Source organism: Cottoperca gobio, chromosome 3, assembly GCF_900634415.1.
Source record: "Cottoperca gobio chromosome 3, fCotGob3.1, whole genome shotgun sequence".
Taxonomy (NCBI): Eukaryota; Metazoa; Chordata; class Actinopteri; order Perciformes; family Bovichtidae; genus Cottoperca; species Cottoperca gobio.
The window spans coordinates 19973046-20261403 of record NC_041357.1 but is presented as its reverse complement, the minus strand read 5'-3'; the positions used below and the strand labels follow the sequence as shown (position 1 = coordinate 20261403).

Sequence of the window (288358 nt, the reverse complement as noted above, 5' to 3'; positions counted from 1 at the left end):
ATAGCTGTGAAGTACACTTATGGCAATTACATAATCATGTGTTTGATTGCACACAGGCACAGTGGTTCTTTATGAATATGTACATGCACATGGATCTGGATAACCATTACAGATTATTTTAATTGTCAGCATCTTCATGTCAAGTAATGTATAAGGTGTCAAATTGACCTCCACCAGTCTTCTCGCACACACACTCGCACGCACGCACGCACGCACGCACGCACGCACGCACGCACGCACGCACGCACGCACGCACGCACGCACACGCACACACACACACACACACACACACACACACAGCGGGCACTTCTTCTTCAACCTGTCACTGTCTTTGAACCTAGCAGGGTTAGTAGTTCAGAGGACAAAGGTGAGGTCTGGTTTTGTAGATTATAACAGAGGCTGATTTTCAAATGGGATGTAAAGAGAAGGCATGAGGGCTGGAATGGGCTTGGGCCACACCAGAATGCACTGAAATCTGTTTGTAATACAGGTGATACTCTTAACGAGATCTGATGTGTGGAAATCATATGTAAATGTGCACCGCAGACTGACCTTTGCCCTCTGTGTGTGAGGATCTGTGACCAGTGGCTGACCTGTAATCCGCTCCTAAATGGTTTGACAATAGACAGACGTATTGATCTGGTCAGACTTCTGCCAAAAGGGTCAAGGGCCCTGACACACTCCATACCGAGTCTGCGTTGTGTCTGCAGGTAGAGTGGCGTTACCATTACTGGGGCTCCCTTTGTCTTTCCACCACCTGTAGTCATATGCTACGTGTGAGTACGGCTTCTGTTTCAATTCCTGGGACGTGCTTCTTACGTCTGTTTCCCACGTCACTTGCTTTGCTACGTTAATGAGGATTACAATGAGGCTATGTGTAAGATTTGTTTTTTAAAATAACACATTAGAGTTTGTATGACAGACTCAGGAAATAGCTTCGTTTTCTCTTTAAGACAGCACAAATTGCTTAAAGTAAAGCTTATGCCTGAGAGCTTTGGTAACCTACACCATCTAACCCCCCCACCACCACCACCACCAAAAAATAACACATGTCTGCAAGCCCCCAGCTTTCCCCACTGCGCTCAGGCGGCTGCTCTCCTCTGGGCTCACCCAGAGAGGGCTGGCCAGCTCCCACATCTGGCCAGACAGAAGAACAGAGAAAACACAAGGAAATTCTCCTGCCGACCACTAGTTCTCCCTCTTGCATACATAAACCTTCCCCGTCTCTCTCTCTCTCTCTCTCTCTCTCTCTCTCTCTCTCTCTCTCTCTCTCTCTCTCTCTCTCTCTCTCTCTCTCTCTCTCTCTCTTTCTCTCTCTCGGATTCTTTTGGAGTGACCGGTGATAAAGCAACATCTGGAAGGAGCAGCAGTTTTCTTTCTTTGTGTTTTTTTGGGGAGATCTAGGCCCCCGATAATCCGTCTCCATACTCATTAAAGGAGCTGAATAAACACAGGCCTCTTCCAGTTGTTCCTATGAATTTCCTCACCAGGCGTCAGGAGACCCAAGCAGGGGCTACTGGATCAAAGCTGCCGGCAGCCCCATGAGTACCGAGAGTGAGAGTGCGTTCCGGGGTTGGGCCCATTACCTTTCTCCCTGGGAGCCTCGGAGGCCCCTAGGTCACTTGCTGTCAGCTCTTTGGCCCAAGCTCAGGAGAGGAAGAGGAGGAGTAAAAAGGAAAGGAAAAGATATGAAAGGAAAAGATAGGAAGGGAAAAGAAAAGTTGACCAGATGAGATCCACGGTATGTATTAGAGATGATGTCAAGACAGAACACGAGAGGGCAGGAGAAAAGTGGATGGAAACAGGCTTTCTGCTACATGAAAGAGAGCCGAGGAGTTTTAGGTGGTAGTCTTTAGGTACATGTTTGACTTGAATGGACTTACACACAACTCTTGTTTGTTTTGGGGAAATCTTTTGGTTTCTGTTAAAACCAAAAGTTGTTACATAGGTTCTGTGTAAAACAAAAACTCAGAAGCTCCACTTATATAAAGTCACCACTAATAACTATCTATGTTAGGCAGTGGGACTAAATGCTGTGAATTAGTTCTAATGCAGAGAGTTGTGCAAAACGTATTTATGTGTAAAAGCCTAGGTGCAGGAAACAGAACAAACACACTGTACTAGTTTATGTGTGTGCCACTCTAATGCACTGACCCTGGTGTGACATTAATTTTCTAATTCCCTGCACTTCCCAGCAATCAACTTAGAGGGGCAGTGGTTCGCTGGAAAAGTTTGCAGTGGAGGCAATTAAAAGCAGAAATCTAAGCAGCAGCAACAACAACAGCAGCAGCAAAATCAACGGCAGCAGAAGAGGATGATGCCTCGTGCTGTAATTGTTACTCGCTTACTCAGAAAGATGATCAAATTGATCAAATTGCATCCCCCTGCGCACTAAAGAGAAAAAAAAATCACCAATATTAAATGGTCAATGTAATTAACTTACCTGGCTACCAGCTGCATGCAGGGTGCAGATGTTGCTGGAAATTACCTGTGTGTGTGTGTGTGTGTGTGTGTGTGTGTGTGTGTGTGTGTGTGTGTGTGTGTGTGTGTGTGTGTGTGTGTGTGTGTGTGTGTGTGTGTGTGCGTGTGTGTGTGCGTGTGTCTGCGTGTGTGTGTGTGTGTGTGCAAATGGCCCTGTGGTCGTCATCAGGCTCCCATCAGCCCCTCCATTAGTTACTGAGCTGTGGGTCCATGCTGGAGCCTACCTGCCCTGAATACAGATTAGGAGAGGAGAGTATGGGCAGCAAGCACAATGAAGACAAACACACATGCGCGCCCACAGTCACAAAAGATAACATTAACATATTATCTAATTTGACATGCAGTGACATATTTTGACACACACTCATAATCAAAGTAATTACATTTTAAACACCTAAAAGACTGAGACGGTTGCATCATATGCATGGAATATTAGTTAAATCATTAAAAACCTTCCTGTATTTTTCCTCCGGCTGATAAAGCACACATGTCTGATTAATGCCTATCACTGGACACTGACACACCGACGCCTGTGGAGAGCACTTCATCGGGTGCAGGCAGATCATAGCTTACACATTCTGAAATAACGTCACACACAGCAGAGTACACACACTCGCAGCCCAGCACAAAGGCAAATATGGTTGCATACTTCTCTTCTCCTTCTGGAGCCGCAGACTCACATGCTCGTGACAGGAAATCTGCAGGCAGTCATTACACCAAGCCAAGCAAACACGCAGCCGCCACGCTCTCTGATAATGTTTTCACATGTGCCGCTGCTATGTTGGAGGCATAGGCACGCGTGTGTATGTGTGTACAGATACACAAACACAGCTAGAAAATGTAGTGATAAAATTGATGTTGCACACTATCCATACAAAAGGCATTGTTTGAAATAAAACCATGTCAACACCGTGGTTTTACTCACTTTATTTAGTGGAAAAACACTTGTAATTTAGATGTACTTTAGTGTCTCTTGCGGGAATAAATTGTAATTTCAAAACAATTCGTTGTGGTTTTTACACAAATCAATCAATATTTCAAAACTACAAATGATTCTTTCTCTAAAACATCACCATTTTCAAAGAACAATGCCTTAAAATAGCCACAAACCTAAGTGAGATAAAATATTAGAACAGAGAGGATGACATTGATTTTCAGACGTTAAGACAGAGGAAGATTGTGAGGCTGTGGAAACCTCATCAGTAACGATGCTAATGTCTAAATCGATGTCAGAAAAAAGAAGAAATGGGTGTCCAGGTTGAGTTCAAGGCCGTAGACCAGGGCACTGCCTTGGAGTTCCATCAGGAGCTGTAGGGCATGGGGGCTGGGGGAAGGGTAGAGGGTGTGTTATGGCTTCTGTGTGTCCCTCCGGCAGCGCAATGGGACCCTTGGGAGACCTGGGTCAGGAGGCCTCCCTCCACCTCTCCACCCCCCCCACCCACATTACTGTGCCATTTAAAGCCACCCAGCATCTATTTCCTCCAATAAAAACTAATAACCTTTTCTGTCGGAAATCACGGCAGCTCTTGACTGCTGGAGCAGAGGCCTGGCTGGATGGCCTGTAATTGCGGTCCAGAAGTCCCCCTTAAGTTTATTTTTTGCAGTGTTTTGGATTTGATTTTTCCCCCAGTCCTCTTGGTCCTCTGCGCTTTGCGGCTGATTGCCTGCGCAGCTCGCCCCATACTCAGTAATCAGACAGGAGCTAGAGAGGGGGCAAAACAGCAACTCAAGGACCTTTTATAATTGGAAGGGATTTGGAGGGCAGTTGGACTTTACATTTGGTGTCAGAATAGGTTCTGATGGTGACTGTGCTGGCTAAATAACAGAGGTGGCAAAGCTCCCATTGCAGTCAAGTAGTCCATTGTGAGGCAGGTATGAATAGTCTACATGTAGTCTACTCTGTTACTGTCCACTTGTCGTTTGGAGTGTCGTGGTATAATTTTGGAAACCAGCTAAAACAAATAATTCACCGTACTTTTAACAAGAGATTCTTAGGAGTCACATTTTAGCCTGGGCTTGAGTGCTATTTCAGCATATCCCCAGATATACTGTATATATTACTAAATCATATTGAGAGTGTACCATTTCATAGAATAAGAAACTCATTTGTTTTGACTTTTAGAATTATTTCTTGCCGTGATTCATGGTGGTTTGGAGTCTTTGTTTGCATAGCAAATTGTGATGAACAAGGTTTTAGATGTAGCTCTGTTCATAGAATGAACTGCAATTTTTATATGTAATACAGCATTGTGAATATTTGTTCTTTCTGTGACAATTTGTCACTTTATGTCATTTCTGAATTACAATGGCTTTGAAAAAAGTCGCGTAGCAAACCCCCATACCATTAAATAATCTCTAATAACGTAATAGCGCTGTAGAAGGTACATGTGTTACTGTCGCAAAACCTTTTAAACAAACAAGATGTGGTTTTACAGCAATTACATCTTGACCTTAATAAATTATTTCTTTTTTATTAAGAGATTAGCAAGAGATTTGTAAACCATATATGTGTTTAACTAGTGACTCTGCTTTGTTGTGGCTAAATTATAGAATAATTTAGCACACAGTGTTAGCTAGCTCTGGGCTAACAGTAAGATTGAGGTGAATTCAGATTCAGCTCTTTTCAGGATGCCCTGGGGCTTAGAGCCCAGCTCGTCCAGGACTACAAAAGGTCTTGACTGTAGCCCTAAGCAAACTACGTGTGAAGATAATTGTAGTTGTATGCTTCTTCATCTGTTTTAGGGATATTTATAGTCTGGTTTATCCAAATTAAGAGCTATGATTAACCGATCAAAGTTTGCAAGTTTATAACAACACAAATGCAATTGCTTAATTGTTACTGATTGCATTTGATTGATATATACACTATATATTGCCAAAGATAAAGTCCCTTTCTTCCTCTACTTCACTGTATATCTCAGACAAAGGAAATAGGAAGTCGATATCAATATGCTAACCATCTGCAGATCGATCGACAACCCGGTTTGCCCAAAATGTATCAAACTAGTGGAAACAAACTCTGGGGTCTAATAAATTGGCCAGTTTTTAATTGCATGAGGAGTGTGTTTGGGGAGGCCCTGCTGGATACTAATTGAAGAGAGCCGTGAGCACCCTTAGGGTCACAGTTTCTTCCTTTGTGTCCCTCCACGTACTGCACAGACATACAGACAGCATGCCCCCTGTGCCACAGAGAGCCACTGCCCCCCAGGGCACAGAGGCCACAGCGTAGCCTTGCTCTCTGACAGTACAAACAAATATCTGTAGTCCAACAGAATGGACCTTCTTGTTTCCACCATACACAGTACTGGGTGGGCATATCTTCTCAATGTAGGAGGGCAGTACTGCTCTTTTACGTCTTCCTGCGTCCTTCTGGGGTTTTAATGTCGGAGTAAACGTTTTTTAATTTTGTTTTTGTTAAGACACAGGACACTATCATAGGCCTTACTTTTTCGTTATACATTAATCTATTAGGTGAATGAGTATAAGCGGGGTGTTCGCCCTGTACATGTACTAATATACTGATTTCTCAATTTAATGCAAGAGCCCAAAATAGAAAAGGTTGAAGAAAGACAAAGGTTAACAGAACTTTCTGGACTGTAAATATATAAAAATACAACCCATAAATAAGAAATAGAAATCTTTTTGCTGTTGCACTTTGTCTGTGGGTGTTAGAATATAAGTGTGAATGCTTGCCTTGTCATTTGTGTACTATGACTAATGCTAACTTGACGTCAGATGAGACAGATGTGTTGCTCGACGTCTCAGCTAAGGTCCTGTCACACACAATGATGGCTATGAACTTGACATGAAACATAGGGAAATTCAATTGGTGAATAATAGAGCACAATGAGCAGATCAGTAATACCTATGGAGTCGTCATGTCTAACAAAAGATGTGTGTATACCAATACTATTGCTTGTGCCCTGTGTAAGATAATGAGTAATGCAGTAGTCTGTGTGTTAAGCACATGTAGTTTAACACTATAGTGTTGTCATTAAAAGATAGTTTAACCCCGATAGACTGGGCAGCTTCTAGTCTGTTGTGGCGCAGGTTTGCTAAGGTTGGTTGTCCCACAACATATTAATGAAGGTGATGAGGAGATGAGGAGATGAGGCTACCACACAAAGTAAGGGAAACAAGTTATGAGATTTCCCAAGCCGTTCCCCAGTCTGTCTAAATAGGCACTGTAAAATAACTTTTCCACGATAAATCAAATTGAATTTCTCTGCAACCATAATAAGAAGGGGTGGGTGGAAGTTATGCTTCTCCACAAATATCAAGGCATCTGCATATGCAAGTAAAAAAAAAAAGGCCTATTTAGTAAAGGCAGCACATACCTGTAATACTGTTACTCTTCCTGTAGTGCTGTATTCAGGAGCTTGGGAAGCATTTCCCAACATAGGCGAGGAGGCATGGCTTAGATTTTCCACACAAATAATTTAAGATTGGTGCAATCTTAAAGTTGTTAGAAATTGGCCTTCACGTGTTTTTAAACCATTTAAACCACACAGGTATAACACTATAAATCAACCAGTGTAAATGTAAACATTGCAGATATCATAGTGCATATGTACAGTAGATGCATAAGCAGTTTGGGCTGCTATGTTTACCTTTTTAAAACCTTAACCTTAAAACCTTAACACAACCTAATCGGCGATGAAACCTAGACTATGAAAGATACTGTCATGAAGCCGAGCCAAGAGCTTTACATTGCCTGATAAATTAACCTTTTCCGCTTGCCTTTTTTCTGTGTTCTTTTAATGTGTTCCTGTTTTTGTGTTTCAGAGTATTACTGCATGTTTGTGTGCACACTTCCTTAATTGCATTAAGAGGATGACGCACTTTCTTACTCTGTTTAAGCTCACTTTAATTGCCTCTGAATGGTGCGCTAGGGAAGCAGGGACTGACGGCACAATGCGGACATGCAATTAGCTATCTTTCATAAGACGCTCCGGGGAAAAAGAGAGGGCTCCAATTCATAAAGGAATTTCACACACAAGGCAACAAATGCTATTTTGTGTCACTGCTGTGGTGGCATCTTGATGGAATGGCATTTCATTCATTAAGAATCAGACATTCAGGGAAGGCAAGACAGAGAGATCCAGTCAAAGAGAAAGAAGAGGGACTGTGATGAAAGGAAAAAGAAAATGCACAGTGGTAGCAGTCGAACACCAAGATATAGGTGAGGTGCAAATAAAAAATGAGAAGGGAGAGAGAGTTGTCGAGATAGAAGACAGGGGTGAGGAGAGAGTGATCGAGGTAGATCGCAGTAGAGACACACGGAGATATGTGAGCCCGGGTGTATTCTCACTTCAGTTTGGAAAGAGTGCACCAGTGATGGCACAATGACAGAATGGCTCCAGAAACTGCCGGGGCCTGCGCTGCAGTTTGAAATACATGCACATGTTACATATTCCATCCAATCTGACATATTAAATGGAATGATAGGAAGGTGGAAAACGTTTTTAAAGCATAGGAGGTAGAACAACTTCGGGATGCTGCCAAAAAGTAACAATATTTTACAGGGCGATGTTTTGCTTTTGATGAAGCAGACTGCGAATGCTTCCTTGTATTGTTCTGTAAGCAATCAAATCAAAGGAGAAGTAATGTCACCCCTTTGTCTTATTCTAACATAAACTTTTCACATGCCTTCACTGATCATTATTATGGGTCTGCGGTCTATAAAACCTTTATACTTTATAAATATTAATTTCTTCATATCATTTTTTAGGCATGTCTGATGTGGATTGACAATAATATTGTAAGTAGCTCTTAAAACGTAATATTAGTTTACGATCCTTTATCTAGATTGGGACAGGCTGCACATGCATTTTTCATGTGTATAAATTTATAAGTGTAAGGCATTAAGTTAATGACGTCATGCATTAGGTTAATGGCATTGTTGCGACACGTATCAGAAGCTTTTAATACTGCACAATGCAATAGGTAGCTCAAACAGCACTACTGATGCTCTCTATCTCCTCCACCTGCCCCTCCTTTTTCTTCTCCCTCTCCTCTTACTCATTTTTCTATGCTTTTTTCCCCTTTTTCATTTTTCTGTGCCCCCCACCACCCCACCCCACATACCCCTCCCCCCATCTTGGACAATCTCTCTTGTCTCTCTCTCTCTCTCCCTCTCCCTCTCTCTCTCTCTCTCTCTCCTCTCTCTCTCTCTCTCTCTCTCTCTCTCCCTCTCCCTCTCCCTCTCTCTCTCTCTCCCTCCTTCTCTCTCCCTCATCCCAACTCTATTCTCCCTATCCCTCCCTCCACTCTTCTTCATTTAATAGTGGACCTCAGAGTGGTTGCCATGTCGACCAGCCGGCATATTACTATGGCAACCAGTCTGAGCGAGACGAGGCTGCTGATTAGGGAGAGATGTCTAGTGTAGCCTGGCCAGCGGAGGGTGGAGAGGAAAAGGGGGAAATGGTGTTGGGGTGCTAGAGGGGGGTTGTATATTATAGGTCTGAACATTGTGTGTGTGTGTGTGTGTGTGTGTGTGTGTGTGTGTGTGTGTGTGTGTCTGTGGTACATATGCATCTCAAAGCCAAAGGACATTTTACTTCAGATTTCAGAACACTCTGCTACCTGCAGCAATGCAACGTCTGTGTCTGATAGTCTTTTGCTTTTTTTAAAGGAAATACACATTTCTAAATCTCTCACTGTGCTTTATTTTTATCATTATTACATAGGTTTAATGTACAGTGTTGGATTTTCCGAGCTGAAGAACACCTATGGAAATATTAATGATAGAATAATGGCAAAAAAGAGTGTTGTACGGGAACCGCCTTAACGTTTCTCTCAAGGCCCACAGTGCTGAGCTGCTTTTATTTCGGTGCTATAGTTTAGGCAAACTTAAGCCAGGCTGGAAATGGTGCTCTTATTGTATTTGGGTAGAAATATATCTAGTGTTATGACATGTGATGGACAGAGCAGGCAGAGCTTTTAAAAAGCTGCACCCTCCTACAAGAACACTAATGAACGCTGTAGAGGATGCCTCAGACCTCCCAGATCCATCAGAGAAACTAATTACAAGATCCAATTAAAGAGAGAGAGGGAGAAGAAGGGGAAGGAGAGAGAGAGTATATGGGAGGGGGTAAGTCTCCCTTTACCATTGACCTAGCCAAGCCGTCGGCTCATTCAAGACAGTAATTATATCTTATTTATTATTCATCCTTGAGCTAAATAAGATCGTGACATTTCAATAACAATAATAAGGGCAGAAAAAAGGCAGCGCAAACTACAGACTTACTAATTGCGGCGCTCAGAGATTAAACGACTGGAAAAATGTTGTTATTTACTTATTCATAACATCGAGAGCAGCCATAACAACATAGCAATGTACTTCACTGGGAATGAGTCCAAGGAGCTCTCTCATAAGATCTCCTTGGTGGACATAATCCCTGACAAAACCAGGATGCCATGCTTCCCTTAACAAGGGTTTTGGGGGTCTGTATCTCTGAGCAAGGACTTAATGACTTTCTCTCGCTGTTTTATTGTGACCACGTCTCATTAGATTGAGCGTTGAAATCGGGTGTGTGGTTTTTTACAGATTTTAAAATCTTTCACCACACTATACTCAATTATAGTTTATAGAGGGGAAAGTTCACAAAACATGCTCAAGACCGAATGTATTTCTCAATATTGTGATTGTAAGTTTATCCAGCTTGCGTAAGACGTGAACCCCTCGTCCTCTCGTCCTCCTTTTCTTTCCATACACCCATCTTCCCACCTCTCCTTCCCCTGAGCTGAACTCTGAGGCACCTCATTAAGACAACCAGCTCTTGGCCTCATTGGCTATGGCAGAGGTGAGGAATATCACATAATCATGAAGTGGAGATGGCATTACACTCATCACAAATTATAGATGAGTTTTACTGTGTGGCGGTAGGCCTGGCAGACTAGTGCTTAACTTAAGTGACTGTTATAGGGGTCTGCAGTCCCCCTCCTCCCCTCTGAAACAGTCCCCATTCCTCCAATTGGAAGTAACATTTATTGAGACTGTCTGTACTAGCATCTGGCATTTCTGTATTATATCACACATTGCTGAATATTTGCCTTTTTTTCCTCTTATGGAAACCGCTCCTTCCTGCCTTGGGTTTAGCTAGATCAGAAGACAACGGTGGTGTACTGCATTACTACCAAGAATTATTTGTTTTACCCAAATCAGATCATACGTGGGGCACTTTCTGCTCATTAAACATGGATATTGGTATGTTAAAATGCAGTCTAGTGGGTATTGGTCAGGCCCAAGCCAATGAAAGTCCATAAACAAAACCCATGACAGTTGTAATTGATTGGTTGTTGAATACCTATATCTGCCTTTGGATGTATTTGATCAAACAGTCGCCTTTGTTGTCTTCTGTCATTTACCTGCCAGACACTAAGAATAACTGTTTTTGATCATGCAATTCTTATGTTAGGCCTCATGACTTCTCCATTATGGCACTAAGCTAAGAAAAAAACAGAAAAAAATGAAGACAAACATCAATCTGTGATTTTCCTTTGATTGTATCTATTTGCATTCATATGTTCCTCCAAGCCACTCAAGAAGTCCTTTACCTCGCTAACAGAGTAATGTATAATAGTACATCCCAACATAAGCCTGTGTCCCATTGCCATAGGGCAACATTACACTGTTCTGTACCTGGCTTCCTTTTCCACTTAATGCATTTGTCCTTGAATCTCAAAGGGGCTTTGTTAATATACTTCTATTAGGTGAATAAAGTAGCAACAGACTGCAGACAGTGTACATGAATAGTCAATATTTGAAAATAGGGTAAAGGCATGTTAAGAGACACGTTTATCTGTATCAATGTTTGTTCCCCCCCAGAATATTCTATCTTGTGAAATACAAACATAAGTGTGCTTATGGTGTGTTTCTTATATTTAACACAAGTGCAGTTGTACACAAGTATAGAGATACACTCTGAGCCTTGACCTTGCAGAATTGAAAGAAGCCTAGTGACCAATGGAGGGGAAGGGTGGGGGGGATCATCAGATGGGTGAAAAGTTTCTTCTCTCCTTTCCTTCAGACTCTTCTTACCCTCACTTTTTCTGACTAGAACAAGAGGGGGCAGTTATACCACTTATCAGCTGATGCGGGACATGTCCTCAGACAGAGCCATTGATTTTATTGATTGATTCATTTGCGGTTTTCCCATACGGTTGCATGCTTGTAGTTTTTGTCAGGGGGGGCTGAGCTTATACACAGAGTTATGGAATTTGGTTCGGAGCTCGGTAGGACGAGGGGAGGGTCATTGTTGTGACAGTGGTACAGAAATTAAAAACCAGTATCACGTTTATCCATCTCCTAATTCCATTAACTGAAAATATATAAAAGAGGATGTTGGTTATGCACATACATGAAAAAAACATTGTTCTGTACCATGAGCTTCCCTTTTACCGCTTTCTCATGCAAATAGGTGTGGAAACGGTCCACATGACTGCACACACTAGACCATACTTACAGGATCACAAGTAATACACAGACAAACACATTGCCCTATTGCTCTCTCACCGCAAACACATACACACTGACCAGATCACACCCCCTCGGGGCTGTGGGGCAGTGCTTGAGCAATGTCTCCCCAGGGGGCTGATATTTTATAGTTTGTGTCCATCAGTGCCATAGCCCGGGGCGCCAGGGTTGACAGTAAGTGCTCTCAACACCGGTGACACTGATTCATCTGAGCTATGACACAGATGAGGGAGGAGGGGGAGGGACAACCAGAAAAGAAACATAAAACACCTAGAGACCACGCTCATGCATTTTGTTTGTGTTGCCAGGTCTTTGTGTTCTGTGTTTAAATACGATACGTATTACCGTGTAGCTTCCAGCACTTTGTAAAACGCCATATTGTCTTCTCTTTAGTGGTAGTTGGTACATAAAGGTTCATGGATGTTCACCACAACACACGGCCGTGCTATGATATTGCGTTCTAATATGTTAGATGCTACAGTGGCCTAGAACGGAGAGATTGGCTTGAGGAAAGGACTCCAATCTAACATGGCATTTCAATTTCTCAATCCCCCTCATGGCTGTGCTGTGCACTGCTGCACCTCTTCTACATATATATAGGGAGGACGCCTCTGAACCCCAGCCTTCTGGATGCGCATACTAAGCAATCAATGTGTCACCTCTTCCTGACAATCCTATTTTTTTCATATGGGGGGCCATGCTCATTTTTTCTTGTCAGCAGAAGGTAATTTGCTGTATTGTGATTCAGTCCTAAAACTGGGTGATGTGGTGTCTCATAAGTCGCTACCTCCCCTCTCTGTCCCCATCTCCCTCACAGCCCCCCTGCATCACCCACAATATGGAAAAACCGAAGGACGCACCCCAACCCCCATCCTATCTACACCCAACTGCACCCCCACACCCCTGTCCCTTCTTTCCACACCAAGCCCAACATAGTTGTATCTGAGGCGGGCTGCTAAATTAGATAAGCGGGGCTGTGGCGCAGCGCCCCTGATTAATAAAAGATGCAGTGCTCCCGGGGGATGGCCCCTCTGAGGGCCGAGCAGAACCTACCCACGGACAATGGAGTTTGCTGGCACACAATGAGCAGGAAATGGAGAGAATGAACCAATCATGGAAATATAACATTTAAAGCAGAACTATCCTGTGACCCTCTGTAACATTATGCATGCATCATAATAGATAATAACTCATGTTGGAACTGAAAAAAGAACAAAAATATTAATATATTCATTTATTTAGGAATCATATCCTGCTTTTGACATATGCTGGATAGAACTGCCGATTTCCTGCTGTTTTATGACATTTGCAAGTACTTCAGCAGAACTACTGCAAATTCATGGTCAGTTTTATTCCTGCCCCTAACAGTGCACATTTAACATATTGGGTATTATTCATTCTACCATTGTTAGGGCCATCTAAAACTACCCAAAAATGTGAGAATCATTGAAATTGGTATTATGTGTTTTCTGACACTATCTTGTGTATTATGAGAATAAATAGTAAAAGGCTGAAACAAACTGCGGTAAAGACAATTACATCAAATGATTGTATTATATCATATTGTATATCTTTATATAATTATAAGTTTTACATTTTAAAGGGTGAGTTTAATAAAACAGCAGTCCAAAGAAGGCCAGTGGAGTATGTTTTAAATACCTTTGTTTCCCAAGTCTCATGTCTTATCCAACATATCAATGAGTTGCTTCAATGCAACAGTTCAAAGTGGATTTAAACTAGAAAGCCACGCTCCAAGGTTATTCCTATATGTACTTACATTACATTAGATTTGTTTCCTAAACATTTGCATAAACCTTTTGTTATTTACTACTTTTATGAGTAGCCAAGAGCAAGATGACATACTTACTGTTCAGATTTATTGGAACTGCAAACATGGACAAGGTGCCTTCTGCAGAGTGTCTGGGATTGTCAGCAAAGCTTGTGTTTGAATTCATTTAATTTGAATATGTCATGCTCATATTTATCCAGTTATTAAAAAAGTTAATATCAATGGAATGGGATCGGCTCAAAGACAGAAATGTCCTCCACTGAAAGCTTGTTTTGGACAATGTTGGAATGAGTATTTAGCTTTTTTACTGATGATACTTTTTGTAGTAGAGCTAACTATTAAACTACAGATGCAATGATAATGTAATCATCGTTTTACAGTATACTAATAACGTATTAAAACTTCTTGCGTTTTAGTTTTTAAGTATATTATTGATCCTAAGAATATTGCTTAGACTTGCACATAAAATAGATAAAATAATATCTTAAACCGAGAAGTGTTCCCAATCCCTTTTTAAGCGTGTGTCTGTGTGACTCTTGCGTGTACTGTGTGCCTACCTCTGTGGGAGAGTGTGCCAAAAAGGCTAACAGATGCTCAGCTAGTTTTTACACCCACAGCATCACGTTGTCATGTCACTTCAGTCCTGCATCAACTCTATTCACATTCGTCACCTAATGGCTTTGTTACCAGGAGGATATTATCCCTATCGCTACTCATGTTTATAAGACATCCAGCAGTGATCCAGTTGCCTATGGAGACCACTGAAACCAAGGCTGTATACTCGCCTGGCTTCCCTTTCAAAAGGTGTGCTGTAAATAGTGCATTAAACCTGCCCATTTTAGTACCCACATAATAATACTTAAGCATTCATTGAAACCTTCTTGCCCAACACCGACGGACAGGTTTACTAGGCTAGCGCAGAACTACATCAGCACCAAACAATCAACATGCATCCATTTACACATAGCCTCACGTGTGCGCATGTGCACTCATGCAGCCACACGGCTGTAGCAGACATGTTTCTCCTCTGCTCCGCGTTGGTCCTGTGTGATTGCTGCATGGATCATGAACACTAGAGCATTTATCTTTAAATAACCTCCACCCCCTGTCACTACCGAACAATAGGGAGACGCTTCTAATTTTCTGCAAGATAATGGTAGTCATATTGCGATGAAGAAGGTCAAGGGTTAGCTTGTGAGGTTTTGATTGGTTTGGAGCATCACGCTGCTTTTGGAGATAAAAATGGAAAGTGATATTTCATTTATAGCACCACCCTTTCAGACTGCATAGCAATTTTAGGTGATAGTTCCATGAGGAGGCCCAGTTCTGCGATGATTAGAGTGCATCTACCAAACACACTAAACACAAAAATGGCTACTGTGATGTCTTGCATCAGCAGTTTTTTGCAGTCTTTTTATGATCAAAGGCATATGCTGTATAGTTTTCCACATGCTGTTTTTAATATGTAGTTTTTCAATTCTCTCACCCCCTCCAACCAGCAACAACATCGATGGGTTTTGTTTATGAATATGTATAAGATGTGCATATGCAGTTGAACCTGCCTTTGACCTTCATCTGCTCACATGTATTCAGTGAGCTACTGTTCTAAAAGTGCATTGAAGTGTTTTATAAATGTTTCTTGTTCAAGTAGATACTGTAAGTTATAACACTCCATGCATTGATTCCTCTCAATTCTATTCACAAAGTGTAATTGTCCTTTATTCTATCGGTGCTTCAATGGAGATGTAGAAGGTGGAGTGGATAAACCTACGCTGACTTTTCTTGTTTTCCTGCAACGTTTTGTGGTAGCCTGGTGTCCATGGAATTTAATATTTAATTCATGCTTTGACCACAATGGTTAGAAAATCACCACTGGCTTGTATGTGAATGTATTGAGGACCAAACTATAGCTGACACAATGTGAGATCGACCATAGAGCCTGTTGTCTGAGTGCACACAGCCCAGAGGATGCATATAATAATATAACCAAAGCACTCCACATTGCTGAAACCATTACACGCCAACAAATAATAAATCAATGAATCTCTGCTCGCACAACTTCTGTCTCTTAATAGAGGTGCCCTTGACACCTACAAGCAAATTATGACATAATTTGCACATTAATATTGTGTGTTATATTATGTTGATTCCCAAAAGCATTATGAACCAACAGTAGAGAAACTAGCATTTTTTTTGTTTTGTTTTTCCCAACTTGGGAGCTTTTGCATAATATCTTTGGCCTGGTTTCTACCTCATGTTATTATTTTTTTTATGTATTTATTTTTATTCCGGCCTTAGGGCCAAATGCATCACTCATTATGCAGTGACCCAAACTGCATTTCCCAAAGAGCAGTCCAGTCAGTAGGCGTGGCTTGAGCTTGTTGAGGAAGCTGCCCTTTAAGGTCATTGCAATGGTCATGTGATAGGCCAGTGGAGCCCCCTGGGCCATATGACAAACCGAGCTGCCAGACCGAGGTGTGTGTCAGGGGTGTTTTTCCACAAAGCATTCTATAAAAGTGTAACTGGGCTGTATTTGCCCTTTCCTCCTGCTATGCGTTCAGCCAACAGGCCCCTGAAGATCTCTTAAAAAGTGCTGATCCACATAGCTGGACTGGTGCTCTTGTAATCCTTCTAGCTCTGTTCCACCCCCACCCTCCCCCCGATCCCCACCCTCTGTACCTCCTGCTTCCTCTCTCACATTCCCTCACTGTCTCCTGCTGATGCATCGCGCTGATGTGAGCGACAAGGTGATGGGATAAAGGGGCTTGTTTGGGCCCCAAGCTAATTACCACACATTAGAGCATGACTAAATAAATCTTAAGTGCTGCTAATTGCTTGGCAGTGAAAACAATAACTGTGGTACTTGCCCAGAGGCTCTCGGGGTGGTGAGGGGCTGGGGCACTGGGGACCAAGGGCCCTGGCACTGGGCCAGCAGAAGACACCATCAGTCAACTCCCTCACCCCCTCTGTCTTCATGTTAAAGTCACACACCACTTGGCACTGTCACTACATGCACCATATGCCCCACACCCACCATATCCACCACCCTGTCCTGAACACGCTCCCTGCAGCCCTCACCAGCAAAGAATAAGCCATACATGACAGGCACAGACAAGCTCAGTCTGTCTGTAGAGCCATCATACATCACTGCATTAATAAACATGAATTAGTAATGGCACAATTAGATGGGGTTGTTCTGACATTTACTGGTACAATAATGGTGTTCTCCTCTGTACAACCCCCTTTGGCCTGCACTGGAGCGCCATCAGATCTCAGACCTTTAGATGTGAGGGCTGGAAGGGGTGAATATCGATATTAGTATTAGACACAAAAGAAATCCAGTATGAGTCCGACTTTACTCTGTATGTATGAATGTATGTATGTATGTAAATGTGTGTATCTAATGTGCGTGTTTCCCTCTTATCTTAGGTTGCATTCCGTTGCGTGCGAAGAAGGCATTTGATCAGCCTGTGCTGCCTACCAGATCTCCTGGCTGTGAACCAAAGGTATGTTCATCACAGACGTCCCAGCAGCCCCACCACACTGAATAGGGCATCACAAGCCTTTCACTGTGCCACAGCACTCACTAAAGATGAGTGCCATGAACTGCAGACAACATTATGTGACAGCATTTACAACTTGTCTTCATTCACAGTTGGTAAATGTGAATTTATTTCCTCCACAAAGAGACTCAGGCAGCACAGTCACTGCACATCATCATATTCTGTCTGATCTGCAGAATACAATTCACATTTGTATTCCATATCATTATAATCGTAGATTATTTTTTATTACCTGCATTGATACAATGTCTTTAATCAATTCATTTAAACAAAACGTTTAGGTTTAGGGGTAGTTGTGTTCTTTGTGCCCAGTGTTTATTTAGTTGTAGTTCTCAATATGAGTTATCATCAGAGTCGGGCTGAGCAAAATTGGGATAATCAAATATCAATATATTTTTTGATCAAATACCTCGATATCGATATTGTAGGGTTGACTATTGGTGCGTTCACAAACTATTTACACAATAAGATTTTTGATAAATAATAATCAGTAATGAGTAAGTGGGTAAAGGCAAATAATAGAGAACCTATTACAGTCAGTAAGTTCAGATAATTACATCACTTTACAGTAAAGCGGCCTTTAAAACCAGGAAAAAACAGCAATGCAATATTACAATATCCTAAATCTAAGACGATATCTAATCTCATATCTCGATATAATATCAATATATTGCCCAACAATACATCAGAGTAATAAAAACTCATTGGCATAAAAAGATTGGTCACAAACATTAACCTGAAAACAGTAGATCCATTTACAATGCAAATTGATCAAAGCTCATGTAAATGATTTAGTTTCAGATTTTGCCCTTTTTTTTTTTTCTTCCAGTTTTAATTAATTCTTGTAGCTTGAAGTGTCATTTTCAAAAAAACTAGTGTGAATAGTGACGTGATCTCACTGTCACGTTTATCCTCTGCCACTTTCTGATCCTCACTTTTCCCTCCTGAACCAGTAGCTTCTCATTTGCACTGTCACTCTTCTGCAGTGTTTTACTGCTTTCCCAGGGGACTCATGCGCTTTTGTTAGCTTTTCTGTGAACACACACAGGCTAATTGGTTGATTAGTTCAGGTTGACTGGCCTGTTAATTGAATTGTAATTTAAATGTGATGTGTCTAATGAAGATCTTAATTCATGGTTTGGCACTCTTCCAAGGGTTTGTTTTTTGAAAGTAGAAATCAAACAAAAAGGATGAAAGGAAACAAGAAAATGATTCAGTGTCTCAATTCTGCTTTGATTGCAAATGAATTAAAGCTTTGTGTAAGGTGATAACACTTAAGCGTGTTTATCTCCCTGAAATTAAAATGATAAAGACAATAACAGGGCACTTATATGAGTGAAAAACACTGAGTGTTTAGTGTAAGTGTTTTAAACTATGCAGCCTTTTGGTTATTTGTCCTAGTGGGCAAACATAATGGTCCTATTTCTCTATACCTTTGAATGTTATGAGCAAGTATACTGACTGTAAATAATACACAAAAACAACTTAGTATCTATAAATGTATATCACACTCTATATCCTAAAACAAATGAGAGCATGGCAGCCATATTTAACTTCTACACTATATTACACTGTGAGCCATTGCCTTGGATTTGACAAGATTTCACCACAGTTCATTTTCGGCACAAACTGTTTTGAGACACAGAAAGGGAAGCGCAGGTAGTGCACAATTTATAAGCGTTATTCGTACTGCCATTGGTTTTCTTTCAAAGAGATTAACATTTTTGTAGTCCCTCCTTTTTGTAGTTGAGATCGATCTTCAGCTAACTAAGTGTGTGCCGGAAACTCCATCTGCATAATTAGAGTATAAGGTTCCTGTTTAATCTTTTGTGTTTGTTTAAAAACATTGCGTTTGACCTGTACATTTGAGTACCTTGGCAATCACATATTGTGCGCACATTTGTATATAGTAATTCATCTGATCAGGGTTTTGTGTCATGTGACCACCTCATATGTTTCTCTATTCATCCTTCTGCTGAAAAGAGCATTCTCCAAATAACAAACTCAACGGGCCAACTTACCAATAATAATGGGAAATGTTTTCCGATGCTGCACTGAACTCATAATCTGTGTGTTGTGTACGTTGAACAACTGTAATGCAAGCAAGCTTGTACTGTGATGTTCATCTTCTCTCTTCACCTAAGCACCAATTGAGCCTCCCTGGTTACCATTACGTGTACTGTACCTGAGCTACAGTTGTCTTACAAGTTATACTTAAGTGAAGTACAAGTACACAACTCTAAGTCAAGAGCTGTATCCCAATTCCACACTATATATTCATTTATATTGACATTTGAACAAGTAAGTTTACATTGAAAAAGTAGTGAAATATGATAAAAGAGCTTATATTTATACATGATACATTTACTGTGGAGGGTGTTGAGAGAGAGTACAGACAGAGAATTAATCAGAATAAGACTTATTCAATCTTCAGAAAACGCTTTGCGTTGTTCTTGTTGTTTTTCTCCTGATTCGAAAATGTCAGAGTTCAAAAATCACAGTTTAATTGAAGTCTATTTGTGACCATCTTGTATCATTTCCTGTCCTTCATTTCTTGTATACTAACTGTCACAACAGTACACTGTTAACATACACAGTGCATTCTTATTGTGTTAGTGTGCAATGTGGAGCTGGGACACCGCCAAGGATCTGTACTGCCACACACACTTAGAGCCATTTGCATTGTGTACCACACGATCATGGTTCCCCTGTTTTAAAGTATATTCAACAAAACTGTATTTAGTTACTTCTTCTCCTTTGTACAGAATGTTTCTATTAATTCAGCTGCATGTTCTCAGAGGAGTGAACCTGTTGATTGTAGGCCTTTTTCCTCAGAGTCTTCCCACAGCAGAGCTCCAGTGTAAAGGGAGTTTATGAGCATCAAGGTACGCCCCCTCAGTTTAGAGGAATATATCTTCCCTCAAATCCACACTTATGCACAAGGAAGTCACATTTAAAATCCATCAATAGAAACTTGAGTTCCCTTTAGCATTGAGGGGGAAGATCCCAAAAGCCTTTTGACGCCACCTCCAGCGCAGCGCAGCTTGGGGCCTTGAATCGAACGTCCATTGTTGAGTGGTCCAGTCAGTCGTCTGAACAGTACAATTCCAACAAAATTATTAATATAATAAAAAAATTAATCCAACAAAGTGTAAAAAAAGACATCCCAAAGCTAGCTTTATCCACACCAGGTCATCGCCGCAACAATCTGTTATTCGCCACCATTTACAATATCATCTTGCAGCCATTTCCGTCTTTGAGCTTGAAGTCGGTGTTGGCTTATACATCCAACTTGTTACTTCCTTCATGAATCTTTGTATCCACGATGCAGGCTATTTCTTTTCTCAGGAATTTCCAGTTATGAGCGCAGTATGTGCTGGGCCTTCTCTGTCTCATGTTGTCACCAAGGCAAACTGCAGATCTTTGACACTCCAGCTTCTTCTTTTCAGAGGGAGTTTTTCTAGACAACACAAAACAAAATGAAAATATAATCAGTAATAAATAAAGCAGGATAATTGTTTTTATCTACATCGCCCACCTCCCGACACCTTCCCTTTCAACCTCATGCAATCATGCACATGTACGCACATGCAACAATGTACCTGACAGTGCTACATAACAGGCCAAACTAGTGCAGGCATTAGCAACTTTAGGTGTGGGAATCACCCCTCTCCTTGCACACATACACAAATCTTCGTACTATTTCTCCATCTGTCACTTACCCGCATACTTAAAGCAGTAGTCATTTGTCGCCCTCACCCTCCCTCTCTTAATGAGAAAGCAATTACCATAGGTTTCTCGGCAATCCCAGTGGCCTGGCAGCGTTGTCCGGAACCTGCCTCCCCACCTGCCTTCAGCTCTGCGTCTGCTTCTCTCTCGGATTCGCTTCTCTTCTCTTGTACCTCTTCTCCCTTTCACTGTGGCTGCAGTCTCTCTCTCTTTCTCCATCCTCTCTGCAGCCTCTCTCTTTCGCTCCTCCCATCTCTGAGCTCTAGGCTGCTCTGGGTTTTAGACAGATCACTCTCACAATGGTTGATCAATACAGGTATTGATCCACTGGCAAAATGTTTATAAAATCATTCTGGGCAGCTGCAGTGCAGTGGGGAGGGGAGGCGGGGCAACGAGAGGGCCAGCATGCCATGCCATTCGCCTACGAGAAAGCCAGCACAAACCTGATTGGCTGTCTGTCTACCCGCCTTGCCAGGAAGAGGGCTGGCATCTGCGTTTCTTTGTCATTGTTGCTTGGTATACCACAACCCTCCCTGACTCACACCGCTAAACTTTCCAGACCACCAAAGCAGAGTGCATCAGTTTAACCTTCTTGCTGCTCGATGTTGACTGCTTGCCGAGCAGTGTCACCCCCTCCCTCTCCTTTCCGTTAGCCAAGAAATCATTTGCATAAATTAGCAAACTGCAGGCAATCCCAGTCTAAAGATCTACTGTCATTTCATTTCCCCTTTCTCTATCTTAGGGGGAAAACACTTCTCCTTAATGCCCCCTGATGCTCGCCTGGCACGTGTCCACATATCCACTGTGGGAAATGTGTCACCTCAGAAACCTTGTCCCTGTTACACACTCAAACAGACAAACACACATACACACACCATGGATCCCAGCATTAACACATAGGCTATAGGGAAGCTCATATGCTGCCAATGTGCAGAGGAACACAGCATGTCCCTGTTGTACTGTCATGAGGGAACAGGGAGCAGTCTGGGGACGGGCCTTCCCTCTGGCGCTCATCCTTGCCTCCCTCTTGACTCTCACACTTTGAAGCTTACTGTAAATGAAATGACTCGGCTCCTACTCCATTGTGTTGATCATTAGCAACATTAGCAGCTAACTCAAACACTGGAAGACTTTAGTGCAGTAAAACTAGATAGAAGATTCAAGTGACATGGTTTATCAAAGGCTTTGTAATCCAGGGAGGGGCTCTTGCTTATGTCTTGTTGAGTGATGATGTATGAGATGTTTCTTTACACAGAGAAGATAATTGCAGCGTGGAGCTCAGTGTGGTGTAACTTTTTCCAGAATCAGAACTCTTGTTGAACCAGACTAACATCTGTCAGCCATAAGGCCAGGCAGCCTCTGTGACCTAGAGTCAACCTCACCCCTCTGGGGTGTGTGGCTTTGTCTGTCCCCCTCCCTTTCTGGCATCTACTGTAGACCCAGATGCCCAGACACTGATCCAAACCACAAAGTCTGGGCCTGCCCCTTCCCATCTTCCATTGAAGAACAGTGTTAAGCTAATTATGGGAGATTATCTGTATGACAGTAGCTGTCTAAGTGTTGCATTCTTTTAATTAGCTGCAGAAGTTGCTTCTGCTTGGCGCATCGTGGAAAGGACCTCCTGGGTTTTCTCAGGCTTCATCCAGTTCACTAAACCTGGATCCCCAGGAATATGATCGGCACACATGTACACACACATTCACTCTCACACTGACACGTGTAGTAAGTGTCACTCACACATGCGCTGGAGTGTGGTAATTACTCTAACACATCCAGAACTGGCCACAGCCCATTCATTACCATAACATGTTGTAATGAAGTTTAATCCCTCATCATGTTGTCTGTGGTTGGGGAGTGGTGTGTGGCCGTTATCCTCCACTACTCCAGATGTCTTCCAGGCTGTCTCTTTTTAGTGCTGCACTAGACTGAAGACATGACAGTCAGTACACCACCTTTGGCTATTTCTTTCTTTTTCATTTCTGCTTTTTTCCCTTGTAAATTCATTTTGACCTCATCCATCTTTGTTTCTTCCCTCCTCCTTTCTCCCATTTTTTACCTTCTGCTCCTTCGTCCACATACCCTCCCATCTCTAAGCGAGTGTGTTATTTATTTCATCTGAATGCAGGGGCTCTTTGGTGCATGCTTCTCACAGTAATCAATTTCAGCTCAGACAGCATAACCAAACAAAGCGCTGCACTCATTTCAGCATGGGCATAGATGTAACACATCTTTCTCATTTTCTCCCTCCTGCTCCTTCATTGGAAGACATTTTGTTCTCACTCTGATGCCATTATGTCAATCACAGCAGACATGTGGTGATGTGGGAATGCAGCTGCTAAATGAGTCATGGCAAGCAATGATCATTAGAGACTAGAGAGTATACATCTGTTGATGTATATGCCAGTTTTGTTGCATATGATTATCATCTTTGTCTGCTTGTATACATGGACGTTTTTCAGTATTTACTATATTTTATGGCTTTTAGGATACACAAGAGTGTGTGCAGCATGTTGTATCTGTGCATGACTGGTTTTTGTCATTCAGCATTTTCAGAATCTCCTTGTCCTTACTGGGCGACAGCACAGAGTGTAGGCAAGTAGCATGTTTATCCCACTGCTGCATGAACCAGGAAGATTCAAGCTCTCCTGTATCCTTTTCTCCGCCAGCCATCCTCTTTGTACAGCAGTTGAGACCACCAGTTAATGCAGCCGCTGGATTGGTCTCTTTCCTTGCTCTGCTTTTATTGATTTCAGCCAGACACAGAGACAGACAGAAAGAAAGGGCCTTTTCAGGAAGAAGTTAAATGGTCAAGTAGCGAGTGGAGGGTGGCTTTCACCACTTTATTGACGAGGTGAAAAAATGTCACTATTATGGAGGCCCTTGCAGCAGATAGCGAGCTGATTGGATGAGTGCCCCCAGGTCAGAATGGTGCACGTTCCCCCTGCAGCCAAACGAGAGCAAATAAAAGGGCAGAGGAATCCGCTTGAACTAGAGGTGAGGTTTCTCTCTACCAGGCCTCTCTGTGGGCATTTATCTGGGTGTACAGTATGAGGCAGAATGCTTTGAATTGGACCGAGTTCTGATCTCCGTTCCTCTGATCGCTCTTCTGAAAGCGTCCTGGGTTTGCAACATTTTATAGCTCTAGAGACTTCCATGTTTAATATGTTACACAAGTCCGGGATAGATAGAGATGTTGAACTGGAGCTACACTGCTATAACAAAGGGTGAGAGAAATTGATGAGGCATACAGAGGCTGAAAGTGGCGATCACGCGGATAACACAGAGATACGTCGCTGTAAATGCAGCCATTTCAAAAGGCAGGATGAATTTGGCAAAATGGCTGACTGGGGAGTGAATGGCCTGATTATAACATGTATGAGTGGTGTCTCCACACTTTAACCCAAACGTTAAGAATATTTAATTTATGTGTGATTGAAAAAACACAAGGATAACACCGAAACACACCAGGCTCACTATATAATAAGACATTGGGCAGGTGTCACATTTGTGGCCCTGAAGTCAGTGGACATTTCTGAAAACGAAAGGGAAAAGCATTATGGGATATTTGCAGAAAGAAACTGGCGGTACGGCATTGAATCTGACTTAAGAGACTCAAAAGGACCCTGAAATAGATAGGGTTGTGAGTCCTCACAAATGGCTGAGGGTTCAAACACAAGCCACTCTCCGGCCCAGCCTTCTGACGTCAATCAGTCTAATTAGCCCAGCATTTCATCTGGCTGGCCCCTCCTCGCAGCACAAGACAGACCTCTGGAAAGGTCAGCATGCCACAGCAGAGACAGAGCAGTGCTTAATCAGAGGTGAAATGGTTCCTTTTCCAAATTGATTCCTGTTTGGATCAGACAAGAGTGTCTAGTGTTGAGCCACTTAAAGAATTAAAGGAAAGGTGGCAGGCGCTTTTGAAAGTTTTTTAAAAACGAGACATTTTAAAATAAAAAGTGCTTTGGTGGAATCTGGACCAGGGCCCAAAGAGCAGCGGGCACTATGAAAGATGTGTCTGTCTGCCTCTATCTTCATCTCTTTCTGGTCTCTTTTCTCTGTTTTCCTCTCTGTGTGTCTCTCTTTATCTCCCGCTCCGCATGAGACACAGTACACATTCACATGTGGACGCACATACTCAAATGAACTGAGAAAATTCATGCAAACTCTGCAGGAAACGCTGTCCTTCTACATAGTAAAAAAAAAAAAAAATCACTTTTAGAATGTTGACACAAAACAGTACGAAATAAATATTTTGTCTCACAGAGTAAACTAAGTCTCATTAACACTGGACCCCTGAGGCATTATGTCTTTTTACACCCCTCTTTAAAACTCTTTTTACAACAGGCTTGTCACAGCCATGTATACATAGAGGAAACATCTGAGCTCGCCCACACCCACACCCACACACACACACATCTGCACATTCACCAACTCCCTTATGCTGAATGCATAATATATGTAATGAAATAATGTTTCCAGTGGGGATGGTTGTGGCTGGGGGATGGAGATGTGTAGTGAATATCAATGTGGCTCCCCCCAGACTCCCTGGTTCAATTGGTGTGATGGTGGGGGGTAAATGAATATATGGGAGTGAAAGAAGCTTTATCCCTTTGCCCAAAGCTACAGTGTGGAGTCCACACAGATGGAGGAGGGGCTTCTTCACTGGCCCACTCAGTCATTATGAACTTAAGATTTATACATTCCAATAAGATGGTGTGTCCTCTGTTGTCCCCCACATCCAATGTCCAAGTTGGTGTTGACTAGTTGGACTCAGTCCTCTGGTCTAAAGAGCAACTTCTGCCTCCTAATTGCCACATGCTGACTTTAAAGTATACTTTTCTTCTTAAAAAAAACCCTAAAACATGATGCATTTCTGGCACTATGCACAAGCAAGTGAAAGAGAAAATCAACTACACTTCATATGGAGGCCCGTCCTCCTATACCGCAGACACTCGGTACACAAGTTTAATCTGCTCTGAACCACAGCTTCTCCAGGAATTCTCAATGAAAATCAACGGAGAGACAAATTACATTTTCCCCTGTGCCTCACCTTGACTGACTCAAGTGAGCTCATCTGTTCCATCTTGTCAGAGTGGAGATGCTGTGTCTCTGTCAGCCAGGGCTTTGATGTTTTAAACATTACCATTAATAATGTTTTCAGCATCAAAATTAATTGCTTTGCTACTGTGTCCTGCTCTCTTCATCCTAAGCTGAAGCATGCATAAATCAAGACTAACTACCTTTGTCTTGAAATTTTGAGGTCAGGATTTTGGGATGAGACCAAACTTGAGTGTGGCCAAGTAGACTAAGAGCTGTTTGTGTATCTGTGTGTGTGTGTGTGTGTGTGTGTGTGTGTGTGTGTGTGTGTGTGTGTGTGTGTGTGTGTGTGTGTGTACGCTGCATTACATGGATTTAATAGATGTAGTATGTGAAATACTTTTGTTGTTTATATGATGGAATATCTGTCATTTATGTTGAAGAATATGGGAACATATGTTGCACAAAGTATAGTGCTGTACCGTGCAGCAGTGTATGTTTGGGTTTGTGTAAGGACTTAAGGGGTTTTGGGTACTTTTCCATGACGTCCATTTCGGTCTAATGAGGAACTTTGAGAAAAAGATGCTGCATGATCTAGAATGCATGAACTTTTGCCCACATAACTAGAATTCCATTCAGACATGGCTACTCTTTATTTTTTTTTACAACAAAGTGAATATTGGAGCTGTCACTGAGTTAGCTTTGGGACGTCGTTCATTGCAGGATGTGGTGACTTTTGAATTAGTCTGGATTAGACACTAGAGAAGTATTTTTGTGACTTCCAGATGTTCTGTTATCTATAATTCCCAGCTGTGTTCTGAGAAGTTAAATGAGCTGGAAAGTTTCTGTCCAAGTTCTGTTATACTCATCAAACTCAGGGAAATGTAATTAGTGCTTTTTTGAGATCACATCGCCTAGCAACTCACTCCTAAATAAACAATGAAAAATTGCCTTCCTTTTTCATTTAGCCACACCTCCTATCTGCCAAGCACCTCCTCTTGAGTGGCTTTGGCCCTACCCAGTCTCCGGGGCCACGCAATGTGAAGACAGGGTGAGGAATGTGTGAAGCATCCAAGGAAACATGAACTGCTATTTTCCCACAAGTATGAAAAAACAGAGGCCATGGCTGTGGAATCTTTCTGACGCAATCAGCTAGTGGGATGGCTGCTGTGCAGTTGGGATTTGGACAGGGGCTCAGGTCAGGGTGTTGTTAAAGCTGTATTCTTAGGACTTAAAGATCTAAGGTGGACCTGGATGGGTTAGGGATCTGCTGATGAGGGTAAAACCTGACGAGCCAACTGGATGAAAAGATAGCAGGAGCTGCTGGATGGGCCCATTTGGGAGCACTCTATAGTTTCTGTTATTTCATTTTTAACAGGCATCTGTGGGGCAGCCTATTAATTGTTTGTTGGCCAAACCATCATTAAAAAAGCAGACAGCAGGGTGGCTTTTACAAAGATGTGAGAGGGAGCATAGAGCTGAAACAGGAGAGAGGATCACTGAAGAGGCCCCAAGAGGCCCTCCTAGATACCCAGATGATTACTACGCCACCGTTGCCTCTGTAATTCTTCATACATTAAGACACACGGTTGAAAGGAATTTCCAAACACAAAAACAGAGCAAACTTCAATGAGTCTCTCTTTCTTTCCTGATCTAATTATCGCGGCCCCCATAATCGCTGTTATATTCATCATAGTGCTCAGTATTTATAGGGTCTGTTTTCATCATAGTAATAATGTCACTCTGGAATTCCAATGCAGAGAGAGACAGAAATATATAGAGGAAGCAGCTGGAGATAGGGAAGGCTGCTTCTTGGATCCAGATACCATTTGATGTTTAGGAGGCCACAACAACAGGACTGCTCCACTACCTCCCTGCAAATGCCCCATTGTTTTGTCTGGACTTTCCCCTGGCGCTCCACTGTGGAGTCTCCAGATGAACAGGGTTCAGCTCAGTGCTAACGTCTGATCTTTGTCTGGGCCTTGACTGGGTCCTGAAGCTGGCACAGAGCCTGCCTCACTTTCGTTGGCCCTTTGGAGCTTGGAAAGCCTAAACAACTTCATTCGTCTTTCTGTCTTTCTTTCTTTCTTCTTCCTCTTCAGCACACAACTCTTTACTGTAAAACTGCATCCCTCTTCCTCCTCTTTCCTGTTCCCTCTCTCAACTCTCCATCTCTCCCTGCCCCCTTTCCACCGCCAACCCACCCCTATTCCAAGAGAGCCCACTGCCTCCTATTCTCTGCCCCCACAATGTTGCTCTCAGCATTTGGGTATATATTTAACACCCACATGTGAGGCCTGCTGAAAGTGCCTGGGGAATGGAAAGGAAAACAAGCATACCCTCTCTCCAGGCCCTTTAGTGCTGGTCTGCTATAAATACCTCCGGGTGGTGCGCCAGTTCCAGTACCAGTGGCATGGGAACATCTCTCCCCCCTCTGGTCCATTGCTTGGCCACTCAAGTCCAGTCTGGGAAGGCTTTAGCCAGCAGGCTGGCCTAAAGGGTGGGTGCGTGGGTAGGTGTGTGCAATGTGGCGATGTAGGAAAAAAGTATGGAGGGCTGTGTATGGCAGTGGTGGTCTCCCTGTGTGTTTTGTTTGCTTCTCTGAGGAGCATCCCGGTGTCTTCTCCTTTTCTCCCTTCCTGTCATCTCCCTTTTCAAAAGACTTCATGTATACTGCATTTATGCTGTTTTGCCTTATGAAGATTGTATGAATATGTGCTTTTCAAACTGTTTCAAAAAAAGAGATCCCCTTTTCTTCACTGCGGTGAAGCGTTTGTTATGTTACTCCCCCAAAAATTGATTTAGACTTTTCAAAGGTTTGTTCTTCACAGTGCTGTCTCCCTGTGTCGATGCACGACAGGCTCAGCTCATATTTTCAGAGTTTGAGGTAATAGTTTTAAACTGACAGACTAAACATCTCTTTCCCTGGCTGTTCCACTTCTACATAGTAAATAGTTTTATGTGCCCAAACACACATATACACACACACACACACACACACACACACACACACACACACACACACACACACACACACACATATACACACACATATACACACACACACTGACTGACTTAGTCTAATGATTATTTACTTTTGGTTTTTGGGGGTTCAGGAGAATTTTCTGGGCTCTAAGTTAAAAGATATGGGCGTACGGCCTCTTAGGACACTTTTTTGCCTTCTTTGCCTCTCCTCATTTGAAAATGTTGGTTAGACAATCTCCTTGCGTTGAATGTCTCAGCTACTGGACATATTATTGCGTCGACTAATATTGATCTTATTAGATTTAGTTATCAATACATATCATTATTGAGATTTAAAAATAGATTGTCAGCCAAAAAAAACGAGATATTCATATATACATCAAAGCATTTTAGTCATTCGTCAGTCGTTTAGTCATTTAACATACTGAATCTACAGATTAAATGTCTCTGTTGTGCCCTCCCCCCCCCCCTCCCTCACACCTCTTAGCATTCTCCCTATGTCTCTTTTTCTCTCCCTTTCTCTTAATACTCTCCTTTCCTACTCCCACCCTTACAAGGCTCACTTGTTATTTTTTCGTACAAGGTCCTGTAATTAAGTTTGACATAAGCACAGGGATTAAATATGCGGTTGAGGAGGTAGAGAAAGAGGCTCTGTTACAATCTCAAGGCCAGCTGTAAAATGGAACCAGATTGCGACACTTGGAGTTGGAAAGTTTGGGAAAGGTGCCGAGACTGGAGCTGTGTACTACCAACGGCGGGATCTGAGTCTTTCTCCAGCTTGAGAGCAGCCAAAAGACTACTGAGTCTCCAGCCAAAAGAGCTAATATTAAAAATCCTTAGGCAGAAGACTAACACTCAGTCTGATCCAATGATAATTTATTTTTCAGCTAAAAGACTGCCATCTCCTCCAGCAAAACATTAACCATTGTCTGTCCAACCAGATGACTGAAAACCTTTTTTCCAGCTAAAGTCTCTGCTGCTAAAATAACACTAGAAAGCAAAATACTACCTAACTAACTGCACTTTTACAATCTATATAATAATGTATTGTTTACTTCAACAAAAGACAATTAACGTGTCTGCCCAAGGAACAATGGTGTTGATTAAAAGCAGCTGGTAAGTTCAAAAGAGAAGTACAAAGCACAGTTTTTTAAATATGTTTACAGGTAACCACAATAATCTTATGAGCGAAGACAACAAGAGCAATTACACCCATAACCTCCTACTGATGGTAAGAATGGAAAAGTGATTGTAACTCTAAACCATAACGCAGCAGGAAAAACCATTTCACATGCAATCACTCAATCACTGACACCAAATATAGAAATATAGGCTAAGATCAGCCCCCAGTGCACCGAGCGTGTCGATAGGATTTTCTTCTGTTCTGAACTCTGAGAGGTCTCACATGGAACTTTGCATTCTTAAATAACTCTGGCAAAACGCTTTAATCTTAATGAGTCTGAACAGCAAATCTCTCATCTGCAGCAAAAAGGATTAGGAATGCAGGAAAAAAAAACTGCCGTTCCACTTTGATGAATTGTGTTTAGAAAATCCCTGGGCATGAAGTTCTCCCAATGAACAAAGCATGAGGCGAGAACGGATGCTTTTAAACAACACAACTTATCTGAGGAAAACAGAACATGCATTTAAGTGAAAATACAAAAGTAGAGCTGATTCGACTCCTCTGCAAATGATAAAAGTGACTAACTCTTTTCCTCAATCCACTTAGCTACTTTTGGAATCAAACCTGGAGTAGCTTTGCACAAATTACGTGCATTGTGTTTTCGGTGCTTCATCAGTGGTGTGTTTATTTATTCCGCATGATGCATTCTGCCATTGTTAAGCATAAATAAATGAATTCATAATTTGTTTGCCTCGTGGTAGAAGCACTTTCAATGGGTGATGTCGTGATGAAGAAGGGAGTTGATGAATAGAGACAGTTCAGTGCCAAGAGGTGTTGCTTCCAAAACCGCAGAAACTTCCAGTGTAGTTTTTCTCATCGCTTAAAGACCAACTTTTTTTTACCAAGTGTGAAAATGTAGTTAAGTATGCTATTATGCAGAGGTGTTTATTTGTATTTGATTAATACATTATTGATAATATGTTAATGTAATCCAAATCAAAGCAGTTCAGCGTTTACTTGATTAATTATTACTCTGTGGTGTAATTTCCCCAAACAGTCTCTCTGAGTGGTAAGGGTTAGAGCAGTAAGCCTCTGGCTAGTTCAGACTGCTCAAACTACAAAGAGCTGTACTGCACTGGGACCTGCTCTTGGTTCCCCCTTTCCAACCCCCCCACCCACCTCCCCAAATGCCCCCAGGCCTTTAGAAAACTACTCTGGCTCATTTTTCGCCGTATTTATTTTACCTTTCTTTCCAAATCAGCGCTCCCCTTTGTTTCCTATAATGGACGTAAGATGGAGAGATATTGCTGATGCAGGCCAGACATAGGAGCCATATTAATGAGAAAACTACTGTCATGCCAGATACATATCCTCCTGAAATAAATGAGCACATCACCAGGGTGTGATATTCTTTTCAATACATATACATAATGTTCTTCCCGCTCGGCACAAGTCACTGTGTTGCAAAGACATCAATGTCGTGTGTTTGTAGAGTAGCGATAAATATTACCATGCACTTGACCTATATTGATCCCCCTGTAGGATGTATACCCACTCCACCACGTTGAGCCTAAACATCTGGTCACCAGAGTGCTTCTTTGAATGACAGATAACATCTGGGAAGTCTGCTGCTATCACAGGAAACAATGTTCCTATCTCGCCCTGCCCGCCCCTCTATCTCTCTTCACTCTCTTCCCCTTGTCTCTCTTTCCCCATGTCCTGCTCATAAGCACATCCCTCTCATTGATTTCCCATTAACCCCTTCTAGACTGTGAATATCTGCCCACCCAGACACGCAGACACCAATGGATTGATTACCAACATAATGGCAACACTGTGGCTGCCCATTCTCATAAGTCTGACCAGGTCTGCAGGCTGGTCCACTCCATCTCCAGCTGTCTGCTGCACTCCCTCATCTTTCTATCATCTTGATATTTGGCTCTCTTCACTGTAGTTTCAGTACTTCCTTCCTTCCTTCCTTCCTTCCTCCCTTACTTCCTCCCTTTCTTTCGTGTTGCCTTTCTCTCTTCCTCCCTTTGTTTTTCTTCCCTTCTTCCTTGCTTCCTCACTCTTTTACTCCTTTATTTCCATCTCTAACATCCTCTGTCCTCATCATCCTCTGTCCTTCACATCTTCCTCCTCCTCCTCCTCCTCTCAGGTCCCTGTTAATATTCACCTGGCATTCAGCCTCAGGTCACACATGTAGAACCACCATCTGAAGCACAGTACTCAATGTTCCCATTTTGCTTTCACAATACCATGATGTGTGTGTGTGTGTGTGTGTGTGTGTGTGTGTGTGTGTGTGTGTGTGTGTGTGTGTGTCTGTCTGTCTGTCTGTCTGTGTGTGTGTGTGTGTGTGTGTGTGTGTGTGTGTGTATGTGTGTGTGTGTGTGTGTGTGTGTGTGTGTGGGGATATCTCCCTATATGAACTTGCAGGTATGTGCTGATTATTGTCATTGAGGACAGAAGTTTCTTTTTAGACAGGAGTCTGAGATAAACTGTGTTCTACTAAACATTTAGTTGAATCAAAATAGCAGTGCATACAGAATAACTTTTGAAAAATATTTGCCGATGCTATTACAGCGGATGAGAAAATTAAACTTGTTTCTGTGTGTGGGTGGCTGTATTGATGTGTGCATATGTTTAGATTTTTTTATTTTCTTGTTGAACAGACTGTGTTAAAATATATACTTACATGAAAGGCTGCCATCATATCTGTTTCACTATGTATTTCCTCCCTCACTTTGGCAACTGCTTTGGCGGCAGAGATAAAGTAAATGTGTGTTTGTTAGGTTGTGTTTGTGAGCCACAACGGAGGCAAGTTAGAAAAAGCCCTTCATTTAAGCATGGCGTGCCTCCATCAGTCCTAGTCTCTGATGTACAAAGAGCCCAGAGGAAGGAGCTTCACAGCTGTTTGTAAACTATGAGAACAGGAAAGGTCAACAAAGTAATGCAGTGCGTTTTTTGTAACGCATTTTCATCTCTCTCTGTTCCATAGTGCGACAGCAGGGCTGCGCCCTGCCTCAGTAGTAGTGGTGCATTTAAATTACTGTTCTTGCCTGGAGAATAATGGTGAAAGCATAACCCCATTGTATTCTTTGATAAACTCTGGGAAATGCATGGTATAAGCTGAGGAAGAGGCGCGGTTTAAGGGCACAATTGCCTTGCAAATCTACCATGGCAAAGTTTTTCAGAGAGAGACAGGGAGGAAGAGAGTGGCGAGAAGAAGGGGAAATGTGGAATTGAGGGAGAAAGACAAGGGAGAGGGAGATGGAGAATCCAGCATGTGGGTAGAGTAGGGGGGTCTGTGTTGCAGGGACATGTGTTATCTCTGGGTGCAGAGGTCTTTGTTTGCAGGGCAGAGAGGTATAGATTTCCTCTACCATGTCAGCGCCTTTATTTAGGGCTCAGCACAGAGGGGACAATAGAAAACTAATCCACTACTGAATCAGGATTAATATTCAAGCTGCAAATATTAATTCACAGCCAAAAAGAGGAAATGCAGAATATGTCAAAATGCTCAAACAAATAAAGAACAAAAAAACCCAAGATCCTTGACCAGAAATTCCATCCCGAGTCTTTCACATGAGTGCATTATTTTTACTGGGTCCTACAGTCTCGTCTCAGCATTCTGTTTGATTTCTGTATTAATCTTCATAATGATTTTCTATAGGAGAGCGAGAGCTGGGGGAAGCTGAAGAGCTGCATGTTGTTTTTGGCTATTCTCCTCACTAAGCTCTGGATTTAAGATCTGGATTTGAATATTTATGATAGAAAATAATAGAGGTTATAAAAATAAGTCCCTGCAGAGCTGGGCTGTAAGTTATAGGGGTAAGCAATGCCTCCCACATCAAAGAAGCCTGGAAATGTTGGCCAGTAGTTTGATGCCTGTAAAAGCCTATAGCTCTTCAGCCCAGCCCAGCAGAGAGCGAGGCTCTGCTGAACACATATGATCCAAAAGTGTCACTCACTATCTGAGTGGTCATGAGCTCCCAGAATTTAGTCAAATTTAAGTTATTTAGTTTTGTCTACCTCAAAACAAGAGAAAACAAATCTGCCATCGGGGTGAGATCGTTTGACTTGTTTCAAATATAGTTTCACTTGTTTTGAGATTGAAACAAGTGACAGTATTTGTAACTGACAAGTGAATTACTCCTCTAGTTTCAACATAATGTCACTTGATCCAAGAAAATGTTTTAAGTATGCTGGTTTGCATTTGAAACAAGTGACACTTCGCCTCCCATTTGACAGCTTTTTCATGGAATACTTAGATGTTACAACTTGTGACGATGATATTTTGGAGAACTGTGGAAATGAAATGCTCTCTCTGCTGTTCTCCTCTTGAGAGTCTCACTAGCAGGGCAGAGCGACCTGTCCCAACAGCATGAGGAGTTAACATGGGCTTTCAGGGGCAGAGCCTGACAGTGCTGTCTGAAAGAGAAAACGTTTGATACACACTGAGTGTTTGCTAGTAGAACTGTACTAATAGTCCATCGCTGTCAAATCTGTTTTCTGATAACAGGCCACATCATTTAGATTGAAGCGTTAAATATCAAGTTGTTTTTTGTTTGTTTTCTATCCCACATGAACAGCAAAAAGAAAGGAGATAAAATAAAGTTATACACTGGATTAGTGCTTTAGTATTGTCCAAACAAGCTAGCATGCACGTCCACAACACACCCTTTTCAGCACTCACACGCACAAGCACAGTAATCCCACACTAGGGGGTAGAGGCCTGTTGTATACTGAAAAACCATTGTGATGTTCAAAGGGGCTTCACAGAGGCTCTTACCATTGAAAAGGTCTAATGTGATGAGGGACTGTAAACTTCATCTTTTATACATGGCAACATAATGTGAAAGGTCAGCTTATCTTAATCCTCAAATCTGCAGCATCCAGGCCCGTGGCCCCATTTCATGAAGTTAAAGAAATAATCTTAGAGTCCATTCTGAAGACGACCCTTATTATCTTCTCCGCAAAGTCCAATCAGAAGGAAGATATCATTAGAGTGTACTATGAATGCACTGTAAGGAATGATTATTTCTCTTTTCTAATCGGCCCCAATCATATCATAGAATCAGCTGGACTGTGTGCTCATGGTGAGAAGCTTTATTATGTCCAGCGATTAATCATCAAGCACTGCCTTATCCCTCTTAGACACCCAGCACACTGTTGGCCTGATTCGCAGAGGGAGAATGGGAAACATCACCTTCATCAGCACGGTGCTTACCTGATTTTCTTCAGTTCACCCTTCACCATTGGCTTCATACAGTAAAATGCTGTAGTGTATCATCATCTCAAGGATATGAACAGTGGTGTTAAGGCCAGTTATGGAGGCTAATCAGTGCCAGGTACCGGTGGCTATGAAGTAGCACACCGTTATGTTTGTGCCCCTTCCATTGTTTTCACATGCATCTTTAAACGTGCCTTACCATCCTGATTGTGCTTACTCTGAATTTTTCTTTGTTACCGTCTTGATCTGTTTCAATCTGCTCCCTTCCATGACTGCCAACACAAATTTCTCGTTGACTTAAAAAATAAGCAACAATGTGTCCTTAAATTTCAAACAAATTGAGGACAGATTACACACACAGTCGGGAAGTGGAAGTAGCTACTATATTTTGTGAATTAACGCAGGTCAAAAAGGTTACTGTCTCAAGACCAAGTTTGGGCAATTTGTTGTTTAGGAATCCTTTGTTCCCAACTGAAAGTGTGTCAAATGTAGACAGATTGTGAAATATTTATTCCTTGACTGCAGATCATATTAGAGTGTTATTGTTTGTTTCGTTTTGTATTCCACCCCTAATTTGCCAGTGGTATAGTTTCTCTGGAAGTCTAACAAACACACATCAACTTTAACAAAGGTAGACCCCATTCTGTAACTTTAATTAGAAGGGAATTGTAAACAGACGCATGCCTTTCTCTTACGGATTATCCATACTTTATGACTGAATGTTTGAAGTTATGAGGGATTCTGAATCAGCACTGCTCGAGTGGTGCTCTTATAGGACATTGTTGTCTTCAATTATTTTCAGTTATATTCCCGTCTGTAAGAGGCAGGGGATCATTTATTATTTAAAGATGCAATCGTTGCTGTTTATCTGGGATTTTTAAAACCGGGTTATCTTTTTCGGGTGTTTTTTTGATTAAAGGAACAAAGTGTAATAAAGTGCAGTTTCAAACAGATGCTTGTCTCTCTAGCGCGAGAGCTCATCTGCCATTATTGTGATTTAATATGAACGGTGCCAAGCAGCTGCCGAGAGACGAGATCTAACGAGCATCAGGGATGCTTTAGTATGTACATAAAGGGTCTCGCACAGACACGAGCTGGTGCAGACGCACGCACACACACAAATACACATTTAGTTGCAGACTAACAATCACACATGTCTTTATCCATAAATTGTTGCTAAAGATGGTTGACAGAAAGACTCAGAGCTGATTGTTTTTGCAGCTGAATAAATGAATCTTTTTGGCAATAAGTAGTGATGATTTGACCAAATTCTGATCAATATCTTCTTCCTTTAATTTAACCATCTTGGGAACAAACAACAAAGACCCAAACATGTTAGAGCTATGTGAACATGTTGAACTCATACACACAGATAATTGGTATCCTGTCTGTTTAAAAGACAGCAAGAAGGAACAAATTCTCGGACTGCAGACCCTCATTCAGTTGAAGTACAGTACTGCAGTTGTGCACTATATCTTGCTACAACATCCTTTATTTAATTACTCAAAAACATTGCCATGCACAGAGCTTCATCCCGCAAGTGCGTCCTAAGAACAGAACCTTTTTCCAGGTTTGAACACCCGTCGTAGTTCCGGTCCTGCCACTACTTGTCCCTGTTCTTACATATTGTTTTTTAAACCCCAAAGCCCCACAACTCTTGTTGTGTCCCTCTCATGGCCACTAGTATCCACTCGCCCCACCATCACTCTTGTTACTTCCAATACTTAACTTTACACTGAAGCCTTTGCCCCTGAGACCCTAGTGTTGGGAGATTAGTCCAGCCTCAACTGAAGTAGACAAACTGCAATCAATACCTGATATAAGCAGTCCACCAGGGTCAGGCGACCTTGCTGTATGGCACCCACGGCAACCTTAGTAAAGTCCTTATAAATTCTGGGTGACTGACCCCTGACGACCTGGGCAGATAAGGTCAGTCTGGTCAGAGTGACCTACAGCCAAGAGGCCAGTGTCCAGTCAGTCTGGCTGTCCTATAATGAAGTGGTCAGTATTGCCTTTCTGTCACTCAGTAATTACTGCGAGAGATATGGAGCCATAGATAGGTGCTGAATGCACAAGGAGACAGTGGCCACAGAATTACATTCACAAGGCAAAGGACCAGTAAAGTGACATGTAAACTACTCTAATATGGACTGGTAATGACTGGGAGCAAGATGGATCGAAAGGAGTCTGACAACTTCAGTGGGACTGCATTACACGTGTGCATGCAGGCACAGGAAACACTACTGTAAAGCTTATGGTTAATAGCTGCTTTTAAAAAATCTGAAGAATAAAGAGTGCACCATAAACTCTTTTCTATATTTCCTTCACTGGAAGCAGCATTCTTTAAATTATGCTTAAAATCATACATCAGATGTCTTTCAAATCATTTTAGTTATTATATTTGCAGATTAATGTACATACTACAAAAAACATCAATCATTTCAACATACATTATAATGTATTAGAGATGATCCTAGATAATCAGTCTGGAGGGAGCCATTGATAGAAGATGTCCCTCATGTATTAATGACACAGGTGTAATTTTCAGTGTGAAAAGTGACCAGATTAAAAGGCAAACAAAGTGGCATGCAGGTAGAGGTCATGCATCCTGCACAAACAGAGGCCTGTGTATGTCACAGTGGTTCTCCCATAGCCTGTTGTGCCCCCCGACACAGGTCAGGGGCTAGGAAATCCCCAAAGCCATCCAGCTGCTGCCATCAGAGACTCTCGGCATTCTTATATCTGCTAACTATTTAGTTGTCAGTGATTTGGTTAAGTGGAATTGACTTTTATCTGTGTTGTGCTATGGGGCTGCCACTGGCAATTCAGAATCCCCCTTCCTCAGCTCCTGTTTTAGCCTGGTGTCACATCCAGCACATTGCTATTGGCAGCTGAGCCAGGCCTAATCAATAGCCCAGGTCAGGGATGGCCCGCGGCTCTGCTGTGGGTGGGCTATTGATCCGACACACACACTCCCACAGGTCGCCCTGACAAACCGGGAAGTCGTGGCCTCGGATGGAGTAAGAGAGAGGGGAAGAAAGACGACAAATTAACAGTGCTGCTTTCTGTCTGCTGACAAAACACTGTTATGAAGAATATTTATTTATTGATTAGCTAGTAGTGTACTGTATACTCTTTATTTAAGATTAAAAGGATCACTATTCAAATTGATATTTCAAATGGAAGCGGACCCACAGAAACAGATAACCCATCACAACCATACAAGTCCTCTGTCTGTCTGTCTGTCTGCCTGTCTGCCTGTCTGTCTGCCTGCCTGTCTGTCTGCCTGTCTGTCTGCCTGTCTGTCTGTCTGTCTGTCTGTCTGTCTGTCTGTCTGCCTGTCTGCCTGTCTGTCTGTCTGTCTGTCTGTCTGTCTGTCTGCCTGTCTGTCTGCCTGCCTGTCTGTCTGTCTGTCTGCCTGCCTGTCTGTCTGCCTGTCTGCCTGCCTGTCTGTCTGCCTGTCTGTCTGTCTGCCTGTCTGTCTGCCTGTCTGTCTGTCTGTCTGTCTTTGTTTACCTATCTTTCTCTCTCTTTGCTGTGTGGATCCTCAATTGTCACTCTTTCAGACCTGTGGCCAATGAGCAAGAGTCTAGTTATTTTTGTTGCAGTTTTAAATGTTGCTCCCCAAGCCCCTTATCAGCACCACAATAAGAACTCTTGGGAACAATTAAACATGGGCTTTAACTCAAGTCTAACCACAGAGGTAAAAATAATCGCACAATGTTTCCAAATGGAAGTGGCTTCAAAAGAGCTATTCAGTTATCACAAACTGTCTGCCTCTCCCGCCTGTATTCCCTAACTAAATCTCTGTCGCTGTGGAACTATTGGAACATATGACAAGCATATTTACCCAGCTTCACAAACCAGGCCCACGTGGAATTCAAAGTCTTTTTTACATGTTTTTTTTTCATTGCTGGAATTGACAGTTGAATAAATATGTATTGTCTATGAGACTTTGTTGTCATATACGGGTGATCCTCTGCAGAACAGGCAATTATATATGCCATTACAGGAATATGTCTTGTTCTGGTTACAGGGTAAATTAAGTTTCTCCGGAAAGCTCTCTCATTTCTCATTTTAAAAGTCCTCAGTGGTATGAGAAGAGAAATTACTAACAGCAGTTCATTTGCTATTAAATGTAATCTTGAAATCATAAGAGGCTTTCCTGCAGTAGTAGCATACAAATAATCATAGATTCATTTTGTTGGCTCTAAAAACAGCTGATTAATTTTGAAGTCTTGATGGTATCATATTGAGCTGGTTTGCTTCTCCTGAAAGACATATATTATGTGCCCGTATTTCAGACATGAGGTACAGAAAATGCAGATCCTCTGACAGGACTGCAGTGGAACTCTTTTTCTTCTTTGCTGTCATGATTTCCAACTGTGTTCAAATCATGTTTCTGACTGTTTTCTTTCTTTGTGTCTTATTCCAGGTGATGGTTTCATCCTGACTTGTTCTTCTTGTGACCCGGGAGTCCCTAAATCCCAAACCATATAGCTTTGGAAAACCCTGGAAATACCTGGAATTCTAGGAGTATTACACCAAAACTTCTTAAGGTGCCCAGGCACCGGATCAATAGCTTTACATTCTCCTTTATTATTTGTTTCTGTATACAAAGAAAAAGGCGGAAATCTGAACATTAGCAATAGCCGCTGGCCATCCACCATTGCTTCGACGAGCCTGCTGTGACTGAGAGGGCGTGACCTTTCTGCCTGCCGACTTCAAACAGACACTTGAAAAGAAACCCAGTCAGAGAGGCATCCGCGTGGTGGCAACTCAGACCAAAAACCCCATCAGGTAAGGCTGTGAAGTCCCCCTTGCTCCTGCTGTCCAAGCCCTAAGCCCTTTAACTTCTTCATGGCTTTGAAGCTAACTTGTCCTTAGTCTGTGTCCCCCACACAGTTAGCCTACCTTCAGATTTTGTGTGAAGGAAAGGCTGGCTGATAAATGCCTCGCTTTCATGCTCTGCTCACCTGTTTGTTCCTCTCGGATTAGAGGCTCTGAATATGTTGAGGTTGTTTGGATGATAGACGCTCGCCCTGGGTTGTTCACTGGCCCCTTGCAGGTTTGTCCAATGACTAGCCAGAGCGAGAGCGAATGTGCTAGAAACGTGACGCAACTTGGCGTGCGTGACCAGGTGGATCACACACACATGAGCATATTCTCTTTAATTACTGTATATGTCACAGTGTGTGGACATGCACACACATGCTGTACATACCTTGAGCCTGAAGAACAATATATGTAAATGTGCAAAACATACTCACATGGATATAAAATACATTTTATTTATGGTTTCACACAATGACACGTTTACAGTATACACTCTGCTCGACTATTTCCATAGGAGTTATCAGTAATGCTGTCAGTGATGGGATGTGTCAATGTTCCAAGACATGTTCCAAGGGTGTTTTTTAGTTTACTAAGGGGACAAAAGTGATTTTCTAGCTGATAAAATGTCACCGCTGTTTGTGTGTGTTTTATATAGATGGATTTATGTTGTGTTTTTTATGTGTGTGTATAAGAATAGATAAACAGTATGTGTGTGAGTATTGTATCAGAAATGTGCAAAAATGGCACATTTCTGATGCATGCGTGCACTTTTGGGCTTCATAGGTTGTGAGATGAGTATTTTCATTTGGAGCGACTTTTGCTCAGTGTCACTTTTCTCGTTTTATTAGGGCCTGGGATCCCAGTTATTTTGTAGAAGACTGACAACACATTTTCAGTCAGTGATTAAGACTTGATCCCAGGTTATCTGGACTATATTAAATTATTCTGCTTGATAAGGGAATCTGTGATTTTATTTTTTCTCTGGCAATGACTTGGAATCAAATAGCGCCTGAATAAGGATATTGAGATTAAGCTCTGAACCAGTGTGGCAAAGCATTTTATCTCCATCATACAAAAGGTAAAACTGCTAACTTCAGCACGTCAGCTACAGAGACATGCATTATTATTTTTGTTGCCCTAAAAATAGTTATAATTACAAATAAAACAATTATAATACAATTAATTGATTTAATGTAATAAAAAAATGACAGTGGAAGCAGCAGGACACAGCGAATGAGAGGAGTGATGTCGTTAAGGATCAAAAGAGCTTTGTTTTGAAAGTTCAAAGTAATTTTACAAAATTTGGGTCACAGAAATTTAGTACCCAGCAGTAAGTCATTGTTTGGAAAATGAGCATGAAAGAAGAGAAAATAAATAGATAAACAGTTATTTTTTTCTTTCTCCTGCATCTTTAAATATTATTTTTAGTATGGGGGAAAATAATGCACTTGAAAGCGCAAGAAACAATATTTATCTTCGTTGAGCTAATTAAGGACATGATCTGAAATGTATTTCCTATAAAGTCTGATTTTGGACCCAAAGGGTCTGCTGCCTCACAATAAGACAAGGATAATACAGCAGGAGTCAGGACTGGAGAGGGCTCCAGTCTGGAGGAAAGCAGCTCCCCTCCCTGGCCTGTGTGCTGATGGAGCTGCACTCCTTGCCCAGGGCTCCAGGGCTCTGACACTAGACCTTATTTTTCATGTGGGCTGCACACTGTTCTGCTGCAGTCGGGGTTACTCCCTTTGTGCCAGCCCTCCCCCTTTTTAGAGCAAAAGACATGCATGATTTCATACATGAAAGATATATGTAATTGGACAGCAGGGCCTATGCAATACATTTACAATTCTAAACAGAATACGTAAAACCAGTTTCCTCTGTCTCGCCTCCTTTTCTTCCTGAGGAAATGTATTTGCACATAATCAAAAACACAAGATCAAAAAAATAGACAAAACACAGGTTATCATTCTTATTACATGCTTTATATCTCCTGTGGATGTTTAATATGCACAAGCACTGCCAATATATCTCACAATTCCACTGTATCAGTGTGTGGCTCAGGCAGTTGTGTTGTAGCTTATAGAGAAATACAGTGGATTCTGGCATGTACTGCAATATATACTTGGCTGGGGTTAGGAGAAAATAGCAAGTTAATTATATTACTCAGCTCCAGCATTTGACGTTTAGTTTACAATTAAAAGTGTAATCCCTTTCTTTACTTGTTGTGTATCTCCTCAGAGTCAATATATCTTGTTACATTCAATACGGCTAAAAAGGTATATAAATATAGTTGGAGGAAACACATCATAGAATTAGATTGAATCTTTACAAACCAGAAAATGCAATGCATCTATAAAAATACAAAACAAAATATGCAGTATAAACAATGTAGATCTACACATGTACTCATCTTGTGGGTAGTGCTCGTTGCATGTTTGGTTTGAATTCTCGAATGAAACCACAATCGTCGGACACTATAAACAAAGGAAAACAAATATAGATTGCATTACCTTTAAATTAAACGTTTCATAGTGGGAAGACAATTTGTGTTCCCTCACTTTCACATGTGATCTATTTGTGTAGATCACATTGTGCAGAAATCTGTTTTGGGTTATTGGTTGGATTTGAGGAAGCCTCAAGCAACACAGATCTGCTTCTGATGTCTAAAAACTGGACGCAGTGATGTGTTTAAAAAGGTTCTGTTATGGCAAAATAGACCTTAAAAAATAGCTAATTTATTCATGAAATCAGTGCAAATTTCAATTGTAGTTCAAGGTGAACAAGAGACCAACTTGATGATTCCAGATTAATTCACAAGCTGCCATGAAGTGAATTAATGTGTCTGTTATCCAATGCGCACATTTTATCCTCTAAGCTATGAAAGAGAATATCACATCTCTGTCTGTCATTTGACCACAGGGAGGGTATGACCTTTTGGAATTCAAATACAATCTTTCACGTTGATATCTTTTTGCTTTTATATGCAGCAAAACAACTTGTTTAACTGGATTATATTCAGCTGATATTGTACAATGTTGTAGAGACACACTTAACATAACAAATTATTCACTAACTCACACACACCTGACAGAATTAGAAGTGACATTAAACTGTTTCTAATTTCTTCTAAGACGAGGTCAGTAACACTGGTGTGAATGCCTACGTGTATTTTAACACAGTTAAGAAAGGACCATCGCCCCTTGCTGCCATGATTCACTCTCTGTCGTACCTGTGTCTCACACATGTAGACAGACAGACTGCCAGACTAGCAATTTAGCTAAACAAAAAGTACAGTATGTACTAGATGAAGGCTGATATTTCTGCCACAAGAAGGAGGTCTTGGCTGGAAAGCAGGCCATATGTGTTGGGTGTGCAGGTCGCAAAGGATACAGGTGTCCTTTTTTGTATGTCTTCCTCATGCCTGGTATTAAAGGCCTCTGTGTGCCGGCATGATAACGTCAAAAAGCTCAGCTGATGTGTTTCTTTGACGGCAGTATTGCATATGTGCATGGACACATACAGTAGTAACATGTCAGAGGTGAAGAGAGCATTGGTAGATGGACTGGTGCAGGGCTCCTGGTTTAAGGTCGTAGCCCACCCCTCCTGTAGTGTGCCCGTGATGCAAAACACCTTCACTATTAACTCCCTTAACGAGCTAACACCTAAAAATGGAACAGCTCCACTAATCACTGGGTTTTATTGGCTCCAGGAACACTTAAGGCTATGTGGGGGGAGGAAAAGGGAGGGGGGGGGGTACACTGAGAGGTATTTAGAGCACAGGGGCCAAACCAATTGATGGACAGGCAATGCTCCATGACCCCTACGCTCCCAACTCACCACCCACAGCAAACACGGGTGGGTTCACCTGTCACAGAGGCAAAGTTTAGGAGAGCTGCTTCAGGTTAAAACATTCATAAGTCTGCCTCACTTGTGTTGACCATCTGAAAGAACTTGTGCACAAATCCCCGGGTGGCTTTTGGTCCAGGGGGCTCCTTCACAGCTCTGGAGGTTTGATCACACGAGGCTTCATGATGAGCTTTGTTCGGTACTGCTTCTCAGATGCTGCACTGTTTCTGCATCAGCAGGGCGTTGTGTGGCATAGTGGGATGGGAGTTGTTGATTTCCACGCATGTAAAATCCTGCATGGTACCACCCATGTCTGCATTCGCTTCCTTCACTTGTGTGTAGCAACTGGGCCCATGTCACTGTCAAACACTGCATACCCACTGAGTATGTAAAGGAACAATCTGTCTTTTATTCAGTGTCGTTAGACTACTCTTATCATCATTATTACTCATCAATATTCGTTAATCGGCATCATTGTTGTCCTCATATTAACATCATTGATTTGAATTGTAAAACTAATTTTATCTGATTCGTTTTCCAATAATCAGCAGCTGGGTGTGTCATGTGGCGTATTTACAGCCTTATAAATGTAGCTGCTATACGTTATTTAAAATGTATAAACGTCTTTCTCTTCGTATTCTGCATTTTCTGGATTTAACTAGTGTGATTTTTTTTTCTTTGTGAATTATCAGAGGACACACTTGGAATTATTGCTGTCTTATTTGACCCAGGCCATATTCTGTAGATGAATGATGTTGAGACATCCAGAGGCTATGTGTGTGACGCAGGATTTGGATTTGACCCCTGGCGATATCCTAGATCTGAATTTGCCTTCTGTGTCGCTTCCACCTGTCATCTTTCATCTCGTCGTGTTGTTCGGGGGCTCTTCTCCACATCAAGGAAAATTACTCTCTTTAACGTTTTTATTATTCAAGTGCAAGATGCAGCGAGCACGAAGAGGTATTTGAATGGGTTCGGCGTCGTGGGGATCCGTAAGTCCTCCCCCGTTCTGTTTGGGTCGGTTTACCACCAGCGAGTGTTGCTGTTGCCTGGAGTGGTCATATGGCTCTGATTTGGGATCTCTCGGTTTCAGTGAGCCTCTCCAAAGCGCGTAAAACCCCACGAGTCCCGCCTGTTTCACACCCAGAGTCTGTGACAGCAGCGATCAGGATTTCTCCATTATTCTCTGTATCCCCGACCTGAAATATGCATCATCAGAGGGCCTGGTCTGTGCTTATTTCTCTTTTATTTTTAAATTGAGTTCATTTAAGGTTGTATCTGCCCCGAAATAATTAGGAAATTACATATTTATCAGACAATGTGGCGTGAAACGCTGACAAATTGTAGTACTCTGGTTAAATTCCAGACTTTTTAACCCTTACCTTTGTTGTTTTTGTTTTTATCACTAGTTATTTGTGTTTTCTTGCGCATTTGATTGCAGAGTGTTTTTGCTATTCGTGAGCTTAGAATCTATATCTGGGTGCACGTGTAAGATATTGAGATCTGACGGCTACCAGTATGCAAACTGCAAAGGCATCTTCTTTATGCACACACAAAAAAGAACAAACAAATAAATAAACAGAACGTTTTAATTACAATCTCTAATATATCATAATATAATATAAAAAGTGTGAAAAATAAATCTCTTTGAAATTGATTTTCTTAAAAACAAAAACAAATCTGAACTTGAAGGTGGTGAGGGGTGATGAGGCTGGACTGAGGTTTGGCAGGCTCACATACAGTTTTGTTGTCGCTGTTGTTGTTTGTGTGTATGTGTATTTGTTGTATTGATTTTGAGGGCACCTGTACACTTCTGTTATAATGATAACAATAATATCAACAACAACAATAATAATATGTCAAAATGAATATTTCTTTATTTTCTTCTCGTTTTAAATATGATGAGACACCGTGATCTCCCTTCACGCACACTCAACGTCCAAAATACACGCGCACACACACACACACACGCTCGTTTTTTCTTTTTTCTTTTTTTCAGGGGGGGGGGGGGGCGTGCGCGTGTGTTCTTTTATTCGATTTTATCACACTAGTCAGGATGAAATAATCTGGACAATCAAGTAAAGTCAGCAAACATCGGACATTTTGGATGTTCCACGACATTTTTCAAATATTGACAGACAGACATAAGATTTTGATTTATTATGTGTTAACATGACTATTTTTCTAAAATCCAAACGTCCAAACTGTTTTTGAATAATGCATAGGATCATTAATAAGGTAGTACTGGCAGGACGAGTAAATGGATGAGAGAGAGGAATTGATATGCCTTCTTGTTTCTCATGTAAATGAGGCAGACTGACCAGACGGCCGCACGTCGTTTTATTTTATTTTATTCCAAACTCTAAAATCACAACAGCAGCAGCAGAAAGAAAGAAGGTCCTGTTTTTCACTTCAAACTGCATTCAGAAATATGTCAGGGTTGCTCCTGTGTTGCTAGTTTGCATACGATCTAACATTAACATGTATAAAACAGTTTCACATTTTCCTTAGAAATATTTGAATCTCAGGATTACAATGTTAAAATGTGAAAAAAACAAACGGAAGATGATACCTCGAATTTTTTCCAAGAGCATTTTAATATTAATATTGTAACTCAAGAGTATTTACTCATAATGAAATATCAAAACAAAAATAAATTGAAACATATTGCTATAAACAGACAGCCATTGAGTCAACAAATAGAAAAACAGTAGCCAAAACATTCCCATAATAAGACATACAATACATCCAAAACAAAAATAAAAACAAACAAACAAACCAGGAAAAAAACGAAACCAACACACATGCGTTTAACATAACATAATTTAAAAAACATTTAAAAATAATATCCAATAATATGAACAGTACAAGATTTAGTCATGTAAAACACTGAAGGCAGATATCTGCAGTTGGGATACATGTCTGCATTTCTAATAAGGTTAAAACCAGTTGAACGATGAATAAACTAATTGACATAATACATGTTATAATGCAGGACAGATTAAGTAAAACAGCAGCAATTACATTTACACACGTTAGATTTCAGTTTGATATAGAAAGCTAGACACACACACAAAAATGTCACCACAATGAGTTGTATCCACATCAGGAACATTCTCCGTGTGCCAAACATGACACAAGGAGTTAAAAATAAAGGGAACTAGGCCACAGGCGGATGCAGTATTGGAACATTTGCAAATACTGCTTTAGAAAATAAAGTCGAAGAAATAAAATGCATACAAGTAAGGGTTTGCACAAAAACATGTGTTTTCTGCTTTAACCATGATGGTGGAAAGTCATCTGGAGTGTAAAATATGCTGCATCTACAGTCAGAGACAACTAACACCGACTCTAAAAAGTTCATCTTGAATTAAATATAGATTCTATTTTAAAATAGAGTTATAGATGTGTACATATGCAGATTTTTCCAGGACGCTCCGCTAATTAGGCTAAATTCAAGTTTGATCTGTGTGTTGGGCTTCTGCTCCTTGTAACTCCCTAACAGTCAAGTACAATGATGGCAGTTTCGGACACATTAACAGACCAACTATTTTTGGTAAAATGTTTATATGAAATGTTTGTGATTTCCGCCTTGAATTGAATCGTCTGCATCTCTTTTGACCCCGCAACAACCCGACCATGTTCATTTACATCATTCACACACAAGGCAGTTTAATATATGATGTTAGACTGAAAGGCAAACGTGCGCTTTCGCAAAGACCAGCTGGTCCACAGGCGCTTGGCTCCTGTAAAGGAGTTGATGCGCTGCTTGATCCCAGTGGTCAGGCTGAACATAAGAGGGCGCTCCCATTGCACCTGGCTGCGCTGCCCTATCCACCCTAGACGCATGGAGAGCCGGACACCAGCATCCCATATATGCAACGATGCAATGATAAACAGCGCAGACTTAACTGTTTCATTCAGTTGATAATCATAAAAAGACAAACAATGACTAATATGAAATTAAGTATTAAGTATAAAATAAGTATAAAATTAAAATTGATCGTTTTCCCCCCTAACAAGCTATAGGCTATATACACGTTACTGTTATACTGATATGCTATTAATTAAAGTTTTGCAATGAGCATCATCTCTATTTCACGAACACAAATAGTCTAAATTGAGTTAAGAAGGGGTTTGCCCTCCACACAAAACTTGAGCTAGAACCCTCCTAAAATCATCAGCCCATCTGAGAATCCAACCTACAGGCGCTGTGTGTCGCTACACTGCTATCTCTAAGGTGTGTTTCCATTAACCTGAACACTGAAGTAAAATACAAATGTATTTTTCATTTCAAAAATAAGTACAGCGTTTTTTGTTTTGTGTCCCACTTTGAGCTTCCAGTCCACTATTATTTAGAATTATTTTCATAGCATAACCTCACCCAGATTGTATCAATAGCCTGAATATATGACTGACACCTTCCTTGTTAATATTGCAGCCTATAAGCATCCTAAATCCCCAAATCCTTCGGAATATAATGGTCGCTATCTCTTTATAAAGTTATAGGACTTTTCTCGATTGCAGCTTTTATCTTTAAATACTTTCACCCCTGCTCATTTCCTCTGTTTCCCTTTGTGCTTTGTCTGGGATTGCGCATGCATGCGTACACACGCGTGCACACGTGTGCACGCACACACAGTAGCTGGTGCATAAATAAAATAACTTAGTTAAATTAAATTTTATTTGAAGACATTAAAAAAATAAATAACTTAAAGTTGACATGTTGTGCACATGGGACTGCGAAATCCCCATCACAGAGCAACGCTAGAAACGATTATGGGCTTTGCCCTCTGTCTGAATACATTGTTTTGTTCCTTGCAGTTCTGGTGATGGTCAAGCGCTTTCATGTGCCCCACATCTACGCAGCATTTTGCATTTCAAGCTTCTCTGCCTTTCTTTGTCATATCCACGGGCTGTCATAGCCACAGGTTGTGTTGAATTTGCAATGCCACTCATCGATGTATGCCTATTGAGGCTGGCACGTGGACAGTTATCCTTCCCACAGAGAGGCGCAATTGAACGCTGGTAACACAAAAGCTTCAGACCCTGTCAGTTCCCCCTTTTTTTCCCCTTTCAGTGATGCATAGGCCCTAAAAGCATCAAGGCCTCCGTCTGGCTGGTGTTCTTTTGATTTAGCCTACACCATACTCAATATGGTCACTGAAGGAGTAATGTCAATCAGGCCTTTGCATAAATTTGTAAACTGAAGTTTGCATTGTTAGGCTTTAGGCGACTGACTGGCTCAAAGCTGCCTACTACAAGCCTCAAATTACACCAGACTCTTTTATTATCTCGTAGCCCCTTTAACTCCTCTCGCACGCTATATTCAACCTATTCATTTTTACAATCTCCTCTTCCCGAGAGAGCAGACACGCACAAATCCTCGAGATTCCTGCAGTCTGCTTCTCGCACTGCAAAAATGTGAGCTGTTCGACGGGGCGATGCAGTTTTCTTGTTTTTCTGAGAGAGGCATGCCACACAGCAGATGCTACATTGCTCAAAAACAGGTATCAGTGCCTGCCTCGGCTTAAGGATGGCAAGTGCTGAGGAAATGCCGTGTTACAGCACACCATATATTCTAGCAGCAGGGAGAGAGAGGGGGAGAGAGAAAGAGGGGGGAGAGTGAGATGGGGAGTTGGGTCTTGGTGGTCACATAGGCTAGGCTAAAAATAAGAAGTTTGATTTTCATAGGCTCTTCTAAGGGATATATGCTCATTGGATCTGTGAAAACGCCGCGTCCCATGGGGGCTTCATAACCTTTTTAACCTTTAAGCAGAAGGCCTTTGGAAAATGTAAAATATAGCCTATATATTTCATCAGCAATCGTCACCACGAGACCATCACGAACTGCTTAACATAGGCAATCAGTTGTGTGCGATCTCAGAAAAATAAAAACAGTCATTAGATGTATCTGTGCCATGCATTTCTATCCAACACGCGTCTGGAAAAAAAAATACATCTCAGGCCGTTTTAGTAACCCAGTTATTGGCTTATCTCCTGTGCACTGTTGTATTATGACCACGTCAAACTCTGAAGCATGTTTGGACAATGTTTGGATCCGAGTATATGTGCCGTTTAACTAGGAACTCTGTATCGGAATGCACAAAATGTGCGAGGACTATCATATCCGTATTGTTTCAATAAACATGGCACGTTATGTGATCAGTGAAAGCTGCGACTTGCATTCGGTGGACCAGGACTCTATATGGAGCTGTTTGCACAGAAAGTGTGCGTACTGCGAGTGAGGGATTGTCCATTTCCTCAGAGAATCAACAATAAAATTATCATAACAAAGAAAACTGAGAGACTCAAAGGTTGATTTTTGCAATACAGTCTTTTCATTCGGAGGAAATGAGAGGACATCAGTAACAGAGGCGAAGTGCTTTACGGAAAGATTTCTGAGAAAAACCAACGAGAGAACCTCAACAAATGTTAAGTTGGTATCGATCATAAAGACGTTTAGAAATTCCTAATCAGGAAACATCAAAATGAGACGAGACACTGACCATCTGGGCTCCTTGTCAGAATATCAGTATAACTATATAGCTAAATGAATTCACCCAGGCCGGAGCTGACCAACAGCCTTGATACAACTCACACACATTGTCACACATTTATTGTGTTATTATTATTATTATTATTATTATTTAAGAGAACCTACATGTATGGACAACGTGTTCTCAGCAGTTTCGTAATAGATGTCACGATATCCTGTTTCCCCATCATCCTTCTGTGTCACAGCTATACACTTGCAAGGCTGTCACTGCTGTGATGGGTAATAACTATAAACCGGTTTATGTTTTCTAAACACCCGCGACACATATTGTACAAATTTAAATAAATTGTCACACCCATATAGGGATACAATGGGGGCTTCAACAAGTATTTCTAAAAAGAGCTGGACTTGCTTTGCATACTGTAGTAATACAAAGCAGCTCTCATGAGTTTCTCAATTTCACTGGAAAAACACATACACCGTTGTGCTGTGAATGCCCTCACATCGTTCAAACAATTTGTTTCTTTTATATTAAAATAGTTTTACAAAGTATTATCCTGAATTTGAACATAGACTGTAACAACGACACGTCTTGCATATCATCTCCGCCACACTCTCATATGGCATATTTTATAAAGCTGAATTTCACTTTCTTTTAATTGTAGTTGTGTGTCTTAATGTTACAGTTTTATTCAAATTAATCCATGCATACACACTAATGTGTGAGTTTAGGAACACCGATGGCTCTAAGTTTTATTCAAGTAGTCTTAAATAATAAAGCCTTCTATCGTGAAATTATTATTTGTATGCAATTTAAACATGCAACTATATTAGGGTTCACTGTATGCGGTGTAAAGGTGAAATCACTTCAAGTTTATCAAAGTTAAAATGTTGCTTCGCATCAGGACTAATGTTAACTTCTGTCTCTGAGCAAGTGGTGTTTCTCTTAATGCTTAAAATATATATTTACCAATACAAATACAGTGTTAGCTCTGATAATATCCAGGTGCCACTGTACTTACGATAAGCTGTGTTCATTGCAGATTACAATACCGGAGCAGTATATGTTGCTGTTACAGTGCACACGTAGAAATCGCTTTAAACTTGCTTTAATTTTTTGGCAGGCGTTTGTTTTAGTTGTTTACAAACCCGATAGGTGTTTACACATTTACAACTGTACTATGCTAAAGAATATAAGGATTCCAGTTTAGTCACTATAGCCGCCGTAACTCAGTTATGTATTTCAATAAGTTGTTTAAACGTTGACTGTAAACTAACTATAGAAACAGCTCTGTGTGCAGATTTGACACGACTAAAATGACAGACGAAGGTTGAAAGAGACGGAGTAAAATAAAGCATGACCGCTTGTGTACTTTTAGTGGCAAAAATATATGCATATCGTCCATTTAAAAAAGCAAAAACCGGGACAAAAACGTTTTAAAAAGTCGAAAAAGAGCGGAGGAAAAGCTGTGCATGTAGCGTCGGGCATTGCCTGCTGCGGCTGCCTGCTCCAGTATTCACTTTCACTGTCTTCCGTCTAATCAAACTCTTACTTTCCGCTGTTCTTAATTCCATATTTTCTATTCCTGATCATTACTTTCCTCTTTTTTTTCTACTTGTATCTATCCATCCCTCCCTCCCTCCTCTTTCTCCCTCCCTCCCTCCCTCTCTCTCCCGAGCTCTCTCCTTTGCTGAATCTTATTGATCCAGAAGGCGGCTAATTAGCCCTTCCCTTCGTGCCTGTGTAATGAAGCACATGCGCACTGAATTAATCACAGCCATTTTTTGCAGGAAACTAATTAGCAGGAATAAAGATCCAAAGAGTTTTTTCTTTTCAATCATCAGATCTCACTTTCACCTCTTCCTCGCTCCCTCTAACACAAGACTCATCGCCTGCTTTGCATCCAAATTATTTTTATATTGCCTTTAACAACTAATAGTACCTACTTCGGTTTTTTACACTCCGCAACAACAATGATCTTTCTTTTGCCACCCTAAGCGCAAACTGACCAAAAGGGGACTGCCTTGATGGGATCTTTAGCTAAATCATCTCAATACTGGATTAAAAAGCGAGGATCACAAAGCGGCAGCGAGAAATTGTAAGTTTCAACTTTGCGTTTGTCTCTTTTCCTCTCTGTTTCCACGATCCTATTCTTTTCGCTGTAGACTTATCTGAATCTCTTTTCCTATCTGTTCGTAGTTTAGGCTACGTGTAGCGGAGCTGGCTATTCTCACATTGTGAGAAATGACTGGCGATCACAAGTTCATTTCATGCAAGTAGTTTGGTTTATTCTCGATTTTATTTGTATCGTTACCTGTGTTTACATCAGCGTTCGTCCTCTCCTCCTCATGAATGGAAGATAAGAAATGGGCAAGACAGCGATCCTCTCCAAGCAGTTGACCGTAGAAAAACACGGTTTTAAAACAAATATGTGCATTTCGGTGTGATCGGGAAAAGGTATAAAGGGCTTATGGGTGTCGAGAAACGTGTTTTAAGGCACAGATTCAATAAGAAACGGGGCTGTGTTGAGCGGACGAAGGGCAGCGGCAGCTCCACATGAGCGCAGCCCAGAAAAGGAGCTCCAAGTCCAGCCTGTGGGTCCGTGTGCGTCCGGTGAAAGGGAACATCTCCCGCTTTCTAATTTTGACAGATTTGACACTTGCCACATCCAGGGGTATTCAGCACCGTCGTATGCTTACAAAATCCTCTTCTGGATAAACACATTTTTGTTCTTCTCCGACACGTCTGTCTGAAATGTGCAATCCCTCCGCCCTGTCTTAGTTCCTCAAGCTACACTTTTCCCCATTACCCCACTTTGTCCATCTTGTCTTTTTTATTTTTCATCGATGTTTGCCTCTTTTGAAGCGTTGTTTTTAAGTCGAGTCTCGCTCATTCCCCGACAAAGTCACATGCAAATCGATCGGCATGTGTGTGTATGTGTGCGTGCGTGCGTGCTCGAAGGGGCTCGTGTTTGCGAGCGTGTGTGTGTTATGTGAATGTGGTGTGTTGAGATGAACGAAGCCCCGGGTCTCCTTCATGACAAGAGCGGATCAGCAGGACCTTGTACACGGACAGCCTGGGAGTCTGAGCTGCGTTTCAGAGAACAGACATGTGGTTTAGGGAAGACATAGGGCAGGCTGGATCTGCTGCCTCCAACTACTTGGCTACCGTATCTGACTTTCAGGAGAACATGTTTTTTCCCCGAGTAATTCTGGCCGGAATGAAAACAAAACATTGCCCTATTAGTCTGACTTTAAGCAGCCATAATCATTCCAAAGTTACTGGCGGAAACTTAAAGTATGGTCCAGGCTAAGCCTATAGGTCACTGCATGCATTTAGGAGCCGCTTAGCCAGTTAACATTTGCAGGATCCTTTTTTTTTTTGTGCAAGTTAAACAAGATATCTTCTACATATCCAAAATAGAATAGGCTGCACTTATGGAGGAAAATACAAAAACAGCATTTCTAAGCTGAATGGGCCTTTTCCTATAAAAAAACGAGTTTCTTACAGCCTATTACTACATTGTTACAAACCTCGTCAAAAAATGGATCTGATCGGAAAAAATAAAGAAAACGGAAATGCAACTGTTCTCTTGACGTGTAGGTGTAATTGCAAGCCAAAAATCTCCATAAATATGATCAAAAATAGCCACTGCTTTTCGGATGGGATGGAGCTATATACAGTCAGAAACAGCAGCGAGAATTATAAGTCAGCCTCGGATATTTTTAGCGATTTAGAGACGGGAAAAGAAAGAGGAAAAAAGAGGTTTTGCGAGCGAGCAGAGGAAAGGATAGGATGTGTGTACCGTTGGTGGAAACAGAAAGGGGGGTGAGAAGCTGTGTGTGTGGGTGGGTGTGTGTGTGTGTGTGTGGGGGGGGGGGGGGGGGGGGGGGGGGGGGATAGGTCAGACAGCAAGAAATAGGGGGAACAGGGGTCATGGAGTGAGTGCAGAGATAAAAAGGAGAGGAAACCCCCGCGCAAATCGCCGAGGGACGATGGTGAGAGACTGGGTCTTGCTGGGAGAAAAAGGGTGATGGTAGTTGTTGGTATGTTTTGGGAGCCACACAAAGCACTTGTGGTCGTCAGCATCTGCAGGATTAAGACTTTGGCTTTAGTTTAAGATGGAAGAAACACAATAGACTTGGTAACAGGTTTAATAAAACAAAACGTTAAGGCTGTCAGGGAGTGAGAGAAAGGGAAAAAAAAGGGGGCTGAGGGTTGGAGTGCTGAGGGGGTTGGGTGGAGGGGTCAGATAGCCATGGGCCATAGAGGAGGAATCAGGGGAAGAGGTCAGATAAACAGAATCCTACCTTTCAGACTGGAGAGGAGCAGACGGGAAGAGATTAGCACTGAGAGAAAGAGGCTTGATTAATTTAAAGCAGTGATAATATTCATATTTAGCTCCTTCGACTTTTTATATTGTTATATAGTTCTTTACCCCAGTATTTGTGTGTGTGTGTGTGTGTGTGTGTGTGTGTGTGTGTGTGTGTGTGTGTGTGTGTGTGTGTGTGTGCGTTGTGTGTCTACAACAGTAAATTGTGTGTGTTTCAATTCCAGTGATTATAAACTCAAAGGTGTTGTAGTGTGTAGGGCAGGTAGGCTGCTTTGCCAGAACTCGAGTGATCTGCCTTCCTCCCCTGTCTGACAGTAACACTCCTCTCCTCTTCCTCCTCCTCCCTCTCTCTCCGTCTTCTGTTACAAAACAAAGACAGCAGAAAATGTTTACTGTCATCTCACCTGTCTGATTTCCCTGTCTTGTCTCATCGTCATATTTATGTTTAATTATAACAGTTCCTGTCGAAGGTATAGGAATGTCATTGGCTTTATTTCTATGTATTCTTTTTCAAATGTGTGTTTGTCAGACAATGTGTTCGGTGTACTGGAGCCAACTATATTATTTCATGCTCATCCCTGCCTGTGATATTGGAAGTATTGCGTTCATGAGAACTGTGAGCTGTTAAAGTGCCATCAGAGTGATGGTTTTACCACAGACAGCGTTTTTTGAAAAATAATTGAAAATGGGCCATTTTGATTTTGACCTCAATTCTTGTGGTCAGAGTTATTTCTTCCTTTTTTGTTAATATTTATTTTCATCAAGGCTGGACTTAAATAGTTTTAATTATTATTTTTTCAAAACATGTGAATATTTATATGAATAAAAACATTTAGGTCCAGTTAGGTTATTTACAATAACTGAAGTAAAATGGAGAAACAGTATATTTCTCTGTTCAGAATAATTGAAAAATACCCTCATGCAGATATTTCCCCATCTGAATTATTTTTTATTAAATTCATTAGAATTTATTTTAATTTATTTAGAATTGCTCCATATATCTTTGTGACATCAGGCACCTTTACATACATGGTTATACAAAAGACTGAATTGTAACCATGTTATTTGAATGTGTTAAACATATAACAAAATCCTTTGTCTGTTAGGATGATTCCAAAGTGCAGGTCTGTTTATTTGTGACGGTAGTGCTGTGCATTCAGTGATTGAACATGATTCTAGTTATATGACTAATTATTTAAGTGCATATATGCTACAACTGCTGTCGGTGTGTTGTTGCTGTTGTGATTTTTCTTCATATTATGAAGAAAATATTTGGCGTTGCAATGCTGTGATGTGGTCACAGTTTTTACTGTCGTTGCCAACGACCCTGCACAGCAACAAAACGGTTGTCCACTGTTTACACTTTGGTCTCCCTCTATTACCATACTCGATGACAGGTATATTCGGAGTATTCAGATGTCGTTTGACTGTATGAACAGGAGTAGCGCTTCCAGTCGTGGAAATGAGATAAAGGGAGTAGCAGTCGTCATGGATAGGCTTGCTCCATGGTTTGGGGGTAACACAGAGAAAGGGGAGACAGCGCCTCTGGCTGTCATAACCCCTTCTCCTCCTCTCACTGTGCATCTCCCTCCCTCCCTTTCTCTCTCTCTCTCTCTCTCTCTCTCTCTCTCTCTCTCTCTCTCTCTCTCTCTCTCTCTCTCTCTCTCTCTCTCTCTCTCTCTCTCTCCGTCTCATTCTCAATGTGTCTCTGCATATCTCCCTCCTTTCCTCCCACCTTTCTGTGCTCGGGCACTGGCTCCGTGGGGGAGCTTGCTGCCATGTTATCGGTTTGAGAGAGCCCTCTTTGGGTTACCAGTAGGCTAAGGCCGTACATGAGAGACTCATCACACTTAAGGTTTGTTTGCCAGAGGAAGTCTAACCACAGAACACTAAAATCCATCTTATTATGATTGTGTGTCTCGTGAGAATGGAACATTTTAAAGAAATTATTATTATTATTGTTGTTATAATTATTGTTATTTACTTTGTATTTGAATAAATCAGTCAGTTTGAATTCATTCCTTTTTGCTGTATGCCAGTAGCTCTATGAGAGGCAGAGCACTATAAATACGAAGGTCTACCTTTTGTGTGGATGCGTCTTCACTGAAATCAGAGGAGAATGTAAAGTGTCAGCCATTAACTGTTTGGACATATGTATATGAGGGCAGTTGACACAGGTGATGGCTTTGAATCTGATGTGGAGTTTTGAATATGCAAGGTTGTGCATCAACAACCAGTTCTTCCAGTTGTCCTGCAGCCGAGGCCAGTGTACATGTCACGCTGTCATAAAGGAGCAGGCGGGGGGCGGGATCTCGGCTCAGCACAGGGGTGAGCGAGAAAGTGGGAAGCGAGGATAGAAGAGATGTGACGGTCATGCTCAGGTGTGTGTGTGTGTGTGTGTGTGTGTGTGTGTGTGTGTGTGTGTGTGTATGTATGCATGCCTGCGGTGTGCATGAATGCTGTATGTGATCCTTAATCCCAGCAGCTCCGAGTGTCCAAAAGGGCTCCTCTTTATCCACAGAAAGCATCCCTTTTCTCTAAAATTCCCCTCCTTGTCTTGAGCTTTTCCTCAATGTCATCCTTTTATCTTTTTGAAGTGAAATTGGCGGGGATTTTTTGCGGTTTGCTCTTTCACAATATGTTATCGTGTTAACAATCTCGGTTAAATCATTGTGGTAGAGATTTATGACTCAGAAGATGCGCTTGTGTCTCTGCATGTGTGGCGTGCGTGTGCATTCGGATTTGTGTGTATAATGGCATTATGAAAATCGTATTTCTTTTGATTGTGCCACGTCCGAGGCCCTGTCATACACTGTTTGTTTTTACAGTCCTTTTATTTTTATTGTTATTGTGTTCAAATTCAGATAAATTACAGCAGGCCTATGATGTGATAACGCAACATTGCTCTGATCATCTAGCATTTATACAGGGAAGAGAGATACGGGGTCAGAAAAAAAATCCCTTTCCATTCAATTATATATTTAAAAGTATGACTTCTATTTTGACTTTTATTTTATAGAAGGAAATTCGCAAAGATATCATAGAATAGAGCACAATAATATGTGATACAATTTGATACAAATTTGCATTCCATTTCTAACAATAAATGAATGCTGTTGTAGTCATGGAAGGGGGGTTATATTGTATGTGTGTGTGGATCTGCGTCCTTGACTAGAATCTCAATGTTGCTTCTGTAATAAAAGCACAATATCAGTTTTGTAGCAAACAAGGCTTTTTGTTAGATAGCTGTGTTGTAACAGGGATTTAGGCAGTTGTATTTCTGTGTTGCTGTATCGACTGTGAGCAGAGGACCTGTGTGATGCATGCCTGTCCAGCTCTGGCAGTATCGTAAAAGCTGAGTGTGTGTGTGTGTGTGTGTGTGTGTGTGTGTGTGTGTGTGTGTGTGTGTGTGTGTAGCATAGCGTCTACGACTGACTGTGTATGTATTTTATTTGGGGCAGCGGCAGTATAGGCTACATATGCCTACATGCGGGCGAGGCAAGAATGACAGGGACCACTCCAAGGGCTGCAAAATTTAACTGAGCTGCACCCCAGCCCCCCATAAGCCCACCCCTCTCTTGGACCCTGGAGGCCAGCATTCCACCCTCCGCACTGGCGCTTATCATCACAAAGGACAGAATGCATAAAACATGGAGGACGCTTAGACAGAGGCGGCCCAGGTCGCCTTTCTCTCCCCACACTGAGCCCTGGAACAATACATGGGCCCCTCTGGCCTGTGACTCTGACGACACACACGCCGTCTTTTTATCCTCCCCTATTTCTTTGTCATCCTCTTCCTCTTCCTCTATGTTACTGTGCTCCGTGGAGTGATAACTGCCCTCACATTGTTTATCTGTGTCTGTGAAATCTGCATTGTGTAACTGAAATGTAAGTGTGTGTGTGTGTGTGTGTGTGTGTGTGTGTGTGTGTGTGTGTGTGAGGGAGAGAGAGAGTGATAGGTTTTAAATATTGACAGTGCATCAGTAGGATAGTTCCTGCCTTCATGTTCCGTATTATTTATTCTATTACATATTTTAACATAAAATATAATATAATAATAATAATACAAAATAAACCTTCTGGGATCAGCAATTAAAGCATTTTCTTTACATAAGAAATTACATTTTGTATAAAAGAAGACATGTTTTAATGCAGTCAGGTGATCTGTGTCATTTTTCCTCGTCACTAATTTACAGCCAGGTCACACGATGATGCAACATCACGGCTTGTACTACCTCCACCAAATACAGTGTGTGTTTGTATAATCAAGCTATCAGCTTCTCCGCTTTTCTGTCCGTCAGTGGGCTGGGGCTTGTTTGAAAGGCCAGATAAAGAGCTATGTGAAAGTGATATGAACATTATACTGCTATATACTCCATAACTCCCTTCCTCGATGCTGCTCATTCTCCGTTTGCTACTCCCAAGACATGCATATAGATAGCCAGATTGATGGTGATTGACAGTACATTTTCTTATTTATACAATTACATGTATTTAGTGTTTCTCAGATTTCCTCCAATTATGCTGATATTTTCTGTTTTTCGATCCAGTTTTGTTTTCAGATGTAGGTCATTCTGATTTGAATTTCCTTTCGGTGTGTGCTCTGCGTCCACTCCACTCTGTAGTAATGTGAGGCTGAGAGGGTTTTAGTCTGTATCTGTCTCTACGTGTGTCTGATAGCTGGGCTGTAGGAATGCACTGCTAGGATGTGCTGGACCCCAGCAGGTCTATGGCACTTCCTCTCTGTGTACCTCACAGCTTATCCTCCTCAGGATTAAAGAGAGAAGAAAAGAAAAGAGCGATGGCAGGAGCACCCTTTCCCTCTCACACCCTCTTCCCCATTTTTTTTTTACAATTCACACACACACACACACACACACACACACACACACACACACGATCTCAACAAAAAGTGTAATTCACTTGCAAATGTGTGGTTGCCTGTCCATGTTCCCAGTGGAGGAGAGAGAAAGAGGGGGAGAGAAGAAGAGGGAGGGGCAGAGATGGAAAGACATAGAGAGCCGGCTGCAGTGTATTTCAGTGTGAGACAGGGCTGAGGTGAAGCTACCGACTGCTTCTTCCTGGTCTCCATCTGCCCATTGATAGATTCTTATGTGGTTTGTGTGCATGTATCGTTTTTACTGTGTAAGAAACTAAGTGTGTGAGAGAGAGAGAGAGAGAGAGAGAGAGAGAGAGAGAGAGAGAGAGAGAGAGAGAGAGAGAGAGAGAGAGAGATGTACACTAGGTATATAAGTTTCGACTCACTATTTGTCATTCTCCAGAGGTGGCCTGGCGTTGTTCGCTCAGCACCCCAGGCGACTGATCTGCCAGTAGTGAAGGGGTTAAGAAGCAGGGATAGCCCTCTTTTGTCTCTGCGGCCCTCTTTGCCATTGTTGTGGTGGAATTGAGCTCGGTGCACCTCACTTGACCACAGCAAAGCAATAAAATGGCCTCTAAGTGCTGTAGCCTCCGTATTCCTCTGATGTCAGCTTTTTTTTCCAGCTTCTGCGTCTATATTTTCCTTTTTTCTACAAGCATATGGGCATGTCTCTGTGTGCACACATATACACTGTACAGTGTTATTTTCTTTTAGTGTTCATTACGGATGATAATATACATAGTCAGTCTTTTTATTATGTACTTATGTGAGATTAAGCTTACATATCTGTTTTTTAATCGTTGTTGGAAAGTGCATTCAAATCACATACTAAACTCTTGAAGAGTATTTTAGTTTATTTTGACCTGTATTGGTGTTTTGCATGCAAGAACAAAACACATGATCAGAATATATAATATTAACATATTGTGAAGGACCTATTAGCTCCTGCAGTGTTGAGAAGTGAGAAAGTGCTAACAGTTCTCGAAAAGCACATTCAAAGATGCACACATTTTATATTTTTAATGAGCTATGAAAATTATTTTAAGTATTTATTAGAGCTTTACGTTCAGCAGAATAGTAATGATATTCTGTTTTTTATACTCTGAGTGTTTCTGCCTCTGTGAATGCCAGTAAATCTAGGCCAACTGACCACCAGCACCTGATAGTCATTATCAAATCGAACGGTGAAGTCCTGCTGTCATCGCTGCAGAATGAATGGTAGAATTAGATGCAGTTCTTTAGCTATGCACTGCTATATTATTTTACATTTTATTTAAGTTGTATTACTAGCAATAATGATACAAATACTGTGCATGATCATTTTATTTATTTTTGTTTGAGAATGTATTATTATAATGCATGGTGTTGGTGGTATTTGGTGTTTGATTGCACAGATGATTGTTTATAGCAGAGACCCACCTCTGCAGACATTGTAATTAAAAAGAAGATATACTGCATGTGCGTCTGTCGCCATCCTATCTCATCTCATCAAATAAGCATCTAGCAGTTGCAGTGAGCATGTCAGTGGATTTATGAAAGATTTCTGATTGGCTGAATTATAATTGGCACTGTCCCGAGTGTAAACCATTTATGCCAGGTGTCATACAGACCGCATTAAATGTGCACCAAACTGCAATTAAACCAACATTTCCTCAAAGCCACAATATTACACCTCCACATTATTCTGCAGGGTGTCTCTGTGCTATGTGCCTTTGCCTCACCCTTCTCCTCTACCGCTCTCCTCGCCTTTCCTCTCTGGATCTCACTGTACCTAAAACAAATGCTCTTTCTCATTTTCCCTGTGTTAAATGAACAAACATGAGGACCCTGGTGCCTCATAATAAATTGATTTGAGAGAAGCACACTCCCTAACAGCAACACCGAAAACTAGACACTGTGTGTGTGTGTGTGTGTGTGTGTGTGTGTGTGTGTGTGTGTGTGTGTGTGTGTGTGTGTGTGTCTGTGTGTCTGTGCGTGTGTGTGTGTGTGTTCGAAGGAAGAGTACTCTCTTACACCAACGCAGCAACTGAAAATGTATATTTATCCGGGTTAATGGCAGTACTGATGCTCCCGCCTCTATGGCAGGCTATGCTCTAACCGCTGTTGTCGCGCCCAGTGGCTTATTTCTCATGACAGCGACAGTGCCGTGGCGTTTACATATTCGACACGGAGCCCTCTGCGACTGTTGGGTTTTCATTCTGACGTTCAGTGCCACAGAGCAGAGATTTGGTTTAGGTTGGAGGGGGTGGGGCAGGTCCCATGGGGCTGACACAGGGCTAGACGGCCGTGACAGACTGGTGACCTCGGCTTTGTGACGTCATTTGCCTCGTCTGGTCATCATGGCTTTAATTTTCCCTACTGTTTAATGAATGAAGATAGGGGTCTGGGCTAGTTTCTGCAGCTATCGGTGATGTTCAGGTGAAATCGGAGCCCAAATACTAACAGAAAAAAGCATTATGTCTATTTGCAATAAGGGCTTGAGTTTAAAACATCCCTTCTGTCACCTAACCATCTGCTGTATGTCTGCAAGTCTGTCACACTGACTTTTAGCTTCATTAAAGATGTTTTCTTGTCTTTTTCTAGCATGGTGGAACATTTTCTATTTTACTCAGGTGGTAACAAATAGCAAGCGAGCATTGTTGTGTGAAGCAGTAAAACAAAACACACCCTGACCACATATAGGAAGTCAGCCTGAGGTAAGAGCGAGGCTCAAAACGGATGCTGACAGTTTTTCTCCTCCTTACATGCCAAGTGCCAATTCTTCAAGTAATGCTCTGCTTTCCCTCTCTTTTGCTACTATTTTACTCTCCCTCAGAGCAATGTTTTCTCCCCAGAGCCGTTCTAAATCATGAGCATTTGATAGAAATAAAAGAAATTGCCTCATAAATGAGGTATAATTTGGGCAGCGTCTCCTTTGTAGATCCAGTGTTGCAATGCAACTCAGGTGTAACTGTATCAGGAGGAGGATGACTATAAAATAGGCTCCTCTTATTGCCTGCTTTTTGTTGGAGCCAGGTGTTTCCTCATGTTGGATCATGCCCTGATTGGGAACAACAGGCCACATGGCAGGTGAGAACCAGGTTTCTATGCTAGCTTTTTATTCTGTGTTCTCAGAAAACTCTTGCAAACAGAGTAAACTGTAAAACTGCACTCTGGGCAGAGGATTAACACAGGAAGTAGCCCTTGTAAGGTGCAGGAGCTCTATGGATGTACTATTTCTCTCCTAGCAGCACCAGGAACAGGACAAGTGTGTATATGACACAGTCTTTGTTTACACTAGAGAGAATATGGGTTTGGAAGAAGGAGAGAAAAGAGAGAGGCGGTGGTCAGGGCAGGGGCGGGGGAGGAGGGCACAGACACCAGTCTCATCACTTCCTTCCTTGCTATAGTTTGTATCTTTTTTGTTTTTTCATGAATTGCCATTGTCAAAACAACAGCAGACAGAAGAGGAAGTGTATTTAAAAACAATTTGAATAACAACAATGCATGAAAACTCGAAACTGTAGAAAATATAGAAGTGGTAGGATGTTTGCTATTGAATATTGTGTGCAAATGTGTAAATGTAGTCTTCCTCTGAGTCTAATCTACCAGCTTGGTCTACGCTGCTACAACTACAACACTCTTTTTTTCTGCCAGACAGGGTACATTAAACAAGCCTGCATGTTTTGACCCTGATCAAGAAGGAACATCATTTCTCACACTCTGTAGACCCCTGGCTTCCTCGGGACAGCTCTGTGCGTGTTCGTGCACATGTACAGATGCGCACGGACGTGTCATCGTACATGGATATATCTGTATGAGTTCTTTCCCTTCTTCCGCATAGAATTTCTTCTTAACAAAACAGCAGACTGACACCTGCACCCTCTCTCTTGTTGAGCCTCAGTGCTGTGGTCAGGGCAAACATGTACTTTCACATGACAGATGGCTGTGTGGGCCTTCAACAGGAAGCCTGGCTACACTGTTTCACAATCTCTCTAGAAACAAGAACTGAGTACCCGCGCTATTGTGTGCTGTTTGTGTAATGGATGCCAGCTTGCCTGTAGTGGGTACAAGCACAAGGCGAAGGGAGGGGGTACCCCAACATAAGTGGACCCCTGAGACCTCCTGGAGGGGTAGAGGTGTGGCGAACGTCTGTTTTGGGCATGGCTTGTGTCAGTGTGTTTAGTGTTTGCCTCTGAGGGCATTTATATGCAAATGCTAAACAACCTATTGGGGTGGCTAATTACAGCGGGGCCTTTGTGTGTGCCAGGCAGTGAGAAGCTGGGAGTTACTAGCACGCCAGGCCTGGACTTCCCCTGCTTGTTTACTCATTGTCTTTCCTTATTACCCTCTCATTGACACTCCCCTTTTGTGTGGCTGTGCTGTTTGCCTTCATGCTGGCTCCTCCCCTTATGGTGCTGGAGTTAATGTAGTAGATTAAAGAGGCAGCACTCTGGCCGTGTTTACTTCCTCTTTAATCTGGTGGCCAAGCTCTGCTTTACTCTGTTGCCATTCCTGTAGTTTTCATATAGCCAGCACCCATTCAGGAAGGATTCAGCCTCATAGTACTCTCTTACTCTCTCTCTCTCTCTCTCTCTCTCTCTCTCTCTCTCTCTCTCTCTCTCTCTCTCTCTCTCCTACAACTAATGCTCAGCTAATTACTTTGGGTGATAAAAATGCATTTAGGTCAGGTTCTAATTCAATGCAAATTTATGAGCAGGCAGAAGCAAATATTAACTTGTAGAGTCACTGATAGTCTTTGGCTGGGGATAAAGGTACACCTCCCTTAACTGTCAAATATGAAGGTTTTTATGTGCTTTTCGGTGTCGCTGCCTGTTTTTATTTACCCTTTGTTGTCAGGGATCTAAGGACAATGACAGCAGGATGCAATGAAAATGTTGCACCTGCATAGACTCCTATTAGAAACCCGTATAAATATATGCCTGTGCAGTAAAGCCCACATACTAATTTTATCATTGTATAAATCGAGAGACTGAAATATATTGAATAATTTATTTTCCTCTTCCTGTTGTTGCCAAAAACATACTGTTATTATTTGTAGTGAATGACAACTAAGTCCATGTGGTAAAATGTGTGTACACGGTGTTTCATAATTGAATCTGGATTAGTTTTGATTCTGTTTTTGGCATCTGCCGATTCAGATTGTATTCAGCTGTACATCAAAAATCAACCACGGCATTTCCTGTTATTATTATTATTATTATTATTATTATTATATTATATTATTATAATTATTAACATAATTATTATTATGATACAGTAAAACGGCAGTTGCAGAAGTGTTTCTCAATATGTGTGTGTGTGTAAGTATGTCTCACCTTTCACCTGTCCCCTCTATGTTTTAAAGTCTCTGCTGAATACACAGCCATATCCAACTTGCCCTGCTGCATTCCTGTGAAATTATTTGTCTTGTGCTAAAACAAAGAGAGAGGAAGAGAGCCAAAGCACTGGTTTTGTGTTGCCTCTCACTTCATTTTGCCACTTGAGTTCCTCATTTGTTCCATGGTTTGCCACCGCTTGTGCCCTTAGTACGCCAATTACATCCAAACATTTGAATGTGTTCTCCCTCTGACATGCACATACCCTGACACACACATGCATACATACATACGCAGGTGGAGACTTGGCTGGCCAAGCTGGATCAAAGGCTGTGTGTGAGGGAGCCAGGGTACCTCATAGAAAACAGCTGCCCCTTGCTGTCGCTGCCTCTCACCCCAGCCTGACAGCAGCCAGAAATATGAGGCCTCGCCAGACCTCTGTCCTGGGAAAAAAGGACAGGACGGCACACATACACTCAGAAAAGCTTTTGTCTCTGTTCTCTCTCTCCCTCTCCCTCGCTCACTCAGACATACAAAGAAGAAAGAAAGCCGTTTGTCTATGCTCATTCACTCATTCAGCCACAAATAGAAATCTTCGTTTCACATATACACTCCCTCTGCCAACCTCACAAAACCATTAAATTATCACATGCTTGATTTCTCTTTATTGTCTGTTTGTTAAACTCTTTCATTAGCTGTTTTAGTCAATTTGGCGCAATTTGTCTGTCAATCTTACTCTGCATTTGGCTTTGCCTTTCTCTCACTTCCCTCAACATTGTGCCTGTTCTTTCTGTGAACTTGGCCTTCCTCAACACTGTCTGAGGGTGCTTTTCTTCTCCTATACTCTTGTCTCCACCTTTCCTCGCCACATGTCTGGGATTTCTCTCCCTCTGCTCTGCTTCTCCAGCGTGTTCAAACTCTGACAGAGTTGAGAAAGGCATTCAGCTCCCTAATCCGGGCTCCCTCTATCAGGAATGCTAATACGTGTGATTGTGTGACCCACCGAAGCCCGGCAACATCTGCAGGAGCCCATGGCGAGCCCCCACCCTCCCACACCCACCCTGCCCCCTGCCTTTGAGCGTTCACTCGCTGCCATTATTTCATTGTTTCACTTCACGCCTGTGACTGGGCAGTGCAGTTAACCCTCTGCTGCTCAGGCCACGCTAGCTGCAGTCCTGCACACAGGGCCAGAGGGGTACTGAGGAGGGGCGTATGGGTTTGACAGCCCTTTCCCAGGACAGGCCTCTCTGCCTGCCTATCTGGACCCCTGAGCACAGCTCTACCCCTCACACTGTTTACGTATGCATTCCTCTACCAGCCAATATACATTGTATGCTCATATAGTCGGTTTAAAAGTGTGGTCACTTGTGAGTTAAGGCATAATTGCAGAAATACCATCTGTTTCTACATGAGTAGCTTTTGCTTTCTCAGGGACATCAGGACAAGGAAATGTACTCTTGATAGGATGAGATCTGAAGGGATTGTGGTGTTAGCCAATGAAAACCTGTTATTACATTTCCACCCACCCCTTTGCCAGGTATTGGAGTTGAAAGAAATTATTGTTAGGTGTTTTCTTTTCTTCAGAAAGATGAATTACTGGTAAATTACAACTGTCAAAGAGAATCTGTGTCAGGCTGGAGTGCTGCTGATTGAATTACCCTTCTCCTCAGTCCTGGCTGTAGTCCTGCATGTGTATTCAAGCTACACCATACTGTAGAAAAGCAAAGAAGCATATTGGATTTCTATGTTTTTCATTCACATCCTAACATTAAACTATTAAAGCTTTAGGATTATTAGACCTGTCAGAATTCGGCCCATGTAATCTGTTTTTGCGGGACTTCAATAAAAAAGTGTATATATTCAACACTTGTTGTAGTTTCAGGCCATCATAAGCAGATAAATCCAAGCAAAACTAATATTTTATATTTGCACTGAAAAATGTACATCAAGTCGTTTAGCTAACCGTTTTATACACATGCAACGATGGTTCAGTGTTTAAGTGACTCAGTAATAATTTGTTGATGCAAGAAGCAAGTAGCTTTTGGTAGTAGGCAGTCAGAATATGACCATATTAAACTTTTTATGGTAGCAATGGTTCCAATTATTTTACCTAAAAAATAAGCCCAAAGCCACAGTAGTAGTAAGTAAATTTGTACATGTGCAGCAGCCCACGCAAAATAAGAGGTTCTAATTGTGTTAGTGTCAGCTTATTGAGCTGGTTTACTACCTCAAAGCTAAATGTGTTCCTACAAATCATTTCCAGTGCGTTACAAAAATCCAACACAACTACTGGGAGAAATGAACAGCTACACAAACAGGAGCGGGAGAGTCAGCTTTGTACCTAGCTGCAATGTCTGTGGTAACCACTAGGGATCCACATTTATTGACCATGTGTCCATCTTTGGCCCCTGGAAACACACACACACACACACACACACACACACACACACACACACACACACACACACAAACACACGTACGTTCCGTTAATGTTGGAACAATGATTCTGTCCATTGTTATCAAAAGCATGATTAATCATTACATTTTTGCAAAGCAGGGGCAGTGTTACCATAGGGACATGAAATGATCCATGCTGCTTTGCATATCAACAGAAAAGTTTACAATTGCAGTACAACTCTGTGTGGGAGCGGCTACAGGCCCGAGTAGCTTTTAAAGACAGATCCACTCTTTAGGGATCGTCTGTCTCTTCCTCTGACCTCTGTTGTTCAGCTCAACAGGCTGTTTGTAGTGCGCTGAAACCGATTATTGGGCAATTCAGCATGCAGGGTTTGATGATTTCCTGCATTCCCTTGCTGTTAAAAGGCTTTGTAGATTGTTTCCCTACTGCTTTTAATATTAAGGGAAGTTGCTGGTTTTTACACTGGTCTAACTAATTAATTAATTGTAGAAATATTAAAGAATGTTCTAAATCAAAACAGAGCGGGACAGTTTAAAACCTTAACTGTGTAAAATCAAGCTTTGTTTTCTTAATTACCTGCTATTTAGAGAGAACCGTATCTACTGGTTAAAACTTGTAACAAAAAAGTGCAAATTATAATAGTACACAACATTTAATGTGCTAATTTAGTTTAGTGTTCTCCGACGTTCTGTATGATTGCGATTTTTGCTTGTGTTCTGCAAACACAATTTAAACTGAATACGACCCATAGGGGAATATAAATTGGCCTACCCTACCAGTTCCCATGACGGCTCATTGAAACCGCGGATGGAAGCATGTCCTCCATTTTTAAGATCGAACTTCATGCCATAACAGGCCTTCCTAGGCCTCATTTACATCTACAACAACACACTGCTCTGGAATGATCATCATGAGTTATGTACACACAGTTCTGACATTGCTATTAATCTGTACATTCTAGATAGAGTGTGTTTTACCAATATAAGATATAAATGTTTGATTGAAACAACTGCAGATTACAGCTCCCCCATTCCTTTGTTTACAGACATGTTTCAGGGTTTCAAGACAGTTTAAAAGGAATGGGCTCTACAGAGCCAAATTGGATCTGGGTATGTAAATACTGCTCTGATGTTTAATGAGAAACAAAGTTAGCTAATTATAGCAGCTCTGAGAAACATGAGGAGGACAGTGGGAAATGTTTCCATCACTCCCTAGCTCTATAGATTACTGCCTAATTGCCTCAATCGAATCAGGCGGAGACATTAGCCAGAGAGGCAGAGAGTGAGAGAGAGAAACATGGGGATGGGGCTGATTACACATATCCGTCGGTGGCTCTTTAGATAATCCAGCAGAGGACCAGCAAGTCGGGCTCTCTGACATTGCATGAGCCTGTCTGTCTTCTTTAGTCTGCACGTCTCCCGTGTTCTGCTCCCTTCCCCCAATGCAGTTATGAAGGTGAGGATAGCAGGGTGCTGTATTATCTCCTGCCACGCCAACCAGCTGCAGAGGTGATTCATACTCCCATGCGGAAGTTTTTCAACTATAATTACATGTAATTCTGACACATGTTTATGCCTGATTTTACCAGACAGCTTCTCCACTAATGACAAAGTAGCACATAACATCCTCCCAAACATTTGTTACAACAATATTTTTCTACCTTATTATTGTATGTTAGAATTTTAAGTGCTAGGTGAAAAAAACACATACAGTGCTGGTTTGGCTGACCTGTTGAGAAGCTGGGAGAGTAGTTTCTTCTCTTCTACAACACATGTTGTATTATCTGCATTGTCAAATATGAGGCGTGTAAGAGAGCCCAGCTTGTCTTTCCTCCCGTTTATTTATGTCTCACTGGAAATGGTGAGAAGGAGGAAACTGACTTGTTTATTCTATTTCTGTTAATTCCTCTAATTCCTGTCAATGGTGATGCAGGAGAAAAGGAGACTGTTTGCATGTGGCTGTTAGATGTGTGCCCTGCTTATGTTTTGTAGGCAGGGTGAGAGGAATAAGAAGCTTCATTGAATCTGTTTCGTCCTCAGAGCACAGGGATATTGAGGTCAGCTGTCCAAAATGATCTCATGTTAAGGAATCGGCGAGTCAGCAGGGTCAGAGCAGAACCGCCATGACGACACTTTCTCCACGGTGATAACGCTGCCCTCCTTTCCCTCCCCTTCTTTTCCTCTGCATGGGAACAGCAGAGAAAAGTCTTAACTGTGTCTGTGCCCTTTTGCTCTAGAGCAAAAATGCTACTGCCTATGCTCTCTCACAGAACCAGTCTCAGAAATCAGTTGAAGATGGTCTCGGTTAAGATTAGTTGGTTCTTTACAGTTCTGATGATCCAGAGCTGCGTGGCTAATCCTTCCATCTTCCTAAACAAACATCTGACTGCTGAAAATAGCCAACAGAAAATAGCTGTTTCCTGGATGTCATAGCGGTGTAAACGGGTGCCTGAACAATCCTTCCCTCAGTTTCCCAGGCAGGATGCCATGGAGCATGGCATTGGAACAGCACGTAGGAGTTCTGTGTGGGGAACCCAGACCCCAGCAGAGTCCTTTTAAACAGTTCCGTTGGGAAAGTAGGCACTGTAAACAGATAATGCCACTCATGCAGAAAGGGCCGGAAGTGGGAGGTCTTACTCGTCCAGACATTTAAAATGGGCACCCTGGGTGTGAATCTTTGAAAACTGCTGATTTACATTCCACTTCTCCCTGCCATTGGGTTCAGTGTAGGGAGACTTGGCTGTATAGATGAAATACCAAACAGTTGGCCTATAATCTGTTGGGCTGAATATTGTTGAAGCGCATTGAGCAGAGCTTCAAAAGTGTGTTTGTGTTGCTCTCAGGTCATGTGCACCAGTCTCAAGTGACTGTCTGTAAGTAGGCTGCAGCTCATATCTCTTTTCTATCCTAAAATCAGTCACATACAACCTGGCTCTTTCATTTTCTAATCCTCACACCACCTTCTCACCCTTTCTCTCTGTCTCCCTCTCTCTCTCTCACACACACACACACACACACACACACACACACACACACACACACACATGTTCCCATAATTTATGGCTGCCGGGTCCTTGATCAATTGATAGCAGGGAATCCTTTGGTAAATAGAGTTTTAGACACATTGCCAATAGACCTGGGCTATTGATTGGAGTGTAAATTAAAAACTTAATCAGGTCTCTGAGATAAGATTTATCTCCGCCCCAAGCAAATTACAGGGCTGACTTGGAGACATAAAGGCAGGCCGGTGGGCAGATGAGCACTGCCCCTTCGTGGGTGCCAGGTCTGGCCATGATTCTCCACGCTGTTCCCGTTTCACTGCCGGTGCCGGTCTCCACCACTTCTAGGCTCACTTCTGTTTTGTGGAATAGACCATAAAGACGTTTAGTGTTGACATAATGGATGAAGGATTTTCCTGTAGTCTTTAGTTAGAACAAGAATGGCTTAGACTAACACAGTTTAAAGCATCTGGTAGACATATTTATCCAATATGTCTTATTGTTCCATGATGCACTTTCAGTATGGCTGACCCAAGTGGGAAGTAGTTTTATTTCTTTATCATTTTGTTCTGTTTAGCAGTTTGTCTTGTTCAGTCTGGTCAATATTCCCTCTCTCCCCCCTCTTCGTCTCTTTCTCTCTCCCTCGCATTCTCACTGTGTGTTTAATCACTTACTTTCATTGCGGCCTGTGATGAAATATGTAAATCATTACACCCAGCTTTTATTTCTTCAATACTATTCTCATCTTGTTGAGGTCATTTTACGCCACAATAAATTCATGCACATTCGTACGCACATGCGGTGTTGTCTATATTTTATATGTATTAAGACAATCCTTGGTATTGCACATTGATCAGTATATGGATTTTCACAGTAATTGCTCAGGGAAATTTTCTCTGTCTCTACTCTTCTTCATTATTAATATTGGGAAATGGGTATACATTCAAAATGTCTCGGAGTATAATTTCATTTTAAAATAATGAGAGCACTTTTAATTCTTGCCAGCTGATACAGAGTAGCATGCATACTTAGAACTGGGGTTTCCTCAGGTTTCACAGATAAGAAAGACACACTCACCAAGGATCCTGAAATAGGTACCTCACAGGTATCTGTCTGGATCTTTTAGTCGGTAATTAAAACATACATTTTGTCCCTTGTGATTAAGGCCGGTATTAGGCTCTGCTAAGGGATTATAGCACTTCCCATTATCTCTGGTTATAGTCCTCATATACAGAGACCATGGAAATGACATTGACCCAGAGAGAGAGAGACAGGCAGGGAGAAAGGACGATGGAGAGCAGGCAGTTGAGGAGGTCACAAGTCCATTAGCAGATAACCGTAAATATGCACAAATATAATACAATGTGCAACACCCCTGAGGACTATTATATTGGTGGTGAATATATGGACATCATTTTGGGTTTGTGAAGTGCTGGGTAAGTGGTAGAGGTCCCCAAAAGAGCCATGCAACCTAACCCATCCAGTGGCTACATAATGGTGGCCACGCTTTCTCTTTTGTGGGGGAGGCTGAGACCATCAGTAATAGGCTTTTTGCCTGATAAGCCCGGAAAATACTCGTTTAGTTAAAGAAAGTGCAGAGGGATCCTGGCCTGATAAACCCGCTGTTTCCGTCTGTAATACCCAACAGCTAAAATCAATAGTTGGGATAATTCTCCCGCTATTCGTCCAGTCTCCTTTATCTGCAGCCTTCCTCAACCCATGTACATGGGGGTGGTGGTTAGTTGGTGTATGCCTCTGTATATTAGAGGTTATATAGTTACACTTACATATAACTTTGCTTTTTGTGAATGTTGCTGGCGTTTGTCTTAAATGACGTTTTAAGTGCCACTATGGACGGGATTGGACCACTATAGCCAAATGCTTGCCTTTAACCTCTGATATTGTCCAACTGTTCACCAGCCAGTGTGCCAGTGTCTGCACAGAGTTCACTGGAGGGCAGGCTCATAGTCGTTTTACGTGGCGTTATGGGTCCAACGCACAGCGATTAGCTCAGGTGTTGTCTCTGAGTGAGTGTGTGTATAAATCTGGTTGGAGGAAGTGGCTGTCAGCACTAATTCAGCCCCGCGAAGAGCCCTGTGGTCTGTCAACACAAGCTCTATATGTTCTGACACAGGTGCTTGATAAGGCTTAAAAAATACAGCACAGGTAGCGCCTCTGACACAGCCACAGGATTGAACGGTATAAGAGATAAGAGAGGTCCCTCATAGATTTAGGATGGGAGGTGCATGAGTCTGATGACCCTTGTGAAGGCTTTAGGCCAAGGCATGCAAGTTTTTACAATTCTCTGAATTTGTATCTCAAACATTGCCTCCCTTCTCTGTGCACCTTCATAGGAAGTTAAATGCCAGAACGCCTGATCAGGCGTGGTAAAGAACACAGAAAATATCCCCCATAACACAACTCCACTGTCCTACTTTAGCCAGTGTTATCATTCTGCTGGCAGGCTCCCCAAGAGTTAGTTTCTGTGTAATCTCTCTGGCCATCACAGCACTGCTGTAAAATACAGCCTCAGGTGTTAGTAGGCAGGGTGGTTAGCCTGCGACACCGTTACCTAAAGTGCAGTGTATTAAAAAGCAGTCAGGGCCCTGGATCACAGTATATCACAAGGGAGAGGCAGCGATAAGACCTGCCTGCCCGCCCGCAGATCAATGAAGGTTACTGACATCATATCACAAAGTGAAAGCGAGTGCTGTACCCCTAGCTATTTATCAGCAGTGGATCGGACATGAAAGGGGTGGAGGGGAGAGAGTGTGAGACACGACAGCAAACCCCCCACGTGTTGGGGGCTCAAGCCCTGACTCCTCCTCTCCTGCCCTGTCACCGACTCCTCCCCTGGACTGCGGTGGCTCCCATATGGCAGCGACAATGAGACAAGGAGGATATATAGAGGCTAGTGGACTGCTAAGACTCAATGAGGCTGAAATCTGGAAGATTGACAACTTTCTGTGATATTTCAGCACGGTCGAGACTTTTCTCTGTTGTGTTCCGTGTGTCTCTTTCACTTCCTTCCTCTATTTATGTATGTGTGGTTGTGTAAGAGTACTTCCAATGTCCTTTTTATTATCAATTGAATTCAAACAATTGTATTTCAGAATTGTGGTCACTATGTGGATATCGTACCTTCTCTACCTGTTTTCATCCTGTAATCTGCATCCACCTGAGGAGACACAGGCCTGCACATTTTTAGTTGTTGTATGATAGATTAGAAAGATATAATTTCAGCACTGAGACAGAAACACAAGATAGCTTCAGCCACTGTACACTTATCTCTAACCCCCTTTTCTTCTTCTCTTTACCTTTCCACAGCTTTATTGGTTTATTGCATTATATATCGTAAAGCCCCTTTTCTCCTCACTTATTTCTGCATTATTACGGTGGTATCGAGCGGCGTGTATGCGCAAAGGCACTTTTGCATGTCCATGCGTAGGAGCTCATGCTTACAGGTACTGTATGAGTTCCATTTATCAGCTGCCTGGGGCACAATGTGGAGGATTTCCCCCAATGGGCTAGTGTGTAACTGCTCTGTCAATACATGCTTGTCAAGGCTGGGAGAGTGTGGGGGGAAAAAGCCCCCTCACTCCAACGCACTGAAGCCACTTATTGAGTAGCCAATAGCTATTTACCTCTTGACGGTGGCAGGCGGAGAGGAGGCCCAGCCCGGCAAGAGGAACTCCGTGGCTCATTCCCCACTCCCAGGACTTCACAGCTACTAGCTTTCTCTGAACCAAGCCCATCCTGAGCCAGGAAGCAGAACCAGTGGCTCAGACAGGAGACAGGGAGGTCTGTGTTTATGTGGAGCAGGTTGTCCTCTCCTGGCTCCTGGTCTTTCCCGGGCCTGGCTGTGTGTGCAGCTTGCTGCTGTAAAGCCCTGCTTCCTCTCTGGAATCTCGGTGTTGACAGAGAGCATCTGGGCCCTGGGAGAGCTTCCAGCCTGCTGGGTCCTCACATGTACACACAGGGAGGGAGGGATGGAGGGGGTAAAGTAAGAGAGATGGAGCGCAAGTTTCACTTAATACACTGTATACCATCTCTGTATATCCTTCCTGCCCATATATCGTGCCCATTGACCTTGTCCATGATCCTATCTCTCAGTCTTTTCCCCTCCTCTTTTCACCACAAGAACCTAAAGGTGGCATGTTTTATGAATGGGTGTTTTGATGCGTGTTTCTTTTATTCTCGCTTACTTTGATTCAACAAAGAAAATAATGTTGTCAAGGATGTGTTCATCTTTCCTGTTCTGCTTTTGTTTTCTTAGACCTGCTTGTTCTGGTGAAAATCCCTCCTTTTTCTTGGGCAGTGCAGATCCCTGCACTGTGTTAGAGTTGCGGGTCGCCTGTCAGGACATGTCCCATATACCTGAATCACAGAGGGATTAGTTAACCCTCACAGTACTATTGAGGAAGAGTCTGCCAAACCATGCACAGCTGGGCTTTAGCTAAGAGATTGGAAGAGGCAGAAAGGGAAAAGTTAGTCCCTACAGTTAAAAATGTGCCATACATACCCGTCAAGGTTCTTTTTTACCTAAAGAAGTTCCCTCTCCCACCCAAATGAATATGTAATTCTTGCATATTAAACTGGAATGAGATGTCAATTGTGCACAGTGTAAGCCATACAAGAGCAGCACAGCGAGATGTCCCGCTGTTAAAGAACAGCTGTACAAACAGAGGGGAAAAAGAACAAGAAAAACACATTATATCAACATTTAACAACAGTTGCTCTGTAATCTGGTATTACTTCCACAAGCAAAGGAGGGGCCTGTGTCAGGCCAGAGTGAACTTGGATACTGTTGTGGCATGAGGAAGCCAAGTGCTTTCAAGAGGTTAGCCCAAGATGTGAAGGTCCACAGACTCATCTTAATCCAGAAGGCTTGTACTTAATCGCTTTTGATGTGCATGTGAACATGACCTGCTTCAACATTCCAGCCCTGACCATACTAAGTTCAGAAGACCAGGGCAAGGCTGAGCAGAGGGGAGGGGATGACGGCAGTAGGGTTGTGGTTTTTTTTTCAGTTTGCACTAATTGGCTGCCAGGCTTGCCTATACTGCCTGGGGCAAAAGGAATACCCAGCCCTCAACCCAACACCCCCAATGTCTTCCAACTGTCCTCTTCCAAACTCCCTTTCTTTTCCCCAGGCCCTCCTGTGTCCCCACAATTTAGTATGTGTCTGTGTGCGTGCTCGAGTGTGCACGTGCATGTACGTGCTACACTGTGTAAGCTGGCACATTATTAAGGGAAATTCCAGTGAAAGAGAGAAGTTAAACAGAGAAGGGTCTGTCCCCTGGATCTGCAGTGGGTGGCATCCTAGAATTCTTCTTTGTGTGTGATTTCTGCCCACAGTGGCCCTGTGTATTTCTCTGGTTGTGTCAGTGTTACATTACTGTCCGATGGCACATAGGGCTCCTATATGGACCATGAGAACTCCCATCTGCCTTGAGTTCACTGAACTTATTGTGGAAGTTTGAGAAGACTTGGAACTGTTGTCAAGCCAGGTTTCAGGAGACTAAGTGAGGGAGATTTGGCCGAGGCGGGCTAGGGCTTTGCAGCCAGGCAGTCATCCAGAGTGACAGAGCACAAAGATGGAATGGGAAAGACGATGGTAATAGGAGCAACGGGGTATTAACAAATGAGAAGTCATGACTTGGCATCTGGGAGTGTAGTTCACACACAGGCACACACATACGTATGCACACACACTTTGGTATTGCGATGAGAAAAGGCTGGCACATTGTAACGTCTTGCCAAAGCATTGTAGAGTAGTGCAGGCTGTGCGTATACCTCTTCCTGTTTTGTCGATATGTGTGTGTGTGTGTGCGTGTGTAATTGGGATTGTGAATGTGTGTTATGTGTGTGTGCTGTGGAGTGGTTCAGGTGCGGTTAATGTTGGCACCAGATCTTCAGGCCCGCGGCAATAAACAACAGAGCAGGCAGTAGGCCAGATGCAACTCCACAAACTTTTAACCTCTCCCTCAGCTAATCCCTCGCCACACTAGTAACTCTTTCTTTTTTTTAACTCATTCTTTCACCTCTCACTCTCTCTCTGTTCTTTATTTCTCCTCCCACTGCCTTCTCTTCTTTCTTTCTCTCTCTCTCCTTTAGTCCCACTCTCCTTTTAAGTGAAGTCAGTGTGCTGACCTCTAAATAAAGGCTGGAACACTACAGCTGTTACCAACTTCAAACAGCCAATGGCTCAGAGTGGAGCCTGTGCGAGTGTTAGGAGCAGAAATAATGTGCCTATTAAAACTAACTTTGAGCCCTCTTTACTCTCAAGGCTCCCTGGGTCTAAGTTGACCACACCAAACCAGGCTTGATACTTACTGCAGCTCAGCTGAGACAATCAGAGCCCAGCCCAGTGTGAGATAAAGAATCAGACAAAGACAGTGTTCATTTGGAGTGCACAGTATGTACGTATATGATTTCCACTCTTTGATATGATCTTTCCATGGTGGAGGGAAGTAACAAAGGGTCACCTAGGCTTCCTCACATTAGGCGCCAGTTACATCATTTACCTAATGTAATCTCATGCAAAACCATTGGGGCCCCCAAATCGTACAGTAGTGGTTAGTTCTCTGTTCAACACACTGCTTTTATATTTCTTTTTCCTGGCACACAGAAGTAAATTCAAAAAGGAATAAAGAACAGTTCACCGGGGCACAATAAAGTTTTTGAACAACTGAATGTGTGCTGGTCTTAGTTGTTGCTAGTTAGATCTAGATCAGTGGAAAAACCTAACCTCTGTATTCATGGAACAAGTTAGGCTGACAAAACGCAGGTCTTGTTCACAATGAATCATGCACCTCAAGCCCATATTAATAGAACTTGTAAAAATGGAAGCTGTCTTTTATCCAAACACTCACAGAATGTCTTTATGATAGAAAGACTGAGCCAGAACCAAAATGGAAAGCGTCAGGATTAGTCACCCGGCTCCCATGTTTGTTGTCTCTAGTTATAAAGGGTTCTATGATTTATTATCTCTACAGATGGTTTTCATACCTTGACCTAACCCCCTAACCTAAGTAACTTTTAAATTTAGATTCTCAGTCATTGTCCTATTGCTTCAGAGAGCTGAGTTGCCCTATAGGGCAGGCTGCCCATTTACTGGGTTAACATTGCAGTGGATGCTATTGCCTACCAAATCCCCTCCTTTACTTAAGGCACAAGCAACGTTTAAAAATCAACAATGAAACATCACAACGCAGTTTAATACATTTGTGTAAAGCAGTTTTGTAATTTGTTTAAAACTTTGCCTGAAGTGTAATTCAGTAATGACATGAACATGAACTTTTTGTAGTAAGCATTAATCAATGTATTGTCCAGCACTTGATTTAATTATGCTCCAATGTTTCTCTGTAGTAAACCACACTCATTGCCTTTAAACCTAAATTAGATGGTGTAAGGTATGACGTTTGTTTGTCACCCTTGTTGCATATTAGTTACGGCACATCTTTTCTTGAATGCTGATACTTGTGTTCAAAGGCATTATTTTCTACAAGCCCTCCTTTTTGTGTGTGTATGCTTTGTGCGTACGTGTGCTAGCGTTGGTGTTTGTCCCTTGAGAAAATAATTACAAGTTGTACGGGTTGTCATTATGAGCCTGGCTGTACGGCCTTCCCCCTGACTGCATGGCTGCAATTGGTTAATTATATGTCTGTATGTTGATGATGTCACCATGTTGGCAACCTTTCCCAGGCGTGTGTATACATACTTATTTGAGCCGAGCTGGACTGGGCCTTGATGGTCCCTAAGTTGTGATAGCTGCTTTAGGTTTTTCCCATTTTTGTGTGTCATTCTTATTTTTAAAGTTTCAAAGAGAGGCCTTTATTTCAAGACTGTCCTAGTCATCTCCCAAAGAGAAACATCTCTGCTTAGAGCCCTCTTCCTCCTGATGTTTAGTGTATGTCGTAGATTAATTTATTAGCTCTGTGCATGTGGTTCTTTAACTTGCCTGTTGAAAATAGATAAGGAGCTTTACCACACTAACAAGAATGGACTTGTTCCAAGATAGATATAGGGGAAAAAACTATGTGTGTTTGTGCTGTGTGACTCATATTATTCTCAAAATATCCCATTTGACCTTTTCTTTTTTTTAATGGTTATAGGTGATACGGGTCAGTATACAAAAAAAAAGGACGTTTTAAAAAGATATAAGTTACTCTTGTTTGGAAGGGAATAGAGAAGTATTAGTGTAGCATATGTATACGTAGAATACATTCCAGGCTGAAGTGGGCGAATGAGCAAGTCTAGGATTGGACATAACATTCCTCCTAGAACACCTGAGAGGTTAGGCGGATGGTGACTGCAAGCTAAGAGAATGCTGAGTGCAAATCTCTGTCGACAAGCTGTGCCTCCTGCTCTGCTCCACCTGGGGAATGTGTTACCTAATGGGCCACAAAACTGCCTGGAGACCACAGCTCTCTTATCGCTGATATTAGATGACCCTGTAAAAAAACAGGAATCCATCATGAAGAATAATACTCTTGCAGAAAAGTAGGATTGAAGGCTTTTCTCATTTTCTGTGGACAGAAGGAAAGAATGGTAGGTAATGTTATCTTGTTCACAGTTACAAGAATCCTGCTTGCAGAGGCTATGGGTTTCGAGTTTCTAATATGTATATAAAGTTTCACTGCACAATGGATCTTTTGTCTAGAGCAAACTGAACACTCCCCCTCCTTCTTTTCCTCCCTTCTCTTGTAAAAAAAATGCATTCATGTGCTTGTGGGGCTGTGAGGACTCAGGTTTCTGCTATCTTTGTGTGCCATGTCGTCACTCGCCCCTGCGAGCTGAAATGTGCATCTTGCACATGCAGGCGCACTGCCAGGGCTGCTTCCAGCCATGGATTAGGGAGAATCCAGGAAACAACGGACTCCTGACAAAACAGCAGCATGACAGGTAACTGAAGTTGCACTGGGGAGAGAGGAGGCAGACGATAATTACAGAGCTTTTTGTTTTCTGGGCACTCTTAGCTGGCTACTTAAGTGCCTGATCTGAAATCTGTGCCTTGTAATTACAGTAGTGGGCCCCATTAGGGCAGAGGTCTTGGTGGGGATTATTCTCCTTCTCTTCTTTCCTCTATATGTGTGTGTGAGACCTCCCCACCTCCTCCTGCGTCACGTAGAAACCACAGCAGTCAGGGTAGAGGGAGGAGCATGAATTAGCCTTTGTCGTGTCCGACTGTCCTGTGTGCACAGTCACATTCACACTTGCTGCTTGATCCCAGAGCCACTGAAATGATAGTACTATGACCTGTACTTAGTGTGTCTACCTTTCCTTTTCCCTCCTCCATCCCCCCTTTTCCAGCTCCATAATACCTTTGCTCCTCGTGCTGACGCTGAGAGATTTGTGTTGATTATGACAGGGTTGTCACAGTAATGAGTGTGCGGCGTGGCGTGTGTCATGTCGAGTTGACAGGGACTTTTGCCGTGGTATCTGTGGAGATGTGTTGTGGCTCTAGGTGAAGCTGGCCTAAACACCGCCAGAACTATGTCACCAGGTTGATGGAGGAATGCCAAGAGATTTGCTGGTGAAGTTCAGAGGCTAAACCTTGGCAATGAATGTATCACCCTGCCACCATTCTGAGACGTACACAAACAGAGTGAAAGAAGAAAGGGAACAGAGAAAGGAATTAAGACAGAGACAGCAATGAGATTGTGCTTAAAGTGAGTCAACGTAGAAGGGGTCATCAAATGTGTCCAACCTCTAGGCACAGAAACATAGATCTAGAAGTCAACATTAGATAGATCCTGCCTCTTTAAGCTGCAAGCCCTTCTAATAGATTCTTAAGCACTGGTTTTAGTGCATGTTAAACCAGGATTACCCAATCAATTGCGGTCAGTACAAACAAGGATTACTTACAACAGTACATTTTTCTTGTTGAGAGGCTAAAAGCAGGGTAAATGGAAGAAGCAGCGCTGCTGTTGATGCAAAGAGCAGCCACGATGGGGTCATGATGACCCCAGACATGGCCACCAAAGAGATGAGATAAATCCTCATTTTGAGTTGATGTATTCAGGGAGCTTTGTAGAGAATCCCCTGAAATTTATGCAAATGTTTCTGCTAGGTTTGGTCGAAGCTATGTTATATTTTTTTATTTCCTGAACATGCCACATTTTGCCTTCAAACAGACAATATTTACAGTCTAGTCTGAAGGATGGATTTTATTTCTCAATACATACTGTATGTATACAGTATGTGTGTGTGTGTGTGTGTGTGTGTGTGTGTGTGTGTGTGTGTGTGTGTGTGTGTGTGTGTGTGTGTGTGTGTGTGTGTGTGTTTCTGGTGTTTCCCAGCCTTGTATAGGCTGTGTGAGGAATGAGAGTTTTCAATGGGTGTGGAGGACTGAGAGTTGAGTAACTCTCAAACTCACATACTCGCCCTTTCTCTGAACTCAGGTTTTGTTTACATTTTAATCTCAATCAACATCTGTAATCTCCTTCACAATACCTAGCAAGTAAAGACATATATACTTGCTAAACCAGATCTCTTCGCTCATGTGTGTCTGTGTTTACACATTTTCTCTCTCCCACATAAACCACCACATACCCTTTAGACACCGAAAATACATAAGCCAGTGTTTTATAATACTAGGTTTCATGTGATTGGTTGACTAGCTGACTGTCATCTCTGAACCAGACCTATTGTCTTGAAGTCCTGAGACAGTAGTAAGTATGTGTCATTAGATAGGATATGCAATGGCTTTGAATGGGCTTATGTGTCATCTTAACCTCTGCACATGTGTCAGTCCGTCTTAAGAGAGCAGCCAAGGATGTGAAGAATTCTGCAGTATTTTACACAGTTGGAACTCACTGACTTCTCTCTCTTTTTCCCTGTCACACACACACACACACACACACACACACACACACACACACACACACACACACACACACACACACACACACACACACACACACACACAAACAAACATTCTCTCTCTCATTCAGTTTTCCCCATGTTGTCAGTCAGTGCTGAGTGACTGGTGACTAACAGCCCTCTCCTGTGTAAAAGGTCAGCAGGCTACTTGGAAAGAAAGAGTCAGCTGTCTTTTTGAAAAGCAACTGTTCCCAGAGCATCTAGTTTGTCAGTCAGTCAGCCATTTCTAATCAGAATACGCTGTTAATGGCAGAGAAGGATGGTGAGTCAGTGTGGTCTAGATGGTGTTTGTGACAGAAAGAAACTCAAGGCTTGTAGTGATGGAGGCTTCACAGATCCAGACAAGGAAGGCGAGGTGTTACTGTTCAACAACAGCAACTTTTTGCATTGCCTTCCTCAAACCATGCTGTTTACTAGTTCCAAGGATTTAATAAATCAAATGATGTTTAATCTCAGGTTTAATTATTATAGGTCCCTTGATTGGCTGTGTGACAAAGGGTATAAAACATAACCTGTTGTATGTGACTGTGAAGCAAATGTTTTGCTGAGTGCAGTGCTGCTAAGTGCTAGTTTTTTGTCATATGAAAATAACTCACCAATTTAGTAAATTCAAACAACCTCCCTCCCCTCCCATTGAAAAACGGACTGTTTGTCCCCATTTTGAAATGAATCTGACTTAATTAAGAAGCAATGAGAGTCCACAGATAGCATTCCTTAATTAGCTTAAGCTGGATGTTGTAACCAGATCCACTGCATTAATGACAACACAACCCCTGTGAAAAGCATCATTGTTCTCAAGATAATTGTCCTTTTAGTTAACGCGGCCCGGGAAGGGCTCTCCTTGTTAGAGGAGCTGGCTGGGACCAAGGACAGCCGGAGGCAGGGAGGGGACCGGGACTGATACTGGCCCAGTGCCCGTTGTGACAAGCCCACTTGTGCCCTCTGCTGAAATCCCCTTAGTATGCAGTGGAATTAGCTGTCCCCAGGGTGTGGCACCAGGGGGTTGGTCATTAATTATATACCCTGAATCTTAACGAATGAGGAGCAATCAATAAAATAAAGCAGATGTATGCAAATAGCATTCTGATTATACTGCCTAATGACATGTCATGTTGTTGGCAGGAGAGAGCTCAGGGGGGAAAAGGAAGGAAGAAGATGTAGATACAAAATAAGTCAAAAAGGTGATCTTGTCTCATGTTGAAAACATGCATATGTTCAGATATAAACATTGTAAATGATTTAACTACATGTTTTATAGCATTATATTTGAGCATTGTCTTGGGCTGTGAGCCTGCACTGTTTCATTAGCTCGTTAGATTATATTTCAGATCTTATCTTTGTAGTTTTATGTTTCTCTTTGAGACAGGGTGCAGTGACTGTCAGCCAGGAAATGGTGTGAGACTCGAGGGTTTGGTCGGCTGAAATTTGACCAAGATAGGGTAAACTCTGGTGGAGTGTGAGCTGTTGGGGTGTTCGTGGCACCGCTGTTAGAAGACTGATAAGGGCTATAAGGGAAAGGAGGAGAGGTTAGTTCACCTGCTTGGAACTCTGCCCCTGCACTAAGATCTTCATTGTATCCAGCCAGCTGGAGCTGTTGGAAACTCTATACCTGCCTTTAAGCAGAGGGAGGGCAGCCAAGAATTAACTGCTGCCTCATCCTGGCAGCCGCCAAGGATGCTGTCTGCTTCCATTCATGGCGAGCATGAGAGGGCAAAGAAAAAACAAGGGGGAAAAACAGTGCTGGCAATGTGTGTCACAAAAACCTGAAAGAAATTTGGAAGAAAGAGGAATTAGCAGTATTAAGAGTAATGTATCCTGCTCTGTGTGGAGATTTTGTCCGTACAATAGAAGTATAACAGAAAAATGCACGTCTGCACTTCGTCAAAGAGAATGCAGCTCACATTGGTGAGTAGTGTCGATTTCACGGCCCAGCTATGTCTCTTTGTCTAGACTGTACTCTGATAAAGGATATTTTATCCACTTTGAAAAGTCTGCAAATATTAGATATTAGTCAGTGTAAATGGAGGTGTCATCTACAGTGGTAAAAGTCCACATGTATTACAAAATTAATATCAACTGACACCAAAGTTGACTAGATTTGGCCACATTAGTAGTAAAAGTCCATCTCTTCCCATTGCTGCCTACTGATAACCTGTACATAATGTCTATCATGGTGTATTGTCATAGTGCCTGACTAGACCCAGAGTTTGATAACGGGCTCCCATGGTCTTCCAGTTTCCCTTAAGGACAGTGAAATGTAAGACCTAAGAACTCCAGGAGGCCAGGACAGTCCAAGGAGAGGCCAGGGAACAGGTGGTGACCCTGTGCAGCCTGGGAGTATATTATTGACCAGGGTCCAGCGGCTGGATTGATTACTTTATTGTATTGCCATGAACCTCAGTGGCCAGAGACATCTGGGTGACCCTGGCTGGACAGAGCATCGCAGTGACCCTCACCTTAGCTAAAGAGTTATGTGGCTTTGACCTGCTCCCTAATGGGGGGGTCTTGACCTGCTCAGCCACTGGCATGAGTACAGAGTTAAAGTGGGCCTATCCCTCTCCCTCCCTGGTGTCAGCCTAGGTAATTTAGAGGCTGGGGGTAGGCCAGGGTCTTGCGGAGGCCACCATGTTTTTGGGCTGACTGTGTCCTGACTTTAGACCTTGCTCTGACCCACTGGTGTTTATTGTGTCAGCATGATGGGCAGAGCCAAAGAAAATGTAAATTAATCTTCACCAAATTACACCGAAATTGTGGAAAATCAATACATCTCTATCAGATGTCCTCACTTCCAGCTAATGGTTCAAATATATGGCTCACGGTGAAGGGGGTTGATAGTTTGCAATGCTGAAAAGGTTATTTATTTATTACTCATTTCAAAATTTCCAAAAAGGTTTAAAGAAACCACATTCTATTCGTGAGTATGAAGGACTTTCACAATACAAGTGGTACCTCACGGTGCCGTGTGTGGTGCAGCAGTTTTCTGGGCTGGATGCCACGTTAACTAACCTTGTGCCCTGTATAAGCAGGGCGAGACAACAGGCAACACAAGGGAAACAGCCTTTACTCTGGTAAAAGCTGTTTCCCCTACCATCACTTCCTACTTCCACTTAGCTGACAGATAGAATAATATCTGTCAGGCAGTTTTTTCCTGTGCTCTACATACTTTTTTAGTTGTCAGCTGCAGCTTCTCATCAGAAAAAACAACCATGCACTAAGCAAGCTGGGTAAACAGTTGATTCTGTAATGCCTCTCCTTCTACCGCTCTCACTGTTTCTCTTCCTTCATTGCCTTAGTTTAATTTGTTCATTTCTTCAGTGGAGGTTTCCCAACATTTTTCATCAAAAGCTGCATGGTGTGAAAAAGACGCTTAAATGTTTTTAATAATTTATGATACATAACATCTCAGCTACTCTACCTATGAACAGCAAAACCATTTCTCCCTTTACAATGCAGATTTATTTTTCATTGCCATCTTTAGCACTAAAAGGGAGGCATGGCTGTTGAGCGGAGATGAGTTGGTTTGCTTTCAGTTTGAAGTGGTACTGTAGTCCTGTTCAAAGCAGGATGTGAAGGCCAGTTTTTGTAGAGTATATCCTCTTGACTGAGCTCAGTGTCTAGGAAACCCTCTTGTTGCATTACTGACATTACGTTTTGCAAAGGAAACATTCATACAAGTGAACAGTCAACACTGGCAATAATCAACCTTTAGTCACATAATTTCCATCCCCAGTCCACATTTGGGGCTGTCTCGTAACATTCTTACAAAAATAATGCAGTTTAACAGAATAAGTTATTCTTTGGTAGTGTGAGTTTCTAACATGGTACATGCTAGAGAGGCCAACTTGTAGACCAGTATGTGACTCATGAGGAACGTAGGGGGCTGGCAACAAGAGACAAGAGCTAGTATGTTTTATGTGTCTTCCCTACATACCTGCCCAAAGAGGGGAATGCATGACCGCGCCCGTGCAACTGCAGGCGTTGCGGCTAATTACCGATAATCATATGGCAATGAGCAAGCCAAACAGATGTTCCTGCAAAATACCCCCTTCTCTGTACATCTCAACACACACCATCCGCTGTGCTTTGTTGTACAACATTTTTTTTTAACCAAGCGATTAAACAAGCACGCTGTCAACATTAAGCAGCTTTCATTAAGACCCTGTGCAGCATTTCTGATGCTTCTGCATAAAGTGCACCGCACTCCATCACCCACCCTCCTCTTACTCCGTCCCAATTAACACTCAGCCCCCATTACATTGATTGGGAGAGGTGTAGTATTGGCTAGGTAGGCCATGAGCACATTGATCACATTGACCCACCATGTGAACCATGAGAAAATGTTGAGCTGCAGATTTCTTACTCCCAATAGTAGTTTAAAATGTTTTGTCAGTGGACATGAAGCTGTTGTGTACTGTGTGTGTTTATGTATTGTTTGAGTGTGTGTATGTGTATATCCTCTTTCTCATTGGGTGTGGCTGTGCTGTGTTGTGACAAGTTTTTGTACATGTGCTTTCATGTGGTTTTAACGACCTGATAGACACATGCCACACCTAAACTATATTCTTTGGGGGCCGTCGCTATAGAAGTGTTGTTTCCCCCCCCATAACTAATCCTGCCTAGCACACACACAAACACATGCACTCCCTTATAGCCAGTCAAAGGGCAAACCGCCACCCCACCTCCTGAAGGTGCACCTGGCATCTGCAAGTCCACTCCAATTACATCTCCCCAATTACAGGTTATGAACCAATTAGTCACCCTCTCGTTTTACACTGCCCCATCACACTCCCTCCCCACAGCTCAAATATGGGGGCATCTGTTAGAGATGGGGCAGAGGGTCCTATCATTGACAACATGAGCGAGGTTGCCGGTATGGGGCATTTGCTGGTCTAGTATCTCGAGGGAGATTATATACTGTTGTTCTTATTTAATTTTAAGTTTTTTTGAAGAGATAATCATTGACATGTAAATACCTCATCCAGAACAGATGTCTGGAGGCAGTTGTCTTGGCACATTCCAACATGCACATATGTTGTAAGAAATGCATACAGGGGATAATTTAAACTGTCAATTTATAATTTGTAGTAGCACTCAACTTGAACTTTCAGGGTGAGCCAGTTGGCCCTGCTCTAATTCGCACCTTCTTGCTAACATGATTTGTTTGCTCTGTGTATGTGCAAGGAAGTGAGCACAAACATGGATAAACAAGTTTGCTAATGCTTACATTAATGAGTTTTTTGAATGCGTTTTTTTTCCATTGTTGCCTTGCCTTGCCTTGTCTAAGCTTTGTTTCTATCTGTAATATGTGGTGAATTTTGTTAGTGTTTGTGTTTGCAGTGTACATGTCTGTCCTCCCAACCTTATGGCTTCATTCCAGTTCTAGTTGGTATGTGTAAAGACTCTTAGCTATGCCCAGTATACTGGCATAGCAGCCTGAGTGGAAACTCACCACTCCATAGCGAGAATTAACTCACAATATGGCATTGTATCTGGCTGCTTTTTATGACCTTACAACATGGGTGCGTGTGTGTTAAAGCAAAGAGCTTGGTGTAAAATATTCCCTCATTGAATGGGGGGGATTGAATGGAGTTGTCCAAGGTCACAGGGTTAAGATTCAAAGTGCTTTGTCTTTGATCTCCCAGCTTTCTGTTTCCTTTAGTATTCTGATAGCACTCTTCCCAGAGCTAGATCTTGTTTATCTTGTTTGCTGGCATGCTCTTTCAATGTCAAAACAATGACATCATTAATTAAATGTGTATTAAATGTGCAGTTCTGGAGGACCACTAGTCAGTGTCTACTGCCACTGTCTTCTTTTGTCAGTACCTCAATATTATGTGAATGTTCTGCAAATGTGTTTTGCCAACATGTGAATCTGGCCACATGTTTTCTGCTTCTATCTTAATATTCATCCTGTGGTCACTCCTGTCACCTGCCTCCTAAATCCTAAATTATGAGGTAATGCACAGAGGAAAAGTAAACAATGTAGACAATGTTATCCAATTCCAAACAACGTCTTCCCTTGTATAAGCATCCAGCAGATGTCAGATGTAGGGTCTCATCCTCTTTCCCACATTTAGAATCAGGTCTTCTGTTGCTTTACTCACCTCTGCCAAAGATAACCTTAAATCCATGAATGGATTTTTCTGTATTCTGTACAGTACACATAGCAGTGTTTATGCCCTTGACACATGCTCCCTCTGACAGACTGAATCAATGAATGTTATGTGTCATAAGAGTAATACTGTGGTCCTCCACACATGCTTGCTTTTTCCCTGCGAGAGGCATCTGTCAATGGCTTGAGCCCCTGATCCTGAAGCTAATTACCCAGAAATGTAAATTACAGTAGGGTTGAGTTGAACATGGGCTTCTTTCACTGTCCCCCCGCCCCCCCCCCCATCTGCTTTTCCTTATCGCTCTGTTCTATATGTTTCTCTCTTCTACTCAACCCACCCCATTGGGACTTCTACATAAGGAGAGCAAGGCATCTTACCTTCCCCATCTGTGAAGGCCCATGACCAAATCCCGAGCAGATGATCGTTCTTTATCCTCACCCTTTGGCTCTCTTTGTCCCTTTTGACTTTTTTTTTTTTCTCTTTCAGTGCTCTGTCTTCCTGACTTTGTGTCTTGTGTATTTGTCGGAGGACTCATCCCATACATGTAAAGCTCAGAGTGAGAATATATTTAATATTCAAGTATAAAGCTCAGGGGTAGACTGGTGCAGTAGTGGGAAACTAGAGCTTTGACTAGTTTAATATGCTTACACATGCTCACCCTAGTCAATTCAAACCTTCACATGCCCATGCATTAAGGTTTGTGCCTGTCCTCTAAAGAATGTGTGGGTTCTCTTGCAGTGTTTGACCTTCAGACCCCGGGCTCACGTGACAACAATTCCACACACACATACACCTACATACTATATACCACATACAGTATTCTCACACAACAAACATGCACTCAGCTACTTTTATCTTCTTGCTCAGAAATAGAACCAGCGCCACTTAAAACCTGTAATAATACCCACAAGCCGCCACGGCTCACAGATAAGAAAGCCCAAAGATAAATGGTAGCAAACAACGGCCATTTAAATCTTGACTGTTCTTAGGCTGTTGATCCCATGAATCCATGTAGCGTGGGTGCTCCAGTGTTCCCCTAGCAAGCCTCGGTTGTGCTACGCTGTGCTCAGCAGGCTGCCCAGCTGGGGCCCAGATGTGGCAGCCATGTCATGCGGAGCTGAGAGGTAGAAGATAAGAGGCCGATGGCAGGCCCGCTCCTTGGTCTCGGGTCTGTTCCGCAGCAGTTCAACTAGATGTTGCGGTCGCTGCGATCTGAACTTTGACAGCCCATGTCATGCTTAATGCCTCACTTCCCAAATACAGCTCAGTTGGGCTGATTTATATCTACCAGGTGCTACAGTGTGCAAGCAGCTCTGGGATGAGAGGAGGCATGTGGCCATTTCATTAAGGCAGATGAACAAGGACTGCAGTGTGTGTGTGGAGATGAGGGGCAGGAGGCTGGTCTTTCTCAAATATAGCTCCACAGCACTGTAGCTGTCACAACACTCAGGGTAGGAGAGGAAGAAGAGGAACTTATAAACACGCTCCACATTTCTTAAAATATCACCCCAGTTTTTGCGTCTCCCTTCCTCTCATTTGTCTGTTTCCTCCTACCCAGAGGGATAGCCTTTTTTATTGTGTTTTCAGCACATGGGCATCTGCCTCCCCAGATCAAAGTGCTTGGACACTTGTAGTCGCCACGGTGCCAAGCTTTGGTGCAAGCACTGAGTGCCAACAGCTTTAATGGTCATATATATGTTGATTTTCTATCAGCTGCTGTGCAGTAAAGATGCTTTGACTTGCTCCGCTTTTGTGGGCCAAGCTTGCCACCTAAGCCTCATCTATCTTTGTGCCACACACACACATGCACACACACGCACACGCACACACACACACACACATACACATACACATACACACACACACACACACACACACACACACACACACCTTCTAGCTATACAACTCAAGGGTAGACGTTATCTAAACGGAACTTCTTCATTGCATTTTAGAATGGGGTTATTCTGTTTCAGTTTTGTAGTTTGATGGCAGCAGCTTTCCCTCATGTTAGACAGGTCTCCCTGGAGGTCTGTGTCTCAGAACAAAACTCAGATTTAGTGCATATGAACACTTATGATTACTGCTGCATGAGGAACTGTTGTCTTTTAGTCAAATTTTACCTCTTTATTTCCTGCCAAACTGTAGCTTTTTTCCTCACACAAGGGTCTCTGAACACCGTGGTCGGCTCTGTCAGTGCTCAACGTAGTTACAGAAATGCTGTTTGATGTTCCTCGCACACTTCAGAGTCAAGTGCTGAGGTGTCTTTCAGCATTGCCCTCCAGGCCACCTTGTTATACACTTAACAAGTTGTTTTCTTTTTTGTTTTTCTTCCCTTTTCCTCTGTTGACAGTTCCTCATCACTGCTCTACTCAGAAGGAATGCACATCACCTTCCAAGGTTTGCCTTTGAATCTGTCCTTGTAAACTGTAGGGCAAGCTCTGTTTTCCTTTTAAGATGACGATTGCATCAAGATCTGATTTACGAGTGCACTGTTTATGAACTGCCAGTGTAAAGATTAGGCATCCCATTGGCATGTAAACTAGCGCTCAGTGGGCTTGTCTTCTTGAAGACACATTATTGTTCCTTTTTATGTCTCAATGAAATACTGTAAGATCTTCCAGCGCTATGCGGTGGAATCTAAAATACAATTTGTGGAGTCTACTTTCCTTCATTGGGAATGGGAGTAATCTGAATGTGATAAATGTTATTCCACTTGTCATATTCCCTCCAGTTATTCCCAAAGAAGGGTCATGGTTAGCCACACAGCTCACTGTCGAAGTGGCACATGCTGTGACAAAGTGTAAGTGTGAGCGCTTACTGGAGATGTATGCCACTGTGGCACAAGAATAGCCATGCCAAATAAGTCATGTGATGTTCATGAAGGTAGGGATCCTTTACAATCATAACAGGCTTGCTATCACACTCCTTTGTCATTCTTAAATATAACACTCTTTGTTTATAGAGTTTTTGCTTTGATTTTACTGTGTATTTTGACATCCAGTAGTCCAATCATTTTTTGTTCATTTCCTATTTAAAACACAGGCCACATTATTCTTGTAACTTTATTAACTCTCATAATTCAGCAGGGAAAGGGGGCAATAGAAAACATTTCTCCCCTGAGGTTTATTGTTTAAAACGGGTGCAGTTCTTTCCCAGGATAAGGGCTTCAGCTAAGCAGAGAGGAATTTGGGCCAGGCCTCATAAAAAAAGTATTTGTGTACCAGAAAGATTTTCGCTTTTCCTTTCTAAATCTTTGTCATTAATGACTTTAGCAAATGTGAAGTGGGGAGTGAATGGTTTGGCTGTGCAGGGTCTTCAAAGGAACCCTCTAATTATTTATCCAGGATATCCTACTCTAGAATTAAAGGCCAGGTCACGATTGGCTTTCATGCCTTCTTTCTGCAAAGAAATAATTTCCACAGAATGGTTTCACTGGGACACCCTCTAATCCCTGCTCTATGTGTGTGTGCAGTCCCATACACATATGCTTGTGTGCTCACACACACACACACACACACACACACACACACACACACACACACACACACACACACACACACACACACACACACACACACACACACACACACGCACACACACACGAGTAAGTAAAGAACTACACCACTCCTCACTATAAGGTGCGTAAAGAGATAGTAAGTTTCCATTTTCCACACATAACACAGCATGACTTTCCACATCTCTGCTCTCACCCTAGACATCTTTTCACCCACATTACTCAGGTTTCCTGGTCATTTGGCCTTCTAAAAGGGATCTTATCACCCTACTCAGGTTTAGACACTTAACCGAACACTGTGCCTAACCCTCAGGCTTCTGGCACTGGCTCACTGCAGCACTACTGAGCCTCTGTGTGACTTAACTCATCTCAATATGCACCTCAAAGGCTGCTGTTGGATGTGCTGTTTTCTGTTTGCTGTATAGTGGACAGTCTTTTCTAAGAAAATACACCAATAATGTATATGCTGGTGTCTTCTAAAACTCTCTCAAGTGTTTTGCTAAAGGAGTGTGTCCCTTTAAGAATGCTCTGCAGTGGATATTTGTCTAATTCCAGGTGCTAGTGAACCCTGTATTTTACCAGGTGCAGGACTGGGTCATTACTAAGGTATTTGTTTTCCAGATTACACAGAAAGGCCCAGGATTATAGACATGTTATCTATGTCCCCTATCTGTCTGTCAGGGCACGATCCCTGCATGGAGCCTGGATTCTGCTCCACTGTATGCTCCTGTTTGCTGTCATGCCTGCTGGAGATCCCTTAGACCACAGCCCAGAGCTACCATGCTGTTTTGGGGGGCCAGTTCACCTTCTCCCGTCTCTCTGTCAACGGGAGCTTGGTATGCTGATCAGTGTCAGCTATCCTTAATGGAAGTAGTGGTAATGACATCTCTCTGTTCCCCCCAATCGCTGCAATTCCTCAGGGTTTGTGTGGCAGGGTAAGGGAGCAGAGCTGTGTGGGGATTGGGGGGTGTGTTTATGGTTGTGGGGTTCAAATTTAGCCACAGCCCATCGGTTGCTGGACAGCTGAGGGTCTCTCCAAACAATTTACATAAAGCCCCACAATTGTGATAATAAACCGTTTTATCATTGTGCTCCCAATCAATAATGCGGCTTCTTAAGGTTTAATATTTCAATGGTATTGATCATTTTAACAACTGTGTTTGTGGTTAGCTTCCCTTAACTGCAATGCTGCGGGAGGGTGTGTGTATGTGTGCATGTGTGTACATATGTGTGTACATATGTGTGTATGGCAACATGCAATCTGGCCTTTTAGGCAACCGTTTTCTAGAATGACATCAATGAGTTTCCCACCTACGAAAAAGTAGAGCGATTCACATTTTGCTTAGCTTTGCAGTTCTTCTCTACTTAGTGTTCTGTCCTTTACTTTTGATAACAACAACAATCCTCAGTAAGTTGTGGTCATCGGTTCTTTTAACCCCCGTCTACCACCCTCATCCTGTTACTATAGAACAAATGTAATGGAGTGAGTGCAAACAGAAGCTCCGAAAGCACTGTAGTTAGCAGATTTAACTTCCAACCTCTCTTGAGAGAACGTCTGCTTCCCGCAGATATAAATAGGGGCAGATTTGATAATTAGTAGAAATGAAGGTCCTGGGGCTCAAAAACTTTGATCAGCACATTTCCCCATTGTCCCTGACCTTTCATTGGATATGTGTCTTCAGCTCTCACCCTTTCTCTTTCTCTCTCTAGCTCTATATCTCAATCTCTTTATCTTCCCTCTCTCTTTCCTGTCATTCTGCAAACACTACAGAAACACAGTTACACATACTGCATATCTACTTAGTATATCTTTATGTAATTTTGAAATGTTTTACATTTAGAAATCTTCCCATGGATCATAATCAGTGTGTTGTTTTCTGATTGATTAGTGCCAGACAGACCAGTGTACTAAGTATCAAGTGTTCTCTTTGCCTTTCTGCATTCCACACCATGGGACAGTCAGCTCTGAATGCTAAAGGATGTGAGGATCCACTTCAGACTGTTGAAAATCATTCAATATCCATGTCTGTTGGTCTAAAATTGATTTAAAAAAGGGGGCATGTGTATCTAAATAATCTGATAAGAATTTGCAAGACATGGCTCAAAGTTTTCTCTCTCTCCGCCTGTCTGCCTCTGCCTGTCTTGCCATTTTACCGACACCCCACTGTGTACGAGTGCGTAGCGTGTGTGCTCTGTGCACTCGGTGCCTCGGGGCGAATGTTAGCTTGAGCCCGATTGCCCCTCTCTGATTATACATCAATACCTTAATTCCAAGTATAATTAATGCTCTTAGAAATTACAATGCTTTCTAAACAATCCACACGGGACATAACAGGAAAATAATACAGTGCAGTCTTTCAGTGTGGTTTGTAAATGAAGGAAGATAGCTTGTGGCTGCCATAATAATAAGTTACTTTTGTAGTAATTAAAATAGCTCCTGCGTTGTTTTATTCCTAATCTGGCATTCTTGAGAAACCTGGTTGTCATTTTCTTTTTAGTATCACTCTTTAAAGTTAAGTATTCTCTCTTTTAGTAAAGTTTTACTGCAACTTTTTTGGCTAATGTGTTTTTCTTTACAAAAACAGTAATAAATGCAGTCTCTAACAGCATGCATATTTAAATAGAATGCATTTTGTCTGCTCTTCCTTTATCTCTTACCCTGTACCGAGGTTTGAGTGAAATGATATGAGCTTTCTCACATTTGTACCACTCGTATACCAGAGAAGCTCACCCCCCGTGCTGGCTGCTAATTGGCAGGAGACTGGGAGCTTCCTGCTGTGTGTTCGCTGCTTCCCTTTGCTTTGCCACCCCACCAGGTCTTTCACCAACACTCTGTAGAACCCAGTAATTAACCCACAGCTAATTAACTACTTCTAATTACACCAGCACGCTGTTTCTATCACCCCCTCCAAAACTGAGGAAACACTCTAGTGCCATGTGTAAATTCTCATGTAGAGGGTTTTGAAAGTTAGCTGAGCTCCAGATCATTTCCTCAGACTGCCCTGTGTATGAGTAGCGTACAGTTCTGCACTGTGATTTCACTGCTGCTCTGTCTTAAATCACTTTTCTTCCGTTCTGCAATATGGAATGGATTAGCAGAATTTGACGGTGTTGCGTAAAGGGTAAAATCATTTTCAAGGTTCTATTTCAAGTCTATTAACAAAGGAGGCAATTGATACTACAAACAAATCAATTTAGCCTTTTTTTGGCCAGTATTACTAGTGCAGAATGGTTACTAAAATTGAGTGCTGTGAAACTAAAACAATCAGCACATTGCCTCCTGGGTATTTGAGTTGCTCATATTGTAATTGACAAGAATTATTTTAGCTGTAGGTGATATATTTGTTTCAACACTAGTTTAATGCATATTGTACACATACAAGACAATATTAATGACATCTGTGAGCTGTAGTCTTGTCTCTACAGCACCTAATGCTGGCTGTAACATGACAGAAGCTGCATGCCTCAGTTCTGCTATCTCTGAGAACTACTCCCAGACAAGCCAAAGACCGACCCCCTCTACTCACACACACTCATGTAAACACACAGTACTGTTCTTCCCCGCCTCAGACTCAACACAGCCACGGCTATTTCTGTTCCACAGACTGATAGCTCCTACTGAAGATCATTGATTTTACGGGAAGCCCTGTTTACAGGCTGAGTGCCATCGACCTGAGGTGACTTTTTGCCTCCTGCAGTTGGAGCAATACTGGAGCAGCCTTATGTCTGCATTAGCAGAATAGCAGACAGAATATTTACTGCACATAATAAACAACAATGCTGCACATGGTTAATTGTCTGATTTACAGTGTTGGGGATCAAAGAGAACAAGAACTCCACCTAATATAATTATAATGGTTTATTGTGGTTGACAAACTTTTTTGGCTCACAACTCCATGAAAAAGTGACCCTGTGATGGCACTCAAATATGATTAGCAGTTTTCCCTTTCAGACTACTTCAATCATTGTCACAGTTTATTAGTTGAGAAAAAGTATTAATAAAGTAAAAGTGTTTTTAATGACTGTAAGAGTACATTTTTTAGAATTCAAAGCATGCATTTAATTTTGATATGCACAGTAAATCATCCTGTGATAGCAGTCTGGCAGTTTAGTACCACACTTGCACACTCAGATGTAGCATAGTTATTCCTTTGTATCATGTTATTGTATTAGGTATAGGATAGCAGGCTACAGTTAGTTTTGGCAGAGAATAGATTGAATAGAATAGAGAGTAGAGTAGAGAAAGGGGGAAAAGGACACTTGCAGTGCAGTGTTAAAAATGTAAATTCATTCACTGCAAGAGCACAGTTTTAAAACCAGAATTTACTAAGCCATGTCGGGCATTAAAATGGACTTATGTTTAAGAGTGCAATGCATGCACGCCTTTATTGGTGATTAATTGGAACAAACCTAGGAGATAAACCCAGGCCTCACTTTGCCTGAGGACTACAATGGTTCCCCCATCAATGAGCATGTCCCTAGTGCAACATCAAAGGCCTTCCCCTGCTTTATCAATAAGAACCCTTCCTTCCCACATCTTCCTGTAACTTGCTTAGCGTTCACGCCATTGATTTTCCAATAAGCGCCCCTTACCCTGCGGTGGCTGGCCAGGCTCTGTGATGGCTCAGAGACCAGACACAGACAGGCAACATCACTGAGGGACAATTGAAAATCAGATCTAGTGTATTGTTAGGGGTCCTCTAGGCGTATTAAGAAACAGTGTTTTTCCTTTTTAAAGAGGTGTTCCCTCACTGCTGACGTGTTTGTGAATACGAGTAAGGGTCGGGGCTGCATCACGCCCACAGCGCAGCAGTATTCACAGCTAGGGCTGAGTCAGAGCTAATTCCCACAGGAAACCCTGGAGAGCAGGGTCCTCTGGAGGCAAGGCCAGGCCTTCAGGCAGGTGATCAGGCATGCTTATAATCAGATGGTTCCTTAGCCTTTAATTCCTTCCCCAGTTGGCCGGTAAATCCCACCTAATGAAAGGACCCATAACTTATAACTTATCTCATTTTCCATCCCTACAAAATGACATCCAGACCCACTCTCTGACAGTGTTCATTAGGACTGAGGCCTTTTCACAAGGTTTAACCTTATCTGCTTTGTTAGGGTGGTGGGAAGAGGTGAAATATGACTTTTTTATTGTTTTGTCAGAGGGGAGATAACGAGAGAGCAGGGCAACCCTGGCACAAAGCCTTTGAAGGCAGGTGGCAGCAGGAGTGTGAGTTCTACAGTCAGGATCTGTGCGTCGGCATGCTCTCCCTCAGATCAGCTCAGGAATCCAGCCTTTTCTTCCCTCTGATTATCTCTTATTGTCAGCTAAGGCTTGTTTTGGCTGCATACAGCCTGCTTATTGTCAACCCAGTGGACCCACATTCAAAATTACGATACAAGACAAGGGCAGAGGCCATGACAGGATCACTTGTTTTGTGCAACCAGCATCAGTGCCCGTATGCAAAAGAAAATGACAACTTTTCTACATATTACAGTATATAACTGTACATAATACCACTCAGCAGTAGTCACCTTTAGTAGGCTGCTCCATCATTTTGATTTGTGGTTATTAACACAGTCAGCACACAGAGACACCGGCCTCCTTCACTTCCCCTCTTCTTCGACCGCGTCTCTTTGTCTGTCTCCCCGACTTGTTTAGTGCCTCCCAGAGATTAAAGCTTTTCCTGCTTTAAACAGGTGTCACTGAGCCAGGCAGACCTCCGAGAGACAAACAGCGTTATATCAGTTGGCCCATCTGCGACTTGCCGACTCCAGACAATCCCATTGCTCATCAGTAACCACTGCAGGTTATTGAATTACACCATCTTGATTTTAAAGGGCAATCCTGTTTTCTGTAAGCAGTGGACACACCAAACTGGCTCAAAGCTCCAGCACTGATCAAGAGTCATCGTGTTATCCTGTCTACTGCTAATTCCTCCAGGTATCTTACAGCAGTAATAGGAATGGATGGGTACATTCACTCACTACAGTAGACTGTAGCCACTATGTTCAGACTCAAGACCATGCAAAAATGAGAGTAGGGAACTGTAGAGGTCATTGTGAACTAACAATCTTAACTAGTAGTTGTGCATATGGGCCCAGTGTTCCCAGGCCTGGTCGAGACAAGAAGTGGAATCTGGGGGAGGGGCTGGTGGAATAGATTACAGGAACAAGGTGTGAAGCAGTCCATGCTCAGACAGGACACATGGAGATTTTTTCCTATGAAGCAGTTATTTATTTTTTCACTTCATTTTGTGCAGTTTATCCACATGCTTTTAGTTTGAAGAATCACTGTCTGTTTGACATGTGGCATTTTTTTTTCTTGCATTACTCTCGCTGCCCTCAGTCCATTTGTGTGAAATGGCTGTTGAGCTCATAGCCTCTTATTAATGGAGCAGATAATAAATACAGACCAGTAGCGCTAGTATCCCCTCACTCAATATGGCAGCCATCTCTAAATCATGTCTGGCTGTATAAAGCAATCTTGTTAATAAGCCAGCCAGTCTAATATCTTTCATTTTATATGCAAAGCAAGGCAAGGGTCATCAGGGTTAGTTTCTGTGGTGTGTAAACAAAACAATCAGGTGGGCTATACTGACGGAAAATGTCTGTCTGCGGGTATTTATGACTATAACGTCTATATCCTCGTTGCAGTCATATTGTAAATTTAACCAAAGTCATTGCTTTATCATTATAGTGTTTTATTCTTTATTCATACTTACCCACAATACCCTCTTATGGCCTACTATTACATTCTGAAGTCCAAAGACAAAAGCACATCTTTAAAATGGAAGTCCATTATTTTTGTAGTTTGAGTGCATATAAACTGGAGAGGTCTCAGGTAGTTTGTGTGGGAAACAAGCTTCATCAGACATTCATGAAGAGGCAGACAGACATTATCAATCTCTCCTCTCCCTCAGTGGTTAATATGTTAGGATGTGGGGGTAGACTCCATTCTGATCACAGCTGAAATTTGCATCCCTAAGTAAATAAGTAAATAAATCAAGTGCAAGCAGGGAATGTGCTAATCAAGCGGGACATGGCAGTGAGCATGGTGCCGGGAAACTTTGCTCATGTAATATTCAGTACTAGTGGGTTAAAGGGCAGCCCAGAGTTATTGGTTTCAGCCCGATTGCCCCCTTTAATCAATGTTGGCTGCATCCCTTTAATAAAATTATGAGCTCAGCAGTATCTTGCGCTATCATTTTATCTCTTCTGTGCTCTAAATTGCAGCCTGTGTTGGGCCTCTCAGATGCTCGGGGCATGGCCAGCTCCCGAAAGCTCAGCTCCCATTTATTATTTTAGAGGCGAAGGATGGCTAGAGTGTTTGAAACCAGGCTGAGCATAGAGGTTATTGGATGCAAGATCTAAACACAGCTGCAGTGAAGTCCCAACCCAGCTGTATTTTGGGCTCATAGAAAAACTGCCTTTTATTGCTCTTGTTAAAGTTCATACACATCTATATCAATAGTTCACATCTATTATATTCTTCTTATATGTACACAACTTGAAGATGGAGCGATAATAGCGATACTGTTAAGAATTTCTTTTTTTAGATGCAGTTTTCCCTTTTTCTTCCAGTTATGTAAATGTACAATGTGCTGATGGGTGGCTTCTCAGTGTCTAATTATCTCACAAGGAATCTATTTGATCCATTAAGTTAGCCTGTTTCTCTTTTTTCTGACTGCAAGTTAATTAAAAACGGATGTAGGATTTGCAGAATATAAGATTAGGGGTGTTGTTTGGAAGGTGAAGATAAAAGATGGTACCTTCCTGATATGGCAGGAAGATGAATCATGGACGGCTTATTAGTGCTTGTCTCAGGTATTGTGTTTAAGTACCTAATCTGGTGTAATGAACATGGTGTCATTTTTCCAATTATATCTGAGACTTTTGTCTCTCACCCAATGCACTATACATTTGATTTTCTTCTTTTATAGTTTCTATACATAGCATCTTTCATGTTTTCTTTGTATGATCTGTTCCTAATAGGCATAGTTATATTTTGGAAAATATAGAAATGTAGGTTTCCAACATTGGCATGATAAATGAAGAGTTGTTTGTGCTTATGTTTATGTGTCTATGTTAACATTTAACATCCTAAATACAACATCAACCTCTAATCTCACCCAATGTGTGTCTCTGCAGGCCTGGATGCGATGAACGCCTCATGTAGGCATCAGCATGGACAGCTGTGAGTCTCCTGTGGATTCTGGGACAGACGATGGGCTCGGCTCCTCCCAGCAGCAGCAACCACCACAGCCCTGGAACGATCACTCTAGCTCACAGGTCCCTTGCACCAACCAGGCCCCTTCCCTGGACCCCCTATCTCTCTCTGCTCCGTACCTTTCTCAACCCCAAAGCACCAGTGCACCTCATGACGGGGTGACAGAACTACAGTCCCAGCAGCAGCAGCCAAAACAGACATCACCCCAGGCCCACCGTGATAGCTCTGCCACAGGCCAGTTGCATCCCAGAAGAGAGGGTCTTGAGGAAGAAGAGCAAGAGGGAGTAAGCTGTGGAGAAGAGGAAGAATCTGAAGACTTAGATGAAATGGAGATTGACAGCTGTTTCCCAAGTCTTCAACCCTTTCCTGGGGTGCCAATGGCCTCAGGGGGAGGGGGCATGCCCGCTCTTTTGCGACATCAGCCCACACGACAGCAGGGAGCACCTGAGAGTGGGAGTGAGGAAGGAGAGGAGGAAGAGGAAGAGGAGAGTAGTGATGTGGAGAACCTTGCTGGAGAGATAGTCTACCAGCCAGATGGCTCAGCCTACATCGTAGAGAGCATCAGTCAGTTGATCCAAAGTGGTGGGGGCATGGGCAGCCTGCTTCCCACAAACTCTCTCACCAGTGGGGGAAAACCGGGGGAACCTGCTGGGACTTCATCCTCGGTCTACCCGCACATCATCAACACGTTCCACATAGCCTCGTCCTTCAGGAAGTGGTTTGGCAATTCAGACCAAGGTTTCCCCAATACCTCAACCATGGCAGGCCTCAGCCCTGTCCTGCACAGTTTTCGTGTTTTCGATGTGCGGCACAAAAGCAACAAGGATTACCTGAACAGCGATGGGTCTGCCAAGAAGTCCTGTGTATCCAAAGATGTTCCCAACAACGTGGATTTCTCCAAATTTGATGGGCTATCCCTATATGGCAAGGGTAAGCCCATTCTCATGTGTTTTATCTGCAAGCTGTCCTTTGGCTATGCGCGTTCCTTTGCCACTCATGCCGTCCATGATCACCGCATGACACTGTGTGAGGACGAGCATCAGCTGCTAGGGGACAAGCAGGCATCTGCCATCATCCAGGGCATTGGGAAGGACAAAGAGCCCCTCATCAGTTTTCTGGAACCAAAAAATAAGAGCACTCCTCTGCCACCTACCCTGCTCCCCAATAACTCTGGCCAGAGCTTCTATGGCACATTTAGTGGTGTCCATCTGGAGCCTGGAAGCAGCAGCAGGGGCAGCGAGAGCCTCCTCAACAAAGACTCTGACTCTGTCCTCAACCAACAGCAGCAGCAACAAACCCCGCTAAGCTCAGTCCTCTCTCTTGGAGGGCTGAGCATTCCCAAAGCATCCACTCTTACCTCATCCCCAGGCTCTGCCAAAGACTCCAGTTCCCTGCCCAAACGGGGAGGGAGAACAGAGGAGCCTGCTGAGAAAGAGTTGGCATGGAAGGGAGAGGATGGGGACACTGAGGGACATGAAAACAAAGCGCACCTATTGAGCCAGGTGGGGGGCTCGGAAGAAGAAGAGGAACTGTTATTAGGGGAGGAGGAAGATGAGGTGGAGGCAGAAAGCACTGCAGTGGCCTGTGGTGGTAACAGTAGCAGTGACGGGCGTGAAGCGGGGGAACCAGCTGTCTCAAACCAAAGCATTTCCAAATCTCCTTTATTAATGCCTAGTAGCGCTCTCCAGCCTTCTGCGCTCACCTCTGCAGTCAGTTCCACACTCAACAGCAAAGACCCTGCTTCCACTTCCTCCTCTGTCAAGAAAGAGGGTTCAGCTGCAGACGGTGGGGGGAGAACCTCAGAGCTCCCTCTGAGCTTTAACTGCCACGGGCCCACTGTTCCCATGGCAATGGCGGCAGCTGCTGTCAGAAGGAGCGAGGATGACACTGCTGGCACTTCCTCCTCACCTCTGTCCTTCAATGCTGCTGCTGATGAAAGTGCCAATCGAGATAGTGCCACAGCTCCAGAACCAAATGATTTCCCAGCAGAGGGAGAGGAGGAAAATGGAGCCCTTCTGCACCATCACCATATGCACCACCATCATCATCTTCTCCACCCTTCATCTCATGGCCACTCGCACCTGTTCCCAGGAGGCTCCTGTGACATAACAGGGATGGGCGAGTGTTCCCAGAACCATGGGCCTGGTGGCAGCGGAAGTGGGGTAGAATGCCCTAAATGTGACACCGTTCTGGGTTCCTCACGCTCCTTGGGTGGCCACATGACCATGATGCATTCACGCAACTCATGCAAGACACTGAAGTGTCCGAAATGCAACTGGCATTACAAGTACCAGCAGACGTTGGAGGCCCACATGAAAGAGAAGCACCCAGACTCGGGAGGCACCTGTTCGTACTGCACAAGTGGTCAGAGCCACCCTCGTCTGGCTCGTGGAGAAAGCTATACCTGTGGATACAAGCCCTTCCGGTGTGAGGTATGTAGCAAATAAATGTGGCGATGATCGATTTATTTTTGGGTTGCATTTAAAGTTTTTGTGTTGTTGAGCCATTTAGACTTATGTTAGATAGGAACTGATGTTTTAAAGTAATATATGTATCAATTTATTTATGTCTTATTTTTATTTTACTGTATGTTATAGGTTTGCAACTACTCGACTACCACAAAGGGCAACCTAAGCATCCACATGCAGTCAGACAAGCACCTGAACAACATGCAGACACTGCAGAATGGAGGCACCATTGGCTCTGGACAGGAACAGGTGTTTGGACATACCCCAGGTGGAGTGGTGGCGGTCCCCTCAGGGACCCAGTCCAGTAGCCATCACCCTCCCCACCACCATCCAACACAGTCCTCCACCCATATGGCAGGACCGTGTGGAGCCCCCTCCCCGACCAAGCCGAAGAGCAAACCTACTTGGCGGTGTGAGGTATGTGACTACGAGACCAATGTGGCACGGAACCTGCGTATCCACATGACCAGCGAGAAGCACATGCACAACATGATGCTACTTCAGCAGAATGTGACTCAGATGCAGCATGGCCGACTTGGTTTGGGAGCCATGCCTTCACCTTCTGAGGCTGAGCTTTACCAATATTACCTGGCCCAGAACATGAGCCTTCCACCAGGCCTCAAGATAGACCCGGCTGGAGCTGAGGCTCAGTTCCTGATGGGGAGCTTTCACCTTGATCCCAACATGGCCGCCCTGGCCCCTGCACTAGGTGAGCCCTATTTTGCCTCTTTTCTCAGAAATGCCCCCCACAAAATCACCAGATACAGTTCAGAGATATTTCTTTAATATGGAATCAGTTTCAGTTTGACTTGATCTTTATTCCTAATTCATTAATTTACAGGAACACAGAACATTTTTATTTTGTTAACACCACACAAAATGATAAACAGGAATATCCACATATTGCCCCGCTCCACTGCTACGTATACTAGATATATCATTACTTTTTACTTTTGGCGGCTGCCTTTCTTTCTTATGCTTAAGGAATGCCTGCCCTAGTGAACTCAACATCATTCTCTCATTTTACAAGCAGAGTCACTATAAAGTGGTAGTGGTGAAAGAAAGATAATCCATTTGAGAAGTTTACAGGAGGGACTTACCCAAGACGCTCTTCATAGTTCCTTACTGATATTGTTCATGATAATATTCTTCATGACAGTAGGCCTATGCTCAATGCCTTAATCTCATATCAATAGTAAAACCGTCTAGTGCACAAGACCAGTCTGCCAATTAGTTTCATCTATACATGTACTAGCTGTACATTTAGCTATAAATTAGCTACTTTTGCTCACAAATGGTGAGTTAGAGCAGCGGTCCCCAAACTTTTTTGCGGCACAGACCGGTTTCATGTAAGAAAATATCTTCACGGACCGGCCTTCAAAGTGTGGGGGGGAATAAATATGACGGAATAAAATGATACGGCCAGCATAAAAACAAAAAAAAGTGCATAAAAAACTCACCATTACGCTGAATTAGTGGGAGCCATAAGTTTGTGTCTCAATATAGGGGTATAAATTATTCACCAATAGTAAAAGGTTTCTTCGCCTTAGCAATACAGTTAGTCACTAAGTATGACGCTCTCCGTGCAATCGCATTTGTTGATGTGGTGGCCATCAGTAATTGTTTATGTCCTTCTTGTTCATATTTTCTTATTTAAAAAAACTCCAAGGGCTTGTCTTTTAACGCCGGGTGCCGGCGAAGCCGTTATTAAGGCTTTGTTGCCTCATTTGCGAGCCTGTATATTATGCAGAGCGGCGCATGAGAATCACCTGTAGCGATAAACACGTATTTTAAGTAGGACTCCTGATGTTGTCTTTTAAATGTCTCCTCATTGGGTCTTTTCCCTTTTCCATAAAAGCTCTTTAAAGACGTTTGTTTTCCACTCATTGTTGCTTGTGGGCTTAATTTTTTGAAGTAAAGTATCACTTAACTGAGACGAACGTCTTGACATGTGTCAAGAGACATAGACGCACAGACAGATGTATCCGGTGATTTTTCAAAATAAAACCTCTTTCAAAATAAAATATTTTTTTATTCAATCTTTCTGTGCGGCCCGGTACCAAATGACCCACGGACCGGTACCGGTCTGCGGATCGGTGGTTGGGGACCACTGAGTTAGAGGACCAACCCTCTATTTTTTCTTCTCCCTGCCCTCCCCTTCAGGCAGCCAGCCTCAGCTTTTTTAAGTCATTATTCCCAAACTGCTGCTGAACTTCACCACTGGAGTTCTCCATTTTTTCCAACTTTGTAATTGCAGCTATAAATTTTATCTTGGTCAAAGAAGGGAGGTTAGAGGGCTCAGCATGGGTAATTCAGCAGCATAGCAGAGCGTTTGGCAGGCCAGTTACAACCCCACAGTTTGTACAGACTTGTCTCCAACTGTCGCCAGTTCAAAGACACAAACAAGAATTGATTGCTGTGACTAATTCTTTTTTCCCTCTTCTACCATCTGTTCATTTTTCTGTGAGGTGAGTTGTAATAAGCATGTTACAAGGGAGGCAATGATGACACAGTCTGGGCCCATAAACTACAGTGGTGTCATCCTCTGTCACACTTTAAGGAACTCTTAAAGCCATCATACACAAACACTCTGATATTAACTCTACAGTATGATACATAAGGCTTAGTAAATCTCTCAAGAGAATCTGCTATAACAAGGAGATCTCAGGCCGGGCAGCTAAAGCGAGAGGTGCACTTTTATGCTCTCACTGTGGATTTTTGACTTTTGAGTGTATTGCCGAAGAGATAGATAACAAATGTTGACCTCACATGATCTCAGCCTCCTGGTAATCCTCGTTCCCAAGACTCAGCTACTGTAGTGAAAGGAAGATATGAGATGGAGTGCAAGAGAGTAAAAGGGAAGGGAGGGGTATGTGACTTTTAGCTATTGGTGCTAGAATTTGATGTCTAACATAGTGCACTGTGAAACAGCACAAAAGACAAGTCAGACAGCTATTCACTTAATCCATTAGTTTTGGAAAGTGAATAAGCAAAAATGGCAATATGTTAAGATTTATTTAAGATTCATACAGCACCATCAATCATATATATATGTACAATCATCATCATGGTAACTATGTGAAAATAGACAACTCAGGGTCTTCATCTAATGGTCTACTACTAGAGTTTAGTGAGGAATATGATACAGGTCTGTGGTAAATCATTACATCTGCATAGTAATACAGCATCAGAAGAAGGTAGAAATGAGAGATGCAAGGTGCAGGAAAAGACAGTACTGTTATAGGGATTGGGTATATGTGTTTGTTAGAGAGGGAGTCTAAGAAGCCATGATGGGGAGCTGGGTCTGTGAGTGATTTCAGAGGGCTTCTCAAAGGTCTCCCTCTCCTGGCTATAAAAACTCAGGTAATGGAGAAAAGTCCAAGAGCAGGCTGCATACTGCAGCAATAAATAAAAAGGAGCTGCTGGAATTAATTTAGTGTAAAGCCAGGCAGGGTCAAGCCTGCATGCTCAGTCTGGGTAGTTAAAGATTAAAGATCAGCAAGCAGAGGCAAAAACTCTGGCTGCTCTTACCTCATATATTTAGCATTCATTTTTAAAGTCAGCCTTCCCAGACTGTATAGACATCAGTTATGTGGTTGGTGTCATATGATATGTGCTTGCTGTGTTTTTTCCCCCTCTCTTCATCGTTTAGACTCAGTACCAAGCAGAATAATCTGTTGGGTGTCCATATTGATTTAGAGGCAATCTGGAGTGAAAGAAGCAGAAGAATCCAAGCACAGATTTTTTAATATTATTATTCAGTGAACAAGGCCGATGGATTTGATTTACAGTAATGTGTGCTTGGGAAATCCTTAGTTCTTCAGTAATGATAAAATAACTTGCTTTTTCTGTGGAACTTATGGCCTCTGGAGTTGATTTACAGACAGGCCATGAAATTCCACCAGCCCAAACAGGGATATGTGTAATTTTATTCTCTGGCAGTGTGAGGTTTTGGTCCTTATGGAAAAGGCTTTGTTTTTTCCCAGCTCAAAGTAAAGATAGCCTTAGGTCAATAAATACATTCATGCACATACAGTATATCCTCCACACGATATCATACCGACAGACACAGTGTGGTCCCCCAAAGCTTTACTTGGGATGTTATTCATTATGAGAGTGGCAAAAAATATGACTTCCTTTGGAAAACACTGTGCTCACAAACTTAAAACAATAAATTAATGATTTACACTTACTGAAGTAAATTACTGAATGATAAAGTGATCTTTCAAACTGAATTCTGGTTTAGAGTGTAAGCTTTGGATATGTCTAAAATAAATTCAAAGTGTATGTATGCAGCAATTTAAATACCGTTCTTGTCTCTTTTCCTTTTTCTTTTTGTCTGTCTACTAGTAGGTGGGGAGATCCCTATGGACGTGCGGCTGGGCGGTGGGCAGATGGTGTCCGAAGAACTGATGACCCTGGGGGAAAGTCTATCACAAACCAGTGACCCCTCCCTCAAGCTCTTTCAGTGCGCCGTATGCAACCGCTTCACCACTGACAACCTGGATGTGCTTGGCATGCATATGGGAGCTGAACGCAGCCTACCGGAGGAGGAGTGGCGTGCTGTGGTGGGCGACTCTCACCAGTGCAAGTTGTGCCACTACACCACTCAGCTCAAGGCCAACTTCCAGCTGCACTGCAAGACAGACAAGCATGTGCAAAAGTACCAGCTTGTGGCCCACATCAAAGAAGGGGGCAAAGGCAATGAATGGCGTCTGAAGTGTGTGGCCATAGGCAACCCGGTGCACCTGAAGTGCAATGCCTGTGACTACTACACTAACAGCCTGGAGAAGCTGAGGATGCACACTGTCAATACCCGCCACGAGGCTAGCCTCAAACTCTACAAGGTTGGTCCTCAAGCTCTTTTATTACACACACCACTCAAGTGTATCACAATTTCATATCTTTACTGAATATATTCATACTTACATACATACATAGGGAGGAAAGAGCATGTGCATAGGTAGAATGTCTATATTATTACACTATTTGAAGTGTTATAATATTACCAGGAGAAGCAGTATGTTTGTGTCATATTTAGGAGTATTTATTATCCTGTTAAACTTTGATGAGTTTTACTCAAATGGCAAAATGTGTTGTTAATCCTCTTCCCGCTAACTTGATACTCGTCCGCAAGACACAGTAAATGTTCTAGTGCTGCCCTCAGCACTAAACTAGCCGCTCTCCCAAGGTATGAATGATAGCTTTGTTGTGTGACTCTTGCCTTCCAAGAAGTCATATAGAAGCAGGGCCACAGCGCTGCTATGAGAAGAACATGGCAGGTGAAGCTGGCTTGGAGGCTTAGGGGTGAATCACTAGGAGATGAATGAAGAAGTGTGAGGAGACAGAGGTTTGGTGCTAATACTCCTCGGAGCGGGAAAGGCTGAATCGTTCTCGACAGCCGTATTGATTTTTGCTGGACTTGGAGCTTCACCTTCTCCTCTAATCATTCCATAATAGCCAATGGATGAACACTCTCCGAACAAATGGCCATAAATCTAACAGGCCTGATTCCACTTAGGTACCTATCCTTTGTGTCTGCGGCTTTGGCCACTCTGCGCTTAACCCAAACTGGCATAGCTGCGCATGCACGCACACATATAACACACACAACAACAAAAAAACATACAAACAATGACAACATACACTCCCTGCACGCCTACACAACATACACACCAACAAAATGTAACATATAACACGGTAATCTCCTTGTAGATGTTGCCTTTATTTTAAGTCCACTCCATTGTCAAGTGTTTCACTCTCAAGAAGTAAACAAAAAACTATTTAAACAGTTCTATTGTTTGACACTTTGGTTATGATATCTTAGTATGATACCCTTTTGGAAATTAGGCACTAAGTTGAATGTTAAAAATGCTGCTTCAAGCATAGTGTTTTTAATTAAATGAAAAACTAAGGTGAAGTGGGCCATTTAAACCCCCCCTCAAAAAGGCTGTCGATTTGAAAACCATCCAGGATTATGAGTAGATCCTCAGAACCACTGGCATGACATACATGTTCCTGTCCACAGAGCCTTTTACTGAAATCACAGTAAAAGATAGATAGTATTTTGTTTAAAAGGTTTTGTGATGTAGGGCTCCTAGTACAGCCGTTAAAAGGACCAGGGGACACAGGAGGTGTTGAGGGGAGAATATGCAGTTTGTATCAGGACAAGCAAGAGGACCACACGAACATTTGCAGATGCACAGGATATTTATAGATGCATAGAAATGCAAATATGCAACATAATCTGCAAATGTGTTGAGTCAGTTGGGAGACAGCAGAAAAAGCCAAGCTAGTTATCCTTGTGTTTTTTTCCAGCCCATGGTCATCCTCTCCTGGCCTTAGCTGTTGGACTTACTGGTCCACATTCCAATGACAGTCTAACATTAGACCAAAATAGACAGGCTCTGGCGTACTCTCTCTCTCCTTCTCACACCTTTTGGAGGGAGAGAGTTGTTTTGTCTAACATGATAGGGTACAATTTATACTACATTATCTTTTCTTTACACTTTGCTATGAGCCTTAAAGGCAAAAGAGAGAGAAAAAATGTTTCTCCTCCATCTCTTTTTCTGCACATGTTTTTAAGAGAGAAGAGACATATGTCATACTGCAGCTCAGGCTGTGGGGGATTAAATATGTACAACACATCCAGGCATGATCATATTTTATGACTTAAGCCTCTTAAGATGGCTCCATATTTCTTAAAACCAATTGATCTTCCGAGTAAGAGTGTGTGCGTTTGTCCAGAAATTACCTGCTCTCTCAACCCGAGAACACAGCGGTCCTCATAAGCTCTCCTTACAACAGATACTATTCCAAAACATAGATGTTCTGGAGTTGACAAGAATCATTACAATATTTTATGACTCACAAATGTGATTAGCGGACAAGAAGTACATGTTTGTGAGGTCTCTTTGGCAGCATAGGCTTCCCACTTGACCATTTCACAGTCTTCGTAAAGCATTCGATTTACTGTCCTGGTAGAGATACTGACAGGCAGAAACCCACAGTGGCCCACAAGCCTGTAAACCCAACTTGGTATATTATGCAAAGACGAAAAAAGCTAAATCACCATTCATTTATTCTTCCCCAAAGAAATCTGATGCAAATAGAACCATTTTTAACCTTTTTGGGGAGAAAATAAATCATCAAGTCAGCATAAACAGGCTGTATGATGTGGGAGATGCTTGGGACACTTCACCCAAATCAAACTGGTTTGCATTAAACAGGCCCTTTGTGTGCACAGCTCCATATAAATTGGAGCCTGTAATTACTGGAATTAAAAAGGAAGGTTTAAACTGAGGGCTAAGCTGGATGGGATAATTTGAGAGTCTGTGGTATGCGGCCCATATTAGGGCTTTCTAAAAATATCACCCCCACCACCCCAACTATTGGAATGTTCCAAAAGACCACAGAAAGATCCTGCAAGTCATCCTGACCACATGGACCACCACACAGTGGGGGGTGATGCCGTCTTCCCCTGTGTACTGTGTTCTCTGTTGAGACATACCCAGCACACCCCTGGGCTCTGAAGCTCACTTTCACCTTCTTTTTTTCCTATTGGACCATAGGATTTTTAGTGGCTCTGATGATAGCATGATGGTCACTCTTCTGCTCCTAGAATGGTCACTCCTAAACATAAACAGATGGGTTCTGTTGCAGTATCCAAATAACCCAAACATTAGTTTGTGTACCGTATGTTTTTAGAATATGTAGCGCTCCCCTAAGACTCTCTCTTCATCTTGCACACTCCTATCTTCCATTCTCATTTTACAGTTAGCCACGTACATAATATGTGAACATGATAGCCCTTATACCACCAGCAGAAGGCCTCAGGGCTGTGTTAGTGTGGAGGTGAGATGAGTGGAACTAATCCAGCTCCCAGGCCCTGGCTGCTCTGGCCAGACATAAAGGGTGGGGCCTAGCCAGGCCCAGCCACAGGCCTCAGCTTCCAGTCAAGGGTTGGGGGAAAGGGGAGGAGCATGGGGAGTTAGCTGGCTACCTTCCTTGTCTCGGGGGCCGGTGCAATCGGCGGTAATTGAGATTGATTGGATGTTATTTTTCCTCTTGCAAATGTAGTCCATTAGCTTGGCACATGCATAATCAGTTTAGAGCGCAGTTAGCCGAATGTAATCATGTTCCTCGGTGTCTGCTAGCACAAAATCCACTCCAGATGCCGCTTGGCCATGAAAAGAAGGGAGAAAGTGCCGTCACTATCAGATGGGGAATCTTTAACCAAGAAAGTCCTGTCACCCCTCCCTCTGTCCTGGTCCCGCTCTATTGAGCACACACATAACTATACAAACTTCTCACCTATCTCTCTCTCCACCTTACACACACAGTCACATCCACTATCTGAACCTTAACCATTGAGAACAGGGCTTTTGATCATATGTTCTGCACTTTAAACTGCACTAACATAGTGTTAAGTGAAGCCCATCGGCTGGCCCATTAACGAACACAATACATCTGTATCTTGGAAGGAATTACAGCTCTTATTATACCCTTCAGTGCAATCCAAAAGAATCAGTGAACACTGAGGAAAGAAAATGTCTACATTCTGCAGAGAGCAAATAATCACAATGAAACATAATAGAGGAAGAGAGGTAGTAATGTAAACGAAGGGATTAGTGGTTACATGAAAAGGCATTAAGGTGGTTCACTGATGATCCTACTCAGCAGAAGCACTGGATTTTCAGACTCAGGAATGCAAACTGTGTTGACCTCACCCCATTAATGATCATGACTACCAGGATTGACTCCAATTCTCTTGGATTATACAATAGTTTGTCGTTGGGGTACAACCCCTAATAGGTTATAGTTGTATTCCAGCTCTACGAAAATATCAATCAAATAAAGCTGTAAAGTGTATTTTGGACTCATGCAATCCTGCTGTCTAAGACTTAGGCCAAGAGCCCACTAGATGACAGGATGTGTGATGACATCCACAGGATTATTATGGAATCCTGATGTCCCTCACTACTGTGACAGGGTCGGCACTTCCATAACTAATACCTCTCCCGAGCTCTTTAACTTTTCTGGGATGTCCCAATAATTCTTGATATTTTTTGTGGTCTTATTGTTTGTGCCCAAATTGTCACTCTGGTCATCATCAAGATAAAAATGACAGCAGGTACCGAAAAATATCCTCTGGCAAAATGACGTCTAGCAGGCTCCTGGCCTTACCCGCTCACCCACTAGTCATTTCAAGAAGATGAGGGGTAGAAGGAGGATGGAGAGACAGACAGGAGAGAGGGGATGGGAGGTGGGGGGAGGGGGGCGACAGGAGGGTTGGAAGGATAGATACTCTGCTAATTATCATGGCTAGCCTATGATTGTTCAGTAATAGTGCTCAGTGGGAAAGGTTGCAGCAGTTCCAGGAAGAGCTGAGCTCTGATTTACTGGTACTACCGCTCTAATAAAGCGCTTGCTGCACATCCTGGGAGACAGCCCATTCTCTCCTTTCACATGCACAAGCGTGTAAATGCACACACAAACACACACACACACACACACACACACACACACACACACACGCACACGTACACACGTACACACACACAGAGCAATCTTGTAATCTAAAGTGCCAGCAGATGACAACATAGGGCTCATTAAATGTATCATTTTAATTGCTCAAAGAGAAGTTCTTATAATATGATTCGGTACAAGTGATGTACATGTAATAAAAGGTGTCCCACTAAGGATGTATTTAAATTCTGTATAGGCCCCTGTAACACCTCCTCAGTTAAACACAGTCATGATCCTGAACCCCGGTTACCCTCATTGTGTCAGTAGTCGCCTGCAGGGTGTTGAGCACTAGTGTCCTACCTCAAGCAGATCTCAGTTATATATAGAGTGGTAAGTGGAACAAGGAAGGAGTGGCATACAGAAGAAATCAGGGTGTATTGGATAGAGGGGCTGTCATGCAAGTAAAGGGGGCTGGTAGGGCTTGGCAGTGTGCAAGAATTTCACAACTCTTCTAGCTCCCACCCCTTGAGAAGACCAGGGAGAGGGTCGGGCTTTGACCCATGGCACAGCTGCTGCTGCTGCTGCTGCTGTTGCTGATTGTATGTGCAACTGCCCTACTGTGGGTGTTGTTAGGACTTACAAAGTGACAGTGAAAGAAAGCGGGAGATAGGGAGCAGAAAGCTGCTGAGACAGGGGATGTTGGTCGTTTCCCGGCTTTTTTTTCTTCCAATGACTGTTGACTGTTGAAATCCGAGTGCATTACCAGACCAGGTTCTCCGTCCTGGGTCTGTGGTGGCAATAGAGATGCATTCTCTGTGTTTCATCACACAGAGCCATAGGATTAGAAAAAGAATGGAGATGATGTGTTACATTGTCAGATGGGAGTTGGAGATCCTTGGTCATTGTATTAAATGTTGTTTGTTTTGATTAGATATTTTTGTTTTTGGACGAGAGCAGCTGAGCACGCTCCTGCTAATGTGCAAGGAAGCTGCTGAGCCTGTTATCTCCAGCCTGATCAGCAGAAAAGGCAGATTGGTGTTTGGGTAAGGAAAGGAATAGGAGGCAGGGTTATATCAGTTTTTGGGAACAGGGTCATAACAGTTCAAGGCAGAGATAAGTTCTTATTTGTGTACAGTCTGTGGCTTTGTCACTGTAGGCAGTGATGTATGGCGCAGATATACAGTTTGTACTTCCCCCCAGATCCCCTCTTTTTACAGACAAGAAACAGTTTCTTCAACACAACTGTCAAACATCCATAGCTATATACTCCTTAGTCCCCTCTGCTTCTGTCTGTTGTATTGCTTTTCTTTCTCCCTTTTCCTACCTTTTTTTCGTTGTCTCCACAGCATAAATAAACATAACAAATAGGGGGTGAAGGGACCCTCAAAACAAAACAGTGTGGATAGTGAACCAGTGGGTGGTCCAGAATGGGGATCTGCTTAAGGTTAAATATCTTTAATCCAACCATGCTTGAAAACTAAACATTCTCCTCAGCTGAAACCTCAGTCTGCATCCCCCATCCCACTCGCTCTACTTACTTTTCAGCTTGTTAGAAGTTCCTTGCTCCACACTTGAGAGCAAAGTACTGTTAACACTATTGTCAACACACTGATTCTCTTATTAAATCAACAGATGTAGCTCCCATGTAAAAAAAAACAAGACACATAAAGGTTTCCGGGCTTTACGATTCCATGTAATCAGCGGCCTCTACAATTTCCTATGAACTCAAATATTTGTTAGTCAAACTGCAGTAAAATAACTTGTGTAGGCTGACTCATTACATTTACATCAAAACAAATAACTCAATAACTATGAATACCCAGATTGAAGTGAAGTTTTAGAATTATGTGTGCTCACCTACAGGCTTACAAGAAATATTAATATAGTAGCACTATTGCTAATTTTAGGAATTTACCGGTCTACAGGGCACCTTAATGTAAGCTCTATTTCTTGTTGTGTTAGTTGTAAGATGAAAGCTGCTCATGCGGTTTGACACACTGAAAAAAAAAACTGACTTAGCTGCCGATGTATTTTGAGTGCATGCAAACACACTGTGGCTATCACGGCTTGAATGAAGCATCTCACAGGTCTTTTTAACTAACTATCAATACATCTGCCGACCTATAGCCACCACACCTGAAAGACTAACAGTGGCAATTGGCAGGTAAACACTGCTTTGATGAGGCCAGGTGGAGGCTCCTGTGAATCTATGTAGTTCCTAAGCTGAAGGGATGGAGAGAGTGAGGCAGGCAGGCTTACCGGCTCTGTGCCATCAATACATCAGTGGCTAAGCCACCAGATTAATGGCCTCCGAGTGGTCAGGGCCACAAAACTACTCAGCTCTGAGGCCTGTGTTCAGTGGAGCTGTACATGAAAGCAAGGTAGGGTGAAGAGACAGATGAGGAAAGGGGAGGAGGTCTTAGGTACCAGGATGAGCACACGGGGACCTCTATTCTGTTTGGGTTTGGCCTACAGAGTAGAGTCATGGGACAGATAAATTGTACAGAATGATGGATATGTGCCCCTGGCTGATGTTTTATTCCCCTTGCCTTGTAATGTTCCACTTGTAAATCTAAAAGGATGTTTGAGTTGCTTAACACAATAGTATAAGTAGTACTAAGTCATTTTATATTCATATTTATAAGGAAGGACATTTAGGTTTTAAGCACAGCCTGTTTGCTTTGTTGTTTGTTGGAGGCAGCCAACCCATGCTTGATTTACAATACTGCATCCATTTAAATAGTTACTAAGTGTGCAGAGCATGTACTGCCTTTGTTTTATCTAGGTTTTTCTTTGTTTTAACAAATCTGCCCCTAAGGTCTTTCCATTTGGTGGTGCATCGATTACTTTTGGATTGCAGAACTCCGGCAATTTTTCGCCTGGATTTCATTGTTGTTAGTGATGGGTCAGAGAGATGCTGATACCTGCATACATGCTTTCCTCAAAGCAGTCTATTTTGGATGGGTTATGCAGCACATAATGTGACAGGAAGTACTCTGTGCAGTGAAAAATCCACCTCACCTCTAAGGCTTGAGTAAAGATTAACCATCCACCAGTTTCCTGAGGACAATTTTCTGGGTAGAATTTCTATTTGAAATAGTGGGGCCTCAGAGGCCATTTCTATATTGAGAATATACTGTATATAGTGAGAATAGCCATCTCTTCCTGAACTTCATGGCGCTGGTTGTCCATCCATGTTTGCCTAATTGCTTTGTGCTTGAGTCCAGGGTTAGAACTGGGAGCTATAAATCTATCAGTGTTATGCAGACAATGTTTTCTCCAGATGTAGAAGAAAAGATTTCATCCTTTTGTAATTAAGCGGTACAGCCCAGGGTGTCATGCGGTTTTTATAGGGGGCCCTGGAAAAGATCATTTTGCACCTTGTTTTCTCATCATGCCTTTTATTCTACAATACAAAAGATGGATAAAATGGAAAGATGAAAATGAAAAAAAAGTGGCAGAGAATAGAATCTTGTTTAAATTGTAATATGGAAATCACTGTGCAGTGATGTAAGAGGTAGCGATGGGGAGCGTGGGGTGGAGGCACAAAAGGGGACAAAGGCATAGTCATGGAACCAAGGCAATTACATAGTTCCCCAGATGAAGAATATCAGAAAGAACTTCTTCTTTTTTTAACCCCAGGAATGTTCTCAAAAGTTATCTTTCCCACGGGTGCCGTCTTCTACACCTGTGTTCTACTTTAAACTAAGAGAGAGGGGGAGTGAGTTGGGGAAAGTGATAGTGAGTAAAAAAGAGAGAGACAGCTTTAAGAGTTGGGGACGAGAATGCTCTTCAGTTTCTCAAGGGCACCGATACTTTATGGCCTTCACATTCCTGCATGACAAACTGATGCCCAGAATAGACAGACTGGCGTTAGAAGAAAAAAATAACTTTAACTACCATGCCTTTAAGCCCCACCCCGACATATCATCTTGTTTCTTGCTCACCTTCGCCTCACCCTGCTTCGTTTATGTGGCAAACCTCAGGGTCACACTGTCTGACACTTGTCTTTTATTAGCAAAAGCTGGTGAAAGAGAAGGACTGAAGTGCAGGCTTTTGTTCAGTGTAAGCAGTTCCACACATTTGTGTTTTAAAAAGTCCTTTTCAATCTCATGTTGATTTACAGAGGCCTCTTTCCTCTGAGATCTCTTCAGAGCAGCAGACAGCAGAGGAAGTCTCCGTAGCCACTGAACTCCTCGGCTCAGTCCCAGATCATATACTATCATCCCTCACTGCCTTCCTTGCCAGCCCCACAAACTCTTTTTTATAATGTCACCACATTCAATCAACACTAGCCCTGCAATTAAGGACCGCTGAATAATTCAAACTTGGATCCTTCCTTCAGATTGATCTCTGTCACTAGATAGGAATTTCCTTAATTTATGCTTGTTAGGTTGGAATAGTCATGTTGAAATAATTTGAACCATAAGGGCTGTCTGTGCAGCTACTGTTTAAATGAGAACTCTGGGAGCCGTTAAAGTTTGAACATGAAATTGTGAGATCTGGAATGCAAATTATTATTCAAATAATCAATGTATTAATTTGCATGCTGAGAGGCGTGAGGGGGAGAGAGAGAAAGCATCTTAATAAGTTCTGTAAAGCAAAGTATTTTATTATTTGTTGATGTTTCAGGAGTGAGGGCGTATTAATTTTGCAGTTATGAGTCCCAGTGTGACCTAAATCTCTCATACTATCTCTCTCTCTCTCTCTCTCTCTCTCTGTCTCTCTCTCTCTCACAAACATACACACCCATCGTCATCACACACACACACACACACACATACACACACACACACACACACACACACACACACACACACACACACACACACACACACACACACACACACAAATGCTTTTGTGCTCACCAATGTTCAGACACACCTTCCTGTTTCTCAACAAGTATCATTTCACAGATGACTTACAGACAATGTGAAGAGTACAACAGCAGGAGATCCATACAGCCAGATCAATCGTTTTCTTCCATTTTTACAGGGACGGTATGGCCTCCTAATACAGGTTGTTTCATCTCCTAGTTTTCTTTCTCCTTTTGAATATCTGGGGAGATGAAATATCAAAATGTCTGGATTTATAGGATATTAAATAGACTTAAACCATAGACGTAAGCCTTAAGTAGTTGAAACTGGTTGAATGAGGAGCCAAACAAAGGCAAACCCTTAAGAACATTAAACTACTCTGAGAAAAATCTGAGATTTCAGGACCTGCTGTTTGTACTCTGATTTCCTACCTATCTTCTCTTACACATCAAATGGAGCTTATCATTCAATTTTTCTCAATGTACAACCTAAACTCAGTTTCTAGTTTTCATTACTGACTGGGCTGGGTGAAAAGGATGGAATAATTTGGTGATAGGTTTTTAGGTGTTTATTATCTGTGATCTTCTGGGATTTTGGAGTCTTTGAGTGGTCGTATCGGATCAGGAGCAAGTTTGTGACTGAGCAGCCTGTAAAATGAGGCCAATCTAAAATACAGAAAAACATATGCGTTGTGAATTTCAATCTAATAACTTATCGTTGAAGGATTGGGGGGCTTATAGTAGAATACTAACCATGAGTGGCGTATGTAGTTAAGAGAGATCAGTCCTTACATCTGGAAGGGTAGTTAGGATTTTCTTTAGACGAGAGATCCAGCACTGGAGTATTCCCAGTATTCAACTTAACTTTGAAATCATTAAAAATGATGAAGCCATCTCCACAAAGTCAGGGGTTTATATACGAAAATCAAACACCATCTGCCATCTCTGATCAGAAGCAACAGCCATCAGGCCAGGGTTACCAAGGCAGAACAGGAAAAGCCATTAACTGCCAATCACTGCATCGATCGACAAGCCAGTCCACCACTACCACCCCCTCTCTACCCCCACCCACCCACCCCTGCCCACAGACACACACACACATACAGTTCATCGGCTTTTACTGTACAGTGCACACACATAAGCACAGACACATACATGTGCACATCGCCTTGCATAAACCACTATCACTATCTCTTTGTGCATCCGCTTTACGTGATGGGTAACATTTGGTCGAGTTTGTCTCTTTCCCGTTTGAACCGCGTTATCTTTTAAATTATCTCGAGTCTAGATTGCAGGATCAACACTCTGTTCAGTTTAGATAAAGGTTGTCTGACTTTTTTTTATTGGCTCAGTAAACCCAATGTGTTACTTGAAGGACAGTCAAGATTCTGTTAAAAAGATATTTCCTTCTGAGCATAGGTTTGTAATCTCCTCATTACCGAAATGCATCTCAGTAAAGTCTATTGCCCTGTCAAAATGAAAGTAGACATTCCATTCTGCTCGCTCTCCCTCCACATTTTTGGAGTCGACCCTCAGATAAAAAGGGAACTAATAGAGTTGGTGAAGGGCAAAAAGAAAAAAAAGACGAGATTGATTTTTTTTTTTCTCCTCCATTTTCAAAGGTGTCGCTAGAACTGAGGGTCATTAGAAGAATATTTACCTACTTCCCAATTTAATAGAGATGCTGTATATCAGAGTGATCTGGATCAGAGGTCAGGGCAGGGGGGAGCAATTAAAACGTATGGATTCAGAAGCTCTGGGCCTGTCCCATTGTGTGTGTTGTAGGCAGAAACAGATAGGTGAGCTAAAAGGGAGGCAGAGCCAATATGTTTTGAACATGACTGTATTAATTAATCGAGCGTTGTCACTGATGGACTAGTGATGCATTAGTCAGGGGCACGGATGTGTGTGTATGCACATCATACACAGGCATGCGCTCGTATTGACCTGCATGTTTTTGTTCCTGATTGTGTACATACAATGCACTCATATTGTACTAGTTCAACTATTATACATCATTTCATACAAGTTAAGCCAGTGGCCAGTATAGCATACATTCACTACTATTACTAATTGTGCTGTCTTTTCTGTTACTTGCTTTGGTTAGGTCAGCCTTCTCTGGGGCCACACAATAGCCAGAGACAGAACAGATATGATGGATGTGGCCTAGGGCCTATACGCTCGCTCTGCGTCTGCGGTGGCCTCATCCACACATCAGCCACGGGGAGAGGGAGGGAACGCCGTAGGGAGGGAGGGAAGGAGGGCAGAGATACAAACCAGACCAGCCATTTTCCTCGTTCTGCTCATAAATATTTGTGTGGCTGATTTATAAACAGTGGAGCAAGAGAAGAGATCAAAGTGAACTGTAACGCTTATATAAAACTGGGTCTTTTTCACGACACTGCCCTACACACCATGCCCGTGCCTATTAAAGACAAAGCTATATATCACAGGGCATATTGGCAAGAGTACTGAATGGCCACTCACACTTTAGAGCTCGGTCTTCCCTCAGTTGTGAGTCTAGCTCTTATAGCACAACCCTCCAAGGCTCTCAAACGCTAGTTAATCGCCATCAATATGTGTTATAGCTAAAACTCAACCTGTTCTCGGCCTTTGTAAACTCCCCCGAGGTCAGTGGCTTCTTAGGTGCATTTTAAATGGCTGTAGTAATGCCAGGCAGTCATATTAAAACATAGCAATGCAGTGAAGAGTCATGTGTCCCGGTAGTGGTAGAGTAGTGTTCGTCACAGTAGACAGCTGCACAAGCTGATTCAGGCAACCAGCTGGTCAGACGCAACACAAAGGCCAAGCCTCCTGTACGGCAGAGAGGAGGGGATTAGGGTGGGGTGATGCACTGTGTGTTTACTGTATACATGTGTGTGTTTGTTGGAGTAGAGTACTGTCCTCATGTGTCCAAGCACTGGCCGACACAGACATCCACAACTACAGCACTATGGGCCCGTTTTCAGCAGAGCAGACATTCCACACCTACAAGCAGTGTTTACTTCGTGCCCCCTCCCAGCTCACCCCCCAATTTCACACACACACATATATCACCAATCCTACCCCAGCCCCCACCCCTACCATTGGTTCCCAGCCAGGGTGCAAATGTGGGGGAGCAAGAGGTGCTCTCCTCTGCCTCTGGCCCTCTCCCTGATTAAGAACAGTTATAGCTGGCAGATGCAGAGGAGCACCATGAAGATGGCTGTTCGCTGACCTCTGTGGGAGGGAGAATAGCACGGGTAATGGGAGAGAAAAGAAGGCCTATTTCAATGGAGATTCCCCCCCTTTGTCCACCAGCAGGACAGGGTGTGCTCAGTGTGGTGAGGCCTGGGAGTGTTGCCTGTCTCTCTGTCAGACTGTCTGTGTGTCAGTGCCTGGAGACATCTGCTGTGGGAACACGGTGGCATTATTTTTTCTGGCACGTTACCTAACGCTTACATAACACACGAGTGCAGGGTAAAACGTTTTAATTGGCCTCTGTATTATATAGCAATGATTTGTCAAATATCTTTTTACTTTATATGTAGCATATCAGTACAGTCCTTGGGAACGATAATCAAGACATGTTTCCATAGTCTCCCCAAGTAGTATGAGAGAATTCTGCTATCCTGTACAGCAGTAAGATGAAGCACCCCGTGTCTTATATGTAGCTGCCCTCCCTATATTCTGTTGTATATTTTGTATATGGCATGTGAGTTTGATCAGGTAGGCAGGCATTGTAGGAGGGTTTGAGAGAGAGAGAGTTGACTGCAGATTGTCATACCCCTAGTGAGTCTGAGTTTCTGTGCGGGGAGTTCAAAGTCCTGGTGAACATCAGAGGGCTGATGCTGAGTGAGGCTGACTAGCTGCAGCCTGTGGTCTGGGAAGGGTTACTGAATTATTACTGATGGTTTCAGGGGTATCTGTCCGACCACAGGACTGGGGAATATTAATCATTTATTTGATTGTCCGCATGTGCTGATTAATCAATTTGAGAAGGATCTGCAGGATTAACTACCCTATTATTCCCCTGTAAGAACAGATAAGAGATAAGACTTTAAAATATCATATTCCATTTATCATTTATTTTTAGGTCCCTGCTGGGTGAAATAAAAACTGAGGTGAGATTAGGCAGAACAGCAACATGGGGAAAGCGTTTTGGGAGGAGGATAAGAGAACGAGGGATGAGGAGAGAGAGAAAAATCTCTTAACTGCGGATTTTAGTACTTCAGAAGATGGGGGAAAAGATACAGCTTTGTATTTCTTCAAACATGGCACAGAAACCAAGTTGTGCAGCTGGGAGTGAGAGAGCGGAGAGAAAAAAGGGGGGCGGAGAGACAATAGGAACAGGAAGTTGATGGGAAAGTGATAGCTGTCTCCACCTGGAGTATAGCCCGTGCTGTGTGTTAGGGGGGAAGGCATAGCAAGAGAAAGGAGTGAGCTGCTGCATGCGACTCCTATACTGTACTCTGGTTTCGGTAAGTTTGGCTCTCATACCAAGTATAGCTAGCTAAACAATGTCACAATTTCTCTTTACCTCACTAACTATCTATTCAGTCTATAAATGCTCAATCTGCCAGCTGTTTAATGTGTTATGTCATGTGGTAATGCCTTTGATTCCAACATGCCTCCGTTTGTAAATACAAGAGGCACTCAAAAGGCTGTGGTTTCTTTACAAGCATGGCGCCCCCAGCGCTTTGGTTGGGAATGCATTGAGAGGGAGAAGGATTGAAAGAGTAAGGGAGGGAGTAAGAGGTGGTTAGAAACTGTATACACTTCCCGTTGCTCTTCTGCCTACCCTCTCCCTGCTGCCTCTGGTTGCACAGGCAGGCAGTGAGTGAGAAATGTGAGAGGGAGGAGTATGTCCTCTCTCCTGGCTGAACACAGCACCCTAATTATGCACTTTTCAGCAGGTTTTACCTTTAACACTTTCCTCCCGGGTTTGAGATTAGTGCTCACTATGCTTGATTTACTGCACAATTACTGAACAAGAGCTCTATCTAATCAATAAACAGGAAGGAGAAAAGTGGTAGGCTTTGAAGTATAGTTTGAGATTTTTTGCACGATTGAGCAGTGTATATGGTGAAGGCAGTAGGGCAGCGTGGCTGCGATTCCAGCCTTTAAAATATCTATTATATCAGACACACCTCTTTGCTTTTCCAGCTCTCTATCTAAGCCTCTTTACGGTGCTGAACTACTGGAGTGGAAAATGACATCTTTTTTTTCTGACCACTGCTTAACACAGAGGTCAGCAGCAAATTGTCTAATAAGGACATTCCACCAAAACATTAGATTAAAATCACAAGTTGTCTAATAAAAGTGGGGCTTAATGTGATCTTATAACTTACGTGCACAAGTTACATGAGAAGGGATATAAAGCACTCTTGTGTGGTAGCTTGCTATGCCCTGTGTTAAATGTCCCCAAATGGGCAGCCAGCACAATGACCTCTATGATGACACTTGCTAATGGCATGAGCGGTTATTTTAGGAAGGTCCAATGACCGCCCATCACAAGTCTTTCTGGGGCTTTGTAAAGCTTTTTGCCAGCATGAGCAAAGCAATAGGCCTCTTCCAATTAGTCCGGTCTGTGTTTGATTTTTAGTGATGACAACTATATCTCAGCTGCAATTATGCTGCAGTGGGAATGATGAGGGTTTAGGTTATTGATCCTCAATTGATCACCCTGATCAATGAGCATTTTTTTTCTTTTTTAATGGAAAGTGGAGTTATGTCTTTTTCTTTGGCTAATGAGCAGGTCTAACAGAATGACCCTGTAAAGAAATCTGTGTTAGCGAGGCACATGTGTATTAGTGATAGAGTTGGCTGCGCTCATCACAGAGAAACATTTTTGCACTAGCTCCCTGTGGGCATAGGTCAAAGGCTACGATGGGTCCTTATGAGGCGGGAACAGCTGTGTCTTTCTGCATTTTAATGATAGGGTTCTAATTCATAATGGTAATAGCTTAAAATACTTCTTACTGATGAATGAAAAGGAGGGATGTGTGCAGTGTGTCATTAAAATTATGGAAAGAATAGTATTTTTAATTACACTTAAAATGTTTAGCTTTGTATCTCTATTTTATAACCCCAAAAGTGCAATGTCAGGGTTTCACTCATTAACATTGCAGCTTTTAGTTGCCCGGTATGGAAGAGTTGACAGGTGAAACTGGTGGGTGTTTGGTGTATGAATTGCTTGAAGAACCCTCAACAGCAGTTTCACTCCAACAAGGTACCTCATGTACCATGCAAATAGGCCCACATTTAGACCCACTCTGTATATTCACCTCCACTCAACCCCACTCATTAATTTTCATTTTAAGAAGAGGACCTCTCAAAGGTTATGTTGCTCCTTTTGTTGGCGCAATGCTTCAAATAAAGATAGCAGTTTAAGACTGGGTTAAATATTGACAATGGCTGAGCACACCATCAATGTTATTAATTAGCTGTTGTGTCTAGAAAGCTTGTGCGAGGGCTGTGCATGAACAGCTAAACATTTCCTCTTACGAGATCTCAAACACCCTCTCCCCAAAACACATTTCTATGAATCTTGCATTAAAAAAAGGATACAGAATAGTCAGAAAACATACAGCATTACAGCTATGACAGCCTTATTGCGTAGCCTGAAGCAGCAACCAATTATGTGGTAATAAAATATTTACACTACCAAACTGAGAACGCCAGGGGTGAAAGCTAGATAATACAAGCCTTAGGAGCCTGTATTCTGTGTCTCCTCTCTGTCGTTACGTCAGCGGAAAGGTGGAACAGGAGATCAGCTAATGACAATAGGCTCAGAAGCAAGAGCGTGGGCAGACCTGCAGTTCAATGACTTTTTCGTCGCCCCTGCTGCTGTGGGCATATTTAGGGGCTATTTTTAGGTCACAGTAACCCACAAGGTGGGAAAGGGACGCATTATCGTAACATTGACTCGACTCCGTCGGTGATGTTAAATTGGACGTCCTTTTGACTTGTGATGGCTACTCCCTCACAATAATATGGCAATGAATCTGCATTCACGGCAGAGTGTGATGTTTGTTCTCGAGGACTAATTGTGTTTGGGTAATGTTCCTGCCCTGAATTTAATTCTCACTGACTGCATTAATCATTACAAGTGGTGTTTGTCTGTATCTTAATCCAACACCCTCCCATCCCCAGACTCACCGTCTCTCTCACTCTTATTGGGCTCTTTCACTTCTGCCCTCCTCAAACTCCTTTTTTCATCCTTTGCCTCCATCTAACAAGCTTTTTGCTGCCCACATCTGTGGCAGCTTCACAAGGCCATGCTGTCATTGTCAGACTGGCAAGTGACAAATGAGAGGCAGGGAGGTGTTGGAGACTTTTGTCAGCTCTGTCGGTGTACGGCTGCCTCTGCCTTTAGCCTACAAACACATCAGTGACCAATAGCATAGCTGAGTCCAGATCTAGGTAGTCAGTCATCTTGTTCTTATCTAGTATGCACACACACACACACTTCCATTAACAGCCCTACACACAACCAGTGTGGTGCCTTTCATACATTCCTGAGATTTTCCTTTACAGGATGATTCCATTTGATTGATAGCTTAACATGTATACTGTGGTTTGCATTACAAACTCTAACCCCTCACAGGAAACATCTGAAAAAGATGTATACTCGAACACGCAAGCCATAGTGCAAAGCACGGGAGTACAAGACTTGTCACGCTGGCTGAAAATTCAGATTTAAATCTTGCGTGGCGGCCCAGTTTCTAAGCCAGAAGACAGGGAGTGGTTTTAGAGTAACATTAGTGGATGCAGTCATATTTGTCTTCTTGGGAAGAATACCGGGGTGGGGGATTGAGAAGTTGCTGAAAACACAAACATTTTCTCCACCGACCTACTTGTTGTCTGTATCTCTTAAGAAAATCAGATCGTGGCCTTTACAGTTTTAGAGATATTCCAATTTATCTATGTTCTTTTCAGCCCTATCACTGACTTGTTACAACACAAAACCTGTTCTTTTCCTCCCTTATGTCGTGAGTTATTGCGATAAGAGTGTCAGTAAAACACTGATGCAATTAGCTCTGATTCAAACTCAAAATCTGAACCTCTCATTATGCCTGTGTGTCTCCTGTTTTGCTAAAATGATCAAAATAAAAAAAATCTTCCCCTGCCCTGTACAAGTAATTATTGTCACCGCTGTCCAAAATGGAGAGTTGTGATGTTGACACAGTCCTCTGGGTAATGCAGAGAAGGGCCAGGGCAGGTCCTGATTTGCCCCATTCAGCTTCCAGATGGTACCTTGCCAGTACACATGTCATCAAGTGTCTGTAACAGTTGTTTGGGTACCACCATGGCTCCTCCCTGCTCTCGACTCCTGCAGGCAGACTTATTTTACTGCAATTTTGGCTAGCTCCTCCCAGCATGGCTTTCATAAAAGCACCAGGAGGTTAAGCTGTTAATTAGCTATTGAAGGAGGAGGCCAACAGCTTGCTGTTAATTTGCTATATTATTATTTTTTTCTTATTTGGGGATTGACATAATTTCCTGCCTGTTGTGGAGTCATCTCTGTGTATCACAAAAGCAGGAACGGGCTCATTAAGGCGGGGGGAAATGTTTTTATCTGGCTACGATTAGAAGTGCACATTATGTATGTATAGCCATGCTTATCCAAATGTTCTTAATGAGAGAGACCCTGGACGCCAGTGTGGGGCTCCTGTGGGCATAGACCCAGGCTCGTTATCACCACACAGGGCATTGATCTCTCTACCGCCTGCTTGCTTATCCTCCTCCTCCTCTTCCCCTTTCAAAGACAGTGACTTGCACATGAATTATGTGGACACATTGATCAGCTGATTGAGAGCTATTGTTTAGAGCCCTGGGTCATTATTGAAGGAGGGATTACCCAACTCTTGTTTTGTGCGTGCGTATGTGAGAGTGTATTACTCAGCTCCTTGTCACAGCACAAACTCCCCTTAGCTCAACTTAGATTTCCAAGGGCTACACAAATGTGCGCACACTTGCACACACACTGAGCACATACAGAAGCCTACACAATCAACATGGCCCAAATGACTGCCTGCATTGATTGCCTTCCCTCTGCAATTATGTTCCCATTGTTTACTTTCTAGCATCTTACTCATTCAAATGGAATTCAATAATTATTGCTTTATTTAATGTTAAAGTAAGTAAGAGTGGTGGGTGTGGAGCACCAGTAGCTGCATTGTCTTTAAGTGTCTCTATGACCCCTCCCCGGCTACTTTGTTTTATAGGCCTATGTTAAGTCATCCTCTCCAAGGACACCTACAGCGATCCATCTTTACCTTGCTGCCCTACCTTACGACACAGAGGTCCGTGTTGTTTCTCTCTTCCCTCCCAGAGACAAATATGCAGCCTGTTTTTTATTCACCAGTAGTGATGGATCATTTCTACAGTAAGGCAGTAAAGGAAGCAACTTAGCACATTATGGGGTTTAAGACAGAGGGACAGGATGCGGTGGAGGGGCGGCAGGGATTAGGAAGAGTAAAGGAGAAGAAAGCACAAGGGTGCGGATGAGGTTCAGGAAGCAGTAGGTAGGCAGTTTGAGCCTGAAGTACACAGTCCCCTTAATCCACAACCTAACTTTTAGGCATGTTGCAGCTTGCAGTGGCTAATTCAAAGCAGCCACCACACTTGGCACCCAGTGGGGCCTCTGTGGTTGGAGCTGTTGTTCGTGCTGGCAGACAGGGAAACACAGGCTAAACTGCGAGCACTCACTGACTCCAGTCACTCCGCTTCGCTTTCCTAAATAACCTGCTTACGTTCCAGGGGAATCCCAGAGTGCAGATGTATGAGAACCTCAACAGACCTCTGCACACGTACAAATGCATTGTTGCTGGGAAGAAATTATTATTTCTTCTGCCTTTGGTCACGGTGTGTTTTTCAACCCAACAGGCACATTACATTGTCTCCTTTCACAGTGAAACACAGTTACCTCACTGGTTATGATTGCTGCCATGACATCACTACGTTTGAATAACAAAGGTGCTGCTTGACTTATTCTAACATGTCTCAAGCCAAGAACTACGCACATTTTCTTCCCAGGTGACAGGTTAAACGAGATGTTTTACCTATGTGTTTGTAAAAGATCAGGTTTGCTCTATTGCAGTGCTTTGCATGGGGCCAGGTGTGAATTGCATTTTTCTAACCTCTCATGGCAAACACGCATACACACACTCAGACATTAGCCTTTAGTGCCGAGAATAGGGGGCGGGGGGGGGAGCTGGTAGCCGGTTACAAAGCAATATCCAGGCAGATACTTACTGGCTCTCTCACAGAGGGAATTTGGCAGCTCTCTTAGAATTGATAGCTATTTAGCTCACAGATAGTCATCTGTTTTAATGCATTAATTTTGTATTAAAAGCACTGCCAAATTTAATGGTGGAAATTAGGGTATGATCGTAATGGTATGTGTGTTTGAGAGTCTGTATGTGCATGTTTGTGTGTGTACATTTCTGATGTTCATTGTGTCTATATCATTATATGTGTTTGTTGCGTGTACATGCTGTATTATACGGCTCCATTGGGAGCCATTCTTTGGAATTACCGGCTCTCCGTCTCCCTTCCACCCTTCCAGTAATACCCACCTCTATCTTGTGTTAGTTGGACTCTCTCAGCAACCACACTGTTTTGTGTTAAAGGTGCACTTTTACTTTGCATTTAAGTGGATGGAAATGCAGATGTATGCAATGCTCTGGGTGGGTGGTGAAACTGATACAGGCGTGTATTGCCCACTCAGAGGGCAAGGTGCACTGTAGAGTTGTGTGAGAGAGGATGGGGTGGTGCCCACACCGCCCCTGTCCCTCTTTACCTGAAAAAGCACAGAGCACTGCTTCTGCCTCCACAGAAAAAGATAAGGTGCTCCATAGAAGAGAGAGGCTTGAAAAATCACGATTACATTTTTAAACTATGAAAATCCCCACAGTATAAAACAAAGCGTATAACAGGCCTTTGAGTGCAAAAAAACAGATTGAAGGTGATCTCTCAAGGTAAATGTATTGTAGTACATCTTTTAAAAAGTATGAAACAGCAAAGGTAGTTTAGGGTAATCCAACCAGCCTTAGTTTTTTACTGTTGCATACCTTTCTTTCTTTTAAAACACTGCAATATAACTAAAATATGAATGAAGTATTTGTACGTACAATCAGTGTGTCTTTGTGAACTTATCTGTTAAATCAGACCACACATACAGTACATTCACATACACACAGCATGTCTCTCATGCCCAATTGCTGTTGAGTACATCACTGCATTCTAGGCGGTCACACATTTGTACTTGCTCAGCTTAAATCTCCTATACGACTAAATTCCCAGAAAGTTCAGCAGTATTGAATCCATGCCACTGACCCATCGAGCTTTCCCACATTATGCTCCACAGCTCCCCTCCTGTCGGGGCCTCCATAGGGTGCTTAGAAACCCCAGAGCCGGCCGACCAATTCCTCCCTGCTCAACATGACTTTTTCATTAAGCCGCCAAATTCCTGCACTCCAGTTGGAGGTGATTTATCAACTAGGGGCTTCATCGCAGGTTCATAGGAAACAGACATAGGCCCTGCCTCATGCATTATTATGTTTCACGTTCAAAGTGTGTATGCGTGTGTGTGTGTGTGTGTGTGTGTGTGTGTGTGTGTGTGTGTCTGTCTGTCTGTCTGTCTGTCTGTCTGTCTGTCTGTCTGTCTGTGTGTGTGTGAACCAGAGAGGGCGATGGACTGTGAGTGTACTGTGTCCATGCTGTGTTTGTGCTCTTAGCTATAATCCTATGGATAATTCCGAGGGAATCCAGTGAAAATCCATGTTAGGTAGAGTTAGTGCGTGTGATGATCAGAAGGTTTTTGCACTCATGGGGCAAGCTATGCTGTTCTCCTCGGTACTATGGTAACATTTTCCCTCAGTCCTGCCTGGAATACTGAATAAGCAGGGGCCACCTCTCTGATCAGTTGTTGGTTTGATCTCTTACCTCGTTCACTGACTCTAAAATGCCCCAGACTGCGCTGGGTCATGGCCAGTGCAAAGATGGTGAAAGTGCTGGTTTACAGGTGTAACCGTTTGACATTGTAGACAAAGCTACAAGCACTGGGGGCAGGCACATTTTGGCTCTGTTGAGGCCATCTTCCTGGCCAGTCAGGTTTATAGTGAATTATGGCTGATTCAGGGGCAGGCGGTCTAAGGTTCACTCCTATATAAACCCTGTGCTTTTTATGGGAAACTATAAAACTCCCAGGATTTTTTTCTACCTCCCGGGACTAGCTTTGAAGTTTCGGTCAGGTGCTGTCATTTTTTTAAAACTGGTTTTCTTGTAGATTTTTGGAGCCTTGAGTCATTTGCGGCAAGGATTCTTTTTTCTTTCTTTTTTTTTACTCAAGACATCTGCTATGAGTAAAAGCAGTTTGCATGATGGATTTGGTGTTATCTATAACTGAATCTGTCTCTCTCCTTAGCTCTGATGCAATATTTGTGCACAGAGGAAAAGGAGGTGGGCTCCCACAATATCCAGCAACACCTATTCATGACATCATGGATGGCTTAAAACGAGGCGAGAAAGGAGAGCATACAGAGACACAGAACCTTTTACAATCACCTAATAACTCTATTACACCGAGCTGTGGGGCTCACAAAAAGGAGAGAGAAAAAAAAACTTGGATTCTTTTTCCTGGAAGCGGTGTCTTAATGCACATTTTAGGTGTAAAAGTGAGAAATATGAAACCAAAGAGAATGAAACACAATAGCTCAGAAAACCCCATAGCAATATTACAATATTGCCAGAAAATTAAACATTAGGAGAAAGGGACAAGAGCATTTTAGGGAAGCATAATATTGTTATGTCTTTTTTTTCACCAGCCTGTCAACACCTGATTTAGATGTAATGTGGTTAAATGTCTAATGTTTCCATTGCTTTTGCAATTTCCAGCCAGCCAAGCAGGCCATCCAGTGCAGCAGAGGATAGCTCAGTTTTTTATTGATGAATGATTTAGTTTTCTAAACCTTTATCTAAGTGTGAGTCTGATGTGTAAAGGAAATGAACACAGGGGGGGGGGGTTATACTCCTTAAATGCGGAATTGGTAATAAAACCTGATCGAAAATATTGAGTAGACTCAACTTTAATCACAAGCTTTCATCACTGTTAATGATTTGAGTAATTAGCTTCTTCTTACTGCAAGTTAATATTCATCGGTGCATTTTACCTCGTTAAAAATGGCAGATGTTATTTATTAATTTACTATTAAATGAACCAGGCAGCATTTCATTTACATATGTGTATTAAAAGCTTTTAAACCATTTATCTTCATTCAAAATATTTAGGTGGAAAAACATAGTATATTTCAATATACAACAGATTGTGTGTTCTCTCAGCATGCTTCATAGAAGACATGGGTGCCAAGAAGATTAGAGAAAAACAGGAAAACTTTTGGTGATTGACATTGATCGCAGCCACAGAAATCCACAGCAAGACTTCAGAGTTTGATATTAGGAGCGGCACATGACAGGCGTGACACAAGTGGCCATACCGAGTCTGGGGCTTTCATTGTAAACATGCAGAAACAATCAGTGTGATGCTTTAGGATATCGGTCAATAACTCTGATGCTCACACCAGGCCCAGCCATATTGTGTTGGCCTTGCATCATTGATTGAGCCATGCAGGAGGTAATTAGACTGGAGCTCTGTGGTGTGACAAGAGGTTGTGGTGGTACGGTGTCACTACGGGGCGTTAGGCATGTTGTGACACTGCGGAGGGTGGGCTGGAATCTGGACTAGGCCTGCTGTTGACTTTAGGAGGAAGTGCTGGGGTTGACAGGCCAATACTAGTGCTGATTTCCCGTCCTCTGAAGGTTGTCCTCCTGTTGTGGAATGTTCCGGTTTCTCTCAGAGTGTACTAAATCCCCCTCCTGCCTCACCACCGGCTGACTTTGCCTCTCTTTCTCGATGAGAGAGCGAGGATTTAACTCACCATGATCAATATTTAGTATCCCATGCGTGAAACAAGCAGATGTTTGGAGTTTCCTTTTCAGAGACGGGAGGCTTCTGTTGAGTGAAGGGGATCAATGCTGCCTTCCGTCTGTGCGGCTGTAGACCCACAGCTTCTGAAGGGTGGCTGATGTGATTCCTGCCCACCCTTGGGCCCCTGAGATTTGCGTGCCTCCCAGGCCTCTCCTGTCCTGTTAGCCCACTGATACAGACACTCACGCAGACAAAGTGCGCAGTCCAAACAGTTGTCCTGAAGTGGAAGAGGTCTGGATGTTAAACAACAGGGCTGTGATTGGGAATTGATTTGTTCATTTGCCAACTGTTTGAGTGAAAGTGAGTCGGTGGTGCCTAGCCAGCTATCTGCCATCTACAATAACCTCTTTCCCTCTCTCTCTCTTTCTCTGTGTTCCTTTCCTTCTCTATCTCTCTCTCTCTCTCCATTCCCTCCCACAGCACCTGCAGCAGCACGAACACGCGGTGGAGGGTGATGCCTGCTACTACCATTGTGTGCTGTGTAACTACTCGACCAAGGCCAAGCTCAACCTGATCCAGCATGTGCGCTCCATGAAGCACCAGCGCAGTGAGAGCCTCAGGAAGCTACAGCGCTTGCAGAAGGGCCTGCCCGAGGAGGAGGAGGACCTCAGCTCCATCTTTACTATTCGCAAATGCTCTTCTTCAGACACAGGTCAGAACCTGCCCCTGTGGCCCTTTTCTCTTTACGTGTGCCTGACTGTCTTTTACTCTCTTGATCTCTCTACCTATGCTGCTTCGTCTCTTGTACACTTAAACATAAATCAATCCGCGCCACTGAGACACTTATGCCTAAGTTGTCAAAGTGTGCATTCACAATTTTCTTAAAGATTATTTTTCTGGCTTTTTTGCCTTTATTGGATAGCACAGGTGATAGACAGGAAATGGGGAGAAAGAGGGGAAAATATGCAGCAAATGACCGCGGGTCGGCCCGAACCTGGGCCAGCCTTAGTACATGGCCGCCTGCTCTACCAAGTGAGCTACCAGGGCGCCCAGTTTGTCACTCTTTTCCTTTTACATTTACCTCTCCACGGAAATGTGTTTTTTTTAGTGAAATTGAAATACAGAAGTATTAAACTCAAATGTACAGCACTATTTGTATATAGGAAGAATAGTACATCACACCACTAAGTATGACCTTTACATTGACAGAGCCAAGTGAAATTATAACTAAATAGAGGAGAGAGTCTATCATTCAGACATACAATTAAAAATAACATTCCAAACAACTTTATTTTTCAAATGTATCGTTGATACTGATATAATGTATTGTCCATATCATTTACACAAAATATTCCTGCCTTCAGCAGCATAAGCAGAGATCCATCTTAATGGGAGCTGTCCTTTTCAGCCATAAAACACATTGAGACAGAGCAGGCCAGAGAAGGAGGAGCCGAACAACAGCAGCAGCTGCAACAACAACAAGAACACCACAAAACAGACACAGCTACAACAACAGTAGCATGACTGAAACAAAATGCCTCCGCTGCTCATTTATTATGGACTGATTAGGAAGAGTGAGCTGTGGTCAATTAACACTCTTTCTTAGCAGAGATTTGGTTTTCCAATCACTTTAACTCCTGTGCTCTGACAAAGGGGCTCTATTGTGTGTCCCTCCAAGAGGGAACCATTACTTCCCTTGCACACATACTCACTGTCTGTGTTATGCAGGGGGGGAAAGGCCAGCCTGTGAAGATGCTTTGTTCCAAGGAGGCAGGGATAATGAAGCCAGCGGCCGGGAAATTGCGCAAAAGGCAGTCACAGATCTGAAGCAAATCATTAGAGAACATATTTAGCTGAGCAATTAGGGACAATTAAGCTTTCTGCTCGCTGCACTCCAAATATGTTAATGACTACAGTACAGTGGACAGGCGAACATGCAAAGGCAAGAGGAAGGGCAATTTGGGTTAAAAGGGTGGGGGTTGGGAATTTACTTTTTTGTGTTCCGACAGGAGGAGTTGTTGTGCGTTTTGCAAATAAATGTGTTTTATTTTATTTTTAGCAGATGTTTTTTGTTCTCTTTGAACCTTTGATGAGTTAGATGCCCAAGTTTGTGCCAGGGTGAGGGATCCGAGCTTTAGGTTAGGTAATGGGCCCCTGCAGTGGGGCTGTGTGTGGGTAGTATCATTACACACACGCGTAGACAGCAGTTACTCCCCTGCGGAGCTTCATCAAATTACAATATCCCTCACTTACTTGAGCAGACCACTAGTATCTAACTAAATGTAAAAGGATTTACCTCCATTTGTTCTTTTTAAAATGAAATGAAGTGTGTAAAAAAACCGTAAAAGCATCTTGATAAAATTACTTCAATAATGATCATACCTTTTCGTCTGTAATCATTAACTTTAAAATTGCTGACTCCACACCTCTCACTTCTACCATTTCACACCCCAGATGCCTTGTTCCAACAGCCTCAGCTGCGCCGGTCCACCTCACACCCCCACCCTCTACTATAGGGCTGAACCATTCCCTCCCAGTGTAATATTTAATTTCCTCTTCGCTAGCTCTTCTGTGGCACAGGGCTCCTTTTTGTGGTTGAGGCATAGTTGCTAAAGTGGTGGAGCGTTCACTGGCTTGTTAAAACAAAGTTGCCCCTGGATTTCTGGGTCACCTAGACAGTAATTCCCTCGCCGGCTGCTGTTCTGTGATCCTGCGAGTGGTTCTCTGCTGGCGTTAGGTGCTTGTAGCCTGCCTGGGATTTTTTTTCACAAAACATACGGAGCCTTCTTTTTCTCCAAAACACACAACTTGCATCAGACACATAACAACATTACACACAGAGGTGGTATGAAATGGTAGCATAATTCTTTACAAATCCATTCATTTTAAACAATGTCTTTAAAATCTGTCTTTCATTCAACTGATACATTTCTATGAAAGCATCGGAATGAAATAAGGGTAGCTCATGCATGATCCGGTGTGTTTTACACTTTATAACCTTGCATATTAATGCCCCTTATGAGGATGCAGCAGACTGTAGGGATTCGGTGCCACATGTCTCCTCTGGGCTGGATGTCCGAGGAGCGCAAGGGCAGCAGAAATGAGGTTTCTTTCCAATTAGACTAACACAGGGATAAAAGGCTTGCATTGTTTTAATTCTTGCTCATACTGAAAATGTGCTGCTTAGGCATGTTGCTCTCTGGCCCCACCTCCATTTGCCTTCTTTAACGCTTTATCCGTGGGGAAACAATGGGGGCACAGAGGGACTGCAGCCCCGCACAGCTGCCCTGTGTGTGCAGAGATCACTGAATAAAGCTCAGCGCTCACTTGAACCAATGCACTGCCTGCACCACTGTTAGCCCTCAAGTTTTAAAGATTGCAGCTCATTACCTGGTGGCAGGTAGACATAAAAATAGTGGAAAAGAGAGACATGTATGTGACAGAGAAGGCGAGAGGGAACTGTTAAAACACCATGAAGCATTCACTTGTGAGGACAGCTGGTTTGACAGCATGAGGACAAAATATATTTTAGGTTTAGTGGTTACAGAGAACATGTAAAACCTAGTGTCATGTTGATGTCAAGTGGAGGGGTTAATGGGAACTGCTGACAACATAAAGCATTGGGATTTGTGTGTATTGTAGAGACGGATATAAGAGAACTTAGTGAGGAACAGATGCAAAAGAAGTGGGTGGGAAACAAATTTGGGGAGCTTGCGTGTGAGAGCTAGTGTGACACTTGAGCGTATGATGACCCTATTTCGTATGAATGATGTTCACCAGGGCATATAACTCAATGACACATTGAGGTTTCTCATTTCTTAACATTTAATCGACTAAAGTTATTTTTTGAGCGTAGAACAGAATGAGATCATGCCTTTAAAAAGGGCAAAGTTAAATTGCACTGAAGGGTGGATGCACTTCTGCAAGAAATGTTTGCTTTGTGTGTGTGTGTGTGTGTGTGTGTGTGTGTGTGTGTGCGTGGAAGAGAACGAGTGAGAGAGAAATGCAGGCAAGAACATTTTATAAGGGTGAAATATTAGTATTTTTTAGTGGTGGCGTACGTGTGTGCGTTTATCTGTATGTGTATGGAGGAGGCAGAGATGGAGAACAAACGTGGCTGACAGTGTGGATTAGCTCCTGCTGTAAATCTGCCTCAGTCACAGATGGCAGGCCCTTGATCGCTGGGCTGTGACGGCTTGGCTCTCATCGCAGGAGGAAATCCCTGTCTGTGAGTCTAGGAGGCTGGGAAGGAGAAGGCTGGGGCTGGGGCCGCCTGGGCAGCCACCAGTCATTGTCTCCCGTTTGTGTAGACATACAGGCTTGGGTATTCAAGGGCGAAGACTGGTTTGGGGAGGGGTCATCTTACTTTGACTCTGCAGTTGTTTCATCCACCACACCGTGAGAGCTTGTAAGTGGAACTTAAGCCTCCAGTTTAGATCAGTGTTACTTTTAATGACCAGTTTGAGAAACTGGGCAGGGGAGCTGTGTGCATTATTAAATGGAAATGAGACAAAAGGATGCATACGAATTACTGCATAATAGCGGTATCCAAAATGAGATCCATTGCTTGTTTCGCTAAAAGGGGTGCGCTTTCAGGGTCACACACCTAATAGTAAGGCTTGGCCTGACAACAGTGGCATTTTTATCCCCCCCCTCCCTCCCTCTCCCTCTCTGCCTCATGCATAATTCTTGAGATGGGCTGTGACATGGAAAAGTGCACTAATAAAGCAAAAAGAGAAAAGTCACTCATGTTTTAGGATTTGCACTTGCAGCTCACATTGTGATTCAGTGTTGGCAGACAGGATGTGTCCACATCCAGTCTGTCAATATTACTGTTACAAATATTTGATATGCATTATATTGAACTATGCCTTCATCCTTTTGTCTTATCCTCTGCTTCTAACCATTTTCTTGCAATATATTAACAGGGACTTACTCTCCCCTGCTATCATACTCTATCATGCCCTGCTATCCGCATGTCCAGTGGCTAAGTTAAATCTGCTAAAGCCAGGTAAAATCAGAGGTGAGCCAGGCCACGCTCTGATGGCATGCAAGGGCCATAGTCTGAGCTTTTGCTCCCCACGGGCAAGAGCAAAACAGACGGTAGCCATTTCTGGAATGCACTCCTTTATTCATGCTTGTTAAAATGCAAAGTAAACCTTTCCAGAAACAGGATATTGTAGCCCCTAACCACCAGACCCTTTCTACATGCCACATTATGGCCAATCTGAAAGTAAGTTGTATAGACAGACACTGCTGCAATGCGCTTTTAATAAAGGCTGTTATTGCCCTGGTGATGCAGAGTGGATATGAGGATGAAGACTGTGCAGGCCTGGATGAGTAGGGCCCCAGAGGGCCCGAAGCTCAGTCAGGCCTCCGTCAGTCGCCTGCCTTCTAATCCCTGTCCGAAGGGCATCGAGGCAGCATAGGAAATTGTTTGCTGTCCACAGAACGTGCCAGGAAATTCATAAATACATTACTTTTCATTTTGAAAATATTACAAAAGACTAGACGTTTATTAAAAAACCAAAATGATGGCTTTATAGATTTTCCACTTGTGTATCAGCATTCATATGACCATGCTGCTCTAACTAACACAAGCATGCCTTTTCTTTCCCTTTGCCCCCTGCTTTATGGACGAGTTTGGTATGAATTCCTCTGCTGGCTCATCCTGTAATAGCAAGTTGACCAGAAAGCCACCATGCTATTCTGGGACGGGCTGTGAATAAAAATGTCTTCTGTCCAGATTTTTACTACCCCTCCTGACTGTACCTCTGTTCTGTAAATACTGGTCAGCTTTGCTCCTGGGCTGGAAGGCGAGTACAGTCTGGGTCCTGGTTGTGCCAGCCTGTCCAATAGATAGAACAGGAGCAGCATAAATGTCAAAGATGAGTGTTTATATACAGAAAGAAAGAGACAATAAGAAAATAAATTCAACAATGACAAGCTGAAAAGCAATATCCTCTCAAAATCAGGACCAGAACCTTTTCCATGCAGTATTTGGGGATTTTAACTCCTGCTGAGTTCACCTTGTGTGTGCCCTGTATGTTTTATGCCCCGTGTGTGATTTCACTGTCAGTTATGCCATGTGGGTGTAAATATGCGCCAGATTTTATTTTGCAAACTCGCATACCCATAAATGAGCACACACTTAGGTGTCCACTTTGAGAATCAGGCCATGTGTGGGTGCGAGAGGCTCTCCTTGTCATCAAGCCCATTTTCAGAGGAGACTGGCAGCACATTATAATATTGGTTTCCCTCTCTCTTGTCATTACTAGACACTCTCCTTGAAAGCTGATCCAAAAGATAGACAGTCCATCAGGAGACAGTCATCTCATTTGTACTTACTAAACGTGTTAATGAGTTCTATTTTCGGGCCTAGAGGCTTTGCTGCTGGATATTGGAGCAGAGGTGGCGATCAGTGGTGTGAGGTGCTGGATCGCAGGATCAGGGGGAGCTCGGAGGGAGGGGAAGGAGGTAATGCAGCAGCCATGCTGCCCGTCATGTCACTCACACGGAGTGACCACAGCCTCCGCAGGGGCTGTCAGTCAGGGCTGAGGGCGGGAAGTCTGTGGTTACAGACAGAAACAGCCAGTGGAGGAGAGAATAGATTAGGTGACAAAGACATAATGGTTATGATGGGTTTAATTATAGCAGCGGCCATGTCACTGCCATACAGGTACATGAGATGAAGGAGAAACAAGTCGATTTAAAATGGAGGAGCCTGGTATAGTTTCTATTCTTTAATTACCGATTTATATACGTGTTTGATAAAGCATAGGCCTAATGTGCAGTTTGTTTATCATTACAGTTAAAGGTATGTGAGAAAAACAAGTGGCTGACCTTCCTTATTAGAGAATATGATGCAGGGTTTTGTCAACACATACTTGGACTCTCCACATGTGTAACAAACACGACTCCCCCGACTCTTTTAATTTAATTAAAGTTACTAAGAGCTAGTTGTGTCTGTCCTCATTATCAAACCCACTTTTGTTGATTGTCTTTGTAAAAGAATGCATACCCAGCACATTTTTTACAATGTACTAGAAAATGAAAAAGTGCAATACAGATAGTTTCTCTTGTTTTACTGGTAGTACAGTATGTTTTAGTTCTTATATTTAATTTTTTTCATAAGTTTTCACCACGCTCCTTACTTGAACTTCCGCCTTAGGCGCACATTATCATCTTACATCCAGCATGTTCTCATCTACGATATTGATTGTAGTGCAAGTGTATGCCAGGTAGTCTAGGAACTAGAACCAATACACACTTATATTGCTCCTATTTGTTACTCTGTTTTGGTATTGGGTAAACAGTGCTGCTGGCTGTCAGAATTGGGCAGCTCAATTTGACCATAGGCAGCATCAGAGAAGAAGCAGGGGTAAAGTTGGGCAACTATCGAGTCGAGGCTAAGAAAGTTTTATTTAGCCATTTTTAATAAGGCTGTTTGTGCCCCCCAGAGAGAGCTGGTGGATCAAAGGGCATGATCAGTGCTATGGATGAGTTCACCCAGGGTCCAGCAGAGATGATAGGCCTAGCTGACAACAAAACAAAACCAGAGAGTGATGCCCTATCCAGCAGCATGTTGCCCTCACACTCTGAAGGCTCCATTAGAATAAAGGCAGATGAAACAAAGAATGGCTGAAAGCACAGATGTTGTGATTCATTATCCACTCTCTGATAGATAGGCAAGAGTAGGTGTGTAACATGTGTATGTTGCTTAATGTGCAAATGCATGCTATTTTAGTTTGATGTAAAGAAAACATCCTGACAGAGAAAAACACATTTAGTACAGACACATACAGGTAAAACACGAAACATACACGGGTCCATGTTTTGAGTGCATTAGCAAAAGGGGTCCCCTCCAGTAACTCAACCGCATCAACTAAAAGCAGCCAGGCAGATGGCAGCAATGAGAGAAGTGCAGAAATAATTCAATAGTGAACCTTTCTAACCTTTACCTGTGGGCGTGAGCACCAGTCATTGATTCATGCTGTGCTTGACAGTACACTACACACCACCTGAGGAGGGTGAGAGGAGGGTGGATGAAGAGAAATGGATGAGTTTGGTGGAAAACACGAAAGGATAATATGAGTGGGAGGGAGGCTCTACTGTATGTCGGCGATGTTAGTGTGTGACATTAGAGGGAACTTTCCACAGATGGATATTGGGAATTATTCTGGATTTGTCTAGATTTGCCCCCCTTGCCCCCATGTAGCTGTGTATCGGCAGACAGACATACATTCTCACACCACATCGAGTGTGATACCACGAGTGTAGTCTACAGTAGGCTGCAATTGATTACAAAGCACCTTCAGGGTTGGGGCCCGTGCCTGCCTACTTCCAGACTATATTATCCCATAAACCTGGCGCACTGTAAGGCAGTGCTTATCTTGGGATAAGTGTTGTGAAGAACGTTGTGGTTGATGAGCAGAGCACATACAGTCCAAAGTCTCTTGTTGTGTGGTGGCTACTGACTGAGCAGTGATCTTGTGAAGGCACTATTTATTAAAGAAAGGAAGTCTGGAGTGAAGATATGCCAGCAGCCCAACTCTATTTAGCCAGATGTGATCGCCTACCCAGTGACACTCTGAGACAAAATAGTATTTGTTTTGTGACAATCTTGGACCATTTGAGTCAGTCAGATTTATGGTGTCCCTCCTGGTCCAACTGACAGCCTATCTCTCACAGTCTCCCTTTGTCTGGCTGGAAACGCTGCTCTGTCGCTGCTGTTTTTTTTAAGTTGGCTGCGGATATGTTCTTCCTACTGTCCATTTGGACTAAAGGAACTTGGATGAGCATAGTGTTGGATATATTTACGTAAGGGAAAATGAATGAGGAGCCAGGCATTTACACTGTTAATGCTCACTGAAAAGATAAAGTTCCACCACAACCGCAGACAGGGAAAAAGAGCTTTAGTGCAACAATCTGACTACAATCAATTAGTAAAAAAGATTTTTGGGAGCTGTTTCTGATGTTTGGACCCCTAATCAATCCCTTTCAGGATTTGTTTATATAGTAGGAATATTGTCTAATTACTAACTCCCTAGAGCTGCCTGTGTTTGGCAAGACATGCATCCTGACACAGACATGTATATTAAAAAAATGAAAGTTTACACGTACATCCCTCGTTGACAGACCTAACAAAGCTTATTCTATACTGAAAGCAGCTGAGTACAGGAAAAAGAGTTCATAAGAAAAGGCTGTTTATGCCTTTTGTACTTTCCATTTGCGGATCCCTTAATATTCTTTTAAGGACTTCTTTTCTTGCTAAATCAAATTTGCAAAAAATCTGTATATAGTAATAAGAGAGAAAGCAAACAAGTATAAAACCGCAGAACAACCCACCCTGAACAATTTGAAGCATAAAGATGAATAATCCACTGTTTAGAAAGCAAGCAAAGGTCAATTTTCATGCTACTTGCTCGGTAAGCATACAGGAGAGCATATCGAGTCAATTCAGCTGCGCTGCACAGTCAAGGGGGAAGGACATGTAATTTCTGTCCTTTTTTGGATTAGTCGGCTATGTTGGACCAAGTGCTGCTATAAAAACATTTTCCAGTTTCCACCAAGGAAGCAGATGGTTTTGTTTTTGTAGTTGTAATATTGTAATGATATATGTCCACTTGCATAGTCAGTATGAAAGAAATATATTGATGATGAAGAAATACTGAAGATGAAGGTGTGGGATCTGATATGTCCTTTCCTGTAGTTTAACTGTTTCTTTAAGGTACTCTGGCACGTGATCATCAGCTCATTTGCGTTATTAGCAGATTGTTTCTCTTCACTTTCTATTACCAGAAGCATATTCTGAGCTGTGATCAACTTTTGGTTGCATGGTGACAAAAAGAATAAAGCCTTTTCAGTAAATATTAGTAAAATAAAACTGAAAATGACCATACTGGTTCCTGGTGTGTAGGGGGGTTCTCTGGAAATTCCTCTCATGTATATGCTGAATATTTCAAGCACTTGGGAAAGCTGAGATGGGGCACATATTTGTGTGTGAGATGGAGAACGGAGAACACAGTGGATGTGTTTGAATCCAGTGTCACAAGTCGTTGTCAGTCTAACAGACAGGCCAGGGCTCAGAGGCTTACTCCATTTAAGATGGCATGGGGGCCAGTATGGCAGCCAGAATTAGGAAAAATAGGCTGTGTTTTTGTCATGTTAAACCGGGCAAAAGAATCTTAATTGGGTTGGGGAGAGCGAATGGCATTACCTTCTTTGTTTAAGGGCCCTCTGCAGTCACTTTACCGGACCCATTGTGCATTGACCACAATAGCACTAGTTTGTGCTCTTGTTCTGGGCTCTTCTTTTCACTGGCTCACTGCAGTCAGCTCCTGTCCGTTCCACTCTGTCTCCACGCTTCACTTCCACACTCCACCAGTGCGCAGGAAGGGACTCAGAAACATGCCCCCCCCCCCCCCCCCCATCATGATTTCCTCAACCTTGCTCTCCTCCTATCCTGTTTTATCCCATCATCACCATCACCAATCCTTCCTGTCTTGCTTTCTTATCCGCATTATTAAAAAGATACAGATGGAGAAGGAAAGGCATCTTTTTTCCGCTTTGTCTGTAGTCTACTTTTGCCTCGACAAGAGAATCTTTATTTTATCAGTTATAAAGAATCCAATCATTTAATGAGAAACTGTTCAAATTGAATGTTCCGTGAGTTCACAGACAGAGCCATGAGCTCTTGCAAATGTAAAAAGAATGTTTTGTAGTCCTGAAAACAAACTTATTTTCTAGTATCATAACATAATAATGGAACAATTATTCTTTAATCTATTTTTCTTGCCATGTGTCACTATCAGCCAATATAAAACTGCAAATCTGTCTCTTATTGAATAGATCTTGACAGCGGTGTAACGCTAAAAAAGGCTTTGAAAGGGCAACCATTGGAGTATACCCCAGTATGTATAATGATTCCTCTCAAGTGAGAGTTTTTTATATTCTTTTATCTAAAGATAGGGACCATCTTTAAATTATACTACAAATAAGAGCACTTACCTTTCATGGTGTCTTCTCAAAGCAAGCCATAAAGCAATTCTTATGTTGCTTTGTGTCCAACCCTGCTGCTTAAATGTGCCTTGGTATGATGTAGAAAGTGAATTTAAACCCCTAATAAATAATTTCTCAACAGCAGGTGAATAAATGAGGCCTCTCTGTATCAGGACCGAGCCTACAGTCCTTCACTACCTCCAGCTAATCCATGTGCAAATTGCATAACAACTAACCTCAGCGTATTTAGTGCACTGTTCATGGCCATCTGCCTTGTGGAGGTGTAATCATGCGTGATAAAAACCGTGCCCAAGTTACTAACCTAGGAGCAATCTCGTGTGCATTAAAGTGTCCTTTTTTTGTTACAAAGGTCATTCATAACTTGGTCGCGTTGTTGATGTACAGTGAGAGATATTGATTGATTAATGCATTAAGTGCTCACAATCCATTAGGTTCTGTGAAAGCGACTGGAGGGAAGACTTGCTCTTTCTCTCACTATGTATTTTCACCTCTCCCTGTTGTTCAAAGGGCATCATTTTTTTGCTGGCAAAGTTTAAGGGACAAAAGCCTGAATATCTGCCAAGTAATGCATTCAAAAGAACATTGCTTCTCATAAGTGTCAGTTCAATTACTCTGGAAAGCTTGACAAGGAACTGCTCTTACATTAGCCTGCTGCTCATCCTGACCCAAAAAGAATATGTTGTTCATAGTCACCTGCTGTAAAACAAGCGCACTTCAGCATCTGAACGTATGAAAAAAAATATACTGTCCTTCTTTGTAATGCAAAGAAAGTGAGATGTTTATTTTGAACATAGAGTAGCGTCACGAAAAGTATGCCATCTGTCACTTCTCATTGCTATCACAGTGACTACCATTCATTTGAGGAGTAGCAATTGACATATAAGTCAAATTCAGTGATGACAACAATCATTATGTTCAACCATGCAACTGTTTTGAGCTTATTTTGTCAATCTGTTGACTACATTTAGAATAGACACAGATATGCTTCCCCCCTCCCCCCCTCCCGGACTTTGTGTACCTTCTTAGGATGGTTTCCAGAACCAATGAAAGCAAGGGCCACTGGGTTATTGCCTTACTACTTAGTGACAAGAAATAGGAGACCTTTATCATCTGGGCCCTACGCAGAGAAGCCTGTGAAAGGGCCCTGAGAGTCAGTCATTACCTTAGAAACATGGGCTGCATTAGAGATTCATAACAGTGTGCCATCTCTGCACCTTTCATCTCCACCAGGGCCTGCTCCATTAGGATCTTTTATCTTTGTGCTGATGGCTGCTCTTGATAATGGGGCTGCCGAGAAATCCCAAAAAGTAAAGACTCACCTCTGACACTATTGGCCCTCCCTTTCTTCAAGTAGCGTACTACATCAGAGTACAGTAGGATATATATGCACTCTTAAGTGCAGTCTTAAAACCAGATTTGCAAAAACTTTTCTTTCTTTGTTTTCTCTTTACATTTTCCTTGAGAAGTTGGTGTCCATTACTGAAGTTTAGTTAATGGTGTGTTGCTGTTCGTCTCGTGTCCCATCACCTTTGACACGGCAATCTGATTATGGTGTTGAAGATGCAGCCAAAAATAAATATCATTTTTATATTTTGAATTTGTGTATGCATGCTATCAATCAGTGTGTCTCTGCTACCCACTGGTAACAATTTGTAAGGTTAAGGTTTAGTAAAATATTGGCATTCTTCCTGCTGATGCCCCCATGAAAATGCATTAATGATATCCCATGCAAGGCCTCATTGAAAAGTTTGCTTTTGGGTAGACAAACACAACTGCATAATGGTATAGTAATTCATGCAAGGCAATGTTTTTCAAATGTTACAGTAATTATGAAAAATATTCGTACTTTTCCCCTACATAGCCGCAGCAGAGCAAATCTCATTTCCAAGGCAAAGCGGAGAAGGAACACACTGAATAATCATTGTGTTTAATGCTCTGGTCATAATCCCAGGTTTTATGATGGTTTTCTAATGATTTTCTAATGATGTTTAATATTAGTAGAGAGTACAGCCATAATTTGAACACAGCGTTCGTTTTTTTTAAGCGCTCTATCAGCACACCCGATTGCAACTACAATGAATATTGCGCTGGGAATGAGATTTAAGAGCCATCCCTTTTGGTGTTTTATTTTGCCGTCTCCCCATCTGCCATAAATCCTCATTGCTGTGCGCTTGAAGCCTCCGCCCTTGCCTGCCTTCCCCAGGTGGGAATACAATTAGGTGCAGGGGCCATTTCATTCAGTGCCACTGTCTGTCCACCGCAGTCATTCGTAAAAACCGCTGGAGCTGTCCCAGTGGAGAAAACAGTGGACTCCTGGGAAATATAAAAACAAGGCAAGAAGAGGGAGAGGCACAGAGAAGAAAATAGTGGAGAGATGAGCACAAAGACAGGAAAAATCTCCAGAATTGCTGTCAGGAGATACAAGCTTGGCCTCTGATGAGTGACAATTTTGAGCAAAATATGTATTGGAGACAAAGGCTTTGTCTCCTTCCTGTGCCTTTTCAATGAATTACACCTCTCCACCCCCTACCCCCAGCTTTTTAATTAAATGGCTGTAGCTCCATCTCTCTATCCGTAGCTCCCCATTACAGAGGCTAGATAAGGGATTGCTATCTGTAGCATGTTAAGAAAGGCTGCTGGGCAGCCAAGCCTCATGAAATTTGTCACAAGATCTCATTTTCCTCATTGCCAGACGTGATGCTTATAATTGATGTGGAGGCAGCAGTAATTTATTGGCCGTCTGCAATTATCATCCCCTTCTAGCAGGGGGATGTGACTGCAATTTATAAGTGTTTGTGTGTGTGTGTGTGTGTGTGTGTGTGTGTGTGTGTGTGTGTGTGTGTGTGTGTGTGTGTGTGTGTGTGTGTGTTGTTGGTGTGTCTGGGGTTGGGTGTGTGACATTGTATCGTATAAATTAACACAAAAACATGTTTCTCCTTATCGCATGGTAAGTGTGTATGTGTGTGTGTTTGCCACTTAATGCAAATTAATGACAGGCTCCATATCATAAACAATATGGGGCCTGTAATGCACCCCGTTCAGCTGAGGTGTCGAGGTTGTCAGTGCGCCAGCTGGACTTTCACACACAGCCGGGGGGTGGAAGGGCAACCAGAAGCCTGGGAGGTGAGGGGGGGTCAGAGAGGGCGGGCCAGAGGGGCAGAGGGGGCTGGTGGCGCAACCCTTTGTCCACAGCTCCTCCTTATGTCTTTAGGGTTTGTTTTCACATAGTAAAAACAATGACAATGGGGGTAGATTGTTAATAATGTGGCGGTCTGAATAGTAACACTGTCAGACTTAATGCAGTCAGTCATTTTATTGTGTATTTTAATGAAAAGGTGATTTATCTTCTAAACTTTTCATTGACATATTCAGAAAAGGAAATGCACATTGTATCCAGAGGCCATCTGCCAATGGCCACTGTGATACAAGTGAACTGAAGTAACTGGCTAAGAGAAAGCATCTCACTGTGTAATACACACCTGAAATGACTTCAAGATACTACTTAAATAAGAGTGGATGAAGTATGTGCATTTATCTGTGCCGTCCATACCATGAGTAAAAAAACAAAACATTGTGACATTGCAAATATGATCTGCAAAGACGGCATTCATAAAATCTGCATTCTTTACCATGGGAAAATCATTAATGGTATCAAGGCAGCACTTCAAAAATGAGGTAATCCATGGCTTCTATGTTCTATATGTGTAACATGAAGTCACCAGGCTGGGAACAGTGTGCTGCAGCCAGTGCTGTCCACACATTAGTGATGGTGCTGGGCTTCTTTAGTGTGTGGGTCTATTCGTTTGCCTTCATGCACAACACATTTTATTATAGAATGAAAATATAAAATTCTTTAAAAGATGCACTAAACTCATTAAATAGATATTAACAACTGTGAAATAAAAATGATTTAGATCTTAATTTCAACATCACCATTTTAGCTTCACACACACACACACACACACACACACACACACACACACACACACACACACACACTACTAATGTAATTGAGGGAAAAGTCATGTTCTGTGCCACATTCTTGGAGTTTCTTGCACTCTTTTATGTGCTCTGCTCTGTAGACGAATAGCAGGTTTAGTGGTGCACAAATTTCCCTGTTGCACAGCGGTGAGCTCCATGGTCAAAGTGGATTGCTGTCATGCCATGGTGGGGAAGAGAATGAAGAAGATGAGCGCTGTCACCAGCCGCCACTCTGAGCATGCTCCCTTTGTCTGGGGAAATGGAACCTGTTTGTTTTGTCTACCTGCACGCCTGTTGTGTGCAGTTGCCAAATTAGACTTTCAAATCAAGAAGCCAGTGGGAGACCAAGACTCTAGTTTTCTCCTTCCCTTTAATAATCATCCCTGTTTACTCTTCAGGGAGTCATCTTTATATATTTTTTTTTTCTTAAATGCGCCCTCTAAGCAGGGAGAGTGTCTTTAATAAAGCAAGCAGGCAGAGCGCCATTCCAACATGTGAATTGCACAGGAGAGAATTGAGGGATGGAAGCAATAGAGGAACACCGGAGGAGGGGGGAGTCGGGGCTGCTGCCACTGCACCCTTCATGCTATTATCTTTATGGCATAGCAAAACATGCTTCAGGCAATCAGCATGAAATTGTTAATTGCTCAGCCCACTTGTGTGTTGCTCAGGGGACAGGGGCCTTCAGGAGGTCCCGCATCGAGCGAGTAAGGGCTGTCGGACTAACTGCCTGCACGTCTGGTCTCTCACACGACACATAACACTATCCAACAAACATGTTGTCTCCTCTCACTCTCAGTGACCTTCACAGAATTGCAGTGGCAATCACCAGAGGCGTGTTCCACATAGTGTATTTAAGAATTAATTGTAGCTACAATAGAATATGTGCTTGTTAAACATGTTTTGTTCAGTGGAGTGGGCATTGTCTTATCTTAGTTTAGATTAGACTTTAATACTGTGTGTGAACCAAGGGTTCTTTGTGTGTCCTGAAAACTTATTTATTTCCAAAGATTATATGTAAACGCATATTAGAGACCCACGTTTTCTCTCGGACACGTAACGTGTAAAACCTTTTGGTCAAGTAGCCAGAGATGTAATAAAGACTTTATGAGATATGAGTCAGAAATAAGTGAACCCAATCTCTATGTAAAAGAACAAGAGACATGATGCCACCTCTTTGTGCAGGGGATGTTCATCGCAGAGGGAAATATTGGCTCCAACGTGTTTTTTTTTTTTAAAAGGGCAGCTCCCACCCCTATTCCACATGCTTTTCTCACTTTCTAGAAGTGGCTCCAGGTGGTTCAGTGGAGGATATGTAAGACGTCTTTTCAAAACGAACACCACCCCTCCCGTTACATGCTCAGCCAGAATGTGATGCCCCTCCTCCTTGGCTATGAGTTTTGTTCCTGTTGGAAGAGAGGGAGAAAGAGCAAGGTTACACAGGGCGTCATATTAATGGGGCCTGTCATGCACGTTGATCGTCTTCGGCGTGGAGGAGGATGAGTGCTCAAAAGGTGTTGTCTTCAAATAGGATTTCTGCAAGTGAGACATCCTCGTTTGGTGATATCCCCCTCAGAGCAGCCATTTCCTTATAGAAGGATCTGTTATTAAGCAAATGAAATGCTGCAGGCCCAACGGTAAATCCCTCCACTTTGTCATGGTGTGCTCTCAGTCATCACACCCTATTCCCTTATTCATTCCTGATGTTCTACCCACTTCACCATGTTATACCAGGGAACACCAGCCTTGTATTTAAAGTCAGTCGCCCCTTTGGAGCATACGTGGCACAAGGAGGATTCCAAATTGTAATCAGTGATTACTTAAAAGGCACAATGATCTAATATAAAAAAAGGAATGGTTTGAAACTCAGCAGGCTTTTACTCCTGAGTAAAGTTAAAAGCACAATGTGTGATACAAATGTAAATGCAAGGGTAAGCCCTCTGCTAAATATGAAATCTAGGTATCAGATTCTTCTATCACTCCAGAATTGTCTTTCTATTATAACGGCTTACACTAAAAATGTAATGTTTGCAAATGCATTTATGTTGTTTATATAACTAATGTATTTAAACTACTGAACTTTAACAAGAAAGGAATTAAGTGCAGTTAGAATATCAAGTTACAGTTGTTACAGCATGTGTGTCAGATCAGTTGAACTTTCTTTCTCCCCGTAGTGTTGAGCTTGTGTGTTGCACCTCCTGTGTGTAACTTCAGGCTCTGCAATCACTTGGACTACTCTTACTAGTGGCCAATCAGAGACATGTTTTGCCCCGAAACCCTAACATCAGCTTAATCAGTGTGCTGTGCAACGATCTCAGTTTAAGGAACAATTAGGAAATCTCTTAATGAACTTTGGTTTGACATGGGCCTTTAGTCGTGGCCACCCAGATACATGATAGAAGAGAAAGAAGGGGCGATTGGAAGGGGGTGGGGTAGACAGGAGGAATGGCAACTGCTAGACAGGAATTGATTGCATTAATTGATATGCCAATATGTAAGCTTGTTACATCCACCATTGCTTAGGATGATGCCTAACAGGTCCTGCTGATCAATGGAACCAATAAAGGCTTCATCCATTAATGAGCAATGTGGTAATTAATGTTATCCCTAAACCAATTACCTCAGGCAGTGCAGCTACAGGAAAGCGCAGCAAATAGTCCAACCAGGTTATCTCTGTTATACTCTTAGCAATTTTCCCATGCTGCCTCTTAACTGCTCTGTGAGTTAACATGGCTGTAAGGCGGCACCCGCCCAGTCTATTCACAGCCCATAGAAGAAAGAAATAATTGCGCAGGTTATCAAACAAATTGAAAATCTATTTAAACAAAAGTCATATTTAGTATTGTATTAAAATGACACTTAATTATTTGTTGCATTGGCTTTAAAGTTACAGAACCAGTTAAAGTAATCAACGCTTCCTCTTCTAACCTAATCCAATTTGTCCTTTTATACGGGACATTCATGCTTGTAGAGCTGAAACTTTATTGTCCACCATTTCCTTCTCTAACTCTATCTGTACTGCAGACACTGAGGTACAGAGGTTTCATATATACCCCAAAGGGAAACAAAAACAGTCAATTGATAATATTACAGATGACTGTAATATACCAAACATTTTTGCTGGCCAATAACTCCAGAACCATGTAATTATTACACATCTAATTATACATGTTACGTGCAGTGTAGCTTGTGGTGAAGAATATGTCTATGGTGTATGTCAATAGCCATAGAAACCTGATTGTCTTGACAGTTATAACAAAGAGCCAGAGAGACAGAGCCAAGTAACAAACCGCAACTCCTCGTGATAGACACAGTGTCTGTACATGAATAATAGCAGGCTCAAAGAATCAATGCTATTGTTTTAATGTAAGAATTGTCTTACCTGGAATTCAATACGCCATTCATTGCTCAACACTTCCATTCATCTTATGACGTATGATGTAAATACAGGTTTTTCTGCATTTTAGTGCAAGGTTAGTGTGAAGAAACAAAGGCAAAAGTATCGTGCGTTGGTGTATTACTGTAAGTCTGACTTTGGAAAGAATAGCGTGTTAAGTAAATGTTTGCTGGTTGCTGGGCCCTACCCTCCATGCTTTCCTCTTCCCATTTACAGTAAATGTTTTTCTCTCATTGAGCATTACAAGGCAGCTGCAGTTGGTTTCAATTAATTATGGAAGCTTGTCTGAAAACTGTGTTTGTTTAACCGTGTAAAGGCACAAGCATTGCTTAAATGTGCTAATTGTTTTGTATATTTAATAAGTAACAATTAAAATCCATTCATATATGTATCACTTATTTCAGACATAGTAGGCGAGACCTGTAACAAATATGTAAAAGCGAATAAGGTGATGGGGAAGTTTTTATGCTTTAAGTATTCCTACCTAAACAGACTTGACAAGATACGAAGCAGAACTAAGTGTTAGATGATGACTTATTAGTTGGTACAAGCCCTTTTGACCAAAATCCAGTTTATGTAATGGGTGTTGCAGATGTGTAGAAAGGCCATCTGTCTCTCAGCCTATTATCCAAAGCCTTAATCGGGACTTACAGGAGGGCAGGCCAAACAAACAGTAAGTAAGTTGTCTTGGGTAGAGGAACGTCAATGCCTGCAACTTGCTCAAGCCTTTGCTCTGAATAGTTCTGTATTGACCCCACAAGACCCCCCGAGAATTCCCTAATTGAAAATTAATATTGAATCAATGCCGCGGGCCATTTGCATATTGATTATAAACATCCAGGAAGGCACCAAGTATGTCTTGGATCAATAGGGCCCTTCTGCAGCAGGCCGAGTGCACTACATCACATGGCAGCTGCCTGCTCCTGAGGTTAATGACTGCTGCTTGTTAAGGAGCTCTTGTCAGGTGGAATCCAGCCGCAGGGTCTTTCTGCCAAAACTGGCAGCAGGTGAACGGCGGAGGGTGGAAAAGCAGGTACAGATGGAGAGGATGAAGGAGAAATATGGGATTGTGCAAGCCCTTATGTTTTAAGCAACATAGATTCCAAGTGTATCTCTGCATTAGGTGTGTGAGTGACTTGTAAGCATCATCGTTGCTCTTTATCAACCTGAGTTTACACCCTCTTTTTGTACTGTTGTTTTGTGATTTGGCACCCTAGCATTGAACCCTGACCACTCTGCACACAGACCATAAAATACTACAACCATGTGTGTTTGCACTGTATATTTGTGTGTATAAGAGAGGATAAAGAAGGGAGGCTGATCAAAGATAACACCAACCATTTCCAGCCCCTGAAGGGAGAGAAAACAATATTAGGTAGATCAAAAAGGTCCTTTTTAATTTGAAATAGAACTTTCACAGCATTACTAGACAAAGGAGACCAAGAATCCTCTACTTTAAGGCACCGATTAAGATTCAACACATACATTCCTCTCCCAAACTCCCCATAATAGTTTCCACATGTTGAAGAGATGTATGAGGCAGAGGCAGGAGAAACGGGATGGCAGTGGAGACAATGGAGTGAAAAGGTTAAAGAGCTCCATCAAACCACCTTTACTGGTAACCTGAGCATAGAATCCAACAGAAACCTGTCTGCTTGGTTTAGTGGCAATGTTGAAGCCTGGTTAAACTAATGGGGCTCTCTAAAACCGGATGATTCTCTGAATCCACAGGAGACAGCAGACCTGGTGTGAAGCACATGTGAGAGCAGCTTATCCTCTAGTCTATGAAAGGCAAGGTCTTGAATTAATGACTGTGCAGACTGTGTCCATTCTCCCCCTCGCCGCTGCCCCCCACCCCAACGCGCACCCTGCACTGGGAGCTAAGGTCTGGAAGCGGAGAATGAAGTGCTGGGCCCAGAGAACCAGGCTGCATCTGATTGCTTCATTACAGGCCCTTTCATTGACTTGGTTGCACTGAACTGATGAACTGAGGCAGTGGACAAGAGCACATAATAGGAAGAAATGAATTCTTATCACAGCCTTCTCAGGAGGCCACTGGTCCTGGCTGGAGCCAGCAGAAGCCATGGCTGAATGGAGAGGAGGGGGATGTATCTGGGCCCATTCATGAGCCAGAAGCAGGATCTAGACTGAGGACATGATGGAGCTTTTGGATGTTGGATCAGTACACAGGGGAGAAACCGTGAATCCACAGAGAGCCATATTATTGTAGGCAGCTTGTTTAAATGATTAGTTTGGTGATTAGTGTTTGCTTTCTCTTGGTAACTGACACCCATGGCATAACATTTTTTTTCAATTATTTATTCCTGCAGTCCTCCAGAGTCCAACTTCTGCTAGTTAGAGTCCCTGCTTTAGGCCCCATAGCAGCACCCAAGCACCAACCACTGAGATGAATAATTAATTGCATACCTTACTGGGCTCTCACCCCTAACTCGCCAACCTCTGGCTAATGAGTGAGAAGAGTCTTCTGCAGCGAGGACAATAACGGCACCCATTATAAAAACAACAGCAGCACTAACAACCACAGCCATGTATACAATAGAAATGCGAGATGTGGTACAGCACAGCACCAATTTAGCATCAGGCTTGGTCTCTTTAGGGCAGGGGTTGTTAATCCCTGACCATGCCTTAGAGAGGCTACAGACTCCACAACTCTGACCAACCTGCTCATTTCCATGTGCCTACATGCACTAAACCGAGGAAGAGGCAGGCAGAAAAAACCTTACGTTTTACAAATGCTTCAGATGGGATCTATTAACATAACCATTTCCTGTTGAAGCAAAAGTTACCTTAAATTATGTGCTGTTGTGTCATCATAATGTTCCACAAATGTGCATATATTAAAAATGTATTTAGCGTAGTCTGCTGATAGGTCGATCAGGTACCACACATACCTGCCAGTGCGCTGTCTCCCCTCTGCCTCCCTGCTGCCATCAAATCTTCCCCCCTCCCCCCTCCTGCTCATACCTGTTCACTTGGCACAAAATGGATGCTGCAAAGACATTTAATTGGCCTCCACTTCAAAATCCAAGGGCATATGAAATTTCTCTAATAATATCTCTTCCCCTACAGAGCTGTTCTTGACAGTGTTTGTGAAGAATGTACTTTGTTGTAAATGGTTGTCTTGCAGCTAGTGGACATCAGACAGTCTTGGAGCTCACCCTATGATCTTTTGGTGATTGCTACTGGAGTGTCCTGGGTTTTCTTTTTCTTTTTTAGCATTGGAGAAAATGTTACAAGAACAGTATCAGTCATTTTGGTCATTTTAGAATAGCCGGCCCATGTTTTAGCCACATCATCAGTTTCATTTCTTTCCTTGCCTCTCTCTTCCTCTCCCTCTCCTGTGGCTGAGCCAAAGATAACTGAGTAGCAGTGTTTGACTGTAATCACTCCAAGTCTCTTTCTCTGGAGAGCAGCACAGCGGGCAGCACGGTTCCACCCCTCTAGGAGCTTTCAGCCCACTTTCATAGTATTATAACATGTTCACTAGGAATCAGGCAAAGCCAAGTTTGCTTGCATACAGTGTAATGCACACGCACATTTCTTTATACTGTATGGCTTTATGTTACTTGGATTGACGTCTTCTAATAATAAAAACTTTGTTAGAAAGAGATACATTAACATTTGAATCAACTTTACAGCAAAAAAAGGAGGCGTCATCCAGGGTGCTCTGTCAAGTGTCATTCTAAGGCATTTTTGAGTCTCAGGTGAAATTGAAAGCCTAAAGCACTTTAGCATACTGATTAGGCTCAGATTAATACAAGCTGGATATACCAGTGAGATTAGAAGGATAACTAGTTTAAATGATGGTTGAGTTGGTCCATTGCATCCCATCATTGGGCTCCGAGTCTATTTTGTAATTAAGGCTGTAAGGTGTGCGCATAATCAAATAAATAAATAAATAATTCTGCCAGAATTATGTGATAATAAATTAATACATTACAAGAAGTGAATAAAGGAGCAGCTAATTGCATGAGATGAGTCTTTTTCATTAGCCTTTTGAGAGGAAATTTCATTATATGCATCACAAGCCATACAGCCAGATGAAATCCAGTTTTATGCAAAGTATGCAAATAGACATAAAGTATTATGTTAACAAAACTATCAGAGTTATAACACTGCATTATAATATACATCTACATGTGATTTTGTTATCCAGTTTTGATATAGTTTGAACCTCTCTTTGCTCTTTAAGAGTTATAAGAAGAGGACAATACTGACGCCTCATAACCCAGAGAAAGGTGCTGACCTGAGAGGTAGTCTCCGTGTCTTAGAAGGTTTGTAGCTTTTCAGTGTCGGCCTTTTTAGCAAATGTAAAACTATATGACTCTCTGAGTAAATGTTTAGATTTCAGTTTGGATCGAGACATAACCTTGCTCAAATATTGACATATCTGCCTTGAAACACATCAAAGGTTTCTCCATTCCTATTGTTGCGAGCAAAACATAAAATTGCTTAAATGCATTTCCAATAAATGCATTACAAAGTCGGTTGATTATTTTGTACATAATTACAGTGGAAAACAACCTGCCTATTAAGCCTTTAATGGGAGTAATACAGAAAGCAATTACCATTACTTTGCTGCTCACACTGAAAATAAAGATTTCTCTAAATTAAAAGATCCTCTGACTACTGCTAAGGCTAATTGTGTGGGGTCTTGTACAGACATCTGGTTGTACATCATTTGTAAGGGCTAAATGCTGATCAGTTAGGAAGGCCTTTACAAGCTGTGTCCTAAGTGTGTGTTTTTGGGACTGCTCTGCTGCCAGGGAGTCTGATAGCTCTTGAATTATTTATCTATCAGGCTGCTGGACGGTAGTCACGGCGACCTAGGCCCCGTAGTGGTTGTCTGGCGACATCTCCCTCCAACAGTAACCATTAGCAGAAAGGGGTAGGGGTGCTAATGAGCAGGGTGCAATGTGCATGGGACCAGAGTTTTCTAACCCTCCAACCCTTCCTCGTATATAGACACTCCACAATGAATAAAGACGCACGGAAAATGTACAGAGATCTGAGTGCAGAACTTTTTAATTAGGGAAAGAAATGAGGTTAGAAAAAGAAAAAGATTGAAAAAGAAAGATAGAAACAACCACCCGTTTTCCTATTAAGGAGAAATGTCAAGCGCGGTGGTGAAGCAATAGTCTATGTGCATCCCTTTGTTGTCCTTCCTGACATTGAAGGCTAATTTTTCATGGTTATTTGAACTGGAAAATGAAAGAGAGGTTTGCGATTATTTCCTATAAATGACAACACAATCGCATTACGCTTCAGTACAAACACAGAGAGGATATTGCCTTTTCATATTTCATGTGAAAGTAATGGATGGGCTATGCAAAGAGGAACAGAAAGAAAGACAAATGGTGAAAGAAAGCTCGCTGTGTTTGATTTGTATTAGAAACTGAATGGATAGAGGTAGCAAGAGTTTTTTTTTCAATAAGTGGTAGCACTCTCATGGATGTTTTAAAGTGCCTGTGCAGTGTAATCATTGGATTTCTTTAGCAATTAGCTATGAGCAACCAGCCGGGGTGGTTGTTAGAAGAAAAGTTGCCCAGTGTATCCACTGCCGTCTCTAACAAAAAATACAGTATAGTGAGGTCCCCACGCAGACTGTCTGAAGGAATATCATTACAGCCGTATGATGTACTAAAAATAAGCGTAAGATAAAACACCAGCGCACCATCCTCCACCTCTCGTGTCAGCTATCCTAAAACATCTGAACGTATCAGGCCGTTACACTTTTGAGAGAAACACACATCAATGATACCCTATATTTTATATTTTAGATAAAAATTGATTAGCAAGATTGGTATTCATAACCTTGTCGGATTCTGTTTTATCTGGGCGTACGCTTTCATAAACAAACAGCCGGTTAGGCCCTGGGCTGTGGATGGAGACAGGATGACCATCGATGAGAATGGCAAACCAGCCCACTGTGGACGGGCATGCTGAGAAATGTGTTTGTGTATTTTAAGTTTACAATATTTTTACAAATATTGAAGGACTGGCAGGAAAGCCTTTGCCGGCTGGACTCATTTAAATAGGACCCGTGTGGGAGCTGTGAGCCGGACTCCCAACACGCGCCGAGGTAGGCACTACATACATCCAACCATGGCAACATTGATTTTCTGAGCTAATACCTCCACAGAACAGTCCACAGGCAGATGGATGCACTACAAAGATATGCAAATTGTGCATTCGATAAATCGACAGGCAGAGATCTTTTTCAGACAGTCCACTGTACAGGCCTGCAGTGCCTAAAAGGAGAGATAAACAGATAAGTACCTGTTAATGGACACACACACACACACACACACAAGTGTGCAGACTCAGACAAACATACAAGCACCTGCCTGTACCTGGGTAAACTTAGATCGATAATAGAATTTCATGTTAAGCAGTACCGTTTCAGAAAAGCAGCATTAGTTTTTAATACGGAAGTGCTTATACTATCATTTTCAAGGTTTTCTTCAAGAAAGCTTTTTGCACTATATCGTGTGTATAATAACAAAACAAACTGTGGGTATAGACATATTCAGTGCGCTTATTAGTCAGATATGAAACAAAAGCTGCTGGGTGTATGTCATATATAATAGATGTGTGCTGTCTTGTTAAGCCCAGCAGGCTGTATGTGGCTGTGTCTCTGTGGAGCTAGGCTCTGAAGCTCGCTGTACCTGGTAATTAAAGAGAGTTTGTGGCAAAAGCCAAACATCAGGAGAGATGAGCTATGAACAAAGGAGCTGTGACAGTTTCAGGTTATGTGATTTTTGTGTCCCTTTTTTGCCAAATGAAAAATCAATACATTTTCCGGGTTATACATATTCAGAGTGTCCACCATGCTTCCGCCCTGATGGAGAGAGGGGCGGGGGACTGTGGGCTAGAGTGGGGGGAGTCGCCTGTTCGCCTGTCATAACTGTACCATCGCATTTTCCAACCCACTGGTGAATATTTCAGAGTTGATGTGATTGCCCTTCATGACAGCGGTGATGCTTTTTTTCCCCTCTTTTATTCAGACACCCCTTCAGCCACCCCCACACTCTGTCCACCCACCCCAATTCTGTTTGGTCCCTTTGAATAGCTGCAAATAGGTGAAGGCATTGTTGTGTGAGCTGGAGGAAAAAGAAAAAGATGCATTAGTAAAAGGAGGTTGATTTAAGAGGAGGCAGCAGTGGAGGATGACAAGTATAAATGGATGGTGGGGGGTGGCAGGGAGGCAGAGTGACTCTTTGTGCAGGACAATGTCCCTCAGGCAGAGTAGATGGAAGAGCACTGCCCAGTGATGTTTTTGCCCCCTATCCAGGCTTTTAGCCCACCATCCTAGCAGGCAAAAGTACAGCCTGCATCTTCCATTGTGGACATAATATGTGTAAGCGAGCGATCACCATCTTGGACATTCAAGGAAGTCACAGTGTGTGTGTGTGTGTGTGTGTGTATGTGTGTGTGTATGTGTGTGTGTGTGTCTGTGTGTGTCTGTGTGTGTGTGTGTGTCAGCTGGGACAGAAGCGTGAGCAGTCTCTGAATGCTCACTCCCTGTGTAGCCACATTAACCCAGATCCTCCTCTCCTTCATCACTCAAGTAAAACACAAAGAGAAAAGAACTAGAGCGGCACTCACTTTATCCACTTTATTTGCAATGTATCTAAACATGCCATTATCATGAGCAGTATTTCTAATTAGTATCTATTCCCACGAGATATCACGTTAGGGAACATAGTTAATACATTACACGGTGCTCAATAACAGTTCCGAACTTAGTAAGGATCAAAAGCGCAAAAAAACTGCCAATTTAGCCACAGTGTTTAAATGTATTTTTTTCTATTAAGGAATACATGACTTTTATGTGTCACGCTTTATGACCTGAATGCGCTGAGCGTCCTTTAAAATGGCCGGTGACTTTGAAAGGCAAGGGGGATCAAATTAAGTGTTGTGTGGAAGACCTATGGGGCTGGTTTGATGAGCAGGCACCACCGGGAGAGCAGTGGAGCGGTGGAGGAGGGGAAGCCACGATATTGTTCTAAGGCAGTGTGAGCCATCACTGCTGTTTGTGATTAACTTGCCGTTTAAAGTTTTTTAGTTATTAGCTGCCCTAACCCCGTACCCCTCCTCCATCTCCTGCACCTCCTCCTCTGCTACCCTCCTCCTCCTCTCCCTCCTGCCCTCAGCCCCATGGAGACACAAAGTATTCATTCACATTTAGATCCTGAGGTCACAGCAGGGCCAGCAGGGAGAGGCCAGCGAGTCCCCCCATAGACAGGTCAGGAATCTAACACGTAACTCCGACCAGCAGCGCTGAGGTAGCTTACTCTTCTTTCCTTTCAAAATGTGAAAGTGTGTTGGAGAGAGGGAGTGAGAGCACGAGTGAGAAAAGAAGATTACAGAGGCAGATACACTTTCATTTGTGTGGCAGGAATTACGTTTGTGTGCCTTTTTTAGACATTTTACTACATTGCTTCTGATGTGCAATTATGTGTATTTTACTACTCTTTCATTCATATTAAATACTACTGTTTGTATTTTTGGAATATATTATGATGTTTAGAGTTGGAATATAAATGAATACAACTGGAATACATGAGGTTTAAATAACATGCATGTCAGTATGTTATTTAAAAAGCATTTTGTGCCAACCTAACCTGTGTCCACGTTTGAACTTTTATGCGTTGTAGTGCAGCGGTCAGTATGGTTACTGATAATACCATGTTGAGGTTTATTGGGTGTTCATAAGCAAAAGCCCCTCTTGTCTCTGGCTAGATTGTGGGCATGTTATGTTCTGTTGTGGTTTTATGAGAGGTTGCTTGTGAGGACATGAGGAGGGAGCTTCTGTGAGTGTGTGCGTGTGTGTCGGAGGGGGGCTACGAGGTGCTAGTGTTTTCCTGTGTGTTGTGCTTTGAAAGGGGGGTCTTGCGTATGGGGCACAGAGGTGCTGATATGAGGAGCGGACAATGCATGAAAGCCCTCAGCATGGGTCCTGTGTCTCATTGTCCCATGGTACCCTCCTGTCACTTTCATTTTGCACCCTCTAGTCCAGAGTCAAGCCAACTTTGATATAAGGAAGGGGTGCAAGGCATGATGGGGGAGCAAGAGGGGGATTTTTAAAAGAAAAAGTAGGGGAGAAAGATAGAGTCTGTGAAGTGTGAAATAAGATTGCTTTTTATCCGACAGTGCAGCGTTAAAGAAAAGGAAGCTGTCCGGCCCTGGATAAAGCGGGGGGGGGGGGGGGGGGGGGAGGGAGCGCACCTCTCTGATTTACAGTGCGGTCCTGTGACACCTGGTTAAAATGATAACAACAGCCTCAATAATCATAATGAGAGTAATGAGAGCTTAGACACACAGCTCCACACAAGAGCCCAGAGAGAAGCAGAGCTCAACCCTACTCGAGAGCCGGGGAGAGGGAGAAGCTCAGCTCAGCCCCCGCGCTGGTTCTCCAGGACTTATACGAAAGCCAAGAGAAACAGACAGTGTTGGTGACTGTATATGCAACAAAAAAGAGCATACTGTCACTGCTGTTTGAGGAAGACTGCAACCCTTCTCAGGTAGGACTGGAATTCTGTACTTTAAGAAAGGCAGTTATCATCATAGCAGTGTATTCTGCTGAGGCCGAGGATGGAGGAGGAGCCTGACCTAGTGAAAGATATCTAGAGTGACTATTATTACTTGCTGCTGCTCTTCTCTACAGTCTGGGAAGGAATACTGGAAAGTGCAGTGGTTACCATCAATTATTTATTAGGCCGTTTGTGCTTGTCAGTCTGATTAGCATTAGTGTAATCACTGCTCTTCAGGGGAAAGGAAGGCTGCTCTCTCTCATCTGAAGGTAATCTTGCCGTTTTCAGTGTCTCATCTTCACCGGACGCCTCTTGCATAGCATCTGCTTTTGTCGTCTCCACATATTTCTTCCCTTTTCCCCTTTCCCGTGTGTTTCTGTCTGTTGCTGCTCGGCCCCTTCCCCCCGCACCTCATTAATGTGTGCGAGCAAGTTTCTCTCTCCCAGCTTGTATAGAGTGACACCTATGGGCCTGATTAAGCCTCTGCACTCACTGGCAAAACACAAGAGGGGAAGGCTGCTAAGCGTCTGTGTGTGAGTGTGTGCGTAATGTCTGCGCGTGTCTGTCTGGGAGATGCTGGAACAGAGAGCCCATGGACTGTCCCCACTGAGTGACTGGCAGAGCAAAGCTGATATTTATATGCTCACAACAGATGAGTGTAATCTCTGTGTCGGCAATGGGTTTATTCAGCTTGCATGATTAGATTAATGGAACTGTTTCATATCATTGTATTAGGATGGTTAATGAAGACAATTAATTAGAAGACAACCTTCAGGCTATTGTCCTTAACATCTCTCGGATTTGGGTTAGAAATGGCCTGCTGCCATAGCTTTGAGTGTTTCTCCTCATCTATTTTCAGAGTTAATCTTTGGCTACAGTTTTAATGTCTCTTCCATTTGCATCCTACTCTTAGGCCACTCATGACCTTTCATTAATTATGTTCGGCCTGGCTTTAATCATTCTGTAATACCGTTGGTGATGAGATGAGGAATAGGCAAAGCCATTTGCCACTTAAAGATGTAACGCTGCTCTTGGAATTAAATGTCTGCATTTCTGCATAAATTATGGACGGGGCTCTGTGTTGTGTGTGCTAAAAGTGTCATATACGTTGATTAAAGATCTAAATAAAGAAGTATTGAAAACACAAGGAGGAAAAAATATCAGTGCACATGTGAGCATGTACAATATGTGTGCAGGAAGTTGGGGGTGGGTACAGGGAAGCTGAATAGCATTAGAATGTTGGCTGCCTATCACAGTAATGTTCATGCACAAAGTGTGTATTAAAGTGTAGGTGGGGAATTAGTCTCACTACAAGTGTCACATAGCTAAGAAATGACACTTTACCCCGTTTTTAAAGGTGAGAAAATTTACCTGGGGATTATTTTGTAATCTGAGCACCTATGCAGCTGTACAGTATCCTAAATCTCACGGAGTTGTGGATATGTATGCAAGCGGGAGTTAGATGAGATTTTGGGACTCGGTAGAAGGTCTCTGGTTTTCTGGGAATGTTTTAGATCCGCCTCACCAGCACGGGATGGGCTGCACTGAGAACAAAATAGAAACATGGTTAAAAATAAAATAATAAAATGTACTCATGTGTGTGGGATGCAGGGAAGGGAACACTTATATACGCTTTTTTGCAAGGAGTCAGGCATCCCTTTTAAATATCTTTATTTAAACACGGGATCATTGGATCACAGGATTGGCCTTTAGCAATAATGTGTAACAACACAAACCATGCAGCATTCACTCTGCTCAGAATGCTGTGTCCTACAGCATTTCTATCAGAAAGCAGGAAATGGAAGATTTTGCTTCTGTCCTGCCAGTAATTCAAAGGTGTTTTCCATCGACTTAGATTTCTTTTAAACTGGATAACCCCATATGCAAAAACATGCATACTGCAATTACATGATTTTGTAGCCATATTCAGTCAACCTTTAAAAAGCAAGACCGTTTTTTTATGTGCCTTAAAAATAGCAGAACATGTTGTAGCTTATTCCTTGATTTTCTTACACATACACAGCAGAGAATTAAATATCAAATAAAAAAAATTCTAACTTCCTTCCTTAGTGTATTTTTAATTTACAAACATGACTTATTTGCATAAGGCATCTCTATTTACCTATCAGAAGAAAACAATCTAAATATTTTATCTATGAGTAAGACTTATCATCAGGAAAGGGACTGTGAGAATAGCCGTGTGATTCAGAGATGTACGAGTGTTCAAAGTGTATCTGTGATAATGACACATACCCGAGTTTCAGAACAAACACGATGTCAACTCTATATACAGTGTATGCAATGTTTCACAACTGACATGATAAACAGTGAGTGTTGGGGATAATGTAACATCATAAAAGCGGTTTTGGCTGTGGGTAGTCATGTGGTGAGCTAAGATTGGATGCGTGATGACTGCAGGGCTGAATACTTGAACAGGATATTTCAGTAGCTGTTGTAGCATTGTCAATATATCAATAGCTCATAGAGTAGAGACCTGAGCATGAAAGCATTTTCAAAAGAGCATTTAAGTACATTTGCTGAGAATTAGCTGACGTGTGTAATAACTGATAGGACCTATTGACTGCGGCCTAGTTTACTGTTGTCAAATCAATGCTATTGCATGCAAGTCCCACTACTTTTAAACAAACTTAACAGGCAAAAGGGATGTTCAGGGGGCACTGGAGGGAAATAAACAAGATTGATGCCCTTTTTATTATCTGTTTTTGCTATCTTTTCCTCTGTGTGTTACTTACAAATGGCGTTATCGGATATCCATTGTTTGGACTTCAATGCTCCTAAATGGCCTGATATATCGAGCTGAGGCTTTTAAGGTGGTTACAGGGGATTTCTGCCTTTGACTTGGCATAAAAATAAAATGAATTGTGGCTCTGAAAGTTTTAAATATTTATGATTTTTTTTGTTGTTGCAATAGTAGGATAGAAAAAGAGAAATGAGGCTTATATTGGAAAGTAACAGATTGCAGCAAGGCACAGTTATATATGTGTATGTTCATGTGTGAGAAAGACAATGCGAGCTTGTCTACTATAAGGTCCTCCTTTTGAAGGATACTGCTCACTCAATTATTTTTCCATCTGCCCACTTCAGGCCACATGTGTGCTTTTTTTCCGCAGTTTTATGACCACATTAAACAGAGGAAACCATATTTGTCATGGTCTTGAATATATGGAGAAATATAATAGATACAATACAATACAAATACAATAAGAATAACATTACAATGGGAATGGTAATATTACATTTAATAATAATAATAATAATAATAATAATAGTAATAATAAATATTTGCCTATTATCTTCCCCAATAATTCAACTCTGATTTTATAATAATTGTCAAAACAAATTTCACAGTGATGAAATCAGACAGCACAGAACAGAGAGCAGAAAGCAGATTCTGCCCTCTTTGTCTGCTAGCCTTGCAACTGTGTGTCAGCATATGTAATTGTTGCAAGCTCCTATAGAAAAAAACGCTGCCGTCCCTTTAAGTGCTTCCACCAATTCTGATGGCGTGGTAATTTACATATCCCATCCTCCCTCCCCCTTCAGGAGAGCTGAGTGAGGATGTGGAGGCTGCTAGTGAGACCACCACAGACCAGGAGGACCAAACCAAAGACAGAGAAAGTGGGGGGGAGAAGGAGCTCACCAAAGGGACAGGTAAGGCCAATATTTACACCACACACATTTAGGGATTACTATTCACAGGAAACATGTAGCCCTGCACTTGAACCTGTGCTGAACAACAGGCCTTTTGTCTAATTAAAGTAAACCTATTTCAACAAAAAATACTGAGAGCCTTTTTAAGTATGAAACACTCTCTCTAAAAAAAACTCCCTATATCCAATTCTAGTTTTCAAGGGCTGCACTTTCATGCTGCAGGTTTCCAGGCATTAAATCCCATCAGATACAGTTAGGATAAACTATCAATTTAGGTAATATGTTCAGGTGACATGTGACCCATGTTTTGTCTTTGCTCAATAGGTGATGTGAAGAGAGGGGCCTGTATGTGTAATTCCAGCTGAGCCATGTGTGTACGCACATGTGATAGCAATGCCCCCTTCTCAACTTTGCTGCACACACACACACACACACACACACACACACACACACACACACACACACACACACACACACACACACACACACACACACACACGCGCGCAGACACATACAACACTTACCTGTTTTCAATGTTATCAGATCAGGATGGTTTTATCTGTGGGCTTCTTTATTGACAGATGTCGGTGGTGAATCCTAAGTAGGGGGTTGGGCTTAGGGTGAGGGGAGGAGCTTTAGTCCTAAACAATCTTTGGTCAAGTGTACAGTCTTATCTTACAAATGTTTTCAAATTAAGGGATGTTTCCAGTTTGAATGTTTCAGCATACATGTTTGGATATTTCTTCTGTGTTTGTTGGGCCAGTTATGACCATCATACACTACTTGGTGAAGACAAGCTTTAACTTTCATGTTTGAGTTTTGGTATTATTTGGGTCTGTCTGGAAGGCCCTGTATTGTTGAAACAGAAGGACTGTTTACATTGAATGATGACAGTAGAAATACACAACCAGTTGAAGTTCTTGTAGTGGTTTTATGTTGTGGTACTTTAACTAGAAGCACAGTTTTTGGACTCGTATTAAAAGGAGCAATAGCATAGGTGCTCATTTAATAACGCTGATTCTCTGTGTTGTGAGGAGTGTTGCTCTCAGCGGTAAAAAATAGTGTATCCATAGATTGTCAGATGTGTGAAAGATGTTGACAAAGTGCTTTTAATACAGATGTGTACGGCTACCTTTCAAACTGTGCTGCCTAGCTTTATCTCCTCGACATGAATGAAACATGGTCTCAAAGTTTAAAGCAAGAATCTAAAACTTTAGATTATGCCCCACATACCGAACAGTGTATGTGCACCGCTGCATCTCATTATATATATAAAGCGAATGTATTCAGATTTCTGAAACGTCAGTTTAAACGAAATATAGTTTCCTTTTTCTTTTTTATGCGCAATTTACTTTGTACGCCTGTGTTAGAAAAAACAATGTTGGCAGTTAAGACATCTCTTATTCAATAGAAGAGATTTCTGATAATGATGACACTGAACATTAACGGGCCTGGATAGATGCTTCTCACTTGTCTAACTTCTTGTGTTACTGCAGGATGTTTTGATTTACACTAGTCAGGTTAAAAGCTGGAAAACAATTCGGACCTTTTGCATACCTAAGTTTTTTATAAAGTGTAGGAAAAAAAACTTCATCACAGTGTTTGAAGCCCAGCCTTTGTAAAATGTCTTTGATATTCGAACTTCTATTTTAAATGAGGCTGAGTTGTTTGTGCTCTTTGAAAGGGTGACACTCTTCTTTGATGGAAGAAATAATGATATGCATGCCTGACTGAATATGGCTAAAAGTATGTTTTAGCACATCAAAATAAAGCACTTTAAAAAGCATTAAAATGAGCTGGCCGATTAATAATTCACTCATACCTGTGGTGCACAGGAAGACGACTCCTCGCATTAGGATTCCTCCTTTTTGAAAGGCATGCAATTTGATACAAGCATATTCAGTTCCTTTCCTCCCCTCTGTCAGTCGCTAATCACCAAATAAGTGTGTTTCTGTGTTTTCACAAAGGAAATATGTGCTTGCATATGAAAAATTTATAGCTTCCCAGCAGCTTATTAGAATCGCTTAGTTAAAAATAGAATGTGCATTAGGGAACCAGGTCTGAGGTTCTGTTTGATGTCAGTGAAAAGTAGGGTGGGTAGGTTGGGGTGGTGGGTTCAAGGCTGTGTTGTCAGCGAAAGGTAGACAGCTGTAGTTTAATGGAAGGGTCCCTTGTTGTACTTCAAACTTTTTGTGATTGATGAATACAATGCCCATTCAAAGCAAGTGCAGAAAACCATCTTGTAGGCAAAAAAGCGAGGAAGACCTCACAATGCATTTGGTAAACAGGGGAGCGATTGTTTGGGCTAGTGATTGTCTGAAGATGTTTTTACAGCAGGCACACAAAAAGGTGTGCATGTTAAAATACGGTGTATGAGCGTCTTGGCCAACCTGTTATTTATCTGATAGGTGCTCGGTCCCCCACTGTCTGAGGCTGAGCTGTTTCTAAGGTCCATCATTAGAACTACTGAAGTATTTCTTCTCATCGTTGTCATGTAGCTGTTGGAACAGAGCACAACATTGTTCCTTTACAAATGACAGTCACTGTCAGACAGACAACATTAGCGAACACAGAAAAAAGGCTTTCTCCTTTTTAAAGCCACTGTCAATCTTATTTTCTCTTTCTTGTTCCACAGCTCCTCAGTATTCATTAAAATCATTTAGAGGTACATCAGAAGCCTTTGTAAAATGCATATGTATTCAGCATGTCATCTCTTGAAGGATGCCTTCATTATTCTATTGTTTTTTTATTTATCTCAAAGATAATTCATATATGTACATGTACAGGCATTCAGACGTATGTAAATGTCATATGCTGCAAACACCGAAGGTAATACGTGGTTCAACGTTTTGTGATTATACAGTTATTATCATAAGTATATATCTGGAGAGAGAAAAATACAAATTAACAGAAGAATTAATTATAAGTGGAATACTAAAATGTTAATGCATTTGGACAACGATGTTCTTGTTGGCCGTAGCCGCAATTTAATCATCCTGCATGATTAGTAATTCAAAGGGTCATTTTTAATGCTAGGTATGAAATATGTATAAATGGAAAGCCATGAGGCTCTTTCCTCTTTTTCTCTCATCACACCTTCTTCACCTAGCTGAGACAGCACTGGCAAAAGGAAAGAGCTTCTGCATAGGAGCGGGTTCCTTACCTTCATTAAAGCAGGTGGTGTATTTATACAGCAGCTGAATGTATGGGGGTGCAGCAGTGAGAAAGGTGGGTGGTGAGTGTCGGGGAGATAGGGAGGTGAAGACAGCAGAAAGACGAGGAAGGAGGGGGATTGTTAATACACCTGCAGACTTGGTGTGATTTGACATATTTAACATAAATGTATGGGAAAGGCTGTATTGAAATTTGGGGGGGGGGAGGATTGGTAAGAGGGAGGGAGAAAAAGTATCTCCAATCGGGGGCTAGTAGGAAGATGGTCGTCCTCTGAAACTGAGCTTGATCAACATTTATTTTCATACCTTTTTCCGTACATTCAGGATGTGCGGGGTAATATGATTATTTAAACATGTTTTTAATGTTTTCCGGCATAATGAAGTCCAGCATGGCATTTAGCTTGTATTTAAGCTTAATTGTATTTGACAGGTACATAAGTGTCTTTTTGGGAATGTTTATTTTGTCCCAAATGAATAACAAAAGAGTAAAACTAGGGCTTAATAACACCAAATAACTTCACCAAATTTTTTTTGGTGAAGTTTATTTTCTGAAATTGGAAATAATTGTATTTCTAATTATAACCTAAAATGCTTGTTGTTTTTTAGATGCCATCAGCACAGTCATGTCACGGTCTTTATTCAAATATGACACTATTCAGAGAACACAGCACATGTTTGTATGTAGTAAATCCATTTTTACCATCACTTGCCATGCTGGACGTTGTGTGTGTTAGCTTGGGGTTAATTGTTACTGTTGTTAAAGTGTGTAGGACTATTTTGACATAGTTTCTTGGAGCACCAATTAAATATGACATGCTGCTCTGATTATCTGCTGCACACTGTTTTTACACTTCTTGTGTACAAATAATGCATATTTTGGTATTTCCCTACTTCAATATGCCGGTAACATTGGTTTTACCTGTTGAGCTTGATATATAAAGTAAAATTGAAAAAAGTGAAAATCTATATTTATACATAATTAAACCTTTAACCTTTGACGCATGTACTGTAGACTTTTAAGAGATAATAATATATAATAATAGAGATAGTGTGATGAGAAAGTAAAAAATAATAGTATGTTAAAACTAGACATTTCCTGACAGATAATAAAAATACAAATATTTATCTGATTAGTTTGCATTTTCTCTACTGGATGTTCCAAACCTGTGCTGTGTTTCTCTGTCCTATAAACGTTCCTACAGTAGGTTTTCACACAGACCAGCTGGAATAAATTGCTCCGAGTTATGTTCAGTTAAATGTTGACACTATACCTGTGAAACTGTTTACATGAAGACTGGGCAGCTGGGTGTGCTTATACAACTCTTTGTGTGTGTTTGGCTCCACGTCCACCTGTGTGTTTGTATAAATGTGACTTAGCAGGCACACCTGCACATCCAGGTGTATCGTGTGTAGGAGAAGCACATGGTGTGTTGTGCAGTGTAGATGCTGCATTTAGTCTGTTTAATGAACATGCTGATTAGCATCCCCTAGACCCGGCACCTTGGCATTGCAGTCTTTTCATTGTGTACTGTGCTCTACATTGTGCTGTTAGTCTTCGGGTTTTGCTTATTCACGGAACAGACATACCAAATGTTATGGCTTGTTCTCTATATAACAGTGCAGCATATGTATATGTAATATTAGCTGTGGTTGATGCTTATGGTTAGTTACAATCAAATTATTCAAGTTTATGTTATTGTTACTCTAAACTGGGAGACATTCAGTGCAGTGGTGATTTGTTATTGCTTTTAAACCATAAGTAGTATGAGAAATCAGGAGACATAGCAGTGACAATGTTTACATATTCATATCACGTCCTTTGAGTGCTTGTCATCCCTCAAATTGTAATTCCTTTTGTCTTTGAAGATAATAGGCCATAAATTGTCCTTGTTTGTGAGCCAACTCCCTGAAAGCTCAGTGTTTATGAGTCTTACCACGGGGTGTCTAATGGGCAAGCACCAGTGCTGTCTCTCAGAGCGTCCTGTAAAGGTGAACACCATGTCATCCTGTTGTTCAGTGGCCTGAAGATTAATAACGCTTTTGCTAATTAATATCTCCTCTCAATTTCTTCATCTCTTTTTGCAATCATGTCGTTAGGCTGCATAACACTCGTACTATACAGTTTAGTGTTTTGCTCTTGGACTTCTTAAATAATAGGAAATTATTTAATATGTATCTTCAATATCGCCTTTTTAACTCAAGGTTTCATTTCTCTTGTATTTCTTTTTAACGAATGCAGAATAATCACCTGAGAAATATAAGATGAAATGTAACACTGCCCTTTTATTGCTCTGGGCTCTGATACCGGTTATAGATTAAAAACCTTGATAGAAATGGGAAAAGGAAAAGAAAATATTCAGGTATTGTTAGCATAGCATTAAATGAGAATGACTTGTAGCACTGGGGGAGTTGAATCATCTCCATATTAATGGCCAACTTGCAGAGGGAATAGAGGTTAGGATTTCTTCTACATTGCACGGCGCAGCGGCGAGTCGGAAGCCCTCTACACTGTGAAGGTGAAAGGTTTTAAAGAGTCGGGGATCAGAGGACACTTTTCAGAAAGTGTACCACTGAGGAGCCTTGAGGTTCACTATGCAGAGGAACTGTGGGCTGAGCTTCAGTTTAAAGTGATTGGCAGACTGTGGCTGTTCTGGGCAAAGTGACAGTAAAGTTATGCAGCCTCGCTGGCGTGGACGGACTGGATGATAGGTTATGTCTTTTACAACCGGAGGCCTGAAGCTGCCACGGCGAGACAGGAACTGTGGTAATGAGGGGGCAGAGGCTCCGGAGATGATGTGGACCCCATGTCAGTCAGTAGGAGGGGAATTCCAAATCTTTTCCCCATCTTCCTCTTCTTTACATACTGTATACTGTAACTTGCATTTTCGAATATGGATAACCTCTCTCAAGGACACAGCGGATTAATGGCAGCTGTGATTGCACTCCTGGAAAATGTCAATGGCAGATGACCTGTTGTGGTTAATTCAGCCTGTGCTGTGTCAGTCACTCTGTCCAGCCGGCATCTTTTCTCCCTTTTAAAAGCACAACAAGGCTGTGATTGCTCCAGAGACTGGTGCAGTGTGCTGACAGCCCCTTTGCTGCTTGAATAATACAGTCCAGCTATGGGAGGTGAGACAAGGTGCCAAAGTCCAATTCACTTACGGGACTCGACAGCACAAAAGCCTCTGGTTTACGGAAAAGGGGCATGAATTAATAATCACCTAATTGACTCTTAGGTTTTTTTCTCCACTCCTGCCTAGCCTTATGTGCTTTCAAACAATAGCCCACCCTGTGTATCTGTCAGAAGAGGTTTGGTGTGGATGGGGGATCTGTGTCTAATGACCAGGCAGAAGAGGTCAGGGTAACAGACAGACTCCTGGCAGACATTAAGGTCATGGTGACGGAGGGGGAGCCCATAGTGGTCTCTGTGGAGGATGACTTGTGAATGGGACAAGCATTGTTAATCTAACCCACCACCAAGGTTTAAATGGTTAAACATAGTTTTAGGTCTTTCTAAAGCATTATTACTTTACTTTATTACAGTTTTTCAAAGTTCATTAAAACACATTTTCAGTATGTTGTGTGTTTGTATTTTTTCAGCTACCCCCACGGGTATAACATCAGAAATAAAAACTAAACCTCATCTCTAGTTGTTGTCAGTTATTTTTGACATCCATGGCTTATTACCAGAGTCCTTTTCTGTTCTTCCTCCACAGTACATTGCTCCTGTAATAGTCGTATACCCTGCTCTGTCAGGACAAAATGTTTTGGTCATTGGTTCTGATCTCCTGCTTATGTCATTGTGGACTCACGTGTCTCACGTGTATGCAGTAATGCTCGGACACCGGTGTCCAATCTGCCGTGTTAGACTGTGCGTAAGGACAAAAATCTCGATTTCGTTTCCCAACTTTTCAATGATTCTGTCATTTTTTTCATCACCCTTGACACGGAAAAACAGGATACAGTAGTTGGATGTTAGTCATGGTGCCGGTGATGGTGTAGTGTTCTTAAGAGAAGGCGATTGATCAGATTTATGGAGTCCTAATTGGCCATGACGAGAAAAACTGTGTCTGAGTGAACCTCCCCAGCCTTCCATTTGTCCCCCTCTCTCTCGCTCTCTGTTTCTCTCTCACACACGCACAAACATAAAACACGCTGAGCTAGAGAGCCGGTTTGGGCCCCTACTACAGCAGCTCTCCAGTGCCTTAGCATAAACAGCCACTTGTTTCACCTCTCTGGTGCTTATTGAGTAATTGTGGAAGTGGAATATACTTTATAATCAATTATGTTTATCCTCTTAATCATGAGGCTGAGAGGATACTTCTGTGTCTACTTAATCCATGCTTACGTACTGTATTGTATGTATGTACTGCGACATAAGCCCTGCGTTACCTGCTCTACAATTTCTTTTCACAGTACCTTTCTGTTACAAAAGTCATTCCCAGTGAATGGCAATTATACATATTTAAGTTGTAGCAGCTGCTTGTTTCCGTCCGTCTGTGTGCAAATGCAAGCTGAGATTTATTTAGTTTTTACAATAAAGAGCAGGTGTTTAAAATGTTGCAATATGATATTAATAGTTTTAACAGATGCTGTTGGGGTTAGACTACTTCTCCTTCCCTACCTTGTATTTATGAGGCTTCTGGTGAAAAGTCAAAAATGACTGAGCTGCTTAGGGAGAGGTCAGTGTTTCATAACCAACTCAATAGGCCATCTTAAAGTGAAATACGTTTTTTAAGGGAAATATATTATAATTACTATTTGGAATAAGGACCCCCAAACACGTCAGCAGTCAAAAGATCAACCAGATAGTTGAGATGTGAAGGTGACCACAGATGGCCGTCCTCGGTTTTCCTCGAGAGATGAGTTCAGGGGCAGTAGGAGTGGACTGAAGTGGAGTTGAGGAGGAATTGGTGAGGACAGTGTCATGACTGAGAGGTTAATGTCAGGGAATGGGAGGTTCCTTTTGTTTAACAATCCCTTTGTTTATTGGCGGATGTGTTTAATAGGATTGACTGTGACTGGACCCTAATAGGGCCTCCCCGGCTGATCCCGGTGTCTCTGGGAGATCTCGCAGGCTGCTCTGTCCAAAGCCAGGTCCCCCACTGGGTAATCAGCTCAACTGCCCTCGTCCTGATTGGAGTTGACATTTTAATGTCTGGAGCAGGAGCGTGGTCAGCCCTGCTTAACCTGACCCCCCGCCAAATCACCCCTCTCCTACCAATGCCCTCTGTTCTCAATTTGCCCTTTTAGGACTGTACAAATCAGGCCACATTTAACTCTTTATGGGCTTGTTAGGGTTTGGTAAGACACCTCCTTAAGTTTCAGACTGGTGACAAAGCATGATGCTACTGCAGCTCCCCATGCTGGCTCCATGGGAATTTAGCTCCTCTGTGATCTCTTGCTTTGCTGAGTGCTCAACTTTGATGAATTTCTGTGTGCCACCAGTTTCTCTTTCTCTTTAGAAAAGTGGAGTCGTTTTAAAGTGGTTTGCAGGGGCTCTTGTGCGAGGCCTTGCTCTGCAGAAATCCTATTTTGTTAATATTGGTGTTGTTTTCATTAAAAGGATTAGCTGTGTGATTCAGTTTGTGAGCTAGCGAAACACTTGAGGTAGCTGTATAGGTGAATATAATGGAAATCTTTTCAATGACTGGCAGCCAACCGACAATGACTGTAGTCCTTTTTTACATTTCCATAGACTGAGCTCCGAAGCATGGCTGTATCCTGTGAATATGCTTGGGTATGACTTAGCTTTGAGGAAACATCAAGATTTGCTCAGGGGCTTGAAAAGAGGTTTTTCTAATCTTGCTTTCCTCTTTTTCTCTTTGTCACAGTCCTCTTGCACAGAACTAAAACACTGGAGAAGGCTTAGCTGGTTACAGAAATGCCATTGAAACTGAGAATTTCACTGGCATTTCCCAGCTTTTGGAAACAAAGAGCTGAGGAATTGTTCAGGCTGGGACAAACTGTAGGCACTGATTAAAAAACAACAACAACGTTCATTTCTTGATCCCTTAAAAATAAGTATACTTGCAATAAAACATAAGAATCACTTAACTGGTCAAACAAAACATTGTCATAGAATGTACACAAGACTATAGCTTGAAAATACTTTACATTAGCTGACATCTGAGCATCACATATGTGTGAAACATAACAGGTAAGAAGTAATTACAGGAACAAGTTGTGTTCAAAGTCTGGCGTGGATATCTTTACCCTTCTTGCTGTATCATGAGGTCGCAAGATGCTTGTGTACCTTGTCTCAAGTTTAGAAACTCATGTTGACTGAAGATATGTTGTGAAACCTTAAGTTGCACCCTGTGGCAAATTAATATTTTCATTTGCGGATTATGGCGTTGTATGATATCCTCACAAGCCAACATTGAAAGAGACAGCTCCCCTGCCGCAGCATGGAAAGACGAGTCAAAAGTGTGGTATCTTTTTATGGGCAGACATGAGTTGGATAACAACACCTTCTCTGCCCAATTCCCATTAAATGCAGTTATATCTCATTTAAGAAAGACATTCAAAAGCCCTTTATCCACAGTGTTATTGATTGACCTGCTCCCAGGCTGCCAAGTCCTCACCTTGTCTTGACATGTCTGCTCTCCTCTTTTTTTTCCTGCGTGTCTGTGTGAATGTGCAGCAGTGTCTGGCCACTCGGAACGACACCAGTCAGATTCCCCAGTCCCCTCCAAGAGGTCCTCTTCGCAGTCGGAGACCTCCGAGAGTCCACTCTCCTCAAAGCGTCCCAGGGCAGCTGAGAAGAGCGCTGCGGAGCAGGTGAGAGTTACAAACTACACAATTTTGATAACGTTGATGTCTTCAGATGTTCATAAAAGTCTCTGTTTTTAAAACTCTTTGAATTAGGGGACTCTTGCTAAAGGTCATCCCATCCCAAACCCTCATTATAGGCTTGAAATCTCCACATCAATTAAAGGAAGAAATGTAAAAATATACTTCTAATAATTTTTTGTTAGTTATCTCACTGACCCTTTTTATATTATGCAGGATTTCTTTTCCAAATCTCCTCCAAATTATGTTAGCCTTTTCTGCTGCAGTTGCATTGCTAATTGTGTATAAGGTGGAAAGTCAATATAGTATTTGACAGATGGGAGCACTTTGAAGTAGGTGCCAAGACTCAGTGGTGCTCAGTATTACACAGTTGTCTGTGATCAGAGGGCTCTGCCTGCTTGAGGATAGGGGGCCCCAGTCCTCCACCTGATCTATGGCTCCTTTTCAAGCAGGCCCACCATGCTCACCCCATTAACCCTCTGTGGATCTGTATCCCCCCTCCTCTCTGTTCCCGTCTCTGCCACTCAGATGTACCAGTGTCCCCTACTGCAAGTTCACCAACACGGACCTGAATCGTCTCAGAATGCACGTGATGACGCAGCACTCTGTCCAGCCCATGTTACGCTGCCCATTATGTCAGGACATGCTCAACAACAAGACCCACCTGCAGTTCCACCTCACTCACCTCCACAGTGTGGCTCCTGACTGTGTGGATAAGCTTATTGCCTCAGTAAGTCCTTTGTTTTGTTTACATTGCGTGTGATTGGATACTGGGTGGTTGGAAAGGTTGAAGTGTTAACTCCATTATCATTCTTATCAATCATGTATTTCTTCAGCAATAACTCTAAATAATTTTCATTACCAAATCAAGGTAACCTGAAGTTTTTGTTAGATTGGTATGAATTAAATTGCAAGTGCAAATTGTTTATTCTAGTCATCCTGCGCCATAGCGAAGAGAATGCATAAGTACTTTAGTAAATGCATTATCTATAGTTTCTATAAGTCAGGGAATGCAGACGAACAAATATATGACCTTGCCATCTGGGTAAGCTGTGTAGTATACAGTACATAACACCAATCTAAGTTTATTATCTCACAGTCATTTATTGGAAAACCACAGCCAGTCGAAGCTGCACTGTGTAGGCCAACATGTTGCTACTTAAACACATTATGGCCCATCAGATTTCAGACAGTGGGTCTGGTCAAGGACCAGTGTAAGGATTCAACAATGCCAAGAAGATGATTCACTTGAGTCTAATCAATCCCTCACCCTGGAGTAGCTGTCTAGCTGCGAGAACAATTGTCATTCCTGTCCTCCCCCCTCTAAATTGCGAACATTCAGTCCTTTATCAAACACAAAGAATGCTGTTAATTGTGAAATGGCTGCAGGCAATCCCATTGGCTCATTGGAAATGATTGGGCCTTTTTAAAATGCATATTTTTCTCCTCTTTTCCATTGTCTTAATGTGCCCATCATCAGAGAAGCCTTTCTCCAGCTCTCTTGTAATCACAGTCATTTGGGGATGGGAATTCATAATCTGTTTTTGTATTTTTTAATCATTTCAAGATGAGCAGGTCTCTTAGCTCCCAGTTCATTTATTACTACACTGACATTCTTGCCATGTCCTTGATCACCTGTGTGCAAGTCAAAACAAGGCTTTTCATGATGAATATGTTAAAATAATTGTAGCACGGATTATGCAAAATTTAATGAGCAGTTTCCCCACTTCATGAAATTTGCGTACAAGCAATGGAAATGTTATTATTCATTACAAATCAGGCGGAAATCAGGTCTCATATAAAAATGTGTGTATTTATAGAACACAAAAACACTGTTCTAAAAAGTGTCAATGTTCAGGTCCAATCCTTCAGGAAATAAGATGCAAAACTGTTAGTGTGTGTTGCTTGAGTCATGTGGTCTTTGACTCTCAATTCCTGAAGTTAGATTTATATCAGCTGCACTGGGGCAGCGTTTTCTACCTAGGTAGAATACTTTATTTGCTTTCTATAATGCTAATCATGGGGAAATGGATTTTTAAATAACAATTTTACTTTTTTATTTGCCCTGATTTTGTGTAAATCACTGAGCAAATCTTTGCTCTGTTCTATCCTGTGAAGCTAAATAGCCTGCTCGACAATCACAATCAAACATTACTCTGACTGCTGCCTAGCCATATTCATCCCCCATCTAGAAAGTAAATGGCAAGCACAATAGTATGGTAGACGGCAATATTTATTTATTTTATAGTGGTAGTAATGCACTGAGCCACTACAAGAGGACCGTGATAGAACAGAGGTAATATAACACATATTAAAGCTAGCACATTTTTATAACTGGTGAATGCAGATAGAAAGGTACTTTATCCTTTTCACATGTCTAAGGAGAGGAGCCTAATTAATTCTGAAATAGGTGACTTTTATTTCTTTCCAAGCATGCATAACGATGCGTTCATTCTCCCACCCTTCATCCCTTCATCCACCTATCGTCTTTGTACTCCCTCCTTTCCTTTCCACCCAATGTGTCTCATGCCTCTCTGTCTCATATACAGTACATATATACAGTACAGTATATATGTAATATATGCACACTCCCCCAGTCCTCTCTCTCTCTCTCACTCCATGTCTCATTTTCTGTCTGTGCAAGATAGGGGTAATGAAAATAATTGTGCTTCATTAATTCTGAGTCTGGCTGGATGATAGCCATTTTGAACTATGTTTGCCAATTAGGCGGTCCAAATTAAAAGTGACCTTGGGATACTCTGCTCCTTCCACTAATCGCCTAATGAAGCAGTTGTCTAGAAACAGTCCCCTTTGTAATGTAAATCATAGCTTTTGTTTTGTTTTGTGACTTTCAATGCTGGTTGCATGAATTTTCCACTTTTCATTTTGGAGAGATAGAAAGTTAACAAAAACAAAGCAGGAACTGGCTGGATGTTTTGTGCTAGATTTGTGACCACACCAATCAAATATAGTCTTTACTTTTTGATGGAAAGTGTTCACTGTTCTACTTAACCTTGAAATTCCTGTTGCTTGAGGATGATTCTGCTCCTTTTGGATTTGGCCTGTAGGCTATATGACATGCTAGAGTACTTCAGCTGTGTTCTCACTGTGCCTATTAGAGGAGTAATTAGAAAGCATATGGTACATATGGTAAATTAACCAAAGCATCCACCACACAGAACTGACCACTGCACCCTCTTATTTTCAATACAAATTCCACCAGGATGCATTTTTTTAGATTTGTTCTCCCCTTTTGTCACAGTTATTTGAGACATCTTTATTAAATATGACTTGAAAGGAGTACCTATATAAGTCTTTAGGCTAAGAGTGAAAGGTGAAGAGCTTCCTTAAATTGAGGTTCACCAGTAAAACAGAAAGGAACAAAGGAGGGATATGGTGAATATATGAATTGAAATGCAGCATGTAGAGTGAAGGTGATTACTCTGTTTGTCAAGTTAATTGAGGTGGAAAAAGAAAGTCGAAATCTTCCAACCTCACCCAGTGTCAGCCGATGATTATTGTTACATAGGGTACTGTTAATTAGTGATTTTGATGAATTATCAGGTTTTGAGGGTTAAAAAAAGGTCATCAGTGGGAAAAATAGGAAGAAAGTTGGGTGAGAGCAGCAGGAATAAACAGAGGCTGCTGCCGTTTACACATGATTGATTCCAATGTTTTGAGGGCAGAGAGAACTTTGCTTCCTCTCTGTACTTTTTCAATCAATACTTATTCATCCTTGAAATATTTGAACTACAAAAGTAAAATGAAAACTTTCTCCAAATTTAAAATGCATACTTTCTTATCGCCGATTAAATTGTTTTCCTTTGATTTTACCGTTTTAATAAAGAGCACACAGTCTCATTCAGTAATTGTTCTTATAATATTTATTTTCATCTTATTGGCACTTACAACTGTACTACTGAGAATACTGAAGCTAAAGCTGAAGTGTGAGGTGGCTAGATGCAGTTTACCTACTCTTTTCTCCTTTATTACAGTAGTTATTTCCTAGTCTTATTGTCTTATTCCCCCTCATAAAGCTTTTAGCTGGCTGAAATAATGTGTGACACAAGGCCCATCATACTAATTCACAGCAGCAGAACCTAAATAGGCACATGCCAAAGCACAGGACTGTGAAACTTTACATTCTGGGAAATAATATAGTAAGTTTATAAAAAATATGTTTTGATTTTGTGTATGCATGTGTACATATTGTTGTGTGATACATATGACAATAGTAACATATGTGAGAATCTCAGCATTGAGACGTGATTGTTATGTTTAGTGTCAATAATTCTTAGTGTAGAAATGTTACTGTATATATCATTGATCTGTCTACCCCCCTTCTCGGTAACTGCTTTGTGTATCCTTATGTTTGCGTCTGTAGTTTCCCTTTAATCATTTAAACTAAGATATTAAATTACATTATCACTCAGCAAGATTATTCACACTAGAATTCCTTTGTGCTTTGTTCTTCCAGGTAACAGCATCTGAAGTACTGCCAGCAAGCATGTTCATACCTGTACCTAGTCCAGACAGAGAGTCCCAGAGCACCCCTCATGCTACAGCCAACTCTAACTCTGAAGACACAAAGAAGCAAGCTGGTTAGTATTTGACTCTGTCACAAATGTGGGGGTTGCTTTAAAGTAGGACACTACAATAAAGGAGTGTACAATAAATGAGATTGAACTGATAGTATCACTTTATAACTGTATGCACACACTGGTGCAATATAAAGTTAATAATTGTTATTATATAGACTGAAAATAAAGGATATATTTTCAAGTATTTAATGTTTTACAAAACAATTATGTTGGTTCCACCTTGCCAAGGGTGCTAGTACAATGAGCGATTTCATGTATTTTATTGACATCCTTTACTGTGGAAAAATGTAACTTTGCTAATGTAAGCACCTTAAGAATTCCTCTCTTTTGGTTTGTTTATTCACAGATGCATCAGATGCAGATCAAGAGAAAGGGGTGTCACTCCCTACAGAAATAGCTGAAGCTCACAAGTCACCTCTAGAAGATCAACAGTCGGAGAGGGATGATGCCACAGGATTTCTGTGCTGGAAGAAAGGCTGTAATCAAGTGTTCAAGTCCTCCAACTCCCTCCAGATGCACTTCAATGAAGTTCACAACAAAAGGCCCCAGTTGCCGGTTTCAGATCGCCATGTCTACAAGTACCGCTGTAACCAATGCAGCCTGGCCTTTAAGACTGTGGAGAAACTACAGCTCCATTCACAGTACCATGTGATCAGGGCAGCCACCATGTGCTGCCTCTGCCAGCGAAGCTTCAGAACACTGCAGGCCTTGAAGAAACATTTAGAAACCAGCCACTTGGAGCTGAGTGAAGCTGATATCCAACAGCTTTATGGGGGCTTATTGATGAATGGTGACATTATGGTAATGGCTGACCCATCCCTTGGTGAGGAGCATGGAAGTCTTGGAGAAGATGACAAAGAGGGCGATGAAAGTGACCCAGAGGAAAAACAAAGCCCGACAGGCAGTGAAACTGGCTCACTGCAGGAAGATTCTGGATCCGAACCTAAACGTGCTTTGCCATTCAGGAAGGGCCCCAACTTTACCATGGAAAAGTTCTTGGATCCATCTCGTCCTTTCAAGTGCACTGTATGCAAAGAGTCTTTTACACAGAAGAACATTCTTCTGGTACACTATAACTCTGTCTCCCACCTGCACAAGGTGAAGAGGGCTCTTCAGGAGTCCACTACTGGCCAGCCTGAGCCTACCAGCAGCCCTGACAACAAGCCATTCAAGTGCAGCACTTGTAATGTGGCATATAGCCAGAGTTCTACTCTGGAGATCCACATGCGCTCTGTTCTACACCAGACCAAAGCTAGAGCAGCCAAACTTGAAGCAGCAGGAGGGATCCCTACCTCTGCAAGTGCTACTGGTTTAAGTGGCGGGGGGTCCAGCATTAGCACTTCAACATCTAGTCCAAGCCCAGCTAGTAACTCAACGACTAGCTCTACAAACCACAGTTCTTCTGGCTCTCAAACAGCTCAGAGTATTCTTGGAGGAAATCATATGAGCCAGACTCATATCATGGAAAGCCTGGGGAATTCTTTAGTCAGCTGCCATTCCTCACAATCTGAGAACCATGAAGTAAAAAAGTCTAAATATGCTGACATGCTGTCTGCTAGGGGGCAACACCAACAACAACAACAACAACAACAACAACAACAGCAGCAGCAGCACCACCAGCAACAACATCAACAACAACAACAACAACAGCAGCAACACCAACAGCTTCAGCAACAACAGCAATTGGCCCAGGCTCAAGCCCAAGCTCAAGCCCAGCTTCAGCAAGAGCTCCAGCAGCAGGCTGCTCTTTTACAATCACAGCTATTCAACCCAGCACTTCTGCAGCACTTCCCAATGACGGCTGAAGCACTTCTCCCCTTGCAACAGCAGCAGTTGCTATTCCCATTCTACATCCCTGGAGCAGAATTTCAGCTGAACCCAGAGATCAGCATCAGTAATGCAGCACTTGGCCTAGCAGGATCCTCCACCTCCTCACTGCTGGAAGATCTAAAGAACTCGGCCCAGCAGGCCCAGCAGAGTTGTTTGCAGCAGCAATTGATGCACCACCACATTCAGCAGCAACATCAACAACAGCAGCAGCAACAACAGCAGCAGCAGCAGCAACAACAACAACAGCAGGCTCACTCGCATGCTCAGTCGCAGATGGCATTGCTGCAACAGAGTGCATCTCTCCTCCAGCAGGCTGAAAAAAAGCAGAGACTTCCCTCCTCTCAGAATGAGAAAGACAGAGAACAAAGAGAGAAGGGCACAAATGAAAAAAATGAGGAATATGTTAACAAAGATTCTACAGACAGTAAGTCAAGAGAAAAGAAGGACATTCAGCATATTTCAATAAACATAAACCATGATACTGGCTTGCCTCCACCAAGGATTGCTTCAGATGCTCGAGGAAATGCAACCAAAGCCCTGCTAGAAAATTTTGGGTTTGAGTTAGTAATTCAGTACAATGAAAATAAACAGAAAGCTCAGAAAAAGACAGCTGGACCTACAGGATCAAGTGGTCCAGGTGGGATAACAAGAGTGGTGGACCCCATTGAGGGATTAGAGAAACTGGAATGTGAAGCCTGTGGCAAGCTGTTTTCAAACATACTGATTCTAAAGAGTCACCAGGAGCATATCCACCAGGCTTTCTTTCCATTTCGATCCCTTGAGAGATTTGCCAAGGAATACAGAGAACAATATGATAAACTCTATCCACTGAGACCCCCTACACCAGAGGCTGCTCCTGCTCCTCCACAGCCTCCTCCTCCACCTCCTCCACCCCAAAGAGCTCCCACACCAAATATTCCTGTCTCTGCTGCTTCACTCACACCTCCAACTGTAGCTACCCCACAGCCACAAATTCAAATGGCACAAATTCCCATGCCAATGGATTTGCCCCTCTTCTCGCCGCTCATGATGCAGTCCATGTCTCTCCAGTCCTTGCCTCCACAGCTACAATCTATGGATACAAACCTGGCCTCAGACCTGGTCCAGTTCTATCAACAGCAGCTTACACCAGCCATGCTACAGCAGCAGCAGAACAAGAGGCCGCGGACGCGCATCACAGATGACCAGCTTAGGGTCCTGCGACAGTACTTTGATATCAACAATTCGCCAAATGAGGAACAGATTAAAGAGATGGCAGACAAGTCAGGGCTACCACAAAAAGTCATAAAGCACTGGTTCAGAAACACCCTTTTTAAGGAAAGACAGCGCAATAAAGACTCGCCTTACAATTTCAATAATCCACCAACAACAACTTTAGAAGACACAAAAATTGACTCCAAACCTCCTTCCCCTGAACCTCTGAAACAAGAATTCTATGGAAGCAAGAGATCATCCAGGACTAGATTTACTGACTACCAGCTGAGAGTGCTACAAGACTTCTTTGATGCCAATGCATATCCTAAAGATGATGAATTTGAACAACTCTCCAACCTTCTGGGCCTCCCCACTCGTGTTATTGTTGTGTGGTTCCAAAATGCTCGCCAGAAGGCAAGGAAAAATTATGAAAACCAGGGTGAAGGGGCAAAAGAGGGTGAAAGACGTGAATTGTCAAATGATCGCTATATCCGCACCTCAAATCTGAACTACCAGTGCAAGAAATGCAGTCTGGTTTTCCAGCGTATATTTGATCTAATAAAACACCAAAAGAAGCTGTGTTACAAAGATGAAGACGAGGATGGACAGTATGACAGCCAAAATGAGGATTCACTGGATTATTCCAATGACTGTTATACTCCCTCTGGGTCTTCCTGTCACACCCCAATGCCCTCCTCTTCAAGTCTCTGCCCACTTCCACCCTCCACTTCAGCATTCTCACATCTCCCATCCACTGAGAAAGAGGAGGCATCACCAGCATCCACCTCAAACCTCTTTGATGAGAAGCCCAAGCAGTTACCAGAAATGTCTGCTGATCCACGAGAAAACCAAACCACTATTAAGCAGGAAGTTGTGCATCAACCCCAGTCTGAGGCAGAACACCATAGACCTCAGAGAGAAGACAAGATTCAAACTATTTCCAAGCCTAACAAGCATTCATCTTCTTCCTTCTCTCAGCAACAACAGCAGTGTGGTCCCTCAGCCTCTCAGACTAGCCAGGCCTCATCGCAAAGCCCACAGATGAGCCTCAATGCACACCTGACCTCTGCCTCACAACAACTGGCACAGCAGATGATCCCGTATCAGTGTGAGCAGTGTAAGATTGGCTTCCCCTCCTTTGAGCACTGGCAGGAACACCAGCAATTACACTTCCTTTCTGTGCAAAATCAATTCATCCACCCTCAATTCCTAGACCGTCCAATTGATATGTCTTTCATGCTATTTGATCCAAGCAATCCTCTCCTGGCAAGTCAGCTACTTTCTGGGGCAATGCCACAGATTCCCAGCAGCTCTGCCACCTCTCCGTCCACCCCCACTTCCACCATGAACTCCCTGAAGAGGAAGTTAGAGGAGAAAGCAGGCACAAGCCCAGGAGAGAACGACAGCACAAATAGTGGAGAAGAGCCTCAGAGAGACAAGCGACTCAGAACCACCATCACACCTGAGCAGCTGGAGATCCTTTATCAGAAATATTTATTAGATTCAAATCCTACACGTAAAATGCTTGACCACATTGCTCATGAGGTTGGATTAAAAAAGAGAGTAGTGCAAGTCTGGTTCCAAAATACCAGAGCTAGAGAGAGAAAAGGTCAGTTTAGAGCTGTAGGGCCAGCTCAAGCTCATCGTAGGTGCCCTTTTTGTCGAGCTCTTTTTAAAGCAAAAACTGCTCTTGAGGCACACATTCGCTCTCGTCACTGGCATGAAGCCAAACGTGCTGGATATAATTTAGCTCTAGCTGGTATGTTACCTGATCAGGAGGGTATGCTAATAAAAATAGATGCTCTAGAGACATCAAGTTACTCCCAACTGGCCCCAGCAAACTGTGATGGACAAAGCTCCTCTATGTCACCAGTAAACAAAATCATGGATTTGTCTCCCAGGGCTCTACTGAGTCCTTCATCCATTAAAGTTGAGGGAATGGAAGATTTTGAGAGTGCAACCATGTCCTCTGTGAACCTCAGCTTTGATCACAGCAAACTGGATAATGATGACTGCTCTTCTGTGAATACAGCAATCACTGACACAACCACAGGTGATGAGGCCAATGCTGACAATGACAGTGCTGATGCAAAGCACAGCCAACATAGCGGTGATTACCTGTCTAAGACAGTCCCCATCCTTGAAACTGATGACCAGATGTCCTCAGGGCTGGTAAGCCCTGCAACAAGCTATTATGCTAAGGACTATGAAAATGAACATATTATTGATCACAGTGAGACGTCCAGCATGGCTGACCCCTGCTCACCAAGTCCTGGAGCCTCAGGTACCAGGAGCATTGACAGCGGAGATCGACCTGGCCAAAAGCGCTTCCGAACGCAGATGACTAACCTCCAGCTGAAGTTGTTGAAATCCTGTTTTAATGACTACAGGACTCCCACTATGCTAGAATGTGAGGTACTTGGCAATGACATTGGACTTCCAAAGAGAGTGGTTCAGGTGTGGTTTCAAAATGCCCGTGCCAAGGAGAAAAAGGCAAAGCTCAACATGGCCAAGCACTTCGGAATAACTCATACATCCTACGAGGGGCCGAAGACTGAATGCACTTTGTGTGGTGTCAAGTACAGTGCTCGCCTCTCTGTTCGTGATCACATTTTCTCCCAGCAACACATCTCTAAGGTGAAGGATACCATTGGCAGCCAGATCGATAAGGAAAAAGAATACTTTGACCCTGCCACTGTCCGCCAACTTATGGCCCAGCAAGAGATGGACCGCATTAAGAAGGCCAATGAAGTTTTAGGACTGGCACAGCAGCAGGCCATGCAGCAGCAGGGTTTGTTTGATAACCCTGCAATGCAGGCTCTGAATCTTCAGTCAGCTTATCCAAATCTACAAGGCATACCACCAGTCCTTTTGCCAGGGGTTGGCAGCCCCTCTCTTTCCAGCTTTAACTCATCTAATTCAGGTACGTCATCATTTGAATTAATTCACTGATTAAAAGCTAAAATTTGAGATGAAGACCTGCATATTTGTTTTTCAACTGAAATGTAACTAACTTTGGCCTTTTGCCATTGTTGACATCTTTAAGTACAGAATCTCATTAGATGTCAACACTTAACTGTTAGAGCCACAACAGAGTGAACAAATAGCTCACTATTACTATTACGATTACATTTAAATGTACCTCTTTTGTGTGTCTATAATGACATAACTCATCTTATTATCTCCTCATCTTATATTGTGCAATCATCAAAGAAATATACCTATTAATTATTGTTTTGTCTGTATTTGAAAAATTTCCAGCTTTAACTCCTCCAAAACCTTCAAACCTCCTGAACATGCCTGGTGCCAGTGTTCCCTCACCTAGCCTCCCCACATCTGGATTACCCAACAAGCCTCCCTCATCATCGTCTCTTGCCGCATCCAGCCCAGCCCAGACCAGCATGTCTGCTTCCCACTCAAGCTCCACCTCCACATCCAACTCCACTTCCTCAACCACCCAGTCTGGCTCCCGGCCTGAACCCCCCAAAGAACGTGATGCTGAGAGGGTAAGAGAGAAGGAGAAGTCCAAGGAGAAGACGGAGAAGTCCTCAACCCCATCGTCAACTGGAAGTACTCCTGCCCCTTCCACTTCTGCTGCCAGTGCCAAGAAGGAGAAACCAGACACAGCTGTACCTGCCACCTCCATGCCCACACCTGGCATGGAGTATGTGGTAGACCCTGCCCAGCTTCAGGCCCTGCAGGCTGCTTTGGCATCAGACCCCACAGCTCTCCTAACAAACCAGTTCCTGCCCTACTTCATGCCTGGCTTTTCCCCGTATTACACCCCACAGATCCCTGGGGCTCTCCAAGGGGGTTACCTGCAACCAATGTATGGTATGGAAAGTCTCTTCCCTTACAACCCAGCATTGTCACAAGCACTGATGGGCCTGTCTCCAGGGTCCCTGCTGCAGCATTACCAGCAATATCAGCAGAGCTTGCAGGAGGCACTACAGCAGCAGCAGCGGCAGCTTCAACAGATCCAGCAACCCAAGGCGAGCCAAACTCCAACCGCCCCTCAACCCTTGGCGGAACGCAAAGCATCTGCCAAAGATCAGGTGAAAACCGAGGAACAGAAGGGCAAACCCCATAGTGAACACCCCACTTCCTCCTCCTCCTCCTCTCATAATAAAGTACCCTCTCAGCAGAAAGAGATGGATGGCAAAGCTGTGGACCAATACATCGTCCCCAAGGTGCAGTGCAAACTGGCATGCCGCAAGTGTCAAGCAGTTTTCACCAAGGAAGAAGAGGCTATTACCCACCTTAAATCTAACTGTTTTTTCGGTCAGTCTGTGGCAAACCTGCAAGAGATGTTGCTGCGTGTCCCTGGTGGCGTAGGTGCAGGGGCTGGAAGTCTCTATGACTGCCTGGCTTGTGACACTACGTTGGATGGGGAGAAAGCACTCAGTCAACACCTGGAATCGGCATTGCACAAACACAGAACAATCAAGCGATCAGCCAGAAATGCCAAAGAGCACGCTACTAGTTTATTACCTCACTCTTCAGCCTGCTTCCCCAATCCTAACACCGCATCTACCTCGCAGTCTGCCACTCATCCCATCAGCAGCCCCCCTCCCCCGCCAACAACATCAGCCACCATGCCATCTTCTGCTGTCTCCTCTTCCCTGTGCTCCTCCTCTACTACCCTACTCAACACCACAGCTGCCGGCAAACCATGGCCCCAGGCCCCTTTCTCCAGAGCTTTAGCTGGGAAGCCCAATGCCAGTCCCTCCTCTTCTTCCTCCTCTTTTCCTCCAATGTCCTCACCTTCAACGGTTACCTCAAGTTCATTGAGCACCTCAGGAGTTCAGACCTCGATACCAACAGACGTCTTTACCGACGAGTCTGACTCTGACAGTAGTCAGAAGTCAGCAGACAGGCTTGGCAGGACGGCGGAGGAGCCGCAGCAGCCTGGCTTTGTCAAAGACAGTAGTAGTTGTAGTAGTAATCTTGCTAGTGTAGGAACAGACTCCATCAGATTGTAAAAGAGCTTTCAATGATGGACAATATTTAAAAAACACTGAAAAAGACAAAAAAAAATCACAAATGGAAAAAACATAAAAAGCAGCAATGTTAAAAATACATTAAACGTATACAAACCAATTTCAGAAAAATATGTGTAAAGACTAACTGCAATTCCAAAGCTTGTAACCAAAAATTTAAATGTTAGTGGATTGTTTTCCCATATCAACATGCTGGTTTTCGTTTTTTTTTTGTTTGTTTGTTTGTTTGTTTGTTTTACTCAACTGAAATACATGCATACTAATATATGAGAATAGAAAAGATCGCTGCAGTTATGTTTTGGGTAATGATAGAGAAATGCTGTACTGTATGGCAATGGACTGCCTCAAAGTTGACAAATGGCCCAAGAACCCTTTTGAAGAAATACGAGTCAATAAGCTGTCCCTTTGTTTTGTAATAATTTCTACTTAATAGCACAGTCACAAAAAGCCAGTATGTACTGTATGGGAGAATAGTCTATCAGTTTTCTTGCTATTTAAGCATTCAGATACCAATGGCTTGCAAAAGTAAAAGAATAATGTAATGTCTATTTTATTCTCAGGTCAACAGCTCACAGAGGTTTTTTTTGTTACAGAAATCCACGTTTTACACCTTTTGTTTCCAACAGGAGATAAGCATTTTTTTTTCTTTCATAACTTGATTTAATAACAGAAAGTTTTAAGTTGAGGGAAATTTTAACAAGGCATTGTATCTGGGCATTCAAAAAGGGTAAATGATTTGCTGGTTTTAACATTGGAAATCCTTTTAAATCCATTAAACCCAGACAAGGAGAGCATTGCAGACATAATAACAGGCGATAAAAAGAGTTTTGATTAAAAAAAAAAACAACCTTCTGTATTTATGATAGATATGAACATTTTTGGTGTTAAGTAGATTGTTGCATTGGAAATGAATTTAAACAGTATGGTAGGTTGAAAAAAAACTTTGTGTACATTTAGCTTTTGTATTGTCCAACTTTAAGACGCTTCATTTGATGTTGTCTTGGTCATTCCGATAGACTAGATTATGGACAGGTAATTTATCTCAACTTTGTTTCTGTTTTATTCTCAACTTCTTGGGAAACATTCACCCAAATGCCCCTCCTGACAAGGCAGGATCTTCTTTTAGAATTATTTAAATTTTATGGTTTGGTTGGTATTGCGCTAACCAAAACAAAAAAGATCCTGGGTGAAATATTGAAAGTTTTACTTTATTTAATTTTTGTGTTACCTTTGTGCACTTATCACTGTCTGACTCCTATTTCTCACTCTACTTGTTCCTCTCTTCGCACTTATTTTTCTCTGCTCTCCTGTGTTTGTAGATATGTACACTACAAAGCAGGTCTTTTGTTCTTCATGTAGTGTGGCTACAGTCTTTATTTTCATTTTGACATTTTTGTTGTCATAAATGAAAATGAAAAAAGAATACTAATAATAATTCTCACGCTTTAAGACAAAAAGAAAATCCAAAGACTAAACACTTTTCACCATTGGTGCATAAATATGAGAAAAGAGGCTTCTTTATACTTGAGAATTTGTTGCTGTTTTTAGAGGAAAGAAAACAAAGTTTTAAAAGACAAAGGAGTACGCATCAGAGTTGCCGTTTTTGCTTCTTTGCAAGCGAACAGGTGGCTTTTTTACGTAAATACCAAAAACCAAAAAGGGCCCTTGTCCTTGCATTGTGGAGTAGCACCGTTACAGAGCCATTGCAGTTTGTAAGATAGAGGTTATTAATATTTGTTTGACTTTTTTGTCACATTCAAATGTCCATTTTTTAAAGAAAATGTATAAGGTCTGGTCTTCAAGGACATACGTTTTGCTGCTAATGTAGAATTTTGGAAGGAAAAAAAAGTACCTAGATGCATGCTCATTTTGCTTTTGGCTAAGCTTTAACGAAAACCAACAATAAACCAATTTCTTGCCTCTGCAACACCTTTTTTTTTCTTGTTGCAAAAACGGAACTTTGAAGACTGTGAATATATGTTCCAAAGGACATTTTGCCGATTTTCTTTTTGAACAGACCAATGTTTAAAGCCAATGATCTATAACGTTTGTAAAGAACAGTGCATTCCAAATATCACAATGGATTTTTCTTAAGCAAGGACTTATCCTATTTCATTTAATTGCTTTTAATTGTCACAATCTATTTTTTTCTCTCTTTTTTTTAAGTGACTGTAAACTGTTGTGTAAATTTTTGCATTATTGGTTGCTGAACAACGTGATCTCCATATGTCATTTTGTGCTGGCATGGAACATTGCTGAAAATCCCTCCATCCAGTCAAGGTTGTTGCTCACTTGTTAAGCAAGTAATAGTGGTTACCAAAAAATGTATATAATACATCTGGTACTGATGCGTCTCATAAGTTTAGTAACATTTATGCCAGTCAACATACAACTAGTCTCAGAGGGAAATGATGGCTGTTTTGCTGAGTTGCCCCCTTCCTGGGAAATCCACCAGTGACTTGTCCCATGTGTCTGCAGGGTGCCACTTCCACACATAGATTACAGGTTTTTAAGGGACATCTTCATTCCAAAGCATTATTTCTGGAAAAAGTAGGAGGTTTCTTGAAGATGTCCCTTGATTTCAAATAGCAAGGATGCTTTCATGTCCAAAGAAGTCCACACACTTAAATTTATTGCAATGGATGTGCATAGATACCCCACTCTCACTGATGATCCAATGAACAAAAACTTTTATTTTTAAAACCAAAACCAAGACCTATTTAAATTTGTGAAACTACTTTTAGGCCACTATTGTATAGTCAATATATTTGCCCTAATGAAGTCTCAGAATGATGTTTAAAGTGCTTTGTCTTGCAGAGCAATGTGATTTGGTGTTAATACTACAGCATGCTGTTGAAAGTCAGGAGATTTGGTCTGCAAGCTTGTTACTTTTCTAAAGTCCAGTTCCCTAAAAATACTGTTCACATGTACTTTCTTATTTGGGAAAATTCTTAAGTTGTACAGTTTTCTTAAATATGTTTGCTTTCTTTTCATTTTCAGACAATGTCAGACATGTATTGTTATTTTCTTATAAGTATTTGTATTTTATTTTAGTTTCTGTATATTACTTTTTATCATAAATTAACACTAGCTTTAATTTGAATTGCTGAAATTAAGAAACAAAAAAAATGACCTGGCCACTTTATGGTGTGATAATGTTATTTTATTCATTGTCTCCATGATACTGTTTGCTCTCTTATTTCCTAAATGTAATCTTTTGGGCTTGTTTGTGGAAGACAAAGTTGAGGTCTTTACATCAGATTCAGCCAGCATGGACTGTGTGTGAGTTTGTGTGCGTGTGTGCGTGTGTGTGTGTTTCATAAGAGCCAGCATCAATTCAAATTTTTCTTGTTTGCCTTTTATTTTCTTATATGTTACACACCAAAACAAACTGAACCACAAAGCTGGATTATGGATAACTGAAATTTAGAAAATCCAATTTTAAAGATAATGATCAGAAACAATACTGAAGCACTGAGCAGTTTTTACTTTGATTGATTTTATGAATGTGGCCAAAGCTTTATGCAGTTGAAACAAAAAGAAAAAAGTTACAAGTTGTGCCCCAGATAAGTGTATATTTTATTGTGGCACAAAACGCTATTGTGGATAATTGGATCCACTGACTTACATTGGGATACTTGATTTTAATGGACATTTACAAAGAGAGAGATAAAGACAAGGTTTTGCTGTAGAGGTCATCTTTTGCCCACTGTGAAAACGAGCGTGTACCTGTATACAGATATAGATATATTTAAAACAAGACATCGACTTTTTTTGTTTTCGAGATGAAGAAGGACTGAAAAGAGAGAAAAAAGGACTCTGGGAAGCTTTGGATATCTCGTTAGGAGGACATGAGAGGCTGTGGGCACACCAAAACTGGGCATGGGAGCCAAAGGCAGGCTCAAAACAGCTTTAAATCCACCTCCTTATTTGAATACTGACAACTCTGTAATGGGAATGGACTCTGGAACCAATGGACATGTGTGACACAGAGAGGAAAGTCCTTAGATGAAACTGAACTTAAGTGGCTCCAGCTGCCTCTTTCTCCTTTCTGTCTGTCTCTTTCTTTCTCCAGCTCTGCCTCTGCTTCTGCTCTTTGATGGACATTTTCCAAATTTCAGGACAGGATGGACAGACATGCTTGCTTCATTTCTCCCAGTTCATGTTGCTACCCGTTTCATTTCCTTGTGCTTGTCTCTGGTTGACAAGTTAAGCTCTCCAGTCAAATGGCGGCTCACCCCTCTCTCTGTTGATTACATGATCTAAAAAGAGAAATGAATAACAGAGAGAGGGGACGGGTTCTCAAAGCTGTCATTCTTAAAGAGGCAGTTACACTAAAAAAGCGTATTAACCAAAATTAACAACCAAACTAACAACCAAACAACCATTTGCTCCAACTTCAAAGATGAACTGTTACTTGGAGCTCTCTGTTCCTTTTGTGACTTCTGGTGCCACAATGTTTTTTTATGCTTTTAGTTTTTCTTTTAGTTTCCTTGAATTACTCCTCCTTCGAGCCTCATAAGCATGGCTCTGTGGCTCCAGGCAGCCCATCCGAGGGTAGAAAAAAACAGCCTTGCAATGTACAAAAAAGAGCAAGTTAAACCAAAAATGTTGTTCTTGATGTCTTTTCTATACTGTAGTCTTGTTAGCTTTTTTGTTACTGTAATTATATGATGAAGATTTCCAAACTGTACCAAATTACATGGAAACTAACATACATACAACCACATGGAACTTCAGACTTTTAAAGAAACTTTTGTCACAAAACCTTGTTGTCCTAGTTAAGTTGATTGTAGATGGTAATTGAATATACTCCTTTGAAAATATTTCATCAAGTATGTTTCTTGCTCATTGTGATACATTAAAAAAGTATGAGCATAAATTGCACTGGTGTGGACTTCTCTTTGAGTGTGGTAAGATGTGATCACTTGCTTTTGTTGAAATGACTCATTTTCTCCTGTTTACTGAAAATAATGAATGATCCTAAAAAGCCCCAAAAAGTATTGTTTACATTTTGACCATATATATTCCAGATTTGTTTATGATACATACATCGTAAAAGACCTGTCAATCGATTTTAAAATGATTACTCCCTTTTTATAATAATATCATTTTCAATGTATAATTAGAATGTTTGTTTTTTAAATGTTTTACTTTAAGAATGAAAACAAAAATGATAACCCTGTGTTTACATAAGAATCACTGATTGAGCATTTATTAGGAAAACATCTGAAAACAGAACAACACATTGAGCTTTACAACCGTCTCTTCATAAACCTATGGGTGAAGTGACGACACAGAGACTACGTCCATGGTTTATACCAGGGGTGTCAAACTCATTTTAGTTCAGGGGCCACATGCAGCACAATTTGATCTCAAGTGGGCCGGACCAGTAAAATCATATCGTAATAACCTATAAATAACCACAACTCCAAATGTTTCCCTTTGTTTTAGTGCAAAAAAGTACAAGTACATTCTGAAAATGTTCCAATGTAATGAACTATGTTCCAATGTAATGAACTATCTTTTTACAACCTGAAATTTCTTAAGAAAAAAAGTTTCAATTTCAACAATATTAAGCATCAGTTTATCATTTACACATGTGCATTACAACGTACAGATCACAGTGGATCTACAAAGGCCCACAACATTTTGTCACAGGTATCTGGAACAGTATTTTACTTTATGATCAAAACAAATAATTTTTACACTTTGCAAAGTCATCCCACGGGCCGGATTAGGACCTTCTGGCGGGCCGGTTTTGGCCGCATGTTTGACACCCCTGGTTTATACAGTCTATGGCTACTGCTCATTTAAAGGCGCTATCACTAAAAATAAAAACCTGCTCTCATAACACATAGTGGCAGACTTGGGAAACTACAACAGCAGCAATTGCGCAGTTGTGCTCCATTGTTGTTTGTTTTCAAAAATGTATATGCAGATTTCAAGCTGGCCAACTGTTAGCTAACTGATACTGTGCCTAAGAAATAAGATCATGGCTGCATATCATAACATTATCCAATTTCTCCCCGAAGTAACTTAATTTGATATTGCTTGTAAACACACCTTCGCCAAAAAGAAGTTAGCAGAAATCAGAAATCCTTTATTAGTCCCACAACGGGGAAATGTACCTTGTTGCATGTCTCACATTCAAAATTCATTCAATTAAAGTATAAACTAGCAAAAAGCTTGCAAGACAAGGACCAGTGAGTGTACAGTTTGTAAACTATTAGCATATGAGTCATTACTGGGCATCTCATAAGTGACCAAATGCAGGTGGCTAACATTTGCTACATTATAGATTGTTTACCTGTCTGGTAAATGTAGTCCCTATTTTATAGAGTATGAATCTCTTTCTACCTTACATATAAAGCTGCACTGATGTTAACTTTGGAAAGACGATACAACATGCACAGTAAGCAGTGGGTAGTTCAGGGGGGCCTTGGACTTTGGACCATTCCCAATCAAAACAGAGCTGATCCTGCTCTGCCTGTTAAGCAACAGTTAATTCTCAGCTGGCATTGAGGTACATTAACAGAGGAACTGCTATCAGCAACACTTTTGAGCACCCAGTGATATGTTATGGTCAATTTGTACCAAGGGCCTTTAAATCTTCCGTGTTGTTAAAATTAGAATGGCTTAACACAGTTTTAATTGATATGTGGAGTGATCTTGTCAGATCCCTTCAGCCTCTGAATTTCTATCTGCCCATGTGTTATATTTAGACGGCTTGTAGGGATTGTAAGTGCCCTATCTTAATGAATACATATTAAGCAACAACTGTGAACTTCTTCTTAATTAGAGGTGGCTGTGTGCAACTTATGTAATCAGAGCGACTGACTATAAAGCTTGGAAAAATGGAGCCTAAAATGAGAATTATTGTAAGGAATAAGAATTAATAGAAGCCACATAGTGTTTCTTAAATAATTTAGTGCATCAAAACGGTGATCCGATAATAACCACACTTTTGGGTGTTTTACCAAATAGAGGTAAGACTAGAATGACTAAAATAGTGAAAGTTTTTATGCATTGGAATTAGCATTTTGGTAAACTGAAGTACATTGTTTTCACCTTTTTAGAGTTTTTGCATGTAATTCTTAAACAAACCAATATGGGAATACAGTTCACTAGTATTATGGTCTATGTTACTTATAGGCAGGTATCATTTACACAATTACGCTATTATTTCTAGCATTAACACACCTCCTTTTGTCCCCGGTGGTATTATGCAACATATGTCATTAAAGTGAAAAAGCTTTAAAAAGTATAGAAATAAAGTTTTTATCAGATGGTAAACTCCCAAAGAAATGTGTGATTACTGAAACACAACTCCAGAACATTGACTTAATTAAAAAATATAACCTCTTTTGTAAGACCACACAAGTTTTAGTTAGAGATATTGACATGAACATTCATTTTTGTTACGTTTTCTAAAAGCAGTGAGGCACTGTGATCTTTGAACTGCTCTATTGCTCATAGAATATGGCTGAATTGCTTCAAATATTTGATAAATTAAACACATTCTCAGAAACTGTTTTAAAAGCATGGCGCTTTGTGAGGAAAATATGAAAACAGCTCAAATCTGAGGAGCCTCAAACCTCTAAAGAGAGTTTAAGGAAGAGGCCATCCTGCGTCTAGCAACAGGCAAGATTCATTGGCCATGTTGAGCCAATTAACACGCAAGGGCACATCCCGAATGAATTAAAAACACCCTAATCCGATCAGTGTGAAAAGCAAGGCCATTTCCTTCACAGGCCTGGACCAGATGGCACTCACACTCAAATGCTGCATTGAAACAGGCCAGGCCCAGTCACACACTGTGAAATTGGGTTAGTTCCTGAGTCTAACATAGGCCCTGGGCAATGTGAGCTTCCAAAACCATTCTCCCCTAGCCTAAAGGTACAGGGCCCACCATGCCAATCTTTGGCCCCATATTTAATTATCATTCTCAATGCACCTCACTAACTCGGTCATTTCAGTCAGAGGTGGAGCTGACAGCTTCCTAGAGTCATTTGTCTCTTTCCACTAGTCAACCTTTTACATATCCCAAATAGACCCTGACATACCACAGAATGTTCTCTTTCGTAGTACAGAAGACAAGCACAGCTCTGTTGGATAGAATATCACAGACTCTGTTTGTACACTCTGACCCAAGCTGGGTGGTGTTACCATGCTGAGGTCTAAGTTCTTGCTTTGTTGGGATAATGGCTTGTTGGGGTTTCCAAAGCTCTTTAGTATCAGCTTTCAACTTTTTCTGGGAATAAATGGTGCAAATGTTGGATGATTCTCGTCAAAATGACTACAAACGCTATGATTGTTCTACGTCATCTTGGGCCTTTTCTTAAATAAAAAAGCATAGCCCTTTAATGGCTGTTTGGCTGGTATTACCACTTGACATCACAAAGGCAGAAAATGTGGAGCAGAAGTTGGAAGGGAAACCACATCACCACACATCCCAGCATTTAATTCCACCCTGCTATAGTCAGAACATGCTGCCTCCATCTTAGCCAAGACAGGGGTCAGCCCTGCCAATGTGTCCTGTTCCATGATGTTCACAAAACACAACAATGTGATGCGATGAAATTACTTTAAATTGTCTGTCAGCATCATACAGTCTGAGCAAGAATTTGATGAGAAATCTCCAAAGTATGTAGACTTAAAGCCAAGAGTTGTCACTAATACTAAACCTGTTGAAGGCTTTAGGAACATGTTGAATGTGTGTAAACTGTTCTGAACTGCATTGAAGTAACAAATTGGAGTGTGTCACCAGCAGATACTGTGGACATACTGGATACATTTGCAACAAAGCCAATGAAAAACCTAGCTCAGCTGGTCTGCTTTGCACATGAGCAATTTCCACTGCCACTGTCAAGGTTTAACACCTGACAGACAGTCTGGTGAAATGACATAGATGACCGTGAAGAACAGGAATTTCACCACCAAACCTGAAAGCCATATAGTCCTTCTTTCCACATCACATACCTGCTACTACTCCCACATATACCTCTTTGCCTGGCCATATTGTCTTCTTCCCCTATCAATGTCAAAGGCAAATCACGCTACAGCCTTGAGGACAGGTCAAACTAATTCAATCTAATCTGTCAGATAAAATGATGGGTGAGTCAGGATCAAAGAGATAAAAAAAAATTAAAAGGGAGAACTTTTTAATCATAGCCTTAAGTTTCCTGATCAAAGTGGGCTGACACATCTTCACATCACTTTATACTGTATGCCCAGAAAGAAAGAAAAAATCAGTGTTAGCTCCCATCGGTGCTGGTTAAGTGAATGGCCTATAAACCCCTCTGTCTAAGCTCTATCTCGCTGGCTTCCCACCCACGTGGGATTCATGCTGGGGTAGGTGTGCAGGGTATCTTGGCAGGCTCTTGGCCTTGCCGAAGCATTTCCCGTCTCCTGAACACAGGATCAGGTGTCACCATTTTCACAGCACCTTCTGGTTCTGTTTAACAGGAAATGAGGTCCATCAGAAGAACTCTGACCAAAACTGAGCCAGAATGGGCACTGACAGGCAGGAATATTAGCCTGTGACGGCAGTAGGTAATTGAATGATCGGCTCACCCCCCCTCACTCGTAATGAAGAGAATATGTGCTGGGAATGTGTTTGTCCTTCCCATTCCTTCGTCTGCCCTTTTACTTTCCTCTTTTTCCCCGCCCGTTTTTCCCCCTTAATAAATCATTTGTGGGTGTAGAAATAAGGGATAATTTTACTTCACTTCAAAGTGCTTCTCATGGTGTCATTTCTGCAACCTCAAAGTGATGATGCATTAAAAAGGCTTCGGGTGAGCTCTGCCTGAGAGTGTTTTCAGCCTTTAAACGAAGCTGTGCTGATAGTGTCGTGAGAGAGAGAGAGCGAAGTACATGAGAGATCAATTATCACACCTCATTTTGTTCTCATATGCAAAATGATAATGGGTGGACCATGTCAGACCTGAACCATCAGGTGGTGTATCCTTTCACCATAAATGTGTTTCACAGATTGTCTGAAGGGGTCTGGTAAATCCCTTTAACAGTTTAAAAAAAGAAGGGAAACAATTTGGCTTCTCCTTGATCTGTCTTCAAATGTCCCTCTGTGGATGAGATGTAAGAGTGATGGAGCAACAGAATAATCTTAACACTCAGCTTGATATCACTGCACACTTGTGAACACTACTTTTATATTGGAAGGTTTGAAAAACAAGACAAAGAAAATGTTATCCTATAGTCTTTCCTGGGTGTTTGTCAGCAAACAGTAGAACAACTGCGTATCTATGCATGTTCCAGCGAGACAGAGTGCATGTGCCACAAAGGAGGCAAAGGTTTAAGGTTGAGGGAAGGTGATGCTGTTGAGGAAGTGGGAGGCACAGCTTTGAGGTGCAGCCTCATATTTCACATAGCTTTGGGGAGAATGTCAACTCTGAAAAGAATTCTTAATACAATAATTGCTTTGAGACTTGTTCTTATTAATATTTCTCTGACTTGGGTTTTGTATTTTTTTTTTAGACCTTAACCAAAATCAGTTGTAGTACATTGCTGCTGGAATGCTTGTCAGACTGGGCCCTGACCCTGGGCTAGCTGCTATAATGATGGGAAGATGAAAGAGCCAGGCCCATTCCTAGGCTGCCCTGTTAGGGGGTGCAAGCCTGTGAAATGGAGAGATAATGGAGACCAGGTGTGCTGTGGATGCCTGAGACACTCCTCACTCAGTCTGAGAGCTCCTCTCAGTGAGAGGGAGGGCACACTACCACTGTTGAAAACTGACTGGGCCACAGTCCAATTTCTCCCTCCATATCATGCACACACATAGTATATATACTTTACTATATGTAAAGATATATAGTAATTACTTATATGCTTGTTGTTGGAGTTGGACACCTACCAAGTGGTGCACCTGTATTCAAACGGGTGCCTGTGCTGCCTTTTTACCCTCATAAAAACTACATTGTGTTCATCAAAGTGAGAATGTGGGCTGAAAATAAATATTTAGCTTGAATAACTTGCGCGCGGTTGTTTCCGTGGTATTCATAAAAATGGTAATTTTACCATTCAGAACAGATATTTTTGAGCATTCATCCATTTGTTGTTAATTTAAAGTAGAGAAGTTTAAAAAGAAAGATCTGCCAGACTGACCGCTAAAGTGTTTCTAATTGGAACAGACAGGCTCACAAAGCTCTTCTGTAATTACAATCTAATTAGCAGGCAGCTAGCAGAATCCAACATTCCATTTAACATCAACAATTTAACCCTTTACAAGAATCCTCTAAGAACATATTTCAAAGGTTCATGCGGCTCCTGTGGGAGAAACAGTCTGCCTCACTTCTGTCTTCTGCAGGAGGTCAGTGAATGTCAATTGGAGAGAGAGCTGAAAAAGGTTGAAGAGGGAATCAAGTGAAGATAAGTTCTCATTAAAGTCTTCTCCATAAGAGCTTGTTGAATGATAAATATTAAACATTGATTACATACAAATAGGAATGGCTCTCTTATCATCACTGACTATTGTCTTCCTGAGATTATCGCATAATTAAATCTAACAAGGTCCTACTCAGGCCTTTTTGTCAAGTGAGTGAATTACTAATTATACCCACATGAATAAAGGGCAATCACACATGTGCCTGTCATATGAACAAGCATGCAAAGGTAGTCAATCTATAAGAATATGAGAATATTGCAGGAAGGCAGATTCCTATTTGATGTACTCTGTCTGGCTAATAAAATGGCTGTCATTCAGGATGCCTTATCTTGTGAGCCAAAATGAAATGTGGTTCAACATTTTGGAATATAGATTTTCATATTGTGTAAATCAAGCAGTCATTATGTTTACCAGATCGTTTTAGTGGAGACACAAAGGCCTGCTCAAATGGAAACCTTCAAATATACAAGTAAAAAGGCAATGAAAGTGTGTGATTGTGTTTCAAGCATATATTGTGTGATAGACAACAAAAATACTCTTTTTGACGGATGCAAGTTCTTCTGTCAGGTTGGGATCTCCGAGGCTGACTGACCCCTTTTACGTTGTATAAAGGTTTTTTTCAGACGAAAATTCAGTCCTGCAATTTGCTGGTTAAGTTACTGATATTTAATTTGAGTTCATTTCTCCAAAGCTGTCACTGCTCCTGACCTGTCTGGACAGAATATATATTAAAAGTCTGAGGATTACCATGCATTAGTTTGATTTATGGGAGGCTGGAGTCCTGCATCTGGCCTAAACTAGTGTCTTCTTGCTCTGCCTGACAGCTGGTACACGCGTCAGCTGGGCCCGTCTTTCCTACCACCCACATTCTGACAAAATTAAACATAGTGAATAAGAAACACTCTTCCTTCTCCAAAATTCATATAACACAACCTACACAATAACAGGAGTCAGTCAAACACTGTCTGAGCAGTTTGACTAAGTATCTGTTGTGCTGCAATTCCTACAATTGTGAATCATACGCAATTAATCTGCAGTATACTGCCTCCAGCCCAGCCCTACCCCCAACACACACACACACACACCCTCACTCACACTAATGCACACATACCCTACCCTTTGGTCTGCCTCTTAATCCTTCTCACTGTCTTCCTCGTATAGACATGATATTCTCACCGTATCCAAGGTCACTGAATATTAATTTCAAAGTGTTGCCTACTGCTGCAGCTTGGAATTAATAAGGCCACCATTTAAATGCTACAGTTACCAAACTCATATAACAAATGCTGAGCAATCTTCGCACAACGCACTCTTTTCCTCTCCCCTTCCCTTGATATATTAATTTTTGACCAAACGTCCCTGCTTGACTACTGTAACGAGGTATGATGTATTGAGCCTCGGCTGTTGCCATGGAGACAGCAGTCCCCTCTTACTTGTCATTAGAGCACAAACAAGCACTGGCATCTAATGTCATTCCAGTCAACATGAGGGAGAGCGATGAGAAAGGGAGCAACTGTGTTGGATCCCTTACTCCCTTTCCTCAGTTTGAATTGTTTTTTGTGTGGATTATTTGGATTGTACTGGATGTTATGGGCCAACATACTCTTCGCAGGGGCATTGTTAGGTCATAAACCCGGGGAGAGGCACATTTACTGTTGTCTTTGTATGTTTCTCGCATCCCAGTGCTTTGATGTTGGCCTGCAAATGGAAATAGGTGTCTGGATGTCACAGAATAATTACCTGTCTAAGCCATTCTTCCTGTTTTCTTTGTCCTGTCCCATGCCTCGTCTCTTAAATAATTAGAAATGCATTTTCTATAAGTTTGGATTTGACTGTGTGTTTTAGAATGCAAAAGAGAAATGTTGTTTAGTTTTTAGTAAGGTGTTTCTAGTCAATGTCAATCCCAAAAGGAAGTTAATTGGGATAGTTTTGATGGGAAGTCAGATAACATCCTATGCTTCTTGCTTTCTGTACAACTCTGATGAAATTACAGGCTGATTGGGTTTAAGGGAAAGATAGCAGAGAAAAAAGAAAATGCAACAAATGTGTTTCATCAGAATTGGGATAATGCTATCCAGTTTTCTCTCAGCTTGTATCTTTTTAAGCTGGGGTGAGATAATGACGTTGTAACTGAGTAATAGTACTGTAGGAGCTTTGGAATATTCCAGTCTATTTTAATTCCATTTGAGATAAAGCTTTCTACTTGTTGTCTCGGCATGAAAGTGCACCTCATTTTCAGACGTTCTTTCTCCCCTCATTTCAGTTTTAATCAGTGGCTGCTTTCTAGTCCCGTTGTTTGAGGTGAAAGTGTAGCCGTATGCTTCACTGTCTTTTCTCTGAACATAATCTCTTCCCCACACAGAACAATAATCCTACCTTATTTTCTCTCTCGGTGTTGGTCTTTTATTACTTCCAGGTGTTAAGGCCCTGTCTCCCTCGCAAGCAGATGTGCTCGGGAAAAAAAAGGCCCTTTGTTTGGAGTTGTGCTATTTCAAACTGAATATTAAGTTGCCAATGCTCTCTGAAGGCAGACAACAGAAACAAAAAAAGACCAAAATAAAAACTAGGTGAATGAATATTTGCATTAAAGAAAAACAGTGAAAGATGTGTGAGATTGAAAAAACAAATGGGATACAGATCAAACCTGTATGCTGTGTGCACAGAAAATAGTCACGAAAGAAAATGCTACTCAAGAAAGAAAAAACAGAGGCAGAAACCAAGGTAAAGAAAAAATAGTAAAACATTTCTTTTGTTAAAGCTACAGTATGTTTAGTGATTCATGGGAACTGCTGGAAACCACATCTGTTAGTGAGCTGTCTGTTGACTGGTCAGTTATTGTATGGTGATATACGAGTTTCATCTGGTGGGATCTGCTATAAGAAGTTTTCAGTATGTTTTTTTCTTTTGCTGTATTCACTTTCCTTCAGTGAACATTTTGCCGGTTACACAATAACAGTTTGTTTTATAAAGCCGTTGTCGGCTAAATAATAATAACTTGTTGCTTAATACCAATTGTTCTTGATACACACCTGCCAAGAGTAATATTAGATTTAGCAGGAAACGCAGAGCCTGTAGCAGTTGTAGTATAGACTCTAAAATATCCATTTTGGACTTTCTCCCCTTTCCTGCAAGCAGCTAAACTGAGATCACATGTACTTGCAATGAAAAGTGGCAGGAAATTGACTAAATCATTGGAAATCAATGGAAAGTAAATGTGCTCCCTAAGTACAAGTGAACAGCTGATAGCTGCCTTCTGTCTACCTCTCTCACTTTGTCTTTCTATCCCTTTTTTCCGCTCTACTTTTTTCTATCCCTTTTCCCTCACTGTCACATTCTCTCCATCTGCTGAGCCATTACGTGTACTCAGCAAAGAACACATGATATAATACGTTTGCGTACAAGTGTGTCTGCGTACATCCAAATGGAGTGCAGACAATGTATGGTAAAACGTTCAAATAACCATCATTAATAAATGCTAAATTGATACTTCATTTTAATAACAATATTATGATAATTAAAGTATTAGTAATGCTATAATTGATGTTATTAGAACAGTTTATTGTTGCACACATTTGTTTATGATCACCAAATGATTTGAGAAAAGGTTTGTAAAACATCTATAAACATTACGTATATATTGGTAACACTTTGATAACGATGTGTTCGTAAACCGTCTATTAACATTATTTGGTTGACGACTATAAAGTTGCAAATGATAATTATAAAACCTTGTTGAATGGTTAAAAAATACTTAGCATCCCTAAACATTATTTGGATAGATATTTAATACTTTGTTAAATTGTAATAATTTGTTTCTTCTCCATATATCTATGTAATGTTTATAGATGTTACACAAATAATTTGGTAATCATTAAAACAAATACTTAATATAATATAGAAAACGTTATAATGTGTGCACCAATAAACTGTTTAAAATAATATAAACATAACTAATAATGCTTATTAGTAACATTAATTATGACTTCATTGTTTGTACAGTAAAATAACTATTATCTAAAGTTTGATTCACAATCAATTAATGATGGTTATTATAAAGTGTTACCCAGTGTATTACTTTTGTCTGTTCTTATCGTCTCTGTAAAAGCACAGATAAAGTAGTAAGTGAACATCTGGAAAGGTGTCACACTTACTTTGTGACAACCCATTATAAAGGTTATGGAGACCATTTTCTGAAAACGTGCAGTTAGGCCAATTATGTGTAGACTCTATTAAATCAAGCAGGGTAATTCTTAAGAACAGGAAATTATTAACAGACAACAATGCTGTAGCTCACCTCAAAGCCAGATATTATTTTGATCTTTAATTGCAATATTCCCGTGGCTAATTGGTACAAAACACAAAATTGCAACAAAAAATAAATGGTTCAATGCATCATGGAAGGCCACCAATCTACAGTCGCTCCACCTGGGATTATTTAATTGTCAATGATCATATATACTATATATGCGCTTTACACAATTGCAGTTGGTGGCAGTAATGTATTAAATGTAAAAAAAACAAAAAAACATGTTTGTTTAGAATGACCTCCACAGGACACCTTCAATGCTGAGAGAAAATAGGACCAGAACAAAACAAAGGGTATCGTGGCAGTATCCTGATGGCTTCTGTCTTACAGCTACAAATAGATCACTCCCCTCCCCTGGGTGTCCAGCTGCTTCATTACATCTGTAATCAACATGGTGTATTGGCTACTTCTTAATTACTGAGACAACAATGAAAAACCTGGCGCTACGATATTCAAAGGAAGATTTAATACATTGGCTATTCAACAGGCACAACAGCCTTATAAAGCTCTGTGAGCTACACAGGTCTCAGCAATTATAACAACTGAATGTACCTTAGATAGTATAGCCCGACGGATACAGGATCTTTTAAGTCAATACCAATAACAATCTTCCAGATTCTTTTTTTTTAAACATTTACAATACATGGACCAAAATAGTTTGTGTTTAATACCTCTTTCAGAATGCCTCTCTTTCTGATAAACACTTTATTTACAAATAAACCTCTAGGCGATATATTGCTCAGGCTCTAATAGATTTGGGACAGTTTGGGTTTTACACCGACAGATCAAAGACAATTTCATCAAACATAGCTGACCCTGCATCAAAAGTGATAAAATGTTGTTGATTTTCTTCTTGATGCTGCTACTGAAAATGTTACGAAAACAAATGACACTGAATGCAGCAGCCTTTTTGCGATACAAAGATCATAACATTTTCCCTGTGAATGTCAGCATCCTCGCTGATTTATTTCATATATACGTTTGAGGTCATTTGGATGAATGACCCACTGTTAAATCCATATACATTTAAATTAGGTGTGCCCTTAATATTCTGTCTGTGGGCCTATTTCATTAGAATAACATCCGGACATTTTGTCAGCTAAAGGGAAAATGTGTTTTGGTTAACCCAAATCTTGAAACTACTCCTTCGATTTAATACTTTGGGATATAGACGGAACTATTTTCCTTGTTGTTTTCTGTACAACCCTTTAATATCAAAAGCTTACTTGACATAAGGTCTGCTGGCTCTCATTCTGAACTCTCTGAGACATTTGCAATGCTGATGTTTATTTTTTACAATTATGTTCCAGTGATAAATCAATTCTCTCCACGTCATTTTACCAAGTTTGACGAAAGAAAAAAAAGCTAAAGGCAATTCATTCATGATCTCAGGTCCCACGCAGGTTTAGAGGACATTAATCCTAATCCAAGCTCTTGTCCCGCAAGAGATCAATGGACGAAGTGCCAAATCAATAAACTTTCATAGAAGTCTCTATCAGTTTTCCACTGTTCACCAAACTCTGTTGGCTTATGATCTGTCTCTCTCTGTTTAGCATTCAACCAGATCATATTGCCAAGTGACTCAAATATAAACTATTAAACTCAACACTTGCGTACTAAGCCTGTGGGGGTTTTCAAAGAGAAGGAAGGTCTTGCTATGAGGTACATCATAGTTTACATGAGAGATTTTTTGTAATAGTTTTTCAAATGTTTTTTTATTCATCTTTTTTTTACAGAGCTCATATGCTAATACTGGCTGTTATGCATGAGAGCATTTACTGTGCTGTATATATTATGAATGAAGAGGAGTTACTTGTCCAAATATGTGGATTGCATAAAGAGAGCAAGGGGATTATGGGTAAAGGAGCCCTGTGGAACTGTTTTTTTTTTTTTTTTTTTAATGTGTTTGTTGGTGAAGCTCCTGACTGTGTTTGTATGTTCCCTAAGTAATGCTTTTTTTTAAATATAAGATGGAGTCATCAGCTGTGGAAATTAAGGTTTGGTTAAAATGTTAATTTAGTAAAACAAACAGAAGGGAGAAATGTAAACAAAGAAATATAAAACAAAAAAATGTTTTTATGTCTTTCTCTCTCCGCCCACACTAACCACCCACCCTCTTTCTTCCTGCACAGACTGGTGTGTGACCAGGCAGGGGTTAAATCCATTGCACCATAAAAATGAGCTGTTCATAAAATGGAGGAATAAGAAGCAGAAATAATATTTCAAGTATGATTAGTTCATCCGCAGGGCACCTTGTGCGATTGAGAAAGGGGGTGAGAGTGGGAGGGGGTATTGTGCACGGCAAGCAGTAAATTATATCTAGCCTTTGAATGATTCCTGCAGATCCTATTACGACAGCGAGGGGGACTGGGGAATGGTGGGGGGGAATGGGGCAGTTGGGAGAGAGAAAAGCAGCAGAACGAATCGGATGAATTCTGTTTCCAGCTGTCCGAATGATGGGGGAGATGAGGGGGGCAGGGGGGGGGGGGGATTGTGGGGAGTGCAGAGAAAGGACAATAAGACAATAATTTGTTTTCCGCTCTAAAACATTGTCATGTAGACACGCAAACATACAGACTGCAAACACTGTTTTTTACTCTTTTACTCCAACCATCTCTCTCCCTAAATTTTACATCAAGTCCTCAAATGGAGAAAAACACTATCACCCATTACCACCCCTGCACTACTCCACCCTCCCTGAATATTTGAGAGGCGCTTGTCTGCCATTTGTCACTTTGACTGGTGATATAGTAGCTGATAGTGGCATTAATGTGCTGCTGCTGCAGATAGTCCTCACAGCAAAACAGAGATGCTGAATTTATTCACCCACCACCTCAATTTTCACAACGGTTACCAAATTTTGTACATCAGTCCTTTTTCTTTTCTTTGCCCCTGTTAATGCCTTGTTGTTAACAGGTGAAAAATCCCAGCTAAACTCTTTGTGAAGATGTTTTTAACACATCCATGATATTATCAAATGTTGCTATAGTTTCCCAGCAGTGTCTAAAAACAAAGCTGTGCATAACAAATAACACTTTGAACTATGAATTGAACAATTTGAATAGGAAATGCATTTGTGAAGAAGAATCAGATGCGCAACAGGACATGTACAGACTATTTAGTATGTGGCATGAGGAAAAAGGTTTGACATTAGAAATGATTGACATACACCACCTAAAGCTCACATTTCCTTGGATATGAGCTGTGTAAACAGGTGCAGAAATATCATCACCATCATCAGTAGTCAACTGCTTATCATCATCACTTTATAGTCTCTGTTTATAACCAGTAAAATATGTCTTTTGAAAGTGAGTTCACGCATCCAAATATTTGAGGCTTGACTTTGACTAAGATTAAATATCACTTTTACAAAGGTTGTCACCCTGTAAATAAATAGAAGTAAATGAAGCAGTAATCACAAATTTAAGGCTGGTTAAGTTGAAGCTTGAATGCTTTTCCAGTTATTTTTTCTTGATATGATTTTCAATTACCTCAATATTAAATGTCCCTCTAGTCCAGCATCCGTATTCTGAAAAATAACTTTGAATTTGATTTACTGTATGTATTAGTTCATTAATTAAGTCTTATTTTGGCAAACGTTGTTGGATGGTAGGTGAGTGCCAAAGCAGAGAACAGAGGGCCTGGACATTTAATACGTTACATTAATAATAACAGGGGAGGAAGCAAGGGGGAATTAAAATGAAAGAATTCTGCACCCAACCTCCCACTTTAATTGCAAATTTAAATTTCCTATAATGGATTCTGACATCTCAAGTCACCAAAATCCATCATTCTGAAGGGTATTATTCCTCAATTAACCTGTCACCCCCACCGCCACCCTGCATCTTTCTGCAGGGCTTAAAAGAGAAGTGAAGAATTCTAATTACTCTCAAATATAAGGCATATTGATAATCCACCCTTATTTCACACACAATCCTACAATCTGTTAATTCTCGCCAACTCTGAGCAGATGGAGATGATGAGATGGAGCCTACACGAGTCAGCATAAAGGTTTGCATGATCCTAATCTGATTTAGCCTCTATTTAACATTGCTAGTATCAAAAAAATGGAAATTTGGAAAGTTGAAGCCAGGATTTTTTAATGCATTTCTAAATCAGCTTTCTCTCACTCTCCGAATCAAACTGTCTACAAAGTGCACTTCCAAATCATAAAAACTCACATCCATGACTATAACAGTTGCAGACACATTCACACACTGAACAGCTGAAGCCACATCCACCACAGCTGCTGCTAATGTCACACTCTTCACAGCTGTGACTAATGTCATGCCCACCTCTGCTCACCACAGACATATCTTTCTAATGCAGGCCAGTGTATTGCCAGTTACAGCAATATGTACAGTCCAATCAGCAACCACCACCGCTGAGTGCTACAGCCAACGCATAAGTGCCTTAAGATGCAGTTCCTCTCATGGCAGCTAGATGCTTTCTTAAAAAAACAGTGGCTATGAAAGGGTCATGGTGAAAAACCTCAAACTTTGCTCTTTAAAAATGTAATCAGTATTTGTTCCTCAAGAAGTTAAGGTCTCAAAACTTGTCATTTTTTTATACCAAGGAGACAAGGGATTAAACAGAGCTATGTATGTTTTGGGGTGAGTTTGCTTGATTTGTTGGGGTTTCTCACCCTATTACATAATTGAGTGTGTCTGCTCATCCCACCTCAGCTCTACCAAGTCTTCATTCCCTTTGCCAATAACTGGTTAACTTTATGGCTACAGTAACACACGTCTAAATGCTACAAGTTATAGAGCTACAAACATAGATGATGTCACCAATATGTATTGTCTTATTATTATTATTATTATTATTAATGCTGAATTTCACCTGTGTTCTCCTGCTATAACATGCAAAGTACACAGCCCTAACCATTACCCATAGAACAGGTCTTCACATTTAAGTTCTCAGCCTTGTTTTCTCAGTGCCTGCTGTGGATGGCCACTATGGTTTAATGGTATATGATTCAGTTCAACAGTTCAAGCCTTGTGTTGCCAATATACAGTCAAAATTGGAATGCCACAAAGACACACTAAACCTGGACTGCTGGCACCCATCTACTTGTGTGGGCTTTCTCTTCTTTTCCCTTGACACTATACACCTCCTCTAAGGCCAGTGAGGCAGATGGGAGGCAACTGTATTTTAAATGTATGGTCTTCAAAACCATAAATCACTACAGTATGTAAAAAAGGCAAGTGGTGGAAAAACAGTGTTTCAACAGAGGACAGTTACAGACTGTGGCTGTAAGGAGTAGTGTAAACAAAATAGATACACAATGAGAGCTTATGTTTCACACATCTTGTAATCAAACATGACGCCAAAGTCACCCGTCTTATCCTTCCATCTAATTCATTGTTGACCAGCCACAGACAAAAATCATTTGTCTCCTCATCACCACCATCAATGACACAAACCCTTGATGTTTTATCTCCTGCTGATCCCTGAAACATTGTTGCTGACTTGGGCGTTACCACTTTCAGTAATGAATATAAAAATCTGAATCCGAACACGTATGTTTACACATGCAAGCCATTTAACTTGAGTTCTCAGTTGCTCTTTTTACTTAATTGCAAAACAAATGGTGAGATTAACGGATTAATGAGAAAATTATTTTACATTTAAAGTAAATGCTTTTTATATACAAGTCACCATAAGCTATTGCACAAACACAACATAGTGGTCATTTCACAGTTATAGCAGGTTTTTAAAAACAGAGTTGTGACTGTGACAACAAACTGCTTGCTTTGTTGTACGGTGTTTTGTGGCGCCTGCCAGACGGAGAAGTTCAGTCAATTTGTGGCATGGATATGTGGGGCCTGTTGCAATTTTTTCTCTGCACATTTCCTAATTCAAAAGAAATGTTGTATTTCTACTTTCATAACATATGTCACATGCTGCACACTATTTGGTATTTTTGCGTGCTGTTTATGTCCTGCTGCTTTAATTTCTAGCTCTAAAAGCCCAAGAGGATTAAACAACAACCAATCAAATGTTACCTTCACATTACTTGCTTTCGTCATGCCCGTCCACTTAACTAAAGCCACAATTCCCACATTTTTCAGAGCTAAGATCCATTAAGACCAAGTTAGTGGTGGGTACAAAGCATAACGTATACATCTGTGCTTTATGACATCCCCCTCCTTGCAAACGGACTTCTATTTTAATAAGACTCAGAGGTAACTTTTTATATATTAATAAATAAAAAATATTGTTTACAATGAACAAGGCCAGATGAAAGCAGGACCGGTTCTACTGTCCCATTTATATTCACCGAAGCTAGGTCTTTCAAACCAATATTATTTTCAAAAGACTTCTAATCCTAAACCTGATTATTTTGGACGATCTGATCTGAACACAATCCAAAATATGACGTTTGAGTGTGTTCCTATTTGAATTGTTAAAAAAACTGCTTCCTCTTAAGAAGACATTATGTGATGCTTGTATCGTATGTCACATACAGTGCACTGTTCTGGAGTGCTGTTTGACCTTTTTAAAAGGATTAAAAAGTTATCTTGACATTACTTGCTTTTAGCACTTAGCTAATACCACAATTACTGATTTTTTTTTTCAGAGAGTAAAGATCCATTAAGAGAAAATGGGAAGAACAAAGGTGAACAATCTCTAACTCTGTCCTTTGTGACATTCCTTTCCCTATTGTGTGGAGTGGAGTTGACACACTTTTCTCTTCTAATCAGACTGATAGTAATGTTTTACATGTTAACGAATTAACATAATTGTACACAATGAACATGTTGAGATGAAAGCAAGACTGGTTCTATTGTATCACAAGAATGGACCAGATCTATTAATCAAAAGTTTGCCAAACCATTTTATTTTTCAAAAAGACTTCTACCCTCCTTAATGTCACAAGTAATACATATTTTAGGTGATCTGACTTATAAACTCATCTGGAAGACACAGAAGAATGGGAGAGTAAAGAAACAATGATATGAATACAGACAGTAATAAATGTCAACATTGTGAAGACCAACACACATGACAGGGAGCTGTGAGCATGTAGGGAAAATAATAAAAATAACAAGTCATCTGCCTGCTGGCATAATGCAGTTCTGGCTGGCAGTCATGTAGCTGTTGACTGTTCTGTACTTTTGTAATCATTCAAATTTAATTAAATGCTTAAGGAGGATATGGCCTGAGCTGACGCTATAATGAGTTGCCAAGGGACATCGTTTTAATAATCTTAGTTTGTAACAAAGATGTTGCCAAGTCATAGTCACATTATGAGCATAGCCACTTTTACTGGCCAGATACATCACACCGGCCTCAAGGAGTGCTCTCCTTTCTACAAAACTACTGACTAAACTGATGATTTCATTTCACCCATCAGTATTAATTAACATCAGGAAACACAATAAATTTAAAATCAAACTGTCAGAATCAATGTTATATCTTTACACAATTAGCCATACAAGACATACTTTAAAATAACATTTATGAAACTGTTATTTAAATCAGAAAATATCTGATAAAATAATTTTTTAACAAGGCTGTATGAATCTGTGCTTGCATTAGGTGTCCACTTTTGGTACTTGACAGTTTTTATACTCAAAAAAGGTATTGATGTTTGATACTACATTAAATTGCAATCTAGTTAGCCTCCGCTTCCTCCTCCTTTAGCTATGAATAGCATGTTGTCCGTGATAAACCCACTCACCACCTTACCAAGGATCTAATGATGTAAGTGCCGCTGAAACAACTTCCTGACGAATCAATGATGTTCTGTTTAGTCTATTTACAGAATCTCTAATAAACCTCTGGGGTGTAGACTACATGTGTATATAATCATGTATGTTAATCCGTTAGAATGCCAATAAACCAGATCTACCATATATGCTGGACTAAAAATATGAGGCTGGTGCCAGTCCTCTCATTATATACTGCAAGACATGACAAGTGGACCAAATTTCACAAAAACTCAGTCAGGCATATGATGCCAAGGCAAAAGCCAAAAAGGGTTGCTCCCAAATCGACACACGCAGAAAAACATCTGTTCCAAAAACCGTACTCTTAAGGGATGATTACAGTCCACCCTGACCAGGACCAACTACCAGTTTAGCAAATTACGTTTGCTATCCACCCACATTCTCTTTCTCACCTTTTGCTACAAACATTTATTTTTATTCAATGTATGTATACATGTAATGATTACTGATGCTTAATGAGAAACCAAAGTCTTTTTACATAATCAACTCAATTTCTAGGGAATTATTATCATGATCCAATATAAAATATTATAGAGATGCATTCAAATAATTGACTTTGGTGCGACACAGTGAATCATCAAAACAGATTTCACAGCTATGCAGTATGTTTTTAATAATACATAATTACTCTCCAAAAGCAAATTCTCATAAATTCTCACATGGTGCAAATATTCGCCTAGGTGTGAAAGGTTTGAAGGTAAAATGTGTCAACAAATATTCTGTATTTTAGTTTTGTTCCCAGTGTGAAAAGGCCTTAAGCGTTCTTGAACCGCCGGCAAGAAAATGTCTCTGACCTCCAGCCTTTTCTGTTCTCAGCCAGAGAATATTCAGAGAGGTTGGGACTATTTATGAGAAGAAAAGGAACATTGCTTCCTGCTTTACAATTTGCAGCTCATGAACTGGTACTTGGATTAAAAACGAAGAGATGCTGCTACTTTGTGCCACCACAAATATTGTTATTTATGTAACCAAAGTTTACACATTTTCATTCTCTCTCAGAAACACGGAGATGCTGCTATCTGATGATATTATGCTGTTATTAAGTGCACTAAAACTTTAATAATAATTTTTATTTAAGTTTTGTGTATTAATTACCTGTGGACATTTATAATGTTGACGTTGATGTCTTTGTTTTTTATTTTTTAATAAGTGCACAGGAGACAGAGCAGATCTAAAAGCAAACACTGACAATGCAGACAATAACAGTGTTACATAAATGTTAATTTAAGTTTGACTATTGTGGGTCTTATTACTGTTAATAAATTGTTGTATTCTATTAGATGTGAAAACAACTACAAACAAAAGACCATGATATTGGCCATCCTAATATTTGCATCGTCCATTTAAAAACCCATCACAGATGAGATGCTCAATTAAGGAAATTGTCTATATTTTTTGACAACCCCTCCCATAATTAAAGTTGTTAAGCGGTCCCCAATTGTATTTAATGCGCCGGTTTCTTTGTTTTTCTGTTTGTTAGGATGTTCTCTGTGTAAAGATAACGTTAGCTAGCCGGTTAGCCCTCTCTGTGACTGTAATGTACGCTTGTGCTAGTAAAATGCAGGTCTATAATTGAATGTTCCCTGCGTCGGACTAACGTAACTCTAGTTTACGTCTTGCTAGCAACGTGACGCTAGATGCTACTATGGATGTGTAAAGAGATGCTAAGCTAACTATTGTTACAAGGCTCCTGCGCTAGCTTTGACAACACGTACACCGAGGCCTGCTGCCAACGCCAATCCCTTAACACGTGGATCTTCTTACAGCTCCAATCGGGAACAGCTGGGTAAAGTAGCTGAACGTGTACTGGACCATGTAAAAAGCATCAGAGCAACCATATGAGCGGCAAAAAAGGTACTTGTTTACTTCCATTTTAGAAATAATTGGATGTGAATGTATGCTAATATCAGTTAATATCAGGCTGTGACGTTACTGTGTTTCACTCGATACTGACCTCGTTGCAATGCAGAAAAAGGTTTAATAATTAAATTACAATTATTATTTGAGATACGTTATTAATGCAGCATGCTTTTAACATTTTAAGGAAAAGTATTTGTGACGAACATTTGTCATATAAAAACCAGTGTCTAAAACGAGTTTGTCTGAAGTTCACTACAGTACTTAAAATCCGTTGGTGATCCGCTCGTGAGCCACCTAGCTGCTACGTTAGTACCACGATAGCTGTTTGGCAAGAAAGACACAACCAATGACAATCATATCTTTATAAAAACATTTATGATCAAATTGACACGTGTTATTACATAGACGAGTGACGGTTATGAAAAGTTACAATTAAACCTCGTCTCTCTTACAGTTCCCGCGACTTCTTCACTCAGAGCAGCTGTCAATCATGATGCCTCACGCTGTTTTTATAGTATAAAATAGCTAATTAAAACCATCAGGAAAATTAACACTTGAACATACATCAGCTTTGACTTTTTAGTTTGGCCCATTTACCCACCAGTGCTACGTGTATGCACGGTTGTTTACAAACTATTTCGATTATGGATTACATTCATATATGTTGACATATTTGTGCCTTTTATTTCCTACACCCACTTTGTAATTACAACTTTTTTAATATAATTTAATTGATTTATCTATATCATAAAGCTAGAATAACTGTACAAAGTTAGTTTTCTAAATGTATAGGCTTCTTTTATAGTGGTTCTATATTTTTCAAGGTTAAAGGCTGATATGCTTTTGGTAGCACCAATTCTGTTGGGCCTGCACACCTTGTCTATCTGTCAGTACTATCCTCTCTCTCTCAGTGGGATCACTCTAATCCAATCCCAAATATATAACTTGGTCCTCACTGAGATAAGGCATACTGGGGGATGTTAGTATATCCATATGAATTAAATGGACGACAGCTCTATCAAGATCATCGAGCAGGTCAAGGCTACTCTGTAAGAGGATATGATGTAGCCAAACTGATTTCTTTTCCATACAGCCTCCCCTTTACACCACCCTGCGTTATCACCAGCCACCCGCACTGTAGGAAATGAACACACCAACCTTTTTTTTGGCAGGTTTGAACCATGATTTACTCTGATTTCGCACCTTACCACTGTGCTAAAAATTCAAATGATTTTAACCAATTTAATCTGAACCAATTCACCACTGACCTCTTAAAGCATGTCCAATCAGGTAACAGCTGATCAAAATGCTTAAACATGTAGAACATATCTCTGAGCTGATATTATTTTAGGGGTCATTTTTAAAATAAGTATACATTATTTCGCTTTGCTTCAGCATGAATTAAACATTTCTTGATTATGAATTGAATAATGATACAATACTGTTAAGATTAGCTCTCGGCACTGACTCTGCCTAACCCTGCAGCCAGTGCAGATCAGACTGCTTATCATGTGTAGACAGCCTAAGACCCACACAGTCAAAAATGCCCATAAGCAGATCTAAGTTCACTGACTGAATTTAAGTTTTGTAGGTTTGTGGCATGGTTTATGCTCTTTTACGAGGAACTGTATTGCCGGTAACGGGGACACGCCAGGACTTGCATCTTGGAGTAAGCACCTCTTGGTTGGTCCCAGAACATAATCAAAAACAATGACATGTATAGAACAAAGGCTGAGGAGGATTCGGCTGTGTTATTAAAGCCATTTATTGCAGCAGATTCAGCTTCTCCCGGCAGTCAATAGTACCACAGAGAGTTTGCAATATTGCGGCTATTGACATTTGAATAGGATACAAGTTTTTAAAATAATTTATTCATGTGGTGTTTTCTCAGTTTTTTTTCTGGAATATAATTAGTTTATCTTGATGTTCAGACGTTTGTGTTGTTAATGGAAACTTTTGTTTGTATTGATAGGACATCAGTGCCTTGACACTTACTCAGTGACCAGAAAAGATGTGAAACATGCTGGAGGAGTTCCACATGATCTCCCAAGAAGGTCTTTACCATGTTGACTGTTATACAACAACCACATGGATGATCCAGCACATGGGCGTTTCACAGGTGAGCTCACACAGGCACACTGCACTACTTCACCGGTGGTTGATGTAAAAATAAAATAAAGAATAAGGATTAGAAATCAGACTTAGTACAGAAACACACAAACTCAGAAATGTCAACACGGGGATACAAGATGGATTCTTTGTTGCTTATGTTGATAAGAGAGAAGATTAAACTGGGATGGCCTTGTGGGGAAATTCATTGTTAAACCGTATAACCTTATAAAACAGTAAAGTAAATTAAAGAGATATTAACACGTGTGCATTGTTTTTACAACATAGATCATTTCTTCAGCATTAAGAACATGTAGTAATATTGAACATATATGACAATTGTTTGAGTATTGCGACAAAATTCTTTCATCAAATTGAATAAATCAAATTTCTCACAGCATTAAATCTTGTACTAAAGGCCTAATAAAGTATGCATTTTCAAGTATGTACTTTATAATTAAGATGTATGATATATATAATATTATATATATATAATATTATCTATGCCTGGCCACAGTGCTATTCAAAGTCAATGTCACACAGTTTTTTGTTGCAGAGTTGTTATTTTGCCAGTTTGGCTGCACCGGCTTTGATTTATCTTCTGGTGTATTGCATCCTACCTTCATGGGGGTATGAGCATGGAAGGAAATGCTCCTTTCAGACGTGAATCTTTATTAACCTAGCACATGGTTACTAAAAGGTAGTGTGTCTTGAAAGCATGACAGTTTCATCAGTGTTGTTTCAAGAATTAGCATTTCTACATCAAAAAGCTTTTTGCCATTAAGGAGAAATTATTAAATATTTTAGCTGCAAGGAAAATGTCCCTTTTTACCAAGTGCTTATCTGGAGAAAAAAACAGAAATATTAAATATTAGTGATGGCAGAAAAAGTAATTTCATTTTCCTGTGTGTGCTCTTAGTCTCTCTACATTTATTACTAATTCATTTGTTCTCTTCATCATTTCACAATAAGATGTTTTATCATAATCATCTCTACTAGAGAATAACAAAAATGATGAGAATGAGCAGATCTCTAGAAGGGGGAGGGGTACCATTTCTTCTTAAAGTCATTTTTTGAGCCAGGATGCCTGAAATCTTTACACCATACAAAAGGTAAGTAGTGTTTTTGTTGTTGTGTATGTATTTGAGCACAGTCAGTTGGAGGAGATGGAGTGGATGAGTGAGAGATTGCTAAAATAAGAAGCTGTCTGTTTGTGGTCAGAGGATGTGGTAGACTGCTTGTGTTGGGTGATACTTGATCTGATGTTAATGTGCTGCTGTGTGTGTGGGAGGGAGTGAGTTGAAAGAGGCAGAGGGGAAGATGGGCAGATAATCCCGTCTGCTTGATGAGATTGAATGCTGGGATTGATTGATCGCCTAATCATAGGAGGAAATGGGCCTGAAAATGAATGGTACTCTGCCCTTGGCTTGCTGTGGAGCTGGGTGGTTGGGTTGGAGGGGATGTTAGCTGCAGAAAGACATGGCCTTAATGTGCATGGGACCTGATTTCATTTGTGTCTGATATACAGTTATATGATCCTGGCTAAATGATCAAATAAAAAAGGAAGAGGGGGAACAGTGAGGGGGATGTAAATCAAGCTTTATTGCTGGAATATTACTTTTTCATCTCATCTGAAATGGATGCTTTGAGAAAAGAGCAAGAATAATAATTCATCGTGAATGTAGAACTGATGGAACTGTGTGTAGCTACAGATACCCACTAACCTGGATCTAGTTGATTGGCTAGTAATAGGTATTAGATTATGATTATTATACATGTCATTATTTGTTCTTTTTTCTTTACCTTGACCAGAAGATTTGTTTGGTCAAATTGTTTACAGCTTGTTGGGAGGATTAAAAACGGTCTAAAAGATAATATGCTCCTGATGTCACGTTGTGTCTGTCTTCACTGCCACACGCTTCTTAAAATGATGGCATGGCTACTTAAAAAGAAACTGTCCATGGTGTCACTCCTGGGGAGCCCAATATGCGCTATCTCTTCTTTCTGGCACAAAGAGGACTCCAACCAGTGTATTAGAATGGGGGAAATTAGCTCTGTGTTTGAGGGTCCTTGCTTTTTATGTAGGGTCCACAGTTCAGAGTGAATGCTGTCTGAACATATCAGCCTGTACAATGATTGAAGTGGTGGACTCGACCTGCATCAAGGAAGAATCAAACCAATAGGTTTGCCTTGTTGTTTAAGTTAGGTGTGCCAACTGTCACTTTGAGTTTGTCTCTATTTCCATGCCACTAAAAGATGCTTTGAAAAGCAAATACCTCACCAGACTTGGGAGCATTTATCACAATTTTCTTCCTCATTGTTGACGGAGCAGCAATAATGTTTATGACACTAAATGTAACTTAATCTAAACCAAATATGATGAATATTTCCTGCAGTGGAATTATTGAAAGATAATAATTTGAAAGATGCTGCCTCGTTACAGACAGCATGACTTTAAAATACTAATAATCAGTAACTATTCAATTGAATTGGATAAATGTTTGACGATATACCCAGCTGGGTGATATGACGAGATATATCGTTAAAACAATTAAATGTCTATCCTATACGTTTTTCTGTATTGTTTCTATCGCAATGTAAAAACAAACCGAGGCTGAATTGCATTACCGCAATATTTACGTCATTTGAACGATGCTTTACGCTCTGATCCTTGGGAGCAAAGCTGGAGCAAACCATAGAGGCACTGTTTTGCTAGCATGGAATATGGAGTATACAAAACTAGGCTTTACCACGTGGTTCTTTTTCACATAGAGTATTTCATTATTGAGTTACCAGAAAACTGAGAACCATATTGTGTGATATATATTGTTATGGCATTTAACTGACACAATCTGAGACTGACATGAGAGCCTCCTCAACTCTGCTAATAAGAATCACATCTACAAGTCAAGCCATGAGAAATTGCTATAGTGTTGAAAGTATATATTAGACAATATAAAGAAGTTCAGCAGCAGAGACCCTAACAATGTGCTCCACATTGCCCCTATAATTTAGATTAATGTAGGTTTTTTTGTGCCACTTGGGGGCAGTGGAACAAACTGAAAACACATTACTTTGGCTCCTTTCAGCTGTTTTGGTCTACACAAAAGTGGAATGGGTGTAAGAGACACCTATCACTGTGAGTATCAATATAACCCTAAAATGAAAAAACTAAACTTAATCAAACCTTTAATACTATCAAACATATCAAACCATTAACCAAACGTAATGTTTGTTGAAGCCCCTCTCTCTGTCTCCCTCTAGTGTGCAGGCTACATTTGGTTGGTGACTGAGTAGAGGTTATAGCTGTGATCCAGAGCTTGAAGCCTGAGAGTGGGATGACTGAGGGGGAAATGAGCAGCCCATTCAAAGAAGTGGAGGCACTGTGGGATAAATGATCAATGGCATTGATCAGCCAGTCAATCCTGGAGTCTATATTCTTCTCTGTTTACACTCTCCCATTACCACTGTGTTAAACTGAGCGTGTTCTAAACAGCCACCTTAGGGACCCTCTAAAAGCCGGCCTCACACCCGTCATTGATTGACATGTCGATTATCTTAGAACCTGTTGACAAGCACAGTTGTTAGCCATCTTAAACATTAATGATGATGGGAAGCCTTTGCCTCGAGTTACACTCATGACTAAGAGAAAGACATTCATTTTTAAGCATAGTACCACTTTGAATGAAGTTAAACACATAAACAAACTTTGAACAATGACAGCCATATAGCTGAAGACAGTTTATGAATGTGCCATCTCTCTTGTTGACTTGCATGTGTTTTTTTTTATTCACCAATATAGGTGCACAACGGATATATTGTAAATAAACATTTTAGAAGAGGGTGTGTGACAATGATATTTAAAAAATCAAGAGCTCAGAGGGATTTCATCTTCCTTCAAACTTAATAAGGTTGACCTTTGTATTATGAATTCCAAACCTCATCAGTCTGCTCATTCATTACAGCTTTGCTCAAAAGAAAGGAAAAATAAGACACACACACACACACACACACACACACACACACACACACACACACACACACACACACACACACACACACAGTTATGTCATCTGGTGGTACATCTGTAAGTAGACAATGCTAAATGAATGCCACATGTATTAGCTTGCTGAATTGTAGCATTGTTTTAACAGGACATATTGACACATTATGCAGATGATTTGTAACTCCACTTTTTATGTCCCATATTCCAATGACCTCTATGGTTTTGTGTAGTGATTGTGTCATTGTCAGAATTATCCTTTGGAGGATTTGTGAATTGTGGATGTCAAAGTCATCACCTTGTGTAATCAACACCAGATCGTGCGTGTGTGTATGCTTCCGTGCGTGTGTGTGTAAAGATAATTGCGTTAAGTGTGTAGACTACCACATGCCCCAAGCTCCTAGCAACCTCAAACCTGTTTCTTTTTTATACGTCATTTACTGCCTGTAAACACTTTGTGTAAAACAGTTTATAGATCATTTCTACAAGTTCTTTGAGCTCTTCTAAATATGTGCTTAAGTTAAACAAACTCTTCACTTTTATAGACACCCCGTAATAGCCAACATTGGCCTGGCTGCCGGGACCAGTGCCTCTAAGAAGTTGTTGCACCCAAGTAATGCTAATAATCAACCTTCTGCATGCTGCTTTCCCAGCACAGGAAGTGGCAGCCTCCCTTCAACCTGACATGAAGTCTTTGTCTGGGTTTCCTTTTTATTTTGGTCAACACTCTTTTTACCTTAAGCTCCCTCTCTCTGCTGACATGCTTCCAAAGGCCTCTTTCGGTTGGTCAACGCATTAAAAATTGTGCTGCCTCTTTACAAGATTGTCTTTAATCCTTTGCCTCTTCCATGTCACCTCAAAACGTGTGGAGGCTGATATGATAATGATGTGGACCTGTCCAGGGTATTAGAGTTAAGCTGGCTGATTAGGCTGCACATCGATTATTCTATCACTCAGCACTGGCCAGGTCTGGGCATTGGTGGGGTGTTGGGTTAGGTGGTGGGGTTTGAGGGAGGATTGACAGGCATTCTGAAGAAAGAACCTCACTTAAATTGAATCACACATGTACACACACTACTTGCTTACTTGCGCCTATCACTTATTTTCATGGAGCAAAGGCCGTTGACCACAGACCACCCAGAGTCTCCTGTCCTGGGCTTTCCATTACAGTTGTTTCCATGTCAGCCATCTCTCTGCTTGATTCCAGTCTCGAGGTCTCTTCTCCAGGTGTTCTTGGACCTGCCTGTCTGTCTTGTGTCTTGAGGGTTCCATCTAAGCTGCTGCATGGTGATGCTGGTATTGGGTTTCCATAGTATGTGGCCGATCCATCCCCATCTTCTTCTCTTGGTCTCCTCTTGAACCGGTTTGCCTGTTGATGCTCAAGATTCATCTCAGACAACTGTTGATGAATGTTTGTACTTTTGTCATTGTGGTCTTGGTGTCTCCCTGTCTCTTAACGTACACACAACAAAACATTTAAACACTTACAGTAGGTACACAAAGCGTGTTTTCCCCTGCCCCTTTATGAACCCATTTTAGACAAATGTTGATGTTTGTGTTTTGGAAGTCTAACTACCTTTTTACAATCAAGATAATTTAAGTAATACAACTTGCACTCCTCAAGAACCTCCTTAGGCGTTTTAAGGCCTGTGTTAAATTTTGGTGGCAGAATTGAAATAATTACTAAATTAATAACTAAAATATTCAAATTACAAACATTATGCATCAACCTTTTCACGTCATGTTTAACAGCTGAGTCCTATTGTATTCTTGCAGTATTGCTGTGATCAAACTGTTCCTGATTGCACTTTTTTATTGAATCAAACATCAGAACAGATAATGTGATGATAAAGCCAATGAAGAAGAGATGTATCTATGTAGGAGAATAGAATAATAGGAGAAAACAAAACAAAATGATGCTGGGTTTTCCTTGTGCAATGGCCACATACTAGAAGCAATACCTACAATATGTTTGCATTCTAGCGTAAATTCCAACAAATACAATACAGTTTGTGGAGGAGAAACCAGATTGTGTCCCTGGTTGGTCATAACACAACTACCAGTGAGGAGCTGTGTGTCGGAGGAGTGACTTCGCTGTTGAAACTTACTTTACGGCAAAGAGTGGAGTTAGTCGTGATGAGGACTGCGGGAATTTGGCATGCCAAAGTGAGGATTAAAAATAGAGGGAAATAAAGGAACAAAAACATAAATAAAGGCATACTAAAAAAAACGGAAGAAAAACGTAATGAGTAATAACCTTTGATGAATAGTTAAGTTGTTTCGCACACAAGTCTTTAATGTTAAGTGACTGGGAATGGGAGGTTGGCACACCTGTAACACGTACATGTAACCTACATGTAACGCATTAATGTGAAAAAGGATCGTGGAAAAATGGAAAGAGACAGGGGTGAAGTGTAGAACGAATAACAGAGTAAGAGAAATATGGGGAGAGGGGTGTAGCTTGAAAGACAGAGCAGCCTAGAAAAGGTTAAGACAATTGCCTTGCCATGACTGAGGCTTTTAATCTTGGAACAAAGTCATTAAGGTTCACAGCTACAGAAGAGGCCAATTAAAAAGCAGAGTGTAGGCATAGGTCTGGAGAGAGGCATCATTTGCTGCAGGAACCCTGGCCTTTTATAAGACCAGTGTGAGCCATCCCTTATAAACCTAGGGAATCTGAAGGCCTGTCAGCAAGGTGTCCACAGGGTCTTTAAAAAGTATTAAAGCTGATAAATCAATTTAGTGAAAATTAAGGCCCATAAAAAGTATTTTAAAGTATTTTACCAAGGTATTACATTCTGTAGCTTGTTTTCAATATGTATAAGCCTATTGGGCCAAAGAGGTTGTATTCTAAAGTTTGCGTGAATTGAATCATGGCGTGGGATTCCCCACTAGTGGGAGTGCTGTTTATTTATAGAATCCTGCTAAATGTGACGTCATCTAAAAAGAACCCTTGATGCTCATTGATTTACTGACTGCTACTGCTTGATAACATTAAGGGAAGGTCCCTATACACCCGGGTGCTACCTAGCTAATAGGGGCAATGCAAGTTTTCAAAAAAATGGTTGCAGGTGAATAATCAGTAAGGCGCAACAATACTGCTGTGTGTGTCTGAAGGCAGAAAGTGTAGCCTGTGTGGGGATCAACGCTGTCAGGTGTTGTGCGGAGTTGTGTCGGCCTGCTGAGAAGTGCATGCACCTTCTGGGACCTTGTGATTTCTACGCCAAAGTATTGTTTAAAAACAATACAATCTTCTTTTTGGGCTTCATCAATGAGGATAAATGATCTGAAGTTTATAGTTTATAAACGTTTAGATTCCTGATAATTTGGCAATGGTGATTTTATAGCTGCTAATATTTGCATTCACTGTTATTTAACCTTTTACCTTCGTCTCCAGAGTCATAAGAGTCAAATTTGCTTGTCACTGTAAATTCATGCATTTGACACACCTTGATTGAGAGAATTAACAAAGCCCCACCTCATGAGAATTTCATGTATGTGACAGTCCTCCTGGCTGAAATAACGGGATGCAGCTCTAAAACAGTTCTGCAGAATAATGCATCCACCTTTTAAGTTTCTTTTCAGACACTTTGGGATCAAACGATATCGACAGCTCATATTTTTTGCAGTGTTGCAATTTCATATATGCAACACTGACTTGGTCTGAGGAATGATTGGATGCTTTTCTTGAAGTGGCAATTAAAGTCTTAAAATGAAAAGTGTCTTAAAAAAGGTATTACATTTAACTTCAGGATTCCTGCATATACCCTGGTCACACATCTCTTCAATATGTTTTTAAATGAACTTTTACTCAGAAAAAGGTGATTTAGAAAACAATATTACTTCACTACATGATAATATTGTATGAACAATCATCTCCCATTATTAACTGTGTGCTTTTCATTACAGACACAACTACACACTGTATAGAAATCCTCAATTATCCCTCACAAAGCTCCATTTTACTCCAATTAGCTGCTAAATCTATCTGTGTGGTGATTGAATGCAGGGATTGAGTGAGGGGTAAGGGCTTGATCTACACTTCCTTGTTTACTGAAATAATTGATATTATCAGATTCATGGTGATTAATGGGATTACTACAGAATACCAAGGCTCAGCAGCTTTGCCTGAATGCAAAGCTCAAGAATTATACTACACATTTCCCTGGAGTCAACTAATTACTGTGCTGAGTTAGGCTAGCTGTGGAGTAAAGACTAGAGAGAGAAGGGAAATTGAAAGAAGCGTTAATCTTCGAGCAAAGCAACATTTCACTCCTGTTGTTGCTTTAAAGTTCTACTGGACATTATGATTTCAAGTTGAAAAAGGAAAGAGTGAAACGATGGACAGAAAGATGCCAGACTTACAAAGCCTGAATTGCATAGAAGCAACTTAAAAAGGCTTGAGCCAAATTAATTACATTTCTTTTTATGATTTTGCTTTCACTTCATCTTTAATTATCATAATAGATATTAGGGCTGATCCAACTTACTTGATAAATCATCTGAATAACTGCGTACGTCCATGTTGTATAAATATACTGTACAATACATACATAAACACTTTCTCTGGATGAAAGACGTGTGGTAACGGGAGAACAGGTTATAGGAGTTAAATGAATAGATAAAAAACGTGTGTAAATTGCACCGGGTTCAGCGGGCCACCATGGGAGATGCAGTATGCGGGTGGATGAGATAAGCCAGCCGTCTTTCTCAACTAGCAGAGCCTCCTGAGAACTATTAATAATGAAACAACATGCTGGTTTGTACAGATTCACATATCACGAAAATGGCTTTTTAGGTGTTGTTCCAGACCTTTTACCTGTCTGCTCGGCTTACACTAGCGCAGGAGTTTGTGAAAGGCACAGTGGGAGCACTCTTTGCCCTCGTGGAGAGCTTTTTAGTTACTGGTGGAAACTGGTGTTTGGTGTGTAGAGTGCAGTATGTGTGGGGCTGTAGATTATCTGTTAGAAGCTCTACCACAGTCAGAGTGGCACTCCAATGCCCAGCTTGCTGACTTGCAGCACTGAGCTGGCTGTAATTTCTTTCTCTGTGATGGACTGTTTTAGATTTAGACATTCAGAATTAGTTTATGGTCTGTCTGGTATTTCTTGTCGCAATGTTAGAATGTATTTGAATTTCTCAGCCGTATTGCAAATTAGAGAAAGAGAAACTGCTGAAATGGATAAATAATGTAGCTGAGGACTTAGAATGGTAGAGGTGAGAATGCTTTTAGTTTATTTCAGAATACAACAGGTACCACTGTGTACATATCATACCATCCTTCGGAGGGAACTGAACCATCATCCACTGCCTGCCTGTCTGCCATTATTTGCAATGCTGATTGATAGCTCTTTCTCTAACCCCCACCATCCCACACTGCTACTGTGGTTTGCTGCCTCTTTATTTCCGTCCTCTTTTGGTTCCTTTTGCTCAGCTTCTATCGCTTTCTTTGTGTCTCTCTGTAGACTGTGAGCTGATATCATCCTTTGAAAAGGTAATGATCCCACTGTGTTGAGATTATGTATGTGTGCTGCACAGTGTAATGGCCTGGCTTTTTATTGCCTGCCGCATACTAATCCCACAACTGAAGGAATGAGATGACACCTGCAGGGAGCTGTGTGCGAGCTGCAGCCTCACATGAAAGAATGGCCATTAAAAATGATCAAAGAAATTACTGCACTCGGCTGCACAACACTGCTCTCACGCCTGGCTAGGTGTACATCCCTCTGCCCTAACACGCACATGCACAGGCATGCACACATACACATACACATGCATACATGGACTTGCACTAATTAGTATCTCCTTCTGATGGATATTTTCCAAGTAATCCTCTGTGGAAATGTCCTGCGCATAGTTGCCTTAGGCTGTCTGCCGATGATGCACCCACGCTTGCAGATAGGAAATGGAGGACATGCGTGAGCTCAAAATGATGTCTGTTCTCCATACCCCTACCACAAATTATTCATGGGCATATTACCACAAGTGTTTTCCTACTGACATTTTATCAGACCTTTTATTCAGGGGTCTTTTTTTTTATTACATTAAGAAATGATTTCAAAGTGTATTCATTGCATTTCATTTGACATGTTTGCTGTGTTAATGACAAATGAAGTTTGCTCTTGAGGAATGCAGTCGTTGGAAGAATTTAGAATTTAGTACAGTGGTGAACATTTGCAGCAGAATCATGGTTGAATCAATTTCCTCTTATCAGGCTTTCTGTGTTACACTGCAACACTACATTCAACTATGCTGAACTGTCTGTCAGTCTTCTACTCCCTCCCCGGTCGCTGTTCACTTGCCCCCTGTTCCTGTTTGTGTATATTCCTTCTCCCAATTGTGCATCTGTCCGTCTCTGCCCCCTTCATCAGGTTCAGCACCTTTGCTGCATGTCCTTTCTGGGAGGTGACACAGTGTGAGCCAGGCGGCTGTTCTTATCAGTGGGCCCTCTGTGCTGGCTAGCAGATGACATTTTTCTGTACTCAGTCCACTGCCCCTCTATAACAAATTCCCTCTTTGAGGTGACAGACACTGATAAATGCAATTTATTTCCCATAGAGCCTGGAATAATAACTCTTTCATTTTGTTAAATGTCTGTTCTGGAATGGCATCCACTACTTTATGTGCTATTAGAATCAACACTTTCAAAAATTTTAGGAAGGGTCTCATTTATTGCAAAGGGAATATAGAAATTGAGAAATAGCCCCTGGAGACAAGCAAAAAGAACCAAAATTATCATTGTCGCTGTAAAAGGTTAGTCATTGCAGTATATAGTATTTTTTCCTGCACTGAACATAGGCTTACCAACGCGGAGAATGTGGTTTTCTCAAGGATCCATTTTACTAAGAGATTCTTTTTTTCATTTCTCCTCCTTTCTCCCCCTTAGCCCCTCCCTTGCTCTCCCTCAGCGGCCCATTTTAGAACCATGCGGCTGCATGGTTTGGTGGGTAATTTCACTGCCTTTTCATGTGTCGGAGGGCGAGGAATCCTCCTCCATTAGGTAGTGTCATCTTGTGATGTATGATGTATGCACAGAAAGGCAATCTGATGTTTATTCATGACTTTTAAGGCAATGCCTCAGCTAAGCCCTCTGATTTCCTTTTAAGGAACAAAACTACGTGAGATTGAGACTTCACTTTAAAGGCACACAGACCATCCTGCAGCATTTCTTCTATGTTTCTCTTCCACTCTTTCTCTCTCGCTCTCACACACATACTCTCTCATCTCTCACCCACAACTCCTTTTTTTTTAATCTCTTTTAAATTCTCCCTCGATATTTTTTCTGTCAGATTTAATTTATTTGACCCTTAGAAAAAAGATCACATGCAGTTACTTCCTTCTGATTTTGCCTGGCTGTCTCCCCATCTTGCTTCTGTACTTAACTAAGGACTTTGAAAATATGAATTTAGATAGATAGATAGTTTTTATAGTAGGCTGGCATGTTAATGAGACACCACCACTGGTAAAAGGCCCTCTGGACACACACACACACACACACACACACACACACACACACACACACACACACACACACACACACACACACACACATAGTGCTATTGACTATATACACAAAAACAAAACAAAACTCCAGTAATCAGTAGTTGTCACAACTACAAACCAACAGCTTATTTATAATTTTGACTCCAGATCCAGTCTGTTAAAGAGTAACCGTAATTCAAAAAGCGTGTCCCTATTTGTCTTGTAAATGACTTTTTAATGGTAATAAAGCCACATCTATCTATCATGCTAGCACACATCCATGCAGGCCTTTGATAGGACTCATCCTATGAACAAATGGTATCTATTAACATTCTCAATGACCAACTTTCAAACAGCACATGCATCATAATGTAAGAGGGACCTTATGCTGGAGTAGCCTTTAACTTGTGCATTTATGATAGCCAGTCATGCAGTGTAGGTGTTTGTTTGTGTTTGCATGTTGTTAAAATCCAAACAAGGACTGAGACTGTAGTGCCACCTGTCACGTCTAGTATAGCTGCTGGTAAAATAATACCTGGATGTGCAATGTGTAAACCAGGAAATCTGATAAAACGTTTAAAAACGCTGCTGACCCCGTTTTAGTTTGAAAACTTAGGGGTTGCGTAGTCTGGACGGGCAAAAATGGAGACCTATGAAAACCACCCAGACACCCATGTTTGCTTTTTGATGGGGTTTTATCTAACTATTTAACTCGACTACTAGTGTTTAATTAAAATAAAATACTAAAATATTTATTTTACATGGATAAAAAGCCTTCTGACCATGACTGCAGAGCTACGCGTGTGAGAACAGACGACAACAACTTAAAAATAGGATTGAGACGTGTGTTGACCAAATGTCTTGACCCGTAATGTAGTAAAACTTATGAATGGTCATGTGATATGTGTTTCCTGGCGTGTTATTATGAACGGAGATCATGTCTGAAACAGTGCTAAAACGCTTGTGTGTAAGGAGAAAACGTATTAGTGTGGATGTAGCCTCAGACATATTTACTTGGCTTTTCATGAGCCATTGACAGGTCCCTCCTCCATCAGCCATTATTTGTTTTGAAAGTGCAGTATGATCCCCTTTTTTCAGGGGGATGCATTGGGGAGCATGAGTGAGGCAAATGACTGCATTTGGTATTTAACATTTGTAATACTGTGCTAATAACCATATGCTCTTGCCTTGAGTGGTGCATATTCTAACCTTATATGATAAATAATGCAAATGTCGCAACCTCTGTAAATGCCAGAGAAAATGAGGTAGAAGGGAGAGAGGGCAAGGGAGCGCAGGAGTAGAAGGGGGAGAATGAGAGAGCAGCAGCTAGCATAACTAACTGATTGTTGTGCTGTCAAATTGATTTGCATGAAAAAGGCCGGCCTAATTGCAACACTTAGCTGCAACATACTGATAATACAGAGCAGGATTAGAAAAAGACATGGATGAGCTTTTATTAAGAAGGATTTCCTGGTTGTCTGAGAGATGCACCACCACCTTCTGTTTCTGCGGGGGGCCATTCAAAGTAGTGTGTCCCTCACTTTGTCCTGTCTGACATGACATATCCATCATGCAGAAGCATAGACTTTGCTTTGTCAGCATCCATTATCATACAAGCTATTCCTACTTTTTAAAACTAACTTTGAACGTAATACATTTGGACTATAAGTGTGTCATTTTAATTCCAACAAAAAGAGCTCCATGTCAGGATTGTATTTTATTGTATTTTTGTATCATTTTTATTCCATTGATCTTTCTTCCTTCCTTCCTTCTTTCCTTACTTCTGAACAAAATAGAAATGTTATTCTGGAGGACATGACATCAACACTGATGGCAAACAAAACTGAATGCACTGATAATCTGTGGAATGCAATCAAAGTACCAGACCTAAATCTATCATTTACAACATTTAAAAGCTATAATAACTAAATGAGTTATTTTTTTTATTAAAGAAAAGAACAAAAGATAGCAGGCCTGATAACTAAGACAGTATAAAAGTTACCTGGTCTTGAGAGGGGAAGGGTGTGAAAAAGCACAAAGTCGTGGGTGGTGGTTTAACACAGGGCTTCCTGAAGCTGCCAAAGGCAGTTCTTCCCTTACTTCCCTTTATTTCCTTTCTTTAATAATAAATGATGGATGTTTCAAATTACGAAACAGTGCTGGGAAAATCCAATTTAGGCCTGGGCCTTGTAGGGAGGGTATAAAGAAGAGTTCTGTATCAAAGGCCCTTGTTTTCCTTTAATATTTGCAGTGGGGCCGCTATTGAATGATGTAATGTGCCATGTGATAATGGGTCTTATGTGCCTTTAACAAATCATCTAGTTCCTCCTAGTAAATGCATCTTGCAATGAGTTGTTGGTGGTCTTTTCTCACCACACATTAATTTAGACCCTATTCATAATCAAGTGTGTGTCTTTTTTGCGTCCGATTTGTTTATTTGTTTGTGTTTTGCACAGCTGTGGATAAAGATATGATCATTAACTACAAGGGAATTGCCCATTAGGGCCCTCTTATTACTATACTGTGTATATTGCAATGGGCCTTGTAAAAACATAATCATACTTTCTTTCTGTGAGGTTTGCTCATACAAGTGTTTCTAGTTGGATTCAGCAAACCCTCTTAACAGCACACAATAGATTTAAATTGCTCATTCCAACTTGATAATGCCACCTGTTCATGAGTAGGTATCGATGAAAAATATTATTATCTATTACTTGGTCATTAATAAATACTATGGTTATTTTTGGTTAGGCCTACTAGCCTGTTGGGGATAGGGCTTTCAAGTGATGTAATACTGTATGCTGTTTCGCTGCCATAATGGAGGTCTGCAGTACTTGAGAACAACATATGAGAACATGCTGCTGCAACACTATCAAATAGACATATTATACTGCATTTAAATGTAACTTTCAAGCATAACAAATGATGGTTGCTGTTCAGGTGCTTAAAGTCTTGATAACACTGATGTAAGCTGATGACACAAAAGGACATTTCCACATTTCCTATAAAAAAAAAAAAAAGCCCAGGTTTAGGTTTATTAACTCATCAACATATTTTTACATTTTCGCTTTTAGTTTGGGAACAAGTTATCAAACAAAAAAACCTATAACAATAATAATAATAACAATAATAATAATAATAATAATAATAATAATAATAATAATACATTAGACTTATATAGCGTTTTTCTTGTAACTCAAAGACGCCTGACAGAGTGAGTGACACAAAGATAAATATATAAACGAACAAACGAGAGAGAATACAAAGGGGAGGATAAGCAGAAGAGACGGTGAGTGTTTGAAGGCAGTGTTGAACAGGTGAGTCTTAAGAGAAGTTTTGAATGCGGTGAGTGAGGAGGAGTCTACAACATTTCTTTTTTTAATATCGTCATATATTACACCTCACTTTTGTTAACACTGTAACTACGACCTGAAATGAAGACGCCTGTAAAGTGTGTTGCTCTCGTAAATCGTGTTTGGAAGATCACATGGATGTCTATGAAGACACTGATAAATAACGTATTTTGTTGTTTACAGACAAAACAGTGTTGTATGTCAATAGTACATTTTCTTTCACTTTTAGCTAGAATACTACTTCCACACTACAATGAGATTTGTCTTGTAGGATACCTCCCCTTCAGGCCTAATTTGTAGCAATTATTTGTGTGCAGTCAGTTCTACAAAGTGCCTCAATGACTGACCAAGCTGTAGCTGCTTGGAAATATGTGCTGGAACTGAAAAGTCTGTATTTTCTTTGTTAAATGATTTATTTTCCATTGTGTTTTGAAATGTAACCTATTGTTTTTGATACAGTCGAAGGTTTAAGAAGATTTTATTGATGCTCTTAGAGCTTCCAACACTATAAAAAGCATTCCTTATGTTCTCATTTTAAAGATATAGCTATGACAAATGTCATATATTTCTAATGATGTGGTTGATATTCTTTATCATTGTCAGTTGAAGAGAACAGCCATAATACTTGTGCACAATACAGGTGTTAGGAAACTTAAAGTAACGCCATCTTACCCGTCCATTGAGTATGACTTAATCTGTTTATTACAATATATCATGTAAGTATATGAGTGTTAGTTATATATTCTAACATAAATGGTCATTCAAAGTAACCACAGTCTTTGGCCTCCAGGGACATCAGTGTTTCCTGTCACTGCTGTGCATCAGAGAGCCGTTTCCCCCCCAACTAGAAGACAAGCTAGTTTATTTCAAGAGTGTTTAGATGTATCTGTTTACTCTTTCTTATATCACTTTCCTGTCTCTGTCTTCTAGATGTTTGCCTTTTTAATTTATCTCATTCCCTCCTTAACACAACTTCAATTACAGTAGATCCTGGTACATATGTCTCTGTGGTGTCCCAGTCTACATCACTCGTATGTGCCACCATTTGTAAGGCTCTTCTCTCCTGCACTTGACACAGTGTTTCTGTTCTTTATCGCGCTCAAGTCCACCCTTACAGCTGCGTTTTCCACACCACCACTATATTCTGCCAGTCAGATTGGGGCAAATCATTGCCCCAATAAAGGCCAAAATAACTTTTGAGTAAAGTATATAAAAAAAACATTAGCTTTTTCAATTTGTACATTTCCTTTGTTTAGCTTTTTACTTTTCAATGTAATTATATGAAAATATGATTTGTTTGTCCTTACAGTTATTCCAACCTGTCAATCTCTCATTCTATTCTTAGGCAGTACTAAAGTTTGAGCTAAATATTCATTCATATTTAAAGTGGCATCAAGCTCACCCGTGCGATATATATTACAGTCTGCTGCTCTATAACCCAGTCTTACATCATTTTTTATCTTTAACCCACTTTATGTCTTCCATGTGGATTACTCTATATAGTCCCATCTCACCTTATCGCAACCTTTCCGTTTGACATTCTTCCCATCATAACAAGAGCATAGTGCTCTAACAACATTACCAAAAAGCTTTGGCCATGGGAAGTCTGGCTTTTTAGTTTCTGAGATTGGCTAATATTCCTGTCCACCACATTGAGAAATAGAAGAATAGGCATTTCATTTTAATAAACCTTTTCCTCAGAGACGGCGCACAAGAAGATGGCAAATCTATAAAAAGTTCTAAGAAGTAAAAGGCATAACAGGCTGTTAGCTCTAAAAGGCACAATGCCGTCCTTGTTGTTCTGTCAAGGTAACTCTTCAGATTTGCACTGAAAACACTGCTTAATGTCTTTGGCTTATGGGAATACAAATTAAAATGGGTCTCAAGGTTCTTATTGCAAGCCTCTCGTGTTCAAACAACCATCATCTGCAGTATTTCCGTTCCCTCCATCACCTCTTTGGAACCTCATATAAGACTGGACATATGTGGGTGCAGGCATTGAAGCTAAAGTCAAAGGCCCTGTCTACACGTATCCAGATCATTTTGGTATGTCATGTTTCATATGTCCTCAATTTGCACATCCATTACTGCTTTGTGGAATGAGCATTGCCGGCAACAAACTACCGGTATTGTAAATTGACGCTAAGCAGCATTTCCACCTTGTCGTCCGTCCAAACATGAGTCACATTTTGTTTTCGCCATAGCACCTAGAGCCGTGTACCAGAAATATGTTAAATAAATAAATACATAGCTGCTAGTGTTTGATATGTCAATACCCCCCAAAGAAAAAGAGATATTTTGTCAAACAAAGGTGTTGTGGACAGATTAATTATTATTTTTAAACAAATGGGAAAAACATAGTTTTTCAAAATATCAATTTAAGTGTAGACAGAGCCCAACTCCTCTGACCAGCAACGCAAACTTCTACGCAGAACAGGCAGGAGTCTATTAACAGTCGATTTTGTGAAGTTACAGGATGCTTCATTGCGCTGTCACAGCTACTGTAGCTTTAACATGAGAAGGTTGTATTTTTTATTCTTGTCATTTGAATGGTATGTTTTGAAATAATTGGAATGGACGCTCCATGCTGAAATTGTTTGCTTAACGTAGGCCTACATCAAGATTTTGTGTCAATGAGCTGACCGATGCTTACAGCACTTAAACAGCTACAGATGCATCTCCTCTTGTTTCACAAATCCTTTTGTTTAAGTTTACTCCTTCTTTTGAGCAGTTCTTGTAACCTTAGCAGGAGGATTTACCAAAAAGTCTTGAAGAAATTTCTTTTTCAGTCCAATTAAGTCTGTCATTGCCCTTTAGCAGTAAAGTGTGGAGGCAGCAGATTTTTTCCACAGCCAGCAGAGGTCATGTTCATGTGTGCTTGCCTAGCTCTATTCCTATGAGTGCCTCTTGCCTTTCCCTCATCACATTCACAGCCTCAGCTCATTTTGAGTGGGAGGGACAAGGGAGATTTCAACCAGACAGGTTGTCTCCTGACAGTACTGTACATTGTGAGTAACGTGTAATTTCAAGAGGTTCTCAATGTCACAGGCTTATAGTGTTTCAGCAGGACTTTAGTATTATTAGATCAGTATGGCATATGGGACATGGAACATCCCGTTCTAGGTAGTGGTGTAGCTGTCTATCCAACATGCTGAGCTCTTGGAGATCATCTTGGCAGCTATAGTGCATCAGGATGATGCTATCAAACTAGAGAGAGCTGGGGGAGTAAGGGTAGTGAGCCAAGTCAAATCAGCATATTCTATTACAGACAGATTAATGGATAGAAGAAAACTAGGGTTAAAGCAGTAGGGAAGGTGGAGGGAGGGAGAGGCCACTAATGACAAGGTGATGAAAACTACAGAAGAGGACTCTAAGGAGCAGTTAATCCAAAAACAATAAACGTTACCATCTATGCACATTCAAAAAGGCAGTTTTACGACTAAAACAAAGTGCTTTGATCATTGTATACACAGACGGACACAATGTATGTGTGGTGGTCAACCAAACATGTCCACATGTTCCACACATGCAATCTCATTCACAGTACCTCCTGCTACCCTTTTCTTTACATGTCATTTTGGCTATATTTGCTTTTCATGTTGTATCTCCTTCCTCTGGCTTTGGTTGTCAACATTTCCTCGCAACACCTTCTGCAATCCCAACTTGAATTTTTTTAAAGATGCTGCAGATCTTTCTGTAGTTTAATACAATTAGATTTTTGTTTTACAACAATATAAACTATACGTGTATATGACAATTGTGATATTATAAGCTTTCTTTTTATATTATACTTGTGTGGTGCAAATATGTTAAATGACAACTGGCAATACGGACACATTTTGATAAACAAGATGTAGCTTAACTATAAAGCTTATTTCCTCATATAAACCTCAATTTCTTGTGGGAGCCCCGAGCAGAGCTATCTTAGAGTTTGTCTATCAGAAGACGTCATATCCTGACTTAACCAAAGCAAAGAGCTCCAATTTAAAGTAGCGTGCTTTATAAATTGCTCCTTTTTAAAACATTGTATATCATAAGCAGCCACTAAAAGTATTACATTGTGTGTGGTGGGTGATGATATAGTCTGCATTACAAAGCTGTGGTGTAAGAGTGGTGGTGTTAACTGTCTCCTGGCGTAATGAGAGAGTGAGCTGTCAGAGACACGCATGTAATGGCTCCCTTGCCAGCCGCCCAGTTCAGCCCCTGTGGGACACAGCGCAGACACATCATTTCTTTTACACTGTCTCATCTCCTGCGCTCTGTCTGTCTGTCTGTCTGTCTGTCTGTCTGTCTGTCTGTCTGTCTCTCTCTCTCTCTCTCTCTCTCTCTCTCTCTCTCTCTCTCTCTCTCTCTCTCTCTCTCTCTCTCTCTTCCCTTCATTAAACTCTGACCTGGACAGGGACCATGGCAGGCCTCTCATGTCTTTTGTCTCTTTCTATTGCACAGATAGTCAATCGTACACATGCCAACAATCACATTCACACATAGAGAATCTCACTGAGCATGCAGGACTCAGGAGGGGCATTTAGTGACTATATCCCCTAGGATGGCCTACACTGTTCAGTATACAGTGGGTTTCTCATGGGCAGTCAAGTCTATCCTCACTGAAATAGGCAAACAGGCAGCAGCTCCTCAATAGACCAGGCAAAAATAGTCACACATGATGGTACATCTTTATCTCTCTGACAGCCATAGTAAGCTCTAAGAACTGCTCTGTTAGAGGAGTCAGTTCACAGTGTTCCAACTGGACATGTCTTTCAAGTGCAAGGTCGTTTTTTTTCTCTGGTAGTTTCACTGAAACAAGTCTTTGCAGCCTTGACATTAAATTGTAATATTGGATAAGACATAACAAGAGGTTACTAAATATTTCCTAGCTAGTTCAGTAATGTTATTGGCTAAAAGGTGTTGCGAATGTGTTCAAAGGCAGGATTTCACAAATTGCACATTCCCTCTCTGGCTGAGCTTCCTCCTTCTCCTCTTTCCCCTCTTTCCCCACTTTCCCTCTGCTCCCAGTCAATCTATAAGCATTCATCCCCTGAGGCTTGCCGTTATGACAGTTATTTCATCAGCTATTACTGCTGGTGTTAATGGCATCCTCATGCTGACTTTAAAGACTGATTATCATATTGTGTAGGATGATTGACAGTTGACCTTCACACCAGTTTATGAAGAGTCGGCTAGATACAGTGGGTCACCTCGATTGCCTCAGTGACAGCGTATAAATACTAATCTGATAGAATTACCAGGAACCAATTAATCTGCAGACCCCAGACAAGACAGTGGTTAAAGAGATAGTACTGCTTCACAGATATAGTCGCCAAATTCCTCTCCTGAGTCCTCGGTGCTCAGTGACATTCTGCATGTGTGTATGTGCTCGTTGGCATGTGTATGATTTACATGGCTGAGGCAGTCCACACGCATATGTGCATGGATTTTACTACAGCAGTGGTTAAGTGATAACCAAAAGGTGATGCGTCATGGCTGTGCAAATGCTTAGGTGAGGTTGCACTGACCCAGCGTGGTATACCGCTGACTGACAGAAACGAGGCCGGGCACAAAAAACTGTCTATGTGAACTATCATTTAGCCTGAATCTACTGTATAATGTAATAATATTTGCTTATGAGGAATATTGATGAATTCTGCATTAGTCATACTGTAGGTTTTTAATGTAAGGTTTATGAAAATATAAAATATAAAATGCAAAAGGCATTACATTAATTTAATTTAATTTAATTTCTCAGAAGATGGTGGGCTGTATGTATGGAGTAAAGTTGTTTTTATGCACCTCACTGTATGAAACACATTTAATACAACCACTTAAACTCTGACAGACCCAGCAGTGGTTCCATTGAGTTCTAGTGAAGGCCCTGGAGTTTCAGACTTGGTAATTGTATGTATATAAAATGATATAAAGAAATAAATTGTTAAGTATAACCATAAAGATACATTGTGTCTTTGGTTTGAATTTCTCATATCATTTATCTTTGGTTAAGTATTGAAACAAACACAGAAAGAATGTATATGACATATTGTTATGCCAAAGTTTCTATAAATAGAAAACATGTCTGCTATTTGAATATATACGTTGATGATGCTGGAATGAGTAAAAGTATCCATGAAATGACATTGATAACGTATGGACCACATCATCCTACTGACATTTTTACCGTTGTCAGTTTCTTCCCCTGTCAATGGTAGAACTCGTCACTTAAGTTTCTGTGATTCCTTTTTAAATTGATTTAATTTAAATATGATCGATATTTAAACATGTTGACAGGAGGGTGAGGAAATAAAGGCTTCAGAGAGAGATAACATTCTCACACAGTAACCAAAGCAAAGCAGAACAGCCCGGCAATATTACCTCACACTGCGCTGCATAATAAAGAGGGCCTGCATGCATATTAATGTAAGCACTCTGCATAATGTCTACATCTTATGACAGGCTCAGGAATACACAGACACCTCACTGGTGGTGCTTAACCTTTCCTCCGCTTCACCATGGTTATTTGCATCCACATTCCCTCATACAGGGAGGGATGTCCCCTAACCCTGGTTTCACCCACGTCAGCTCCTCAGGTCCCTTGCTGCCAGCCTATTTCCCACACACTCCACCAGTCGTGCACAGTAACACTCCTCCTTAGAAACGCATGGTGGAGGTGTGTGATGCCAAACGAGTTCCTCGTTACCTCCCTCCCACTCGGTTGGTAGAAGCTTTTGGAAGAACTACAGCGACATCTGCATGTGCCATGGTTACAAAGCGCCAGGCTCATACCCACCCATTTCACTGGGCTTCCCCTGCCAGCCTGCGCCCCGTCTGTAATCCCCCTCCTCCTTTCACCTGCGGCAATCATTTCTCAAATTACTAAACATGGCTAATTGTGTGAGGCGTGAAGCTCACTTCATTTGAATATTCTAGCTTGGGGGGGATTTTGCCTTGCGTAGGGAAAAAATTAAGCAAGGATGTCTGGAAAAGGGAGGATCCGCAATTAGATACACGGGTCTCTGTGGAGTAAAATGTTGCCGTGGAATTGTTGTTCCTCGCCGGCGTATTGTTTTGTATGAGCGCTGATTTCATTAAATTAGGCACAGATTTTTATTTATTTAGCACTTAAAAAAAAAAAATGTTTTACACCTTGGTTGAAATTCACATAAATCTAAATCTTCTTTAGGTAATGATTCTTTTGGAAGTTTTCTTAAGAAATAGGCTTTTTGCAGTCTCATTTAATACTGTTAAGATATTTTAGTCTTGAAATTAAATTGATTTAAGGAGACTCAAAGTCCTACAGTTGGTCATAGTGTGTTACATCCTCATGTATTCTAAGTATTGTTTGCAAGTTCATAATATGTGCAAAAATGTTTACTCTTACAGTATTGTCCTATATATATATATATATATATATATATATATATATATATATATATATATATATATATATATATATATATATATATATATATATATATATATATATGCGTTTGTGTATTCACTTTCTCACAAATTAATCCAAATGTAATGGGCCTTGTTTTAAAGCGAGGATCAGGTTTGGGTTTATTTTGGGGCTTATTTTGGGGCATGTTTATGTGAGGAATAACTTTTTTTTGGTTTTTGTTGTCTTGTGTAGGGATATAATGGGAAACACATGATATCAGTTATTCCCATCAAGTTAGAAGGTTTTAGCCCTCTTTCACTTAGCCTGTATTCAGCCTGGCTCACACCTGCTGCCAAAAGTCACCTGCAATGCTCTGCGATCATTTGTAAAACATTTTAAACCCTTACATGAGCTCTCACAAAATTAAGAGTGAACACGTTTTTTTGTTTTCATGATATAACTCGTCACATGCAAATATTACATGAATTCTGGAATCGCAATAATAATCTATTTTCTATTCCATTCACAAATCCGCAAACATCCATTAGTTCTACATGAACAGACATCCACTGTATGTGAGATGGCTCCTTGCACAGATTGTAAGGTGCTCAATTAGTCCGTGTCAGAAAGGTTGAGCAGACTGACTTTTTTTAATTAATGTTGAATTAAACGAATTGGCAGGTTGCCAGAAACCAGGCACCCAGCTTTGAAGATTGTCATCGCATAATGAGTTGCTTTTTTTTCTCTCTTTTATATTTTATGCTTTTCTGTTTCCAGTCCCTCGCTCTCTGCTGCCATTTGCCCATATGCCTTAGCGATTTAATGATATGCAAATGAAATATGCATAAAACCATTCTGCTGTAGAATGATTAAGCACAGAGGACATTAGCCAGTGCCCACCACAGTGTCTGCTGTCTCCTCTGCATTCCGCTTCGGCCAGGCGCCAACAACACCACTCTAATAAAGATCAATGCCGCTAATGCGCTAATCATTTGAATAACACAAATAATATCCAATTTGAGAGAAATTAGATTCCAGGAAGGTGTCTTCTCGCTCCAGTTTTGTAAGATCCAGAACCAGGAAAGGCAGATGTCTTCATATGTGAGAGATGGTGCTCTAGAGAGCAGGTAGAGAGCAAAGAGACCAGGTTTTCCAACAGGGAGCACTTGAACATCACTGGCAATGCAGAAGCTTTTCACTGCTTGTTTGTGAGTACTGTGGCATTATTTGACTACTGGCATATAACGAAGGAAGAAAAATATCCCCGATCTTGCTTTCTCTCTCTCTCTCTCTCTCTCTCTCTCTCTCTCTCTCTCTCTCTCTCTCTCTCTCTCTCATACACACACACACACACTCCACCCCCCATTCCATTCTGCTCTCTCGTGCAAGCCCTCTCTTTTTTTGTAATCCATTTGTGTAATGAAGACGCACAATTAACATCCCCTATGGAATTAAATAAAAGGGTGATTATCCAAAGTTCATTAGCTCCGAAAGATTAGAATATCCATGTGTTTCCCCTTGATGAATATGGAAAAATCACGGCACCAATTACAAATTAGATAAATCGCTAATCGTATTTGTTGCGATCACCATGATCGCATTTGAGATGCCCAAAAAGATGCCATATTTCAAGCGGTCCTTCCTCAGTGGTGGTACAACCACATTCAGACATCTTGGTAGTGCCAAGGTTGGGTAGCAAGCACAAAGATGTTATAATCCCTCCCTTTGGATGACTTCCTTAATGATTCATATTGCACAACCATGCGTCTTGTCCAAAGAAATCCAGGAAAAGAAAATTAAAACAAGAATTGTTGGATGCCAGTGGATCCTTGCGTTGCTAATTACTGTTTTAATTCCGACTGTGCATATTAATGATGAAAACGAACTTAATGAAAGCCTCCGTTGTCTGTCTTTGCAGCGATGCCCATCCTTGGCTCCGTGCCCGATGCCATCAGACCTCGCGGGAACCACAGAAACGTTCCTCCGGACCCAGAGAGTGCCCTGAACCGCAACTCAAACCAGTTGGTAAGTCTGCGTTGCATCTGTTTATGATAGTTTAGCGCAGGAAGGAAAATCCTGAAAGGGTGGAGTTTGTTCATTTCTTTTGGATGGTTGGCAGGAAGGGGTCAAAAAAAGTCGTGGAGATGTGGGGTGTGGGTGTGGAGGATGTAATGAGTTCCCACGGCCTCACTACCCCCAGTTTGGTTGCAGGCAGGCCAGCACCTCCCCCTCAGTGTCTCCTGAACTCAGGTTGTCTCCTTGTTTCTGTGCCTTCTGTACCAATTCCTCTGAGTTCCTGTTGTGTCCGTGCCACCTCTCTCACTTGGCTCTCATGCTGCTGGATAACATATTGAACAATATGATTGCTGTGAATATAGATGAAGCACATAAATGCCTGCATTCCTCTCGGCTATTGCTTGGCTTGTTGCAGATGTAAAAAATTCATGATCTTTTATGACTTTTCTTTTAAATGTGGTGCTCCGAAAACAGTATCTGTGATTCATTTTGATCAGCACAAGTTCAAATAGTGGAAAGTTAATTAATTCCTGTCTGTCCTCTAATTAGAATTTGTTTTGGCAGTTCATTAGTATGCATCCTCATGTTTGCTTTTTTGTCTGTCTTTTGTGTCTGTGACATTGTAAACAGCTGCTATTGCGCTTCAGGCACAGTCCCTCAGGTCCATTCTTCCGCCCTCCTCCTCTTGTAGGCAGGCACGCAAGCGATTGGCAGATTGGCAGCGTCTGTTGCAGCAGTGCCTATGGTAGACGTCAATGTGGCTGCCATCCAGTGCAATAAGAAATAGTAGTTTACACTGGGGAAAATGTGGGTGTAAAGGGGGAAGGGAGTTGGCACAAAAAGAGTCACTCCCTTCACACCCTCTACTAATAGTTGAACAGTTTGCCGCTTTTGTCTTCGTCTTGTTTTTTGTTGTTGTTTTATTCCCATTATGGATTCTTTTGTTGATAGCCTAAATCAAGTCGTTCCTTGAGTGTGTCACCCTAATTAATTAACGAAGCAAATATTGCTCTAATTAGTCATATCAGTTGCTGTAATGTCTCTGTTTGTTCTTTTCTCTTTCGTTTTTTGGCAACTGAAACGTGAAGGGTATCCGATTGTGGTATAAATTCCCGTCCTTTCATAGTTCTCGTGCCAGATGCCATCACAATCCCGCTGGCACACAACTTGAGACCTGCAAGTGCCAAATTATTGCTCCTTGGGCATCCTCCAAACCAATGGCTTTTACCCAAGTCCATAAATGTCAACTGAGATGGAAATGGCGTTTGTCATCGCCCGTATGTTCCGAGGGTTCGTCCTTTACTGCTAACGAATGAGTTGGCATGGCGTCTCCTGCCCAGATGGCTGGCTGGCTGGCACAGAGAGCTGTGCCTCAGATGGTTAGAGCGAGAGTGAGAATGAGCGAGTGGGAGGAGCTTCCTTTTGTGTCACCGCCACACCCCCCAGTTATCTCTTGAACAACAAAACAGCCTCAAGTTTCAGTTTATTTAATTTCTTTGAATTTCCATCTCCTTCATTAATCCTATGTGACGTCGCCTCCATTTCCCGTTCTTCTGCATGTGGCACCCATCACTCTAGGTTCACTTCCTGTCTCACTTCTTCTGTGATATGCAGTTTTGCTGTATTTTAGAGTGCTGGATATCCATCCTTGTACCTCCATCATGGCGACACGCAGCAAAGGCTCATCCATCTGAAAGGCAGCTCTCAAAATTAAATCAGGTGTAGGTCACGTCTTGAAGTCTTCTTCAGCAGATGTTTACTTGTCCTCCAAGGTGGTACTGAAGTAAGGATGAATGTGTATAAAGACCCGTAACTTCACTGTAACTTCAATTATGAGACAGCGCCCCGTTCACATAGAAATGATATCTAAAAAACAAGATAAAAGAAAAGCTCAAAACGTGTGACGCTACCAAAATGACGACAGGACCCTTCTGTCTCCCAGGCTTCATCTAACCACCTACCCTAGAGAGCGAACAGAAGTCTGCCTTGGTGCTACCACTGAATGGATGGCACTGTGCCAACTTCTCTCTGCCATCAACCGCATTCGCTCCTTGTTTCCCTTATTTGCCCATCCCCTTTCTCTCTCAGTCCCTCTCTTGCCCACCCTCCTCCTTTCCCTAGCTTTCCTTCCACATGCCCAGTACACCTGCCTTCCATCTCCATTTTTTCTTCTATGGGCTTGACATTAATTAACATTTGGGTTAATTGATTCTAAAAGCCGATGATTTCGTCTAACAGTTCTCGTAAGCCGGCTGGCTAACTGTTTTGCTCCCTGCCGTGTAACCTCGGTGCCTGGCATTAGCTGTGCCTCTGCTTTGCCCTACCTCTTCATTGGTCCTAGCTGGAGAAAGAGAGAGCCTCAACCCACAACCAGCAGCCGTAGTGTAGTGCAAATAAAACGGGGTGAGCTGTGCCTGTAAGTGCCACAGTACAGTGAAGAGTCTCAAGCTGTTTATCCGACTGTAGCTGATTTAAGTTGACGTTTTGCTGGCTGATCCCACCGCACAATGTTGTCCTGGCATTTTATGAATAATCAAAGTCCTCCTTCTACCACCTTCCATTCTTTTCTTTTTTTATATACATCTCTCCCACTGTACTCTACCTGCCTCTCCTCCAGCGCTACACACTCCTCCTTTCTCTGCCTCTGTTTGTAATTGTCTTTAATTGTATCCCGATCACTTTTTAAGCTGCATTTGTGACCATCTGCTTTGCCGTTACTTTTGTGGGACATGAATAAGGAGCGTCACAAACGGCTTGTTAACAAATGATGGTCGATTCGGACATTTCCGATAAAGCTCTGTGTGCGTGGTAATTATCTTTTCTCTCCTCATTAGCGGTTTTGTTATTAGCGGTCTCGTCGGTAGCGCATATTCGATTAAATAATTATCTCGGCCACATCTGCTTTTGCTCTTTCGTAGATTTTTTATTCCGGTCGTTTGGGACGGAGCTGATGAGGTTAAAAGCAGAAAGAAAAAAAAATGTGTTTAATTAATTATTTAATAAAATCCCCCGCCCTCTGAAGTGTATGCACACTGCTGTTAATGAGCAATGCTGTGGCTTGCTTTAATAGTCGAGGCAAAATAGACTAATTAAGAGAGAATTTACGAATGCTCTCAAACACAGCGTGACATACTACATGCAATTGCTATATAAATTCTTACATATTCCCTCTCTTTTATGTCTGTTTATGTACTGTACACATTTTATGTTCGACAGTTGCATGGCTGTATAATTAAAGATGATCTGAACACAGAAATGTTCCTCTTCGAAGCCTCTTTGTCCGGTGTTTCAGGAATGCAGTGGCAAAGGGCTTCATAGGGCTCAACTGGCTCTACTGTCTTGTTTGACACACTTTTGTTTTTTTCTTTTATTATAATTATTATAATTATTTTTAAATAAAAAAACAGCAACTGGGCAATTGAGGCAACAAGAGGAATCCATTATGCAAATTGACCAGTATTTGCATAATGTCTTATGCCAGGAATATGCAAATGAATCGTATAATATATGAGCGCCTGCGTCTGTCTCGTAGTGTTCCCATAACTTACAAAGAGTTTTTTTCCTCCTCATCTCTCCTCCTATCCAAGATGGCACGACATGCACCACACTCACAGACCAGACCAACACTAAACAAACACACCCACAAAAAAGGGTTGCTGGCTGGGTACTGTGACTGGGTGGGAAAAACTTGTCTGGCAGACTGATGGGGGATGAGGAGGCAGGCAAGGGGCGGAGACGGGTGGTATGGGAGAAATATGTAGGGGGGCACGTAAATCCCTCTACAAAGGCTCAGTAGCAGATGCTAATTCTCTAAAACAACTGCGAAACTAAATAAAATGAGAGACAAAAAACAAAGGCGGAAGATTTCGACTGGGCGGAGCGACAGCAATTTCTGACTTATTTTTGTCTTGTTGTGTGAGCGTTGGTTTTGCGCTCTTTCCCTTTTCTTTGATGCCCGCTTTTGAGATTTCTTTTTCATGTCATAGGAGCTGGCAGTTTTTACCTCTTGTGGAGGATTTCCTCATGAGTCAGTTGGATGAATACAGCTGGGTGGGATGGAGAGGAGAGAGAAACACAGAAGGAGAGAGAGGCTGAATCTCAAGGCATGCGTGTGTGGGCTCCAGTCAGTCTCCACCAGTACCCTGGGATGCCACCACTCAGCCCAGCCAAGCCCAGCACAGAGCATCCAGGCTGTATCCAGGGAAACTCGGACCAGGCACATCCTGATGTGTGATATAAATTGCACACCAGTTGTTTGGGCTTCTCATTCCCCAGCAGGATTCTGTTTGCTGCAATTATTTTATTACGAGTCGTTTGTGATGATTGGCCTGCTTTGCATAGTTGATGTGAGGCTAATGGCTAAAGAGACAATTCTACATTGTTCCGGAGAAAAAAAGCCACAGGGGACTGCGTTGGAGAAAAGGCTTCCACCACTGCACTACAATTCATTGAGGATGTGAATAAAAAAAAGAAAACGTGTTTGTTTTTTTCTGAATTCCTCCTCGAGGCCTGTTCTCACAGACTTCATATCGTCATATTTTTGCATCAGCTGACAATGTGCTGGAAGTCGGAATGCACAATTTCTACGTTTCCTCACACTTGGACACTGCAGAGCTTCTGATGGTAGAAAGGTGTTTGTACCAAGAGCACCCCATTGCACACAAACAACAGTGAGTGTGCCCGCCTCCCCCTCAGCCTGAAGGGGCATCTGTTCCCTCCTTGTTGGACAGTGATTGTAAAGCAGCAGACATGTGTACTTGAGTGCGTATGTGTGCGTGAGGGCACGTGTACTCATGAGAGGCAGAAAGAGACAAAGGAGATTACATTATGTAAGTCGGCATGATGTCTCTCCTTCTTTCTTTAACACATGCACACAGGCACACACACAAATGCTTAAAGAAGTGGAGTGTGTCACCTTCTCAGTTGCTGTATCAGGACTTTGGATTGCAAGAATTAAAGAGGACCATCCCATGGAAATACCAACCATTCTTCAGCGCTCTGTAATTTCCCCTTTTGGCTGTGATTCTTTCTCTCTCGCACTTGATGTGGTTGATGTCGCTAATTCCGACTCGGACCTTTCTTAAGTAGAATGTCAAGATCATTATCCAATCTATTTTATGTCGACAAGGTTCTCCGTTTGCATTTTTTATTTAAACGTTTTTTTTCCTTGTATATAATAACGCAGTGAAATTACCAAGATTCATTTTCTGTATGCATGGTATTCATGCAAGCAATTATTTTTTCTTGAATTAGCATTCAACTGGCAGCTTATTATACCGCACAGACCTTTTAATTATCTCTAATGAATGACTGATATTTGGACTTGAATGCTGTATCTGAATATGCATCGAAATGTCACGTTCAGGTTGTTATGAGTGTACAAATTGAGTTAAACTATCACTATCACCTTAGCACATGTTTGGATAAATCAGTGATTCACTTTAAATTTATATTGTAGTTGCAGTGCTTTTATTAAGATTTGTAATAATATTATTATTATTTAATAATAACAATAAAAAAAAAAAAGAAGTGTGACCAGATACAGGAATTAGCAAATGAAAGAAATTAAGAATTAATTCATGTTTAATGAACATTGTAGGGTTTGGAATGATTCTATTGGCTCTAGTTGAGGGTTGAAACAAGGGGTAAGGATACTGACACGTACAGGGAACAAGTAGGATAAAGAAAGATTTCATTATGCTGCTGATTCTGTTCACAAATCATAAATTAAAATAACCAATTGTAAATACAAAAGGAGAAAACAATGAATTGCCTAAAACAATAAAGGCCTCTCATTATCCTTCCATCATACACCTGCTTTTAACATAATGGTAACTGAATATTACATTTCATTTGAACAACCTTTTGAAGTGGTAAAAGTAAAACCTAAATTAGCCTGGCCTCTTTTGGGAGGTACTTTTTTATTTATATTTCCAAAATTGAAACTTTCAAAATGTTATTTAACGTCACTTTGAAGTTCTGTTAATTTGTTTATTGTGAGACATCCACTGCTGGTTGTATCTCTCCTAAAACAAAGCCACCAAAAACTGTTAAGAAATTGAACGTTGACAGAAATACACTGATATGTTATTGGCCCTTCACCATTATATTAGTTTAGGTTGGGAGTAAAGAAGAAATAAAGCTTTAGTTTTGTTTACGTGTGCGAGTGCGTATGTGTGTGTGTGTGTGTGTGCGTGTGTGTGCGCGTGCGTGTGCGTGCTTGCAGTTGGTATATGCGTGCATATGTTTTGTTATTGTTCTATGATGTCATGTACTGTACACTTGATCAAAGTAGTAACGACACATTTGGCATAAGATTTGCCTAAAACAGCGAGTTTCCAAAGAAAAAGTAAACCTTAAAAAATGTTTGAAGGCCAATATTAACATTTCATTCTCGTAACAGAAAAAAAGTGGGTCCTACAAAAATGGATTCTTTACAGTGTGGCTATAAAACAGCACTTACAATATTATCTCTAAATAAAACATTAAACTTAAACATATGAAGTATTTTGAGTAACACCCCAGTTTCTTATGACAGTTACAGGTTTCTTTGCATGACTGGCACCTTTTTGTGTCTGAACATATTTCTTGTCATAGAAATACATTTGAGAAATAAATAGAACAGCCAAAGCAGCTGTTCACTTTTATGTCAAACAGTAACATGTCAAATAATCAAACCATTCTCTTCATAACGGTCCCTGTGACTTCTGTGCACAACACACTAGCATTAAGATATTGAAGTAGCTAATGGCTAATGCTAATGGTGCATATGCATGTATCACTGGAACTGTTTTCAAACTGTACATTGGTTGCACAGGAAAACAAACTTCCACAGAGAAGTCACCTGCATCGAGGCGAGGTATCTTAATAACATTACTAACTGGCACAATATGCAGTGATTTTATGCTACAATTGAATGACATCCTGTGCTTATGATCCACCTGTACTATTTTATACATTTTGGATATTTTATACTATGGTTTCCTGTGGTTCACAGTGTATATCATTAAGTCATACAGTTATCATCAGGCTGTTCTCTGATGTTTTCTAAGATCCCTCTCTGAGCCAGCCTGCAGAAATAATTGTGTCTGGTGTGCTGAGCCAAAGAGCAACATATTAACTGTACTATTCAGCTTTCTGGGAGATGAGTACAGCCACTGTCCTTTTCTGTCATCTGATTGGAAATAATGAATCTTGCATTGTATGAATGTGATGCTTTTTAACTGATAGTGTCCTTGGTCGAATAAATTCAAGAGGAGTGTTCCATCTTTTAAATGTGTTCTATACTTTTGTTCTTGTTTTGTTTTAGCTTTTCTGTCAAAATACACAATACGCCGTATTCATTAGCTTTTGACTGTCTATGAACAATATTGGGCAGAAGTTGTTAAGGAAGGAACTACCCGTTGATCCATCTGAAAGTAAAGTAAACTTAAAAAACTAATATGTAGTAATAAACACCAAAAACATAAGGTAAAAGGGAAAATAACTTTTAGCTATTTGTATTATTTTTGTTACGGTTGGTATCACACAGTACATGGCTTCAAGTCTGCAAACCAGTTACCTGGATGTAACTTTAGTTCTATGAATATGTGCGTAGCCCTCAAACAGGCTTTTCTATTGTCTCAACCCCAACCATTGTGCGCCCATCTCTTGGCTCCATTTTGTTGCTCAGTAACTGACAACAGGAGCCAGCTGGGCATGCCTCTCTGCCCCATACATGCTTCTCCCCGAAAAGGGGTTTGCAATCGGAAAACATTGGAGTTGAAGGCTGTTAGTGATGTGATGTACTAACCAGATAAGCTGCTCAGCTATGAGGCAGCGTACCTGGTTGGAAAACGATGACAGAGAAACCTGTGCTTAAATCAGCACCATGGGCAGGTCTTAGATCAGCCGTGTGTCAGGCCTTGATACCCCCTAGTGCAATTGCATCATCACCCTTAGAGGCAGAGCCATACTGGATGATATACATACTGAACAAACACGATGACCCCCAGTGGAGGCGCAACAGACCAAAGTGTTGGTGCTAACTGTCAATTGATGGCAGACTGAAAAATTGAGACATAAGTAGAAAAAACAACTCCCCTTTAATCCACTTCTGACTGTAGACATGGGCAGAACCATCACCAATTACCCATGTAGGAGCCTGGTTGTGAAGGCAGAAGATAATAATGGAAATGGGAAGAAAGAATTACTCTCCTGGTGCCGCTTTGTTGTCTGTATGCAAACAGTAACTAAAGGTCAATGTTACATGTCTGTGATAAACTTAGTCAGACCTGACCTATTGCATTGTTGCACATTCCTGTGCACCTTGTGTGGTGAACACATAGCAAGCGGAAGGTATGGTAGGGAAAACACAAAGATGAGAGACCCTTTATTCCCCTTACCTGACTGAGCAAAACAGCCTGTGCTAACTGAAAGTGCTAACGTAGCTTTTTACTGGTGAAATAAGGCATTTAGGTACGGGAGATAAAGGCTAGTGCAGACTGTGTGCATCCGACATTGCCTCGCCCTCATTCACCCATCCTGAGTTAGGGAGTGAAGAGCCAACCCCACTCCAGGTGTGGTGGCTCTTGTTGACAAGCCCAGCAGAATAACCTGAAGCCGACGTGGGCTGTACGCGTACCACCTGATGGTGAAACCTATCGTGATCCCAGTAATATTTGTTCCTAAAGTTTACTGAAGTAGCATATCACATGACATGGTTGAGACTGAGGATATAACCATAAATACTGATATTCTAAATGTCTTGTAGAACAATTTCATTCCACTGGCAAACTATTATTCACACAATCTTCTTTTGAAGCATTTCAAAATAATTATATTTAAAGTAATCCTCTCTCACACACAAGTCTTTTCTAAAATAGCTTATCCTTTTTTCAAATATAATTGCCAGCCTTTTCTTCCTCTTTGGCAGTTTTGTCAATTATCATTTTGACACAATTACAATTGACAGAAATCCACTAAGTGCAATGCTTGTCAGAAAATGTGTTTTGTTTTCCATAAAGATACCCGTCTTAATTTGGGTCAAGGGTCAACATTTTACGGAGGCGGGACCCTCTTATTTCTCTATACAGGAAAAACCCTGCAAATGCTAGCAAGTAATGATGTAGCTATAGATAGCTGGCTCGTGTAGCTACTGTCGCAGCCTGAGTTGTACGAACCGATCAGTTAGCAGAAGTATCTGGTATCAGTATGTCATTGAAGATGCAGAGGGAGCGCAGGAACTTCCTCACAGATGCGTAGGTCATCTTCGTTGTGGCACTAGCTAGTTAGCCATCGCTGTCTGCCTTTGGAAAGCAGAAGGAATGACCAGGCTGAGAACTTCAACATGACTTACTTAGAGGGAGATCAACTCCGGAGGGTGACAAAGGATTTGATGAGTGTTGTGTCTGCACTCAAGGCGGCTGAGTTAAAAAGACTGCTGACCTTTGGGTTTGCCATTGTTTTATAGGGCCACCATCTGACCGGCGGCAAATGCAAAGATCTGTCTCAGGGTGCCAAGGCAAGAGTGTCGATGGGGTACACCAACAGCCAAACCCATTAGAGGTTGAAGCACGTACAAAATAGAATCTTTAAATTCTATCTATGAACACATTGAATCTTTCTAATCATTAATAGCATTATGATATTTAATGAAAGTCACCATTGTGTCGGTAGTGTTGTTCTCCTTGATCAGTTATCATAATAAGCCTGTATGTTTAGGAGCTAGGTGGGTGAAGTTTAGAGCATAGTAAGAATATACATTTAAATTATGATGGTACAAATTGATTGTGTTTTAAAGGAAAGGCATACATTAGAAGCAAGGCTAGAATGCTACTCTAACTGAAAGCTCCCTTCACATTCATTGCCCCCCTTGACCCATCAGCACACATTAGTAGGTGAGGATTTATTTCAGCACAAGATGTTCCCATAAAAGTGGCAATCTTGTTTCACTAGCATGAAGGTTTTAGCATTCTGGGTAACAGCATCTGAAATCACAGAGACGCAAATGGGTCTATCCATAAATACAATCCAACCATGAATGATGGAGCCAGCCTATGTAAAAGCACACAACATTAAAATAGCCTGTGCTCTCTCTTTGTCATGGTGTAATTGCGCTTCTTCCATTTTGAATACACCATTTTGGTTGTGGTAAGATTTTAGTATCTGATGAGAGTTGAAAAGATAAATGTGTGTATATTATTGTGTTATGTCAGCGGGAATTTTGTTTTGGACAAGGTTTGAGTATGTAGTCACCTGTTAGTGACCTGTTGATTTGATAGTTGTGTATATGAATGTTTATCAGTGTGTTTGTTAAATCTGGTCTTTCGCAGCTTTAATAAAGCCCACACCCTGTATAAATGATGTTTTGCTCATCAAGTTTCTTAACAATAACTTGGTGTGCTGATGCCGTCTCTCACTGACTCACTCAAACTAACACACAACCTCTCAAACTTACTCATCCGCATTGTCTTAGCAGCCTGTTGTTTTGTAGCTGGATTTTTTTCACAATAATCGTTATTATAATTTTAGCCATAACTGCGCAACTGTAGGACAAGTGTGTATTTGTGACCCAGTGAAGGGACTTATATAAGCCCACAGTATAAATAAATAAAGGCTAAAAGTACATAACTATTCTTTCCTAAATGATAGACTCAACTCTTGCAAAGGCCATAGTTTGCTTCTAGAACTAGGAGGCAAACTATGTCCTGCTGTATGGTCTCAGGAGGCTATAGTTCACTTTTTCTGTTCACTTGTTCCGTTCAAACCCAACATGGTCATAATCCTTACAGACTTTGTCTGCGGTAGCGTTAAGGATGTGCACAAAGCTTGGCAAACCAACCAACAGAACTTTCCCGGGTGATGGATAGTGATGTTAAATGGTTTAAGGAGAAGCTGCTGCTTAACTTCAGCAGAACTAAGGACCACCCCTGACAACACAGAGAGCAAAGTCTTTCTTTGTCTGAAACAGCTGGCAATGTCAGCTGTGGTCACCAAGAGATGGATGGCAGGCCAAATAAACATCTGGACACTAACAAAGTAGCAAAGGGGAGAATGAGGACGATACTGAATTCCATCACAGTCCACACCTCCCATTTAATTACTGTGAGCTGATAAAGCTCACCAGGTCAGAGCTGCATGTGCCCTTTCTTGACTGCAGAATCCTCCTGCCCAGTTGCTATCTGTCACCGAGGAGAATACTTTTGCAGGACAAATGCACGGATACAAACTTGACACAAATACGTGGATATTTACAAAGTGTTTGACAGTTGAGTGTAGCCAGCTTGGATCACTGCTTCTTAGCAAGCCGTACACAAAACAGTTCATCTGTGCATGGACCAGCAGCTCAGAAAGACTTTGCTATGTCAACATGAAGGCCAAGCTCTGAGCATCTATCATTTCCTCACGTCTATCATTGCACAGCAGAAAAATTCACTGTCCTGGCAACATAATTATATTTTCACATTCTTAGTGGCAGTCCTTGCAGGTATGTTCATGTGTCTATGTATTTGTGTATGTCTTCTGCTTCACTGAACTCCTCTCCACTCTTACTAACAGATGCTTCCAAAGCCCCTGCCCTCTCACGCCTGATGAACCAGAGACAAGTGCCAGAGGGTAAACATGTCCACTGTCACATGTCTCTTTCCTGAATGGCTGCATTAAGCATGCGCCACATGCCGAAGTCAATGGGAGCATAAACATCTTTGTACTCACACATGCAGACACATCACTAATGAGTTTAATCCTGAAATACACACCAGTCCTCGGGAGCCCAGGGCTGTGTTAAGCAGTTATGATAACTATTGCAGGCAATGAACGCGCACTAACATGGTTGTAAGCAGAATCGTGCATTATTCAGACTGGGTGGATGGGGTAATTAAGAGTCTTGTAGTCACTTCATAATTTATCTGCGTTAAAGGCCTGGCAGTTCTGCTGGGATAAACAGAGCTGGCACATGATGTGATGTACGATGAGACAACATGGCACTTGTGCATAGAATTCCTGTCTTTTCCTATTTAGCCTGTGGCTAGTTAGGGTTGAGGAATAGTAGCAGGCCATAAATGAAAAAAAGCCATTTTTCTCCATATATATCTGCCAACATACACGCCTCTCCTCACACAAACACCAGTTAGTGGTTCTGATAAAATACACATAAAAAATGAATCCTGAGTTCCATTTTATGAAAACACCTGCTACTATATAAAGCTTTATTTGCATAAGAATACCATTTTCTTTTATTGTTGTTTATTGTGTGCAATTACCACACTAGACGGCGAACAATATTATATCTGGCTTAATATGAATTTAGTTGTTATTAGTATACAACACTGTGTAGAACTTTATTATGCTATATCTTTTGCATCACAGGTCAGTCAAATAAAATAAGTTATAAGATGATGGTCCGAGCTCGAGAAGTGGATTTAAGTTTCCATGTTTGTATTTCCTCCCCTACAGTTTGTCTAGTCAGAATTGTTGCATTTAATGCTTCTGGATTTTCACTCACTGTAATTTCCTCGTTCATTTCTTTATTGTCATGGATGGATGATTGCTTTTGACTGTTGATTACTTGGAATAGCCAATTGAGATATTTACTACTTGTTTGTGCTGATACTATAAATAAGCAAATGGATGGGCTGCAACTACAAAGAATTGGCTTAATTTTTCAAAAGATCCCATAATAAGTTCATAATAGCGTTACCACATTTTTTTGTAAAGTGCTAATACTGATTTGGATAAAAAAAAAAGATGCATAGTTTATGATTGAATGACTAGAGTTTGAATCAGATGGCAACAGATGACAGCTGGGCTTTAGACAGAGTATTGATTATGCATGTTTAATACTCCAGTACAGGCACACAGCTAATTAGTCACTTGTCGATAACTGACACTGAGATGTTTTGCAGGGGATAGGCAGATACAGCTCAAGGCTGCAATACCTGGAGGCCAGAGAAGGCACGTGTAAAAGGTAGATGTGTAGAAGTTCTGATAGCCTTGTAATACTTTATTTTTTTCATGGCAAATGTCTATTCAATAGTCTTAGAGATAATATATTCCTACAATCAGGTAACCAACACTTCATGTAATGAAGTGTTTGTTTGCTGAAGTCATTCAGAATATTAATTGTGAACAAATGTAGGTATATGTATATGTATCCATATGTATTAGATGATCAACAACAGCTCAGTTTGTTCCAGATGTGACACATGAAAAAACTACAAAGCTTTGGCGACAGGTTGTAAAAAAACGGTCTTGAAGGTTTGGTTTCTAATTTAATAAACAGCAGCACACAATCCAGAACATTAAGATATGTATGACCTTTTCCGGCATAATCTGGCAGTCTTAGCCATAGGAAGACTGTTCTCTTCTAACTCCTGCTTTGGCATGTCTCTGCTTTTCAGAAACACAGGAAGTGATCCCTGAGCTCTTTAAAAGGTCAGGACTGCTCTGCTTTTTCCAGTCGTGACATTTGATTGGCGAAGGTAGAAATGTGAGTGTGGTAGGGATGAGCCAAAGCTTCCTCGACATGCTTTAAAAAAGTCATCTGAATGGAAGAGGTGAAGGGTCGCTTCCCTTAGGCAGCCACCCACTTTCAGCCCTCCTCTTTGCAGTGTAACATTTGGAGTGTCGCCTCTTTTTCTTGCTTTAGTTGCATATTGGCACAGTTTTAAATTGTTTGCCTTGGACAGCAGGTTGTTATAATGAGCATATCTAAGCCGGTTAAAGTATTTGTTGCGTTTGTGCAGATGTGGTGCACTGAAATAATGAAAGATGAGATTTGGTGCTTTTTAATACTCTGGTTAAAGCTGCATTCTGATTTCACTGAGAACAGTGAGGTACTTGTGTTGTGTCAGTAGCGCCACACATCCACATTGCCAGTCTCTCCTGCCGCCTCCCTTATCACTGAGCCCACCTCCTCTGCCTGCAGTCTTGTGTGCAGCGTGCTCTTGTGGCTAAAGGCGCTCGTTAAACTCCATAACTTATCTCACGTTTGAAGCTAATGGGAAGAATACTGGCTGCAGTGAAAAATAAATTACATCTTTCCCCCCTCTCTCTTCCTGCCCTCCTAACCTGCAGCGTAATATAGCAGAGGTGAGAGTATGCATTACATATCTTAAGCATTAGAATTTATCTGTGCTGCACGACGCTGACTGATGCATTTCAAAATAATGTACTAGAGCTGGGCATTACAGGAACCCTGTAACTAATGGACAGCTCTCGCCTATGGCCGGCGATGTATATCATTCAGCTGGAATACCTCATCAACTCCAACAGTTCTTTGCAAGGCTTCCTAGCCAGACCAGCCACTCGGGGTTTGCATTAAAGACTCCTGCAATAAAAAACCCTCCCTTCCTTCTCTGTCCATCTCCCTTTTCTCGCAACCCATTTATTTTGTCGGTAAATCCTTCATTTAGACACTCACTTACAGTATTATTTAAAGACCATGACAACTTAAAGCATGGTTTATATTATTTTTAATTGTTACCATTATTAAAATAACTTTCAATCAAAGTATTCCTTGTGCTCTTAACGGTTTACAAGCGCTACCACACCCACAAAATATTAATATTCGACTATGCAGCTTTTAGCTCATTGCATATGTTTTGCAGCTTTATCATTTACTGTAGTTGAGTCTCACAGATCTCATCCAGCTTTCTGTATGAAACTGCAGAAAGCTCGTTCCATCAGACACCTCAGACATGCTGAGCAACAAGTCGAAGTAAACGAGTAGCCAGTGAGGAAATTAAACCTTTTTTATTCTTTTCTTGGAAAGGGGGTAGACCAAAACAAATGTAAAAGGCCAGACAATATTGTATTTCACAACTCCACTGTGATTCTGATATTTGTGTGTGTCTGCTAAATGTGTTAGTTGGCAGTTGTTATGTAGAACATTAAATATAACAGCTTAAAAACCCGAACATGTTGTATAGGCTGGTTCTGTGAAAAATGTTTGTTGTCAAAAAACATTTAACGCAGATTTAAGGCCTTGACGATGTAGTTTCTGGCAAACAGGTGCAGTCAAACAGAAGGCCTATAGGAAGTGTGGAAATGTTTGGTACTCCCATGTATTTTAACTTGGATCATTTTATTCCTTACTGTTAAAGTGACTTGACTAAGGAAAATTGCATTTTTGTAAAATCTCAACCACATGTCATTTAATCCAATGTTTTGAGTGAAGCAGCAGGAACTTAACTGTCAGCTTGGTCTTCAGACATCACGCCATTTTTTAAAAGTTAAGAAAACACTTCATCTCTTGTCTTGCAAGAGACATACGTTTCCTAAAATGTTTTTGACATCCACAATAGCTGGCAAACTATGGCAAACCCTCGAAGGCAAAAAAAAGGTCATGACAGCACTATTCCAAATGTATTCAAACAATACATAGCACAGCATTTCACCCAATTCTTTTCCATAGGACCATCAGCACAGTAGAAAAAGTATTTGTTCTCTCTATTTTTCTCTTTCCACAGGCATCACTGCTACACATTTTTATTTAATGGGTTTTATGTTTTAATCGCTGCAACAGACAGTAGCTGCTTGTCTCCAAAGTAATGTAAAGAACAAGGGATCGGCCAGATGAATTCCATCCACATAGAGGTCAGAGAGACAGAAAATGAATAGCAATGTGGATCCCCCAGCAGACAGCCGGAGAGACAGACTAATAAGAGCATAACAGAAGAGGGGAAGGGGGCCCTTGGGAACCAGCATAAAGGTTTTCAGTACGTTTTTAAAAGAAAATGGTCGGAAAATAATGATGCATGCTTTGAAATGCATCAGTAATCAGAGAAGGAATTTGTTCTAGGATATGAAGTAGGATTGAAATTCCCCAGTTGTGTTTAAGAATGGGCTTTGTAGGCGGAGGGTTGGGTTAGTAAGGGTGAGAGGAGAATATGGAATAAAAAATGCGAGTGCAAGATGGAGGCCTTTTCTTTCTCTCTTCTGCTCTTTTTGCAGGTACACAGGACAGGGGGTAGAGGGGGAAGCTTTTGTTATTCCGCTTTCATTATCTCTTACAGACTTTTTACAGTTCGCAAGGTAGCGTGCTACTGTATTTCTCACTAGCAAAACTTTCACAAATCTCATGCAGGGCAAAACTCTGCCAAGTCAAATTGTTTATTGTATGCACAAATGTAACGATGTACACTCGAAGAATTGCTTTCAGTGAATCAGCAAGCCTTTGTATTTTATAGATGTTTGTTTGATGGTGTAAATGTCTTTGTATGACTTGCACATATAGTTAACAAGAACAGAAGCATTTGGAGCCAGGAAATAGACAAACGGGTGCAGTGCAATGACTGGCACTCATGATATTAGAGGCTAGAGACTGTTGCCAGTGCAAACTCCATTCATTTTTTTCAAACATGATTCCATTGACAGGCTTTAAACCTGTTCTTAAACATTATAGTTGACTTAACACAACAGTAGTAGTGAAGTGCCTAAACCGTAGCATCTTCCATGTTGTCTGGCTAGGCAAATCTCTTAGTAGATGATGATGATGATGATGAAGTCATTGCCTAACTTTAATAAGCATAGTGCTTTGTCTTTTCTCTCCTGTTTTTAATCAAAGGTTTATAGAAAATCTAATTAAATTACACTTTAATAAAGTATGCATTTCTTTATTACCCATCAGAGCAATTTTGGTGTTGTGCTGACTTCACGGTATAATGTTGTCAAATCCATGTGTGGATGAAGTCTTAGCTGTCAAAGTATAATATAATTATATCACTCCATAATTGGAAAATGGATGGTTTTGTGTAATGAAAGAAGGGAGTAGGAGCCATGTGGAAGCCAAGTGCGGTCTTAAGCTAATGTTATGCCCCTGTGGATGTAAGAAAATCAGAAGTCAGCAGTCCTGTTGCCTAATCTTTCGTTTTAGGCTACATCGTGTGAGCAACAGCAGTGGGATTATACAAAGTAGTGGCTTGTATTGTCTGTCATGGAAAACACCACGCCTCATCCTCATTATCATAACAAAAATCATTTGCATTAATTGTGACAGGTTTTTATTTTTCTAGGTGTAGGCATATCCATTCTATTAATAGATTTGCTCGTGTCCTCATTATTATGTTTTGATTTTTAATCAAAGTCAAGTCTAATCATGTACTCCTTACATGATGATCTTCTCTGTTAGTAGTTAGAAGGTCCAGGATGAGGAGTGTTGTTGACACTGTGAGACAGACTTTGCTAGTGTTGCTGTTGCAGTCTTGTGGTGTCAGTCCATGTTGGTAGCCAGGTGAGGTTATTGGTTGTCAAAACGATGTTCTGAGTCTCTAGCTTTGTGAGTTTTACTTTAAATGGGCCGTACATCGCACTGTCTAGCGCCTGAGCTACAGTTGTCAGGATGGCAAAGCTGGATAGAGAAAGAGGCCAGATGGAGGGAGGTCAGGTCTGTGCCACTGACCTCTACCTTCGGGTTACAGACACTGTGAACTCCATCAATCTCCAGAAACAGTTATGGGTTTGTCAGACTCCCTGTAAAACAGGCCGCTCACAGGTAGCTGTACACCAGCTCTGTCACTCTGTAATAGGTCAGTGTGAAAAGGATTTGTTGGGAACTCAAACTGGAGGCCAACAGACAGATGGCTATTACCTAACAGCTTGCCATTATAAGGTTGACTGTGGCACTGCCGGAATAGAAATGCTCCATAGCCAGCCCAATTTCATTTAATTGACATTGGCTGATTGTTTACTGAAGTGCACATTTCCAGTGTACGTTCATCATGGTTCCACTAGATGTTTTATTTGATTATTTCCTTTATGTCATTTTACAGTGGGGCTATCATTTATAATTTACAGAACTACATCATCCCATCTGCACTGGCTTGCCTTCAACTGGGCTCATCAGCCCCCAAAATTGTGTCTTTTCCTTTTGGGAATGGTTACCAATAATACATTTCAATTTCAGAGTGGTGAATTATCCCAATTGTAGATTGAGAATTGCTGTCTGCTTGTATTTATTTTTGCTGCACATGTGTTACAGTCCCTGATGGATGCCGCCACACCCTCGGCCTCTGCTTTGATGTGGATTATCACTGAGCCTCATCATTGCCCCCGGTCACCCTTTCAGCACCTTTTGATGTTTCTTGTGTGCACTTCCAGATAGAATTTCTAATAAGAAGTCATTATCATTTTGATTTCTTGCTGAATGAGAAGATTGACCTCTGGCATTTAGCCCAGACAACCTGGTGGGGAGAAGAACTATCTGAGGTGGTGATGATATGTGAAACGTTTTAGGTTTGGTGAGTTGAAGGCCGATTTGAATGTCTGGCATTAAGGCAAAAATGCTTACCATGTACACAAAAGTACGTTAATTTAAGCCTGTATTAAGCTGCTTCTGGCTTATTGTTGTGGTTTTCCAACCAACACACAGACTCCATCGTTGTTTATATTTTAAATATAAAATATTGCTAGTAATTGGTAAAATTCCACTCCGATTCAATACAATTGCAGCATTTTAAAGCCTGTCTCGGTTATTACATTTTTAATATAGATATGGCACATAAGTGCACACAGGAGAGAGAAGTGGAGAGAGAGCAAATTATATATGTACTACCTTAGAACCGTAATTCCTTATACAATCAGTTGAGATTTCATAAAGGCAGCATTTTTCAGGACATCTCTTACAAACATTGTTGAAGTTCAAGAAGTTGAGTTATGTGGTTTATCTGCTTTATTGCTTAGAGACAGGAAAGACTAAATTAATGTTTTTCAGCAAAAGTGCTGGCTAAATTCAACACTGTCTTTAATTAGACGGCTTATCATAAAGTGCCTGTGATAAATTATAGCATCACAAAACATGGCCTTGTGGCTTGCCTCTCGTGAGTGAGTCCAGGGAGCACCTGCACTACTTCAAGATGCTTTTTGCAGGCCTTATTTGGAGGAGGTATTGTAATTTAGTTCAAAACGCTTACTTTCTTTCTTCCATACAATGGGGCAGATCTTCCAGGTGCCCAGGATGACAAAGACTCTCCGTGTGCTTCTTTCTTCATTATAGGTCTGGAAAAGCATCTGTGATTAGCATGCTAATGACAGGCAGTGAAACCTGTGAAGATCAAGACAATTGAAGTACTTTCTGGGTGCCTGGAGATAACAAATAACCTTTAACAGATGAAATGTTCTGCTTCTATTGAGTAAACTCCTAATTTTCAGAGCAATTTGTGAAATATACTGGCAGTAATCTGTTCTTTTATGTTTAGGAGTCACACATCTGCCTCCAGCTCATTGTAGTTAATTATACTGAGGACCCTGTATTCTCATCTTTTCCTCTCTCTCTCTTTTTTTGGTGCGTTCTTAGTGGATCTGCATATTTTCTCCCCAGCTCTACTTGATGTTGTTGCCCGCTGCTTGAAATCTGAGTGGTTCATTTAGGAGGCCTGGTGGTGCTGCTTTGTCACAGTGGTGAGAGATCAAAGAGGCTACTTAATGCTGAGGTTTAGGAAGAACTCGAACACCCAGTTCAAGCAGTGTGCTGGGCCTGCTGCGGTTAGTATCAGGTCAGAAATAATGAGCGTAGTATAATAGCCCCTTTAGAAACACAAAACTCCTCAAATTTGGACATTATACAGTGGAAGCAGGGCTTTATGGAGCTCTCCTCAGGGAAGCTGGAGATAAAGCGAAGCACAGGTATACATACGGCCAGGTCACAGTGCTGCACAAGTCAACAATGAACAAATAAAAAGGGTGGGTGGGAGGCCTTGGCAGAGGGCAGACACAGAGACTGGCTTCACAGGGGAAAACAGTGCTATGTGTTCAAAGAGTCTGTTTGAAGATGCTGGGAGGGCTGCCCTTAGCTGAAGACATCTGCCCCACAGTTCACAGTGAAGGGATCTTAGGACCACACAGCATTGGCAAAGGTGTGCTTAGTAAATGTTTCATTCAAAACCGTAGGTGTATTTTATTTCTTCCTTTAGACGTCCCTTTGTTTCGTTTCTCTATCTACTATCTTGCATTTCTTCCCTATTTTTTGAAATGCATCATTCAAACACACACATAAACACGCCAGACACTAGTAGGTTGTGACCCACTGTGCTACAAACCTAGCCTCAGTAGTTGTTAGAGGAGCCCAACCATTCTCAGACGATACCCTGCAGTGTGCACACCAGCTCATCTCTCTCCATGCACTGCCCCAGGCCACAGGCTCCAGACAACCCCTGCCTCGTTACACTCCCCTTATCCACCTCACATTTGCACTGTTTCTATTTTTCTCTGTCTCTCTATACCCCCCCCCCCCCCCCCCTCTCTACATTGATTCAAATCAATTCAGTCCATGACTACTCATCCTGGATGTATCCATTTGTGTTGGCACGTGGTCTCCTACATTAAACATGTCTTTCAACACATATGCATACAGTTAGAATAAAGTAATAACACATCACAGCGTGTAACCACCTGAGCAAACAATGCGCGTCGACAACAACATATTGGGCATTTCTCAGCTGTGCTGCATGGTGTCTGTGTATAACATACAATAGAGGACAAATCCATCCATTATAATACATGTTTCTCATAATTCTTTATTTATTTGTCTACGGAAAAATACATTTTCAATGTTATGGCATCTCTAAAGTTTTCACTGCTGTCACAAAGTCAGTGAGAAGTTGTACAAATGTTAAGAATATGAACTTTGAATATATATGGACAACCCCGTGTACGTACTTGTTTTCAAAACGAGATTACTTTTTGACTCGAATATTTCTAAGTTTATAGGTCGTTATGGAATTGAAACTTCTATTTGCTATTCTTTAAGATTCAGGGTCCCTCTTAATACCATCCATTTGACCAAAGAAAAACACACTGTAACTGTGTTTTATAAAACTTAACTGACCACGGTGTTTCTACAAAAGCATCTTAACTTTAAATGGCCTTGGAAAAGTGGAAAACCAGTTATAGTAGATTAACAAGTGCCTCTTACCTATTTGTTGCAAGATAAGAGCCAAACATTACTTCTTCTACTTCCTGAGGATTTCATTGTCCTCCCCTTGGTAATGTGAGGTGCCACTGCCTACACAGCGGTGATGCATACCACACATTACAAGAACATACTCATAAACAACATAAAACACAAGGCTTTGAGGCTGATTTGTGTCTTCCTTATGCAGCGGCAACATTGTGCACTAAATGTAATTTTTTAAACTAACATCCAATAACCAACATGTATCATATCAGATGTAGAACGCTACAAGCTCTGACTGTTGACTGGTTATTAAGCTACAATTTCATAATGCACCCTATCTCTAAGATGTGTGTATTGTGTCATAGTTTCTTTTGAAATGTATTCATTGTCTACTTCAGCACCATAGACGGCTGGCATTAAGAGATGCTTGACATCCGTGTGTGCATTCATTCTGCTTGTGGAAAACATTCTTAATCCATACTGCCTTGGTGATTTTTGAAGGACATCCTTCAAGGCAGCTAAAGTGCCGCTTTGTTAATGTTCTGTGTTCTTTTCATAAAATAGGAAATTATAACGTATCTTAAAATCTTTGTTTTATTTATTTTATTTCTATAGCAGTATTTCCTGAGCTTTGGGTAATGTATGCTCACATGTTTATTGTTGCTTTAGGATGTTTACTACTGTGTGCTGACTGAAAACCACTTCCAAAAGAATGATATACTCATAAATAACTTGCACCTGTACATTAACTTAAGCACCTCAGTGATTTAACGAACAAGTAGTGTTGTGCACAAATTTCTTAAATTGTTAACATGATCAATACTTCCATACTTTCATGCATAAAACTGGGGTGAAATTCCCTGTATGGGTACACATACTTGGCCAATAAAGCTGATACAGATTCATAAGTCGCACAGTTATGTTATTACTGGCCAGAGATGTAATTGCTCTGGCTCAGCACTGGGGCTTTTTGAAATGCTGCCTGTTAAATGGTTTTCTAATGATGGCACATGTTAGACTTAATGTGAGAGCCAAGGCCAAGCAGAATAGCAGTCTGTCCGTCGATAACAACCCCCAGCCTGAAGGCTTCACAGAGGACCCACTATCTCCTAACATCTCCACACAACTGGCAGGCAGCCTAAAGACCATGACATTCAATTAGCTCTAATGAATTATAATATTGTGCAATTTGAATCAGCTTCTAATTCTGCATAATTACAGTATAATTTCTCCAAGGCTTTGATTGCAATAACACATGTAACTAAAAGAAGGGCAAGAGTTCAATCAGAGAAGTCTGTGGGTCAGACAATAGAGCATCTTTCTTTGCCTTTTTTGTTTTAATATGGAGATTGTGCAAAAAATGATGAGACAACTCATTCTCTGCTTATTAAATTTGCAAGGTCAGGCACAATGAACAAGGCTGTACTAGCTGCTGAGATAGTAGATTCCCCAATTAGATGAGGTCCTTCCAGTGATAAGCTGCTCTCTCTGTGTACTAAAGCACTGTGACCTTGAAATCATTGTAAAGATTAGTTAGAGCTGTCCTCACTAACAGTGCTGGCTTTTGCTTGTGCAGGCTTCCTAGAAGGCCTACAGTCTGAGTAGCATCCTGTCTGGTTGGTAGGAATTGGGCAACTGCACAAATGCGTTCCGTTTACAGAAACATCCCTGTCATGTCTTTGTTTATTTAGGAGTTAATGAAATTGAATCCTATCTGTGAAGGATTTTGTCTGTCCCTGTGTAGACCTATGCTTCCTCCCACAATTGTCACAGTTTGGCTGTCTTCTTGCCATCCCCTTCTTACTCTCTATGGTGGTAATGCATTGGAAAGGAGAACCAAAGTCACACTACATTAGTTTGGTGGTGGCTGTTGCTGCAAAGAGCCATTACTCTTCCCTGACAGTATCAAAGAGAGCAGCAGAGCTGGGCTGCGGCTGGCCTCCCGCTCTCTCTCTCTCTCTCACCATGCACCACTCGCAGGAAATTGCCTCATACTTCAGCAGGCAGGAGGTGAAACGGCAGCGACACCCATGCATGTGTCACTTTCTGGGCTCAGGGCTTGGGTGGGAGTGGGCTTTGGTGTCACATACTAATGCTGCCTGGGGAGCAGTAGAGGAGCTCTGCCCAGGGGAGGAGAGGCCAGGCAGTGCTACACAAGCTGAGCTGTGGTTGAATACAGTGATGACTATTCGTGAGACATGAGAGAGGTAGAGATGTGCCCTATATCACATTAACTTCCATGTCATGGGGGTGTTATTGGACTTTACTCTTAATACACATTATTTGTTTGTTTTTAGCGATACTGAAGACATTATGTATTGTACTATGATGTACAAAGCTGTATACAGTTTGTCTGCCTTTGTTCCAGTCTGTAAAGGAGAACAAGCTAATGGTCATTTGTGATAATCTTACCTGAATAGCATTTTCAGAGTTGGGGAAGGGGATGTTATGAATTCAACAGAAGCCCAGTCAGCATTTCAGCTTCTCTGAAGCATGGGGTAATTAGACTTATGACATAAGGTAATGTGGTTTTTGAGCATCTTATGGGGAATATTAGACATTGTATCAAAATCCTGCAAGCTAAGCAACATGCTTCAGTGCATGATAAAGTAATGGACTCGTTGTTTGCAGATAAAATGCATGTACCATACTTGTAGAGATAGGAGATGAACCTTTTTCAGGGTTCGGTGGGGGGTAGAAATGTATTGATACCATTCCAGCTTCTCTCGCATCTCGCCACACCGCACCCATCATTCTGTGCAAATGTCTTGAGAGGACAAATGTTTATTGCTATTATAAAGCAGCCTTTGTTGTGATCGTGTGTGCTCTCTGTCCCTTTCTCCTTGTTTCTGCTCTCCTTTCATTTTGTGCTGGGCTGGGGGGGATTGGTGCAGCCCGCCGCCTCTGCGGCTCTGTGATTAGAAAGGGAGGGAGGGAGAGTGCTTCTCAGCAGGACTCTCTGTTTTATATTCATCAAAAGAGCTGCCTTTGATTTGCTCCCTCTTTGACGTGTGACAGCATGGACTGCAGCACCACACTGCTGCTAAGGAAATAGTGCACTTACCACCACCTCTTCCAAACCCCCCCACCCTTTCTCCCTTCTCTTCTTCCTGCCATCCTCCAGCCATGCCCCCCCAACCTGCCGATTACAGCCTGCCACTGTTCCCCCACCAACTTCACCTTCTGTAGTCTAACCCTCAGGCCAATGCACCAGCTTATTAATTTCTCCATTATTATTGATATTGCAGCTCGCCTCAAATCATCAGACTTTTGCCAAGGTCATCCTTGCTGAGAGTATGCTCCGCCTCTTCACTGCACCTCCCATCTTGAGGCAGATAGACAGGCTGAAAAAATGGTGAGCTCACAGGCAGACAGACCGGCCGACTGTAACAAAGTAACAAAGAGAATAAAGACAGAAACATTACAGGAGAATTAAAACCCGGAATATGGCAGGATGACGATGATATTAATAATGACAAAGAAAAATGATGAGACCCTCATTAACTGACTTCTTTATTAGGACTGAGTTTTTCTTTTTTTAAAGAAGGTCTTTAATTGCACCATACATTTAAATTGTGTTTTGTCACCCGATTGCTGTATTTGAATTTTGCCTTTTGCTTTTTTTGTGGATACTGTTAGTCTGGGTTTGTGTATGTAGTTATAGTTACTACATATAGTTATTATGTTGTTGTTATGGATGTTACAATGCCAGTGAAACTCCATGTTTCTCGATACCGATTCGAAACAGGTCGTAATTTTCTCTCTAATATCTTATTGTTATGGCTGTGAAAACATCTCTAAACAACTGTATTTATATATTTTTTAAATTGCTACTAAATTTGAACACATCATGATAACGTTATAATTTACCTTCGACCTTCAAGTAGAGCTTGAACGCACCATAACGGCTGAACAGCTAACATTAATGAGATTTCCTCTTGCCGATTTCAACATGGATTTGTTGTTCATAATGTAGCTTAATCAGGGAAAATTAGGGTGCGTCCCCTGGTCGCCGAAATCGTGAGTTTACTGCGTCCCTAACACATGTTCTAACTCCGAGACGCCGTTACTCTCGCGCCCTCACGTTTTCAGAATTTTGCCATCGTCTTGGTATCAGTTCTCATGAAATACCTAGTTGTCGTGCAACAAACTATGCTCTGACAATATGCTTCAATGTTCCCTCCACTTTCTGCTTTCTAGGATAGTTCAGTGTGTGACCTTCAGCTCCTACACTGTTGGAAGAAATCTGTGGTTTCCGCTTTGTTGACACAGGAGCCCATCCTATGACCACCCTCAACTATCACATCAGTCAATTCTGCCTAGTCTGTGATAACTCACACTGCAATCATATACACATTCATACATACACCTTCACCTCACTGTTCAAACACTGTCCCATTTCCACTACACAAACACACACACACACACACACACACACACACACACACACACACACACACACACACACACACACACACACACAAATGCATAGCTATGTTTGAACAGGACTGCTCTATACCACAGAGACTGAGCTGGTTATTAACAGCATAAATTATTTAAGAAATTTCCAACTCTGCAAACACTGGTGGGAAGAGACAAGATGACAAGATGCAAGAAAGACAGAATGTGTGTATGTGTTTAATCCATGAGGGACATACTAAGGCCATTTGCTGCCTGATTCCTTATTCCTGCACTGATGCAGCTAACAAGGTTACACATGACCAAGGTTAGCTCTCTGAGAAGGGAGCATGCTTGTGCAATATTTCTGGTCATTCATGTTGATTCCAGAAGCTATAGACAAACACATACACATAGTACATTAACATTAAAGTTACACACAGCACATGTTTAACTGTTGCACTGTTTCAGTAGCGCAGAAGCAAAGTGAAGCAACTTTTTTGACCGACTGTTTCACACATATATAATATTACTACCCCAAAGGAAAAATGTGTCTTTAACTAGTCCAGGCTTTGGTATACAAGAATCAACAATACTAGTGTCATTGATACTGTAAATGCATACATACAAACAGCTTATGTTTGATGATTTCAGTGTAACTCACACAGTATATGACAGAAAAGAGCTTTTTTCTCTCTCAATTAAATAAAAATCAATGTCGCAGTGGCTCAGTCCTCCATCACAAGGAAGGTAACTATCCAGCTGTGTGCCTGAGCTGTGAAGCTGTGAAGCTGTGATGTTTACATTACCCCATTGCTATATGCCTCCACTCTCATGCTTTGTCTTTCCCTAAAGTGTCTCCCATGACAAGAATCCTTCAGGTTCATCAGCGTTACTGTAGCTCTTGAAAGCTTTTTGCTTAGTTGACCAATACAGGAATGCCAACTGAAGTGAGAAGGCATCAAAGTAAAAGCTAGTCACTGCGCATGAATAATAACGGGGTGTGGAGGTCACAGCACCTTTTGACGTGTGTGTGGGCATCAGTTTGATTTTTCTGTCAGCTGCGATGGAGTTTGATTGGAGTTTGATGCTGTGCTCTCACTGTGTGATAGCCCTCCTCAGCAGATGACACCAGACTGTTCAAGGTGAACACTCTGTAGCCCTGTCTACATGCGTGCATCTTATCACCGTCTCCCTAATGGTCCTTCACTTAGCTCTGAGGCATCTTCTCCAGCACTCAAGCCAACGTCACCCTCTGTCATTTCAAATGTTCACTTGCCCCAGTAAGCAGACACAGACGTTCGGCTCTTTTTTCATCTGTGCCACTTGACAGAAAGGGACTGCAAAGGAGACAAGAGTAGATGAGAGCAAAAAGAAATGAAGAGTGAGAGGGGTGTGTTAAAGTTGGCAACGCTGCACTTTGTGTCAGAAATGGCACATCTAGCCCCCTGTAATCTCTGAAGCCATGGCGTGGTGTGTCAGTGTTAAGTTGATACCAAGCTTTGGGCCTCTGTCTGTGGACTCGCACATCTGCAGCTCCACTGTAGCGCCCCATAATCCTAGGACAGTTAAGTGTGTATGTGCTGGAGATTCAATGTTCTTTTCTCTGATCAAAGTATTCTTTCTTCTTTCCTCCCATTCCCTTGTGTTGCCAGTCTGCTCCTTGGCCCCACAGGACCCCCTAAAACCTATGGGTGAATCCAGCATTTATCCTTTCCTTTAGAGGGACTCTAGCCAGGAAGGAGCTCATTCTCTTAACTTGGCAGACTGCCTGTTCCCGGAGGCCCAATGCCATACTGAAGACCTGTTGGCGGATTTAAGCAGAAACCTATACTTTCAGTCAACTTTTGTGTGCCTGGCGTACACAATATTAATGAATGGACCAATGCTTTACAGTAGCTCTCATCCTGTGTTTAGTGGCAAAGATTTGGTCGTCGTCTGCAATAGTGCCAAACTATAAACACCCTACACAAACCTCCCACAAGATGTCTGTGTTTTTGGAACTGGGCTGACTTTTCTTCGCTGTATCTGACAGATCCACTTATCAGTATAACTACAAGAATGTAAATCATGTCGAGAGAAGGAGGCAGACGGTGTATTTGTTTACTTTTTTTGAAGGGATATACTGTATTCTGTTTTATTTATGGTGCTTCTGTATTATAAAGTCAAGTTTGTTGTGCATCACTATCATGTCATCAGTTTATCTTCTGCTTCTCCATTGTCTGCTCGCCTGCTGCTCAAGTCAAGAGTATTTGATAGGACGCTTGACACAGCTGAGCCTTGGAAACTCACCTCCTTTGTTCTCTCAGGAAAAGGTGCCAAATTCAATGGAAGGTAGTAAATACAAAAATGCTTCAAAGTCAGTACTTCCTACTCGATGAAGCAACAGACATATTTGTTCACTTGGCACACAGTAAGATTATTTGGCTCCTGGATAAAATAGAAAAATAAACATTCAATATTCGTTTTGCAGCTGGAGCATTGTCACAAATACTGCACCAACCATACCAGACCTAATCTTATCAGTGACATCTACTCAGGAGAATCTCTTAGATTAGCAGAACTGAACAAATCACAAGGGAAAATAAATACTATTTTTTTACTTTCAGACACCTGTTCCCACATTAGAGTGGCTTTGGCAGAGTCAACCGCAAGCAATTATTTGCTAGTGGTCAGCATTTGGCCTATCTGTGTGGATTAGCGGTGAGAATGCTGACCTGGGAGCTGGTCAGCCGTGATGCTGTCACACCTGAGTGAGTGGGCTTGACTAGGGCTGCAGATAGACCGTCTAGGGGGCCGGGGCATTAGGGAGGTAGGCTAAACTCAGTTGGAGAAGCATTTGGGCTGATCCCTATATGCAACCACAGTTCCTGTCTGTGTCTTCCATACCAATAACCTCCAACAAAGGTGAAGCTTTTGAAATGAACCACTGCATAATGGAGATAAACTCAAGTCACGGGTCATAGAGAGAGATAAGAGCCTGTATTTAACTGGGCAGTTTCTATACATCATCTCTACGCCTTGGAGCAGTGGATAGTTTGAAATAGGCTGACGTGTGATTGCACGGGACAGAATGTGTTTGCCCATGTGTGACTGCAAGTTAATGTTTTTCTGTGAGTGTGTGCATGATTATGTGTACATTTGTTTAACAGTGTTTGTGTGAAAAATAGAGGGTGTGAATGTGACTGGGGAGAATGAGTGTATGGGTGCGGGCCTGTGTGCGTCTGTTCTGGCAGTGAACGTGATTGTGTTTTGATTAGGTCTCAGTGGTGTGCCAAGTTCAGGCCTCGTTGAGATTCTTGCCGCTTTCACATCCCCATCGCTTTCCCAATTTGACAGCTGATGGGATCTCAGATGGAATGTGCATGTGTGAATTGCCAGCAATATACATAACAACCTAATTTCTCTTCTCCATCCCTCACCCCTTTTCCCTCCCTCTCGCTTTCATTCCACTCCTCTCCCTCCTCTTTATTTACCTGCAGTCGTTGCTCTTGCTCTCTTTTCCTTCTTTCTGTCTCCATTCACCTCTCATAACATCCACAGGGTTCAGGAGCAGTGCCAACCCGATGCCTTTTAGGCTGTAGTTTTTCATCCTGAAGTCCCTTGATCCAAAGTAATTCAGGGATAGTAGGTTAGCAAGTAAGCAATGCCAATATACACACCATTGTTTCATTGTCTCAGTTCCTTATCGCTGTAAACAGCAACTGTGTCCCGTGCTTAGCACCAACACAGACTGCTGATCCCTCTATGTAAACTTGATGGTGCATACTAACTGTATCCGCTCAATTGAAATCTTTGTAATAATTTTGCGGCTAGACTCAATGATGGTTCCATAAGTCTTGTAATAAGAAACACTGATTTTAGAGGTATGTTAATGGTACTAGTGATTACATGTAGCCAGCAAAACAGTTGCTCTATGGCTAGCACTGACTGACCTCTTCTGATTTCTCTGATTTTGATTTTCAGCAGACAGTCCTAAAATATGCTGTTCAGCTGAAGTTAAGGCTCTAGATGGATGGATATAAGTGTTCACAGCTTCTGTGAAGGGGCATTTTGTGCTGATAGAACGTTCCAGAAGTGTCTTGAAACAGTTCTGAAGGAAGGTGCCCACTTAATATTACACGTAATGTATTCTCGCAAAGCTATCAGATTTAGATTACATGTTATGGGTATCATGCTGCTCAGTTAATGGTCTTGACTATTCATGGCTGTTTAGCCGTACGCTCTTGTTGGTAACCATTTTTGGGTTCGATCATCATCCTTTGAACATCTGAAATGGGTCTAAAAGAGCCTGCACACACCTGTCATTATGGCAGCTTCGATTTAGTCTAGGGCCCATTATTTATTTGACCAGCAAAACCAAGTTCTCTGGTCACTATTTGTCTCTGGGTGTGTGTTGAATTTGAATGCAACATGCAACATCCAAATGCATCACATATTCAACTGTGCATCAGTAATCGTAAAGTTTTCATTTACATGTTGCTTTCTCCGTACATGGCATTCCTCAAATTGGAAATCTGTGCATTATACATTATACTATTAACATGATGAGGAAAGTGAATGCACCTCGAGGCCATACATTGTACTTTTGTTTTTAATGCATGCTTACATACTTGTACTTACACATATATGTGAAACATGCTGTATCTCTCAAAGGAGCCCTCCAATGTTTTATGGATTACTGCAGGCTGGTAGGTAGAATTTGTTTTTGTTTTCTAATATGAAATATTTCAAAGGAGGTTTACATTCACGCTAATAAATAATTGTATTGTTAGACAGTAGTAATTGTTATGGTGGTCAATACAAACTTGAATCTGAGTGTTGCATAGCCTTCACAGGACACATGTCGTACAGACTTAATGACTGGAGGTCATTCTCAAGCTTGTTCCTTTACTGGTTGAGTTCTTGTTTTTATGTTAAACTCTGGTAAATTGTAAATGGACCGCATTTATGTAGCTCTCACACACTCTGTTGGCTATACCATCAGAAGCAGTTTAGGAGTCAGTATCTTGCTAAAGGACACTTTGACATGTTGAACGCAGGGGCTGGGGATTAAACCACCAACCTTCCGATTGGCGGACGACCGCTCTACCTCTTGTTTCTAATCTTTACATGTTTCCCAACATAAAAAACATTCCCATCAACAAACAATAAATATTAAAAATAAATTCTGATTTAGAGAAATCGTATTTATTAACCGATGTCTTGTAGGTAAATAGTTCATGGCTGTAGTACAGGGTTGGTAGAACATCCAAGGGAAATATGAAACATCTGCTTGTCCGTGTGTCTTAAACTTCAGCTAGACATTGCCTGCAAAAGATTTGCAACAGAATATTAAATATTATGGCTTTATTTAAGTTTAGGTTAACTTTCCTACTTTTCCACTAAACCTGGGGCACATATGTATAATAGATTCACAGTAACCATAAACTCTCATAAACACCCTCAAGTTAAAGCTGAGTCAGCACTTTAACCTCACAGTCGTTTCAAATCCGAGTTCAGAGCCAAAACAAATATTGTTGTTCTCCTAACATTTGAAAGTGTGCTCGTGGAATAGTAATAAAGGCCTGTCTCTAAAAAAGGCACAGATCTTTCTAGGTAAATAAAAGTTCTAGAAAGCCATTTGAGAATTTACATTGTGTATATATACAGAATATATATATATATATATATATATATATATATATATATATATATATATATATATATATATATATATATATTCTTTTTTATTTGCTGTCTGCTGGTGTGTGTAATGTTTTTGCACAACCTGGCTTTTACGTAACAAAATAAAGGCGCTGTTATTTATCAATCAAAGAATGTACCTAATGCTCAGGCAGCAGATAGACATGGAAGGCACAACAGCGATGACATACAGCTACATGGACAGAGCTAAAGGAATAGTTTTCAGAGGGCTTGATATTCGTAATGCAAGTGACATGTGATGCATTTTTAAAGGGCTAGAATGTACTGTGTTTTCCTGCATTTGTGAATGTGCAGGTTTGCACACTATACACTGGGAGAGTGTGTGTAAATCATTACATGGGATGATAAGGTACACCTGTGTGTGTTTGTTGATGGGTCTATGAATGTGGTGAAGTGTTAGGACAGGGCTGTGGTAATGAGCCTTGGCAGCAGTTTGCTTTAGTATTTAATGCACATCTCCTTCCCTTTTTAAAGGCAGTAAAGCATGTTGGCATGCAGTGAAATGTTTACAGTGCTGTGGTTGGCTCCTGCAGCATGTCCGGCCATGGAGAATATTATAGTAGCTCACAGCTCTAATCGCTCATCCTTGGCCATCATTCAAGGCCTCGCCCCCCCTCTTCCTCCCACCACCACAGAACTTCTGAAGTCCGCATTACAAGGGCACTTTTAATGGCCTCCCAGAATGCTTATAATCATCAACCCCTGTTAAATAGTTTTCTCATTATTCGTGTTGTGTGTTAGATGGAATTCTACAAACGTGTAGGTTCTGGTGTTTTGTGTCTGTAGCTTCAAGGTTGCTGAGAAGTGTCAGAAGTGGGAGATTTCACTGCAGGCTAGCTCCTGTTATGGAAGTGTAGCAATAAAGATCAGTTTAGAGAAAGATGAGTGATAACAGAAAAACGATGATAGTAGCTGAGTTTTCATTCACGTATTGTTATGTGCATTTTGAAGCTGTATTGAAACATTTTCTGGCTTTGTCGAAATAGAGTCGATGCTCTAAATGTATTATGGAAATGCTTTTGTTGAATAATTCTAACGTAGTGAGCATTTAACTCACATGATCAACTGTTTCCGCTGTCGGCGTCTTCCTGGATATTCCCATAACGCACAAATGCTTGTCTTTGTCTCCAGACAGCATGACACATGGCCAATACTGAAACATTGGGATACACGGACATGAAAGAACAATTAAAACTCCTGTAGAGCTCTCTCCATTTGTCTCTTGTAGATGGGGAAGACTTGTTTTGTTTCCAGTTCAACCTCTACTTTTGTTACTTGTTTATTAAATGCCATTATGCCATTATACTGCCAACTTCTAACGAAACTACGCTTTGTGTAGCTGAGTTTATTCACTCCAAACCAGTTGATGGAAATGCGTCTAATTTCTAAATTCAGGCTTTATATATATATTTAAGTATATTTAATATTTAACTCCAGCTTTATATATATTTAAGCATATTTAATATTTAACTCCAGCTAATATTTATTTATATTTAATATTGATTTGATTTTAAAATATTTAATTATTAGACAGTTGACAGTGTACAGTGATGGAGACAAGGGGCTTTTAGCAAATTGTAGGACATCACAATCTCATCGTATATTCCTGAACCTACTCAGCCATCAGGGCGTACAGTATGATTAGTGCTGGCAGCTGGTTCATCTAGTATCTGGTTTGCGCACATATTTCAACATTCAAACTCACTCCAATTTATTTATTTTATTAAAATGATTATACATTGTAGCTTTACGTCACTTCCCAATGTATGCAATGCTGTAAATCAAAGAATCATAGGCGTCTGAAACGCATATACATTTATATTTTGGAAGAACAATATTAATAAAGTGTAATAATCAGAATAGCTCTATTGTGAAGTGACTCGCAACAGGGACGTCCTTTTGAATTCCCTGACTGGAAAGAGAACTACTATACATTTTGGTGTAAGCTCTACCTTCTTCAAGGATTGGGCAGTATTTCTTTCTTTCAGGTCTTAAAATCTGTCACAGATTTAATTTCCGCTTCCCTACAACGTTTCTTTTATCATGCCAGGAAAGACAAGATGCAGGAGATGAAACTAAGCAGAGAAAGAGTAGTAGTTCCTATCAGCACCGACTATGTGTTTTAGTTCATGATTAAAGAAGTTTGGCTTTGTTTATTAGTAAGAAAGAAGTAGGTTGCTATACTATTGACTGAGCAACACTAATTAAAATCCCTGTAGAGCTAGGACTTTTCTAGCTGCTGCTAAACTTTGAAATGCATTTCTATTTTTAGATGATCCAATTTGTGTCATCCCTGCAAACTGTGTGTGTGTGTGTGTGTGTGTGTGTGTGTGTGTGTGTGTGTGTGTGTGTGTGCAAGCGTATGTGTGTAAAGCACTTGGAAAGAAACATTGTCTGATAACATTTATTATGATGTTATTTGCTCACTTCTGCATGCATAAGTGAAAAGTGACAGTACACATCCATATACTTTATATTTGCTTATAGTTATATAGATTATTGTTGTATGATATGTTCGTCTATTACTGTTATTTTTTACCTCAGGGGCATTGAAGGGAAAAGGCCATGTTTCGTGGTGCAGTGTCTCAATGCAGGCACACACACACACACACACACACACACACACACACACACACACACACACACACACACACACACCACCTATACTACATGCACAGATGTGGAGGGCAAGAAATAATCGGTAGTACTGCACAACTCAGCTGTCAGTGTGTGCTCTTGGCCGGCCATAAAAGTTAATTAAAGAAAAGGAATTTTTATTGTGCTCTGTTGCTCAAGCACAGGCTGAGCTGTTGCTTAATAACAATCTCTTCTGGAGCCCTCAGAGAAACCTCTCCTGAAGCTGCCAAGAGAGGTGTATATCTGAGTAATGGCCGACTGCAGACGTGTGTATCGCACGTAGGTGTGTACAGTACCTGGTTCTGCTAATTGTATGCATGTTTTCTTCAATTTCAGTCTAGATATTCATCCTTATTCTATATCTACTCCCGTGTTTGGTGTTTGAAATGCACCATTCATGACTCTTCCATAGATGACGTACATTATTTGACAGTCAATTTCAGAATTGTGACACAAATGTAGGCATGTCCAGAAAACTGCACATGGGATCATTTGACCTCTTGGTCCTTTTGTGGGTGTGCTGTACACTGTCAGAATGTTTTATGGGACTTATGAGTTTTAGGATTGGCTGATCTGGACCAGTGTGGCCAATTTTCTTTCACAGCAGCGCTCATTGTTCTACATACTGTAAGAACATAAACTCACAGAATAACTTGCTCATATACAGAATCAACTATAGCAAGCATACTAGAAGGAACATTTTATATTTACTTAGCATTGTACTAGACTGGACTAATCAAGAATCCTACTATGTAATATGGCTACCTATATGGAACATTTTAGCAGTATTAAAACAGGACAGCATCAAATCAGAAAAAGACCTACAGCATGTAGCGTATATGAATACATTACTGTACTTCATCATACTTCATTCACATCATAGTTAGTTGTCTGCCGTTCCTGCACAGGTTTAAAATGTCATATGGATTCCCAGAAAACATTGCGTGCATATAATCCAGCGTTACTGTTTGTAATTGTATTGCATTGATATCAGCCTAACTGTTTACTTTCACTCTATCTGTACAAGAGGTGTATGAAGTTAACGCAGACCAAAACCAAACATTATTGCTAGTTCACATATAAATCTTTCAGCTGGGGCGGCATTTTATTGTGAAGCAGTCGCAGGAGACGCAACATATCGGTCATTTAAGCGTTGTCAGAGATCGGACCTGTAGTATATAACCGCACTTGCTGTTGCCACCAGTAACCACAGCTGTCGCCAAATCAACCAGCACAGCCAGCACTGAAATGTTAAGGATTATAACTCTAAAAGTAATGTCTCCATATTGGCAGACAGGAACTTTGACCTTGATATACATTACATTCAAGTTTCTGCTTCACAATTCAGCAAAACTTGTTCTGCCTCATATTTAAATTCTTCTCTCGTTCTTTATTACTTTTTTAACGAAAAGCAGCTCTGCTTGCTAGTGCTCGCTGTCAGTGTTGTTAGTGTTGTGGCTCTTTTTTAACACTGGGCATTAGGAAACAGTTCCATTGATTTGATAGAGCACAGTGGAATGTAGTTGACATCTTCTGTAACCGAACACCAATTGTTTACATTAACCTAAGGAGTAGAAAGGGATCAGTCCTCAATGAACAATGACCTTGATCCATTGACCTCAGTCATACTCATCTAGATTTCCTCAGGAACAGTGTTATGCAAGTTACTTCACATCACATTACAGTGCATATCCCAACCCTGCTTAGGATGTCCATAATAGTAGATATAGTGTCTTATGTTGCAGTTCATTCAAAAGTAATATTATCCTACTTGGTGGTATTTCTCATATGCTTTTGGTCAACTCATTTTGTGTTAGCTATATTTCTACATGTTCTCTGGAAAGACAAAGGTATTTGTTTGCAACTCGGATGTGGCAGATGCATCCGTTAAACTTTCACACTGTTGGCCGAATATCTACAACACGACCACATCAGGAACGCCACACCCGTGGCGATGATATAGTGTTTGGGACTCCAGTCTCACACAGGCGCTAACGGGATATCTCGTTATAGCTAGCTCCTGTGCGAAACACTCCGCTAGGGAGTTATTGGCTGATTGTTCTTCTTTGCCGCCCTCAGACTTGAGGCCTACATATAGTTCAACTTTAATTACCAGGACGAACTTGGTTGTAAATTAGGTGGCAGTGGAGGAGATGAGAAAGGGAGGAGGGGGTAGGGAAGAGTGATGAGATGGAGGGGGAAACTAAGAGGAGGGGAGCGGTGCAGCAGTAAAGGATGCATTAAGCAATTAAAGTTAGGGAGCAGCAGAATGAATTGATGAGATGATTTTTACTGTAATTGTCATAGCTATCACCAATGATTACAAGGGAGCAAGTGAGAGAGGAGCAAACGCAATCTGCATGCTGCTTTGACAGTTTTTCATAAATAATCACTGAATACACTCAAATGCTGTCAATATAAAACACATGACATGTTCAACTCTGTATTGTGACAAGATAATTGCATGTATCCCCAAGGTAATTAAGTCTAATAAGATCCACCAGAATCAAATTTGCTTGCATGCGGCAAATACTAAAAATGCCCCTGCCACTGACATGTATCTACATATTCCCACCATCTGCACACTTATGCTTAAATAATTATGTTTGCATCAATATTTGATGAACAACAAAGACGTTAGCGCCCTGCAGTATTTTTGAGCTTGAGCCATGGGATTATGTTAACAGTGTTCACACAATCTCATCTATGATTCATGTATTGCCAAAACCCAAGCCACCACTGTTTTACTCCTCTGAGCTTTGTTGAGTCTGTCAGTGGGAGATAGCCAGTGGAAAGACAGAGGCTAGGCTACTGAAGGGAAATATGGGTATAAAGAGGAAGACGGTAAGCCGACAGAGAAATGTAACCCTTTGTGGGTGTTTGGTTTGAATCTGTAACTGCAGTTCTCTCTCCCCCATTCTCTGTTTTTATTCCTTTCAGTCCTTCCCTCCCTCCTTTACTGCAGGTCTTTCCAGCCCTCATTAATGCTAATTTATGCAGCCTGGCTGGCACGAAAGCAGCAGGGAGGGGTCCTCTCCCTTGATTACCAGCAGGGAGAGCGGTGGGTGTGGGAGGCTGGCGCGAGGGTGACCTGGACAGACACCTCATTTAATTTAATACATTGGCGCATGCAGCAGCGGGGGAGTTGAGGCGAGGGAGGGAGATAATCAAGAGGCTGGGCCCTTATAAATGTGTTCTGAGATGACATGGAAGAGATTGGATTTGGAAACGTAGAGCAAAGAAGAGCAAAGCCAAGCGGAACACAATTGATTGATTCCATTCAAGTGATCTCACCCACTGATGAGGAATGAGTTATTTTAATGTTTTCTGAGGGAGGAGGATCTGATGAGGTTTTTTAAAATTCAACATAAGTGTTTTCATTCCCTATTCCTTATTCAGCAAACGCTCACCTTTACAGTTCCAGCTGCAAAAATAAATAGTCACTGTAAATTTGTGTTATGCAGCAAAATACGGATACTTTAATAAAGAAAACAACCAAACTTTAGGTTGCATTACATCCTTAAATATTATCAGCAACAGTCAAAATTATATAATTCTGAATGTTAAATCTTTACTCAATCATTTAAAAACAAGCTACAGTCTTATATGTAGTGTTTTCTTTAGTACAAAACATATTTAAATTACCTCGCAATATGTTTTCCTGTACAACTCCACCATAGACACTGTCCTTCATTTAACACCTCTCTTACAGTGTCAACTAAAATGTTTAATAATGATAATATTTACGGCAGGCTTTTTCTACTGTGTAGCATTACTGAATATTGTAAAGGATGTTTTTTATTTTGTTGGTCAATCGTTGTACAAAGATGGAAAACTGACATGACAGAACTTAACATTACACAGATGTCCCCTGATCTCTGGCTAAGAAGATTATTCTTTTAGTGTCCAGGCCCCAGAATCCGTAGCTAATAGCCGTGTCTGCCAGTGGCCCCCGTTCAGTACAGCAGCTCTTTAAGGTAAGGCGATACCTGAATCCCCCTCTTCCCCTCTTTTCTGAAGATGAGCATCCCCATCCTGGGGCTAGTGCACCTCTCAAAAGACGTCATCTGAGGGTTGACACACCACCCGCACATCCCTCCGTCCATACTGTGACTAATGGCAGGAAATCAGATGGTGGCCATGACAGGCAGATTATGAGATCCCTCTGTCTACATGACTTAGCCCCGTCCCTGCTTCTTAATCGTTAAATGTGATTAAAGCAAACAAACGAAGCATTATTAGATTAGTCAGAAGGACATGGAGTCTTTGTTTCTGATTATCTTTTACTTTTTTTTTAATGAAATGCTGCTTGAAATTAACATTGCTTTCACTAATTTGATTTAGCATTGCCCAGAGAAATACCAGACAGCTCTCATTTGCCTGCAGACAGTTTGAGATCCTTGTCAGGGGCTTGAGATCAAATGTTGGCGCAAGGTAAACATTTCTGTTCTTCTGCAAAGTTCACAGGAACTGATTGAGTTACTGGTGCTGCGCTATATGTGCATGACAGATGATTTTAGGTGAGACCGGAGAGTCACAGACAAAGTCAAAGACACTAGAGATGAATTAGGGTATCGTAAAGTCGCAAAATATATTGAAGTAGATCAACAGAAAACTCTAAAAGTCACTGTCGTAGTGAAATTGAGATTGCAGTGGTCAGTGGACTATGCTAGTGCTAATAGTGTTTTTTCGAAAGATGTTGTGTGCTTGTGTTGAAGAGGTTTAGCGTTCCCATGAATAGCATGTGTGTGTGTGTGTGTGTGTCTGTAATTGGCTGCGGGTGCTGCATTGTTGTTGAAAAATAATCCTGTCAGCATAATCCTCCTTTGTGAGGTTCATTAATTGCATTTAGGAAAGGATGCAATCTAGCTGATTCAGGCCCTGCTTTTGAGCTTTCCTCTGCTTTTGCTGCACAAAGCCCCCGCCGCTTCAAAGGCTAAAAGGGTCGGGTAAAGATGCTTTTTCATCCCTTTAACCCATAATACTGTGGTTGCTTTGTGTGTACAGTGACACAATTAATTTAACAGCTAGCCATCTTCAGACTGCAGCTGCTACTATACACTGCTACTTGTGTTGTTGAGCTGAGGGCAACAATGATTATTCACGTGTTGGAACGATACACCTTGAATCATAAAGTGCACTATTTTACAATATATGAAATATATTTGGAATTAGCTTGAGGACATGTACACTTCATGTTTTGTATATGTATACTGCAGTTCTAGTGCTGCTTATAGCACTGGAATATTTATAGCATTACTGCATTGGAGTGGAGGTGGTTACACTGTCATCTCTATGGCGATGCATTATTTGCATGGTTACCAAACGTTGTTTGTTAAATGTACGAGCATTCCTGGTAGAAAGTGTTGTGTTGTCGAAGATGTCATGTGACTCATTAAGACAAAGGTGTTTTATTTAGTTGACCTTATGGATATCATGTGGATACTCACACACACAACCACACTTCCATATACACAATAAGTCCCTCCAGCCTCTGTGTTTCCTAATTCTTTTTGCGAAGGCTTGCTTTTGACCCATGGTTACAATGGGTCAGGTCCTCCGTAGAGAAAGACAAGGAATTGTGAAGCACTCAAGCAGCCCACTGTATGATCCATAGACAGCTTTCTTTCACACGGTTTTTATTTTCCCGATTGAAACTTTAGGAAATCCATTTGCGATGGCCTATGCAGCGTTTGCTGTCAGAGATACAGCCGCTTAAAACCAGAGGTCACCTCCACACTTGTTTAATAGCTACTCAGAGCACCTTAGTGAGTGTGTTTTTGCCCTGACTGGCAATAAATACTCACGGACGGGGCTGGGTTTATCTTTTCTCTGTGTTATAAAGAGATACCTTCTTTTAAAAGGAATATAACACACAAAAACACAATCAAACAACGGTGCAGCTTGAAATCTATTGTAGGGTTATCAGACGACTGTCCCCGACAATCTTTAAGGGGTCATGTGTAAGATATAGCCTCATGCTCCAAAGAAATAGGGGGCAGCATTTCACCTCCACTCCTGGGTCCATATAATCTGCATTTACAGTTATCAGTTATGAAAGAAAACTACTAGCTAACAGCAGGGCAATAATACACATAATTCATCCAAACTGCTGAAACTTTGAGAGCCGCTCAAAAAATAGTCTGCCTATAGTTTGCGTGAACCATCTGTATGTGTGTGCCACTAACTGTGGGCTTTACGGTCCGTGTGCATTTTGATAGTTTGCATATTAGATTAAATCCAAAGTGGCTGAATAGAGAACATGAACCCACACCTTCACCTTCACCTTCACCTTCAGCTCTGCGATCAGACCCAGTACTAGGGTTTGTCCTGGCTACATTTGAGCTAGCTGTAGGTTTGTTGCACAAAGCCACCACCGCTCTCGTCCCGGCGAATCAGCCTCCCAGCGACGGAGAGGAAGAAACTAAAACACAGGTAGTTTACTCATTTCTGCCACTTTGGATTTAATCCAATAAACAAACTATCAACACGTACAGGGACCCTGTACCTTTAACCTCGGGGGAGCTGTGCTTCTTCGCCCTCTCATGTTGGACTGAGGGCAGACTGGAAACTGCAATGTAGGGCCGGGCCATATGGAGAAAATCAAATATCACAATATTATTCAGCTCTACTACAGTGACTCACTGTCGCCTCTCTAGGTACAAGTGGTATTACAAGGCAGGACAGGCCGGGGCTAGCTGCCTAGCAACACTTCTGCTTAACATGCTCATTTCTCTGTAACACAACACACACACACACACACACACGTCTTTGACTTAACGTCAACTCTGTAACCTCTTCACGTTCTGTTGATAATGTTAGTTCATTTTGTGAATGTTTTAAACTAAATGCTGGCAGTATCTTACACATTGCCACCTTTAAAGGGAATACTAAGCAGCTACAAAGGATTTCTGTGAAATATTGTGAAGTTGATATCGGGGCCAGAGACAGATACTACTGGTGTAAAGGAGAATAGTGGCAGAGAAAGCACTGCTCCGGCTTCTAACATGTCACAGAAATGTAGAAAGATGGCTGGGCAGAATTGCAGAGTTGAGGCTTAGTTTTGATGATCCATGTTATGTCTTATTCCATAATGATACCATGATACTGTGATGTTTCTATATGGCAATTACAAGAATATAAGTGCATTAAATAAATGCATATTTGTTGGATAGGTATTGAGTGTGTTTACTATAAGGTATGCAATACAGTTATTTTTCATCCATATCAAGATTTATTTTTAATTATTAATCTATGAACAACCTAATTTCCTATATGTTTGCTCCTATTTATTCATACGATACATATGTTTTCATGTATTTGCCCAGGTGAGATGCTTCTCTCATTTACAGCAGGAACATCTGTAATACTTATGTATCTCTGCCATATGTGAACAGGGTACCCACTGGTCTAAGGTCCTTTGTCTGTATTACACATAAGTTGTGTGTTTTATAGTTTGTACAGTGATTCGTTTGGCATATGTCACACACACAAGCATGTGCGATTATTGATATGATTATTGATATGAGCATTTCTCTGGTGTGCCGTTATGTCTTCTCAGCTCCATTTAATGTTGGTCTTTCAAGCATATTTGTCTCTTTCTTATTCTGTTTTTTTCCCCCTCTTCTCTTTTTGTTCTCTAGCTGGTGGCAGCAGGGAACTTGCCATGCATTTCACGTTGAACTCAGAGTATGTTGCTATGGTGGTTGCTAGGGATTTAGTCTAGAGTGACGTGGAAAGTCCAAATATTAAAGGTGTCCTTCTGATGCAGAGGCAATGGAAGCTGTGAGGAATGAGCAATCGCCTCAGAGAGAGGTTTTTTTTATGTGCCCTTTCATTATCATGCCTCTCTCCTTTGAAATATCAGAATTGATTTTCAAAACACAAGAAAGGACTGCATACAAAGGCACAAGTCAAATCAAAAGGGGAGAACACTACCTCTGCATACAGTATAATACATGTTCATTACTTTTCTCATATATGGACAGAACATTCTCTGCATCCTCCTCATAATGAACACTTTCATTTGATCTGCTAAAATGACAATGGACGTTTAATGTGACCACGGTCTACAGATGTTTTGTAATAGCAACTCTTTTTATTTGACCTCCTAGAAGGGTCTTTCTTAAAATGCAGTGATGAATTAAAATGTGTATTAATGTACAAAAGCTAGACAAAAGAATGGAGACATTTTTGCAACAACACATGAATATCAAACACCTAAAAGAAAAGGCCAACCGTTGTCAGACAAGTCCTGTTATATAAATCCTTTGTCTCTGGTTTCAAGAAGGAAACCAGGAAGGAATTATTGCATCTATTTTTCACTCTGCACTGTCAAACCTCCCTTAAAGGTTAAATGATGTTAAGTTATGTTCCTTAGATGGTTCATGGAAGGCATTTGCCCTGCAGGACACATGCAGAATGCTGTGAAAATAACAGGTGCTATTGTTGATCTCCTGTTTTTGCACAATTTGTCAGAAATGTCTTTTTGCAGTGAAACTCTTGATGGTGTTCATTCTAAAGATTCTGTTTTGATGGATTTTGCTGACTGATATTCACATTAAGTGCATTCTCACACTACGGTACATATTGTATCTCAAAGTTATTTTAAAAAAAGAAACGTGGTATCGACCGTTTGCTGCTGCAGTGTGTCTTGTCTAGTATGCTGGAATTACATAAGCTAAAGAAGACACATTTACCAGAGCAGGGAAACACCCAAATCAGCATGATTATGGTTGACTTGCATGTAGTGCTTCAAATGCTTTATATGGAGGATAGAACAGCCACTTATTTATACAACTCACTGCTTTTCTTGCCTGTAAGACTCGCTCTGTGGAGCTGGTTGAGTGTCGGCATTGACCACGAGTGGTTAGGGTCAGGATAGCCCATTGGTCAGGGCATAGGATCTCGCGCGAGCCAATTCAAGCGCTTAAAACCTATGCAGAGTGGGTCTTCATAATAACCATAGACTGTACATATAGATGAACGACGTGTCTCCACTTCCTCCCCCTGTACAAAAGTGAAGTCAAAATATTCCGGGTACGGTCGCGTCATCTTAAGATTTTGATGTCATTTGGAGTCAGCGCAGCAGTGATCGGGGGGCTGCGATATAGCGTGAACCACCTAGCTGCTAGGTTTGCCCAACGATAGCTGTTTGGCTAGAAAGAAAAAAACAACTAACCATAAGATTGCTATAAATATATTTATGATGAAATTGACACATCTTCTATTACACAGACTCGTGCCGGTTACATTTCCTCTCTTGTACAATTCCCGATCCTCAGGCTCCACGACTTCTTCACTCAGAGCAATCATGACATCTCACCCTCTTTTTATTGTATCAATTAACTCAATAAAACCAGACTTATAAGCTAAATGAACACTTGAAATAGAGGGTCAGTCATTTATGAGCTATACTACAGATTTTGTGTCGTTATTAGCTAGCTAACCTAGCTGTGGTAATCTTTTGCGTTAAGCACAGAGCTGGCCTTGTATGTTTAGCTTAGCTTAGCTTAAATGTTGGAAGCAAGGGGAAAGGGTTGGCATTGATCAAAACTGAAAGAACTGGCCTTCTCTAAACTCTAAAGCGTATTTGTAGTCCTGCAAAAGCATTGTTTGTTTGCGGCGTCACGCTAAAGTGTCCAAATTGCAGCATTACAATATCTATTTACAATTGAAAGCTAAATCTATAGAAGGCCGCTTGTCATGACCTTCACTGCTTAAATTGTAAATCAAAGATTTCTTGTCACCTTAGGTATTACATAAATTCATTTAAAAAAAGTTGTTTTGTGACATGTTTCTCCGTCATTATCTTGTAAATTGGAAACAAAAAGCTCACGTTGACTGTCATTGAAGCTTTTACCAAGACTGTTTGCTTTCCAAAAATGTATTTTAGTGAATGTTTGCATTCCCCTAAGTGCTTGATATGAAGGCTTATTAAGCCTGTGGCAATCAATAGCAGCCTAAATGATAATGTCCAGTGACCAACTCAAGAGCTCAAGGCCTGAGGAGAGAAAGACCTGCCCTGCCCTTCCTCCCACTTCCTCTTGTACTGCCTTTCCTTGTATTGCAGTCCACAGCTGTAGCAGCCATCACACAACCTCAGGCAGGCTAGTTAGCCCTGAGAAAAGAGCCTGAACCCCCGATCAATAACTTTAGTCTTGTCTGCCTAATTGCTCATTGGTCGACATTGGCGCCAGACTATATGTAAGTGCATGTTCCCCCGAGTGATCGACTTCAGCTCTATATCCACCACTTCCCGCCTAGTGTTGGGCTCACGGTCTGCCCCTCTCTCTTCTCTCTTTTCTCCTGTCCTCGCCTCTGTTCACCCATGTTCGGAATGGAGAAAACCTGACCTGATCGGCTTCTTCTCGGTTATCTCAGCGGGATGAGACCATCCAGAGACTCCAAAGAGATGTGTTGCTCCCTCACCAGGCCCGTGACTCTCAGGCTGCTCAGGTAAATATCCGGGTTTAATGACGAACAGGAAGATTAGCCAGTTACTCTCGCTCGCAATTTCAATGAGCGCCAGGAAATTAGCCGGCGTTCTTTTCGGGTTTTCTGAACGGCTTATTATATGATCTAATGCAGACGCACTTTATGGGCATAGAGCAGAGTATGGAGAGGGCAGTATTGATTGTGCTCATTGTGAATTATGTGAATAGATAAAAGTGTGAGTGTGCATATATATTAGGCAATTATGCGCTCAGGTGCTAATGTAAAAATTCTGCTGAATAAATATGAAATATGCCTCTATCAGCATCCAACTTGTGTTCCCTCGACACTAGTAATTTGAGATGATAATTGGGATAGCATGTTTGCCTTTTCTGATGAGACGAGATATTGTGATAGCTCTCCTCAGCCTGGATTTAAATGTGTATTGATCATCGTGAGGCTCAGGAGCTCAAATCAAAACAGCAGTGCAGCCCCCGCACAGTTGCATATATTTCTGTCTTTGTTTTTCACATTATATTTTGAAGAAAATCTTACAATCCTTGGATATCGAACATCAGTTGCTGCGTAACATAAGAAGCTCATTTGTATATGTTTTCGCCCTCTTCTTCCAGTAGTGGTGTGCTAATGTCATGATTTAAATGAAGTATTGATCAGTTTAGGAGGGGAGAATAGAGAGAGAGGGAGCGATTGTGAGGAAAAGAAAGCAAGACCAGGGTTATCGGTGTGGATCGCATACAGAAAGAGAGTGCTAACGGAGGAGACACGTTTTAAGCGATTCCGTGAAATGGATTTCTGCATAATCTGTACTTTTAATTCAGGAATAACCGCCAGCCTCTTTTGTTTGACTTATTCCGAGAAGCGAAAAATGGACGCGGAGATGAAACAGTGCTTTGAACAGGGCAGGAATGGAAATAACTGCTTTTTTTACTCTTGCTTTTTGTTGATTTCATGGAGGATTTGCCAGCCCGTATGCAGAGGGTTGAATAATGGTTTGTCCTGGTTTCCTCCATCTTGTCTGGTTATAATTCCTTCTGTAACAACGACACCGCAGCAGCATCAGGCACACTGGATTAAAGCCTCCGTCCAAGTGAACCAGGAGCCAGGTCTGTTTGTCTTCCTCTTACTGTCCTCCCTTCCTTTCTCCCAAGCTCCCTCCTCTTCCTCTCTCTCTCACTGTCTTCGGCTCTCTCTCTCTCTCTCTCTCTCCCTCCATCCCTTCCCCTCTTGTGATTTAGCACAGCGAGGTAGTATTAATTAGTTCCCTGTTTATTATTGTTGCCGCACTTACTGTTTGTTGCCAGTTGTGTAAGAACAGTTTATCTCACTGTTTGCAAGATGATAGCTGCATCGCTGTGTTTTCTATAGTTGCACTGCTTCAGTGTTTTTATATTAAACATTAACGTTTAACATTCTTAGTGTAGTTTTGTCTTGGAACAGCAAATGTGTCACTTATGTTTTAAAGTACATTTCTTAAGTGATTTCTTTGTACGTACTTTTTTTTAACAAGAACTATGAAAATCTACCCGAAACACAAATACAGGCTACATTTATTTATCATTTGTTCCTTAAATGTTATAAGCTACATAGAGTTACTGATCAACTTTTTTTAAATAAAGACCGAATCTTCGGTGTCACATCGTGTATTGTTTGTGGTTTCACTGTGCAAATGTAAGTATTGATTTTGGTTTTAAGAAAATTCAGCTTTATCTTCAGCAGTCCTCCTGGAACAGAATTAGCAGATGAAGGCAGATTTGAGGCCTGCCGTTGACGGGACAGGACTCTGGCCGGCTTTATTTTTGTGTATCTGCTCAGGAGGACGGGGAACCATGGTGCATCTTAGGCTTAGCTACAGAGTGAGCAGGGTGGCTGCGCAGAGAGGATAGGCTATGTGTGCTGGATTGATTTTTCTCCTCCTCTCGCTGCCCTGCCTTCTTTTGTGGTTCAATAGCTGGACATCCAGGAGCAAGGATCTCTCAGTCGCTGCCTGAACTGCAGGAGAGCCGTCTGTATCTCCGGAGGAACAGAGTCACATGCAGCAATACCAAAAGCAGCTTCAAAGCCAGACTCAGCAGGCCCAGGAGCTCCAGAGTCAGGTATAGTGCTCACTGCTAGGCCCTGGGTCTTCCAGCAGGCCTCAGACTCATCATGCTTCATGTGCCCATCCCTATCAATGCATTTTGAGCAGAATAGCATTTTGAGGAGCACATTTAAAATATTTCCATCCCAGCTTTGCTTCTTATTGATTGAATGTAGTTTTGCTTGTGCAATCTGACCTAGAATGAAGCAGTTTGTGGAGTCAGAGTGAAAATGTATATAACTATATATGTGTGTGTGTGTGTGTGTGTGTGTGTGTATATTTAGGGCTAATAGGACAGATGACCAACAATGCAAACATTATGGCATTTATTTCCATTTGTGATGCATGCAAGTACACAAGTGTTACACAGAATGAAAAAAGTGTACCTCACACAGACAGGTAGGCAGGAATGTATGTCCACTGGGTCAACAGAAAAACATGTTCTGTATGACAAACAGGCACTTAGTCACATTGACAGGCAAGACAAACCCAGCACTCTGATGATTGATAACTGTGGTTTCCGACATATATTCAAGGAAAATATGCTGTTTGCCACCTTCCCTGGAGAAAAACAACACTGACCAATCTGAATCACTGACTGTGTTGATTGATGGTGTCTGTGTCACTTGTTGCTAAGCCTCTGGGCAGACTCTGTTTGTGTTGTTCAATCAGATCCTGAGGTGTCATCTCAGTCGCACTCTCTCAGTATTGTTGACTGGAACAACAATCCTGCCTTAGCTGCACTGTGAATGAATCTACCGTATTTTCCGCACTATAGAGCGCACTGGATTATAAGGCGCACTGTCAATGAATGGTCTATTTTCGATCTTTTTTCATATATAAAGCGCACCGGACTATAAGGCGCATTAAGCGAAACAAAACAGTCAGATAAGTCAGTCAAACTTTATTAAACGTGTTCACAATAACTCAACATTGTTCAAACGTTAATGAGCGTATTCACAATAACTCCCAACCTTGTTCAGTTGTAACACGTAAAAAAAACAGTCTGATACCGCGAAATGGTCTTCTTTACTTGGCGCAGGTCATCTTCTTGCTTCCTCCACTTCCGTACCATTGATTCATTAATGTTGAATTCTCTCGCAGCTGCTCTATTCCCATGTTCTACTGCGTGACTGATAGCCTTGAGTTTGAAGTCCGCGTCGTAAGCGTGTCTCTTGACAGGTGCCATTTTGGGGTCCTTATACACACACACTGTAATATTATGGTGAAGCACAGTATGTATTACTCCGCGACGCGGACTACGGTAGCCGTAATGCTGCAAGCGGTGTGGCTTTGTAGTTTACCAAAGTCGTACTAAAACATTTTGACAGAGCGCCGTGTACCACACAAAATCGCTTCGTGATCAGTAACCACAACCAGAATTAATCCATATATAAAGCGCTCCGGATTATAAGGCGCACTGTCGCTTTTTGAGAAAATTAAAGGCTTTTAAGTGCGCCTTATAGTCCGGAAAATACGGTATGTTTATTTTCTCTGTCTCCCTACCGCTCCTCCAGACGTCATTGACCATCATGATCCCCCACCGTTTTCACTGATTTCTTACCCATTCTGATACTCATTCAAACTCTCCAGGACCTGCTGACTGTAAATTATTATTATTATTATGATTTAATTTCAGTCCTTTTCAAATGAAAGATACCCTGTGGAGTTTTTGACCATTAAAGCAACTGTAGAGCAATGTTCTATAAGCTGTTCCCCTTATTTTTTAACGTGTGTCTTTATAAAGATTCATATGCACCAAATAAGCATGAGAATGATGTGATTCTACAGACTGCACAGGCCTGTAAGAGTAGTAGATAGGAAATAGAGTCAACATATTTGTTTGGCCTCGAGGACACTTATTCATTAGGATTTGGTGTAAAATGTCAAATACAAAAGATGACATCTTTGTTTCGAATGAAAACTCTCCAAGGTTTAACTTTAACCTTTAACTCAGGATCTCCATCAACATTTAGTTTGTGTCATTCAAAATGCACTATTACAGTTTGGTCTGTCTGCTTTATTGCACCTATAAAAACCATGGGATAAATATTTAGTGGTAAGGCATTATCAGTTCCATTTAACATTTAAAGAACGTCCTCTGGGATCTTGTTGCTTTTGTACCGTGATTATAAAGTTAGATATCATGTTTTCCCCAACGTGGTATTGGTAGAGCTAAGTTATTTTGAATATCAATAGTTTGGTCTGTAAAATTTTGCTGTGGCATTTCACTTTTTCAGTATTTCAGTTGTAAGTCGTTGCCACTTAACTCACAAACATCCGCTAGGTGGCTCGTCGGTGCTTGTCCAATTGGGTGATTCCACGCAAATCATGATTGTTTCTTGTCAAATCGTGGACACACTGTAGATGAAAACTATTCTGCTCAGTGGCAGTTCTGTAAATCACACAGACGTGATGAAGTGCACTTGTAACCTATGGTCACCCTAATGACATAGAATTGCTATGGCCCATGCTGTAACTACATAGGCCACTGTAGCCTGCTCCATCACGATGGACATTTCCTTTCTTTTCTACATGAATAACAGATAGAAAATGTAGTTCTGATATATCAAAAAAGGTGTCCTTGTTTTGATTTTGATTATTAGTCTATAACATGCAATTACAGGACCAGAACATTTGCTGGACACCAAATATTTATGATGCGTATGTCATGATTGTTTTTTCTGATCATCAACCAGCCACTTAATACATTTCAGTATACAAATAGAACAAATAGATAGTTAAGGTGAAACGGGTAATTGTGCAGTGTTTACAGTGTTGTAAAAAAAATTGAAAGTAAATTGTCTTCAAATTCGATTGTATTCTATTAAATACGTGATGCACAAATGCTTTCAGTCATATAAAGTGCACGATAAACATGTCAAATATCAGAGACTCTTTTGAAAATGTATAGCTTGGATTGTAATGTGGCAGTTTTTCTTCCTCAGCTGCAGTTAAAGGGCGTCTGGAGGCAGAGAGTGAAGCACTAATGAAAAGGAATGTAAACTGGAGTGGAGAGATCAGGTCAGTCCAGCTACATTTTTGATCAACACTTGTCCACACACATTGCCCAACCTACATTCACATTCGCAGGCTACACACACTTAATGTAAAAACTTGGGAAACAAAAAAAAGCAATCACGATCAAAAAGAGACTTGGATCCAACATAGTGCATCCACATCCAATGTAAAGGTCCATAAAAGTCATATTTCTTATTCTTAAACTTTATAAATCCATAGTTGTAACATTTACTGTGCATACCCATCTGCAATGTGCGTTCCTATAAGTGAAATGAGTACATTCTATATTTGTTTTATAGTTATGTAGTTTTCCCTACACCTTAAAAAGCATGAGCTCGAGCGGGTCATAATAAAAGTAAATATCTGCCCTTTGATGTAATACCATGTTAAACCACATAATAACCTTTTTGCAGAACCTTTTATGTAAGGTTATTTCATTATGCACTGCCTATTACATTATACTTTAGGATTTAAAATGTTTTATTAAGTAAAAGTGCACTTTTTGTTTTATTGATAAGCATTTCAGCTGTGTATGGTAAGACAAGCACATGCACAAAGCAAGCCATGGTTTGTGTAACTAGTGAGGAAGAGTGTTGTTATTGTTAGTGAAAATAAGCACTCACAATGATCAGCATTGTAGATAACTCAAATAAAAATACAATGTAATTTAATTACAGTTTAGCTTTTCTTTTTTATATGTAATGCAAGTATGTTCCAGACTTTCACGCTCAATATTGCTAAATCATAACTGGCCGTGGCAAACGGGTAAAAAAAAAGAAAGAATTCATCTGTAATGGCCCTCAGCAACACAGAATTCAGAAACCATTAAGTCAAGGAAACCTTTAATAAACAGATCCTAGGTCAGCCATACAAGTCAGCCTTGGTTCAAACCTTTGCATAATAACCTTCTAGACGTGACTGCAATCAAGGTGGCGAACTATTCAAGAGTTATGGGGAAAGTCAGATGTTCACTTTAAAAGTTACATGTTCTCTGTGTGCTAATGAAAAAGTTTGGCCTCACCTGAGCTCTGTGCCTGAATACTAATGTCTAAAAGAACCATCATGGACTTAGATTTAATTGGTACTTGTGCATTTCTTTCTTTCCTTTTATAACGGTGTTGGTTCTTAATGTGATTGTAACCCCTCATGCACACATTAAGAATACTAAATGTTTGATTCACATCAATTTGACACAGATGTTCTGACTTTTTTTGACAGTTTTTCCAAATGCTGTCAAGTGGGGGGGAAAAACAATTAGCAACACTATTCCCAATATACACCATGTGTGTTTTTTGTCCATACCTTTTGTGGGTTCAGCAGCCTGCTCATACTTTAGGTGCAGAAAATCATGCATACAGCCATGGAAAGCAGTACAACGGGCCACACTGAAGCGCTCATTGCTTTTCTTAGATTTATTTTTGAACATTGCATTTTTATAATAAGCCATCTTTACAATAAATCAGTTTCTCAACATTCTGGACTGCTAGCTTTGTGTTAGTCAATTGTAGGTACTGCCTTTACAAAGGAAGGCACCAGGGCTACTCTCCATATTAATGCCCCTGCGTTTGGAATGAGAACAATCACACATATAAGTGTGATGTTTGTGACACATACGTTGGTTGTGCTTGTGGCCTCGTGTTTGCTCCTGTATGTCTTAAGAGTTTTTGTAGTTGTGAATTCCCTTTTGGAAGTTTGTTCCTTAATCTGGATGAACAGCCATCGCCAGCTGTCAAGTCTCAGTCAGGAAAGTAATTGATGGATAGTTAGTGGGGGCCTTATACAGTACTTACAGTACATACAATACAGTGTTAATAAGTAAGCTCTAGAGATGCTGCTAGTCAAAAGTGTTTACCTTTGGCCAGAGCCAGGCTTGATTTTTTCCCCCGTTTACAGTCTTTATACCAGGATAGGATAAGAATCTGTTTCAATCTTCTCATAAACTCTCAGCAAGAAAGTAAATAAGAGTATTTCCCAAAATGTCAAACTTTTCCTTTAAGCATTGTATGCTTGTCTGTGTTATTCAGGTGTAGCAGTAATGCCAGAGAAATGCTCTTTGCAGAGTGCAGCATTTGGCAGATTGGCTGTAGAGAACACCCAGGTGTGGCACATATGTAAAGACGTACCGCGGCTTCACAGGGCACCAGGAAAGGACACAGGGCACCAGGAGCACCAACCTCTGCTTGGCCTGATAACCACGTGTGCTACATAGAGACACGGGTAATGACTTTTGTTTCTAAGATTATATTTTTAAAGATATTCAAGGATTTATTACCTAAACAAATCAAAACTCTCAAAATGACATGCAAGATATTGCTGCACATTGTGCTGTATTATAATAAGAAATATAACTTAACGCATTGGTGTTAGTGAGATTTACTTTGGCTGTCATGAATCAGTTACTCAAAGTAAAATGTTCTATGTAGATAACTCAAATGAATGCCTGGAAATGTAGAATTATTAGCATATAACTACTATTTATCAGCCAATTTGTAGGCTGCTAAAGTAATGCTATGGTTGTTGTGTTGTGTTGTTGTGTTCATACTTCAAAACTTCAATGGATTCATTGATAGATTGCTTTGGGAAAGAAGGACATATCTGCAGCATTTTAACAAGCACCAGCGGCAACTTTAAATCACAAAGTATTCAGAGTTATTACTGTCTGTCTACATTGTGTATATACATTGTCTTACATTAGAGCCTTAGGTTTAATGCAGTGCCTCTCCCTAAGACACCCATTACAGCAACACTACATTATTCCTATTCACTGGAGGTTTAGGAAATTGTATGTGAGATAAAATAGGATTTTGTGTGTGTGTGTGTTGGCACAAGCAGACATGTGTATAGGATTGCAGGCATACAGTAGAGGTTTTGTTGTATTTTATTTTATTTATGCACGTGTGTGTGTGTGTGTGTGTGTGTGTGTGTGTGTGTGTGTGTGTGTGTGCGTATGGGTACATGTGGGTTTCTGCTATTTGTCTCCTCTGTCTCTGTGTCACCTTTGTTGACTTTGTCTCTCTCCTTCTGTAACGTGGTGCTCTCCGCTTTAATGACGCATATATCCTATCTCCAGTCGCTGCCTAATCCCAGCAGCGCTGGCTCAGGAACAGATTACTGCTCCCAGACACCAGAGGAGAGAAGAGCAGAGCAGGGTGGGGGTTGGAGGGTAGAAAGGTAGAAAGAGATGCGTCAGTGATACAATATACAGAAAGATCGAGGGGTCCAGCACATGCGTGTGAACATGCACGTATGTCAACATATTTACAGCAGAAAATCCACCAAGATGTTTTTCCATAAGAAATATAATCACTTCCAATCAATTGCCTTGTTCTTTAATACCCCATACTCATTTTCATTTGCCCATTTAAAAGGAAATGAGCACT

At 41.4% G+C, this 288358-nt stretch overlaps 1 protein-coding gene across 1 annotated transcript; it reads left to right on the top strand.

Moving 5' to 3' along the window:
* The first annotated feature begins 52339 nt into the window (after positions 1-52339).
* On the top strand, positions 52340-189050 carry zfhx3b (zinc finger homeobox 3b). The gene is given in 12 exon segments (XM_029455924.1): positions 52340-52698; positions 99204-101714; positions 101880-102459; positions 106101-106597; positions 130427-130658; positions 161468-161575; positions 171395-171531; positions 172072-172083; positions 172085-172273; positions 176021-176144; positions 176491-182091; positions 182430-189050. Coding segments are annotated over 11 exon segments (11676 nt in total). The 5' UTR covers positions 52340-52698; positions 99204-99239; the 3' UTR covers positions 184151-189050.
* Positions 189051-288358: the final 99308 nt, after the last annotated feature.